The sequence below is a fragment of the Pleurodeles waltl genome, chromosome 3_2 (assembly GCF_031143425.1).
Source record: "Pleurodeles waltl isolate 20211129_DDA chromosome 3_2, aPleWal1.hap1.20221129, whole genome shotgun sequence".
NCBI lineage: Eukaryota > Metazoa > Chordata > Amphibia > Caudata > Salamandridae > Pleurodeles > Pleurodeles waltl.
In genome coordinates this window covers 146,943,542-147,231,899 of record NC_090441.1, presented here as the reverse complement: position 1 = coordinate 147,231,899, position 288,358 = coordinate 146,943,542, and positions in this window count along the sequence as shown.

Here is a 288,358-nt window from a genome sequence, read left to right as displayed (position 1 = left end):
AAGGGACTCGTTAGCACTACCATTAGCAATGGCATGGCACATAGCCATTATAAAAATGGTGGTTGTGCCTCAGATTCTGTATCTTTTCTCATATATCCCCATTGCTTTGACCAACAACTTCTTTGCTACTCTGCGGGGATTTGTAACGTATTATTTGGGTGGGCCGCCAATCCCGCATTAGATGGGAGATTTTCACACTCCCCTATCACTGGGGTGGCTTTGGAGTTCCAGATCTCCAATTATATTACCTAGTGGCTCAATCTCACTTCACCTATTACTGATACCATCCTGATCACGTTACCATATCTCAAATCTGAGAGAGCTCAGACGCCCAATCTGCCCCTTTCCTCCCTACTCCCACAGGGACTGCACCAACATACAAACCTTGTCCACCACATGTTGAGCTTGGTCCCAGCTCCGATGACACTTGGAATGGGAGGTTTTATATTCCCCTCACATACACCTCTCCAACAACCCATGGCTACTGCTCACCTAGGAAAGTGTGACGCAACAGTCACTTGCCTCACACCAGCTGCGTATGGTGGGTTTTCTGTGTGTAAATGGTAAGGTGAAACCTAGTTCCACACTGGCGGAGGGGGGAGATCTAACACATACAGACAGTTTTGTCTTCCACCACTTACATACCACCCTCTGTGACACCTTAACGGCATACCATGAGGAACCTATTGATTTTACCCCCCTATCTTTAGGAATATTCACCCCAGAAAGTAGTCAATTGGTGTCCCCAGTTTACCACTCCTCTCTGCAACTGCTAGGCCACTGAAGCACAGAAATATAGAGCTGGTTGGGAACATGATTTGGGACACTCCATTCTGGATAAAACCTGGTATTACTGCTGTGCGCAAACCAAACTGGTCTCCAATAACCACTGACACAAGCTACTTCATTATAAATATTTACACTGTGCTTATACAACATCAAAGGCTTTAGCTAAACTCGACCCCACTAGACCACAACACTGCCCTAAATGTAAAATGGACCAAGCTGATTGTGCACATCCGTCATGGAATGACGTCATGGAATTGTACTGTGATTAAATCATATTGAGGGGAGATTTTTTGCACTATTTCCATCATGATTGAACAGATACTTGACCCAGACCCATCTTTGGCCATGCTAGGTTATGTTAAGCTTCTATCCCCTGGCCTGCAGCACTTTACAGCCATTGTGCCACTACTAGCTAAACGGCAACTCCGGGATATGATATACTGTGACACTATCAATGAGCTCAGTGAAACTTATTTCTCCTATTACATTCAATCGAAGGACATATGGCAGACACTTAGGGATTACCTCTGAACATCAGGTTATGATGTCGAGCACAAAGATACAAACTGACATCCCCTTCCCTGCCTTATGATCTGTATTGCATGTGAATTGTTTAATGCAAGTACTATACAGAACTTGATGTGTTGCGCTGTCTTTGCCACTGTATGCCTATTCCGAACATTTTTTTGTCAAATCAGCTTCCCTTATAAGCCTCTCCTGAGAGGAATGTCATTCCTTTTGCAGGGTCATCCCCAAACTTTTTGCCTCCTTTCTCCTATTTTTTCTGACCTCTTGCTGTTGGCTCTAGGACTCTGAGCACTTTATCACTGCTGATCACTGCTAAAGTGTAGTTGCTCTACCTACTAAAGTTGGAATGATTGGCTTACACCTATATGGCACATTTAATTTACCTGTAAGTCACAGTGGTATCCCTATACCCAGGTACTGTAAATTAAATGCTACTAGTGGGCCTGAAGCGCTGCTTGCGCCACCCACTGAAGTAGCCTTTCAAACCTGTCTCAGGCCTGCTAGTGCAGAGCCTGCATGCGCAGTTTTCTGCCACAGGGACCTGGCATCTAAATTTACTTGCCAGGCCTACAAATCCCCTTTTATTACATATAAGTTACCTCTTAGGTAGTCCTTAGCTAGCCCTATGGCCAGGGTGCTATGTATGTAGAAGGCAGGACTTTTACCTAGTAGTGTGGCCTGTCCTGGTAGTGACAAACAGCCTATTTGGTTTCTCACTGCTGTGAGTGCTGCCTTGCTCATAGGATTGCATTGGAAATGCTCTGTCTTATGCCTTGTCTGATTTATGAGGGGTAGCATAGGCATGTTTGGTATGGTTGTAATGGTAGTGAGAAATGCTGCTTACTAGTGTAGGTGTTTTTTTGTATTACCATTATAGAAATGCCACTTCTAGAACGTGAGCATTTCTCTGTGCTTATGACTCTGGTGTTTTGCAGCTTGACTCCAATCCACGTCTGGGTCAGAGTGACAGCTGGGCTTTGTGCATATTTTTCAGACAGCATGTACACAGGGAAAGTGGAGGTGTCACAGAGGTGCATCAGCATATTGAATGGTTTTCTTGGGCTGAGAGAAGGGGAGGTGGGGCACACCTGCATTTGTAAAGCTGAGCCCTGTCACACATAAAGGGCTCGTTTACCCCCAGCTGATGTCAGGATCCTGTGCTGAGGAGGCAGGAGACACTCCTAAAACAGTTGTTACTGGTTGGAACCTCTTCTCCGCCTCTTTTAAATTGCTTTGCAAAACTGAGTATAAGCACCTTGAAACACAAGAAATATTCTTGAGGAAATAGATTCAGAATGCAGCTGGGGGGACTCACCAGAAGCCACCTTGGACTGCTGCTGCTGATCTGTGACCTGCTGGGTCACTAGGAGAAACTGCCACTAACAGCATACCCCTTGTGCTGGCCTTTTTTTTGGGCCCTACCGCCCTGTGCTCCACTTGTGTTCTCCAGGGGCTGGGTGGTGTGGCCCCTACCCCCTGCATCTGCTTGCTTCTTAGCGCAAAGGAGTGCTTTGCCCTTGAATTTCTAGTGCCTTTGGAGCTTTTTTTTTTTGGTCGCCCCCTTAGCGCCTTGAGAGCGCTGTGTTGTTGCCAAAGGGGAAATCCCCAATGCAACCTGGGCAGCTTGTAATTTCAAATCGCTTTGGAAGCGCGCTGTGCTGTCTGCCCCCGGGGCGCAGGAAGACAGAGGGTGGAGCAATCGCACTCCTTGGGGTGCCCTCGTGGTGAGGCGCACTGAGAGAAGCACCCCCGGGGCAGGCACCACCTTTTGCGAATTCACTGCCGCGACCTGGGGAGAAAGTAAGTTCGCCTGCCGATAAGGCAGGACAGCCCAGGCGTACCAGTGCGGCCAAGTAGGGAACATGCAAAATCGCCCCGCCGACATGAGAGACCCGCCGGCTGAGGGCTCCCTTTGGCAAGGGAAGTGGCCGTGCCTGCTTGGAGCCCCAGAGGGCTCATTACTCCCTCCAGGAGCAACGCGTCGCCGTCAAAAGGAGAGCTGTGTGTCCTCACTTGGGGGGGCAGATAGCAGCCGTGCTGCGTGTACGCAGACAGTTGCTACGCAGACGGTTGCAGGGTGATTTCATTCTCTCCCTTGGCGTGGAGAGACGGGGCTGGCTGGAGCCGCCACCCCTTACTCCACCATTTCATCGCCACAGTTCGGATGGTAGCAGCCCCCGGTAAGAGACATTCACAAAAGTCCAGTGGGGATGATTATAGGAGCTCCTACGTTTCACCGAGGGGGCTAGAGTTACTGCCCCGGGTATATTATATGTGAAGGTGCCTTTCTGATAACGACTTGACATTTTTTGGGCGATAGATCTATACTGACACATGCATTGGTGAGAGTGCATTCATGCTAATGTCTTGATATGTGGCAACGTGTTTTACAAGGATATGTGCATTCCTTATGATGTGCCTATGGCTTTATGTGCAGTCAGGATATTGTGTTGCTGTATACCATGAGCTTTTGTTACGGTGTCATGATATGCATAGTCATGATAATGTTTTGGCAATGTTGATCCTTTACTTATGGTAATATGTTTTTATGTCTTGCCATGTACTCTCCAATGTTCCTTTTATGGGCATGTATGATGGTATGCTTACTAGGGCAAGTGCATTCTTAGTAACATGTTTACTGTGACCTTATGCCTTTCTGGTAGTATGTGCTTTTACCCTGATATGTGCATTTTGGTCATGTTTACCTGACTACTGCTTGTGTTGCAGGATAACATGTAACCTGTATGTTTTATGTGACTATTGCTGATGTTCTCAGAGTAATAGTACTGTGTAAGGTTCTGACAACTGCTTGGGTAGCAGGGTATTACTAACATGTTGTGTTTGGTCTAATAATGTGTACAACACAGCTTGTTTTTATATAACTTGGTGTTGTGTTTCCTTTGGGAATAGTGTGTCAGGTGTGTTGTGTGCGTTGTGCAAACGCTTTACAGATTGCCTCAGGGATAAGCCTGACTGCTCGTGCCAAGCTACCAAGGGGATGAGCAGGGGTTATCTTGGGTGTGTAACTTCTTTGCCCTGACCAGAGTAGGTGGGTTCTGCCTGGCTTACGCGCATACCCTAGCCAACCAGAAAGCCCATTTCTAACATGTAGCTTGTTTGTTTTATCTGAAAAACTGGTAGTGGGAATCTCAGCCAAGAGAAAATCCTTCGGGCAACTTCATATGGAGCAGAGTCTTATTAACAGAGGACATTGATCTGAGTGTATTATGGATTTATGGAAGCAAAGCTGTTAATGGATGGCTGTTCATGTATGAAACATGATCAACATTACTGAACATACTTGCTAAAGTGCATCTTGTTCACTCTAAAACACCTAACAAAATATATATATATATATATATATATATATATATATCTTACCCAGTGGCGGTCACTACTGGATAGTTATAGTTAGGTCAGCTTTTCCATAGGAAAAGTGTTTTTGTGTTGCTAATAACTTTGGCATCCTCTCACAAATATACAATAAACTTTCCAAACCAGTGCTACTTTTGAACTTATTTGTGCATTGAAAGTTTTGGGGTGATCCATCAAGCGAGGGCAAAGAAGAGAAAAGGGGGTTCGCGAAACACAAAATCGCTCTGCATTTTCCACAGACTTCTTTAGGCAGGGCTACAGCAAGAACTGCTAAATGGAAATACATCATATTTGGCAGGGAGCTAGATCATGTCATCAATGATGTCATTTGAGACGTCACCAGTGATGTCATGATCCCATAAATTATGTCATAAATCTCATGATCTCATAAATGATGACATAAATGATGTCATGATAAATTATGTCACAGAACATGTCATATGTAAGGTCATAAGCAGTGCATGGCGAGGGCGCAAGTTATTGTTAGTGCTGCTACATATTGGTGAATGTCTGTGTTTTGTCTGTGTTTTTTCTTTTTTTTTTGTTCAAAACATTAACATTGTCATTAAGAAACTCACCTAACTATAAAGTTAGTTTGTTTTTGTCAGTGAATTCCTAAGTTTTTATTGATCAAAACCTCATATTTTCATAACACCTAACTATACAGTAGCATTGCTTTAACTTTTGGTTTTCCAGTGAATTTCTGGGTTTTTTAAATAACAATATATTCAAAAATACATAGACACTTAGGATCGAATTAAGAAAAGTGGCGCTACATCCAATGCAGTGCCACTTTTCTTGTGCCTCTTAGCGCCTCCGACCACCACCATGTGTGCCCCATATTTAATATATGGCGCACCATGGCGCAGGGTAGGGGCAATATTTTGTATGCTATTGATGTACTCTGCAGCACTAGCACCAACATTTTGGCGCTAATCCTGCAGAGCACATAGGGGCCATTGAAAACAATGGTATGCCCCCTTTTAATGCCTGCTCAGTGCAGGCATTAAAAATAGTCATTAAAAATGGCGCAGTGGAATCTCAGTGGAGGCTGTAGGTAGAGAATGCTCTCTCTGCTCATATCCCTCTTTGTGATAATGAATGTCATTTGTAGAGTATAAAATGGAGTGTCCTCTCTGTTGACAACTGTGTCTTGGACAACCAGTGTGCATATTTGAATAAAAGGACACACTCTCCTTTCTCTCAGACATCTCCTTATAAGGGCAAGCATGTGTAATAAGCTGTACACAGAGACAGACCTCTGCGCTGAAACCTATCTCCAGAGTGACAATAATATGTACAAAGATGTGTAAAAAAACTGCTGCATCCACCAGCTGACAGCAGTCCATACTGTACTATAAGGATGCATTTCCCTGTGTGCCAAAAACTCTCTGATTTATAAAAATCTTTATACTACAGTGGGAAGTAGCACTAATCTCGCTATAGTACCTTATAGGTACATTAACATCAAGCAATGTAGTTACAGTTTTTGAAGCTAGAACTGCCACTTTAAGTCAACATTGCAAACTTTAATAATATTAGAATGTCTAAAGGCTATTAAGGAAAGAAATCAGTAGTAACTTTAAACTTTTCATTATAAAAGTAAAAATGTAATAACATTACAAACATCAACTACATTAACAAACTACAACTACTACTGTAAAACAAACAAAACAACAAACTTAACTAATCTATAACATTTTTTCCTCACTCTAGCACAAACACCTCCTCCTCTTTTGCTTCATTTGCCTACTGGATTTTGATGTGCATAGATCTTCTTTTCCTTTGGTTCAGTCACCTTACCTGCAAAACAATATCTGCTTTAATAGTCTTTACTGGCAGGCTAGGAGTGAAAAGTCACTTAAAATAAAATATAATTTTCAAAAAGGAGTTCAGTCGGTAAATTAGAAAGAACCAGTGTGTTACACCATTACAGGACTCTATACCTGTTCAAGCAGATAGCAACCCTCCTTTTCTAACTAAAGCACATTTTGCTGTTTAAGTAAGCAGATAATGTTGCCATCAGTAGCAAGCACAAACAGAACATGCTTCTTCAAGGGTACAAATGTTGCCGTAGGCAGTAACAACAACATCAGTTGTCCAATTTTTTTTTTTCATGGCTTTCCACACAGTTACTGTTGCCTCTTTCTTCAAAAGTGAACAATTTTTGTGTTTCTCTGCATATATTTAGTGGTATTATACTAATGTTTTTCAAAACTTCTGTTTATCATTTTCCACCTAAAAAAGACAGAAAACCAAAAAATATAAAGTTACAAATGTATCAATAATTACATACTGATCAAAAATTGATAACAGTGATATATAACTATATACTATAAAAGTTTTGTTTTACATTTTTCACCCACAATCACATAGTTATATGTAATGTAACCTCTACCTTCATATTCCCTTTATTGAAGAATTCAACATCCTCAATCAGTGCATTTCTTCACAATTAAGTTATAACATATCGTAAATCATGGCTCTACAACAGTTTGGAATGTAAGTCATTCCTCTTTACACATTTACTAACAGTGAGCATTGCGTTTTACTCTAGAAATGGCAATATCTCCACTCAAACATCTCTTATAAAGCTGATGGGCGTAATAAGTACACTCTGACAAAAATATCTGCAGTAATACTCCTTATTACAATAGCAAGTGTACATACTACAGTATTTAAAGATCACCAACTCCTGTCTACTCTTCAGGATCCTGCGAGAGTCTCAAGAGATCATAACTTTTTTGGCAAATAGGAATTAAACAATTATTAATCACAGCACTTATCTCTTACCAATTAACACAATTGCATTCCTACTAATGAAGTGTATTCAGAACTCATCTACACTTTTTTTACTATTCACGATCTTGCAAGAGTCCAGTGAAATCATGCAAATTAGTTAAAACCAATATACATTTATTTTCTTCACAGTAGTTAACCCTTTGACACCTTTTCTCTAAACTTATGGGGAGAACATACCTTTCAGATGCCCCCTTATATAACTATTTTATTTCATTTCCACAACATCTCGAATTTGTCACAGTCAACAGTAATGACAGCTATTTAATTTGCAACATTCCCACAGTCAGCCAATTAGAATGCTTGCGAGACCCACAGACGCCCTTGCTCTGGTGAGAGCATGAAGACTCATGGGAAAAAAAGAAACTCTCAACCAATCACAGGCCTCCATTTTTAAATTCACACTCCTGCGGGACTCCAGCGAGACTCTCACTAGCCCAACCATCCAAAAATACTTTTCACCCCTAATTCCTCAAAAACTACTGAGCAGATTTACACCAAATCACAAAATAGCACAATTTGCCAACCTAGCTTCCTGCCGGATTTGGTGTAATTCTGTTCAGTAGTTTTTTGTTCTAGTCATTTCTAATGAAATCCATGGAAACTGCTGGAGATTTCACTTTTTGCGACCTCTTTTTTACTAGATCCCCACTTCACAGATCACCCTGAAATGTTTCATGCACAAACTAGTTAGAAACCTATTGGAATGTTCTGTGGAGATTCATCGAACAGGGCCAAAGATATTAGCAACACAAAAAAAAGCTTTTCTTATGGAACAGCTGACCTCCTAACTATAACATATATATATGCTAACCAGTGGTAAAGTACAAATGCTCCTTTACAAAATGTGTATGTAATTGGCTTATCTATGATTGGCATATTTGATTTATTTGTAAGTCCCTAGTACAGTGCACTAGAGGTGCCCAGGGCCTGTAAATCAAATGCTACTAGTGGGCCTGCAGCACTGGTTGTACCACCCACATAAGTAGCCCTGTAATCATGTCTCAGACCTGCCACTGCAGTGTCTGTGTGTGCAGTTTTAAACTGTAAATTCGACTTGGCAAGTGTACCCACTTGCCAGGCCTAAACCTTCCCTTTCCTTACATGTAAGGCACCCCTAAGGTAGGCCCTAGGTAGCCCCAAGGGCAGGGTGTAGTGTATAGTTAAGGTAGGACATATGATAAAGTGTTTTATATGGCCTAACAGTGAAATATTGCTAAATTAGTTTTTCACTGTTGCAAGGCCTGTCCCTCTCATAGGTTAACATAGGGGCTACCTTTAAATCTGCATTTTCTTGCTTATACCATTTCTGTGACTCTGCCTGGTTGTGGATTCCCTGTCTGGGTCAGTTTGATAGTTGGGCTGGTTGCACCTCACACTAGACAGTGACACAAAGGGAGCTGAAGTGTAGTCTGCATTTCCTGATGAGCCATCTGTGCTAGGAGGGAGGAGAGGAGTGGTCAGTCACACCTGAAAGGGCTGTGCCTGCCCTCACATAATGCAGTCTCCAACCCCCTGGTGAGTGTCTGGGGCCTGGCCTGGGCAAGGCAGGATTTCACAATCAAGAGAAACTTTGCTTTGAAGTAGGCCTACTTCAAAGGAGAAAATGGGTGTAAGAAGGGTACCCAAAACCACAGACTTTAGAACACTTCTGGAAACCAAGAGGAACCTCTGCCTAGAAGCCCTGACTGTGCTTTGTGGAGCTATCCTGAAGTTGCTGCTTCTGCCAGAGTAAGAGGGTAAAGACTGGACTTTGTGTGCCTCCCATCTTGTGAAGAACTCTCCAAGGGCTTGATTTAGAGCTTGCCTCCTGTTGTTTGAAGTCACAGGGACAGCAAAGACTTCTCTCTGCCAGCACCTAGAGTCTCTGGAAAGACTCCTACTCTGCCAAATGGTGCCCATCCAGTTCCAGGGACCCTGAAAGGAGAAGCTGGCAGCATAAAAGGAAGAAATCCATGCACCGACCGCCGTGCAGGGAAAAGATCGATGCGACTCTGATCTGCGGCGGAAAAATCGATGCACGGTCGGCACTGCGGCTGAGAATCGACGCTCGCCTGCACCGCGACCCTAAGATCGACGCCCGGGGCTGGAGAAATGATGCACAGCATCGCTGACGGAGGCTGGTGAGATCGCAACCCACGCTGCACGGTTTTCAGATCATCGTGTGGATGGATTTCCGACTCAAACACTGCTGGCCATGTAAAAACAACGTAAGGCCTGCCCAGACCCGGGAGTGCTGACCGGATCGATGCATCGCTCTCCTGCAGAGAGACGAAATGACACGCACCAACCCGACGAAAGGAGGAATGACGCAAGGTCTCTCTCATGAGTGAAATCAATGCATCGCAAGCCCTTTTTGACGCACACTCGCCTGTGCAGGGTTATTTTTGACACGCCCAAGGTACATTTTTGCACTAACAGTGTTAGTGTGTGTTTAAAATTACATGAAGACTCTTTTTGCATTTTCAGTGATAACTTGACTTGCGTATTGTGGATTTTTGTTGTTTTGGTCTTGTTTTGTTTAGATAAATATTTGCTATTTTTCTAAACCTGTGTTGTGTCATTTTGAAGTGTTATCATTAAGTTACTGTGTGTGTTGGTACAAATACTTCCACCTAGCACTCTGAAGTTAAGTCTACTGCTCGTGCCAAGCTACCAAGGGGGTAAGAAGGGGTTAGCTGAGGATGATTCTCTTTTACCCTGACTACAGTGGGTGTCCTTGCCTGGACAGGGGGTAACCTGACTGCCAACCAAAGACCCAATTTCTAACAATTTACAAATATATCTATATATATGCATATATATATAGATATATATATATACATGCAAATTGGCCCTCTCACAATGTGCTCACCACCTGGTGCCTATGTCAGGGATGGACCGATTCCCTGTTTGTAAATTTCCAACAATTGACAAATGAGTCAAATGCGGCACTCCAAGGATTCCAATTGTCTAATATTTAATAATTTCCACAGACCAAAACATCCATCACCTGACGCAATCCCGGATATTGGATCACGAGTAGGAGCGCGACCAAATGTAACCTACAGGAAGGTTCCATCCCTGAAAGATCAATTGGTAAAGAGTCATTTTGAACTCTCACAAACATCTAGTTGGCTAACAATACATAATAAAGGTTTCATATGTTGCAATTAATGTAAAGCATGCCGAATTGGATGTAATAAATATAAAATCATGGATGGTCAAGGAAGGGAAATCTCCAGTTTGGACAGAATAACATGCAATACAACATTTGTGGTGTATGTAATAGAGTGCCTCTGCAGGATGAGATACGTGGGATGCACCATCTGTCCATTAAAATAGGATATTAGAGTATATCAGGCGGTGCAGAATGGGGATTTAAATTATGCCCATGACAAAACATCTTAGAAGCCATAATGGTGCAGATTGGCTACATATGAAATATTTTGGAATAGCCACAATCAAAGAACATGAGAGAGGGGGAGACAGAGCACTGCAACTGAGACGGATGGAATCTAAATTTATTATTAGACTCAAAACCAATGTTCCGTATGGGATAAATGGGGATGAAGAATTATCTTGCCATTTATAAAATGAGTAGATTGGATTATGGTTGCTCTCCCAAAGAATTACATGGTACAGACTCCATATATATATCTTGAGAGAAAGATGGTATAACTGTACTTTACCCAGAATCAGATCCCCATATGTCTTATGAAGCAGCACTTAAGAGTAATATTAGCAGTAGATGTATGGCAAAGTGTTAATACATATCTTACTAAAGATGGTAGCAATTTGGAGATTGTAGAAACAAATGTTTGTTTCTATGGGATAATTCATGGCACATACATTATGGAAGGGATAACGAGTTTAGAATGTATTTTTAGTTTCACTAATTAATGTTTGGGTTTTAAGTCCAGGTGATTGTTTTATTTTTATTGTTTTTCATTTGATATAACTACATATCCCACAATGCAAAATAATGGCATTGGATGGGAAATGATATAAAGGGGAAACTAATGAAGTGCTCACTCACCGTGAACAAGACCTGATTGGTCGAAACGCGTCGGGTGATGGATGCTTTGGTCTGTGGAAATTATGAAATATTAGACGATTGGAATCCTTGGAGTGCCGAGTTTGACTCATTTGTCAATTGTTGGAAATGTATATATATATATATATATATATATATATATATATATATATATATATATATATATATGAAAAGATGAGTTGTGAGGTATAGAATAGAGAGGCTATGGGGCAGGCAAATAAGGCCTATTATGAAAAATGATTGGACTGGAGGGACCGGGAACTCGTGGAGCGGGAGGAGTATCTATTCCTTAAGTGTGATTTTCCTTAGATCCCGGGCTTATATATTTTTTACCCAAGCTCCATAAAAATCCTGATAACCCTCCTGGCAGACCCATTGCTTCTTCAATGGGAAGTTTACCAGAAAATACATCTAGATATGTGGGCTTCTTTGTACGCCCCTTTGTCCCATCCTTTATCAAAGACACAGTTGCTTTTTTACTTCTTATACATGATATTACCTGGGATGATAACTATCTTTTGATATGCCTTGATGTGAATAGTTTATACACCTCCTTACCCCACTAGACTGGGATACAAGCTGTTAGACGCTTTCTCATGCACGCTCCCTCTCATATTTATTACACACTGAAATGCTCCTGGAAATTAGACACATTTGTTTAAATAATAATTTCTTCATCTTTAACAAAGTAATCTACCGCCAGGCTCAGGGGACCGCGATGGGCACTTGTCTTGCCCCTAGCTATGCAGGGTTGTACTTTGGCTGATGGAAGGAACAGGTGGTTGGGAACATTAGTCTTTTTGACAGACATGGTCCTCTGGGTGCGACATATTGATGACATATTCAATATCTGGAATAGTAGCTTAGAATCAACACAGTAATTTGTGAATACCTTTAATGATAACAGTTTAAAACTAAAATGTAAAATATACCTCTCAGTTTGATACCAGGGAGATGGAATTTTTGGATGTGAAAATTCAACTTAAGAATGGGAGGCTGGAAAGTACCTTACATAGGAAGAAAACAGCTGGGAATAGTTTACTCCATGCCATGAGCAGTCATCACAGATGTTTGATCAATAGCATTCCTTTTGGTGAAATACTCAAGGTGAGGCGCAATTGTAGTTCTGATATCCCTTTTGTGCAGGAGGTTGAAATCATGACTAAGAGGTTTACTGAAAGAGGTTATTTAAATTCTTGTGTTAAGAAGGCCTTGGAGAGGGTCATGAAAGTCAATAGAGAAAATATCCTAATATCTAAACCTAAATTAGTTGGGAGTCACTGAATCCATTAGATTCATCAAAACCCATCACTGTAGAATAAACAAAGTGAAAAAGATTTTTCAAAAACATTGGCATGTTTAAAAAACCGACGACACATTTAATAGAATTTTGGAAGAGCCCCTCTCTTAAAGACTCTCTGAGTCAGTGTCTTCTACCACAATTACAGATTGGCCCAGGGGTCTAAGGATTTTTTATTTGTGGAAATTATAAGGTCTGCCAACATAATAAAAATTGTAAAGTCGTGAATTTTCCAACAGTACCTAAGACTTATGGCATAAGAAAATGTCTGACATGTAATTCTGACTACTGTGTGTGTGCACTGTGAGACAAATACTATGCGGGCAGTACAATCCACAAAGCCATAAAGAGGGTTTTAGAGCTTTTGAGAGCTATTTTCCACGAAGATAAAACATACCCAATTGTAAGGCATTTCAAGACACATCATGATGAACAGGTACATTTATTACATTTTGTAGAGCTGAGTGGGATACCCATACATGACAGAGGGGGACAATAGAGCCCTTGAATTAAGACAGTTGAAGTCCAAAATGATTGTTAGGTTCAACACTTTACATCTGATTGGATTGAATTTGGATGATGAGCTGGATCTATATACTGGGCGATATGTTAAGTAATTAGGATTGGAAAATTGAAGGTTAGTGTTTTTTAATGGTGCAGGTATGTTTCTCTCTCCTTTGATAATACCATCATTGTATGCTTTTAGAATTTATTTTAATTTCACATTTTACATCTTTTTAGAATGTTGCTGAAGGTTTAAAGGACTTTTGAAGGGTCCATAGAAAGGCCAAAGGTGGAGCACTTACAGCCAGGACATGGGTTGTTGATCGAGCAAAATAGCTTTTTGAGTAGATAATTTGCCCCCTTGGGCACCACAGTGGTCTATTTTTCCTGTTTATATGTTTTGCACTTGTATATTGTGTACAGTGGTGTCTAATTCTGTTTTCTATCTTTTATTTCTGCATGCCCCACCCCAAATTACATATTACAATATAAGAATGTAATTGTATAATGAACTGACTTAATGAAGATAGATTTGAACAATATTTGCATTGGGTGAATTGGGGGGATTGCATTGACAATTAATTAAGGCTTTGCTCATTTGGGCTTGATTGTGCTTTGTCTACACCACATTTGAAAGTTATGGTCAGTATTTTTGTACACCAATGTGTAGTTATGGAATGAGGGATGGTCATTTTCCCTCCAAATACATATTAAGTTAAGGGTGAACAGTGGTTATTCTACTCTGAGTTGACTGTTACAAAATGACCAACACTTAACTTTCATTGTTCCCTGGCTTCCACAATCGTAAGTCAGTTTTTTGTGTTGTGCACTGTGTTACACAGAAATTAGATTAAAAATTGTGTTTTATTCACAGACGGTAGACCCATGATGAAGAGTATGTGATCCTCAAAACGCATCAGGAGTGGTGGTTGCCATTTTACTACTAAATTGGTACACTGATGAAGACGTTGTGGCTGCAAGTGGTTTTCCTTATGATAACTGTTGGTGATAAGCAGGCAGCTGGGAGAAACCTTTTTTGTGTGTGTTTTTTTTACCTTAGACAGAGCGTTTTTTGTTTTGCCAATAACTTTGACACTGCTTGACGAAATTTCACGAAAATTTCAAAACAAACTTTTGTCAGTTCAGCTGTTGTCTTGAAAGTTTCATGGTGATCCATCAAGTGGGGGCCAAGAAAAGGGGGGGCTCAAAACCCTTTACCCCCATTTTATGTCAATAGGATTTTTAAAAATTTTGAACACAATTACAGTCTGAACCGCTGAACGGAATTATTACACTAAATTTGTCAGAAAGCGAGAACTTGGTCCCGAAAGCATGCTTTTTGTGATTTGGTGTGAATCCGTTCAGTAGTTTGGGAGAAATTAGAGTTTAAAAGATATAGATATATAGGGACACAGGTCCTCCTCCGATCCAACTGTTCCCATATAGATATCAGATTGGCTGTCAACACGTCAAGCAGGAAGCGCTGGCAACCAAATTGATACTTGGCTTCAGCTGAGTCCCAGAAAAAAAGTTTTAAAAAAGAAAAAGGGCCAGAGTAGGGACACCCTGACCCCTTAGTCCCCGGAGAATTTGCGGATCTGTATCTGTGGATTTTCTGACTTTTTTTTATTTGAAAAGGGATTCTCCCACCCTTTTATTTTAATTGGTCCCGGGTGGGCCAGGCCCCAGGGGAATTGGGGCTTTTAATTGAGGAGGGGCACCCCTCCTAGGGCTTCCATTAGCCAGAGAGCTGCCACCTCCCTGGGGTGATTAGTAAATAGAATGTGGGGGGTTGCGCGGCTCCTCTGCACCCCGGGGACCACCACCTCTCCAGGGCAAAAGTTTCTTTTAAAATGGGGAGGCCCTATGGCCTCTTCCAGAGCCCCGGGTCCATCACCTCTCCATGGCTAAATTAAATTGGAATGTGAGTGCTGCATGACCCCACACATCAAGGGACCATCACCTCTCCAGGGCTTCAATCAAATGTAATGCGGAGGGCTGCATGGCCCCCCTCATCCCCGGGGACCACCACCAACACAGGCCTAAAATAATGAGGGAGCCTGTTTTGGACCCCTTGCTGCAGGGACCGCCACCTTCCCAGACAAGGGTCTATTCTGTGCTGGGGGGCACTCGGCCCCCCGCTACACCTGGGACCACCACCTCCCTGCGGCTAAAATGAAACAATGAGGGAGTCCATTTAAAAAAAATTAAACATGGGGGTGTTCCACCACCCCTCAGGGGTTTAACAAATCTAATGCAGGGGGCGCTGAGCCCCACATAGCCCCTGGGACCATAACCTTCCAGGGCTTTAATGAAACAATGAAGGGGGTCTGTATGGAACCCAGGCCCTGGAGGCCACCACCTCCCTAGGGCTATTTTAGTTGGACATGCCCCCCCCTTAAGGAGCCAATGATGGCCCTGGGGACCATCACCCCCCAGGGCCCGGTTCCAGCTATGTCCCATGGTGTCCATACCTGGACATAGCTTTTTGCTCTGGCTTGGCGGGAACTCTGACAGCCCCCACCATGTTAGAGCAAACACCTCACTTTCTGCAAGTGAGAGCTGTCAAATAGCTCTCACTTGGAGAAAGTGAAGTTCTCATTTGTTTCCCTGCACACATATATGGGTGCAGGGAAACAGATGAAAAAAATGCTCCAGCAAGCAGATAGCTGCTATTTAGAGCAGCTCCCTGCTTGTGGGAGCAATGCCAGCTCACGCAGGATGTTGGTGACCAGCTAGGACCTCTGGGGCCATGAGGCTCCCTTCGCAGTCCTGTCACTCTCTCTTTCTCTCTTCCATCCCATTACATCCCATAATGGGATGAAAGAGGGAGAGATTGTCATTTATGGACCTCACAAGTGCATTACCAAAGTCTACCCAAGTTTTTATATATCTGCAGCGTGGTAGTGAAGTGGTACTTGCGTGAAGGTGCCCCAGCAAAGGTAGTCACATATGAAGTTGGTGTGTGTGTGCCCTTAAGAGTGGTAGTAACTACCTGTTAGTTAGTGACCCCAGACTGCGTTTCCACTGTGAGTTTACCTGAAGGGCTGTTTTAATGAGCACCTCTCTGAAGTGCCTATTCACACAGAACACTAAGCTCTGCTGCCAGGTCTGCATTGACTCATCCTGTTGATAAAAGCAGTGACCAGTGCAAAATGGCTCTAACATATATTTGATCACCATGCAAGTTATGATGATTTTTATGTATATCTAGCAACTACCTGCTCCCCTGCCCACAGTCTCCAATGCATGTTCACTCCTTCCTTGTCCCTGTGTAAGAAATGCATATTACTAGTAATGGCCACCCTCCTGAGGTCTCCAGCTCTACAGAATTTTGCCTTTGCCATTATGGAGATGAACCTTTTTGAGGTTATCCAGTGCCTTTGATAATGGTTCTTACTTGATGATGTCAATATGTCTACAGATGATGCACCTTGGTTCTTTCACATTCTCAGGACAGATGCATGAAATGCTATTGCAGTACCCTAGTGGTCTCCTAATGGTGCATTATATATATGTGGATGAGACCGATTAGCCCTATTGTAGTTTGGCTGTAAGATCATTGGCTTACAATGGAAGAAACAGCTGAGGTTGAGCTAGCACAATCCCAGCAGTGATCCACCTCTAAATGAGATGGATGAGCCTGTAAGTTTGTCAGGGTGCCTGCACTTCCAATTTATGATTGTGCTCCTACCATTCCAAACTCTCAGGCACAGATTCTGAAAGGTGACAGGCAATGCAGTGCAGCACCCAAGGATGCTGTGCTGCATTGCGTGACAGGGAGAGAGCAGGGGAGTGCCATGTTCACATAAAAATGGCACTCTCCTTCCCTCTCCCTAGCGCTGGCGCGGATTTCAGCTGCCATGCACCACGCACCCACCTTAGTACCATGGTGCTATGGTGTGTGCATGAGCCTACCATAGGTTTTTGTAAAGGAAGGGTACCCTTCCTCTACAAAATACTATGCTATGCCTAGACAAGTGGGAATCCTTTTCCTATTCTGTATGTTTGCTGTACAGTGCAGCGCACATGCAAAGTTGAAAAAGCACGGAGAAATGAAAACATGAATCTGTTCTATTGCCTGCTTTTCAGTGGTGTTAATGTTTGGCGCTAAACCCTTCCTACTGATGTTTGAGAATAGGGGTTAGCATCTAATGGCAAGGGTGGTAGCATGCGTAGGCCCATGTACTACCCGAGTAACTGCTTTGCGTTACTTTGCCACACAAACTAACGCAAATACCAATTTTCTTTGGTTTGTGAAACCCCCAAAACGTTTTGCGTTGATTTAGCATTACAAAAGTAACGCTAACCTGATGCTAACCCTTTGAGAACCTGGGCCTCAATGTGATCTTAATTCTTTTATTATCCGAATCTTTCAGCACTGAAAGGGATGGTGGTGTGGCTGGTAAGGATTTCACAAAGTCAGTTACTCAGTTTTCAGGGTCCAGCAAAAAGTAGAGGCAATGCAAAGTTCCATCATTTTTCTCTAAAAAATAGCACGAAAAACACAATTGCTGAAAGCCACAGCTGCTCACATTTTGGTTGTTTTTGTTGTTACCACGCTCCCACACTATAATTTTCCAGTGAACAGCAGCTTAATTGCGATACATGGCATAATGACTTCATTTTGTGAATTTCACATAACAGACATAGGGCGTCATTCCAACCCTGGCGGTCGGTGTTAAAGCTGCGGCCAAACCGCAAACAGGCTGGCGGGAAAAAAAAATGAATTCCGACCGAGGTGGTAACCGCCAACAGCGACTGCCACAACAACACACCGGCCGCCACGGCAGCACTAACAAACAGCGCGGCGGTCACCGCCAACAGACAGGCGGGAGACAATGTACCGCCCACTCTATCACAAGCTACCAATCCGCCACCTTTTCCGGAGCGGTAGCCCCGACGATAAAAACACGGCGGAAACAGCCATTTCGAGGGGAAAGCGCTCACCTCCATACAGCCCACGAGGAATCAGGACAGCATGGAACCCGAACTCCACATACTCCCAGCGATAGTGTTCCTACTCCTCTACCAGGAGCACGAACACCGGCGCAGAAGACAACGGTGAGTACTGCACCTACGACACAGGGGAGGGGGGAGGGGAAATTATTACGGGTACACACATACGTGACACACCCACCCTCACCCTCACCCACTACAACACACACATCAATGCATAGCAACACATCAGAGTGACACCCCCAAACCCCCCGGAAGAATGCAAATACAAAAGGAAATGATTCTAAACATTGGAATATATTGTAATACTGCCAAAAAATATATGTACACATCAAAAACTATTATATACATAAATGTACAAGACCGAGCATTGTAGCAGGCATTGTTCGTGGACCACTGGGCCCAAATCACATGGGCAAAGCCCACACAGGATACCTGACTCCAACGGAGAGAACACTGCAGGGGCATCAGATAGCAAAACTACAGGCACCTCAGGGGGAAGGGAAGGGGGGGCACCTCAGCCAGATGAGTGCACGACGCAAGATCCACGAGGGGCCTCCATGCCCACTGTTCAATCCTGGGGAGTGCAAAGCCACAGTCTCACAAGTCCAGACAGTGGGTGGGCTGCCCACTGTTACATCCTGGGGAGTGAAAAGCCACAGACTCACAAGTCCAGACAGTGGGTGGGCTGCCCACTGTTACATCCTGGGGAGTGCAAAGCCACAGTCTCACAAGTCCAGACAGTGGGTGGGCTGCCCACTGTTACATCCTGGGGAGTGCAAAGCCACAGTCTCACAAGTGGATAACAGTCTCCACTGGTTCTGGAGGGGGCATGGTGCCCACAGTGCTTCGTGCAGCCCTGTCCGACACAGATGCGGGCCAGTCCCTGCCGCTCATGGGCCAGCAGTACTTGAGATGAAGGGCCCAGTTCAGTGGTGCTTGAGATGAAGGGCCCAGTTCAGCGGTGCTTGAGATGAAGGGCCCAGTTCAGCGGTGCTTGAGACGGCGGTGCCCAGCGCAGCGGTGCTTGAGATGAAGGGCCCAGTTCAGCGGTTCCTGAGATGAAGGGCCCAGTTCAGCGGTTCCTGAGATGAAGGGCCCAGTTCAGCGGTGCTTGAGACGGCGGTGCCCAGTTCAGCAGTGCTTGAGATGAAGGGCCCAGTTCAGCGGTGCTCAGCGCAGCAGTGCTTGAGATGAAGGGCCCAGTTCAGCGGTGCTTGAGATGAAGGGCCCAGTTCAGCGGTGCTTGAGACGGCTGTGCCCAGCGCAGCGGTGCTTGAGATGAAGGGCCCAGTTCAGCGGTTCCTGAGATGAAGGGCCCAGTTCAGCGGTGCTTGAGACGGCGGTGCCCAGTTCAGTGGTGCTTGAGATGAAGGGCCCAGTTCAGCGGTGCTTGAGATGAAGGGCACAGTGCAGCGGTGCTTGAGACGGCGGTGCCCAGCGCAGCGGTGCTTGAGATGAAGGGCCCAGTTCAGCGGTTCCTGAGATGAAGGGCCCAGTTCAGCGGTGCTTGAGATGAAGGTCCCAGTTCAGCGGTGCTTGAGATGAAGGGCCCAGTTCAGCGGTGCTTGAGATGAAGGGCCCAGTTCAGCGGTGATTGAGACGGCGGTGCCCAGCGCAGCGGTGCTTGAGATGAAGGGCCCAGTTCAGCAGATCCGGCCATGGCGGGGAGGTCATTTGCCACCTGTCCTGTGGCTGGCGGGGCCCTCCTGGGCTGCAGTGCCGGGCCTGTTGGTGGCCTCCTGCCCACCTGGGATGGGGCTGGTGGGGCCCTCCTGGCCAGCTGGGCTGATGGCGGTGTTGTTGGGCGTGCTGCCCTTCCCAGCCTTCCCTGATCGCCTGTGGCCCTTCCCTACCTTGGGCGGTGTGCCAGCTGTCTCCACACTTCCTGCCGCAGCCATGGTAGGGGTTTTAGTCCCTGGTGTTTTCACCCTCTCGCGCCGGCCACTGCCTATCTTGGGATGTTTCTCCGGGGGTGGGCTGCCTGTGCCTTGGCTTCATACCGAACTGGCTGCCCTGGAGGGTGGGGCACTCCACAGTCCATGGCAGACTGTGATGACAGGGGACGGTTTTGTCGTGGCTGAGGTGCTGATTGTAGTCCTATGACATGGACGGGGTGAGGGGCTTGGAGGAAAGAGGATGAGTTTGGACAGGAAAAGCTTTTTAGGAGCAGTGGGACGGGTAGGTGTAGTGGGTATGGGAGTGGAGGAAGAGGTTGTGGTTGTAGGAGTTTTAAGTCTGGTGTCTTTGGGTGCAGGTGCTTGGGCTGGAGGCTGTTGTGAGGTGGATGGCTATTGGGTGGGTGGCTGCCTGCGTTTGTGTATCTTGGAAGAGGGGGTCACAGACACACTGGGAGAGGACACAGGGGATGTGTAAATGGTAGTGGGGGTGGTAAGTGCACGTGTGCGGGGGTGTTGGTGTGTGTGCTGGTGATGGACGTAGTGGCTGAAGATGTTGTGCATGCAGGTGTGAGTGGAGACGTGACAGGGAGGGAGGAGGGAGACGAGGAGGAGGGGGACACATTGGAGGCAGTGGGTGTTGGTATGTCTGTATGTGGATGTTGCTTGTGTGAATGCCTGTGTGATGTGTGGTGCTTATGTCTGGCTGAGCTTTCCTTGGGTGTTGAGGTGTGTGCAGGCTGGTCTGATGGTGTGTCTGGGATAGGCAGAGGTACAGGTGATGGGGTATGGGTGGAGGAAGTTGGAGGGGAGAGGCTGGAGACAGGGACAATGGCTGCCATCAGTGCTGAGGCCAGAGTCTGGAATGATCGCTGAAGGGCAGCCTGACCAGAATGAATGCCCTCCAGGTATGCATTACTCTGGTGGACCGCTCTTTCGACACCCTGGATGGCATTCAAAATGGTAGACTGCCCAACAGTGAGCGTCCTCAGGAGGTCAATGATCTCCTCACTGAGGGCAGCAGGGGTGACTGGGGCAGGGCCTGGGGTGCCTGGGGCGAAGGAGATGCCCACCTTCCTGGGTGAGCAGGCACGGGGCAAACGCTGAGGGGCTGCTGGGAGGTCGGTGCTGGTGCGGTGGGTGGTGGCTGTACCTATTGTTGCGGGGGGCACACATGTTGCCGCCACCACAAGGGAGCTCCCTTCAGAGGACGAGTCGGTGTCACTGATGTCTGCCCGAGTCCCTGCTGTGGAGCTCCCCTCGCCCTCTGTCCCACTGGTGAATTCGGAGTCCGTTGCATGGCCCTCCATGGCCATGTGGGATGCAGCTCCCTCGTGCTGCGATGCCACTGCTCCTCCGCCTGATGATGCTAATGCACACATGAACAGGAAGACCACAAAAAAGGGGGGGGGGGGAGAAAATAAACACATGTTGAGTGCATGCACTGGCGACACCGTTGGCGGACTGATAGACACAGAAGCCCCCTGCACTACGCCGCGCACTTTGGGTCGACTACTCAATCCGTGGGACATAGCCTACAAGCCTATGGACGACATCTGCACACATAGATGACACAGGGCCATGAATAGCTGTACTTGGCACCCTACAGAGGTGGGGGGAGGGGGCACAGGGCCATGCCTTACGGAGGGGCCTAGCCTACAGAAATCACCCTGACCTAGGGATACCCACAGCCCTCCTCCCCCACCCAGACACCTCCACTGCGCGCAAAGTCACCAGGATGAGAGTGTAATCACCCCCTTGTGTCTGCTGTGATGTCCTCACGCACCCATCCAAATCGGGGTAGGCCACCGCCAGGATCCGTGACATCAGGGGGTCAAAGTCTGACTGGCACCCCTCCCACGTTGGGAGGCCATCCCCAGCTGAGCCTCCGCCGTCTTCCTGCTCCAGCGGCGGATGTCCTCCCATCTCTTCCGAAAGTGGGTGCCCCGTCTGTGGTGGACCCCCAGGGTCCGGACGTTCTTGGCGATGGCACACCAAATATCGATCTTCTGGTGGGCGCTGACCTATGTGAAATGTACAGGGGGAGAAAAATAGTCATCACCTTCTGCACGCTCAATGTGAGTGGCCCCCCATCCCTACCCTTGCCATGTGGCACATGCTCTCACTGTCGTTTGATGCATGCCTCAATCGCTCCCCTCCCCACCATCTTTCATCCACCCCACTCAACACAGGCATTGCCCACAAAGCATGGTCCCAGTGTACTTACCTGTTGGTCTGGAGGACTGTAGAGTAGCGCGTACTGGGGGAGGACCCCATCCACAGGTTTCTCCAATTCCTGAGCAGTGAAGGCAGGGGCCCTTTCCCCAGTCGCATGAGCCATTGTCTCTTCCAGACCGAGGTCACAGCAGCACTTGCAGTGTAGGTCCTCTCCTGTTGAAGATCAGGTATTGAGTGATTAAGCAGATATAAAATGGCGGCCACGCCCACGGCGGTGCGTACCGCGGCGTGCGTACCGCGACCGCCGGCGCACATCCTCATTGGCTCCTGAGACCCATAGGGTCCAATGTTAACCAATGCTGCTTAGCGCCGCGGTCTTCGACCGCCTACCGCCACGGTGTGCCACGCCAGCGCTGTTACCTCACATCCCATTGTCACACTTCACAGGTCAGGCAGCCGCCATTTCAGGGGCCCACATGGCTTACTTTCTACTGCGTCACACATACCTAGGCCTTGCATCAACACTCATACAAACCATTCAATGGATTGAGAATCGTGTTATGTGCAAGCTGTGGTTACGTACCTGTGGGTTGATTGACTCTGTGCTCGCTGTTGTCCTTCATAGGCACCGTCCGCTGGGACATGCGAGGAGATGGAGGAATCCTCTGGTGTACAGACCGCTGGTGGACCTGTCGACAATGGAGGAAAGACATGTCATACTGACATACAGGCTTAACCGAGCCACTATTCATGAACTGTGTGCCCAGCTGGAGCCAGACCTGATGTCACCAATCCGCCAACCCACAGGGATCACCCCTCAAGTGGAGGTGCTGTCAGTGCTCCATTTTTTTGCAAGTGGGTCATTTCAAACAACAGTGGCCATATCATCAGGGATGTCCCAGCCTATGTTTTCCAAGGTGTTGTCCAGAGTGTTGTCTGCCCTGCTGAAACACATGCGCAGCTACATCGTTTTCCCTGAGGTGGGGGATTTGCCTACAGTGAAGGGTGATTTCTATGCCCTTGGACATATCCCCAACATCTTAGGTGCCATTGATGGGACCCATGTGGCTTTGGTTCCCCCACAGAGGAGTGAACAGGTGTACAGAAACAGGAAGAGTTATCATTCGATGAATGTACAGATGGTGTGTTTGGCAGACCAGTACATCTCCCATGTTAATGCCAAGTTCCCTGGCTCAGTGCATGACGCGTACATCATGCGGAATAGCAGCATCCCTTACGTGATGGGTCAACTCCAGAGGCACCGTGTGTGGCTAATTGGTGACTCTGGTTACCCCAACCTGTCATGGCTACTGACCCCAGTGAGGAATCCCAGGACAAGGGCAGAGGAACGGTACAATGAGGCCCATGGGCGAACTAGGAGGGTGATCGAGCGGACCTTCGGCCTCCTGAAGGCCAGGTTCCGCTGCCTCCATATGACAGGTGGATCCATATTCTACTCACCAAAGAAGGTGTGCCAGATCATCGTGGCCTGCTGTATGCTTCACAACCTGACTTTGCGACGACAGGTGCCTTTTCTGCAGGAGGATGGTCCAGATGGTGGTGTTGTAGAAGCTGTGGAGCCTGTGGAGAGTGAAGACGAGGAAGCCGAAGAAGACGACATAGACAACAGGAACACAGTAATACAGCAGTATTTTCAATGACACACATCCATGCTTTGTGGTCGCATGCAGGGCTTGGGGTTGGGATGGGTGGGTTGTGATGGTGAGACATTTACAAGAAGTAAGTGTGATGGGGGTGAGGGTGAGGGTGGGGGTATGAGTTGGCATGCTGGTGGGGTGGGGGGGATGAAGTAGTGAAGTTGAGACTTACCAGAGTCCATTCCTCCAGATACTCCTGCGAGGCCCTCAGGATGCAGGATCGCCAAGACCTGCTCCTCCCATGTTGTAAATTCTGGGGGAGGAGGTGGGGGTCCGCCGCCAGTCCGCTGCACCGCGATGTTGTGCCTGGATACCACTGAACGCACCTTCCCCCGTAGGTCGTTCCACCGCTTCCTGATGTCGTCCCTATTTCTTGGGTGCTGTCCCACAGCGTTGACCCTGTCGACTATTCTGCTCCATAGCTCCATCTTCCTGGCAATGGTGGTGTGCTGCGCCTGTGTCCCGAAGAGCTGTGGCTCTACCCGTACAATTTCCTCCACCATGACCCTGAGTTCATCCTCAGAAAACCTGGGATGTCTTTGCGGTGCCATGGGGTCGTGTGGGTGATGTGTGGGGTGGATTGTGTGGTGCTAAGTGTGGTGATGTGTATTGGTGTGTTGTGTGAACTGCATGGTAATATTGCTGGGTGTATGTAATATGCGCGTCTGGGTGCTCGGTTCTCTATTTCTCTGTGAGTGGTCCCGATTCTCCAGGAGTGGAGGTTTGTGGGTGATGTGGGTGTGTGTTTTATATTTAATTGGGTGTGTGGGAGTGGTGTGTGTATGTGTATCAGGTGTGTGTGTTTCAAATTGTCCAATGTGGCTGTGTTTTGTAAGTGTCTGTGTATTTTGAGCGCGGCGGTGTGTACTGCCAATAGAATACCGCGGTTAAAAGACCGCTGCGTGGATTCGTGTGTCGTGATAGTGTGGGCGTATTTCTGTTGGCGTGACGGTGGAGGTTTGGTCATCGCCAGTTTCTCGCTAGCCTTTGGTGTGGCGGACTTTTGTGGATGTCTGTATTTTGGCGGGTTGCCTGTTGTGGGTCAGAATGACCGTGGCGGTTTACCGCGGCCGCGGCGGTATGTTGGCGGTCTTCTGACAGCGGTAAGCGGCTTTTACCGCCAGGGTTGGAATGACCCCCATAACACTAAATTCCAGAAATTATGAGACTGACGATGGTGTAAATAATTTTCAATTGAGCCTAGCAAAAGCACTGAAAGCTCAGAGGAGGACAAACTTGAAAAACATAGCTGCTGAAGTCCTTTAGTCACTGATATCGCATTGCTGCATTTTCCTAGTCTCAGCTTCTAGCTTTGGACCTCAAAACTACCAGCAGTGAATAGCTGCACTTTGTAGTTGTGTAGGGACCCACAAGGTGGCAATTTTGTGCAATTGCCCCCTGAAGTATTTTTATTTGAATCAGAAAGCTCTGAACTTGCCGGTGAAGGTAGCATTTTTTTTGTGTAGCCTCTGCAGCTAGTTCTGCTCCTCTAGAGGCCGAAAAATGGCTCATTACCTATGACGGATACCTTCCTTCTCGTCTCCGTTAAACACACCCAGGCTGTTGAGGAAGTCTTCCAGTAGCCCGTTTCATGGATGGCAGTCGGAGACAACCTCAACCACTCACTCCAGCAATGGTTCAAGCGAAGTCCAGTCTGTCCACTTCCAGCTGGTCATCTGACTCTTCACAGAGAATATCCATGGGACAACAGCAGGCCAGTTGGTGTGAAACTTGAGAATCACTTTGAGTCCTTGGATACAAGTAGGTAACAGGAAAAAGCCTTATTCGTCTTCCAAGGCAGTCGAAACCTTTTGCTATCGGAGTCAACTTTCAGGGATTCAGAGTATCTGATATAGTGCAAAGAGCTCTAAATCCCCACCCTGTGACATTCTTATTAAGATTAGGAAACTCCTGAAATCAATTCTTGCTCGTTCCTGGCTGGGGGTCCCCTCCAGTGGTTTGCAGAGGCATCTTGGCTGGGAACATGGCAGCTTTAAAGGCATCATTGACTATAGCACTATAATCCTGCCAGTTGTGTGAGAGGGACACCTGATCTTCCTATCCACTCTTGCTTCCAAATTCTAAGATAACTACTCATTAATTGCTCATCCCTGACTTCTTGCTAGCAGGCTCAGTCAGTTTTTCATCCTCAGAAAGGTAATTCAGACATCTTTAAAAAGCTAATTACTGTCAGAGGAGGGCGGAGAGATTATTAACACTAAATTAATTACTGCTCAAACCTTCTAGCAGAGATTAACACGTTTTTATAACAAAAAGAAATCATTACAATATATTTAGCAAAATCTACATTCTTCAGTGATGCATGTTTAAATCAGTATTGCAATGATGCTTGATTTCTATATCTGTTATCTAACCTGATTTAGGGAAATTATAACTTTTGTCCACAAGCAGAATTTTACCATAGAAAGGAGCAATACAGTGTCACTTCGGAGGTCTTCCAGTCATAATATTTAGCATATATCCCAACAGCACGTAATGCATCCAGCCTTGTGGCTTCAAGTCAGTTAGTGCTAAAAGAACATGTCAAAACGGGTTTCTTTGACATGTGGTTCAATATTTCATGGGCTACTGATATTCGGAGCATCACTGGCAGGTCTGAAGCCATGCTGTTAATGTCAATCGTATGGGTGGTCTAAAGACCATTTGTGACACCTAACTTTACAATTGCAAGGGGACACTCCATGATCTACATGCCACTCTCACGGTTGCCTAACTGCTACTGCTATCTGAAAAAGTAAAGGGATTGTCTTTAAATAAAAGAATACTCTCTTTGCAGCGTTCTCTGCAAACGTGCCTTACCTCATTGAATATATTATCCTTGTTTCAAAATACTGATATTGACTACTGCTCCATGAAACACTAATACAAACATAAAGAAAAGACAAATACACTTGTTAGAAAATCATTATAAATTAATGTTTTAAAATAAATTCTCATTAATATCAATTTTAGTTGTGTTTCCCGCATAGTCTTTCTAGGTTTTTATAATTCCCCAAAATTGTATCAAATGCAGTTCATTTCAAGAATAGCCATTTGAATTAAGTCATCTTCAAACTGAATTACCAAACATTGAAAAGAAAGATGCTGGAAGGGGCACGGCTAATTTCCATATTATTGCCAGGGCTGCTTTTGCTTCCCAGTCTAGCCTTGCCCACCATATCTCAGAAAATCAAGAATCCGGTGATCATGTTCGAATCAAGTCTATAATTTTGCTCCAGGTCATTAGTGGCACTATACCTTCAAGATAGGCTATTGCCCTCTGAAATCTTACAAATGTTAGAGACAGGCTCCAGAGTTCTGATAATTAGACTCTGATGGTATTCCTGAACCTTTGCACGTCTAACCACACCGAACCAGCAGTAAAAACAATCCACTGGTTCCCAGCGGAGACCTTGATCAAATTCAAATGCTTTGCCTTATTCAGAAGGTCTACTAGAAAAAAGGTGCACCATACACCCAAAAGCTTGCTGTGTCCTCAGTAGCATGGCAGCTTGAAACCTCTGTTCAGCATCTATTTACCTAATCTTTCAGTGATCCGTAAGTACATTCTCTGGTAGATTTCCTGTACAAAGCACCTCCTGGAGATATGCATTGTGTTTTGGTCTCTTCCCTGAAATGTGTCAAGGTTCCACTGTAAGAAAAAAAAATGCAGATAACGTGAAAGATTGCAGAACTGCAAGTTGAAACACCTGGAAATTAATTAGTTGTGAATTTAAGAAGTTAGATTTTTACGAGCGAGAAAAAGATCTATGTTGAAAACCTGAAAAATACAGAAGCCAGTGCCAAAGCAAAAACACTTTTTCCAGCACATCATTTCGCATCCCTTATTTCGCATGGGGTACTTTGATTCTCACTGTTTTCCTCTCCTCATCTTAACAAGCTGAGGCTCGTATTTACAAGCAGCCCGCTCTGCAGCACCGGTGGCGCAGGCTGCTGACCCATATCTACAAGGCCGTGCATAGCCACTGTGTGGCTTTTCATGGACTTGTAGATATGGAGTAAGGCAACGCAAGGCAAGTCATTGAGTTGCCTTACTTAGCGTCAGGGAGGAGTTTCCATGGATGTTGCGTAGGTGTTCCCATGCAACATCCATAGATTTTTATGCATTCCCAGATTTACAAGGTTTTGACACCCTACCAGTCACTCCACCCTATGGGTGGCGTAAGAGTGACGCAACTGGGATAAATATCTTTATTTCTCTCCCTTTTTTCCTCTATGTGTGCTGTATTCTGCAGCACTCATAGGAGAAAAATGCCTCCATGGAGTATTTTTGTGCAGGAAGGTGTCCTTTCCTAAACAAAAAAAATCATGCATGGGTGCCTGGCAGGAATTTCTGTGCCAGCGCAGGGGGAGAGGACAGAAATGTGATGTATCTTGTAGATACAGCGCATTTCTGCCCTTTCCTGGAGGTGCAGGGTGGTGCAGCAAAGCACTTACTGCATCACCCTGCATCCACGGGGCCTTGTAAATATGGCCCTGAGTTTCTTCCGCACCCTCTCCCTCCTTCCCTTTTACAATTTTCTCCACCCTCCCTTGACCATACTCTCGCCACTACAGATTACGCTACTACAGATTATTTTAAGTTTATTTATTGCTTTCACCTGTTTGTAATATTACCTTGCTGCTGAAGCAATACGAATATTTTGAATACCTTTTTTATTTAGCTTTGGTGTACTTTTATTGTAACACAATAACTTTTAGTCAACGTTTTACTACACCCCTTGGCACATCCATTACTAATAAAACAGAGAAGTAACAATTTAAAGTATTATTGTATTTTATTGGTATATCTGTGCAGCGTGGCGGCAGCAAGGAGGCACCAAGGATATTTAAATTAAATACATTGGGGCATATTTACAAACCCCTAGCGCCGCCTAGGCAGCATTTTATTTTTAACAGTAAGGTGGCACTAACAAGTCCTCCACCCCGTGCCATATTTACAAAGTGGTGCAATGCAAGCATTGGGCCACATTGTAACCCCCTGCACCACATTATACCTGTGCCAGGTATAATGTATGCAAGGGGGGAGGGGCGTTCCCCCACAGGGAGGCCCCAAAAAAGTTGCAATGAAGTTTACAAGATTTCACTGCACTGTCGCGTAGGCTATCATTATTCTAATGAGACTACTGGATTTTGAGCAGCAAGATCGTCCACGGTGTGGGAGACTGAGTCTAACCCACTGTGAGTGACACCTGTCGCTCTAAATCCAGGTTTTGCTCCGGCTAACTAGCAGTGCCTTATCTCTGCCAGGAGATAGTGATGATTGGGCAGTCGAGCGCATGACATATTAGGCTTCTCAGGGAAGTCGTGGTCACTCAGGTCGCATCCGGTTCTCTCATTTACACTTCAGTCTCATATATAAATGACAAACAGAAGCAGTATATGTTTCAATGATTATGTTAATACAACAACTGCATCTTAGATAGCAAAGCGTGAGCTGCAATAACCAAGATGACACAACATGACAGTATTAAAATGGTGACGAGAAGAGTGAAGCATAAGAATAACGCTATCATATTGTCACTATGATCAATGGATTATTTCCTATCTAAATCATAAACTGAGCACAGCATATTAAACTCTAATTCTGCCTTTCAGGTTCCCCCTGGAGGACATCAACCCTCATACCTGAGCAAAGGCCTGTAGTCTGCATTAGCATCTGTAGCGAAGCATTCAGCAATCAGCATACAGTCGTGGTTCCCTGGCTGGAATCTCCCTCTTTAACGTGTAATGGGACTAGGAAGTGTTTTTATAATAACACAGCTGATGTTTGAAGAAAATGTCCCTACGTAAAGATGTGTATTTTCTATGAATGCTGGAGCCTAAACTTCTACCACGTTCACCGCAATGTACCAAAATGTAGCCTTGAATGAAGAACAGAGTGATCAAGAATGTCTTGTTTGAGAACACAGTGCTGGGCTAAGCAAAAACAGTTAGATAGATGAAAAATAAAACAAGACGGTAAAAATGGTTATTGTAAAAATAACAATGCAAGCTGAATAAAATATATCTAGGTTAAAGTGTACAGCAGCCTAGTGTGTTAAAATAACGTGCATGGAGCTATAACTAAAATGGCTACACAGCAGCACCATTGTATCATCATTTTTTAATGCCTGCTCAGGGCGCATTAGCCTATGGGCCTCCCTGTGCTGTGCTGGGCTAGTGCAAAAATATTTGGTGCTAATCAAGCAAAGCACCACATTAGCGTAACAAATTCTGGCGTTATTGTCCTAATGTGTGCCATGCCATGGTTTTGTTAGGGGGGCGCAGGACGACGCAATGGAACTGGCGCATTGGAGACGCAAGGCAGTTCTTGCAAATAGGACGGGAGGACAGGAGGCACTCTATGGGAAAAATTGTTGTTTTTTTTCTATTTCAGCAGTATCGGTTGACTTTATTTTGTGCATGTTGTACTTAACCAGCGTGTGATGTACTTACAAAGCAGTGCTAACGAAGCAGTTAGGTTTGCGGCTTTTGACTGGCAACTCCGGTTAAACAGCAGCAAACATGCTGTAAAACCGCTGTGCAGCGGCCACCGTCCTAACGAAGGCGAAGCTGCAGCCATCAATCACAGAGCCAACAGCAGTCCCCTCCGAGCACCTTGTATCTGTGAGCACACACTGATTGAGCAGTAATGAGGATGAGCTCATTACTTCTCACAGCTGCGGTGTTATAGCCCCGTGCAAGGCCTACCTTGTTACATTCCACGGTGTGCAGGACGCAGTGACTGTGTTACAGTGATTAAGAGCTGTTGCATGCATGATTAGTAGAAGCCGGGAAGGTAGGTGCTCGGTAACAAATGTTCCGTCTTCAACAGATGGCCTGTGCATTAACTAACAAAGCCTTCTTTCGCAGTCTTCCAATTAAAGTGGAGCGTAGTCAGAGCCAGCATCGTGGCTCGGGAGGCTCGTGCATTGAAAGGGCAATGTTATGGAAATAGAAGAGGTCTTGATGTCATTACAGTACGCACTGGCTCCCATCATGCATTATGGCCACAAGGACATAGAATCCCAGTTTTTATTTAGAGCTGCTTTTCTGTTTGACTGACCTTTGGAGCTAACTGAAGATAAAATGTAATATCGCTATATGTTCCTATCCCGAGGATGTTTCACTTTAAGTCGTAGCATAATAGTTTACTGCATGGCATAAGTGTCCTCGTTTTAAGTCGTAAGATTTAATTTGCTGCATCATTGCCTTCTCAGACTTGGAGCACTCTTTAAAATCATTGCTTAAAGTAAAGTCCATAACTGACAAAACAGTACCTTTCTCATTAAAGGTCAAATGGTAAAACGAGTTAAGGCTCATAGCCGTAAAACTATACCACCCCGGAAAAGGATCTACCATCTACTGCCCAAACACTTTCAAACTCAAAATAATTAGATTAATTAAGATATTTTTGCTGACATTTCGGCTCTTGGAATCGTGAGACAGCCACTCAGGGTCACAATGCATTTGTTCTGTCCTTAAAACATGAGTTAAAATGAGCTAAACTGTAATTTGATGCAAGAAATGCATCGGTAGCTGAAAATGTTAAATGTCACATGTGGGCTGCAGTGAAAATTTACACCATCCAGTTGTGTGAAGGAACCACCATGGTGGTGGAAAGTCCCTGACATACCATATCAGAGGAAAGTGCTTTGGCATGTAGAAAAAACTACTTGTATACATTAGTCAAGCTTCCCCTGGTTTTGATTTGTAGCTCACTGAATTTAGTGCATCATTCCTATATGTTGTTCGTGCTAAATAATAATAAAAAAAAATATCCCTACAGTGACTAACAGTAAAGTGCTGTTTTCGATGTATTCACTAAACTGGTTTTTCCTATGAAGAGGCTTATTTGGAACTGAAAATGAATTTGACACAGTTTGGGCCAAGAAACAGCTAACAAAATGCATAAAAAAATTATTTGTAATATTTATCGAAAACATAGTTCAATGGTGAAAACAGATTTTTATAAACATGTTAGTAAGCTAACTTGGTAAAATAAAACTTTTTGCTGCCTGAAAATGTAGCAGTAAGTCATTCAATTCCTTCTTGACAGTAATTAAACCTTGATGAGTTGTCAAAATGTTTTTTGTAGCAGACAATAGAAATACATCTAGAGCGACGAAGATTGAGGGGAGGAATACATTGCTACATTTCTTGAAATAAAGCAGTAGCGAGTGGACAGAAACAGACGATCAAACAAAGTGCAGCATCTGAAGCCTGTTATTACATGTTGATGCCAATTAAGGGTTTAATGTGTTACCTTTAAACAGGGAAATCTGCTCTATAGTGGTCAGCCTGACTTCTGATTTAGCCAACCCTGAACATTGGCTTTAATTGGCGCTTTTGTCTTAAACTTTGAAAATTCAGAACTTCTGCTCCCTTAATCCAATTATCATTTTGTTTCATTTTTAATTTTTCTTGTTTGTTTCTAAATTATCCTGGGAATTTCATTGTGTTGGTTCTTGACTTTAACCTTGTTTAGTACTGGTTAGAACCTACCACTCATTTCTATAGGCGAAAGCATACTGCTTGTGCCGTAGCTATTACTGTTATGTCAGGTTTTGTCAGTGAACTGTGTTTTGATTTAAAAAGAGTATTAGTAAGGCCTTATTGTGCCCGCACCCCACATTAATAATTCAAAATATCACACTTATCATGACGTGTTTAGCTCATTTAATTAGTGGTAACGGCCTAATTGGTGCAACGTCTACTCATGCTGCACAACAGTATCTCAGAATTGTGTTGCATGTGGTAACAAGTGGGGATCTTTAAAATGTTATTGTATGGGGGCATTTTAAAATATATTTACTCAGTTTTCATACATAGCCTCTTCAAATATATCCATGTCTGCTACAGAGGCTACCATTGAGGGAGTACTCTGGCTACATTAGTTGAGCCCCGTTTCAAATGCTGGTGAACTTCCAGAAGTTACTGACCCATTGACAGTGGGGTTTGCCTGTCGCCTCAGTTTAGCTTTGTTGTGTGCCTGGTCTTTGGCTTCCAGACTACTGGGGACAAATATTGGCATAGAGGTTGACCAAGCACGATGCTTGGCACCTCTCGCTGCTTTACCCGGCTCACTGGCTTTTGCCACATCCCTTGTGAGTCATTTCAATGCTGCAAAATAGGCAGTTGAGTTATGGCAGTCTCCTAAAGAAGCTGGGGGCAGCCTTCTGGAAGAGGAGGAAGAGTAATTGCAGGCACAAAAAATTATGCCTATGAAACTGTGGCAGCATTCAAGGAGTAATGTGGGGTCCCTCAAGAGTGGGTCACAAGCCGCATCAGCCGCTACGCAAACCATCTTGGCAACCTCATCAAGGTTTCCCTAGCCTGTGAGTTCTCCTAGTGAGGCCAAACAGGACCTTCATTGAGTTGCGTCATTTTGACTGTTTGGCCGGTTTAGTAGCTCAATGGCTCACAGGCTTGTTGCCTAATGTCCATAAAGTCTGAAAGTTAGGTTCTGAGTCAGCCTTACAGTCTCATGCCATTCTACATCTTGTACAGGTAAGGTAAACCACCAGGCCCTGCCCAACATGGTAAAGTTCCCCCCACTCCCTCAGCCACTTTAATAAAAAACTGGGTATAAAGAGCTTGTCCCACTTGTGCCACTTACTTCATATGTGTAGCACGTTTGCATTGCCGCAGCTTCTGCTGACCACCTTACTTGATCCTATCAATCAATCAATCAATCAATCAAGAAATTTGTATAGCGCGCTACTCACCCGGAGGGTCTCAAGGCGCTGGGGGAGGGGGGACCGCTACTGCTCAAACAGCCAGGTCTTGAGTTGCTTCCTGAAGGAGAGGTGGTCTTGGGTCAGACGGAGGTGGATGGGGAGGGAGTTCCAAGTCTTGGCTGCCAGGTAGGAGAAGGATCTTCCTCCCATGGTGGCTTTTCTAATGCGTGGCACGGCGGCGAGGGCGTGGCTGGTCGATCGTAGCTGGCGGGTGGGAGTGTAGAAGGTCAGGCGGTTGTTGAGGTACCTGGGGCCCAGGTCGTGGAGGGCCTTGTGTGCGTGGGTGAGGAGGCGGAACGTGATTCTCTTGCAAGTCTCTCAGGTGTCCGGAGATGTGGCTGTGTCGGGGGATGTCAAGGATGAGGCGTGCGGAGGCGTTCTGGATGCATTGGAGTCTTTTCTGTAGTTTGGCCGTGGTTCCGGTGTAGAGGGTGTTACCGTAGTCCAGTCGGCTGGTGACGAGTGCCTGGGTGACCGTCTTCCTGGTTTCGGTGGGGATCCATCGGAAGATCTTTCGGAGCATGCGTAGGATGTTGAAGCATGATGATGAGACGGCGTTGACTTGTCTGGTCATCGAGAGGGAGGAGTCCAGGATGAAGCCCAGGTTGCGTGCGTGGTCCGTTGGTTTGGGTGCGCTGCCCAGGGCAGGGGGCCACCAGGAGTCGTCCCAGGCAGAGGGTGATGATCCAAGGAGGAGGACTTCCATCTTGTCTGAGTTCAGTTTCAGGCGGCTGTTCATCATCCACTCGGCTACGTCTTTCATCCCTTCATGCAGGTTGGTTCTGGCGGTGGCTGGGTCGTTGGTGAGGGAGAGGATCAACTGGGTGTCATCGGCGTAGGAGATGATGTTGAGGTTGTGATGGCGTGCGATGGCTGCGAGGGGGCTCATGTAGACGTTGAAGAGGGTGGGGCTGAGTGATGATCCTTGTGGTATGCCGCAGATGACTTCGGTGGCCTCGGATCTGAACGGGGGGAGGCGGACTCTCTGGGTTCTTCCGGTGAGGAACGAGATGATCCACTCTAGTGCCTTCTCTTGAATTCCGATGTTGCTGAGGCGCTCCACTAGGGTGCGGTGGCAGACAGTGTCGAACGCTGCGGAGAGGTCCAGGAGGATGAGGGCCGCTGTTTCCCCGTTGTCGAGCAGGGCTCGGATGTCGTCAGTGGCTGCGATGAGGGCGGTCTCGGTGCTGTGGTTGGCTCGGAAGCCGGACTGTGAGTGGTCGAGGGATCCATTAGTCTCGAGGAAGGCGGCCAGCTGTCTGTTGACGGTCTTCTCGATGACTTTGGCAGGAAACGGGAGGAGCGAGATGGGGCGGTAGTTCTTGAGGTCGGTGGGGTCTGCTGATGGTTTCTTCAGGAGGGCGCTGAGTTCGGCATGCTTCCAGCTCTCCGGGTAGGTGGCGGTGTTGAAGGAGCAATTTATGATGTCCCGGCCTTGTTGAAGACGTGGTGGGGGCATGGGTCGGTTGGTGATCCGGAATGGATGGTGTTCATCGTATGGATGGTGTCTTCGGTGCTGACCGGGGTCCAGGCGCGGAGGGTGGTGTTGGGGGGCGTCGGTTTGGTGGTTGGGTGCGTGGTCTGTGCGCCGAAGCTGTTGTGTATGTCGGCGATCTTGCGGTGAAAGAACGAGGCGAGTGAGTCGCAGAGGTCTTGTGAGGGGGTGATGTCGTTGTTCCGGCACTGGGGTTGGAGAGCTCTTTGACGATGCTGAAGAGTTCCTTGCTGTTGTGTGCGTTGTTGTCTAGTCGTTCTTTGAATGCTGTCTTCTTGGTGGTGTGGATCAGCTGGTGGTGTTTACGGGACGCGTACTTGAGGGCGGTCATGTTGTCTGTAGTCGGGTTTTTTCGCCAGGCTTTTTCGAGGGTGCGGCAGTTCTTCTTGGAGTTCTTAAGGTCGTTGTTGAACCAGGAGGCTTTCTTGCTGTTGGGCCTGATGGGATGGGTTTTCAGAGGTGCGAGGTTGTCAGCGCAGTTGGTGATCCACTGTGTAAGGTTGTTGGCTGCTTGGTTGGGGTCCGCTGAGCTGGAGGGAGGGTTCTGGCTCAGTGATGTGGAGAGCTGGTCGGTGGTGATCTTGTTCCAGCTCCTGCGGGGAGCCTGTTGTGGGTGGTGGTGAGTCATGGTTTTTCTGAAGCTGAAGTGGACGCAGCTGTGGTCTGTCCAGTGGAGTCCGGTGGAGTGGCTGAAGGAGATGTACTTGCTGGAGGAGAAGACTGGGTCAAGCGTGTGTCCGGCGTAGTGGGTGGGGGTGTTCAGCAGTTGCTTGAGTCCGAGGTTGGGGAGGTTGTCCAGCAGGGTGGTGGTGTTGTTGTCGTTGTTGTTCTCCAGGTGGAAGTTGAGGTCCCCTAGGAGGATGTAGTCAGCGGAGGGGAGGGAGTGTGGGCTGATGAAGTCTGCGATGTCTTCGCTGAATTGTGTGCGGGGTCCTGGGGGTCTATAGATGAGGGTGCCTCTGAGTGTGGTCTTGGGGTCGGTGTGAATCTGGAAGTGGAGATGTTTGGCAGCTGTGAGGGTGTCGTCGGAGTTGGTCGTGATGCGGATGGTGTTCTTGTGGACAATGGCGATGCCTCCTCCTGTCTGGTTGACGCGGTCCCTCCGGGTGATCTTGTATCCGTCCGGGATGGCGATGGCGATATCGGGCGCTGAGGAGGCGTTCATCCAGGTTTCTGTGAGGAAGGCGACGTCTGGAGATGTGGTGTCGAGCAGGTTCCAGAGTTCCACGGCGTGTCTGTGGATGGAGCGGGTGTTGAGCAGGATGCACTTCAGGTGGTTGCTGCTGGTGCTTGGTTTGGCGGGCGCGGTGTGGGTCTGGATGCAGGAGAACTTGCAGGATTGGCAGGTGAAGGGTCCGTGGGTGCGTCTTGGGGTGGCACGGCAGCACCCGGGGATCCGGCCGGTGTTGAGTGCGAGGAGGGTGGCGGCGCTGTAGGTCTTGCGGGTGGGCTGGCCTCTGCGGGGGCCAGGGGGTCTGGCGCTGGGCGCGGGCCAGGCGCAGACGGGCTTGCCTTAGGCACGCCTTTGGCGCGGCAGCGGCGTGCCCGCTGCGCGCGTCCGCGTCTGCTGCGCGCGTCCGCTGCGCGGCCTCCGTAAGAGTGGGAGAGGGAGGGAGGAGCAGCTGGGAGGTGGGAGCGGGGCGGCCAATGGGGAGCGAGGGGGCGGAGCTACGGGTCGCGGCGGCAGGAAACGGCGTCGGGAAACAGGGGGAGACGCTGAGCGCAGGGACCCAGGAACAGGACCAAAGAAGGTGAGGAAGCGAAAAAGCCGGCAACTGGACACAGGTAAGGAGCAGCGGTCAGCGGTCACACGGGGGCTGCGTGGCGGTGAGGGGAGCGACCTGCCTGGTGAACAGGGTCAGAGGTCGCTCTCTCTACTGCTGCGCGGCCTCCATAAGAGTGGGAGAGGGAGGGAGGAGCAGCTGGGAGGTGGGAGCGGGGCGGCCAATGGGGAGCGAGGGGGGCGGAGCTACGGGTCGCGGCGGCGGGAAACGCCGGCGGGAAACAGGGGGAGACGCTGGGCGCAGGGACCCAGGAACAGGACCAAAGAAGGTGAGGAAGCGAAAAAGGCGGCAACAGGACACAGGTAAGGAGCAGCGGTCAGCGGTCACACAGGGGCTGCGTGGCGGTGAGGGGAGTGACCTGCCTATGTGATTTGGGTGCGGTTTATTTGAAGAAGCAGAGGTGAGTCGGATGGCTTGAATCGCGCCGTGTACCCTGGGTAAGTGATGTGGGCCCCGGCTGCAGTTAGAGAGGTGAGTGAGCATGCTGTGGTGAAAAAACGGGGGCTGCTCGACTTACGGTGTCAGCAGCATTACCCACAAGGCTCTAAAGCAGCAAAGCTGCCAGTATATCACTTGTTCTCCACATTGGGCTCCAAGGGTCCCTAAGAGAGGCAGCCATTCTTACTCAAGGCCAACATGCATTGCATGCCTCAAATAATTCTACGGGGCCCTGCATCGTTACATGCCTAGAACCATCCGCACATGAAAATCCTATTGAAAGATTGGTTCAGCATAAGGCGGCTGAGGTTGACAATTGGCAGAGAAGCAAGACTGCTTCACCGCCCATCTCTTCACAAAGTCAGCTTCCCCCATGGGTCCTATATCTCAGGCACATTTGCTGCTTCTCTACCAATTGAGGTCATACTACAGCACATTCTTGGTGAGATTCGTGAGATGAAGGTATCGCAGGATAAGGTGCACTTGGAGACACAAGGTCAGCTGGAACAGATTATTGCCAAGAAGCAAATACTTACTACATGAGTTGTGCAGCTCGAGCAAAGAGTGTCTGATCTGGAAGATTTCAGGAGCACTCAAGATTCTCTCACCTTGAAAGTCCAATTAGAAGTTTCTGAGCTACAGTTGAAGATTGAAGATGTAGAGAACAGATCACAATGCTCCAATGAATGCTTTGTGGGATCCCTGAGGGCCAAGAGAGTGGTCAATCTGTCACCAACTTAATATCAGATCTAAATGGCAAGCATGTGATACCTGAATAAACTAACGAAGGAGCTCGATCTTACCATCACATGTGCCAACCGTGTACCTACATTTCAGCTTACTGATTCCAAATGTACCAGAACTATTCTGGTAAATATTGGTGACTTTCAGGTGTCTAATGCCATTTGGGATAAAGTCTGCTGCACCTCTGATAACTACTCTTTTAAAATCTTTTTGGATATATCTATTTTAGCAGCCCAGCACTGCAAAGAATTCAAGTCAGTGATCGATAATTTTAACAGTTAATAGTGCACTGGCAGGGATAGTACAACAGTCTAAATTGAAAGTACTGTGTAAGGGATTATCCTGGATTTTCAACACAGTGGAACACGCCAAGCAGTTCCTACAAGGCATTCAGAAGCCTGATGTTGGAGGACAGGGGTCGGGTCGGAGCCGGCTTTAGGGATCAGTGAGAAGATTTGCCTGTATTTTCTGTTTTATACTATTATTGTTTGTTTTGCTTATGCTTTGCACTGCTTTTGTTGATTTTTATATGCACTTGATCTGTGTGTTAGTATGATGGCAGGACACTTTGATAGGCAGCAGTGACGGTTTCTTCTCGAGGGCCGGAGAGCGCCACTCCCCCTGCCCGCTGCGAGCTGCACAGGAAAAAATAAAATGGCAATGAAAAGATTTCATTGTCATTTTATTTTAACTAATGTGCACAGTACGCACTGCAGAAGTGCCAGCCCAGAGCCATTCTAGGCGTGTCCTCTGCGGCAGCAGAGGACTGAATTAGGGCTGACTGGATGCTCCAACCAAAGTGAGATGTGCACTTTTTTGGTGGGGAACAAGCACAGAACTCCAGGGCCTGTTGGAGCGTCCAGCCAGCCCACTCCATCCAATCCAGGCACTTCTCTCATGCTGGTTAACAGCATGAGAGCAGCGTCTGGATTGGTTAGGGGAGCTCTTCATGCATCAAAGAAGGAAAATAACTCAGAGGAGGACCCGCAACCCATTGGTAAGTGCTTTTTTACATTTTTATTTGAAATGTGTAATGCATGTAAGTGTAATGGTTGTGTTTCATTTTGTAGTTAGTGTTTTGTTTTTATTTGGGCTTTTGGAGGGAGTGGTTATTTTACTTTGGGCTTTTGGAGGGTGGAGTGGTTTAATTTAGGATTTTGAAGGGATGGGGTGTTTTATTTTGTTTTTTGGGAAGTGGTGGAGCATTTCACTCGCCCCCACCACTTTTAAAGGGTACCAGCCGCTGCGGATATGAAGATGGCTTTCAATCACTGACAGCAGTCACCTGAGTGCCATGCCAAAGCACTCATCTAGCGGAAGGAGTGGTGGGGGTTGGACACACTTGGGGGGGTGTGGGCTTCTGCTTTGCAAGAGGCCTGTGGCAGGTGAGACTCCTGGGGGTGGGGGGACTGGAAGGAGGGCAAGGAACACTTTTCTTTTAGGCAGATAATACCAGCTTGAAAAGTTCAGAAGCATTTCCCTTTGCATTTTAGCCTGCAGTGTGTCAGGTTAGCGAGTCTCCTGATCAGTGAGAGCTTTTTAGTAAGGGGGGGCTCAAAGCCCCAAGTGTCTTATTTATCCTCCTGTGCAAAAAAGGTACATGGGGGAGGGCGGGCCCAAATAGTGTCGCTAAGCCTGCTTAGCTCCATTATTTAACACCTGGGTCAGGGAAGGCGTTAGGGGAACTGTGGACCCACTTCCATGGTCAAACACCATGGAAAGAGCCCCAAGGTGCCCACCCCAAGCCCCAGGAACACCCACACCAGAGGAACATCAGCGGATGGGGGACCCCATCCCAGCTAAGTAGAGGTACGTATTTTAGAAAAAAAGTGAAAGTGCCATTGGGGGCCCTGAAATGGGCAAACATGACACTGGGTGCAATGGCCATGCCCAGGGGGCCCTTGTCCCCTGTGGTGGCCGTTGGGGTGGTGGGCATGATTCCTGCCTTTCATAAGACCGGAGTCATGTGGTATAGATGGTTTTCCATCAGGACATGACGCCATGCTGGTTAAAGGATTTTTTTCACCTCTGACCAGCCTAGAGTCATTTTTTGTTGCAAAACTCCCCTCACCCATACCTCCACCCCCACCTGGCTAACGTCTTTTTCCCAGATGCTAGCCCACCCTTTGCACCGGCTTGAGGGATTCCATAAATATGGCGCCCAACTCGTGCTCTGGAATGACGCAATCGGTGTTATACTTTTTGACGCAAAACTGCGTTTGCGCAGTTTTGTGTCAAAAAGTATAATTATGGGCCTGAGTGACCACAGTGGTTTTGTATGAGCTTTGCATATCTCCTAGATAAGCCTTGGCTACTCATACACAGCTACCTCTACAGAGCCTGGCTTCCAGACCCTGTCTACACTTCACTAAGACAGGATACCTGGACCTGGTATCAGGTATAAGTACCTTGGGTACCCACCACACACCAGGCCAGCTTCCTACAGTTTGGTCTTACTAGAAAGAGAGTTAAATATCATTCAGGATACTAAACTAATAAGCAGCGAATTAAGCCAAAATCCTTGCACTGGCTGAGAAAATCATGTAGTGATTATGCATTATTGATCCTTGGCGAGACGATCATATGCATAAGAGAATGTACACATGTTTTTCAAAACGATACAATTCTGCCTCTAGAGTTGTTTTTTTAAAAACGTTCTCATCAGTGGAACTGATTAGTGTCAGGCACGCTATGAAACCCCTGGCCAGACCATTCAGTCCCATTTATTGAAGTGTCACTAAAGGAACTGAGGAACCTCAGACCATGCTGGAGCCTGGACAGATTACTTCTGACTGATGAACGCTAGGTGGTGGTTATGCATCCCATTATAGAATTTTTTTTCAAGATTAATTTAGGTACTGCTTCATCTTTTGCAGTTTGGGGGAACTGCAAAGCATTTTCAAGGACAAATTCCCTTAGAGCTCAAATTAGCAAACTTAGAAGGTACAAAACTGTGGATCTACAGAACAAACTTGACCAGGCCACACCCATTCATTCCACAGGCCATTCAACACATACAAGCCAGCCAGTGCATCAAAACCTTAAAGATTTTATTCGTCTAAGGAAACTGTCAACCAATGCACTTGCTTTCAAAATTTCTATGAAGAAAGTGAACATGTAGGTTGATTCATGGGTGGTATATCAAGAAAAAGAGAAACTAGGAAATCATTTAGGCAATCCTCGATGAGCCAGAAGGTAGAGTGTTCATCCAACCAGAGCAGATTGGTAACATTTTTCTTGACCTGTACTCAATATTATACACCCTTTCGGAGAATCCTCCCTTGGCACATATCGAGGGGTACTGGCCCCCCATTTGCTTACCGGTTTTGTCAAGTGAGATGCAAACTTCTGTCTCAGTACCTATTACCCGCGTTGAGGTTCGAAGCGCAATAAGGTCCCCCTAAAGCAAAAGCTTGTGGATGTGATGGCCTTCCGGCCCAAAATCTATAAGGTGTTTGAGGCTCCAGTAGTAAAGGTTCTAGTTATCTAAGGATGCAAGATTCCCGGCTCATTTACAGAAGTTGTGATTATCAGCTTTCTGAAAAAGGACAAAGCCCTCTGACAAGCCTGGCTGTTATCGTCCAATCAGTTTATTGAATAGTGACTAGAACATCTTTTCTAGAATAATCACGACCAGGCTAGCCCCTCTAGTGTCAAGTGTGATCCATCTAGACCAAAATGGATTTTTGCCAGGATCATCGTGGATGACAGGAAAATAGCCAATCAGGGTTAGGGATGTGACTCCTTCCCACAGGAAGTGGTCACTTATTGGGTGTAGCCACCCAAAGTTAGGTGGCCCATTGGCCACTACCAGGTGCTCCCCTTAATCCCCCTAAATGCAGTATTTAGTGGGCATCCCTACACCTGGAACAGATCAGATTTGGTGGACACAAGAAGACCAGGACCAAATAAGACCCGAGGCATGAGAACAGAAGTCCTGCTGCACAAAGAAAAAGGTGCCAAACCTTGTCTGCTGCACCAAGGACTCGACAATCGCCACTGAGGTGTCATCTAGAAACCTGAAGGACTCTACAAACCCCCAGAGCACCTCCAGTCTTCTGAAAATCACCAAAAACCTCCCTCAGAGTGAAGGTACCGGTCTCCTGCACCCCGCAGGCAAGGAACCAGTGAAGTCCAGTTTACTGACTGGCTGATGACCAACGAACCAGACTGGAAGCACAACCAGAAGCCATGTGATGGACCCAAATGATAAAACCTACCAGTGTGCCAAGGTTGGTGTCACTGGGACTTTCAGGGTCTGAGACATACCATTACCTTGGGTACTGGACCCCTAATGTTGGACACCCGGAAGCAAAGTCCACTCGGGATGCCCAAAAGTGTAGAAGCAAGCACCAGTCAATGGACATCAGGACACCAAAGAACCAACCCCCAGAGTGACCCTGCTGACCTGCAATCTACCCTCCAAGTGACCTGCTCCTGGCTCCAAGGACCCTAAGACGCACATCTCCTGGCTGACCTATCTGCACTGCACCTGGCCTCCTTGGCCCCTGCATTGACAAACCAGCTATGCTCTAGAGTAATCTCCACCTTCAAAAGGGACCCACCAGACTTACTTTTAAGTCCATCTGTGTATTGTGTTTCCAAGTGGTCCCCCTTTCCATTGTGCACCAGTTCCAAAACGTTTAGCCGCTGCTCCCACTTGAACCGGGAACCACCTGAACTTCTCCGGCTGGCCCACAAGACATCTCAATGACCTCGACCTAAAAATAGAAGGTGACACTTGTGAAAGCACTGCCTGATTTTGTATCCATGTTTGAAGATTTTCCCATTCATTCCGATAGTGTGTAATTTTGCACAAAACAGAACATTTTCTAAACTTTGAAAAATCATAACTAACAAACCACTTACCATAAATCAATGAACTTGGTCTTAAAATTTTTATAAAAATCTGAAGTATTTTTGTAAATTGGTATCGAGATATTGTTTTGAGGGTGTTTCCACATTTATTAATACTGTAAGTACAACAAATGCTTAGCACATCTCCAAGATAAGCTTAACTGCTCACCCACATTACCACAAAAACAGAGCATTGGGTGGTCTGCTTTTTACCTCTGGATACCAAAGTGGGGTTGCTTCAACTCTCTGCACAGTGCACATCATGTTCATACACTATATAGAGAGCCAGCCCCTTACACCGCTGTAGAAGAAAACAGAGAAACATGATTTGAAAAAATACATGCTGAAAATCAAATTCACCTCCTGAGACAATGGCATAGCTCCGTATCTCCAGGGGCGGTTCAATAAAGGTCCCAGCAGTACGGGGTGCAGCTCCAATGGGCCCCCTCAGCACAGCACTTGGCCTGAGTGAGTCCGGAGGGGGGCCCTCTATGTGTTCTGTACAGGGGGGTCCTTCCACCTTCGTTACACCACTGCCCGTCTCATGGATCTTTGTCTCAGTCTCAGGCAAACAGTTGTCTGTCATATGCCATGTAGAATTTAAATATCCTGCCACGCACTTTCTTACTCGCAATAGAAGATTCAGGGGGGATTATAGTCACATGCGGGCATGCGTGGGTTCTCTGAACCTGGAAGTGGGGACAGGATGGGTAGTTCTGTCTGGGGGCTTCGGATCCCTGCAGGGGCCATTTTCAGGATCTTAAAGGAGGCCTGCGTTTGGAACATCACCATAATGTTCCTGTTCGCTGCAAACATTTTGACAAATCAATCATGTTGGTGTCCAAAGAACGTCTGTCTTAGCAAAGGAAGCTTAGAGAGGATGGCTTTCTGCCGAGGATCACACCTTCAGTTTAAAAGCAGATCTGAAGAAGGCTGCAGCAGGTGGGACTGAGGCTAGGCCGTGGTGCTAGAACAATTTTCAGAGTGGGGAAGCTGCCATCAATGTTACATAAATGAAGTTGCAGGGATTCTGGAAAAATCCCAATGCTGCACAAACAACAAGTGTATCAAGGGAGCCATGCTCATTCAGCAGGAGCGTGGTAAGGGTGTGGTACATTGCTGGAAGCACATTTGTGGAACACATTGTTGCATGTGGTAGCTAACTGCCGTTTACATAAAGCATATTTTCAATTGAAACAGCCTCCTGAAATGCCACTAATTTTCACATATCAGACATCCAGTTGTACTGTTCAGCCTACTTAGTGAAGGAATGATAACATGTGAAAATCAGTTTTCTGCAGATATTTATCATTTGCACATCACACAAGTATGGTGTCTGGATTTATTTGATCCTATTAAAATCTTTGTTTTAATCACACTTGAGGTGTACAGAAAACACTGTTCCTCATTTTTGCTGGCTGCTGATACACTCTGAAATGTTTGCACACTTCGTTTACAGATATTTTAATAGTGTTATAAAAAAAATGACATCCTACATTCATTTCTTCTCACACCCCCTGTACACCAGCAAGATTGTTGCATAGCTCACATCTTCATTTTCTGTCAGAGAAAGAAAAGTAAATACTATTTCAATGTTAAAAGAATAAAGAGCAATGTCCCAGAAGACATTGACTGAAATGTAACATCTTTCTTTGTACACACAGCAAATATGACACAATAAAAACAACTTTAAAGGCATCTGTATTGCTCATTCACCTTCTAAATTCCAGCATGGTTATTTTGAGGTGCTGCAGTACCTCTCACTTCCAGTGCCTACGAAGCTAGGCGTGTGGACTGAGAGTTCACGAATGACTGAGACACACTGGATCTGTTTTATGAGAACACCTCAAGTGCTTTCTTAGAAATGGGGTCTTTGGTTGGCAGTCAGGTTACCCCCTGTCTAAGCAAGGACCCTCACCCTTGTCAGGGTAAAGGAGGATCACACTCCATTAAACCCTGCTCACCTCCTTGGTAGCTTGGCTCGAGCAAGCCGGCTTAACTTCAGAAGCAATGTGTAAATTATTTGTACCAACACACACAGTAATACAGAGAAACACTACAACATGGACACCACACCAGTTAAAAAAATAGGTAATATTTATCTAAATCATACAAGACCAAAAATACAAAAATCCAACATACACTAGGTAAAATATAAATTTTTGAAAATAATAAGAGTCTTACTCCATAGAAATCAATGTAAACGTTGAGTTTGCACAAAGTACCTGGTTAGCGTAAAAAATAAAGCCGCATGGGTGAGTGTGTGTCGGAAAAGGGTAGCGATGCATTGATTCCTCTCTCGCACGGGAGGCTGCGTGTTGTTTCTTCTCCGGTCGGGTCGGCGATGCGTCGTTTTTCTTCCTCGGAAGAGAGTGATGCGTTGATTTCTGGACGGGGCACCTCAGATCCGTGCAGAGTCAGGTTTACTTTGACGCCCAGGGACGATGCATGGAAAATCCAGTCACACAGTGTTAGAAAACTGCGCTGCAGGGGTTTGCATCATTATCAGCATCCGTAAGCAGGTGTTGCACGTCGTTTCTCCAGCCGCGATGCGTCAATCTTCCAGCCGTAAGCAGGTGGAGCATCGATTTCAGCTGCGAAGACGGCGGCGCAACGTTTATCAGCCGCGTTGCAGATGGTGCATCAAAACATTCCCCGCACGGCGTTCTGTGCATGGATTTTCAGCTCTTGTCTGCCAGCTTCACCTTTTAAGTCCAGTCTTTGTCCCCTTTCATAGGCAGAAGCAGCAACTGCAGGATAGCCCAACAAAGCACAGTCACAGTCAGCTGCAGCACTTCTCAACTCCTCAGCTCTTCTCCTTGGCAGAGATTCCTCTTGGTTCCAGAAGTGATCTTGAAGAAATCTAAAGTCTGGGGGTCTCGGGTTTGGGTTCACTACTTATACCCCTTTCTGCCTTTGAAGTAGGCAAACTTCAAATGAAGTTCTCTGTTGTTCACAATATCCTGCCTCGCCCAGGCCGGGCCCCAGACACACACCAGGTGGTTGGAGACTGCATTGTGAGAGGGCAGGCACAGCCCATCAGGTGTAAGTGACCACTCCTCCCTCCACTCTAGCAGAGATGGTTCATCAGGATATGTAGGCTACACCCCAGCTCCCTTTATTTCACTGTCTAGAGGGGATTCACAAACATCCCATCTGTGCAACTGACCCAGACAGGGAATCCACAAACAGGCAGAGTCACAGAATGGTTTGAGCAAGAAAATGTCTACTTTCTATAAGTGGCATTTTCAAACTAACAATTTAAAAAGCAACTTCACTAAAAGATGTATTTTTAAATTGTAAGTTCAGAGACACCAAACTCCATATTTCTATCTGCTTTCAAATGGAATCTGCACTTTAATGATATTTAAAGGCAGCCCCCATGTTGACCTATGAGAGAGATAGGACATGTAACACACATCAGTACATGTCCCACCTTTAACATACACTGCACCCTGCCCACAGGGCTACCTAGGGCCTATCTTAGGGGTGCCTTACATGATAAAAAAGGAAGTGTTAGGCCTGGCAAGTGGGTACACTTGTCAAGTCGAATTGGCAGTTTAAAACTGCGCACACAGACACTGCAGTGGTAGGTCTGAGCCATGTTTACAGGGCAACTCATGTGAGTGGCACAATCAATGCTGCAGGCCCACTAGTAGCATTTGATTTACAGGCCATGGGCACCTCTACTGCACTTTACTATGGACTTACTTATCAAATATGCCAGTCAGGGATAACCCAATCACCAATATAATTTACACAGACAGCATATGCACTTTAGCACTGGTTACCAGAGCCCCAAAAACAATAAAAACATGTGAGAAAAACTAGGAGGAAGGAGGCAAAAGGTTTAGGGATGACCCTGCAAAAAGGGCCATTTCTAACATGCTTGTAAATAATAAACAATGACATGAATTGTATTTGAGGGTGAGATATTCTCATATGAGTGTGAAGAAGTGACATTGGCATTCCTAAAGGAGAACTACATCTTTCTCTCAGTGGTATCTCTTATCTAAAGATAAGGGGTGGGTGGAAAATTCTGCTCTGCCTGAGGAGTTTGTGTTTTTTTTCCCACTCCACGCTCTGCTCCCAACATGATCGAGGTACTATTTTGTTCTTTTAAACTTCTAGTGCCCTGAAAACAGAAGGATTGTGACTGGCAAAAACATACCCATCAGGACTAACAAAACTGCAAAGTTTTATTTTTAAAACCTAACTTTCTTTATTTCGTTAAGTCGTCTTTTCTCACTTTCCACTCATGTTTTCTTTAGTTTTTGCTCATGGGTGCTCTTCTCAAAAGATGACAATTAATTTGTTCGAAATATTGCACAGCAACATTGGTTATTATGTGTAATTTCTGAAATTATGCTTTAACACGTAATCGGCCAGTACACCTCAATCCACCCTACCCCAATCCATCCCACCACAATTCACCCCAATCCACCCCACTTTACCCCACACTCATTCACCCAGCCCCAATCCAATCCACTTCACCCCACCCCATCCCACCCACCACAACCTTCCCAACCCATCTCAATCTAATCTTCCCACTCCAATTCTCCCCACTCTAATCAAAAACAATCTGCACCACTCCAAAACAATCTGCCCCACTCGAATACAAAACAATTTGCCCCACTGCAATCCAAAACAATCTGCCCCACTCCAATCCACCTCACTCCAATCTGCCCATCTTTAATCCAAAACAATCTGTCCTGCTTCAATATGCCTCACTCCCATCTGCCCAACTTCAATCCAAAACAATCTGTCTCACTCAAATCCGCCCGGTTCAATGTGCCTCACTCCAAATCCAAAACAAGCTGTCCCACTCCAATAAGCCACGGTCCAGTCTGCCCCACTCCAATCCAAAACAGAATCTCCCACACCAATCCACCCCACTCCAATCTGCCCCACTCCAATACAAAACAATACTCCCCACTCCAATCCAGTCCACCTCACCCCAATCCAATCCACCCCATTCCATTCCAATTCACCCCCACTCCAAATCACCTCATTCCCATACAATCCATGCCACTCCCATCAAGTCCACCCAACACCAACCCAATCCACCCTAATACTATCTGCCCCACTCCAATCCAAAACAATCTGCCTGACTCCAGTCTGCTCCATTCCAACCCAAAACAATTTGCCCCACTCTAATCTGCCCCACTGCAATCCAAACACTCTGCCCCACTACAATATGCCCCACTCCAATCCAAAACAACCTGTCCACTACAATCCATTTCAATCTGCTCCACTTTAATCCAAAACAACCTGCCCCACTCCTACAATCCCAACCAACCCACTGCAATCCAAAACAATCTGCCCTACATCAATCCAATCCACCTCACATCACCCCATTCAGTTCCACCCCACTCCACCCCACTACAATCCAGTCAACCCCACACCAATCCAATGCACCACAATCCAGCCCATTTCGATTTATTCCACTCCAATCCAATACATGTCACCTGGATCCAATCCACTCCACCCCAGTCCAATCCACCCCACTCCAGTCTAGTCCACTCCCCCTCCAGTCCAATCCACCCACACTCCAGTCCAACCCACGCTACCCCAATCCAACCCACCCCACTCCAACCCAGCCCACTTCAAATAAATCTAATCCAATCTACCACATTTCAGTGCAATCCACTTTAATCAACTCCAATCCTGTCCAATCCAGTCCACATTAACCCACCCTGCTCTAGTTCAATCCACTACACTCCAGACACCTTAATCTACCCCACTTCAATCACTACACCATCTCAAATCGATCCACCACACGCCAATCCAATCCACCCCACTCCAATCCAATCCACCCCACTCAAGTCCACTTCACCAAAATCCACTCCACTCCAATCCACCCCAACCCAATCAACCCACCCTATCCTACCTTGATCCAATCCACCCATCCCTACCCAGTCCACCCCATTCAATCCACCCCAATCCAATCCAATCCACTCCACCACACCCTAATTCACCCTACTCAATCCAATCCACCCCACTCAATCAATCCACCTCACTCCAATCCACTCCCCTCTATCCCAGTCCAATACACCCTAAAATCTGCTAGACGCCAGTCTGATCCACCCCAGTCCAGTCCATCCCACTGCAGTCCACCCCACGGCCATCCACCCCACTGCAGTCCAGTTCACCCCATGCCAGTCCAATCCACCTCACCTCAATGCAATCCACACCACTCCAATACATTCCACCCCAATTCAACATACCCCACCAAAATCCAATCCACCCCACCCCACCCCAATCTGATCCACCCCTCCACTCCATCCGACCCCAATCTACCCTACCCCATTCCAGTCGATTTCACACCACTCCAATCCAACTCACTCCACTCCAGTCCACCACCCCATCCTAGTTCAGTACCCCACACTCCAATCCAATCCATCCAGCCTACCCCACTAAAATCCACCCATTCTAACCCAATCCACCCCACTCCAGTCCACCCCGCCCAATCCAATCCACTCCACTCCACCCCACCCCATCTCTGACCAGTCCACCCCACTCCAATCCATCCACCCCACCACACTCCAATCCACTCAACCCAATCCACCCCAATCCAATCCAACACACCCAACCCCAGTCCAAGCCACCCCACCCCAATCCATCCCACCACACTCCAATCCAATTCATCCCACTTCAGCCCACCACACACCAATTCAATCAAATCCACCACATTTCAATCCACCCAGCTTTGTGGCCCATAACAGCTAGTGTAGTGAGCTCTGCTCCGCTCTGGGGCTGCTAGAGTTTTTGGCCAAACTCTGCACTCCAAGCGGAGTGCGGAGTGCCTAAAACTCCATTAGCTTTGCCAGTGGAGCAGAGCTCACTGCCCACCCATACACCTAAAAGTGTTTTTGCTCACAAAAGTGTTTCCACACCCCTGCTGATTTTGCAGCAACAACGGTTTTGCAAATAAAAGCAATTTTACCTCTAAAGTGTTTGTACAACCGAATATGATATTGACCCTTATAAGCCTTTCTACACTGTTGTTCTCCTAGTGGTATGTATGCTAGAAGTGTTTCCAATAGCCAGCAGATGCTGCATCAAGGGTATTTTCTGCACCAAAATATGATTGTGGTCTTAAATGCAGTACCACATTCCTTCTTACTCTGCCCCAATAGTTATTTTTCTTCTGAAAGTTACTTTGCACCTAAATATGACTTTGCACTTAAATAAGATGTGTGCTCCTAGGCATTTTTATCCTTATTGATGTTGCACCGCGGGTGGTTTTTTTCATCTGTTTGCTTTTAAACAAATGTGATCAACACTGGTAGGCATTTCCTAAGAGTACTTGGCCTGGAGAAGCACAAACTCTAGATTCAGAATATAACACATTGGTTAGCATTGCTTCTAATAATAAGAATGTATTTCTACAGAAGCAAACCATTTTTAGCAGCATAAGGTTATTGAAAGACTGGGAAAAAACAGACTTTCTAATTTGTGCCATGCAGCTTGGATGCAACTCTTTGATGACAGTTCATAAGATTACCGTTGTAACTTATGAACTGCACAGTAACACAAGAATCTCTGTGACAAAAGTAGTAACCCACTGTGCTATGCACATAAAATACTTTTCTTTGCATGATACACGTTCTTTGCAGCAGGCATATTAACCACCTGCGCTACCTTAGATGAGTCAAAACTGCCACTAGACAAAACTCTCTCTCCAGCAGGAACATTAATCACCAGAGTTATCTTGACGTTTTTATTTTTGCCAGAAAGCTGACAGTTGTACAGTTAACTGTGCAGTGCTTTTAAAACTGCTGCACAAATGAAGTCTTAAATATAAAAGCATGCACGTATTTCTGTCCAGAAGCCCAGGCCTGTGGACCCCCTGGGAATGTGTCACGGACCCCTGGGGGTCCACGACCACAGGTTGTAAACCACTGGTGTAGAAGATTATTCTTCCCAAAACTGAACCTTTGGACAACATCTTCTTTCAAATCATATAAGAACAATACACAGAACCTACAACCATATTTCAAATGTAACATCATAGATTCCCAATTGTCTAACAAAATCATAATAATCCAAGAGGATATAGGCAAATACATACCCCTAGGAGGCTACAGTTATACTAGCTCAAAACATGAACCAAACAATGTTGTCTGTATCATGACACCTCAAAGTTTCCAAATTTCTCATCAGATCAAAACCCACCATTGTTAGACAAGGAAAACTTTAATGTCCTCTACCCACCATGGTTAAAGATCATACACTCCTCCCTTAGAAAGTTCTGTCTTGCAAAGCACTTTAAAAAAGGCATTGTTTCTAAAGAAACCTAATGCGGTCTTTGAAGTGCTGGACAGCTATACTCCTATCTCAGACTCTGCAGAATCTTGAACATTGTTTCATCACCAAACCCAGAAGAATAAACTAATAAAAATCATATCCTAGGATGCCTCCGATATAGGCTCCATTCTGGATACAGCAATGAAAATTGCCATCCTTACAATTGTGGATGCCACCCTGTCTGTACGACATAGGAAATTCATGCCTCCTGTGCCCTTTCAACCCTTCAGTGACCTTTGAGAATGGAACCAAAAAATCTACCTAAGAAACCTAACTGCAAATATGGGTGTTGAAGGAACAATGCTTGGTTGGTTTGGATTCTGGCTATCAAACAGGTTGCTAATGTCTATTTTTAAAATATATGTATGTATTTTGGAAATATACTATAATATTACCTTACTGTGACTTTCAATTACTGGAAAAGCATGATTAGTAAAAGTTGCATAGAGTGGTTAAGGACTAACCGGAAATGAGGATTATGCCATCTCCAATATTCTTTATAGGCTTCCATTTTGCGAGAGTTCTTAGTCAAATATCAGTCAGAGCAGATCAATTTTCAAGAGTTTTCTAAAATCCAGGTGGTTGCATTAATTCCTCAGGAGGGATTAAGGGGGTGATTTTAACCTTGGCGGACGGCGGAGGCCGTCCGCCAAGGTACCGCCGCCAAATGACCGCACCGCGGTCAAAAGACCGCGGCGGCCATTCAAACATTTCCTCTGGGCCGGCGGGCGCTCTCCAAAAGAGCGCCCGCCGGCCCAGAGGAAATGCCCCTGTAACGAGGACGCCGGCTCAGAATTGAGCCGGCGTAGTTGCAGGGATGCGACGGGTGCAGTTTGCACCCGTCGCGTATTTCAGTGTCTGCATTGCAGACACTGAAATACACAGTGGGGCCCTCTTACGGGGGCCCCTGCAGTGCCCATGCCATTGGCATGGGCACTGCAGGGGCCCCCAGGGGCCCCGCGGCACCCCCTACCGCCATCCTGTTCCTGGCGGGAGACCCGCCAGGAACAGGATGGCGGTAGGGGGTGTCAGAATCCCCATGGCGGCGGAGCGCGCTCCGCCGCCATGGAGGATTCCCCCGAGCAGCGGGAAGTCGGCGGGAGACCGCCGACTTTCCGCTTCTGACCGCGGCTGAACTGCCGCGGTCAGAATGCTCGTGGGAGCACCGCCAGCCTGTTGGCGGTGCTCCCGTGGTCGGTGGCCCTGGCGGCCACCGGCCGCCAGGGTCAGAATGACCCCCTAAGTGTGTTTCAGAGGCGGGCCCGAGTGCTTTTAAGAGCCTACCTCTCTGTTTTATTCACTCCAAAGCTATATGTTAATTCAGGTTGGAGATGGATGGTCAAAGAACTCAGGCTGCGGTGTAGGCAAAGTTCAGTTTTTGTTTGTGGCCCAGGCTTGCCACAGTAAACGTTGTGTATGGTATCTAGGATCCTGAATGCAATTCTTAGCTTCACTGTAATATGAAGATGTAACCAACTACAGATTACAAGGTTGTAATGGTGATGGTGATGTTAGACTAACTTCAAGAATCACAATTAGTATAGGGATTTGCATTTTTTTATCATTGAGTAGATACCCTGCTACTGCACATTTTAATGGCAGTTTGGATTGTTAATTGCAGTAATATGAAGCTGTGAATGTATTTTCTCACCACGATTTTTGGGAGTTTTAGAGTGTTTGCAGACTTTTACAAAATAGGAAATGGCGGTAGAAAAATCCAAATTTCTACAAACGTTTTCTGGGACCTATTTCTCACTATATGGCTTTTAAAAAAAATGATAATGTTGCAAAAACTTTTCTCATTTGATATATTCTTCTCCCTGATGAGGTTTGGTGAAGTTCAAATACTTTCTACTTCACTCGACATCAAGGGCAAAGATTAGTGCTTGGTGGAGCCATATAACCACCTCAATGGGGGATGAAATTAGCTGCCCAGGTTGTTCTTGAATAGTGTTTGCCAGTATTGCCAAGTCAACACGGGGAGATAATGGTGGGAGTGAGTAAGAATGGAGTGTAGGTGCTGTACCTATGTAAAGTGAGCAGAAGAATAAATCACAGTTCAGTTTACTTTCTAGTGGTAACATCAACAAGAAAAAGAATTGGAGGCAAGGATTGACCAACAGGAAAGTGGACACAACTTGAAGCAGCTGTGATTGTGCTGTACCACTCCTTTAAAATCCATTTCTGTGTGTTGCACCTATGAGAGGGGATTACTCAGCTGCAACTTGCTGAGGCTGGGGTAACCAAGAGAGTGGCCCTAAAACACACAGCATCCGCTTGTGCTTCTGTGCACCAGCCTGTTTAGAATTTCCTGGATCTCATTTGACTAGTGGCTAAAAGGTCAGCCTGAGGGTCAAGGGAAGAAAGGAGCCTCAGAGCACTGGATGAGTGAAGCAATCGGGATTGAGGTGAGGCTTTCTCCACCTGGCCATGTTGGAAGCCTTGCCTCCTGGGACTGAGACCCCTTCATACTAGGGGAGCGTGGTAGTGGGCCAAAGAGGGCAAGCTGGAGGAAAGGCCATGAGTAAAGTGTAGAGCTATCTACCCCTCCCCCTGCACTGAAGTTGTGATGAGATACCCACTGTCTCTCTGTGAAAGGGAGCGAGTCAGGATGAGGCAGAGCCCTTCTACCAGCCAGAAAGCAAGTCCTGGGTGGATGTGGGGCCCTGGGAGACTTGGATCCAGAGCACAGCCATTGAGTGCACAGCAGGGGACATAGAACAAATTTAAAGGTGGCTAGCGTGAGGTGGGGGCTCTGCAACCCACTTGGATGCGGGCAACGGTGCTGAGATTATTGAACTACCTCTTCTCCTGCACTGCAGACAACACTAGAACACTCAGAGAGTAGTGGAGGCTACCGCCAGCATAGATTCAAGTGAAGGGCAAATAATCACTGAATTCCGAGTCACTCCTTTCTCTAGCCACTGCTTACTTGGGGCTTCTACCACTCCTTGACTGCAACATCACCAAATGCTGAGCCAAATGCCCAACTAGATGGCAGAGCAAGGATGTGGGTGACAGAGGGAGGACCTAGACATATCACTCAAATCTTCAGAAAGAAATTAAGGGGTGATTAGACTGAGTACCAAAGATGGGGTGAGACAGTGGGCACTTCTTCCCAATTCACAAGTGAATGATCACTCCTTGAGCGGGGTAACAAAAGAGCATCAACCTTTCCCACTGTCCCCACTTGCCTTCAATGATGATCCTGGATTAAAGGCTGGGAATGGCTCTGAGTGGAGTGGACAACGTTCTGCGCTACCGACATTACTGTGGAGGCTGCCTCCTGCTCTAACAAAGAGCCACTGATGATAGTGAATAAGAAGGGTGCTGGTGCCCTATTGGCTACCAGCAGGTGCAGATCAACAAGTACACTAGACCCAGCACAGGCACCTGAGGAGGCAATGTGAAAGGTGGAATATGGTATCCACGGCTACAATATCAATGATGACCATAACAATAAAAATGGATTGAGATGCAGCCCCAAGCAATTGTCAGTGGCTGAGATTATTTCAAGCATTCTGTTCATTGCCTTGTTGTTTTCTTTGCATATGCAACACTCAAACCCTGGAGGGAAGAATGACAGAAGTGGGAGTGATGATCTCGGTGCTCCATAAAGACCTGAAAGGTATATCTGGCCAGTTGTCCATCTAGGTTGGCCTGAAATCATACCTAGCTCCTGGTCTAGCACTTCCATAGATAACATTGGTGTTTAGTGTATTTTTGTGCCATTTTCACTTAAATCTTTAAAAAATCATATCTCTGGTTCACTTTTTTCCACTTAGTCTTTTTGGTGTCATTTTTGTGAATAAATGTTTCTTTATTTTTCTAATTTGGCTTCAGATTTTTATTGTTTGCTGTTTTACTTTATTTCTGTAGTGCATGAAGACTGTATACATTGCCCTAAAATATGCCTACCTAGTCTGTGCCGGGGTTAATTTAGTGACTTTGGGGTCCTCCATGACAAGTTACCTTTAATATTACTGGAGGTGGGCAACTGCCCATTCTAAATAATAATCACCTTTCTTACAAATATCTCTTAAATGTATGTTATGAAAAACCATCAAAGTCATCCAAGGTAAGCTTCATCTTTCCTGACTGGTAAGATTCCATGCTCACGGACGTGATTCTCTTCAGAGGACCATCAACCACAGTAGAAGGGGACTAGTTTTGACACATGATGGAGACGCTTAAAGACTATCGGTCAAACAACATTTGCTCGGTACTATCAAGTTAGGTTTGACAGCATCCCAGTGGAAGATGTACGAAGTAAGAGATGAAGCAGTTAAACTGTTATGCTGGTTGGCCAACTGAGAAATGGTGCTATAATAATATCTAGCGTCTACGATTCGGTGATTGGTGAAGTAGGTATAGGGGAGTGTGAAAAAACTGCGCAAAACTGGAAATGACTTAAACAGCAGCTGCACGTGTTCTGGGTGTTCTCATCATTACTGTCCACTAATGCTAAATGTTTGGAAAGATATGTACGATATGTAAATAGGCAACATGGAATTATAGTGTAATTGTGGGAATTTCACTTAACAAGTGTAAAGTAAAATTACTATATGAGATTACTCCGTCATAACTTTAATGTGGCAAGCCTAGTAACAAACTCCCTTGAAATTGCATATATCATTGGAAAATACAGTAAACAGCTGCATTCAAAACGAAATGCTTCCGCAAAAGAGAAAGCAAATCACATAATAAACAATCTAATAGTACAGTAGTAGTATAGTTTTCTAATAGTAAAGAAAACAAATGCGACCTTGACCTCACAATAAGCGTAGAAGAAATCCAAAAGTCATTAAGCTGAAAAATCTTTTGCCGCAAATTAGATCCATCCAGATTTTATTTTAAATGACACATTGCACCTAAACCCTCATCTTCTTTCACTATTCAAAGAGGCCCTACAGACTGTCTTCATCCCTTATGATCTCCCTGGAGCCGCCGTGACAGTCATATTTGAGCCAGAAAAGTCCCCAAGTGAATATGCCTCATACTGGTCTGTATTCCTCATCAAAGTGTAGTTTAAAATCCTCGCTAATATCCTTGCTAATAGACAGATTAGAGTAATTCAGCAAAAATCTGCTATTAACAAAATGGCATTATGCCAGATCTTACTACAAGTTATTTTATCGCTGCCTACTAGTGGGACTGGCAACCACAGAGGAGCTCAACTCTCCACTGCACTAGTCTTGGTGGTGATTTAAAAAAACCTTGATTCGGTGGTCTGGTTTTTCATCTACCATGTCTGAAACAACATTAATTTTGTCCCCTTCTTTCTCCTGTATATTCAATTCTTGACCACTTCTCCTTAGGCCGAGGATTGAGTGAATTGGGCTTTCTCTACTCTCTTTCCCATAGCATAGAGTGTGATACCAGACCAGGATTCACCCAGCCCTTCTCCTGTTTGCATTCATCAAGGAGCCTGTTGAGTGGATTAGATGAAACGCGCAAATCTGGGGATTTAAGCAGAGGGAGACAAAAGATTGAGAGCCATATTTGCAAACATTTTGCATCATAGTTGGACCACTCAGTCATTCAAGGGGTGATTGCGCCGCCTTGCCTGGCTTTGTAAAGAAAATGTAATGCAATGCAGCGGCTGCACTGCATTGCGTTACATTTCATTCTGAGAGGTGTTCCATGGGTGGAACATGTGCGTTCCCATGCATCTTTCCATGAATTTCACGCAATCCAAGAATTACAAAGGTTTGTAAACCTGGGATTGCATGAAATCGCTGCGCCTCTCAGAGGATGGTGTAACGAGGAGAGCATTTTTTTTTTAACCTCATTATTTCCTCTTTTTATGTGTGTTGCAAACTGCAGCACACATAGAAAGAGGAAAATGTCTTGAGAGATTGTTTGTTTGCAGGGAGGTATCTCTTCCTGCACAAGGGTGCCTGCATTGGCGCTAGGCTGCCTGAAGTGTGCCAGCGCAAGGAGAGAGAAGTGATCCATGTGTTTGTAAATATGGAGCATTTCTGCCCTCTCATTTTCACGCAACACAGCGCAGCATCTTTGTTTGCTGCCCTGCGTTGCATGAAAGTTTAGTAACTATGCCCCAGTATCCTTATATGCAGACGTCATGCTCCTCTTTGTTTATAGACTTGAACATATCATCCCCAGACTGTTGCAGACTCTCCAAGTCTACAGAGGTGCATCTAGATTCAAGGTAAACTGAGAGGAATCAACTTTAATTCCAATAAATAGTAACCATTTCACAAACCCACGCATCTCCAGTGTGTGACATGCAGACGGTCATTTCAAATACCTACATTTACACATAGCAACAGATGGGTAAAAAGATGGCACCTAAAAAAATCACCACTGCTAGACCAAGGTAAATAAGATTTGTAATTATTTGAAATTGTATGATTACACGACTCCTTTACATGCTGAAGAACTTCCTTTTTAGAAGGTCCCCTAGCGTTTACACTAGACAGCAGTCCCCTTTGAGAAAATTCCTGTGGGCTGTGGGATGGCCGTGGGTCTCACTTTGAACATATGTAAAATCTATCCACAAAGGTCGATTTTGATAGCAGACACCAAGCTGTACAATTGGGGTGTACAATTATTTTCAGTAACCTACTGGGGACTTCAGGACTGGAGTAAACCTCCCATCAGACTTGACATAGAAAAACTCAATAAATATGGACTGAAGACCCACTGTATGGAATTAAGTGCTACCAGCAGTGCCACTCAAGTGTTGGCACCGTGCATTAAAATGCATAAAATGGAAGGGCATTCTTACTCACAAGACACCACTTTGGCATGGCACCTGGCTTGCCTAGGTGATGTAATTTGATGGGTTTGGACTCTGGGGTCTGACTGTGATCTTACAACTCTGAGACGTATGTGATTTCATTCACATCAAATGCTTTGAACAATAGTTACAGCAGTACTCACGTCACAAACCTCATTCTTGTTACTTACAAAAGTGTCATGCTTTTGATACAAACAAAGATAGACTTGGGACAACTAGAGTTCAAGCAAGCCATGGAAAGGGTTAAAGGAAAGGGTGTTTTGAAACTTTAGAGATCCTTAGTAGTAAACACAGCTGGTCGCCTGTTAGAACTTAGAGCTTGATGGGAGCTGGATCTAGATACATTGGAAGGCGAAGAATGAATGAAGAATGATTGAAATACATGACAGCCACTCGAGCTAGTGATATCATCCTGACTCTATCTCATCCAGTTTAAGTACTTCCACGGAGTTCACTATAGCCCCAAACGACTTGAGCAGAAGCCCCCGCCCCGAGCCCTTGCATTGTAACATAACCTGTACGCACTTACATTCATACACCATCCAAATACCCTACCATTCAAAGTCATTGAGCACAAATTCATGACATTCTTAAAGCAGTTATTGGGATACTAGCCACTGTTGACCTCAAAGCTGCATTGCTGGGAATCATAAATGGTTGAGAAGAGTGAGGTGGGTCCCACCAAGCTTGGCTTTTGGTGGCTATATGGCTAATAATAGCACAGAGAAATATTGCCCGCCACTGTGGCTGGAACAGGGCCCCTCTAATTAGCTGATTCTCTGAGGGATGGACTATTGTGTCAAAGCAGGTGAGACAGTCTATAGGTGAAGTGGATGTCCCAAAAACACAGAAAGACCTGGGTCCCTGGTCGGCTCACTTCCAAGGTATACTGCTAGCAAAATAATGGCATTCACGATTTAGGACACACACACACAGCACTTGCACACCACAGAGAGGAGTGTGTTAGGATAGTTACTGAGGAACTACTTCAGACTACCTGCAGGGAGCACCTTTTTTTCAGGAATTCTGAAATATCCAATTGCCAGGTTACCATGGAGGCATTTCACTATACTGCAGTTGCCCTGTTAGTAAAGAGGTTGACAATGTACAATGTACGGTGGGGTGGGTATTCAAAGTAACTCAACATTTTGTAGAATAGAGGGTATGCTTAGTCATCAAAATTGTGGACTTAAGAACACCAAAGTCAGTGCCTGCAATCAACATGGAAGATGCCAGAATATTTACAAGAAATGCATCCCAGCAAGGAGGAACCATGCAGCACAGGTTCCATGGCTAGTTAATTTGTTTCCAGGCCCACTGTCAGGTGCCTGGCAAAAAAAACACCTCAAAGCAACTACCTTCAAGTTAACTATACTGCGCAGCTTTCCAGATTGCTCAGTCACACACATAATTGTCAAGTTTTCGAGTAAAAGCTCATAATGTAATTCAGACTTCATGTTTCTCATTCAGGGAACAGAGAGCTGCATGTGTTGGTCTGGTATTTCATCTGCAGTTCACCTTGTAAGCGGCTTTAGGCAGCTCATGCAACAATGGCAACATTTCTACAGGATTCACATCTGTTTACCAGAGTTTGAAGAATAACATGGCTAACTCCCCTCCACAGTTACCTGATGACCCACTAGGCCACAGCATTAAGATTGATTATGAATTACCCTTTTTTGAGGATGGCGATCTATGGGACAAATGTGAAACAAAGTCCCCCTTCCACACCTTCCAGGTCAGAAGGTGCCACCATGTGACATCCATTTTTGGCTCTGTTCACATGGTCACCCGTTGAGGAGCTGAAATCACATGTGGCAGGCAGGAGGAGCTGGAAACTAATAAAAAGTGTGGAATTCCAGCTCTTTTTTGGAGGCTGTAAGCAGTCGGTTTGCATTTGGAGGTGTCAAAACACAGCACAACATCAGAATCTGCTCAAGCAACCTTTGTGTTTTTGTTTTTTTGAGGTGGAGGTGGTCAATGAGGGCAGGGCACAGGGGGACACCGCCGTAAAAGCAGTTATCAGCATAAGGCCCTGCCCCCTTCAAGGCCCTTACCCTTCTCACACAGAACGTTTTATTTTCAAATTTACAGGTCTGCCCTACCCTTTTACCACTACCTACAGTTAAGTCATATTGCTCTTGAGGAAAAATGCAAAAACATTGTACTGAACAATCTGTGACCAGATATCTCTATTTCCTTTTTCATCATTCTGTATTCAATTGGAATTTTGTAATATGCGATGATTAAGGGGGAGAAGTGTTAGTATCAATGTCTGGACAGACCTATATTCCACTGGGTGTTTGCACAATGAGCTGGAGCTCTTGGAGGCCGGTTTTGATAGCTCAGGGCCCCACATCACGCCCCTATTACTTCCTCTAGCTCCCCAAGGTTAATTACACCAGGAATTAATGAAAGAATGAATGAAGTATTTTATTGTGTGAATAATTAAAATCTTCACAATAATATCACAAAAAAGAACATTTCAGTTCGACCTTGTACAGTAAACAATTATTATGCAGTCAGCTCATTAAAAGAAGATCCATAAAAGCAACATGAATCATTTTGAGCTACATGTACAACACATTGTACCGGTCGCAAACGGCCCATTGGGCAGTTTGCGACTGGTGAAATGCATTTGGCCTGTACCAAAGGCAAAATGCGAGCTAGTAATTTGTTACAGACTAACTTGTTAAAGACTTGCATTTTGTTTTTGCGATTCGGTATTAGGAAGGGGCGTGTAAAGGTCATCCCTTCATAATGGAGGATTGCACTGGTATGTATGAATGTTTTGCGACAGGGAATGCAGTTGTAAGACATTCATACTTTACCGACTCGTTGAAGGAGAAGCAATGCAAATTACGAGTCGCAAACACTGAGGATCGTACATCAAAAAGGTAACTCATTAAAAAGAGAATCCATAAAAATAACCACCAGTATATTTCATGCCTCAAAACTTAATACAAATATATGAAAAGGTAAGTGGAACTTGTAATGCAATTGATGCCTTCTGTGTAGAAAACCCTAGGAAGGCTATTCTCACATCATCTGTTTTAGAGGGTGAGGTCCTGGGGGAAGGATTACCTTGCTCACTTAATATGCGCAAGCACTAAGGAAACAGTCCATTTGGTGGTCAAAGGTTATATGCTGCATTCCCTCAATAGCGTTCCTGCTGTTACAAAATATTCAGCAATTCTTGCTAGCTCCATAGGGACCTCACATATATGGTCACAGTATCATTACAGGTTCTCAGGCCATACTGCAAGAATACTGGTGTTAGCAAAATACTTCTTTGGGATACCAATGCTGGGCAACAACACAATAAGTGGTTCACAGATTCCAATGTATAGGCGCAAAGTCTGCATTGGTGGTGACCTGGCATTTTTAGTCTTCAGTGAGTTCTAAATTCCATATTTACAGCACCAGGAGTCTAGCAAGTGAGATATTACTTAGGGCTTGCCTCCTTTTGGAGCCTTCAAGTATGGCAGGAAGGCAATGTCCTCATGTAATTTGCAAAGACCCAGGGCACCCGGTGTGTGCCTAATTACATTCAAATCTAGCTCTTTCAAGAGTTGTTTTCCTTATTTTCTCAAGATGTTCTTTAGGTGGTACTGTGTCAGGGCTGGTTCTTTCAAATTTTCTGTGAATAAATTGAATGTGATGGAAGCATTGTAGAGATAATTTGTCCAAGGGTTTCTTGCGTCATTGAAAATCGCCTGAATTGCTATCAATAACCCTTCTGCTGTTGTGGTGAAAGTTTGCTAGACCACATGATATCTTAGCAGCCTTTTCCTCAATTATTCTTGCCTGAAAAAAAGGCTTTGTCAGTGTCCAACAACCAGACAATATGATAAATATATATGCAAGTTGTGGATATATTTAGAGGCCCCAAGTTCCTTGTCAACAGGTGTTTTTTCACTGGCTGTCCGAGGTTTAAGAGCTTGGTCTTTGCGGTGTTTTCTTTCAAACTATTTGTGGTGCTATACTTTCTTAGTATGCCCAGTGCCCTCTGAATGCCAATGGGAGTGTCATCTAGTGTTACCAAGTCATCTGCATACTGTATAATTGGTAATTGTAGGGGCCCAACTCTAGGGCAGTTGCTAGGTATGCAATGTACAAGTTGAGCAGTATCCCTGTTTTAGGCCTGTATTTGTTTTTAGTCTTGAGGTAACATGGATGTGAGTTAACTTAATTTGGACCTAGGTGTCTGTGTACAAAGTTGTTATCACCACCAGTAGGTTTTCTGGGATTCCCCATGCAGCAAGCTTGGCCGTAGGATTCCTCAGTTAATGCCATTCAAGGCCGCACTGTAGGCTGTAGCGTCTTGCATATTTTAGGATGGAACCTTTTTGGCTCCAAACTGATATACTATCAGTGTGATGTAATGGCTAGAATAGAATGAAATGGAAACTTGGTTTACAATGTTGGTGAGATCACAGGTACTCATAGAGGAATAAAGACATGTGATTTACAGCTCCATGCATAGCGTAGTCATTCATTGGTATTAGGCTAGTGAAAACACTACAACGGACAATGAGGTAGAAGATAGGTAACCCGAAGAACAGTGATGTCCTGGAGAGTTTGGTTCAAGCAAACTACTCATGCGTGCCACTTGTGCCTTCATCAAAGTGCTGAGTGGACGGATGGAGTATGTGGAGTCAAAGCTCAACTCCAGCTGCTGTGAAGAGAGAGAGAGAGCTCCACCCTCAATGCCAGCCACTCCCATGAACAGATACAAAGTTGCCACCTTCTTGGAACCACCACCACCTTTCGATTCCACCAAAAAGCAAAATATTGGCAATAGATGGATTGCGTGGATAGAGACATTTGAAGATTTCATAGGTGAACTTGAAGAGACTGTTAACAGAAAGATTATCAAGTATCTCAAAAACCTTGCTGGTGATGGTGTGAAAAAAAGTCATAAAGAAAATCCCAAGAACTGACGAAAAAGTAATGGACCGTCAAATTAAAAACGCTTTGAATCTCAAGTTCAATCCAGTACAAAATGTTGATTATGAATGATACGATTTCAGTCAAGAACATGAAAGAGTTGATGAAACTACTGATTAATTTGTGGAAAGAGTTGATGCATTCATCAAATGCTGTATATTAAATTAATTTAACAATGAAGAAGCTATGGGGGTGATTCTAAGTCTGGCGGGCGGCGGAGGCCGCCCGCCAGACTTCCCCCTCCAAAATACCGCTCCGCGGTCGGAAGACCGCTGAGGGTATTCTGGGTTTTGCCCTGGGCTGGCGGGCGACCGCCAAAAGGCCGCCCGCCAGCCCAGTGCAAAACTACCTTCCCACGAGGACGCCGGCTCCGAATGGAGCCGGCGGAGTGGGAAGGTGCGACGGGTGCAGTGGCACCCGTCGCGAATTTCACTGTCTGCAATGCAGACAGTGAAATTCTTTGTGGGGCCCTCTTACGGGGGCCCCTGCAGTGCCCATGCCATTGGCATGGGCTCTGCAGGGGCCCCCAGGGGCCCCACGACAACCCATACCACCATCCTGTTCCTGGCGGGCGAACCGCCAGGAACAGGATGGCGGTATGGGCTGTCAGAATCCCCATGGCGGCGCAGCGAGCTGCGCCGCCATGGAGGATTCAAATGGGCAGCGGAAAATCGGCGGGAGACCGCCGGTTTTCCACTTCTGACCGCGGTCAAACCGCAGCGGTCAGAATGCCCAGCGGGGCACCGCCAGCCTGTTGGCGGTGCCCCCGTCATTTTAGCCCTGGCGGTCTTGGACCGCCAGGGTTAGAATGACCCCCTATGTGTTTTAGCTTTATTGAATGGATGCTTGTTAGATTCATTCAGATGACAAATGCTGAGAGAAACTCTTTGTCTGCAGTAAGTGCTGATGGCTGCCAGAGCTGAGGCATGTACTGAGAGACACACTGCTGACATGGAGGCCCGAGGTGCCCAAAGCAAGTCAGTAATGAGTGTGAAAAGTAATCTGAAGCAAAAGACTGAAGGATACAATGTGATGTCTACACATAAAAAGAAGTTGTATTTTAGATGTGGACTTTTGTTTCACATGAAAGTGTTCTGCCATTGGACAGATATGTAAAGGCTGCAGGAAAGACAACCACTTTGTTATGATGTGCTGATTGAAGGAAAAAATAAGTGTGCACAGCATGAAGACAAAAAGGCCACAGAATGTATCAAAAGCAATGTTTGACATGCACTCATAAAGCCAAGCAACATCAGTTTAGGCAAATTGATACTACAAAGTCGTTCATCATCTAAATCATCATCATCATACAGTTCTTCCATTTCAGCATCAAGTGAAAATGAAGAGAGTGACTGTGCCATGTCTATGTTTACTTCAGAGAAACTTGTGCATGTTGGACTGGCCACATGTGAAGACAAAATAGTATAAACACCATCTGAAGATTACATGGAAAATAAATGATTGTTTAGTGCCTTTCATTATCGACAGTGGTGCATCAATGAGCATAATGAATGAGGAAAAATACAATGTACTATCTCCATTGCCACGGCTTACACATCCAAAGACCAAAGTATAAACATGGGTTGTATTGATGCCTGTAAAAAGTTAAGGCTCATTTAAAGTGACAGTCAAACATCAGAAACAGAAGGTAAAAACACTGATTCATGTGCTTGCGTATGGCATAAAGTACCTGTTTACTCCGTTTCAACACAGCTACTGATATAGGACTGATTTCTGTGAATTGCAACATGAATGCTCATCACAAAATAGTAAATCAATTCCCTTCACTGTTTAATGGTTTAGGAAAGATTAAGACTATGAAAGTGAAACTGTATATTAATGAAGATGTGTGTCCAGTTGCTCAGAGACATAGACGAATTGCTTTTGATTTCCAAGAAGGTGTTGAAAAATAACTTGAATCGTTACATAAACATGATATTATTGAGCATCCACTGAGCCAAAACCATGGGTATTTCCCATAGTAGTGGTGCCCAAAAAGAACAGTAAGCAGCTGTATGAATCTGCATTGACATGCGGAAGGTAAACTAGGCAATTGACCGAGAAAGATATTCAGGTCCACAAATTGCTGACATGATAATGCAATTGAACTGTGCAAAGGTCTTAAATAAAAGTTATCATCAGTTAGAAGGTCACGAAAGTTGCAGGTGCATTACAAACTTTTTTACTCATGTTGGTTTGTTTCGATAAAAGAGACTTGGTGGGATATTTAAGAAAAGTGGTGCTGCACACAGAGCAACGCCACATTTCTTGCACCCCTTAGTGCCTCTATAATGCCACCATGTGTGTGCCCTATTTAAAATACAGCGCACCATGACAGTAGTTAGGAGACTAGCATCAGAAATTTTTACTCTAATCCGGTGCTTTGCAGGATTAGCGTAATGCTAATCCTGCAAAGCACCCAGAGGCCGATTGTAACCAATGGAAACCTTATTTTAACTCCTGCTCTGAGCAAGCGTTAAAAGTGCCAAAACAAATTACACAAAGAAATCTCTTAGATTTCTTTGCGCCATTTATTTGCCCCCCCCAATGGGGGAACGCTCCCTTTGCATACATTATGCCTGGTGCAGGCACAATGTAGCGCAAAGAGTGGTGCAATGCATGTATTGTGCCATTTTGTAAATATGGTGTGGCTTTTTTGGCCTTCTAACGCCACATTAGTGTGGCCTTGGAATGGCGCTAGGGGTTTGTAAATATGCCTCTTAGTTTTGGTGTGTCAGTGGCTGCAGAACTCTTTCAAGATGTCATTTAACATATTATACTGTTGTAAATGCGTTCAATTATAGCGATTAGACATTCGTTTTTGGAGCTTCACAGAAGGAGCATGATAGAGCTCCCACACAAGTATGTGGTTTACTCAGTGATGCAGGATTGACTTTGAGTGCAGACAAGTGTGAGCTCAAGGAGACAAAAATGAAATTTCTTTGGCCATATCTTTCCGGATGGGATGCAAAAGTACAACTCTGTCAAATGGTAATTCCCCAAAAGATGTTTCAATGATACGTTTTTTAATTGGCATGGCTAGTTACTGTTCAAGTTACATACAATATGTTGCCACTGTAAGTCTTCCATTGTGAGAGTTGACAAAAAAAATGTTTTTTCTCAACGGTCTCAAGAAAGTGAGAGAAGTTTTATGAGAATCAAACACACTACAAAAATGCTACTTAGAAAGCACACTTCAATCGAAAGCTTCATACAGAGATTGTAGTGAAGGGTAGCCTGGTTGGGTTAGCCACTATACTTGCACAGCATAGTGTACGCCAAAATGCCTGACATCATATTGTGGCCTATGCTAGTAGAAGTTTGTCCCAAACAGAACATGCTTAATCACAGTCGGAGAAAGAATGCTTGGCTGTGGCTTGGGCTTGTGAACATTTATATATATATTCCTATACAGAAAGCCTTTCCCTCTGTTAACTGACAACCAAGTTTTACTAAACATATTTGCCAATAGAAAAGCCTCTCATTGAATGATGGGGACTGCAATTTCAGGAGTAAGATTATACAGCTGTGCATCATCCAGGAAAGAATCAGAATCCTGCTAACTATTTTTCAAGAGTGCCTATACAAGCTCACGGTACTCTATCCAAGACGGCTGAAGCCTACAATAACTTCATTGTCAACTCAAGCACAGCAGCTGCTACCTTGTTAGCCCAAATAATCACCGCCACGAGCCATGATAGTGACATGTTGGAGTTAAAAAACATAGGGGGTCATTATGGCCCCAGCGGTCAGCGTTAATATGGAGGAAACTACTGCCAACATCCTGGTGGTACTTTTCTCCATATTATGACATTGGCGGTTTGGCTAAAGCCAAACCACCAATGTACCACACCGACCGCCACAGCGGTAATGACTGCCTTGCTGGAGACTTCACTCTCCAGCTTGGCGGCCGTCACTTGCCCGCCTGTGGGATTATGACCCCTCCTACTGCCATGGTTTTCGTGGCATCCTTATCACCATGAAAACCATGGTGGTAGGCACCATCAGTGACAGAGAATTACTCCCATGTCACTGATTGGGGTCTTCCCCACCCCACTCCCCCTTCACAGATATACCCCCACGCCCCTTCCTCTCCAGACCCCCTCCACCCATTCCAACATTCATCCACGCATGCATACATCCATTCACACACACATCCGCACACACTTACATACATACACGCACACATGCATTCACACAACTCAACATACACGCACTCACACATCCATACATGCACACACACACAACACACAACACACACCCGCATCCACGCACGCACAGACATACACCCACACACACAACACCCCCTCCCCTGTCGGAGCACCTGACTTACCTGTAGTCAGGGGGTCCTCCGGCAGGAGATGGGATAGGGCGCTGCTGCCAGCGGCGGTCTACTGGCGTGGGGCTGCTGCTAGCAGCAGCACCACCTTACCGCCATCCTTCTGGCAGAAATACGCCTGTGGTTATCATCTGGTGGACTGCTGGTAGTCACGATGATGGCCTTTTGGCGGTTGTCGCCGCGGCCGTAGGCGGTTTTTACCAACAAGGTCCTACTGAGGGCCATAACTACACATCATTCATGGTACAAACACATTCAACCTCTCACAAATGATGGTGAACATCAAAAATGCAAAAATGTCAAAGATGAGTTGTTCATAATTCAGGAAGGATTTACATTAAGAGGGTCGAGAATTCTGATTCCGGAAAGCCTGCAACAGAAAGTAATTGAAGTGCCTCACAAAGGGCACCATGGTATTGTTGCCACCAAAAGAGCTCTCTTTGACCGAGTTTGGTTCCCACTCTTAGGTGAAACAGTTGTAAAAGATTTCAAGTTCTGTCATTTGTGCAACTGCCTTTCTACAAATGTTGCTCAACATACGCTGAATATGCTCCATACATGTGAGAGAATAGCCATTGACTTCTTCGATTGACTTGATTATGGGCATCACCTAATAGCGATTCTAAATTAATACTCACTTTACCATTTGTTGAAGAGCTCTCATCTACGGCTCATGAATGAGTCATTGAGAAGCTTTATGGCATCTTTGTGACATAGGGCATGCCAGCCATTCTGAAGTCTAAATATGGCCAACCCTTTAACAGTAAAGAATTCAAAGAATTCCTGGAGCATCAGCATAAAAAAGCACACTTTAATGGCCACAGGCCAATGGACGTGTTGAGTGTTTCATGAGTATGCTAAAGAAAGCAGTAAAGCACGCAACTCTTGACAAGCTCAGTTTGAAAACACTACTAAACTCTACACTAAGAACCTATCGTTTAACACCCCACTTGACCACAGGTGAAAGTCCTGCTGCTTTGATGTTTGGGAGAAAAATGACAACCAAGTTACCTCAATGGACCACCCAGAGAGATATGAGTAAAACATGATTCATACAGAGACTTGGTTAACAAACAGAAAATGAAAGCAAAAGGCGACATGTGAATCAATCAATCAATCGCATTTATAAAGCGCGCTACTCACCCATCAAGGGTCTCAAGGCGCTGAGGGGGGGGGGGTCAGTGCTCGAAGAGCCAGGTCTTGAGCTGCCTTCTGAAGGAGAGGTGGTCATGTATGGCGCGAAGGTGGCTGGGCAGAGAGTTCCAGGTCTTCGCTGCCAGGAAAGAGAAGGATCTTCCTCCGGCGGTGGCTTTGCGGATGCGGGGTACGGCTGCCAGGGCCTGTCCGGTGGAGCGCAGAGTGCGCGGAGGGGTGTAGAAGGAGACGCGGTTGTTGATGAGTTTGGGTCCAAGGTTGTGAAGGGCTTTGTGTGCGTGGGTGAGTAGTCGGAAGGTGATCCGCTTGTTGACGGGTAGCCAATGGAGTTTTTTCAGGTGTCCGGAAATGTGGTGGTGGCGAGGGATGTCCAGGATGAGTCTTGCGGCAGCGTTCTGGATCCGTTGGAGTTTCCTCTGCAGCTTGGTGGCGATGCCGGCGTACAGGGTGTTCCCGTAGTCCAAGCGGCTGGTGACGAGGGCGTGGGTGATGGTCTTCCTGGTGTCGGTGGGGATCCAGCGGAAGATCTTGCGGAGCATGCGGAGGGTGTTGAAGCATGCCGAGGTCACCGAGTTCACCTGTCTGGTCATGGTGAGGGAGGAGTCCAGGATGAAGCCGAGGTTGCGCGCGTGGTCGGTGGGTTGGGGAGTGCTGCCTCGGGCGGGGGGCCACCAGGAGTCGTCCCATGCGGTGGGAGTGGGGCCGAGGATGAGGACCTCCGTCTTGTCTGTGTTCAGTTTCAGACGGCTGTCTGTCATCCAGTTCGCCACTTCCTTCATTCCTTTATGTAGTTTGGTCCTGGCTGATGTGGGGTTGCTAGTGAGGGATAAGATGAGCTGGGTGTCGTTGGCGTATGAAATAAGGTTGAGTCCGTGTTTGCGTGCGATGTTCGCCAGGGGGGTCATGTAGACGTTGAAGAGAGTGGGGCTGAGGGAGGATGCTTGAGGTACGCCGCAGGCAGGCCGACTCTCTGAGTCCTTCCGGAGAGGAAGGAGATGATCCATTCCAGGGCCTTGCCTCTGATGCCGGCGTTACTGAGGCGGCGTATCAGGGTGCGGTGGCAGACCATGTCGAAGGCTGCAGAGAGGTCCAGGAGTATGAGGGCCACGGTCTCTCCCTTGTCGGTCAGGGCTCTGATGTCGTCCGTGGCTGCGATGAGGGCGGTTTCGGTGCTGTGGTTGGCCCTGAAACCGAACTGTGTGGGGTCGAGGGAGTCGTTGTTTTCCAGGGCGTTGGTGAGTTGAACGTTGACGATTTTCTCAATCACTTTGGCGGGGAACGGCAGGAGAGAGAATGGCCGGAAGTTCTTGAGTTCGGTGGGGTCTGCTGTAGGTTTCTTTAAGAGGGCGTTGAGCTCTGCGTGTTTCCAGCTTTCCGGGAAGGTGGCGGCGGTGAGGGAGGCGTTGATGACGTCTCGGAGGTGCGGTGCGATGATGTCGTCGGCCTTGTTGTAGATGTGGTGCGGGCAGGGGTCCGATGGGGATCCGGAGTGGATCGAGTTCATTACGCGGGTGGTCTCCTCGGTGGTGGTAGGGTTCCAGGTGAGGATGGTGGTGGTGTCGGTGGCGGGTTCCGGGGGGGGGCTCGTGTCGGCGGTCGGGAAGCTGTTGTATATGTCGGTGATCTTGTGGTGGAAGAAGGTTGCGAGGGAGTCGCAGAGGTCCTGTGAGGGAGGGATGGAGTTGTTTTCTGCTTCCGGGTTGGAGAGCTCTTTGACGATGCCAAAGAGTTCCTTGCTGTTGTGGGCGTTGTTGTCAAGTCTGCTCCGGTAGGCTGTTTTTCGTGCGGCGCGGAGGTGTTGGTGGTGTTGGCGGGTGGCGTCCTTGAGAGCTGACATGTTCTCTTCGGTCTGGTTAAGGCGCCACGTCTTCTCGCGGGCGCGGCATTCTTTCTTGGAGTTCTTGAGGTCGGGGGTGAACCAGGAGTTTTTCTTGTGGTTGTTGGTGCTGGCTTGAGTCTTCAGGGGGGCCAGGAGGTTGGCGCAGTCGGAGATCCAGTTTGTGAGGTTGTTGGCGGCTACGTTGGGGTCGGTGGTGCTGGTGGGTTGGTTCTGGGAGAGGGTTGATGCGAGCTGTTCCGTGGTGATACGATTCCAGTGTCTTCTTGGTGGTTGCTGGGTGTGGTGGAGCACGGTGCTCTTCTTGAAGATGAAGTGGACGCAGCTGTGGTCCGACCAGGTGAGTTCGGTGGTGTGGCTGAAGGTGATGTGTTTGCTGGAGGAGAAGATGGGGTCGAGCGTGTGTCCGGCGTAGTGGGTGGGGGTGTTGACTAGCTGATTCAGTCCCAGGTTGGCGAGGTTGTCCAGTAAGGCGGTGGTGTTGTTGTCGGTGAGGTTCTCCAGGTGAAAGTTGAGGTCTCCTAGGAGGATGTAGTTGGTGGATGAGAGTGCGTGAAGGTTGACGAAGTCTGCGATGTCTTCGCTGAACTTGGTGCGAGGTCCTGGTGGTCTGTACATGAGGGTGCCTCTGAGGGTGGTTTTGGGGTCGCTGTGGATCGTGAAGTGGAGGTGTTCGGCATCGGGGAGTGAGTTGTCGGTGTCGGTCGAGATGCGGATGGAGTTTTTGTGTGCGATGGCGATGCCTCCTCCGATGCGGTTGGTGCGGTCTTTCCGGATGATTTTGTAGCCGTCGGGGATGGCTATGGCGATGTCGGGTGCCGAGGTGGGGTTCATCCAGGTCTCGGTGAGGAAGGCGATGTCCGGGTTCGTAGAGTTGATGAGGTTCCACAGTTCGATGGCGTGCCTGTGGATGGATCGGGTGTTGACCAGGATGCAGTGGAGGTTATTTCCGGGGGAGTAGTTCTTGGCGGGAGCGGAGTGGGTCCGGAGGCAGGTGAGGCGGCAGTTGCTGCAGGTGAAGGGTCCGAGGGTACGTTTCGGGGTGGCGCGGTAGCAGCCCGGCGTGCGGCCGGGGTTGAGGTTGGCGAGGAAGGCGGAGTCGTAGGTCAGGCGGGGGGGGTCGGGGGCCAGGGGTTCGGGCGCTGGGCGCGGTCCAGGCGCGGACGGGCGCAGACAGGCTTGCCTTAGGCGCGCCCGCTGCGCGGCCTCGCAGCACCCGCCATATAAGGGGTAGCTGGGGAGGCGGGGACAGCTGGGAGGCGGGAGGAGGGCGGGTAGGGGGGAAAAAAGAGCGGGAAAAGCGGCGAAGGGCCTCGGGGAGGCGAGGAGGCCCAAAAAAGCGGAAAAGTACCTAGAAGGGGTACAAAAAGCCAGAGAAGCGAGAGAAGAACGACAAAAAGCGGCGGAAGGACAGGGGGGGACGGTGGGGGCACGAGGGGCAGCAGGCAGACAGGGATACAAAAAGCAAGGGGAGCGCGATCACAACAGGGAAAGCAGGCACTCAGGGATACAAAAAGCAAGGGGACCGCGATCACAACGGGGAAAGCAGGCACTCAGGGATACAGAAGGCAAGGGGAGCGCGGTCACACGGGGAAAGCAGGCACTCTGGGATACAAAAAAGCAAAAGGGGACGCGATCACACACAGGGGAAAAAGGCAGACACTCTGGGGGACAGTCAGCACAACAGCAGAGCAGAGGGCAGGCACAGAGGATCTGGTGGCACCGCGAGGGCAGGGGAGCGACCTACCCTGGGGTCAAGGGTCGCTACCACTGCCTCGCAGCGGCCGCCATATCAGGGGTAGCCGGGGAGGCGGGGACAGCTGGGAGGCGGGAGGAGGGCGGGTAGGGGGGAAAAAAGAGCGGGAAAAGCGGTGAAGGGCCTCGGGGAGGCGAGGAGGCCCAAAAAAGCGGAAAAGTACCTAGAAGGGGTACAAAAAGCCGGAGAAGCGAGAGAAGAACGACAAAAAGCGGCGGAAGGACGGGGGGGGGGCGGCGGGGGCACGAGGGGCAGCAGGCAGACAGGGATACAAAAAGCAAGGGGAGCGCGATCACAACAGGGAAAGCAGGCACTCAGGGATACAAAAAGCAAGGGGAGCGCGATCACAACGGGGAAAGCAGGCACTCAGGGATACAGAAGGCAAGGGGAGCGCGGTCAAACGGGGAAAGCAGGCACTCTGGGATACAAAAAAGCAAAAGGGGACGCGATCACACACAGGGGAAAAAGGCAGACACTCTGGGGGACAGTCAGCACAACAGCAGAGCAGAGGGCAGGCACAGAGGATCTGGTGGCGCCGCGAGGGCAGGGGAGCGACCTACCCTGGGGTCAAGGGTCGCTACCACTGCCTCGCAGCGGCTGCCATATAAGGGGTAGCCGGGGAGGCGGGGACAGCTGGGAGGCGGGAGGAGGGCGAGTAGGGGGGAAAAAAGAGCGGGAAAAGCGGCGAAGGGCCTCGGGGAGGCGAGGAGGCCCAAAAAAGCGGAAAAGTACCTAGAAGGGGTACAAAAAGCCGGAGAAGCGAGAGAAGAACGACAAAAAGCGGCGGAAGGACGGGGGGGACGGCGGGGGCACGAGGGGCAGCAGGCAGACAGGGATACAAAAAGCAAGGGGAGCGCGATCACAACGGGGAAAGCAGGCACTCAGGGATACAAAAAGCAAGGGGAGCGCGATCACAACGGGGAAAGCAGGCACTCAGGGAACATCTCATTTAGCAAAGGAGATCTGGTGATCACCCAACAGATGTATAAGAGAACATCTGATGCTCCCTATGATGGTGAACCTTTCCAAGTGGTGTCTACCAAGGGACACATGGTGGCTGCCCAGCGCTATGGGAAGTGTGTTACCAAAGACTCTTCTCACTTTAGACCTGTGATTCATTGGTCCTCAACTTGAAATGGTGAAAAAAACACTGACCCTGAACACTTAGGGCCTGTTTATGACCTTGGTCGATGGGATATTCCGTCACAAACGTGACAGATATCCCGACCGCTGTAGTTCAAGTTCCATTATATCCTATTGAACTTGTGAAATGGCGGGCAAGATATCCGTCATGTTTGTGATGGAGTATCCCAATCGCAAAGGTCTTAATCAGGCCCTTTCTGACTACTGCTACCTGTCTACTGTCTTTGGCAATCTCTGACACTGAAGATGACAGCTTCCAGTAACCACATTGGATTGTATGAGCAAGCGCCTAGATTAATTGAACAGATATTGTTGTTCATGTTTCCATATATGTGTATGTCTACTGATTTTATAAAAAATTTAATTTTTTGTTTAACAGAGGGGGAGATGTAGTGTCTTGCATGATTTAGGATTGAATCTTTTTGTCTCAAAATGGACTGCGCATGAGTGCGACGTAATCGCTAGAGTAGGATGTAATGAATGCTTGGTTTAGAATGTTGGAGAGTTCACAGGTTCACGGAGAGGAGTAAAGACATAATATACAGCTCCGTGTGTGGTGTAGTCATTGGCGGGTCCCAGGCAGCGGAAGACGCTACACAGTCTACAAAGCACACATACAGCAGGCTCGAGCTCTTTTTTACTGCCTTATCTGCCAAATATGAAAGGGCATTCATATTACCCATTCTTGTCTCCTTTGTGTGAAACCTGTTTGTTGATGTTATTGTCTGTAACCCAGGCCTCTAATTCACGCAGCAGTACCTTGGCAAAGGCTTTCCCCTCCACATCCAACAGGGTGATTCATTTATAATTCTCAGGTTCTGTGTGTTCTCCTTTTTGGTGCAGCAGGCATGGGAGGCTTCAAAAAAGGGAGAAAGGGGGCGGGAAGAAGAAAGCAATCAGAAAGCGAGGGGAGCAAGAAGATAAAATGAGAGAGTGAAAAGATGGATGGAAAGAGAAAGGCAGAGCGTGGAGAAGAAGGCAGTGGGGCTGGATTGAGCATTTTTGCCAGGGTTTCTTTTGGTTTCCAATCCTAGCCCCAGTATCTGGGGTTACAACAAACGTTCAATTAAAAAGAAAACCTAATGAATATGAAGAGCTAAAAAAGTAACTTTGTCAGACAGAGAAAACAGTGATTCTTTTACCCAAGTGGAGCTTTACTTAGATGCATTGTGGATTAATAAATAACATCATCTGCTTTACAGTTGGACTCATGAAGATTTAGTAGGTGTGTCTTCTTTGTGGATAAAAGAAAATGGGGTGTCCAGCTGTCACTATTGCAGCATGTCGGTGGCGACTGGAAATAAGACATGAGAGCGAAAGCCCCCATCTGCGACCTTTGTCGCCGCCCCTCCATTCCCCCTTCGCGTCCATTAGAAGCAGTTCCCTGTCTTTGATTCACGAGTTTGGTATCTGAGTCGTCAAGTTCACCCAGCGCCATGTTTTTTTAAATACAATCTCCAAAGGCCTTTGTGGACTGCACAGAGCAGGTGAACGTCTTCAGTTTCTCTTAGAGAAGTGCTTAGAGTTCATTTAGACAACAGAAGCGACAAGCGCGAGAAATATGAACCCCCGGACTTGAGCAGATCCCTCGCCTGCTCCGAGCCCGCTGCAGATCCATCCCCTTCCAGCAGCATTTGTCGGATATGGTAATTAAATATTGATGTTTCCGCAGCTTATGCTTTTAATACTTTTTGGATTTATGCACATATTTAGAAAGACCCCCTCGGGTAAATCATCAATTTAGTTCTCCCAGCAAACAGCCTAGCTCTTTGGTCCTTTCGTATCGATTTCCGTGTCAGAGATTCAGTTGTGCGTCTTAGCACTCTGGCGACGTAAACACATCTTTTCAAATTTATCTGGGTGCACTACGTAAACATCCATAAATGTGTAATGAACAATTCCATGCTGGTTGAATTAAATCTTAACCGTGGTCGTTAATGTCAATCCCTTGGTGGTTAGTAAAGTTGTTGGTTAGCAGCCAGACTGCATTATACCAATATGACCCGAAGGCTACCGACCAAGCCCACAGTACTGCTCCCTGAATCTTTTGGTTACTTAGTGCTAAGTACAACACCTCTGCCATTTATCAGCACTATGACAGCATGACTTACTATCACCCAATTTATGGTACTCACTCCACACACCGTAGGCTGCCTTGTCAGAATAGAAACTCATGAGCTCCAAAACAGAAGAGGGCAAAATTATGTGGCAGAGTGTGTAACTTATGTGGCAAGAAGCAGCATATTATGCAGCTTAATGTGGCACATTATGTAATGGTGTTACTTCATCATTCGTCATTTTTAAACTTGGTAACTATTAGAAATTGGGTCTTTGGTTGGCAGTCAGGTTACCACTTGACCAAGCAATGACCCTCACTCTAGTCAGGGTAAAGGAGAAACACACCTGTTAACCCCACTTACCCCCTTGGTAGCTTGGCTCAAGCAGGCAGGCTTAACTCAGAAGCTATGTGTAAAGTATTTGTACCAACCCACACAGTATTAGAGAGAAAACACTAAAAAATTGACACCACACCAGTTTAGAAAAATAGGTAATATTTATCTAAATCAAACAAGACCAAAATGACAAACATCCAACATACACAAGTTAAAAAATGAATTTTCAAAAGAATAAGAGTCTTACTCCATAGAAAACAATGGAAAGGTTGATTTTGCACAAAGTGCCTGTTTAGCGTCAAAAATAAAGCCGCACAGACGAGCGTATCTCGGTAAAGTCAGCAATGCGTTGATTCCTTCCTCACAAGGGAGGCCGTGCGTTGTTTCTTTTCCTGTCGGGTTGGCAATGCGTAATTTTTCTCCCTCGCAAGAAAGCGATGCAGCGATTTCTGGTCGGGGCACCTTGGATCCACTCAGAGCTGGGTTGACTTTGATGCCCAGGGACGATGTGTAGAAAATCCTGTTGCCCAGTGTTAGAAAACTGCGCTTCGTGGTGTTTGCATCGTTATCAGCAGCCGCAAGCGGGTGTTACGCATTCTTTCTCCAGCCGCAATGCATTGATCTCCCAGTCGCAATGCAGGTGGAGCTTTGAATTCTAGTTGCGAAGCCTGCGGCGCGTCATTTATCAGCCGCATTGCAGATGGTGCGTCGAACATTTTCCCACATGGAGTTCTCTGCGTGGATTTTCAGCTCTTGTCTGCCAACTTCACCTTTAAGGTGCCCAGGGACTGAATAAGACACCATTTGGCAGGGTAGGAGTCTCAGCAGGGGGTCCAGATGTTAGCAGAGGAAGTCTTTTATGGCCCTGAGACTTCAAAACAGGAGGAAAGCTCAGTTCAAGCCCTTGGGGATTTTTTTACCAGCAGGAATATACCACAAAGTCCAGTCTTTCACAGGCAGAAGCAGCAACTGCAGTATAGCCCAACAAAGCACAGTCACATGCAGGGGCAGCACTCCTCCTCAGCTCTTCTCTTTGGCATATTCAAACTAACTATCTAAAAAGATGCATTTTTAAACTGTGAGTTCAAAGACCCCAAACTCCAAATTTATATCTGCTCCCAAGGGGAATCTGCACTTTAATAATATTTAAAGGCAGCCCCCATGTTAACCTTTGAGAGAGATAGGCCTTTTAACAGTGAAGACTGACTTTGGCAGTATTTCACTGTTAGGACATGTAACACACATCAGTACATATCAAACATTTAACATACACCGCACCCTGCCCATAGGGCTACCTAGGGCCTACCTTAGGGGTGCCTTACAAGTATGAATTGAGAAAATGTAAGCATGGCAACTGAGCACACTTGCCAAGTGGAATTGGCAGTTTAAAACTGCCCACACAGACACTGCAGTGGCAGGTCTGAGCCATGTTCACTGGGCTACTAAGGTGAGTGTCACAACCAGTGCTCCAAGCCCACTAGTAGCATTTGATTTACAGGCCCTGGACACCTTTAGTGCACTTTACTAGGGACTTACTAGTAAATCAAATATGCCAATCATGGATAAGCCAATTACACATACATTTTACATAGGAGCACTTGCACTTTAGAACTGGTTAGCAGTAGTAAAGTGCCCAGAGTATAACAAAACAGCAAAACAGAGTCCAGCACACATCAACAACCTGGGAAGCAGATGCAAAAAGTTAGGTAAGACCACGCCAAGGATGACAAGTCTAACAGTAACACTGTCTGGGCATTAGTTGCACCCCATTAGTATCAGTTTAACACCCAAATATAGCAATAAGATACAGAAAGGTGGTCAGTCCAACTTTGCAAAGGGCCTTCCACTGTGCGGCAACAACTGCCACTGCATTTTCAGTAACTTTTGAACCATTTGGGCTAGAAACAATTTTTTTGTTAAATTCCGCAGATTATGTGGCAGATGATAGATTATGTGGCAAATCTGTAATTACGAGAAAATCGCTACAGCCGCACAATCACATAATTCCAGTGGCCATGCACATATTGCAGCATATTGTGCACAAAAAGAGAACCACCCTCAGTTGGCATCCTTGACCACATAGCTTTGTTGCAGGTACACCAGCACCTTACACAGTTGCCTATAATAACGCACAGAACTACAGATATGCTTGCTTCCTTCCATATAACACCACCTGTACATACTGACTGTTGAGGATTGGGCAAGTCTAAGTACAAGTAACATTATTCATTATTGTGTGAATTTGCTCCTCAGCTGCAGATTTCCAATGACATATTTTCCATGGTGGTCTCTGCAGCAGCGGCTTGTACCCTTTGAAGGTGGTGGGGCAAGGGAAGTGCCCCACCACTTCCCAAAAAAATAAAAAACACTCCCTCCCTCCGAAACCCAAAAGTAAACCACCAGGCCTTCCAAAAGCCCAAACCATAACACCAAATACTACATAAACAACAACCACTACACTTACATGCATTACACACATACATGCATTACACACACATGCATTACACACATGCATTGAACATTTAAAATACATTTAAAAAATGGCACTTACCCCCGGGCTGTGCCTCCTCCTTGCTGCTGTTCTCCTCCGATGCCAGAAGGGCTCTCCAACCATTCCAAACGTTGCTCTCATGCTGTTAAGCAGCATGAGAGAAGCACCTGGATTGGATGGAGCGGCCTGACTGGATGCTCCTTCAGACCCTAGAGGCCCGTGCTTGGTCACAGCTGAGAGTGGAGCTTCAAAGTGTGCATGTCACTTTGACCGGCACAAAACATCTGGCCAAAGTGACATGCACACTTTCGAGCGTCCAGTCAAGGGTCTGTTCCAGTCCTCTGCTGCCGACCCAGCATGTCACTGGGCTGGTGCACTCTGCGCTGGTAAAAATAAAATGGCAATGAAATCTTTTCATTGCCACTTTATTTTTGCCTGTGCGGCTCACAGAAGAAACCGCCACTGGGTCTCTGTGATAGATTTGGACATCTTTTGAGGAAAATGCAAAGCTTTATAGACTGCACTTCTAAAGAAAAGCCCATTCAAACCAATCATAAATATTTAATAGTTATATCAATAATATACCACAAAATTAAATTCAGTTGATAAAAAGTACTCTTTATAGCAACATAGTCATGCTGAACTTGAGATCTCGGATTGTATAACAGAGCAAAATCGGGGAGCATAGGAGACTAACCTCTTTAAAGAACACTACATCACAATGCATTAAATGTATAGAAACCAGTTTCATTTTCTATTACTCACTGTCTTTATGCTTGTATTTGACCACATACAGCTACCCAATGCCTTTTGGCTAGGTTTGGGCAATGGAAATACCATATACAGACTTACAAGGGAGTGGATGGAGAATGTGAAGGTATGATAGGAATGGTAATATCAGGCAAACAATTAATTCGTTATCAGCCAACACCCTTAATGGTGACTTACTGAAGATAAATGGGATGGCTGAATTTCAAAGGCAGACTCATTATAGACTGCAGCACACATAGCAGCAACAAATCGTCATAATTGAATGATTGTTTATGTGCAGGAAGGCAAACCTTCCTCCACCTAAACAATCATTAATGGCCTTTTTCTCTTTCTATGTGCACTGCAGAATGCAGCACTCATAGAAAAAGAAAAAACAAGAAGAAATGAAAGTATTTCTCCTTGTTGTGCCATTCTAACGCCAGTCCTGGGGTGGCGTTAGTTTTTGGCGCTGCCTCAGATTTACGGTTCCTTGTAAATCTGGGGCAGCATCAAAAGCAATGGGTGTTGCGGTGAAACGCCCACAGCTACACCCACTGCACGCCCCTATGCTGCACAAAACTGTGTCGGAGAGGCACATATTTACAAGGCGGCTTTAAGTCACAAAAATTGGCTTAGCGCTCCCTTGTAAATATGGTGCCGTGCACAGCGCCACTGGTGCGTCGCTAAAAGTGATGCTCCGGTGGCACTAGGGGCATGTAAATATGCCCCTTAGTATGCATTCCTGGCCTGCCCAGCCATAACCGTTACAATCCCAGCTGGATGATTGGTAACTACATAAAAAAGGATCCTTTCATATTTTATATCTGTCCTCACCTTTTCAACTTCACACCAAGCTTCTTACCTCTTCCTTATTACCTCACTTCCTAGCTCCAGCTAAATCTCTACCTCTCTTTCTCTAGCTACCCCTTTCTTTTTCCACATCACTGGATCTTTCTGACTACCTTAACATTCCTTCTTTACCTCATGTCTCTCTCTACTCACCTCTCTTTCTACCTCATCTCTTTTGCATTTCCCTTTTTCTTTCTATTTCATTGATTTAGCTAAACTGCTCTCTTTACCGACCTGTTCTTCTCCTGTCTTCAGCTGCCTTTCATTTGTCTTAACCAAGTCAGGGGTAACTGTCTAGATAGAAAAGTGACTGTGCAATAGAGGGATTTTGTTTCTTTTAGAAAATGTGAAGCTATCCGTTAGAGCCAGAGAGGGGGCTGATCCAGAAGAGAGAGCCCCCATACACCTAAATGAGTGTCATGCTTCATCATAGGTTTGGCCAGTTGTTGGACTTGGCCCTTTTATCAGGGTTATCCCCATTCTTTTTGCCTCCTTCCTCCTATTTTACTGACCTGTTTTTATTAGCTTTAAGACTCTGGGCACATACCACTGCTAACCAGTGCTAAAGTGCATATGCTCTCTGTGTAAATTGTATTGTTGATTGGTTTATTCCTGATTGGCATATTTGATTTACTAGTAAGTACCTAGTAAAGCGCACTAGAGATGTCCAGGGCCTGTAAATCAAATGCTACTAGTGTGACTGCAGCACTGGTTGCGCCACCCACATTAATAGCCCTGTAAACATGTCTCAGACCTGCCACTGCAGTGTCTGTGTGTGCAGCTGTAAACTGCCAATTCGACTTGTCAAGTGTACCTACATGCTAGGCCTAAACCTTCCCTTTTTATACATGTAAGGCACCCCTAAGGTAGGCCCTAGGTAGCCCCATGGGCAGGGTGCAGTGTGTGTTAAAAGTGGGACATATACTTATGTGTTTTACATGTCCCGTCACTGAAATACTGCCAAATTCGTTTTTCACTGATGCAAGGCCTATCTCTCTCATAAGTTAACATGGGGGCTGCCTTTAAATATTATTAAAGCGCAGATTCTCTTTTGGAGCAGATAGACATGTGGAGTTTGAGGTCTCTGAACTCACAATTTAAAAATACATCTTTTAGTGAAGTTGATTTTTAGATTGTTAGTTTTAGCAAGTAGGCATTTTCTTGCTTAAACCATTCTGTGACTCTGCACGTTTGTGATTTCCCTGTCTGGGTCAGTTTGACAGCTGGGCTGTTTGCACCTCTCCTCTAGACAGTGACACAATTGGAGCTGGGGTGTAGCCTACATATCCTGATGGGCCATCCGGGCTGAGGGGAGAGGAGGAGTGGTCTCTTACACCTGAAAGGGCTGTGCCTGCCCTCACACAACGGTGGCTCTTCATCAGTGATCTTCTGGTTTATTGATGCAGCAATAAATGCAGTTGAGTGTATGGTGAGTGTAGGGTGGAGTGCTCGGTGAGGTAAATTGTCTAAGGGGTACCGAATTAACTTTAATGGGGTGGTCCGGTTGACAGAGATAAAAGCAAGACAGAAAGAAATGCTGTCACTAGGACTAACAAACCTTAACAGCTTCAAAGGGAGTAACGTAGGGGTGACATGTTTCATACCTTTTGGGCCAACAGGATCATAGGCAATTTTTCAGGACCAAAAGGTTAATCCCTACCCTACACCTAATTGGGATTCAAAGGGTAGTAGCCCTTGATCCCTGGTCAAGTCGCCGCTCCCCAGCTGCTTGCTGCCAGCGCACAAGCACTGCTGCTTAACCCTCAGACTAGAGCCTTCCTGTGTTTGATCCCACTTCCCGCCTGCCCGCCTTCTCCTCTGTCACATGTTCCTAGGTATTGCCTGCCCGTGGCTGTATCTATTGTTTTCATATCACTGTTTTTGCTCTCTGTTGCTCTCTGCCCCCTGTTTGCTCACTGTTTTGTCTCTTAGTTTAACTGTATTTTGTTGCGTCCGTGTCTGCGTTCTGTTTCACGCCTTGCCACTCCTCTCTTTTTCTACTCTCCTGCCTCCTTGCTAGCCTCTTCTCCCCCTCACAGGAGAGGCTGCTAATTCCAACCTCAAGAAGTCTACTGCCAACACCAAGGACCTCAGAAACTATCGGCCATTCTCCCTGCTCCTATTCCCAGCAAAAGATCTGGAAGAAGCCGTCAACCAGCAACTCACATCATACCTAGAAGACAACAGCCTGCTGGATCCATCACAGTCCAGATTCTGGCCTAATCACAGCACGCGGACCACATATGAAAAACATCTCATCACAGCAAACATAATACCAAACGCAAAGGGGGATAACCTCTACGGATGATATCATAGACATCCTAGACCATGGACACTCAGCTGCCCTCATCCTCCTCGACCTCTCAGCAGCCTTAAACACAGTCTCCCACCAGACTCTGCTCACAAGACTTCACCAGATCGGCATCCTAGGAGACACCCTGAAATGGATTAGTTCCTTTCTCTGAGGACAGACTCAGACTCTTCACCTCCCTCCATTCACCCCTCAACTCAAGCCCATCATCTGCAGAGTTCCCCAAGGATCTTCCCTCAGCCATATGCTATTCAATGTCTGCATGTCCCCCCTGGCCAACGTTGTAAGAAACCATGGACTAAACATAGGCCCTCATTCTGACCCTGGCGGTTCTCTACCGCCAGGGCCAACGGGGGCGGGAGCACCGCCGACAGGCCGGCGGTGCTCCCTTGGTCATTCTGACCGCGGCGCTTTGGCCGCGGTCAGAACGGGAAAACCGGCGGTCTCCCGCCGGTTTTCCACTGACCTTAGAATCCTCCAAGGCGGCGCAGCTCGCTGCGCCGCCGAGGGGATTCTGACCCCCCCTACCGCCATCCTGTTCATGGCGGGAAAGCCGCCATGAACAGGATGGCGGTAGGGGGGGTCGCGGGGCCCCTGGGGGCCCCTGCCGTGCCCATGCCAATGGCATGGGCACGGCAGGGGCCCCCGTAAGAGGGCCCCGCAAAGTATTTCAGTGTCTGCCTTGCAGACACTGAAATACGCGACGGGTGCCACTGCACCCGTCGCACCTTCCCACTCCGCCGGCTCGATTACGAGCCGGCATCCTCGTGGGAAGGGAGTTTTTCCCTGGGCTGGCGGGCGGTCTTTTGGAGACCGCCCGCCAGCCCAGGGAAAAACTCATAATACCCTCCGCGGTCTTCTGACCGCGGAGCGGTATAATGGAGGGCGGGATCCTGGCGGGCGGCCTCCGCCGCCCGCCAGGGTCATAATGAGGCCCATAGTCTCCAATGCGGACGACATGCCGTTTATTCTCTCGCTTTTGGAATACCACTCCAAGTCTAAAACCAACCTCCAAGTCTACATGAGCAGCATAGCCGTCTGGATGAGGGAAAACTGCTTCAAACTTAACACAGACAAAACCCACGTCCTAATTCTCAGAAACTCCTCAACGCCTTGGGATGACTCCTGGTGGTCTATGGACCTAGGGCCCCCCTACTCCGACAGAACACACCCACAACCTGGGGATCATCATTGACAACAAACTCAACATGAAAAACCAGGTCAACGCAGTCTCCTCTGTCTTCTTCCACACCCTCCGCCTCCTGCGCAATATCTTCAAGTGGCTCCCCACTGATACTAGGCGCATCATAACCCAAGCCCGCGTCACCAGCTGTCTGGACTATGGTAATGCTCTCTACACCGGACTCATGACACACCTCAAGAAGAAACTCCAAATCATTCAGAACGCTGCAGCAAGACTCATACTCAACCTCTGAAATGCAACCAAATGTCCCCACACCTCAGAATGCTCCACTGTGTCCCCATACATTAACACTGCCAATTCAAGCTGCTGACCCTCACCTACAAAGCCCTGGACAAACTGCGACCTGCTTTCCCTCAACCATTGCCTGAACTTTCACCACTCCACTGGACGCCTCCGATCAGCTGCCTTCAACCTTGCCTCTGCAGGAGCAACAAGTAAGACCACGCCTTCTCATACCTGGCAGCAAAAGCATAGAACGATCTTTCCCTGCACCTAAGGTCCGCCCCCTCCATCCTGCAATTCAGATGACAGCTCAAGACCTGGCTATTCAATTGAGACCTCAGGCCGACCCCTGGCAGCTGACATGGTGCCTCAATACCCTAACAGGTGATAAGCGCACCCAACAAATCCACTGATTGATTGATTGATTAAAAGTGTATGAAATGAACGTCCCCAATCAATGTATGTCATCTATAGCTGCTGCGGTACAGGACACAAGGGTTGCAACCTGTAAAGAAAACAAAAATGACAGCTATTTTAAGGGTGTGTGACCTCTAACCATATAGGTTGACGCTTTTAACACAAATAGTAGGCCTAACACAAATACAGTATGCCTTTAATTATATTATACCGTATGCCAGGGGGTGTATCTTCATCCTAAAGTGAATTGTGTACATTCACATAAAGGAGGCCAGGCAGGTGACCACACGTGAAAAACACCTCATCACAGCAAACATAATAGGAAACGCAAAGGGGTGGAGCAATGCAGGGTAATATATCCCAGTAGGTAGGGAGTAGGGATCATACCCTGTTGGAGAGTCAGTTATGCCCCTTACGTCAAGTGGAGTACCACACTTAGCTGTGGAAAAATTTGTAGAAAATAAGTGTACTAGTAAGGAGGAATTTTAGTAAGCAAGTGGTACACAAGACAGCTGTGCTTGGCTGCAGAAAAACTGGTAGAAAATAAGTGTACTAGTAAGAAGGAATTTTGATTAAGGAAGGAGTGTGCAGTACGTACATTGTGAAGGTTTATTAGTACTCACGTGGCCACAGGCAATGTCTTACCCATGACCTACCCTCCTCTGCCAGCCTAGAGGTAAGGAGTGAGGTCAGGGAGTAAGGTTATAAGCATTTCAAAAATGGTTGCAGGTGTATGGAAGTGGTCACAGGTGCGGAGGCGCATGTTGTAGCTAGAATGTAAAATGCGGCCACCACAGTGAAAGTAACTAATCCTGCTGCAATGGAGGATGGTGTCATTTGTTCAGAAGGCGGGCCCGCAGCAACAGGCCAACCACCATTGAGTTAGGAGCTCCCAACACTTCTTTCATGTCAGAACCTTGCCTCAAGTGAGTATCGGGGTTACCTGGTGCATGCACAGGCATAAGAGATGCCCGGCTACTGACTGTATGCGCTGGTCAAGGCCCGCAACTGCCTAAAATAGCGGCATCATTTTCAAAGCACATTATAGAGGTTTCTTGTATGTCTGACAAATGTGATCTAATATGGTCAGTATGGAGCCGAAAACACAGGGAAAGGTAATAAATTGGAACTGAAAGATAAGCAATTAGATGTGCCAAATGAACAAAGCCCTTGAATTCAAAATATCTGACTGTATTAATGCTCAAACTGTTGTAAACCCATACAGGACACCTATAGGGTATTCTGATGTGTTGTCACCTAACTGGGTGCAAGGCAAGACAGGGCACTCGCATGGTAGATATTCTGCCGAACTGTCTTGGAGTGTCACAGTTAGGCATAGTATAGTGTAATCAGATGCAGAAGTTTCACATACGATAAACAGGAGGAATTAGAAAGTACCACTGCAATCACCTATAAGGTGTCCTTTCGCAATTTCACCTAACTAGTGAGATCAGGAGGTAAAGGTGCACATGCTGACATCTGTAGAATATGTGGAATACTACACACTCAGATGTTCAATTCACTCTATGGAATTTCATTGTTCAACCTCTTAGTGTGGGCAGCTAGACGAAAGAACCAATGTTGTTCCCTCTTGTATAGGGACTGTATGTCCCAATGATTACATGCCTCCAGGATGGTAGACTGCACATCATCAGATGTGTGATTAGTAGCCAAGAAATGTGTGGACATTTTGATGGTAATGGGTTTGCATTGTATATTGCTACGGTGCTCCATAACCCTGCTTTTATTTGGTCTTGTCTTCATGCCAAAATATTTGAGTCCACATGGACAGGTATGGAGGTATACACAGTTCATCATGTTGTAATTGGTGTGGCCTCTCTATGTCCATAAGTGTGAGTGATCTAGTCAGATTTCCTTGGTTGCTTTTGTCAGGTGGCATACACCACATGAACCGCATGGAAAATGTTAGTAACTGGGAGACGGTTCCAAAGTGTTTGCTGTTGTAATCTAGGACTCGCCCGAGGTCTAGTATGTACCAGAAGGTCTGTCAAATTCTGTGTATGTTTACAAGCAAAGGGTGGAGGAGGGATATTGAGGGAACCTGATTTAGTATCGGCCAGTGCTTGAGAAAGATCTTTTGTATATGGATCGGGTTAGGAGTAAAAGTGGTAACACGCGTGATGATGTCATCCATAGATCTAGTTTTGTGTTCTAACAATGTTGCTTCCCAGTGATTATGTCTCACCCTCCTGTGGGCCTTGGCCACAATCTTGAGGGGGTAGTTGTGAGCTCTCAATGTTGTAATTGGTGTGGCCTCTCTATGTCCATAAGTGTGAGTGATCTATTCTGATTTGCTTGGTTGCTTATGTCAGGTGTCATACACCACATGAACCACATGGAAAATGTTAGTAACTGGGAGAAGCTTCGAAAGTGTGTGCTGTTGTAATCTAGGACTCACCCGAGGCATAGTATGTCCCAGAAGGTCTCTCAAATTCTGTGTATGTTTACAAGCAAAGCGTGGAGGAGGGATGTTGAGGGAACCTGAGTGTAGTGTCGGCCAGTGCTTGAGAATGATCTTTTGTGTACGGTTCGAGTTAGGAGTAAAAGTGGTAACACATGTGATGATGTCATCCATAGATCTAGTTTTGTGTTCTAACAGTGCTTCCCGGTGATTATTTCTCACCCTCTTGTGGGCCTTGATCACAATCCTGGAGGGGTAGTTGTGAGCTCTGAGGTTGGTGCTAAGTTGAGCGGCCTGGATACCATATTCACTCACATTGCTGCAATTATATTGAAGATGGAGGAATTGCCCTTAGGGGAGGTATCCTGGAGGTCCTTTGGGTGGTGGCAGTTCTATAGTAAGAGACTGTTACAATCCTAAAGGTGGCAGTAGACAGCTTCTCATTGACGAGAGAGATCAGGAGATTCAAGAAAGGAAGATTATCATGGTAAATTTTAAATATGGATTGAGTGAGATGATCCAGGTATAGAAGTCTTGTCAGGAATCAATATTCTGTAATCAAGTAACTACAATGCAGGTGAAATTTTGTAGTCTTGTATTACCTGGGCAAGGTGCAACTTTGTGTATGAACCAGCATTACAAAAACAAGAATGGGTCTCGCATTTCCTCGACTTAGAGCTATTAGCTTTGTAAAGCCCTAGCCAGACTTTTATTGCAACATAAAATGAAAAGTAATACAGTTTTACATAAGCAAGCCGACGGCCACCATGAGCATGAAGGAGACACACAAAAGGTAACAGAAGTTTGCTTGCAGTCAAGCATATCAGCAAAAATGCAATTATCCATGTAACAGGGTTGTTGTAATACAAAGCGCTCTACTACTGCCCAGCAAGATCCTGCTGCATAGCAAATAAAAAGAAAAAGTAGTCCAGGAATCATGCGGAAAACATGAAGCCTTGTATGTTTTCAATAACTGGCTGGTGCGCTCGAATAGGGCTAAACATCAGAAAAGGCATGACTTACGCATGCCTTTCACAAATTAAATCAAGTGTTTTTTAAAAGGCAAGTCCACGAACCAATGAAACTGATGGGCGTGTGGTGGGCGTGGTTAAAAGCCCACAGAGAGATTACAGCAGGCTTGAGCTCTTGCGCGCTTGACCCTAACAAACAAGGGAAATTATTACATTTTGTTCAAGCTTTTTTTAGAAATATTTGTCTGGCAGACGCAAGGCCACTTTAGTCTTCATCTCTTTTTAAGTTTTCCTCATTCTGAAAGTAAAAGTTATAATTCATTATTAGTTGAGATCAAGAGGATTTGAATCTGCTGAAAACGTGTAATAAATTTAAAGATGTTCCAAACAGAAGGTCCAAAAATATATGTTACCTAGGGACCCACAAATCCTTACGATATCATTGGTGAAACGTTGTGAAGCTGAGTTGAATGGAAATGGCTAACTGAATATCTGTCAGAGAAGGTATCCATAACTCTAAATAACCTACTTGAGTAAAATGCTAAAGGAAAGTGCCATTTACACAGCATTCCCAGAAACAAACAGTGGCAACACAAAAAATATAGGGGGTCATTATGACCCTGGCGGTCACTAGACAACCAGGGTCACGGTCGCAGTCGGACCGCCACCAAAGTGGCGGTCCGGCCGAGACATTATGACCGTGGCGGAGCCACCACGGTCAAACCACCGACATCGCCAGGCTGCCACTAGACTGCAGCCTGGAGGTCCTGGCGGTCCCTGCGGTTGAGTCCCCATCTGCCAGCCTGTCCATGGCGGTGAAAGGCTGGTGGTAGGGGGAATTAGTGGGGCCCTGGGCCCCTGCAGTGCCCAGGCACTTGGCATGAGCAGTGCAGGGGCCCCCATGCACAGCCCCATCGCACATTTCACTGCCCGAATTACAGGCAGTGGAATGCGCAACGGGTGCTGCTGCACCCGAGGCAACGTCACATTGCCGCCGGCTCCATTAGTGGGGAAGTCACAATAGGGCCGGTGAGATTCAGGCAGCATAGTCGTCCTGATGGCGGGATGGCATTGGCGGACGGTCTCTGCCGCCCGCCAATATCATAATGAGGGCCATAGTCCCGAAGCCAGTCAATCTCATAGTGAATAATGATATGTACACAATAGATTCCAGCATTGACTCTGTATTTCAGGTTTTATTGCATTTAATAATTGTTGAGCGTTTGAGCCAGGATAATAAAACCACCAACTTTGAGATAAATCAAACCTTAAGGGGTAAAATAAATGTAGCATGGTTTTCAAAAGGGTAACAATATGGGTAACGGATGTAAAAAGGTTGAGGCTGATTAGCAAACAATGGACTTATAACGTGGGCAAATTAGGGATGTTTCCCAAAGCAATGAGTATGAATTAAATATCTTTACATGCAAGGACATAAAGGACACTTTGTTAATTACAGCTCCATTTCTGTGTTAGTGGATCAGGAGCACCAGGAACAACATTAGCGGCCTGATTATGACCTTGGCTGATGGTATACTCAATATCCCGTCCGCCAAATTACAAGTTTCATTATATCCTATGGAACTTGTAAAGCGGCGGGCGAGATATCTGTCACGTTTGTGACAGAGTATCCCATCCGCCAAGGTCATAATTAGGTACTAGGTCACTGACCGAATAAAAGCAGTGCTTATACCTGCAATGGACAGAGGGGTGCAGGAATTGCACATGGTGTATGCTCATGAAGTGGCAGGTCACATAATCAGAAGGGCACTATCACAAAATTAGAATGGACCTCCGCAGTATGGGCATGGCGGTAACAGATCAGGCAAAGATAAGTTCTCCTGGCCAGTAAAAAGGAAATGGCACTGTATATTATACTCTTCAACCATCGTAATTGTTTCATCAGTGAGAAAGTTTCTATACAGAGAATAGGAAAGGGAGCTGTAAAATGTGTTTAGTAAAATAATTTCTTGAATATGGGGAATTTTCCTAAAAATGTGAAAAAATCAGGTTAAAAAACATATACAGATGGTCCTGAGCATATGAGGATTACATATTTTTGGATTAAATTTGAAGCAAAGTAATAAACAAGGCTACAAAGCAGGAAATTCACTCCAGGTCCTGCCTCTCCCCCGTCATCCTAAATGCCTCTGCACATCTCTCCTTATCTCTTTTTCTTTATATCATCTGCCCCTTCACTTCTCTCGCTCTTCTTCTCTCTCATGTCCCACTTCTTTCTTCCTCTCTCATCCCCCTCTCTATCTCGCTCCTCACTCTCTCTGCTCAGCAGTTTCTTTCTTGCTTTCACTCTTATTTTCTCTATTTTGCCTGTCAGAACCCAGTATACTTATGTAGATGCTAAAAAGTACCCTGTAGCATCTCTTCCCTGGTGTAATGACTGTGACCTAGTTCATGCTCTCCTTTCTCATAGGAAGCAGGGAGGAGGTTAGGTTGGAGATGCAGGGAAGTAGATCCTGTAAATTATATAACAGTTTTTTTGACACTGTGTCTGATTCACAAGGGTATTCACAAACTACATGCAGAGTTTTACGACTTCTCACTCACTATAGTTATGTGCTTACATGTACGTAGTCTCAATGTGCTGAGAACACCACATGCACACAAGTATAGTGAGTGCGGAGTTGTAACTCTGCATGTAGTTTGTGAATACAAAAAAGGAGTAAACTTACACAATAGTGGAAGCTTACCTTCGTGAATCAGGCCCGACTTTTAATATAGGCAGCAGAAGTTACAGTAGACCCACAAGCTGTACACACATGACACAGTCTCAACAGTGTCAACCGAGGGGAGTTAGGTTAAGACTCAAGTTATGTTATGTTATGTTAAATCAATTTATAGAGCACAACATATACCCGAAGGTGTCTTGGCGCTAAAATCATACATTTTAGTTCCAGCCTACAAATTAAGGTGGCTTCTGAGTTCACTTACTGATGAGCTGTTACATCCCACAGGGAACATGTGCCATCTGGCTGCGTTCAGGCTGATGCACATGCTCTTAGTCACACAGCACCTGGAGTGAAACAGAAAGGTAGGAATGTGCGCTGTTGGCACGTGTCCACAACAGCCAGGCCTCAGAGTTTTTTGACTCTTGTCCAATATATGGAAGTACACTCTATGAAACACTAATCTAGAAGTAACAGAGGAACACATTTACCACGAAACGCCTACCAAGTACATGATTCATTAATGCATTGGTACTGCATGTCAGGTAGAGCCCAAACCCCATTGATTAGATGCTCCATTTTTTCCCGATTAGCCAATGATTTTGTTTTAGCAAATACATTTATGTGCCTGTCCATGTAGATCATTCAGATATTTTACAGGTATGGCGCTGGGTTTCCATGCCATATCTCTTCATTTGGCTATGTTGGTTTTTGTGGAATCCCTAAGCTATCTGTCACTGACAGCATTTTAACCATTACTATATTGTAAACATATATCAGGCTTTGGGTGTGTCAACATCACTTTGTCAGACCTTGTTGGGGGGCCACAGGGCATGCAGGGGCTACTGGGTTTCAACCATGTGGGTGGGGATATTTGCTTCTGGTGTCCGTCCTACTATGGCTCTGTAAAACTAGTCAAAGAACCACCCTTTCAGCACTTGACTCAGTGGTAATGTTGGTGAGCAGTCACAGGCGTTACTGCACAGAACCAAGGGTAATTGCTTCTTTGGCACAGGGGCAACTGTCCCTGAGATCCTGGTTTCCTCCTTCTCTTTTCTCCTGCATAGCGTAGGCAGGTCCCTTCTTTCTGGGTTTGAGTTCTGTTTGGACAGGTATTAAGGCACACGTTCAGGTTAATCTTTTTTATGAGTTTGTGCAATCGATTTACTCAGCCGTCCTTAAGCGCTATTTCTCACCACAGTGAAGTAGATTTAGTCCTTCTTGGGAGGTTGATGCGGAACCACAGCCTGCCTCTGACTTACTCCCTGTTCTTGGAGGAGATGCAATGGCAGGAATTATTCCCACTCTCAGGTTGTGACCATAGCAGATCTACACTTGGAGTCTGTTCAGATGTGCAGACCTCTGGTGTAAGATGCAGACCCCTCCTGACAACGCACTTTTGGGCTTCTGCCGAGATGAGGGTTTAAGGAGCAAGGTTGGAAGTCATGATATGCCTCAGTGCAATCTCTGGGACAGCAGAACCACATCATGTGCAAACTATGTTCATGCAGTAACACAGTCAGCTCTGGCACAGTTTGTTGTTGCATTGGTTCAGTCTGCCTGGGTACAGTTTGTTGTTGTACTGGCACAGTGCACTTGGGAAGATTTCATTAATGCAGCAGTGCAGGCTGTTGGTGCTGTAGTTTGAGAGTGGAACCACTCATCCAGAAAGGCTGCACTCACGTTCCCTAGTGCACATAGACTGCTTTGCTTAGGCGTTCTGTTCTAATGGACACTCACAGCACCAGGTCTTCTGGCTCCCCCTGAGCAGTCACTCCACCTATAGGTTTGTCAGATGCCTTCCTTCTCTCAGCAGGCAAATTGACATCCAGGACGTTCAGGCCAAATATGCAGATTTGTCCTTCCATGTAAGATCCCAGCTCATGCCCCCTCACCTCTGGAAAGCTGGTTGTCAGACAGACCACAGATCTATATGCACAGTGATCCTCTAAAGACCACCCACACATCTCCCAAATGGCAATGCAGAGGAAACCTAATCAGCAGCTTCTCTCAGCAAAAAGACCTACTTGAATCATTAAAGGAGCCCTGACTCTTCTTTCCTCGCTTCAGTATCTAGGTGTTGACCCTCCACATTCAGGAATGTCAGCAATACAAGTTCACTGTCCTGAAAAATCAATATAATTTGCATTTTGTGCACAAGAACATGCAAGGTGTTTTCATCAAGGAACCTAGAGGCCACAAACACATTCACACACGCACATAATACACACTTGGAATGTCAGCGCTAGGATCTGAGTTAGCGCATAGAAGCAGAACTTTGCACAAATCGGCCAATAGGCCTCCAGTAAAGTGACAGAGATTAAAAGGACTAGTCACAACAACTGATTCACACAACACTGTATGCTGCCACTGCCATTCTACATGCTAAACCCACAAAAGGGATATATTCCACCGTCAAACAAATGGGGGCTTGCTTGTTGCACCTATTCAGGTCACAGGACAGGCTCAGCACCTCACTCATGCAAAGATGGAAGCCTAGTCCTTTGCATACATACACTAGATTAGCACAGGGCTGGGGACAAGATAAAAAAAGGACAGCAGATACTCACAGTGAGGCTCTCAAGGCAGATGAACATGACTATGCACCATGCAGGGTATTTTCCCATCCCACACTCGTGGTTAGTTGTTTTACTGTCTGATTCATTCCCTGCTTCTGTTTCAAAAGCTTTTCTCTCTGTTCTTGTGTTTGGCTTGCCCCTTGAGCATATAAGTCACATTCTGTTTTGATTGTTTGCATGTATTCCTCCACTTATGATATCAGGAAACCATTTTTCTATTTTGAATTTTTTCTGTATAAGTTCAGATTTAGCAGTCTATGGATGTGCATGTTCTGTTTCTCTCTCTCTCTCTCACTCTCTGTCTTTCTCACTGTATCACATGTTTTCTCTCTCTTTCCATCACACACCTCCTTCTTATCTTTCTCGCCATCCCTTGCTTCCCCAGTCATCCTCGATGGTTTCTGTAGATGTCCCCTGCTGCCTCCCCCTCACTGCCTCCATGTTGTCCCCGACACCAAGCACTGCTAGGACTTGGTGTCACTCTCACTCTTACACCTGGTCTCACTCTGCAAACCTATAATTTGTGACACCTGCTATTTCCTTTGACAGTGCATGTACAAATGCACGAGAATTGCCAAAGCCAATAACACTGGCAGGGAATCTTGAGATGTGTTTTTTCCATACATGGAGACGCAACATGGTAGCTATCTTGGAAGTAAAGAAAATAATGTTCCAAGACGGCCAACCACAGTGTTTACCCTTGCCAGTGATGTAATTTTACAAGCATTGGTGAAGCCAATATCATTGGACTTTTTTAAACATTTTTTTCTCTATGTCCACAATGACTGCTCACCTCTGTTGGCTTTGACAATAATTGTCCTCCGTTGGAAAACCTAATACCGGCAATCAACAAACATTGGCAAAGCAAGACTGATTGATTTTGCCTATGCATGTTTAGCATGTGACCACTTTTCTAAATAGTTATTCTCAGAGTGATACTTTCTTATTGGGGGCAGAAATATCTTTGGCGAATAATGTGATCTTTATAATGAACTGGTGATAGCTAAACCCCTAAATTCTTGCTGATTAGTAATCTTTGTTACTGTGGGTTCATTCTAAAAGGCATGTACTGTTGTGGAGAATGGGTTACTATGGCCCAGATTCTCAAATGTTTAGCATCAGTTTTGTGCTGCTTTTGTAACGCTAAACTCACTCTAAACCTTTTTGGGCATTCTCAAGCCAACGCAAATTGGTATTTGCACTGGTTTGTGTGGCCAAGTAACGCAAAGCAGTGCTAAACACTGCTTTGCATTACTTTGTGTCAAGGGGGCATTACATGGATGGTACATGGCAGTACCTGTGCTACCACTCATGCTTTTTTACGCTAAACCATATTCTGAAACATCAGAAGAAAGGGTTTAGCGCCAAAAATTAATGCCGCTGAAAAGCAGGCATTAAATGGAGAATTGTTTTTATTTCTCCCTGCTTTTCCGACTTTGCAAGTGTGCTGCACTGTGCAGCACACATACAGAGTAGGAAAAGCATTTCCACTTGTCTAGGCATAGTATTTTGTACAGGAAGGGTACCCTTCCTGTACAAAACCTATGCTAGACTCATGCCCACACCCTAGCACCATGGTGCTTAGGCACAGCAGCTGAAATCAGCGCCGGCGCTATGGAGACGGAAGGAGAGTGCCATTTCTATGTGAATATAGTGCTCTCCTGGTCTCTCCTTGTCACGCAGCACAGCACAGTTTTTTTTGGCTGCTACGCTGTGCAGCACAGCACAGTTTTTTTGGCTGCTACGCTGTGCTGCGTGACACCTTTCAGAATCTCGGCCTATGTCTTGTTCCCATAATATTACAAAACATTATTGATACTTGAAGAGAAGAAAGAACCATGGCACATCCAAATCATAGTTGTGTGTTTTTATTCTTATTGCATGGATGCATATGTTGGTTCATAGCAGAAGTAAAACCATCACGATCGTACGTCAGGTCAAAACATTTCTGTATAGTTCAATGCAAAAACAGCCGACACGTGTTTCGTCGTTCACGACTTTTTCAAGGCTGTGAAACAATGTTGCAAATAGAATATGTATAAATACATGAGATCAAAAGTTCAAAATATGGTGTCCTTTACCCCAAAAAAGTGACAGTCCACCTATAGTGTGTTAAGCCAATTAAGTGCCAGCTACATTCTCCCATGCATTATAGGATAACCATTCCAGTGTCCTATATGTGTCAAAATAACCTTTTTATGATCATCTATATAAAAATGTGATCACTGTATGTGAAACAAACAGGTGTATATACAAGCAGAAATGCCACAGGTGTCAATACCACCAAAGAGGTGTAAGGTTAAAGTCAACATAAAGAGAAAATTTGGGAAAAAGATTAAGACCAATAAGCAATATATTGATTGCCAACATACTGTTTTAGGAACAAGGATAAGGAAAATCATAAGTAAAATGAGTGATGTGGTCGTAGTTATTTGATGCCAGATCAGGATCCTCACATATGTGAGAGAGTCCCTTATGATTGTATCCAACGGTGTGTTTTGGTCAGTATTTTCAAAACTATACTCGGCCCATGATACGTCTAATTAGAGAAAGAGAGAGGGGGGGATATATTTACTAGGCGATAACGTGTAATGAACGAATGATTAGATGGTAAAAATTGTGTATTTAGTAATGCCACAACGAAGTCTGGTGAAGGCATGTTCTATGTTATAAATGCGCGGCTATTAGAAGGCCAAATGTAAAAGACAGGGTCTATGACAACACCGTTGAGAAATTCAACATTTATAGTGAGGACTAAATTCTAGGACATAATGTATAAACTGTGATTACAAATGGTGTTCGAATAAAGTGAAAATAAAATGCTGAACTTAAGCGTCCGTATATACAGACACAGTGTAGTTTGAACTGAACACGGAGAAGTCAAGAATAATAACCTGCATCTCCAGAATAATTTGTAAAATATAAAAGAAATGAGTTTGTGAAAGTTGCCGGCCACAGGTTTATGTGCTTAAATGACACAGTAACGTAACATACTTATAAGGAAGCCGGTAATGTAAAGTTGAAAATGAAATGAATAAGAGAGAGAGGGGGTTGGCGTCTTACCCGATGTACAGAGATTAAGACAGTTCCCGATATGGCGGCGTGTGTAGTAGCAATTCGTACTCCAACATTTTGCCGTTGTATGTATTTATAGGTAATAGAGATAGTGAAAGGACTAAGGTGTCCTACCTCATAAATGGCAGCCATATTGGAGTATATAAGATACGAAAAAAGTGTATATGGTTGAAAAAGTTAAGTGGTGTATATCATCTACAGCTGCAGAAAGTGCCTGTGAATATAGAAGAAGAAAGCAACCCAAAGAATAAGACAAACAAATACGAGTAAAGGGACTTTTTTCAATTGTGCAACAATCCAGGATCTAATATGTAGTGACATAATAATAGCAATAGAACAATCTGAGTGTGCCAGACTATACAAATAAAACGAAACAAAATATTGGTTATTATCTCATGGATGTACACAAGAAAAAGTATTCGCTGACAATGCATATACTTAAATATACTGAATATTGCAAGAGCGTGCACATCTGTTATTGTTGCTGGACATGTATTGTTGAGCGGTATATGTAGAAAACATATATATATATATACACATGTTATATTATATAACATATAAAATTAAGTTATATTGCCCATGGACTCTAACCATATCAGTAAGAGCAGTGACTATGTATAAATTACATTTAAAACATGCATGCAGATCATGTAAATGTATATAGAAATGAAATGCCACTCTAGAAAATATAATTACAAAACAAATGTAGATCTTTGTCCAGATTAAGACCCTGCTCCACCGCACGAATATGTTCCTGTAAACGCTCTTTGTACGATCTGATAGTACTCCCAACATATATGAGCTTGCACGTGCAAATGATACAATATACCACAAATCTGGTGTTGCAGTTAATGAACTGCTTAATACAATGAGTTACACCTGTATTGTAACAGAAGGATTTAGTTCTATCCATGGTATAGTTACATATACAGTGGCCACATTTGAAAAATCCTTGTGGAGGTTGTGGAATCCAACTATCCCTGGTGTCACCAGGTAAAAAACTATGACATAGCCTATCTCTCAGAGTACGTCCTCTGCTGTACACAATATCCGGCCTGCTCCTGAGACCTTCCTTTAAGGTATCATCAGACAGTAATAAGTACCAATTTATTTTGAGGATTTTAAAAACATCCGAGCTTGCATTGCTGAAGGGTGAAGGGAGTGATGAAGCGTAGACCCGCCCCTTTGGTGGTCTTTTTAGGTGTGGTGTCTGACAGTAAGGATGATCTATCGACTGTGCAAATTCTCTTGTATGTTTTTTGCCATAGTTGATCCGAGTACCCTCGGTTACGGAACCGTTGTTTCAAAGTTCCCAATTGGTGTGAGAATTCCTGTTCCTCACAACAGTTGCGTCTTACCCTGATCACCTCACCATAAGGGATAGCTCTGATTTGTGAGGAGGGATGAGCACTGGTGGCATGCAGAATTGAGTTAGTTGCAGTGGGTTTTCTATAAAGTTTTGTATAGATTGTGTCTTTTTTGGTGTACAGAGTCACGTCTAAGAAGTCTATACTAGTTGTACTTGAAAAGCTAGTGAATTGGATATTGAAATTGTTAGTATTAAGGTAATGAATGAAGTGATCTAATGCTCCAAGGTCACCTGACCAGAAAAGCAAAACGTCATCAATATATCGTCCCCAATACATGATGTGTTGTGTAAGTGCAGGGGTGCACCTTCGCCAAATATGCTCTTGTTCGTAGTACCCCATATAGAGATTGGCAAAGGAGGGTGAAAATTTGGCCCGCATTGCATCCCAACTCCCTGTGTCTGTTGGTACCAAGAATTTTCGTGTAGAAAAACATTGTTGTCCATAACCAGACGGATAAGGTCAAGATATTTGATCACTAATAACCAGTCTGGCTGTCAGGAATTTTAACCACATTTTAATGACCCTGCGCATAAGAATAAGCATTACATATACATTTACAGGTCTGCCAGTTCCACAGAAACCTCCAGCGTACTCTGTCAAATGGTTTATTGGCATCACAGGTCCAATTCATCAGAGGTTGTACCAACCATTTTTTTAGATACTAGAGTGTGCATTTGGGTGAATACGATTTGGACCACAGAAGGGCCCGTGAAGAGCTGGACGCATTCGAGTCTTTTCACGGGAGCTCTCGCCCGGAAGTAGACGGCCTTGGGTGGGATAGGCTGGTGAGTTAGGCAGGGGAGGGTGGTTGGGAGGGTACAAAGCGGGGTGGGGTTGGGAGGATCGGCCTCTTCGGTGCCAGCAAGCTGCGCTGCGCAGAGGTTGGCCACCCACCCGCCCTACGTGTAAGAATGGATAGATGGATGGGTCTGGAGTGAGAGTGGGTGACAAAGGATGAGGGGGTGATTTTTTCATTGCCAGTTTTAGGGCAGGTTGCTCGGCACGGGCAGTAGATGGGGGAGGGTGGAGAGTCAGATGCGGGCTTGTCCACCCTTCCGGGGGGGGGGGGAGAAGCAGGTGAAGGATGACAGACGGGGGAGGCCAGAGTCAGGCAAGCGATAAAAGGAAAAAGGGGGATTTGTGGGAATGGAAGTGGATTTTGGGTGATGCAAAGGATAAGTGGAGGATTGAAATGTGAATGGAAGAAAGGGAGTTACAAGGTTAAAAATAAATGTTGTTATTAAGTTCTGGTTACATTGATGTGTTATGTTTATTGAGCAAGCCTGTCCTGATAAATGGCCTTTTACACTAAATAAGGGTGTCGGAGTCTATGTCCTGATGCGGCCCCATTGTTCCTGGCATAGAAACCCTTTCAGTTACCTTGTAGCATAATATATAAACTCGGCAAGAAATACATAGGAAGTGCATTGTCTAGTATTCTTGTATACATATGTGAGTTTATATTTAGCAACAAGATTCACTTTGTTTAAAGTAATTTTTAACCTTGCCAAATGTGGAAATTATTCCTTCATTCCTAGCAGCTGTAATTCGATCTAAATTGAAAGTAGAATTGAGTATGGCTTTAATCATGTTTTTATGTGATGTTATAAGTATTTCTAGAGGGCACAATCACAGAAGTTCATTGTGCCGAGATAAAAAATGCAAAACACCACCCCCACAACAAAGTCAAAAAGATCTGGCACAAAGAGTATTGTAGAAATACAACAGAATGAACAAGCATTGGCAAAGTCAATAGGTGTCACTGATGAGCGCTATGGGATTTGACAATAATTTTTAATCATGCTGTACAGAAGTGCAGCTGCATGGACAGCATGGCTAAAAATAATTTTTAGAAAAACACTATGATGTGGCCAGCACTAATGAGCTTTATTTGTTTCTAAAATACCAAGGAATGTGCAGAGGAGTGCAAGGGGAGTGCAGAGTACCTAGACAACACGAAGGGAAGGAGAGATTGAGAGGAAAAGGAAGCAGGTGGGGGAGAGGACACATGCAAGGGACAATGGAGGGTGCGCTGAGGGCACTGGGGAAGCAAACTGATAATCAAAGCTGATGGGATGAAAGCTGATAATAGGGTGTGCTGGAGGGGCTGGGGAAGAACTCTGTCAATGGAGGTTGGTTTTGTGGGGCTGGAGAAAGGCACAGATGGTGGAGGGTTGGAAGGTGGTGCTGGCAGATCAAACAGACAAGTTGAATCAATAACTGCAAGGGAAGGTCCCTAGAGAGGAAGCAAGCACAGTAACTGAAGGGGCAAGAAAGAGGAACACTGAAAGAGGAGAAAGAGCAACACAGAGGGGTGAGAAGTACACAAGGGAGACAGTTGGGAAACACACACTCTGTCTTGGAGAGTGCTTAAACAAAAGGAAAAGAGCAGCATCTGCAAAAAGATCAGTTTAAGGACACAAGTTATGCAAGCATGCTCCAGAGGAGAGACAAACACAAGAAGAGGCAGGAAAACCTATGGAAGACATCGGTAAGAGGGCTCCTCGCCCACTGTTAGATAACAATTTGTTTCATAACAGACAGCTCATGTGCTGGCATCAGGCAGTTGTTTATTGTTGCTCTGTGGATGACTTCCTATGATCAGATCTTCTTCTGGCCAGTAAAATTGGAACTCTCTGTTCCCACACTTGGAACACGGGCAGTATTTCACCCTCTCTGCCTAAAATATATTCACTGCTTCATAAACGTCATTAAGTCCCATCCATGAAAAGCCTTTTCCTATTTTCAGTATTTATTTTTGCCCTCTTAAATGCTCCTGGAGAGATTCTAGTTAGCACCATCTCATTATCGTCTGCCAAGCTTCAAATTTCTTGAGTTATGTGTTTAGGCTTCCAAACTTTGCTGTGGGATCTTTACTAGGGGTGGGCGTAACTGGCATAATTCTCTCCAGCGTATTCACTCGTAATTATCACAAAACTACTTATAATTATTTGTAATTTGTGAGAAGCGTAATTCAGCATTTAACACTAATTTCTTAGCACAAAATGTATCCTTGCGTCCAACATGGGCAGAGGATGAATTTTGCACTAAGAAAATAGGACTAAGTACTAGAGGACATGTACAGCAGTAACCAGCAACCACTTACTTTCTTTTAGCGCATTGTTTATGTGCTCCTACAGTAGAATTTGTGCCCAAAATTACTCTAAATTACTCCAGCTGTCGTAAGTGCCTAATTTCAGTATTTTTGCACCACAAGAGTAACTCTTAATTACTGAAATTACTCTGTATATTCAAGCATAATTTAAGTTTCTCCCAGCCCTAATCTTTACTTCAAAGTGGTCCTTGCAGGAAAATACAAACATATTTCTAGCATACGTTGGAGATGCCCCCTGTAAATCCACTTCAAGCCATTTTTGAGCAACAAACCCCCACTTTATAAAAGGGCCAATGTCAAAGTTTTTTGTGTACTCTTCAACATAGGAGTATCATTTCTATGGTTTGCTGTTTCTGAGTTCATTTGGGAAAGTGAGATATGTCCAGATTGGTTGATTGAGGGCTTTATTGGTTTATTGAAATTATGGATGGAAGTAATACTCCTCAGGTATGCAATTGTTTTGAGAGTGGTTAATAACGCAATGAATTTCAATCGTAAATCAGACCTGTTGATGGGAACATGGGGTCCAGTAAATTTCGATATGGTTCTGTGTCATCATGGGAGAGAGGGCAATCAATGGTTCATAGAGTCATAAGCCAGAGGGGTGTGTGTTCTGGGAGTGCTAGCTGGCATAACTAATTACTTAACGAGTTTCGTAGAGCTAAACATAGCTGACAAAGCATAGGCTAATGCCCATGAGTTGAACCATAAAGTTTGGGTAATCATATACTCTGATGTACAATTTACATGGTTGAATTGTTAAGCCTGTGACTGAGAATGTTCCTCCATGTGGGATGTTTGATCTGTTCAATATTATTGAATAAGTTGCAGACAGTGACATACTTTGCTGCTACCACATTTATATCAAAGACTGTGATAGCAATCCACATTCAGGGCCTGATTCACAAAGAGCCTCCCCAGTCATAGCGGAGTCTCCGCATAGGTGGTGGAATCTCCACACTGCAGTCTCTCTTTGCGGAGATTCTGCCATGAGTCCTGGACCCCACTATGACTGCAGAACCTCTGCCACAAATGTGGAGGCTCTTTGTGAATCGGGCCCCAGTGTTTCTAAATGGGTAATTAGTCCATTGTGTTTCAGGCATTATTAGTTACGTCAGGATGAAAACCATTTTGAGGGTGTTCTTTACATTGTCATTGAGTTTGGTGGGATAATAATATCTAGATCTCTGGGTGTCATGATAGCAATGAAGGCAGAAGATAATGTTGGGTTGTGAATGAGTTCACATGCCTAGACTACTATGGATATGAGAGAACACGAAATAGGAGTAACTACATAAAATACAATATTTAGTAATATCGTCATAGACAGGACCATACTAGGAAGAAACATAAATTAATTAAAATAGCACTTCTAGACACAATGGAAAGAAAATTGGGATAGAATAGAGGAGCAACACAACCATATTACACATATGTAAGAAACTACTGTTTTGTATCAAGGAATGATTAGGGGTTATCTTTTAAGGAGATACACTTTGGTAAACAGGACTAAGATCTTTATTTAGAATTTAGTGGGTGGCCATAGGATACAAAGCACATATAATATGGCAGATGGGATATCCATGACATTTGTGATGGAGTATCCCATCTGCCAAACTCTAAATCAGGCCTCAGGGTTCTGAATCTAAGGCAACGTCACAATACTTGATCTGGCTTGGAACATTTCTAGATAATAATACAAGTGGATGTTTCTTGAAGGTTGCTAGCTCAAGGTGTTGGAGGAAGGGCTGGAGACTTAAAGGTAGATCACCGTCTCAGGAAAAACAATGTATTGCTTATTGACGCAGAATCTTAAAGGTGGCAGTGCCTACTGTAGCTTACGTATGTAGTGGGTACAAAACGTCACAACTGGTACATTGTTGTCACAGAGCTGACAAAGCAAAGTATTTTCCCTGCCAAATGTGGAGGATACTCTATGGGAACCTAGAACCTCTCTGGGTTGGGGAGGCACCACTTCATTCTTTTATCAATTTACTTGGTAAATATATGTCATCGTTAACTTATATTTCAGCACCAGCTAACGTGTTTCAAAATGCTATCAGTTCTTCAGGGCTGAATTGAAAATATATAAAGAAATAAAAATAGATGAATAAGAAACATACCAAAAGAATGCACACACTGGTAACACAAAACAAAAATACAATCAGATTAAAAATATTAAATTCTTGTGTTTAGAAAATTACATTGAATCTAACTGGGACTCATACTCGTGTCTTATGGTAGACAGAATGTGTCAACCAATTCAGTTCACCACTCTGACAACTGACAGAGCCATGTTGCCATTATTTATTAAGAAAAGGTTTAGCAACTAATGTTTATGTCTGTAATGTCATTAAAGCAGCCCCTATAAGGTAACCGTAAACAAAGATAACTTGGTATCAATGGCAGCAACTAAGGGGCATGTTTATAGTCCCCCAGCGCTATCTTGCGCCACATTAGCGTAATTATTTTTGAGGTTAATGTGGCTCAACGAGGTCGAAATCCCTGCTGTATTTACAGAGTGACTCAAGGCATGCATTGCGCAAATCTGTAATCCTTTGCGCTACATTCTGCCTGCACCAGGCATAATGTAAGCAAAGGGGGCATTTTCCCATTAGGGGGGGCCGAAAATATGGTGCAAGGAAATCTATGAGATTTCCTTGCGCCATTTCATACAGCACTTTTAACGCATGCTCAGAGCAGGTATTAAAATGGGGCTTCCATTATTTAGAATGGGACCCTATGTACTCTGCAGGAGTAGCTCCAGCATTTTGAAACTGCTCCTGCAGAGTACATCAATAGCGTCACATTGAATAATGCAATTGTCCCCTACCCTGCGCCATGGTGTGCCATATTTTAAACACGGGGCACAGATGGTGGCGGTAGGGGGGCACTAAGGGGCGCAAGGAAAGCAGCGCTGCACTCAGTGCAACACCACTTTCCATAAATCTGCCCCTAAGTGCATCCAACCAACTCCATCTGGCACCTGTTGATTCCAGAATATCATCTGGATACTTCTCTCATTATACTTTACTCTCACCTCATGAAGTTAAATGAACGTGTGGAGTTTATTGTCTATATTAAAACAATTATGTACTGTTTTAAGATTGAAAATCCAATAGGCCTTTCTTTTTCTTATCTAAAAATCCAGGTCCCCACCTCTTTTATTTATACTTTAATTCATATCCACTTGCATTTTTTTATTTTTTTAATAAGTTATTCTGTTTAAAATGTACTGGCATGTGCTACATGTTATCACCGGTATTTAAAGCTTGCATTTTTTTTTTGTGATTTGTTTTTCCAGTGGTCCAATCGTCAGCCCTACATAATATTTATACAAAGACAGCTTATCAAATGGCATTATACAACTGACTAAGGTGGTCATTCCAACCCTGGCGGTCGGTGTTAAACCAGCGGCCAAACCGCAAACAGGCTGGCGGGAAAAAAAATGGAATTCCGACCCTGGCGGAAACCGCCAACAGAGACCGCCACATAACCACACCGCCCGCCAGGGCGGCACAAACAAACAGCGCGGCGGTCACCGCCAACAGACAGGCGGGAGACAATGTACCGCCCACTGTATCACAACCTACCAATCCGCCACCTTTTCCGGGGCGGTAGCCCCGCCGATAAAAACACGGCGGAAACAGGGAAGGGAAAACGCTCACCTCCATACAGCCCATGAGGAATAAGGACAGCATGGAACCCGAACTCCACATACTCCCAGCGATTGTGTTCCTACTCCTCTACCAGGAGCACGAATGCTGGCGCAGAAGACAACGGTGAGTACTGCACCTACGACACAGGGGAGGGGGGTGGAGAAAATATTACGGGTACACACATACGCGACACACCCACCCCCACCCTCACCCACTACAACACACACATCAATGCGTATCAACACATCAGAGTGACACCCCCCCAAACCCCCCGGAAGAATGCAAACACAAAAGGAAATGATTCTAAACATAGGAATATATTGTATTACTGGCTTAAAAATATAATTCTACATCAAAAACTGTTATATACATAAATGTACAAGTCCGAGCATTGTAGCATGTATTGTCCGTGGACCACTGGGCCTAAATCACATGGGCAAAGCCCTCACAAGATACCTGACTCCAATGGAGAGAACACTGCAGGGGCATCAGATAGCAAAACTACAGGCACCTCAGGGGGAAGGGAAGGGGGGGCACCTCAGCCAGATGAGTCCACGACGCCAGATCCACGAGGGGCCTCCATGGCCACTGTTCAATCCTGGGGAGTGCAACGCCACAGTCTCTCAAGTCCGGACAGTGGGTGGGTTGCCCACTGTTCAATCCTGGGGAGTGCAAAGCCACAGTCTCTCAAGTCTCTACAGTGGGTGGGTTGCCCACTGTTACATCCTGGGGAGTGCAAAGCAACAGTCTCACAAGTGGATAACAGTCTCCACTGGTTCTGGGTGGGGCCTGGTGCCAAGACTGCTTCGTGCAGCCCTGCCCGACTAAGATGCGGGCCAGCCCCTGGCGCTTATGGTTCAGCGGTGCTTGAGACGGCGGTGCCCAGTTCAGCGGTGCTTGAGATGAAGGGCCCAGTTCAGCTGTGCTTGAGATGAAGAGCCCAGTTCAGCGGTGCTTGAGACGGCGGTGCCCAGTTCAGCGGTGCTTGAGACGGCGGTGCCCAGTTCAGCGGTGCTTGAGATGAAGGGCCCAGTTCAGCGGTGCTTGAGATGAAGGGCCCAGTTCAGCGGTGCTTGAGATGAAGAGCCCAGTGCAGCGGTGCTTGAGATGAAGGGCCCAGTTTAGCGGTGCTTGAGATGGCGGTGCCCAGTTCAGTGGTGCTTGAGATGAAGGGCCCAGTTCAGCGGTGCTTGAGATGAAGGGCCCAGTTCAGCGGTGCTTGAGATGAAGAGCCCAGTGCAGCGGTGCTTGAGATGAAGGGCCCAGTTCAGCGGTGCTTGAGATGAAGAGCCCAGTTCAGCGGTGCTTGAGATGAAGGGCCCAGTTCAGCGGTGCTTGAGATGAAGGGCCCAGTTCAGCGGTGCTTGAGATGAAGGGCCCAGTTCAGCGGTTCTTGAGATGAAGGGCCCAGTTCAGCGGTGCTTGAGATGAAGAGCCCAGTGCAGCGGTGCTTGAGATGAAGGGCCCAGTTCAGCGGTGCTTGAGATGAAGAGCCCAGTTCAGCGGTGCTTGAGATGAAGGACCCAGTTCAGCCGTGCTTGAGATGAAGAGCCCAGTTCAGCGGTGCTTGAGACGGCGGTGCCCAGTTCAGCGGTGCTTGAGATGAAGGGCCCAGTTCAGTGGTGCTTGAGATGAAGAGCCCAGTTCAGCGATGCTTGAGACGGCGGTGCCCAGTTCAGCGGTGCTTGAGATGAACAGCCCAGTTCAGCGGTACTTGAGATGAAGGGCCCAGTTCAGCGGTGCTTGAGATGAAGGGCCCAGTTCAGCGGTGCTTGAGATGAAGGGCCCAGTTCAGCGGTGCTTGAGACAGCGGTGCCCAGTTCAGCCGTGCTTGAGATGAAGGGCCCAGTTCAGCGGATCTGGCCATGGCGTGGAGCTCATTTGCGACCTGTCCTGTGGCTGGCGGTGCCTTCCTGCCCATCTGTCCTGTTGCTGGCGGGGCCCTCCTGGGCTGCAGTGCCGGGCATGTTGTTTGCCTCCTGCCCACCTGGGATGGGGCTGGCGGGGCCCTCCTGGCCAGCTGGGCTGATGGCGGTCTTGTCGGGCGTGCTGCCCTTCCCAGCCTTCCCTGATCGCCTGTGGCCCTTCCCCACCTTGGGCGGTGTGACAGCTGTCTCCACACCTCCTGCCGGAGCCATGGTAGGGGTTTTTGTGCCTGGTGTCTTCACCCTCTCGCGCCGGCCACTGCCTATCTTTGATTGTTTCTCCGGGGGTGGGCTGCCCGTGCCTTGACTCTGTACTGAACTGGCTGCCCTGGAGGGTGGGGGACTCCATAGTCCATGGCAGACTGTCATGACAGGGCCCGGTTTTGTGGTGGCTGAGGTGCTGACTGGAGTCCTATGACATGGACGGGGTGGGGGAGTTGGTGGAAAGAGGTTAAGTTTGGACAGGAAAAGCTTTTTAGGAGCAATGGGAGGGGTAGGTGTAGTGGGTATGGGAGTGGAGGAAGAGGATGTGGTTGTAGGAGTTTGAAGTCTGGTGTCTTTGGGTGCAGGTGCTTGGGCTGGAGGCTGTCGTGAGGTGGATGGCTGTTGGGTGGGTGGCTGCCTGCGTTTGTGTATCTTGGAAGAGGGGGTCACAGACACACTGGGAGAGGACACAGGGGACGTGTAAATGGCAGTGGGGGTGGTGACTGCATGTGTGCGGTGGTTCTGGTGTGTGTGCTGGTGATGGACGTAGTGGCTGAAGATGTAGTGCATGCAGGTGTGAGAGGAGACATGACAGGGAGGGAGGAGGGAGACGAGGAGGAGGGGGACACAGTGCAGGCAGTGGGTGTTGGTATGTCTGTATGTGGATGTTGCTTGGGTGAATGCCTGTGTGATGTGTGGTGCTTATGTCTGCCTGACCTTCCCTTGGGTGTTGAGGTGTGTGCAGGCTGGTCTGATGGTGTGTCTGGGATAGGCAGAGGTACAGGTGATAGGGTCTGGGTGGAGGAAGTTGAAGGGGGGAGGCTAGAGACAGGGACAATGGCTGCCATCAGTGCTGAGGCCAGAGTGTTGAACGATCGCTGAAGGGCAGCCTGACCAGAATGAATGCCCTCCAGGTATGCATTACTCTGGTGCACCTCTCTTTCGACACCCTGGATGGCATTCAAAATGGTAGACTGCCCAACAGTGAGCGTCCTCAGGAGGTCAATGATCTCCTCACTGAGGGCAGCAGGGGTGACTGGGGCAGGGCCTGAGGTGTCTGGGGCGAAGGAGATGCCCACCTTCCTCGGTGAGCGGGCACGGGGCAAATGCTGAGGGGCTGCTGGGAGGGCGGTGCTGGTGCGCTGGGTGGTGGCTGTACCTGTTGTTGCGGGGGGCACAGATGTTGCCGCCACCACAAGGGAGCTCCCTTCAGAAGACGAGTCTGTGCCACTTATGTCTGCCCGAGTCCCCGCTGTGGAGCTCCCCTCGCCCTCCGTCCCACTGGTGAAATCGGAATCCGTTGCATGACCCTCCATGGCCATGTGGGATGCAGCTCCCTCGTGCTCCGATGCCACTTCTCCTCCGCCTGATGATGCTAATGCACACATGAACAGGAAAACCACAAAAAAGGGGGGGGGAGAAAATAAAGACATGTTGAGTGCATGCATTGGCGACACCGTTGGCGGACAGGACAGACACAGAAGCCCCCTGCACTACGCCGCGCACTTGGGGCCCACTACTCAATCCGTGGGACATGGCCTACAAGCCTATGGACGACATCTGCACACATAGATGACACAGGGCCATGAATAGCTGTACTTGGCACCCTACAGAGGTGGGGGGCGGGGGCACAGGGCCATGCCTTACGGAGGGGTCTATCCTACAGAAATCGCCCTGGCCTAGGGATACCCACAGCCCTCCTCCCCCACCCAGACACCTCCACTGCGCGCAAAGTCACCAGAATAAGAGTGTACTCACCCCCTTGTGTCTGCTGTGATGTCCTCACGCTCCCATCCAAATCAGGGTAGGCCACCACCAGGATCCGGAACATCAGGGGGGTCAAAGTCCGACTGGCACCCCTCCCACGTTGGGAGGAAATCCCCAGCTGAGCCTCCGCCGTCTTCCTGCTCCAGCATCGGATGTCCTCCCATCTCTTCCGGCAGTGGGTGCCCCGTCTGTGGTGGACCCCCAGGGTCCGGACGTCCTTGGCGATGGCACGCCAAATATCAATCTTCTGGTGGGCACTGACCTATGTGAAATGTACAGGGGGAGAAAAAGAGTCATCACCTTCTGCACCCTCAATGTGAGTGGCCCCCCACCCCTACCCTTGCCATGTGGCACATGCTCTCATCCGACGTTTGATGCATGCCTCAATCGCTCCCCTCCCCACCATCTTTCATCCACCCCACTCAACACAGGCATTGGCCACTAAGCATGGCCCCAGTGTACTTACCTGTTGGTCTGGAGGATCGTAGAGTAGCGCATACTGGGGGAGGACCCCATCCACGAGTTTATCCAATTCCTGAGCAGTGAAGGCAGGGGCCCTTTCCCCAGTCGCATGAGCCATTGTCTCTTCCAGACCGAGGTCACAGCAGCACTTGCAGTGTAGGTCCTCTCCTGTCGAAGATCAGGTATCGAGTGATTAAGCCAATAGAAAATGGCGGTCACGCCCGCGGCGGTGCGTACCATGACCGCCGGCGCACATCGTCATTGGCTCCTGAGACCCATAGGGTTCAATGTTAACCAATGCTGCTTAGCGCCGCGGTCTTTGACCGCCTACCTCCACGGTGTGCCACGCCAGCGCATTTACCTCACATCCCATTGTCGCACTTCACAGGTCAGGCAGCCGCCATTTCAAGGGCCCACATGGCTTACTTTTTACTGCGTCACACATACCTAGGCCTTGCATCAACACTCATACAAGCCATTCAATGCATTGGGAATCGTGTTTTGTGCAAGCTGTGGTTACGTACCTGTGGGTTGATTGACTCTGTGCTCGCTGTTGTCCTTCATAGGCACCGTCTGCTGGGACATGCGAGGAGATGGAGGAATCTTCCCGTGTACAGACTGCTGGTAGACCTGTCGACAATGGAGGAAAGACATGTCATACTGACATACAGGCTTGACCGAGCCACTATTCATGAACTGTGTGCCCAGCTGGAGCCAGACCTGATGTCACCAATCCGCCAACCCACAGGGATCCCCCCTCTAGTGCAGGTGCTGTCAGTACTCCATTTCTTTGCAAGTGGGTCATTTCAAACAACAGTGGCCATATCATCAGGGATGTCCCAGCCTATGTTTTCCAAGGTGTTGTCCAGAGTGTTGTCTGCCCTGCTGAAACACATGCGGAGCTACATCGTTTTCCCTGAGGTGGGGGATTTTCCTACAGTGAAGGGTGTTTTCTATGCCCTTGACATATCCCCAACATCATAGGTGCCATTGATGGGACCCATGTGGCTTTAGTACCCCCCAGCAGGAGTGAACAAGTGTACAGAAACAGGAAGAGTTATCATTCTATGAATGTACAGATGGTGTGTTTGGCAGACCAGTACATCTCCCATGTTAATGCTAAGTTCCCTGGCTCAGTGCATGACGCGTACATCATGCGGAATAGCAGCATCCTTTACGTGATGGGTCAACTCCAGAGGCAACGTGTGTGGCTAATTGGTGAGTCTGGTTACCCCAACCTGTCATGGCTACTGACCCCAGTGAGGAATCCCAGGACAAGGGCAGAGGAACGGTACAATGAGGCCCATGGGAGAACTAGGAGGGTGATCGAGCGGACCTTCGGCCTCCTGAAGGCCAGGTTCAGGTGCCTCCATATGACAGGTGGATCCCTATTGTACTCACCAAAGAAGGTGTGCCAGATCATCGTGGCCTTCTGTATGCTTCACAACCTGGCTTTGCGACGCCAGGTGCCTTTTCTGCAGGAGGATGGTCCAGATGGTGGTGTTGTAGCAGCTGTGGAGCCTGTGGAGAGTGAAGACGAGGAAGCCGAAGAGGACGACATAGACAACAGGAACGCAGTAATACAGCAGTATTTTCAATGACACACAGGTAAGATTCCAACCCGGCATATTACATATACTTAACCCCTACTACCTCTCTACTGTCTGACCTTTTCCCCCAGTGTATGGTAACTGAGTTGTGACTTTCCCTTCCAATTTCAGAGATGTGGGCCCCACTACGTGACATCTGCTTTGTTTCCCCATGGACTACAGCTGTGTGACAGTGGTATGTTGGCATCACAATGTAAATATGCATTTTTGGCACGGTAATGTCTAATATATTTGTACAAACTCACTGCCAGACTCCTGATTGTTTTGTGCAATAACTGTGTTTATTTCAGTGCTCTATATTGGTGGGTGATTGCAAATCGGTGAGGGGTGATGGTGGAGGATTGTCCATGGCAGAGTCCAGACTATTAGTATCACAGGTGCATTGTCCAAATACCTGTGGAAAGTGGAGCATGGGCAGTATAAGGATGGACAGGGTGTCAATGTGGGACAGTGGGATGACAATCAGGGAGGTATCCTTTCCTGGCGGGGGTCTTGGCATCTTACTCTGTCTTCTTCCTGGATCTCAGGGCCCGCTTGCGGGGTGGTTCTCCTTCTGCAGGGGGTGGGGTGCTGGTGGCCTGTTGGTCCTGTGGGGGGCCTCCTGTCCACTAGCGCCGGCAGAGGTGGTAGGCAGTTCTTGGTCCATGCTAGTGTCAGGGGCCCTTTGTGGTGCCACAGTGTTCTGCAATGTGGTGACTACCTGATTCAGAGCCCCTACAATGGTGGCCAGGGCGGAACTGATGTTTCGTAGTTCCTCCCTGAACCCCAAATACTGTTCCTCCTGCAGAAGCTGGCTCTCCTGAAACCTGGACAGGACCGTCGCCATTGTCTCCTGGGAGTGGTGGTAGGCTCCCATGATGGAGGAGAGGGCCTTGTGGAGAGTGGGTTCCCTGGGCCTGTCCCCCCCCCTGTCGCACAGCAGCCCTCCCAGTTCCTCTGTTTCCCTGGGCCTCTGTCCCCTGGACCGTGTGCCCACTGCCCCCAGGTCCCTGTTGTTGTTGGGGTGGTGGGTTAACCTGGGTGCCCTGTAGTGGTGGACACACCGCTGATTGACGTGTCCTGGGGACAGAGGTATGGGCCCGCTGGCTGGGTGCTTTGCTGGTGTTCCCACAGGGGGGCAGGTCTGCTATGGGCTGTGGCTGTCTGAGGGGAACTGACTGTCCAGAGGTCCCCGATGGGCCGGGCTGGTCATCTAGATCCAGGTCGACAGATCTGCTGTCCTTACTGTGGGCCTCTTCTGGGGGTGGAGTGGACATTTGTGGACCCTCCTGCACGGTGACGTGGCGTTCAGGTCCTGCAGGGGTATAAAAGTATGGTTTTAGCATTTGTGTGTGCCATAGCGTGTAATGGGTGTACCCCAGTGCTGGCATTCCTGTGTGGGGGCTTTTGTGACAGTGGTTTGGGGGGGGGATGGGTATGTGCAGTGGGCATGCTTTGTTGATGGGTGTCCATGCTTTGTGGTCGCATGCAGGGCTTGGGGTTGGGATGGGTGGGCTGTGATGGGGAGACATTTGCAAGGAGCAGGATGTGATGGGGGTGAGGGTGAGGGTGGTGGTATGAGTTGGCATGCTGGTGGGGTGGGGGGGATGAAGTAGTGAAGATGAGACTTACCAGAGTCCATTCCTCCTCCTACTCCTGCGAGGCCCTCAGGATGCAGGATCGCCAAGACCTGCTCCTCCCATGTTGTAAATTCTGGGGGAGGAGGTGGGGGTCCGCCGCCAGTCCGCTGCACCGCGATGTTGTGCCTGGATACCATTGAACGCACCTTCCCCCGTAGGTCGTTCCACCGCTTCCTGATGTCGTCCCTATTTCTTGGGTGCTGTCCCACAGCGTTGACCCTATCGACTATTCTGCTCCATAGCTCCATCTTCCTGGCAATGGTGGTGTGCTGCACCTGTGTTCCGAAGAGCTGTGGCTCTACCCGTACAATTTCCTCCACCATGACCCTGAGTTCATCCTCTGAGAACCTGGGGTGTCTTTGTGGTGCCATGGGGTGGTGTGGGTGATGTGTGGGGTGGATTGTGTGGTGATGTGTATTGGTGTGTTGTGTGATGTGCGTGGAAATATTGCTGGGTGAAAGTAAAATACGCGTCTGGGTGCTCAGTTCTCTTTTTCTCAGTGCGTGGTCCCGATTCTGTTGGAGTGGGGGTTTGAGGGTGATGTGGGTGTGTGTTTTATATTGTGTTGGGTGTGTGGGAGTGGTGTGTGTATGTGTATCAGGTGTGTGTATTTGTAATTGTCCAATGTGGCTGTGTTTTGTAAGTGTGTGTGTATTTTGAGCGCGCCGGTGTGTACCGCCAATGGTATACCGCGGTTGAAAGACCGCCGCATGGATTCGTGTGTCGTGATAGTGTGGGCGTATTTCTCTTGGCGTGACGGTGGAGGTTTGGTCATTGCCAGTTTCTCGCTGCCCTTTGGTGTTGCGGACTTTTGTGGATGTCTGTATTTTGGCGGTTTGCCTGTTGTGGGTCAGAATGACGGTGGCGGTTTACCGTGGCCGCGGCGGTATGTTGGCGGTCTTCTGACAGCGGTAAGCGGCATTTACCGCCAAGGTTGGAATGACCCCCTAAATCTCTTATCCTGTAAGTCTAGGCTACTGAATACTTACTAAATGTTTCTTGTCTGGAGTGTGTATATTTGCAACAGATGCATTCACCGAATTTCGAAAAGCCATACGAAAGTTTTCATGTCCTTAAAAAAAGAAGAAAACTTAAACTTTTATCAACTTTTTGAAAAACTTATGCAGATACATCTACAGCTCCACCCCAGTGGGCTCATTGCTGGGGCCTATCATGGGTGAACAACATCTCAGCAAATTGAGAAAGACTCTGCTTAAGCTGTTGGATCAATAGGCCCAAACAGTCTTTAATAAACATCTATTATTGTTTCTCTTCCCAGCTCCCAAAAGGCCCAAACAATTAGTCTGGCAGACTCACCTCAGCTCTTGGTTTCCATAAGGTCTTCTTATCACTGAAGAAATGCACTTCAAATGTCATCACCTTGAAGGTCCCCTAGGATACGACAGCATTGCTGATTCAAGACATGGATCTTTTCTTCCCCATAAATATGATTTCTCTCCATAGTGTGCGTCTGAAAAACTCCAAGATGTACAGGCCAGGGAAGACTTTGATATAGATCTTTGTAATTTCAGCACGTCAGCTGCTATTCCCATAGGCTGCAGATTTTACCTCCCTTCAAAGAAGAGCAGAGAACAGGTTGTTTGTTTACTTTTCTTTCCTCCTGAGTGTTTTGCCAACTGCAAAACAATAAAGAAGTTCTACCTCCAAACACCATCTGTGATTTTTCCTGCAGACGGTCATTGAAATATTAAAGAAAAAGACAGTTGCACGAATGTTAAAAGTACAGACGTTCCTGATTTCTGTATTTGTTCCCCTGTTGTACTATCAACATAGATAGTCTTCAGTAATGCCCTTAAATGGGTTTACGGTGTTAACGGTGAGGTATTGATCATCATCAATGCAAACCTTGGTGAAATATGGTTTATGCAAAAACTTAACAAAATCAGCCAATCAGGGTTAGATGTATGAAGTGTTTTGTATTTGTAAAAATTCTCAGAACCAGGCACTTTGCGACCACAAAAGGACCTTCTCTTAAGTACAAAACACAATTTTTAATTATTCACAATTTAGATGTGTGACCAAATACTGATCTGATTCGGTATTTGGAATGGGCATGTCTAGGGCAGGGTGTCCCTTACAATTACAAAGTCAAAATGATATGCATTAATGTTTTTGTGACTTAAGTCCACTCACGAAACATTGATCGAACTGGAGAATGCCGAAAAATATTTTTCAGAGTAGGCAGTAGTGTCATGCACCACTAGCTAATCTTTAAAAATATTAGTCGGATTTTTAGGTTAAGCATGGCAACGTGCAAGCTCTGCTTTTCTTCTCACGTGTTGGTATGTATCTGGGCTTTTAACCACTCCCACCTCACGCCCGTCACTATTGCTGGTTCATGGGCTTGCCCTTCAAAAATACTTTGTTATCGTTGGTAAATGCTTTACCTTTGTCCCTCCTTGGGGAAGTTTGGTTGCCGCCTTGGACATCGACCGTGTTACATGGCTAACTGCACTATTGCCAATACGTTTGACTGCAAACAAACTGCTTTTTCCTTTTGTGTGTCTCCTTCACGCTCTCATGGCGGCAGTCGGCTTGCTTATGTGAAACTGGTTTACTTCTAATTTTCAATTTATGTGTCAAGAAAAGTCAGGTTAGGAGTTTACAGCGCCACTAGCTCTAAGTCGAGCAAATGCGAGACTCATTTCATTGCAAATGTTTGTTTTATAAATGTATTCCATTCTTCTTTAAGGAAAAGGTCCGCATTAAAAATGCTTTATTTAAAGCAGTCACAGACACGGTGGTCTGCTGACCTCAGCAGGCCAGCATCCCTGTGATGGCAGTGATTCCTAGTTTGCAAATTATGACCTGCCTCATTCATTTTCATGAGTTAGATTGAATTGCAACCCACTTGGAATCAATATTCTGCAGACCGACCTATAACTACATGGGTCAATTCTCAAAATACCACACTGGTACCAAAAGTACTGGTAACGAATTGCGAACAGTATTTTAAGGCCAGTGCTTTGTACATCTGGCCCTAAATTCCTTAGCCAAAACAGCCCTTCTTTTAGCCCATTAACAGTGGTTAATGACCTCTTTAGAGGGTATTAATTATTGTTCATTACATACCCCATAACTACATGTCAAAGAGAAGGTGAGGATGACAAATAAAGGAAAGAGCCATTAAGAGTTATTAATGCCCTACAGTATGTGGACAATAATGATATTCACAGCTATCGCTTGCAGTTCTACAGCAATATAGAGAAATACACCCATCCACTAACTCTTTTTGTTTCAGATCTTTGTCATTGCATGTCAGTTGTGCTGGAACAATTTTCAGAGTAAAGGTGCTGCCATCAATCTTAATTCACTGAAGTCATAGGGACTGTGAAAATCCAAGTTTCACAGAAAGAACAAGGGCCGTAAATGGGCCATGCCCATTCAGCAGGAGAGTGGTAAAGGTGTGGTTTGTAGTCAATGGTGTATTTTGGAGAACACAGTTAAAATTATTACTGATTCATGATGTGGGAGCTCATTGTCATTTATAAATAGCATACTTTTAATTGAAATGGCCACAAAAGTTGCACTAACATGCAGTTTTACTGGTACAATAGTACAGTGATAAAATAATGTATTAAACAAATGACAATGTGTGGAAATCAATTGGCATTTGCAAATCACCAAGTAAAGTGTCTTGATTGTTTTGATCCTAATAAATTTTTTGATTCCATCACACTTCAAAATTTCCAAAAAGTGTTTGTGTTTTCCTAACTGTTGCTATAATTTTATTTGTAGTTTACAAATCAGTTAGTTTACAGGTACTTACATTTAGTTGTATGAGACAAAAACTGACATCCTACAGCTTTTTCTTTCACATTCCCTGTACCACACAAGATAGTCTGACAGTTCACTTTACAAAACCGTCTAACTTTGTCAGGGAAAGAATGATAAATTCCAATCCCAATGTTAAAAAATAAGCACCAATTTGTCAGAAGATATAGCCCTAATTATAACCCTGGCAGCCCGAAGACCGCCAGGGCCGCGGTGGTGGTCTCACTGCGGCCCTGGACCACCAAATTACAAGTTCAACGGTTTGGCCAAAGCCAAACCACCAATACTCTGCCCGCCCTGCCTCTTTTCAGCAGTCCGCCGGGCTGAAGGTGAGCACCTCCAGCATGGCGGATGCTGTAATACCGCTAGCAGTATTGGCAGGTGGGAGACTGCCAGCATTTATCTGGCGGTTGCACTGACAGAAAAAGCTGGCAGTCTTGAATCCTGGCGACAGGAATAAGCATTCCTGTCACCAGGATACACTCACACACACATCCACATACCCGCAACATGCACCCACATACCCCCACACACAAACACACCCCCACTCACCCACACACTTGCGTCATACACCCCCATTCACACTAACATACATAGACAAACACCGCACTCATGCATGCATTCACTTCCCCTCCAGCGCATACATAGATTCACGCCCCTTTCCCCTCATGCGCATACATACATTCACACCCCTTCCCTTCTCATGCGCATACATACATTCACACCCCTCTACCCCCTGCAGCACACACATTCATTCACACCTGTCCTCCCCCCTGCACTGCTTGCAGGAACTCACCGGCTCTCCCCATACACTGACACACATGCACCCCGTCCCCCGTCAACTTAAATACACATGCACATGCATAAATGCACTCAACCTTTCCATCTGCTCAATCGCACTCACACACTCAATCGCTTACACCCGCACACATGCACTCACGCAATTACCCTACTCCCCATCCACAAACAATTGCATACCCCTCACCCCACACACACTCACACACCCCGTCCACAAACAATCACTCACACATGCAGACACGCACCCACAAACACCCTTCCTCCCCCTGCATTCATGACATTCACACACACAATCACACACACAGCCCCTCCTCTGTCGAATGATCCACTTATCCCGTCTGTTGAGGAGGTTGTCCGGGAGGGGACTGGTCTCGACACATCCACTGCCAGCAGCACCCCACCATCAGGACACTGCCACGCCATATTACGGGTTATAATACGGCGTGCGGCGGCCTTTTGGCGTGGCAATGCCAGCAGTGGAACCACATCTTCACCGCCGACCACCAGCGCATCTGGTTTTGGAATTCCACCCGTTTTCAGATGGAATTCTGAAATCAGTCATAATATAGTGGTCTTTCGGCGCCCACAGCTTTGGCAATCTTACAAAAAAAGATCGCCAAAGTCATAGTGAGAGCCATAGTCTGACATTTGACCTCGGTCGTTAAATGCACAGCAAAAGGTACTCAAACAAAATGTAAAGGTATCTTTATCCCTCATTTACCTTCCTAATTTCAGCATGGTTATTTTGGGGGTCTTGCATCACCCTAGACCCCCTACTTCCATTGCCTATGCTGAACATAGAATACAAGTGAACAATTGTACTATGTGTAAGTAATCTTCATATGCTGATTGTCTGAAGCAATCTTTTTAATCCATATAAGGTACCAATTGTAACTTGTTTTATATTTTCAGGAGAAATATTCAGCCTAGTGCCTGATGCTTTGCCGACTCTTTCCAATGCTGCTAATGAGCAGTCTGCAAAACGCAGTGCCTGTTTTGCCAGCAAAAGCAACACTAATGAGGGTCTTGAAGAACTAAAGGATACCTGTGAGTTGCACTTTGTTTGCCTAATAGGCATTCATTAGGATATTCATAAATGTGCAATTTAGAGTTAAAAACAACAGATCTAAGGAAGAACACCAAAGTGTGCCTCTTTAAAGCATCTGCCATCCTCATCAGAGCAGGTTAAGAGAACCATCAAACAGAGTAGCTAGCAAGCGCGAAGAGAGTGGTGGCTAATTTGTAAATACCTGTGTCAGGGTTGCAAACAGAATGCATGCTGCCACTCTGTCAATAGATTGTATGTATGTATGTATGTATTTGGTATTTCTATAGAGCAAACCTAGCCAAAAGGCAGAAAAGCCTATTGGGCCTCATTCAGTCTGGCTTGATATTTATGTTGTATTTAATGATTGTTAGTATTTACTAAATATAATATTAATGAGAATGGTCTGTAGATATATTTTTATTTAATTGTGAAATAGATTTGAAATTTAATAGCTACATATATGTAAGTCAAGCTTTAAGACCTAAAGGGAATTAAAAGCAAATTAAGTTTAATATTGAATAGGAAGTATTACGTAGGTGTTGGGAATAGCCCTTTTTGCAGGGTTATGACCAAACTTTGTGCCTCAGACTGCCTATTTTTGACTGTGTGCTGCATTTAGTTTTTCCTGGCTTTAGGCCTCTGGGCATTTTATCACTGCTGACCAGTGCTAAAGTGCAAGTGCTCTCTGTCTAATTTGTATGGGTGATTGGTCCATCCAGGATTGGCATTTTTAATTTACGAGTAAGTCCCTAGTACAGTGACCACGTGTACCCAAGGCCTGTAAACCAAATGCTGCTAAAGGGCCTGGAGCACTGATTGTGCCACTCACATGGGTTACCCTGCAAACATGTCTCAGGCCTGCCATGGCAGTGTCTATGTATGCACTTTTAAACTGTCAATTCCACCATGCAAGTGCACCCACTTGCCAGGCCCAACCCTTCACTTTTACTCCATGTAAGTAACCCCTCAAAAGGCCCATGGCAGCCCCATAGGTTCGGGTGCACTGTATTTAAAAGGTAGGACATGTACTAGTATGCTTTACATGTCCAGATAGTGAAATACTGCTAAATTTGTTTTTCACTATTGCAACGCCTGTCTTTCCGATAGAATAACATGGGGATTGTCTTGAAATATCTTTTAACTGTCATTTTCCACTGGAAGCAGATAGAGATTTGGAGTTTGGGATCTCTGAGCTCACAATTTAAAAATACATCTTTTGGTGAAGTTGATTTTTGAATTGTGAGTTTGAAAAGGCCACTTTTAGATAGTGGGCATTTTCTTGTTTAACCATTCTGTCTCTCTGCCTGTCTGCTGAATACACGTCTGGGTCAGGATGACAGTTGGGCTGTTTGTAACTTCACTCAAGGCAGTCACACAAAGGGAGCCGAGGTGTGCCCTGCATATACTGATGACCCATCACCAGGCTGATGGATCTTCCTGAACTAGAGTGGTGGGAGGAGCTAACGCACCTGAATAGGGCTGTGCCTGTTCTCACACAAAGCAGTGTCCAACTCCCTGAAGTGTGTCTGGGGCCAGGGCAGTATACAACAGGGTCTTATGCACTACAAAGACTTCTCTTTGAAATGTGCCTACTTCATAGACAGAAATGGGGATACGTACTGGACCTTTAACACCACATAGTTAGAATCCTTCTGAACTGGAGAAATTCTGCCAGGAAAAAAAGCTGGATGCTGTAGGAGGGACTGCCCCTCTGCCTGTTGTTTTGTTGTGCTGGCCTGCTGGTTGCTGCTTCTGTCCTGGGAGTGAAAGCATTGGACCTGGCATCCTGCTTCCAAAGGTTCTCCAAGGGTTTGGACTGAGCTTACCTCCTGTTAAGAAGTCTCAGGAACATCAATGACTTCATCTGCCAGTGCCTGGGCTCTTTTTCTGACAGTTGTGACTTGCCAAGTGGTGCCAACTCCAGCCCCTGGGCCCTTGGAAGTGCAAGCTGGTGATCTGAAGGAAAAAATCTACGCATCAACATGGCGTGCCAGAAGAATCAGTGCAGCTCCTGTCCTGGGACTGGAGAATCAACATAGCATTTGTCTCATGGCTACAGAACCAACGCAGTGCCTGCTTCACTGTGGTCCCATCAACACAGTGCGTCAGCATTTTACCACACATTGTCCTTGGGCGCCAGTTTTTCATTGACCCTGCACCCCAGTAAGGAACTGAGTCTGCATGTCCAGAAATCAACATATTGCCTTTCCTGCAAGGAAAGAATCAACACATCACCTCCCTTGCCAATAAGGAACTGATGTATCGTCTCACCAACAAGGAAGAAATCAGCTCATCGCCTCCTCTGTAACCTGGTTTTTACTTTTAAGTTAATTCTAAGCTTTATGTCCAGTGTTAGTATTACTTAAGTTGTTTGGTATTAATGTTTTAATGTAGAGGGTGGTTTGCGAGACTTGTATGTCGATAGTTCAGTTTTATTGTAAACTGAACTGTGCAAGTTTATAAAGTGTTATGCTTGGCATCTGTACATTCATAAAATATTGTGTATTGCCAGTCTTCTTTGTATGTGGTATAGTGCAAAAGTTTAGGAGGTGATAAGTTTGTGATTAGTATGTATGAGCTGTTAGTTTAATCACATAGTTTAGTAATTTCAAGGATGCAGTCAATGTGGGGCACTTTTTTCACGTTTAATAGGCAAGAGTTTGGTGATTCATTTTCAATGTTGCCAAATTCAACATAAGTATAAATGTCCGCTTTCCCACAACTGCCACCCATGGACAGTGAAAGATATAATCACTGCAAAGGAAGAGAACATTTAGCAATGGTAAGTATGGTAGGGTGGATATGATAGGAATGTCACAATAATAGACATGGTAGGTTAGGTACAATAGGAATGGTAGATTGGTAGATTGGGTATGGTAGGTTTGGTTGGTATAATAGATATGAATGGTAGCTAAAATTGTTAGGTTAGATATTTCAGATAGTATGGCAGGTTAGTCATGATAGATAGGGATAGTGGATTAGGTGTGTTAGGCTAGGTTAGGTATGGTAGGCATGTATGGTTGATTAGCTGTGGTAGATTATTATGTTGGGTAGGTATGGTAGGTAAGTATTTTTGGTTAAAAAATTTAGGTAGTGTGGTAGGTTAAGTAGGATTGATAGGTATGATGAGTTAGGTATAATAAGTAGCTATGATAGGAACGTTTGGTGGGTGTGAGAATTTGGGTTGTTGTATGAGGCTGGTGTGGGCCATTGTGTGTAAGCCCTTCTCATTCAACAGCCACAATTCCGTCAGGGTGAACCACTGAAGTCGCTAACTTAATCTGTGCTTAACCCCAGGTAGCCTGCCAAAAAGAAGTCAGGCTTAATTAGAGGCAAAGTGCAAAGTATTTATACAGCACACAAACAGAAAGCAAAAACACATCATGAGTAAAATCACACACCAATTTAAAAAAAATAGAGTAAAAGTTAATAAATTATTTGATACCGAAATGACACAAATCCATTAGAACCAGACTTATGAATTCTTAAAGTTCAGGCTACAAACTAGCACCTAAAAGATCAAAGCATGATCCACAAACATCCAGACGTGTGAGACTAGGGCAAGTCAAATGTTATGGCTGACTGTGATGGAGCGCAGCTCAGATACACAGAGTGGGTTGGGCCAGGTGTCCACTTACCTAAGCAGTTAGAAGAAATTTTAAGAACAATTGTCTGAGAAGGTAACGTTCAGTGGGGCATAGCAGCTGGTGGTGTCAGAAGAGTAGGTGTCATAGTTGGAGAGCCGCTGGATGAAGTCCTGGTGAAGATTCCTCTGTTCCGATTTAGCCTCCTGTTAGACCTGACAGCCTTAGGGTGGTCACCCCTAACTTTTTGCCTACCTCCCTCCACTTTTTGGACACTGTTTTTGCTGGCTTTTAGACTCTGCGCACTTAATCACTGCTAACCAATGCTAAAGTGCATATGCTCTCTCCCTTTAAACATGGTATCCTTGGATCATACCTGATTGGACTATTTAATTTACTTATAAGTCCCTAGTAATGTGCACTATATGTGCCTAGGGCCTGTAGATTAAATGCTACTAGTGGGCCTGCAGCACTGGTTGTGCCACCCACTTAAGTAGCCCCTTTACCTTGTCTCAGGCCTGCCATTGCAAGGCCTGTGTTTGTAGTTTCACTGTCACCTCGACTTGGCATTTAAAAGTACTTGCCAAGCCTAAACCTCCCCTTTCTCCACATATAAGTCACCTCTAATGTGTGCCCTAGGTAACCCCTAGAGCAGGGTGCTGTGTGGGTGAAAGGCAGGACATGTACCTGTGTAGTTTACATGTCCTGGTAGTGTAAAACTCCTAAATTCGTTTTTACACTACTGTGAGGCCTGCTCCCTTCATAGGCTAACATTGGGGCTGCCCTCATACAGTATTGAAGTGGTAGCTGCTGATCTGAAAGGAGTAGGTAGGTCATATTTAGTATGGCCAGAATGGTAATACCAAATCCTGCTGACTGGTGAAGTTGGATTTAATGTTACTATTCTAGAAATGCTACTTTTAGAAAGTGAGCATTTCTTTGCACTTAAATCTTTCTGTGCCTTACAATCCACGTCTGGCTGGGCTTAGTTGACAGCTCCTTGTGCATTCACTCAGACACACCCCAAACACAGGGTACTCAGCCTCACTTGCATACATCTGCATTTTGAATGGGTCTTCCTGGGCTGGGAGGGTGGAGGGCCTGCTCTCACACAAAGGACTGCCACACCCCCTACTGGGACCCTGACAAACAGGATTGAACTGAAAGGGGACCTGGTGCACTTCTTAAGCACTCTTTGAAGTCTCCCCCACTTCAAAGGCACATTCGGGTATAAAACAGGGCCTCTGCCCTACCTCATCAGACACTTGCTGGAGAAGAAACCTGAACCAGAACCTGCATCCTGCCAAGAAGAACTGCCTGGCTGCCTAAAGGACTCACCTGTCTGCTTTCTACAAAGGACTGCTGCCTTGTTGTTGCCCTGCTGCCTTGCTGAACTCTTGCCTTGCTGCTGAAGTGCTCTCCAAGGGCTTGGATAGAGCTTGCCTCCTGGTCCCTGAAGTCTCAGGACCAAAAAGACTTATCTTTTTCATTTGGACGCCTTGTGCGCCAAAACATTCAACGCACAGCTTGTTCTGCTGTGAAAACTTCACCGCACGCCGATCCGGAAAGACGCCTCTCGACGCGACGTCTGCGGTGCGACCGGAACTTTGACACAAGGCCTCGCCTGGACAACGCCGCCCGACTTTAGAAAGGAAATCGACGCAACGCCTGCCGTGAGGGAGAAGATTCCACGCACAGCCCTCCGGAACGACGCACAGCCGGAAAACAAGCCTAGGATTCCACGAACAACCTCGGGACATCTGGTAATCCTGCGAACCACAGAAGGAGACTGTCCGCGTGCAGTAAAATGACGCACGACTTCCCCGCGTGTAAAATAACGACGCAAGTCGGTGTGTGCAGGGGAGAAATCGACGCACACACCATTTTTCCACGTATCTCTTCCTCTGCGGCCCTTTGCGGAGATTTTCCACTTTAAACCAGGTACTTTGTGCTTGAAAGAGACTTTGTTTGCTTTTTAAAGACTTAAGACACTTTGGCCCTCATTCCGACCCTGGCGGTTTCAAACCGCCAGGGTGGAGGGCAGAGGAAGCACCGCCAACAGGCTGGCGGTGCTTCCCGGGCCATTCTGACCGCGGCGGTAAAGCCGCGGTCAGAAAAGGGGAACCGCCGGTTTCCCGCCGGTTTTCCCGCCGGTTTTCCCCTGGCCCAGGGAATCCTCCAGGGATTCCGACCCACTTCCCGCCAGCGTGTTCCTGGCGGTTTACACCGCCAGGAAGAGGCTGGCGGGAACGGGTGACGTGGCATGGGCAGTGCAGGGGCCCCCTAACAGGGCCCCACAAAGATTTTCAGTGTCTGCTTTGCTGAAAATCGCGACGGGTGCCACTGCACCCGTCGCACCCCTGCAAATCCGCCGGCTCCATTCGGAGCCGGCTTCCTCTTTGCAGGGGCTTTCCCGCAGGGCCGGCGGGTGATCTTTTGGAGATCGCCCGCCGGCCCAGCGGGAAAGTTGTAATGACCCCCGCGGTCATTTGACCGCGGTGCGGTCTTTTGGAGGTTTCCGCCCAGCGGGCGGCACCCGCCGCCCGTCGTGGTCGGAATGACCCTCTTTATATAACTTTTCAGTGATATCTCTACAATTTCATATTGCATCTTTATTTGTTTTGACCTGCAGATAGCCAGTTACATATTATATATTTTTCTAAACACTGTGTAGTGTATTTTTGGGGTGCTATATTGTGTTATTGTATGATTTATTGCACAAATACTTTACACATTGCCTTCTAAGTTAAGCCTGACTGCTCGTGCCAAGCTACCAGAGGGTGGGCACAGGATAATTTGGATTGTGTGTGACTTACCCTGACTAGAGTGAGGGTTCTTGCTTGGACAGAGGGTAACCTGACTGCCAACCAAAAACCCCATTTCGAACACCTCCGTTTTGGAAATTGAAATTCTCTAGCAGGATGATCCTGCAGGCTGTACCTCTATGGGCTCCACGAGTCTGGATACCCCATCGTCTCAGACCTACTGAACAGGATTTTCTGCTATGGAGAAAAACATAGCAGGAGCTGCTGTAAAGTCTGGCCAACCAGTGATTCACCTTGGACAGATCGACAAGCAGGGAGGTCTTGGTCTCCTCTTAGTTCTAAGACCAATATTTGGCCATAAATGTTCTCACTTCCAAGTTTTGGATTTTGACTATCTGGGCACATTTAGCCCCAGGAGAGTCAAGGGTCCAGGACTGGAGAGACACCACTTGGAGGGTCAGGACTCAGACAGGGTCCAAGTGTGGGTTCATGATGGTTGGGCCTTTTCTGTCCATGAGCCTGTGACCAGAAGGAAATACAACTAACCCTTGAAGTCATTCTGAAAGTGCTGGGTTCAAGATGAAGTGCAAGGCTCAAGCAGCAGGGCAGGCCGCTGGGGGTTCAAAGTGGGTGTCAGGCAGTAGAGCAGTGTTTCTTGGTTCAGCAAAGACGTTTTCTGAAGTGCAAAAGGGCACAGCAGGTAGTCCTCTGAAAGTTATTCCGCAGGTCGAGAAAGTGAACTGAAGAGTGGGCCTGAGGAGGGCTTCTTGGTTCAGCAAAGCTGTTTTCTGACGTGCAACAGGCCACAGCAGCAAGTAGTCCTCTGAAAGTTCTTCTGCAGGTCAAGAAAGTGAACTGAAGATTGGGCCTAAGGGTCTCTTTGTTATACCTGGTGCCTTCTTTAAAGTGGGAGAATCTTTTGAAGGCTTCCGCCCTTCAAAGTGACTGGAATTTCTTTCCTCCCTGGCCTGGCTACAGGCACAGAAAGCTAGTGTGAAGCTATTTGTGTGAGAGCAGGGCACAGTCTATTGAAATAAAAGTGGGCTGCTCCCAGCTTGGCCTTCCTATACTGCCTAAGATGACCCATTCAGGCACACCTAATCCCTCTACTGAATTGCTGTCTGGAAGCAATATACAAAGACTAACTGCCACTCACACCTTGTCATGTGGCCCATACACAGGCTACAGGCACCAAATGGTTAGGATAGAAAAATTCCACCTTTCTGAAAATGGCATTTCCAAAATTGTGACTTAAAATCCAACTTTACCTTTAAAGAGGATTTTAAATTACAAGCCCTCAGACACTTAACATGAGCTTTGTATCTGCTCCCAATGAAACGTTAGCACTTCATAGAGATAATAATGTAACCCAGTGTTATCCTATGTGTTGGAAAGGGCTCTTTCTGCAGGGTCACCCCTACACCTTTTGCCTTTTCTCTCCACTTTTTTGCAGAATTCATTTTGTTTGGCTTAAGGACTCTGGGCACTTTACCACTGCAAACCTGTGATAAAGAGATTGTGCTTGCTCCCTAAAACATGGTTACAGTGGTCACAGTTGACATATTTAATTTTCTTGTAAGTCCCTAGTAAAGTGCACTACCTCTGCTCAGGACCTGTAATTTAAATACTGCTGGTGGGCCTGCAGCATGGGCCTTCAGTAGCCTTTCAAACATATTTCAGGCATGCCATTCCTGAGTCTGTGTGGGCAGTTTTGAACTGCCATGTTGACCTGGTAAGTGAATCCTTTTGCCAAGTCCAACCCTTCCTCTTGAGTACATATATGTCCCCCCTAAGGTAGGCTCTGGGCAGCCCAAAAGCAGCATGCAGTGTATTTAAAAAGTAGGACATGCCTTCTAAGTTTTACATTTAAGTTTGCATGTCTTTGTAGTGAAAAACTGTTAAACCCATGTTTTACTACTGCAATGCCTATCTCTCCCATAGGATAACATTGGGATTACCTTATTACCTTTTCTTCCAATTGTGAAGAGATGGGACCCCAACATTTGGTGTCTCTGAAGTCACAATTTAAAATCACAACTTATGTTGAAGTCAGATTTAAAATTGTAATTCTGAAAATGCCACTTTTAGAAAGTTAGCATTCTTTTAGTTTAGCCATTTGCTGCCTGTCTCTGATCACTGTCTGGGGTGGGTGACAGCTGGGCTTTGTATTTTTCCTGTAGACAGCCACCCACAATTGGAGCTTAGGTGTGACTTTATGGGCATCAATTGGCCATTAACTGGCTTGATAGAGGGTGGAGCTGAACAATGCCTCACTTACATCTGAATAGGCTCTGTACTGTCCCCACAGAAAGGGCCATATAACCCCCTATATTGAGTCTTTAGCCGGGTCAGGAAGGGCGGGGACTCTGTTCACTTCAAAGGCATCGCTTTGAAGTTTCCCCACTTCAAAGGCACAGCTGGAACCTCTGACACCACCAACTCAGTACATTACTGGACCTGTGGATACTCTGTCAGGAAGAAGCACTGCTGTACTGTTGAAAGAACTTTCACTCTGCTGGACTCTGCTGGACTCCTGCTCTGCTGTACTGACCTGCTGCCCTCCTTGCCTGGGAGTGAGAAGGACTGGACCTGCATCTCTCTTACCCAGAACCAAGGTGACGCAAAGGGCTTCCTGGCTTGCCACCTAATTTCTGAAGTCTCCGGGAAGCACAAGACTTCCAACCCACCTGCTTCAGCACCTGGTCTCTGCCACCTGAGAGTCTTCTACTGCCAAGTGGTGCCAATCCAGTCCCGGGCCCTTGCAAGTGAGTATAAAGTGCTGCTCCGACAAGAATCATCGATGCTGTTGTAAAGGACAAATCCGGCGCATCATCCCCATTACATGGCTCGGAACTGATGCATCATCTCTACTGTAGGGATCAACCCTGATGCAACGCTGCTTCTGCAAGGCCAGAACCGGTGCATCACCTTTGGAACTGCTGCACCTGTGGGGAAATCAACGCATCTCCTAAACTGCTTAGGGAAAATTGATGCATCTGCAGTGGGGATTGACACCGGAGCATCGCCTCCTCTACTCCCCGCATCTCCAATGAACCAACCAGACTTAAGGTACTTTTGTTCAGCAGGCATCACTGGGTCCCTGTATTCGGCCCACGCTTAATCGTGACTTTTTTCTGGTCCAGCAAGATCAGATATCCCAATAAGTCCTGATTTTGTCTAAGTGCTATTTCACAGATAATTCTTTAAAAAACATATCTTTAGTTCTACTAATTGGATTTTTGTCATTTTTTTGTGTTTTATTTATTAAGTGAGATTCTATTTTTCTAACCAGGTGTTGATTTTTGCGTGGTATTAGTGTTGCACAAATACTTAACACATTGCCTCTTAAGCCTGACTGCTTTATGCCAAGCTACGAACGGGTGAGCGCAGGTTTATTTAGGGAGTGTTTGGGACTAACCCTGAGTAGGACTGGGGCTCCAGCTTGAACAGGGTGCATACCTTAGCCAATCAGAAACCCATTCTCCAACACTACAGCAGAGGTAGGGCTTACAGCAGTGAAAACAATTTGTTTGTTTTTTTCACTTCCAGGACATGTAAAACATTAAAGGTCATGTCCAACCTTTACTTTTACAATGTACCCTGCCCTATGGGCTGCTTAGACTCTAGCTAAGAGCTAACCTGTATGTTTTAAAGAGGGAGTTTTGGGCTTGACAAAGAGGTTAGTGTGGTATTCTCACCTGAAGTTTATGTAGCCCATCCATATCTTTTCATGGAATACTTCTTGGGACATGGAATGTGGGGATGGAGATTCTGTGGGTGGTTAGTCAAGGCTTGGGGAAGGAGGAAAATGATGTGAGGAGAGCTGTGGGCTGTTTACCTGTGGATGAGATATTTATCCAGGATTCAATAAAAGAAACTAGAGCACATCACCTATGGACATCATTATTACACTGGCGACGAGGATGGGATGTGTTCAATGGAATATCTCAACACAGCAGTTGGATTTATGATTTTCGTTGGACAGTTGGAACCTATTGTACTGTTTACAGGAGGTACAGTTGGTGAGTTTTATTTGTTTTCAGTTCTAATTTTATGGATTGGTTTCTTTATTTAAGAGTGAGAAAATTGAAGGAAAAGTACAGAAGAGAAAAAAGAAAATACAAAGGAAGGAAGGAAAACGTCCAAAGATCCTAGTAATAAACTGCCTGCTTGAGGAAAAGTTTTACTCTAATGGTATGGTGAAGGTGGGAACCATTACGTTTTTTTTTTCACCGAGAAAAATACTTTTCTGTAATTGTCGCAAGTAACTCGACGTTTGGGTTTATATTTAAAATACCGAATGGTTTCCGCGAGCGCTGTCACGCTCCAGCAGAGCGCTGCATTTGGGCGCCGTGTGTCTGTTTAGTTGCGCGCTCCGTTTCAGAAGAACAGAGCAGATGACGATCGCGCGCTTGTTGCGGCACTTTCAGAAAAGGCTCCATAGATAACGCTTGTGGTGGTCATTTAACAACGAACGGGTTATCTTTAAATGGTGAAAATCAAACATTTAGAGTAAGGAACAATTAACTCACCTGCAGCTACGGTGCCATCGTGAAACAGCTTGAAATAGTCTACAACAGTATTTGGCAGCCCCGACACAGCCAACAGCCCACAGCTTAAAGTTTTCTTCACACAGTACAAGGTGAATTGCCTGTAGAAAATGGTCTTCATGTTTGAATGACATACTAATGACTTTGATATTCTACAAAATAGTAATTCAAAGGTAAAACATAAAGGAATTACTATAAGATTATATCTTTAGAAGATTTAATTTTTATTGTGATTCAATTCTTCTCTAAAAAAAATAACCATAATGCAAAATATACCTCCACCTCCGTTTTTTTTAACAGTACCTGGAGAAGCACCTATTATTTGGTCAAAATGGAAAAAGTCATTTTTGCACTATACAAGAGTATGTGGTTCATCGCTATCAAATGAAAGAAAAGTTTCTCTTCTTATGCATTGTTTGGGGTGTGAAGGACTGGAAATTTTTGAAACTTTACCTGAGCCAGAGGATGAAGGAACGGATTTAAATGAATTTGAACTCTGTATAAAGAAACTAGATTTACACTATCTTCCTAAGATTAGCACAATTCTGGAGCGATATCACTTTGGTATGCGGGAACAAGCTCCAAATGAATCTATAGAGGAGTACATTACTGCTTTAAGGAAATTGGCAGCTACGTGCAAATTTGGATTAATGTTAGAAGAACGTATAAGGGATCAATTTATGCTCAAGTGCTCAAGTGACAAGATCAGGCAAGAGCTTTGGAGTAAGGACGATCCGTCTCTACAAGAAGTTGTGACAATTGCCAAAAGTGTGGAACATACCTTAGCATGTGTGGAGGAATTAGAAAAGAACAGATTTCCTTCAGTGAATAAAGTATTTCCTAAAAACGAGCAACAGGAAAATCATGCATTAGTTGCAGAAGGAGAAAAGGATAATGCGAAACTAACACAAATTCAGAGACCGAAATTCAAAGATACCAAATGCTTTCGATGTGGAAATTTAGGACATTTTGCATCCTTTAAAAAGTGTCCTGCTATGAATGCTATCTGCAAAATATGTGGAAAACGTGGGCACTTTGCGAAATGCTGTAGGTCACAGAAGGATTCAACAGTCAAAATGATACAGGATTGTATATTGATGGTTGATGAGCAAGGGAAGAAAAAGTATTATCCTAGAGACACTGTAATAATGTGTGGTATTAAGTGTGAGGTTCTCTTTGATTCTGGAGCATGGTTGACGTTGATGTCAAATGAGATATTTGACAAATATTTAAGTGATAAAGTACAGTTGGAAGAACCAGATGTTGTCCCAGGGGGCTATGGAGGTCTAACTATTGAGCTAAGGGGATACTTTAAATCGGAAATTGTATTCAAGTCAAATTCCATTTATGCCAAGATCTATGTTCCAGTAAAAGGGGATAGCGTCTTAAGCTGGCCCCATCAAAGAGAACTAGAGGTCATCTTAGATCCTAACAATACCACACCTGTTTTACTCAAAAAAGACTTTCTTAAGAGTATTAATAATGTGTGTGAAATTTCTACAGAAGTTAATAAGGAAAGTGTACCAAGTTTTGTGCGTGAATTCAAGGGTGTGTTTAGTGACACTCTAGGTTGTCTCACCAAATATGTACATCACATCAAACTTAAGGAAGGTGCAATTCCTGTGGCTTGTAAGGTACGGCCAATACCAATATCGGTGAGGGATGATGTGGAGAAAGAGTTGAATAATCTATGTCAGAGTGGAATCATTGAACCTGTTGAAGCTTCAGAATGGGTTTCTCCGATTGTTGTAGCACGTAAGCCCTCGGGGAATATCAGACTGTGTGTCGACTTAAGGAATCTAAATAAGGCTGTTTTGAGTGATTTATTTCCATTTCCAAATATCACGGAAATGGTTACACTTTTGCATGGTGCCAAATATTTTAGTACGTTAGACTTAGCCTCAGCCTATCATCAGGTGAAGCTTCATGCAGATTCAAGGAATCTCACTACGTTCATTACTCCTTTTGGAACGTTTAGATACATAAGGATGCCGTTTGGGTTGGTATCAGCCTCATCGGTGTTTCAAAGGTTAATGCATGATCTATTTAGGGCGGAGAAAGGTGTGAAATATTTTCAAGATGACATTCTGGTGTATGGGAGAACTAAAGAAGAACATGAAGAAAGGGTTAGGAGAGTCTTGGGTATCCTACAAGGTCATGGGCTCACGTTAAAACTCAGTAAGTGTCATTTTAGTAAGGAAGAAATAGAGTATTTGGGGCACAGAATTTCTTCTACTGGTCTATACCCAAAACAAGATTTGATAGAAGGTATTTTAAGACTACAGTCGCCCAAGAACAAAGAAGAATTGCAGGCTTTCTTTGGTATGGTGGAGTTTCATGGAAAGTTTCTACCTAACTTAGCTATGATAACAGAAAATATGCGGAGATTACTGAAAAAAGGTATTGAATATGTGTGGAGTGATTTGTGTGAAAACGAGTTTGTAGTTGTGAAAAAGCAATTGTCTAGTGTGGGTTGTTTGAAATCGTTCAATCCAAATGAGTTGAGTGTGATCATGACTGATGCTAGCACGAAAGGTTTAGGTGGTGTTCTCTTACAGAAAGGAGAAGGACAGGATTGGAAACCGGTAGTGTATTGTTCACGAACTTTAAAAGGATCTGAGGTGAATTATTCCACAATTGAGAGAGAAGCGTTAGGTGTTTTTTGGTCTGTAAACAAATTCAAAAATTTTGTATGGGGAAGACCTTTTCATGTGTATACTGACCACAAGCCTTTGATTGAAGTTTTTATGAAAAAGGGTCTTGACCAAATTTCCTCCAGGATAAGTAGGTGGGTGGTTAATCTTCAGGATTTTAATTTTCAAATGTTTTATGTTCCAGGAGCGTATAACAATACAGCTGACTGTTTGTCCAGACTGTCATCGGTTTCAGAGGAAAATGTGTGTGAAAGCCCGGAAAACGATTTCAGTGTGTGTAGTGTTACGGAAGGAATTGTTGGCCATGATGACTGGGTTCATGCTGTTGCAAATGATTCCGTTTTGCAAAAAGTATGTGATTCCCTTAAGGACAAATGGAATTTTGATGATGTAAGGAATTCTAATATCTTGAAAACGTTCTGGAAGATGAGGGATGAGTTGTCAGTTTCAGATGGTCTACTGTTTCGTGGTGAGAGATTAGTGGTACCGAGTGCGTTAGTTGAGAGGATCATTCAACTTGGTCACAGTGGGCATCAGGGCATAAGTAAAACCAAAGCTAGGATTCGTTTGAATTATTGGTGGCCTGGGATGGATTTAGGTATTGAAAGAGTAATTAGAGACTGCTCTGACTGTTGTAATAGCGACAAAATCTATAAAACGAGAGTACCTTCGATGGGTATTAGGAGTTTATCGAACAGGCCGTGGGATGTTGTAGCAATGGATATTGTTGGACCTGTTTATGGTAAGGGTGGAAGCAGTTATATTTTGGTTTTAATTGACCAATTTTCCAGATGGGTGGAAATTGGTATAGTTAGTAGTATTGAAACTAAAAGAATAATCAATCTTCTGGAAGAGGTGTTTGCTCGAGAGGGTTTTCCCAATGCCATCCTTACTGATAATGGTCCACAATTTGTGTCCAAAGAAATGGAGGGGTATCTGAAAGGATTGGGGATTAAGCACAAGTTGTGCTCGTTATATCATCCTGAAGGGAATGGTATTGTTGAAAGGTTTAATAGGTGTGTGAAGGAGTGTGTGCAGTTGGAGGTAACTGCAGGGAGATGTTGGAAGGAAGGCTTGAGAAAATTCTTGATAGCTTATCGTTTTACACCACATGTTACGACAGGATCTGTTCCTTTTGAGTTATTCAGGGGAAGGAAACCCAATACGATGCTTGTTCCTGGTTGGGTTACTGGGGGTAAGGATAAAGCTGTCTCTTGGTCACATGGAGAGTATGACAGGACGTGTGAGGAAAATTCAGTGGAGAAAAGGAAGGAGTACTTTGATGGAACGAAACATGTATGTGATGTGAATGTGAATGTTGGTGATGAAGTTTTGGTTAAGAGACCTGTTTTGGGTAAGGGTGAAAGCAAATTTTGGGGTCCGTTTAGAGTAAAGAAATTGTTCAAAAATGCTGTAAAAGTTGATGATGGAATCTCAATCGTATTGTGATCTCAAAGAGGAAAAGTGTCTGATTTTCTATATATTCTGAATGAATTTTGTTATGTAGGTTTAGTTATATTGTAGAGCATACTTAATTCTTGTATATGATGTTTATAGTTTCTGAGGTTTGTTTACTGTGTTGGTTTTGGGGGGAAGGTGTGTGGTATTCTCACCTGAAGTTTATGTAGCCCATCCATATCTTTTCATGGAATACTTCTTGGGACATGGAATGTGGGGATGGAGATTCTGTGGGTGGTTAGTCAAGGCTTGGGGAAGGAGGAAAATGATGTGAGGAGAGCTGTGGGCTGTTTACCTGTGGATGAGATATTTATCCAGGATTCAATAAAAGAAACTAGAGCACATCACCTATGGACATCATTATTACAGTTATTTTGCCTATTCAAATTGGCAGTTTACAACTGCTGGCAGGTACAATGGCAAGCTGGAAATATGTTTTAAAGAACTACTTAAGTGGGTAGTACAATAAGTGCTGCAGGACCACAGGCAGCATTTAATTTGCATGCTCTGGGGTACATGGTATGCCACTTTACTGTGAACCTCAAAGTAATTTAAATATGCCAATGAGTTGTAAGCCAATTTTACCATGTTTTATGGAGAGAGTAAAAGCACTTTAGAACTCCTTAGCAGTGGAAATGTGCACTAAGTCCTAAGTTTAACAAAAACAAATCCAGGAAAAATAGGAGGGGTGAAGGTAAAATATTTGGGGTAAGTTCACTTTAATGGTGACAGATCTAAGAGTATGGAATGCATGTTAGGTATGGTAGGTATGTTACATAGGGTAGATTAGGTATGGTAGGTAAATAGGTAGGTGTGGTAAGTGTGGCTATTATGTACAGTAGGTGGGGCTGGCATAGTAGGTTGGTATGGTAGTTGGATATAGTAGGTATGGTAGATTAAGTTGATAGGCCAGTTTTTCTGGTCCATTGTTAGTCTTTTTTGCTTTTGCAGGGTCATCCCCATTCTTTTTGCTTCCTTCCTCCTATTTTTTCTGACCTGTTTTTGATGGCTTTAGGACTCTGGGCACTTAACCACTGCTAACCAGTGCTAAAGTGCATATGCTCTCTGTGTAAATTGTATTGTTGATTGGTTTATCCATGATTGGCATATTTGTTTTACTAGTAAGTATGAAAGAGCATCAGATAATGGGCATATTCCTTAAGTGGTCTGATAGGCAGGTGAGCCCACAGATCATTAACTACATCACTTAGATGAGCCTGCTTTCTAAGCCCTTCAATTGCACCACACAGTTCAATAGGTTTAATGCACAATGTGACCACGTTAGCATACAACCTGTCCCGTAGTGTATCTAATTATAAGAACTACATATAGAATTCTTGCCACACACTTTATTCCTATGATTGGTGATCACTTTTAGCTGGTGTTGGGCAAACAGTTTCAAACATTTGGACTGAAACTTTAAAAGCATTATCGGCCTGATTTGGAGTTTGGTCGGAGGGGTTACTCCATCATAAATGTGACGGATATCCTGTCCGCCGTATTATGATTTCCATAGGCTATTATGAAATCACAATAAGGCGGATGGGATATCCGTTTGTGATGGAGTACCCCCCTCCACCAAACTCTAAATCAGGCTCTAAGTTTGTCTAGCCTTAATTTGAAAATTATAACAATGTTACCTTTGACTCATACATCAGTTTACCATTGTTGCAGTGTGTCCTTGGCACACCAATGGTTTAAGACTGGAGCTTCCATAAACAATCTGCCAAGCTGAAGTAATGGCACGATAATGTAATGCTGACATTAAACTACTGGGCAAGTTGTAAAAAAAACAGCTACTTTCAAATGTTTATTTTTCAAAGTTATTCAAACTAGGATCCTGATTCACATAGGTAAACTTAAACTTTTGTGTGAGTTTACTCTTTTTTGGTATTCACAAACTGGCTTGATAGTAACTTTATAACTGTGGAGACTCCACTGTCAGAGTGGAGAACTCCGCCCATAAAAAGATGAGACAGTAAAGGCCTTGAATTTTACAAAACTAAAAATATACAAGCAGTTAACAATTTTAAACTGACTGCTTCTCAATAAATGTTTGAAAATAAACGTATTTGAGCTCACAGTTTTAAATAGTCAGCTACAGTTCACTGACACTTGACTCATAACAAGAAACTGTGTCTCTGGTCCATTACTTCTAGTTAATGCCATTGAAGTTCATCATCAAAGAGCCTACTTCATTTATTCCTGATTATCGTTCCTGCAACGCATGCAAAGTGAAGCTACTTTGAAAGTGCTATTAGTTCAATCAAAGTCTTATTAATATGGAATGTACACATATAGGCATTCAGAGACTCATTTCTTAGAGTGCCCTGTGCTTTATTATGGATTCCACAGGATGCTACTAAATGCATCTATTCGGCCCTTCAAAGGATGGCCTTTATGTTGCTTGATTTCTGTTCCATCTCATTTCATCAGTATGGGAAGATCTAGCCATCCTCCCTCAGAAAGCATGGATACATTTTTAATCCCAAATAATAAGAAAATATGTATGTATTGGTTTAGTGTTTTATATCATCAAGGATTTCTAAAGGAACATTGCTAGGTCAAAAACATAGTGGCCTGACACCTCCCACATCTACATATATGCAGAATACCATGGGAAGAATCATTGCTAATGTCCCTTGAGTGCTAAGTCAGTAATCCTCAGGCAGGTCTCATGAAGATTGCCAAAAGGTAAGTAGGGCATTCTGATTTCATAAGGTATCTTGCTTGACTTATCCCACTCCTTTACATTGTGCATTAAGAATCAGTAAATTTTTCTCCTGCCACCACAGTTTATGGTGGGATCCAGCTCTGCCCGATGAACACTTATCGAGTGTTCCCACACCAGCACATCCCAAGTCCGGGATCACTGAGCCTGGTTTTACTAGCTGGGAAATCTGGCTGTAAACATTTCAGAAGGAGTCAGCTGCAAGCACATGTCAGCCTTGCCCTATGCCCTCCTATGCCACGTGGGATTGGAATACCCCCCCCTGTAAACCCACAGCCTCCACTGCCCCGCACCTCACCCATGCCTGTGCACTGAACAGGGGTGAGATGTTCCTGGGGATGCCATAGTTACTGTAGTCACAAGAAAAGAGGAGGTAATGATAATAAAGAGGTATCTGCAGTGTGCAAGGGCCAAGACTTGTTATGACTGTCAGTGCCTGTAAAGTATCTGATTGATTTCTGCCTTTGTATTACTGATATGTGTATGCTCTTGCTGAAACTGGACCCTGAGAAACGGAGGGCTTGATAAACTGCCAAATGGTCTGATGGGAGAACATGGGCTTCCAGTCTGTTCCCCCTCCTAGTGCATCAAATATTATTTGAGGTACCTAGCTTGGGAGGGATGAGATCCGATTATCAGGTAGCAAAGGGATGCACAGTGTTAGAAATTAAATTTTTGGGAGGTGAAACCGCTTCTCAACCAACAATCACAATCCTTGTCAGGGTGAACTACAAACGTCACTCCATTAACCTGTGCTATCCCTTCCTTGGCATGAAAGCAATCAAGCTTACCTTACAGGAAATGTGTAAAATACTTAGTCAGCACTTAAAAGGTAATAAAGTGAAAACACAACACATAAAAAATCCCACACCAATTTAAAAAAAATAGAGTACCTTTTAATAAACAGTTTGACACCAAAATGACCTAAGGTTTTTAGTAAAAACTACTGCCTAAAAGATCAAAGCACCAGCTGCTGACATCTAGTTATGAGAGAGCTGGGGCAAAGTTGAAAGTTATAACAAACCACAATGGAGTGCAGTTCATTTACATGAGGTGGCTTATGCCTAGTCTCCATTTACTTTCTGACTTAGAAGAAAAATGTCTGAGAAGGTAAAGTTCAGTGGCGCAAGGCAGCCAGCAAGGTCTGAGGATGAGGATTAGTTTTGGGGAGCCGCTGAACCAAGTTGCGGTGAAGGTTCCAATTTTCAGACTTTGTTACTTTTTCGAATGTTGAAATTCTCCAGTAGGACCAAGCTTCAGGCTGCAGCTGATGAGGGCTCCATGAGGCTGAATACCCATTTTGTGTGGAGCTGCTGAATTTTTTTTGCTGCTACAGAGAATAATGTAGTGGTAGCTACCACAAAGTCAGGCCAACCAGTGATGAACCTTCAGTGGATCAGTGAGCCCATCTCGTTTCTCGGTTCTCAGGAAACTTTTTGGTTGAAAAATGTTTCTAAGTTTGGTTTTAGGCTGTTTGGGCCAGGACTGGGAAGGCACCACTTGGAGGGCAAGACACACTTCAGGCAGGGCCCAGGACCAGAATTCAGGTTGCTGAAGCTTTTTGTGTACCTGTAGCTCAGAACACGAAGCCAGCCGAGGAGCCCTTGGAGTCACTCTGGTAGTCCTTAGTTTATGCAGCAAGGCAGATAACAGGTCAGTCATCTCAAGATAAATAAAATAGGCCTCAAGCAGCAGTGCAGTTGAAATGCCAAGCAGTTTAAAATTACCCACAGGCAGAAATGGCAGACCTGGGACATGTTCTAAAAGGGATACTTAAGTGAGTGACACATTACCTGCTGCTGGCCCATTAGTAGCATTTAATTTACAGGCCCTGCATACAAGTAGCAACACTTTACTGGGGACCTATAAGTAAATTAAATTTGCAGTGCAGTGTGAGCCAATTTTACCATGTTTAAAGGAGAGAGTAAAGCATTTTAGCACTGGTTAGCAGTCCTAAAGGCCAACAAAATGCGTTCAGAAAACAGGACAGGTGAAGGCAAAAAGTCTGAGGGGTGATCCTGCAGAGAAAGCCAAGTCCAACACTTAGCATAGTCATAAGGTTCATAATCACAAACTCCCAGGCCTTGCCTATTTGTGTGTCTTTGGTGTGTGCATACTAACACTCACGTATACTATCCATACCCATGGGACCCACATAGGGAGATTTGCAAAGTCATAAAGAAATCTGGGCAATATGACCATTTTTGCCAGTGCTATTCTGCCCTTAATTGGGATACAAAGCATCTGCCAAAAGGCTTAATTAGTCCTCAGCTGTGCAGTGTGCCTCCTAGATTGCCCTCCCACAAGTTGGCATCAGAATGATACACCTTAACTCCAGGTACATAAAGAAACTCTACTACCATGGGACCCCCCAGGAACTGCACAGGGACAGAGGGATCTATAAGATCCAGAGATACTGGGAATGCATGTCTTCCTCCAATTTGTGCATCCTCCCAACACCTGCCCGAAATTCCCTAGTAGGGGGACACACCAGGCCTCTCTCAGATACAAGAGCATGTCATCTTCATAGAGTGAGACCACATGTGCTCTGTTGTGCTGTGGAATTCCCTTGTTGTCCCTCTCCATGTGGAGCATACTGGTGAACGGTTCAACTGCCAGTGCGAAGAGCATGGGCAAGAGAGGGCAACCCTGCCTGGTAGTGTGGTAGATCATGAAGGGGTCTGAAATACTATGGCCCATACCCACTTAGGCCCGTACATTTGCATACAGTAGGTTGACCTATTTGTTCCATCTCTCTTGCAGTGCCATTTGGGTCATAACCTCCTATGAGTATCCCATCACGGGATGCCAAAGGTCTTTCATATATCTATAGATAAAACCACTGCCTCAGGGTGCTGGGCCATGGGAGTCTCATCAAGGATATTGTAAAGGTGCTGTGTCTTATAGGAGATGTTTTGTTCAGGAATAGAACTATTCTTATTCGTATGCACTAGGGTATAGAGATGGGCTGCAGACGGTTTGCCAATACTTTACTGAGGATCTTACAATCTAAATTCAACATAGACAGAGGTCAGTAAGCTGGAACATCTGAGACATTGAGATTGAAAGTATGAGGGCCTCTCTAGTTATACTTGGCAGGGGCCCACAGTCTAATGCATTCATGTACAGGAGAGAGGCATAGGTCTGATAAAATTCAACCAGATGGCCATTCATCCAGGAGGTCTTATCATGTGCCAGTCCTTCGATGGCCTTGATGATTTTGGGTTCAGAGATAGGCATCCTGAGCACGTCCTCATCTTTTTCAGTCAGCTGTGGCAATGTTGCCCCAGCAAGAAAGGCATCTAAAGCTTCTCTGGGCCCCTGTACAGTTCTCTATGGTGGCTCATGAAGATGCCATGGATGTCTTGTTGAGAGTAAACATCTCCCCACAGACCCAAGAATCTGAGTGCTGAGACACCCCATATCCTTGGTGAAAATCAGCAAGGATTTCAATCTGCTTGCCCTCCCCCCTCAATGTGTGGCAGCCAGATGTTGGGGATGTACATGACTCAGAGCCTTTAAGTGTGACAGCTTATTTCTCCTGCTCCTCCATCAGGGCTGGTAAGACCTGCGGGTGGTCAGCGACTTCCCTCTGCAGTTATCTGATGTCATACTCTAGGGTAGACAGTTTATTCCGGAGCAATTGCTCAACCTCCACCGATGGCTGAGGCAGTAGCCATGTTCCACCACTTTGAAATCATTCCACTCAATGTTGGTGAGTGAAGATGTGTCTGAATTATGTGAAAGTAGTCCTTTATCATTCCCTTCATAGTGTCCCTGAAAATGGGTTTATGCCAGTGACTGGGCCAATGTTGCCACATGGTAAAGGATAACACATGCCTTCCCCACTAGATGCCTACAACAGTTGGTTATGGTCAGAGAGCATGAAGTCCAGGTATTGTGCATGAGTGACCTGTGCAATGATCCCCATAGAGCACACAAGTTTGCCCATGTAGATGTGTAGATCATGCACCAGGGAGAAAAAGGAATATTCTCTCCACGGCATGTTCCTCATTTGCTACACATTGTGAAGATCCCAGTGACCCGACCAGTCCCTGAATCCCAGTGCCAACTGCACTGTTAGGGAGTTAACTGAGGAGGGGACATACCTGTCTAGAGTAGCATCAGCAACACAGTTAAAATATCCCCCTTATAGTATCAGTGTGTCAGAGTCTTGTCAGAAAATGTATGTGCAAGTCTCGAAGAAAAGTGTCTGCCTTATATTCGGAGCATAGATGCTACTGATTATTATCCTGAATCCATTAAGCCTCACCACCAAGACAACATAGTGGCCTTCACTGTCAATGTGCATCTTTGTGGCTTCCAGGGGAACCCAGGCCTCATGCATATCGGCGCCCGCCTGGAAAACAAAGGTTACACAGTAGTGTATATTTGTCCTCTCCACTTATTCTGTAGTCAGGCCACCTCCACCCATACTAGGTGGTTCTACTGAAGGATGGCCACATCCCTGCATTTGTAGAAGGCCCAGTATCTTGTAGTGTTTGTTAACAGACCCCTGAAGGCGGACATTCAAAGTGTGGAAGGAGCCTTTTGTTGTTCTCCCCGTCAAGGTGAGTGAACCTTCCACACACTCATCCTATCTCCAATCCCCTGGCAGTGCCCCTTCTGCCCACCACCCCCACCAGCAACACTACTGATCATGACCTGCCATCCATGCCAGAAAGTAAATTATTACATTTGCATGCCAGAAATGCACAAAAAAGCTATCCCCAACTCCTCAACCCCAGATCAGAGTGGCAACAACTCTCTGTCCAAAACATTGAATAAAAACATCTGTAGGAACCATACAGACAAAGGGCTGTTTCTCATGAGGGAAGGCTGCCTCAACACCCACTCAAGAGGCCTACCTACCTCTGGTCCCCTTTAAATGGATTATTGAAGGACCTGCTCAGCAGACGTCAGTCTGCCTCGTCTCAATATGTAGTATAGTGCAGGCCAGTAGTTGTGATTCCCCGGCCCTTGTTAGGGCACAAGAGGGGCTCCCCCACCACTAGGTCATCCATCATGTAGACTCAGCATGCTCCTGCCAGTGTTTATAGATCATCAGCTAGCTGCAAAGTTATTTGAGGTCTGAGTGTGAGACCCTCATGTGCAGTATCAGAGTGCAAGTTCTCAGAGGTAGATTTGGTGTGGTGTTCTGTTGAGTCTTGCCTTGATATTGTCCCGAAGGAAGTTGCTGTGTATATAGCTGCTGATCTTTCCTGCTCCATTTGCCCTTTAGTGTGCCGTCACAGTGAGGGTCCCTTCTAAATGCCTCTGGCAATGGCATTTTGGTAGCAGTGGTTCAATTCCTCATCCCACCTTCGCCCCTGCATTGTATTTCCCAAGTTAATCCCATGCTTCAGGCTAGTTATTAAAGAACACAGCACAATATTCAACAATGACTTTGAGTCATGCTGGAAAAAGAAGCATATAGTATATGTCAGTGCCCCACAATTCTTTCTGAACTGAAAGGAATGCGGCCCTCTTCTGCTGGACTACCAAAGTGTAATCTGGGTAAACGGAAACAGAAACGTTTTCCAGGAGAAAGCGTCCCTGGCCATTTGCAGGTTATAGTCCCAGTGATGCAGCAAGTGTGCCCCACTGGATGTGGAGTTGTCCTATGATAAGGAGGCCTCACCGGCACCCACTGTGCCCTTTCCAGTACGAAGAACTACAACAGGCCCCGTGGGCCAGACTCCTCAGGCAACCAAGCCTCCAAGAATGTGACCATGCCTGCATCTTCCACCTTTTTAGTCAGTCCTACCAACCTGACAGTATTATGGCAGCTTCACTCTTCTGCGTCCTTTGTCCTGTAGCCTTATGTATCAACTGATGGGAGAAGTTTGGATGCCCTGTACTGGAGGCCCTGACAGTCGGGCAGACTTCCCCAATAACCTCCTCCTTCACCTTAAGTGGCAGCTTGTGAAGGTCACCGCATGGAGTTTTTCCAGGTCTACTGAAACTTTGGCAATTTTGCACTCCATAATTTCTTGTGTTGCATTCACAGAATTAAGGATTAGGTCTAAATTGCCTGGGGGAAGGGGGTGTCGGCCTGAACAGCAGTGTATGAGCTGCAATGTATTTTTGCAGAATGATCGCAATGCTTATTGCACTGTATGTTCTGAACACCACAGTTGGTGATTTCCAAACTCTGTATGCATTTAAAGTGTCACTAAAATGTTATTCTTTTTTAAAATAACAACTCTGCCAGTCTATCATCACATTATATCAACTGTGCTGTATGTGTAGCACTGTAACATGATTCAACCTTCACATGACTTCCTTTGAGCTAAATTTTGACTGACCGGCCACGCCTACTTGATGAGCCAAGGAGGCGTGCGAGGGGAACCACCTATCACAGACCTGTCTCCTGGTTAGGATGGAACACCTACAGTGCCCCCATTCATATCTTAAGGTTGTTCCTGCGATTGAAAAAGTATGAGCATAAGCCAGGGACACCTGTTCTAAGTGAATCGGCTAGCTGGCTGGCCTTGGCCTCCATCCTTATCAATGTGGTTTACGGTAATTTCCGCGAGTCACCCAGACAGCTTATAAAGGTTCCCTCCGTAGCAGGACTATTTTCTACGTGTATCACTACAGGTCTGCACAGTGTACACACACACACACACACTTCTCTCTCTCTTTCGTTTTCTATCACTCTCTGGTCTTGAGCACCATAACTGGATGAATTTAGGCCTACATTCTCTTTGTTAGTTACAACCTGCAAGCAACCTCAAACGGATGCTGTATTTAAAAATTTGCTACATAAGATGTTGAATAAACAAAAGCATAAACTGTATTGAAGGTTAACACTGGTGACATTGTTACCAAATGGCCCCTTAAGTGACATCATCTGCCAGTGTTTTTTTACCATGCTGCGATATTTGATCCGATTTTTACAATTTTAAAAGTGAAACTACAAATCTCAGAGTATAGAGTACTACTGACTAACAAACCAACACTGTCTAAAGGTATCACCCGCTACCCAGAGTTATTTAGTTATTTAGAAGTTGTATATTGGGAAGACATGTTCCTATGTGTCTAGTCTGGCTAGTGTGATCAGTGTGTGCATACCTAGCTGTCCTTCTGTTGTGCATATTCAAAACACACAAAGAGCGTCTGCTTCCTGCATTTGGAAACCAGAATCTCGCAGAAGCACAAAAACTACTGGGCACTGACAATTAAAGGAAAACTGATGCACATACTGCAGGCAACCCCCAAACCTGCCAACAATGGCACTTTCAAACAAATAACAAAGATAAAACTTATGAAAAAATATTGCGGGCGCGCAAACCTTATGCATTTCTAATAAAGAAAAAGGCACTCAAGAAAATTAGACTATTAATGCACATCCTGGATCAATAATTAGATTGTAGGATGGATAATATACCACCAAATAAGATCATGACCGCATTTATCTGTTCACTCTTCTCATTATGCGCCATCCTTGAGCTGGTTATGTCCTGCATCAATCCACAGAGCTAGTGTGCCTTTTATGCTGCGCACAAAATTAGCAGAGAATGCTCCCAAGCTATCAATATTCAGGCTGATACAGCATTTCCGCAGCCTTAATCACTCTCAGGAAAATAAAAGAAAAACTAATTGCACTTAATGTCACTCTTGAAGTTTTTAATCTGTGACGCAATTTTTAACTTTTACTAATGACATTTCTTTTTAAAGTGGATCAAGATGCCCCCTCTCTATTTCCGTGGTCAGTCTCTTCTTGCAGTCGGGGTTGCTGTTCTGCTCCACTTGCCTCTAAGTGGGGCACTTAACGGGCATACCATCTGGTTTAGTATTTGCTATTTTGCTTTGTTTCCTCTTTTCTGTCTATTTTCCTAAATTTTCATTTCTATTTCGTTAGTAGAAAAAACATTCCAAGTGGTAATGCACATAGACTTATTTTTAACTCCTCATATAATTGTTGGGATGAATGGTAGTGTGTGTGCCTGAGGACGCACTGTCCCCTCAGCTGTAGCCAGGGGGCGCTACAGGCCTTGTGCATGTGCTGGCAGTGGAAGAAGTATTGCCTGTGGATGCGTGGCTGCAAGCGTCTGTGAGTGTGTTTGCTGTTAGGCTGGCTGGTGCTTTAAGTTCTTTAATGGTATTTCCATAAGGGAGACCTGATAGGTGTGGCGTTTTGGGAGGAGAGTGCAGCATAGAGAAGTCCTTGAGGGACAGAGGGCCATCACGGCCCAAGCGCTGAGAAAACCATCTGTAGTCTGGTACTAATTAATCCCTGAGCCGATTCCCCAGCGCCACCTTGGCCCATGCCATCGTTGTAGCAAAGGATGGAAGTGTCGAGGAGCCATGCAGAACCCTGATCCCCTGGGAAGGCCTGGCACGTCCACACTTTCCAGCTTCCAAACCAGTCGAGGAGGATGGCGTTTGTTTTATTTCAGTGTTTTATAAAGTCTTTATACAAACAAATGTCATGACTGAGAGCCTTGGTTATTGCCAGTGGCGTAATGAAACTTGAGGGGGGGGGGGGGGGGAGCAGTAGAACGCCCCCCTCGTGACTCACTCTGGAGCTCTCATGCCAAGGTACTGGAACTCGCCCCACTGTGCGCCACTGGTTGTGTCTAGGCCAACAGACATGACTAATACCTCTAAAGGACACCTGCAAGAGGTAGAGCAAGACACCTCCACTTTCTAGAATAAAAAAAACTAAACATGAATTACTTGTCTTTGAAATGTTTTTCAGAGCATATGCAAAAAATTAAAGGGCAGTGCAAAAATTAAACACTGCTGTACCACCCTAAAAATAAAAAATAGCATGCAATGCGTTAATAGTGGCACTCTGGAGTGTTTTCTACATGTTGGGGATGCTCTCCAGTAGGGAAATGATGTTCCTGTCTACGTCTCGCAGGTCCGCTTCTCACACCAAAATTTCACAATGTACAGTATGCCACGCAGTATCAACAGACTAAACAAAGGTCTATATTTATTTCGTTTTGCAATGTCTCCTTTGCAAGCTGTCTGATGCAAAAATAGTCTTGTAAAAGTATCTATAAATCGACTTGTCTTCCTTCATAGGAAGCAAATCTGATATCAAATCCTTCAAACAAAAGACTTTCCCTCTCCTATTACAACTTAGGTTCTGTAAAGTTTGGCCATAATCACGGAATTACGATTTATGGACTGCTGGTTTGAGCCTGGAGTAATTTTAACGATAACACAGGTTTAGGGGGTCATTAAGAGTTTGATGGGAGGCGCAGGCCGCCTGCCAAACTCTTCCCACCCTCAGACCGCCTGTGCGGCCTGAATCCCGCTGGCCCTAATAGGACTTCACTGCAGGGCAGGCGGGCGGAAACAGTGTTTCCGCCCGCTGGCCCTGCTGTAAAAAGGGCCTTAACATTGACGTCAGCTCCTAATGGAGTCAGTGCCAATGTGTCGGTGCAGCAGCACCCATTGCACATTCCAATGCCCGTAATTTGGGCAGTGGAATGCGCGATGGGGCTGTGCATGGGGGCTTCTGCACTGCCCATGCCAAGTACATGGGCAGTGCAGGGGCCCCTAGGGGCCGCCCGTGTCCCCCATTCCGCCAGCCTTTCCATGGCCGTGTGAACCGCCATGGAATGGCTGGTGGATGGGGACTCCTGATCCCCAGGGCTGCGCTGCAAGCAGCGCTGCCCTGGAAGATGAGAATCCACCGGAACCGCCAGGCTGCCGGCTTGCGGCAGCTTGGCGGTGGTGGGGGTCTGACCGGGCCGGCTCCGCCATGGTCATAATGTGGTGGTCCCACCGCCAGCCTATTGGCAGTGGGGCTGCCACCGCGAGTTTGGCGGTCATGCAACCGCCAGACTTGTAATGACAACCTAAGTGTCTAAACACCTTCCGCTAGCTTCCCTATCCTGATCTCAAACTTCCCTTTCTTTAGGGACACCTTGGACTTGGCCTGCACACAGAGGAGCGACCAGACATTTGCACCAATGTTGATGTCATTCAAAGAGTGCACACAGCCACTAGTGTGGTTTACTGGCACCTCAAGAGTGAAGTTGTGCGTCTGTGTGGGGGGATCCTGAGCCCTGGCATCACATTCTGTGGCACACACTGCCCGAGACCTAAGCAGCAGGTCTCTCAGATCCTCCACCTCCACACTTCACATCCTGCAAAGAAAGACGTGAGGTGCAGCCTGGAAAGCAATGACTAAAGAGGAGCTGATGTGGGGAAAGTGCTGACACTGAAAAGATTGGGCAGTGCTTAATTTGTCATAGTGGTTACAGGTGTTGGGCATTGGGACTCATTTTAGAACGGAACCTATTTTTCATCGACGTTACACCTTTTCACAGAAACACAAAGAGAAAGGCAGGAAATGGAAGGAAGAAGGAGGGAGAGGAAGATATGAAAATGGTGACAAAACTAAAAAGAAAAGATGAAAAGAACCAGTAAGAGTGAGATAAAGTGATGCGTCCGGCCTGAAATTGAACTATGCTGTCAAATTTGAGAAATTCGCGAATTTCGCGGTGCTTTAAGTGAAATTTCTTTAAATTTCGCATTACTCAATGTTGTGCTTTTTGCCTATTAAATGCTGTTTTTTACAGAACTAGTTCAGTTGAGAGACATTTTGTGCTAGGATTAGCCTCCTGACAGTATCCTGCAGGACTATTTGACACTAGGTGTGTGTTTGCTTGCAAAGTCATACAAAGGAGTGACATCTTGTACTGAAAGCGTGAGTGAGAGCGGGTTTACGCGCATCAGCGTGTAGATGCGCTGTTTATGACACCCCAATGTATAAAGTGGACAATTTGGAATGACCTTTTCGTGACATATGGTAATTAAGAGCCTCATCTGTTTTTAAAAAGACTTAAATAAGAAAAAGCGCGCGCTGCGTCTGCCAAACTCATCCATCAATAACTCAGACGTATGGAATCCTTTGAAAGAATACCAATTAAGCCCCGTGATCTCAAGAACGCTGCCCGGATCCTGATCAATGGCTGCCAATTCAAAACAACAAATATCTCAATCGCAGTATCATGAACACGCTAAGAATGGTTAACAAGCAGACAGATTCGGCAAACAGAGCCCGAGAGGCACGCGGCCTGGCAGGGAAACGCCGGCAAATTAAACGTATTGATCACACGTGTAGAAAGTCAGGGAATATAAGGGCGGGGCACGGCACGAAGGACTTTCCTAATATGAACCCCCTAGTGGCCAGATCGAAGAAGTTCAAAGGATCCCCAAACGTTCACATCTTGCAGCAGCGTTCATTTTACACGTTGTAGGAAGCAGTTAAAACTTGCTTATAAAAAGAAATGTAAAAAAATCGTCCCTTGAAGTACAGTTCATCCAGTCAGTGCGGAGTGTTTCCCTAGGGCCCAGGAGAGATGCAGAAGTGAGGTAAGAACAGAAATTGAATGGAGTTAGTGCAAGAAATGGAGCGGTGAATGACTGAAGTAGAACAGGCCTCATTATTCTAATAATTTCCTTTGAAAATGTGCTAAATGTTCCACAAATTACACATTTTTACGGGTTATTGCATGAAATGCCGGTCTGGCCTTTTGTTTTATTTTTCAGCACGAAAGTCGTATCTTGTCAACTTTATTAGTGAAGACACATTTTGCGCAAAATAAGCGCAAATACAGACATTACGCGACTAACGACTGTTTGCATTTCCTTTGTTGCCGTTCTTCCGATGCTCCCACGATACACTTTTTACTAAAATGAAATCTCAATTAGTCGACATTGGATAGACTCAGGGGCGTGGCTTTGGGGGGTGGGGGGCATTCACCCCATCTAATAAATATATTTCGTGAAAAATAGTTGGGTTCAGACACTTTCAGTCAGGTATGGTGAGGTGTCTATCGGTTTTCACCAGGAATTTTTACACACAGACAAAATGCACACATACTCTCGCCCTCTCTTTGTTTAGAAAGACTTAAAATGTTGATTATTTCACAAAATAATGTGTTTTCTGTCACTTAGTACCCCTACCAATCTGCACTCCTCTGCATTTCCACTGCCTCTTAAGCACCTCTTGTGCGCAAAATGAATTTTTAACATTATGTGCCAGCGTGATTGTTAGGAAATCTGAAGCAACCCCTCCCCCCCCCCCCCCCCCCTCACCTCACCCTCCCTCCCCAATCTCACTGACCAAACTACGCCCCTGGGCATGGTAGCGTAATCTGGGACATTTCTTTTAAGAGACATAATGCGAAAAGCAAAAAATTATGCGATTACACCAGTGTAAATGAAATTTCACTTGGGCCTAATAGAAATAATATTATATTTGGGGCCATATTTTAACCGACTTGTGGCTGTACATTAATGCATGTACCGACTTCAGTTTGCACAATTGAAGCCGCGTTTCTTTAATTTTATAGTTTATATCAGTTTGTGCATTTGACCTCTATTTTGCAGGGTCGCACCGAGGAACAAAAAGCAGCCCTGGCTAAAATGCTCCAACCAGCCCTGCTGCCTTTTTCTTCTTGCAGTAATCCATCCATCCTCTCTCTCTCCTTTGTCCTCTCTCTTCTCCCTCTTCCATCGCTTCCTCTCTCTCTACCTTCGTCTCTCTTGAGGCTTCCGCCTGCCCGCTGCCTCGGGAGCTGGGGAACGTGACAGAGGCACTAGGAGCAACACTGGACTTCCAAAACAGGCTGCATCCCAGCAGGGAGATGCCTGATGGAATAAAAGGCCTAGCCGGCTCTGCTATTTTGATCATTGCAGATGCGCATATTGCATTTTCGTAAGTGCTCATTTGATGAGTTTGTGTCAATCTATTGATTTCACACTATATGACAGAAACTCTGATCCAACAATTGGAGGCAAGGAATACAAAGATGTGGATTGCCGATGACATAGCCCCTGGAGGTCCTTTACACCTGCAGCTTTCCAATGTAAGGAAGGAAATGTATTGTGGATTCCATTCCATTGATATACTCATGCATATTTGTTCACTTGAATATTTGAAGCCATTTTTTGAAATGTTTGATCTTTTTCTTCTTTTTCTTCTTGAAGAAAATACTTTTTTCCTGGAGGGAAGCACCTTCCTTTCACCAATTTTGAGAGTGTCCCTGTCTCCTTCCTGCCCTGGGAAATTATCTACTGCCCTTGTCAGCAGTAGTATGGGAACCATTTCGAGTGGGGATGGGTCAGAGGGAAGTTTGAAACATGTATATTTGTGGGTGTGCACAAACTCACAGGCCACTATTGCCCTGGAATGGCCACTCTGTGCTCCCAGGAGAAAACTTGCTCCACAGTCATTCCTGCATGATTAAACCATTTTATGAGTGAACACTCAACTTTTGTGAATTTCAAATGTGGATTGTCACTAGCCTTCTTGCAAGAATGAGCAAAGCTTACATGCCCACATAGGTTTGCGTATCATGCACAGGGTGTGGTGAGGGGCAGGGAATGCTGCAGTGACCATGTGATATAAGTGATGGCCTCCAACTTGTGAGCGGGTTGTGTAGTCGTGTTGCATAACGAGGAGGCTCATAGGAGAGATGTAATGCCAGCATCAGGATAGACCTAGTGCTGGATAAGAAGCGGCACACGGATTGAAAGGGGTGGAGTAGGAGTGCTGCAGGATGAAGTATGGTATGGGAGGGATGCAGCCATTGTGCAGGGCTGAGAAAGGAGTGAGTGCTGCAAGACCAAGTGTTACCCAGGAATGGGATGTTGTGCAGGACATTAAAATGTATTTTTGTATGGCAACTTTGGTACCCATCTGAGTGTGAAACTGAAGTGGTCTGGAGCGTTGGAAGGGATTGTGAAGATGTGGCGTGGTGCTGGATTGGGCGTAGTGAGGGACACAGTGCTAAGGGACAAGGAGTGATAAGAGAGAGTGAACAGTGCTGTGATGTAAGGGTGGTGTTGATCAGGGTTCTCTCTCAAAATGTTGCCTCCTGCAAAAAGGAGATTTAGTTGTGAAGAATGCTGTGTTCTTTGGATTATGAGACCTGCCATTATTTTATTGTAACCTGGGCATGCTCAAACTACACAGTATCTGCCTTGTGGTGCCTTTTAAAATAAATGAACCGCTATATAAATTCAACTACAATGCAAATGATAGAGCAGTACAGGGATCAGAATAAATGATTCTACTACTGAATATCGAGGTATATCATGGCACAAAAGTATCGAGGACAGACTATTGAGGGACAAAATATTGAAAGATAAGTGCATGTAGGGAAGGATAAATGTATCATCTCTAACACCATAGCCACATACCTTGCAGATATATGCATCATCAAGGCAAATACATACCTGGAATTATATGTAGAACATCTGCACTTACCTGTGGATATTTTTTTCAATATTTTGTCCGCCATCTTGTGACCCATCGATATTCTGGAGCAGATATTCAGGGTGCACACTGAATAAATGACACAAGGTCATTTAAAATAAATTTTTAAAAAGTACCAGCCACTAGAAGCTGTAAAGGTATGCCCCCAAATGCAGACTGGAAGCCTCCATGACTTTTGATGTGCCGATGCTTCATTGCTGGTGTACTGGTGCAGTAATGATGTGATTCACCTATAGGACTGGTGAAATACAGTCTACCTATATATTGCTGGTGGCAAGGACAAGAAGGTTACTTTCTAAGTAAGCGGACTTTTGTATGGCATATGGGACATGCTGGAAGACACTGATCCAGCAGGGCATAACATGAGCTTAGGTGCAAAAGGACCTGCTTATCCGTTGAGAACTCATAAATGGTAGGAATATCATATACAGGAAGAAGTAATGCGATACGTTTCTCCACCCCTACCTTTCTGCACAGCATATTGGCTGTGCCAGGGTCCTGCACCTATCAGTGTGACATCAATATACTTGTACAAAACACACTTTGCACCCAAGAGGGGATGTGCCCTCATTGGAGGCAGGAGGCTCATTAGTTGCTAATGTTACTGCACTAAGGGCCCTGTGGTGTTGGGGACAAAGGTGCATACAAATACTCATCAGAATAAAGCCTGACCTAACCTTTCATTAGTGACATTTGTCAATCAAGCCTTTCTGTAGCGTAAATCATCAGGGCAAGTAGTGACAAGGGAATCTTCAGTAGTCAGTTATGGGTCTTCTGGTGTCAGGGCTGGTTTTGTGACAATGCAGCTTCACATTTCTTGTTTAGTCAAAATGGAGCGCTGGGATTGGCTCGGTTACTCTGCCATGGCTGCACTCGACTCTGCTGCCATTGACAGGCTACATGCTCACAAGCAGACTTACAAATTTCATATGAAACTTCATTATTCAGTATTTTACGATACTCTCACACAATAGAATGCTTATAGTCCATGAACGTAGGAGTTTCACCATAGCTTATACACGTTTGTGGCCTCTCTTCCGGGAGTATTTCTTAAAGTACCCGTCTGCTGGCAATATTGTATGATATTGCATGTATATCGCATGCAGTCCTCAGTCATACTACCCTCACTATCACCCCATATAATAACTTTCATTTCTACACACCATACTGCAAAACATAAGTGTACATCTTTTCAAATTTTGATGCGTTTCATCCATCATGTAGCAGCCTAGTGTGCAGCAGTGTTACCCCTACGGCAGCACCTATATCGTATGTGCATGATCCCAAGATCATGCTAAATGTGTGCTGCGTATTTGCACTCACCAAGTTCCATTAACCGATTCCAAAGTTCAGCATCTCACACACCCTTGATGTTTCAAGGATTTTATGAATGGATCCATGCATTTCTAGGTACAGCATATACAGATCGACATGGTTTTGACGCTGTGCATCCCGAGTCAACTTTAGAATGAAGAACCTGCTTAGGAACACATATGCTTTCTCCACAATAATAAACTCGTATTACAACATAGTCAAAGCATAGACATCCTGGATGCATAAACCATACCATGAAAAAAATCATATTAAAAATAATTTGACTTGGTCAAATGGGTTACTCTATGTCCATTAATAATTCCAACGAAAAATGCAAGGGGTTTGCCCTTTTTTCAAAGAGAAAAAGGACACGTATGAATTCACCCTTGCCGAGACCTCCACGACCCGTAAAAAAGTTGGAGCCAATACAGGAAACTGCCCATTTGGCATGGATTCAGAAAAACAATGTAGTCAGAACTGCACAAAACATTGCACAACTGAGATGCACTGCTCTCATCACTGATCCCACACCTAGCTATGATCATAAACAAAAGCAGTACTTTTTTAATGCCATTCTGTGCCAATTTGATAAATGCGTCAGTATTGCAAGGCATTGCCCCAACTATCTTACATACAAATCTTATCTACGACCTACACATTACAGATTATGCTGTGCAACAGGCACGAAAACCCTAGAAACTATTTTATGATGATTGAAAAGTGTGACCAGAGATTGCTCACTGATATCCTCAACGAGTGCATAAGCCACCAAGGCTATCATACCAGGTACTTGCTGAATATGCATGCATTTCTGCAAGCAAGTGGCTTTGTTGCCTCAAAAGCGCTTCAATGTGCATTCTGTGATGGTTCAAGTAGGCTAATCAGCCTATGTTACTCAATTATTCTGTTGTTGCAAACCCGCTTTTCATGCATGCAGGGGCGTCACATGGCAGGGCATTTGGGAGGGAGTATTATGACCCAGGCCCCACGCTTTTCAGAAACCCACATTCCTGCTGAAAACATATTTATAAATACATTTATAAAGCCTGCCTTAATAATGAGGCAGCTTACACGATGGACCAAGGTTACACAACTGCAGTGATACTTCTGGACCTAAGTGCTGCCTTCGATACAGTAAATCACAGTGTTCTGATTAGCAGGATACATGAATCGGGCATTAAGGGTACAGCACTTAGCTGGCTCTCTTCCTTCCTTGAGGACAGAACTTTTCAGGTCCTAGATTGGTCCCATATTTCAGACAAGTTCCATTGGAACTGTGGGGTGCCACAAGGGTCATCGCTCAGCCCTACGCTGTTTAATATTTATATGAATCCTTTGGTCTGTAGCTTGTATCCTATGCAGATGATACACAGTTAGTAATGTCTTTCTCCACAAACACTGAATTGGAGAGACATTCTCTAGCCTCCTGCCCACTGGCAGTCTCCGGCTGGATGAAGAATAGCATGCTCCAACTCAATGGAGATCAAACTGAACTAATGATTCTGGGCCAATATCCTAGCCCCGATACTAATCTTCTCCCTTCCAGTGTCATTGAGGAGCTGCTGCCCCCCAAGGAATACATAAAAAGTCTGGGAGTCCGGTTGGATCCCCTACTTACGCTTGATCATCAGGCGAAGAAACTCTCCGCCACTTGCTATGGTTTGCTGAGTTTATTAAGGAAGGTCCTGAGACTACTTCCTCCACTGGCCAAAAGGCTTATCGTTCAAGCGATTATCCTGTCCCGCCTAGATTATGGCAACAGCATACTCCTTGGTTCACCTAAATATGTGACAAGGAAATTGCAGGTAGTCCAGAATGTGGCAGCGCGCCTCCTATTAAGATATCCCTAGACATGACTCAGCAAAACCGGCCCTTACATCACTGCACTGGCTCCCAGTGGAGCAACGTATTAAATTCAAATCTCTGTGTGTGATCCACAGATCACTACATAATAGGGGTCCTCCTCTACTATGGACCCTGGCAATGTTTTACAAGCCTACGAGAGACCTTAGGTCAGCAACCTCTGCTCTTGCAACTATCCCTAAATTCAAAAAGACCCGATGGGGTGGCTCCACGATGACTTACTTGGGCTCAAAACTGTGGAACTCCCTACCTCTTAGGATTAGATTAATCAGCCAGGAATTAGATTTCCGTAAAGCACTAAAGACCTGGTTGTTTTAGAGACTCTTCCACCCCTGCCTAGTCCCTGGTTTTGGTTTCAGTGCTGGGAGGCCTCTCGGTAGCCATGCGCTATATAAATCCGGTTAACATAACATAACATAACACGAGACTTCTATTAGATAGCTCTAGATGTCATGTCTTTTCTTTCCCTGGAGAACACGATTTTTATACTAAGAACCACTCCTGTCTGTATTTATGCTTAAAAGTAGAAAATACAGACAATTGGGCTCCTTGTCAATTACTGGCCAGGCGATCTTTCACGACTTCCAGGACAACAGCTGAGCAGAGAGAGGCATGGGGAGCTATAAGACAGGATGAGATTTTCGTAAATACAGCCATATGTTTGCAGTGCAATGCTAATATTTACCTGTGGGCATAGTGTTCCATTGTATTTGGCTGCTTAATTAGCTGAGCCACAACAGGAATCAAAGTATGAGAGCATGGTTATCAGTTTCATAAATGCCGAAATATATCATTTTACAAATTCATTTATTCTCGAAATACGAAACGAAATATGGATAAAAATATCAATAAGAAGGCCAAAGGATAAATATGGATAAATATGATAGAAATGTTATGAATATTAAATCCCATTAAACTAGTAGCCCTAAACATAATTGTAGGTTAGATATCCTGAATGCATTAACCATATAATAAAAAAATGACTGTAAAAAGAATTTGATGTGGTCAGTCAATAATAATTCCAGTGCAAAATGTAAAATGTGTGCCCATTTTCAAAGACAAAAAGCTAAGACTGAATCCACCCTTGCCCAGAACTCCATTACCCATGTAAACTTGAAACCAGTTCAGAAAACTAGGGGCAGATTTAAGAGCCCCTCGTGCCATCTGTCGCTACATTAGCATAATTTTTTTTTTGTTGCTAATGTGGCGATATTATGGCAAAAATGCTGCCCCATAGTTACAAAGTGGCTCAATACATGCATTGTGCCACTTTGTAACCCGTTGCGTCACATTATGCCTGCACCAGGCATAATAAATGCAAATGGGGCATTTCCCCATTAGTGGGGCCGAAAAAATGGTGCAAAGAAATCTAAAAGATTTCCTTGCCTCATTTCTTTCGGCATTTTTACCGCCTGCTCAGAGCAGGCATTAAAAGGGGGCACACCCCTATGTACTATTCAGGGTTACTGCCAAAACTTTGGTGCTCACTTAAACAGTACATCAATAGCATCAAAAATTCTAATGCTATTTCCCCCCACCCTGGGCCATGGTGCACCATATTTTAAAGACAGCACACACACTGGGTGTAGCGCCACTTTTCTTAAATCTGCCGCTAAGTTTACCTGAGGTTATATTACAGAAGTGCCCCAGGGGCAAAATAAGCTTGTGCTGCCACTTTGTGCATCCCTGGAGCACTTAAGTGTTACAATCAACACACTGTAGTCCTTTGTGGGGTCTCTTATGTAATACTGATAGCACTGCTGCACATGTAGCTCCAGCGCCATCGTGAAAGGGTGTTCCCTCATTTGCATAGGGGCATGGTCCCATGAAAATGAGAGAATCACTTTGCCTCTGCACCTGCGTCGTATTACAGATGTGTCAAAAATAAAGTGATGGATACAATACTTAAATTTATCTCTGCCACTGGCAATCACTCGGTCGCATACCAATTAGTAGTTTTTCTCCCATCATGTCATCTCAGTTCCCACCAAGCCATATGAAAATCAGTCTTGACCCTGTTCCAATGGGAACAGTCCAGTCCAAACTGCCAGGCTAAGTCCTCCCTGAATCAGAACACAAGCAACAAGTTCACGGGTGCCCTGAGGGCAGCACACTCGTCATAATAAGGCTCACTTTCCCTGTTTGCACGCTGTGCACCTGTTTAAAGGTGTATATTGGTGCGAGTAGGGAAAGTACAACCTGTTTGTAATATGATCCCTGGTCTGAATTCAGAGAAATATCGCAGCCAGAACTTCACAAAAAATTACTAAACATAGACGTCCTGCTGAGATCACTGATCCCAAACCTACCAAAATCAGTGCTCGTCCTATCTATCTTACATACAATTCAGTTATATGACCTACACATTACAGTGTATACTGTGCAACAGGCACATTAACCCTCTATCCTGCTTCATGATGATTGAAAAGTGGACCCAGAGAATGCACAAAGATCTCCCCAGCAAGTGCACGAACCACCAAAGCTTTCATACCAGATACTTGCTGGATATGCATACATTTCAGTACCAAGTGCCTTTATCACATCTAAAGCTATTTCAGTGTGGAGGCTGTGATGAATTAATCAAAACAATCAGCTTTTCTACTATAATATTCCATTGCTGACAATATTACTTTAGCAAAGAGTTTGTGTTAGACCTGACATGCCTTAGGGTGGTCACCCCTAACTTTTTTGCCTGCCTCCCTCCACTTTTTGGCCTCTGTTTTTGCTGGCTTTTAGACTCTGCACACTTTACCACTGCTAACCAGTTCTAAAGTGCATATGCTCTCTCCCTTTAAACATGGTAAGTTTGGATCATATCCAATTGGACTATTTAATATACTTATAAGTCCCTAGTAATGTGCACTGTATGTGCCCAGGGCCTGTAGATTAAATGCTACTAGTGGGCCTGCAGCACTGGTTGTGCCACCCACTCAAGTAGCCCCTTTACCTTGTCCCAGGCCTGCCATTGCAAGGCCTGTGTGTGCAGTTTCACTGCCAATTCGACTTGGCATTTAAAAGTACTTGCCAAGCCTAAAACTCCCCCTTTTCTACACATAAGTCACCTCTCATGTGTGCCCTAGGTAACCCCTAGAGCAGGGTGCTGTGTGGGTAAAAGGCAGGACATGTTCCTGTGTAGTTTACATGTCCTGGTAGTGTAAAACTCCTAAATTCGTTTTTACACTACTGTATGGCCTACTCCCTTCATAGGCTAACATTGGGGCTGCCCTCATACATTGTTGAAGTGGTAGCTGCTGATCTGAAGGGAGTAGGAAGGTCATATTTAGTATGGCCAGAATGGTAATACAAAATCCTGCTGACTGGTGAAGTTGGATTTAATATTACTATTTTAGAAATGCCACTTTTAAAAAGTGAGCATTTCTCTGCACTTAAATCTTTCTGTGCCTTACAATCCATGTCTGGCTAGGTTTAGTTGACAGTTCCTTGTGCATTCACTCAGACACACTCCAAACACAGGGTACTCAGCCTCACTTGCATACATCTGCATTTTGACTGGGTCTTCCTGGGCTGGGAGAGTGGAGGGACTGCTCTGACACAAAGGACTGCCACACCCCCTACTGGGACACTGGCAGACAGGATTGAACTGAAAGGGGACCTGGTGCACTTCTAAGCCACTCTTTGAAGTCTCCCCCACTTCAAAGGCACATTTGGGTATAAAACAGGGCCTCTGCCCTACCACCTCAGACACTTGCTGGAGAAGAAACCTGAACCAGAACCTCCATACTGCCAAGAAGAACTGCCTGGCTGCTCAAAGGACTCACCTGACTGCTTTCTACAAAAGACAGCTGCCTTGCTGTTGGCCTGCTGCCTTGCTGAACTCTTGTCTGGCTGTAAAAGTGCTCTCCAAGGGCTTGGATAGAGCTTGCCTCCTGTTTCCTGAAGTCTCAGGATCAAAAAGACTTCTTTCTTACAACTGGACGCCGTGTGCGCCCAAAAATTCGACGCACAGCTTGTTCCGCGGTGAGAAATTCACTGCACGCGATCCAGAAAGACGCCGCTCGACGCAACGCCTACGGTGCAACCGGAACTTCGACGCACGGCCCACCTGGACAATGCCGCCCGGCTTTCCGAGAGGAAATCGACGCGACGCCTGCCGTGAGGAAGAAAATTCCACGCACAGCCCACCAGAACGACGAGCAGCCGGATAACAAGCCTAGGATTCCACGCACAGACCCTCGGACATCTGGTAATCCCGCGACCCACAGAAGGAGTCAGCCCGTGTGCCGGAAAAAGACGCACGTCTTCCCCGAGTGAAAAATAACGATGCAAGTCTGTGTGTGGAAGGGCGAAACTGACGCACACACCATTTTTCTTCCCGTAGAATGACGCACGTCTCCCCGCGTGAAAATTAACAACGCAAGTCCATGTGTGAAGGGGCGAAACCGACGCACACCATTTTTCCACGCATCTCCTCTGTGGCCCTCTGCGGAGATTTTCCACTCCAAACCAGGTACTTCGTGCTTGAAAGAGACTTTGGGGGTCATTCCAACCTCGGCGGTAAAAGGCGCTTACCGCCGTTCAGAAGACCGCCATAACACCGCCGCGGTAAACCGCCACAGTCATTCTGACCCACAACAGGCAAACCGCCAAAATACAGACATCCACAAAAGTCCGCCACACCAAAGGGCAGCGAGAAACTGGCGATGACCAAACCTCCACCGTCACGCCAACAGAAATACGCCCACACTATCACGACACACGAATCCACGCGGCAGTCTTTCAACCGCGGTATTCCATTGGCGGTACACACCGCCGCGCTCAAAATACACACACACTTACAAAATACAACCACATTGGACAATTCAAAATACATACACCTGAGACACATACACACACCACTCCCACACATCCAATTAAATATAAAATACACACCCACATCACCCACAAACCTCCACTCCTAGAGATTCGTGAACACGTACCGAGAAAAGACATCCGAGCACCCAGACGCCCAATTCACTGTCACCCAGTAATATTTGCACGCACTTCACACAACACAACAATACACATCACCACACTTAGCACCACACAATCCACCCTACACATCACCCACACCACCCCATGGCACCGCAAAGACACCCCAGGTTCTCTGATGATGAACTCAGGGTCATGGTGGAGGAAATTGTACGAGTAGAGCCACAGCTGTTCGGGGCACAGGTGCAGCACACCACCATTGCCAGGAAGATGGAGCTATGGAGCAGAATAGTCGACAGGGTCAACGCTGTGGGACAGCACCCAAGAAATCGGGACGACATCAGGAAGAGGTGGAACGACCTACGGGGGAAGGTGCGTTCCATGGTATCCAGGCACAACATCGCGGTGCAGAAGACTGGCGGCGGACCCCCACCTCCTCCCCCAGAATTTACAACATGGGAGGAGCAAGTCTTGAACATCCTGCATCCTGAGGGCCTCGCAGGAGTAGGCAGAGGAATGGACTCTGGTAAGGCAAATCTTAACTACTTCTCCCCCCCACCCCACCTGCATGCCAACTCATACCCCCACCCTCACCCTCACCCCCATCACATCCTACTCCTTGCAACTGTCTCACCATCACAACCCACCCATCCCAACACCTAGCCCTGCATGCGTCCACAAAGCATGGACACCCATCACCTAAGCATGCCCACTGCACATACACATACAAACCCCCCCCCCAACCACCGTCACAACAGCCCCCACAAATGAATGCCAGCACTGGGGTACACGGGCACCCACCCATTGCACGCTATGACACACACAGAAGCTGTAGTCCATGGGGAAACAAAGCAGATGTCACGCAGTGGGGCCCACAGCTCTGAAAACGGAAGGGAAAGTCACAACACAGTTAGCATACACTGGGGGAAAAAGTCAGACAGTAGAGAGGTAGGAGTCTTTAAGTAAATGTAATATGCCGGTGTCTACTCTTACCTGTGTGTCACTGAAAATACTGCTGTATTACTGTGTTCCTGTTCTCTATGTCGTCCTCTTCGGCTTCCTCCTCTTCACTCTCCACAGGCTCCACAGCTGCTACAACACCACCATCTGGACCATCCTCCTGCAGAAAAGGCACCTGGCGGTGCAAAGCCAGGTTGTGAAGCATACAGCAGGCCACGATGATCTGGCACACCTTCTTTGGTGAGTACATCTGGAGGCACCTGAACCTGGCCTTCAGGAGGCCAAAGGTTCGCTCGATCACCCTCCTAGTCCGCCCATGGGTCTCATTGTACCGTTCCTCTGCCCTTGTCCTGGGATTCCTCACTGGGGTCAGTAGCCAGGACAGGTTGGGGTAACCAGAGTCCCCTAATAGCCACACCCGGTGCCTCTGGAGTTGACCCATCACATACGGGATGCTGCTATTCCGCATGATGTAGGCGTCATGCACTGACCCAGGGAACTTGGCATTAACATGGGAGATGTACTGGTCAGCCAAACACACCATCTGTACATTCATCGAATGATAACTCTTCCGGTTCCTGTACACCTGTTCACTCCTGCTGGGGGGGACCAAAGCAACATGTGTCCCATCAATGGCACCTATGATGTTGGGGATATGTCCAAGGGCATAGAAATCACCCTTCACTGTAGGCAAATCCCCCACCTCAGGGAAAACGATGTAGCTCTGCATGTGTTTCAGCAGGGCAGACAACACTCTGGACAACACCTTTGGAAACATAGGCAGGGACATCCCTGATGAAATGGCCACTGTTGTTTGAAATGACCCACTTGCTAAGAAATGGAGTACTGACAGCACCTGCACTAGAGGGGGGATCCCTGTGGGTTGGCGGATGGGTGACATCAGGTCTGGCTCCAGCTGGGCACACAGTTCCTGTATAGTGGCTCGGTCAAGCCTGTATGTCAGTATGACATGTCGTTCCTCCATTGTCGACAGGTCCACCAGCGGTCTGTACACGGGAAGATTCCTCCATCTCCTCACATGTCCCAGCGGACGGTGCCTATGAAGGACAACAGCGAGCACAGAGTCAAGCAACCCACAGGTACGTAACCACAGCTTGCACATAGTACGATTCCCAATGCATTGAATGGCTTGTATGAGTGTTGGTGCATGGCCTAGGTATGTGTGACGCAGTTGGTAACTAGGCCATGTGGGCCCTTGAAATGGCGGCTGCCTGACCTGTGAAATGCAACAGTGGGATGTGAGGTCAATGCGCTGGCGTGGCACACCGCGGCTGTAGGCGGTCGAAGACCGCGGCGCTAAGCCACATTGGTTAACATAGAACCCTATGGGTTTCAGGAGCCAATGACGATGTGCGCCGGCGGTCGCGGTACGCACCGCCGCGGTACGCACCGCCGCGGGGGTGACCGCCATTTTCTATCTGCTTAATCACTCGATACCTGATCTTCGACAGGAGAGGACCTACACTGCAAGTGCTGCTGTGACCTCGGTCTGGAAGAGACAATGGCTCATGCGACTGGGGAAAGGGCCCCTGACTTCACTGCGGAGGAGTTGGAGAAACTTGTGGATGGGGTCCTCCCCCAGTATGCGCTACTCTACTGTCCTCCAGACCAACAGGTAAGTACACTGGGACCATGCTTAGTGGGCAATGCCTGGGTTGAGTCGGGTGGATGAAAGATGGTGGGGAGGGGAGCGATTGAGGCATGCATCAAACGACAGATGAGAGCATGTGCCACATGGCAAGGGTGGGGATGGGGGGCCACTCACATCGAGCATGCAGAAGGTGATGACAATTTTTCTCTCCCTGTACATGTCACATAGGTCAGCTCCCACCAGAAAGTCGCGATTTGGCGTGCCATCGCCAAGGACGTCCGGACCCTGGGGGTCCACAACAGACGTGGCACCCACTGCCGGAAGAGGTGGGAGGACATCCGACGCGGGAGCAGGAAGACGGCGGAGGCTCTGCTGGGGATGGCCTCCCAACGTAGGAGGGGTGCCAGTCGTCAATTGACCCCCCTGATGTCCCGGATCCTGGCGGTGGCCTACCCCGATTTGGATGGGCGCGTGAGGACATCACAGCAGACACAAGGGGGTGAGTACAAATACATTCTGCTGACTTTGCGCGCAGTGGAGGTGTCTGGGTGGGGGAGGAGGGCTGTGGGTATCCCTAGGCCAGGGCGATTTCTATAGGCTAGGCCCCTCCGTAAGGCATGGCCCTGTGCCCCCGCCCCACCTCTGTAGGGTGCCAAGTACAGGTATCCATGGCCCTGTGTCATCTATGTGTGCAGTTGTCGTCCATAGGCTTGTAGGCCATGTCCCACGGATTGCGTAGTGGACGCCAAGTGCGCGGCGTAGTGCAGGGGGCTTCTGTGTCTGTCTTGTCCGCCAACGGTAGCGGTAATCCATGCACTCAACATGTCTTTATTTCTCCTCCCCCCCTTTTTTGTGATCTTCCTGTTCATGTGTGCATTAGCATCATCAGGCGGAGGAGAAGTGGCATCGGAGCACGAGGGAGCTGCATCTCACATGGCCATGGCGGGCCATGCAACTGACTCGGATTTCACCAGTGAGACGGAGGGCGAGGGGAGCTCCACAGCGGGGACTCGTGCTGATGTCAGTGACAGCGACTCGTCCTCTGAAGGGAGCTCCCTTGTGGTGGCGGCAACATCCGTGCCCCCCGCAACAACAGGTACAGCCGCCACCCAGCGCACCAGCACCGCCCTCCCAGCAGCCCCTCAGCGTTTGCCCCGTGCCCGCTCACCCAGGAATGTGGGCATCTCCTTCGCCCCAGGCACCTCAGGCCCTGCCCCTGTCACCCCTGCTGCCCTCAGTGAGGAGGTCATTGACCTCCTAAGGACCATCATTTTTGGGCAGTCTACCCTTTTGAATGCCATCCAGGGTGTAGAAAGAGAGGTGCACCAGAGTAATGCATACCTGGAGGGCATTCATTCGGGTCAGGCTGCCCATCAGCGATCGTTCAACGCTCTGGCCTCAGCACTGACAGCAGCAATTGTCCCTGTCTCTAGCCTCCCCCCTCCAACTTCCTCCACCCAGACCCAATCCTCTGTACCTCTGCCTATCCCAGACACACCTACAGACCAGCCTGCACACACTTCAACACCCAAGGGAAGCTCATCCAGACATAAGCACCACACATCACACAAGCCTTCACACAAGCAACATCCACATGCAGACATACCAACACCCACTGCCTCCACTGTGTCCCCCTCCTCCTCGTCTCCCTCCTCCCTCCCTGTGACGTCTCCACTCACACTTGCATGCACAACATCTTCAGCCACTACGTCCATCACCAGCACACCCACCAGAACACTCCGCACACGTGCAGTCACCACCCCCACTACCATTTACACGTCCCCTGTGTCCTCTCCAAGTGTGTCGTTCACCCCCTCCTCCAAACTACACAAACGCAGGCAGCCACCCACCAACAGCCATCCACCTCACGACAGCCTCCAGCCCAAGCACCTGCACCCAAAGACACCAGACTTCACACTCCTACAACCACATCCTCTTCCTCCACTCCCATACCCACTACACCTACCCGTCCCTCTCTTTCCAAATTGCTTTTCCTTGCCAACCTTAACCTCTTTCCAACAACTCCCCCACCCCCTCCATCTCATAAGACTCCAATCAGCACCTCAGCCACCACAAAACCGGGACCTGCGAAGACTGTTGTCCATGGACTGTGGAGTCCCCCACCCTCAAGGGCATCCAGTTCAGCTAGGAGCCAAGGCACGGCCAGCCCACCACCGGAAAAGCATCCTAAGATTGCCAGTGCCCGGCGCGAGCGACCAAAGACCCCAGGGACCAAAATCCCTACATTGGCTCCATCAGGAAGTGGGGTGCCACCTGGCACACCGCCAAAGGTGGGAAAGGGCCACAAGCGTGCAGGGAAGGGTGGGAAGGGCAGCACGCCCGACAAGTCCGGCAGCAGGCCAGCTGGCCAGGAGGGCCCCACCAGCCCCATCCCAGGTGTGCAGGAGGACACACACAGGCCGCGTACTGCAGCCCAGGAGGGCCCCGCAAGCCACGTCCCAGGTGGGCAGGAGGACACCCACAGGCCGAGAACTGCAGCCCAGGAGGGCCCGCAAGCCACCAGACAGATGGGCAGGAAGGCCCCGCCAGCCACATGTCAGGTGGCGAGTGACATCCATGCCTGGGCCGGATCCGCTGACCAGGACACTCATCTCAAGCACCGCTCCACTGGGCACCGCTGTCTCAAGAACCGCTGAACTGGGCCCTTCATCTCAAGCACCGCTCCGCTGGGCACCGCCGTCTCAAGCACCGCTGAACTGGGCCCTTTATCTCAAGCACCGCTGAACTGGGCCCTTCATCTCAAGCACCGCTCCGCTGGGCACCGCCGTCTCAAGAACCGCTGAACTGGGCCCTTCATCTCAAGCACCGCTGAACTGGGCCCTTCATCTCAAGCACCGCACCGCTGGGCACCGCCGTCTCAAGAACCGCTGAACTGGGCCCTTCATCTCAAGCACCGCTCCGCTGGGCACCGCCGTCTCAAGCACCGCTGAACTGGGCCCTTCATCTCAAGCACCGCTCTGCTGGGCACCGCCGTCTCAAGAACCGCTGAACTGGGCCTTTCATCTCAAGCACCGCTCCGCTGGGCACCGCCGTCTCAAGAACCGCTGAACTGGGCCCTTCATCTCAAGCACCGCTCTGCTGGGCACCGGCGTCTCAAGCACCTCTGAACTGGGCCCTTCATCTCAAGCACTGCTGAACTGGGCTCTTCATCTCAAGCACCGCTCCGCTGGGCACCGCCGTCTCAAGAACCGCTGAACTGGGCCCTTCATCTCAAGCACCGCTCCGCTGGGCACCGCCGTCTCAAGCACCGCTGAACTGGGCCCTTCATCTCAAGCACCGCTGAACTGGGCCCTTCATCTCAAGCACCGCTGAACTGGGCCCTTCATCTCAAGCACCGCTCCCCTGGGCACCGCCGTCTCAAGAACCGCTGCACTGGGCCCTTCATCTCAAGCACCGCTGAACTGGGCCCTTCATCTCAAGCACCGCTGAACTGGGCCCTTCATCTCAAGCACCGCTCCGCTGGGCACCGCTGTCTCAAGAACCGCTGCACTGGGCCCTTCATCTCAAGCACCGCTGAACTGGGCCCTTCATCTCAAGCACCGCTCCGCTGGGCACCGCCATCTCAAGAACCGCCTAACTGGGCCCTTCATCTCAAGCACCGCTCCGCTGGGCACCGCCTTCTCAAGAACCGCTGAACTGGGCCCTTCATCTCAAGCACCGCTGAACTGGGCCCTTCATCTCAAGCACCGCTGAACTGGGCCCTTTATCTCAAGCACCGCTGAACTGGGCCCTTCATCTCAAGCACCGCTCCGCTGGGCACCGCCGTCTCAAGAACCGCTGAACTGGGCCCTTCATCTCAAGCACCGCTGAACTGGGCCCTTCATCTCAAGCACCGCACCGCTGGGCACCGCCGTCTCAAGAACCGCTGAACTGGGCCCTTCATCTCAAGCACCGCTCCGCTGGGCACCGCCGTCTCAAGCACCGCTGAACTGGGCCCTTCATCTCAAGCACCGCTCTGCTGGGCACCGCCGTCTCAAGAACCGCTGAACTGGGCCCTTCATCTCAAGCACCGCTCCGCTGGGCACCGCCGTCTCAAGAACCGCTGAACTGGGCCCTTCATCTCAAGCACCGCTCTGCTGGGCACCGGCGTCTCAAGCACCTCTGAACTGGGCCCTTCATCTCAAGCACTGCTGAACTGGGCTCTTCATCTCAAGCACCGCTCCGCTGGGCACCGCCGTCTCAAGAACCGCTGAACTGGGCCCTTCATCTCAAGCACCGCTCCGCTGGGCACCGCCGTCTCAAGCACCGCTGAACTGGGCCCTTCATCTCAAGCACCGCTGAACTGGGCCCTTCATCTCAAGCACCGCTGAACTGGGCCCTTCATCTCAAGCACCGCTCCCCTGGGCACCGCCGTCTCAAGAACCGCTGCACTGGGCCCTTCATCTCAAGCACCGCTGAACTGGGCCCTTCATCTCAAGCACCGCTGAACTGGGCCCTTCATCTCAAGCACCGCTCCGCTGGGCACCGCTGTCTCAAGAACCGCTGCACTGGGCCCTTCATCTCAAGCACCGCTGAACTGGGCCCTTCATCTCAAGCACCGCTCCGCTGGGCACCGCCATCTCAAGAACCGCCTAACTGGGCCCTTCATCTCAAGCACCGCTCCGCTGGGCACCGCCTTCTCAAGAACCGCTGAACTGGGCCCTTCATCTCAAGCACCGCTGAACTGGGCCCTTCATCTCAAGCACCGCTGAACTGGGCCCTTCATCTCAAGCACCGCTCCGCTGGGCACCGCCGTCTCAAGAACCGCTGCACTGGGCCCTTCATCTCAAGCACCGGTGAACTGGGCCCTTCATCTCAAGCACCGCTGAACTGGGCCCTTCATCTCAAGCACCGCTCCGCTGGGCACCGCCGTCTCAAGAACCGCCTAACTGGGCCCTTCATCTCAAGCACCGCTCCGCTGGGCACCGCCGTCTCAAGAACCGCTGAACTGGGCCCTTCATCTCAAGCACCGCTGAACTGGGCCCTTCATCTCAAGCACCGCTGAACTGGGCCCTTCATCTCAAGCACCGCTGAACTGGGCCCTTCATCTCAAGCACCGTTTCGCTGGGCACCGCCGTCTCAAGCACCGCTGAACTGGGCCCTTCATCTCAAGCACCGCTGAACTGGGCCCTTCATCTCAAGCACCGCTCCGCTGGGCACCGCCGTCTCAAGAACCGCTGCACTGGGCCCTTCATCTCAAGCACCGCTGAACTGGGCCCTTCATCTCAAGCACCGCTCCGCTGGGCACCGCCGTCTCAAGAACCGCTGCACTGGGCCCTTCATCTCAAGCACCGCTGAACTGGGCCCTTCATCTCAAGCACCGCTGAACTGGGCCCTTCATCTCAAGCACCGCTCCGCTGGGCACCGCCGTCTCAAGAACCGCTGCACTGGGCCCTTCATCTCAAGCACCGCTCCGCTGGGCACCGCCGTCTCAAGAACCGCCTAACTGGGCCCTTCATCTCAAGCACCGCTCTGCTGGGCACCGCCGTCTCAAGAACCGCTGAACTGGGCCCTTCATCTCAAGCACCGCTGAACTGGGCCCTTCATCTCAAGCACCGCTGAACTGGGCCCTTCATCTCAAGCACCGCTCCGCTGGGCACCGCCGTCTCAAGAACCGCTGCACTGGGCCCTTCATCTCAAGCACCGCTGAACTGGGCCCTTCATCTCAAGCACCGCTCCGCTGGGCACCGCCGTCTCAAGAACCGCTGCACTGGGCCCTTCATCTCAAGCACCGCTGAACTGGGCCCTTCATCTCAAGCACCGCTCCGCTGGGCACTGCCGTCTCAAGAACCGCCTAACTGGGCCCTTCATCTCAAGCACCGCTCCGCTGGGCACCGCCGTCTCAAGAACCGCTGAACTGGGCCCTTCATCTCAAGCACCGCTGAACTGGGCCCTTCATCTCAAGCACCGCTCCGCTGGGCACCGCCGTCTCAAGAACCGCTGAACTGGGCCCTTCATCTCAAGCACCGCTCCGCTGGGCACCGCCGTCTCAAGCACCGCTGAACTGGGCCCTTCATCTCAAGCACCGCTGAACTGGGCCCTTCATCTCAAGCACCGTTCCGCTGGGCACCGCCGTCTCAAGAACCGCTGAACTGGGCCCTTCATCTCAAGCACCGCTCCGCTGGGCACCGCCGTCTCAAGCACCGCTGAACTGGGCCCTTCATCTCAAGCACCGCTGAACTGGGCCCTTCATCTCAAGCACCGCTGAACTGGGCCCTTCATCTCAAGCACCGCTGGCCCATTGGCGGAAGGGGCAGGCCCGCATCTGTATCGGGCAGGGCTGCACGAAGCACTCTGGGCACTAGTCCCCCTCCAGTACCAGTGGAGACTGTTATCCACTTGAGAGACTGTGGCTTTGCACTCCCCAGGATTGAACAGTGGGCAAACCACCCACTGTAGAGACTTGAGAGACTGTGGCTTTGCACTCCCCAGAATGGCACAGTGGGCAAGCCACCCACTGTAGAGACTTGAGAGACTGTGGCTTTGCAGTCCCCAGGATGGCACAGTGGGCAACCCACCCACTGTAGAGACTTGAGAGACTGTGGCTTTGCACTCCCCAGGATATGGCAGTGGGCAAGCCACCCACTGTAGAGACTTGAGAGACTGTGGCTTTGCACTCCCCAGGATGGCACAGTGGGCAACCCACCCACTGTAGAGATTTGAGAGACTGTGGCTTTGCACTCCCCAGGATATGGCAGTGGGCAAGCCACCCACTGTAGAGACTTGAGAGACTGTGGCTTTGCACTCCCCAGGATGGCACAGTGGGCAACCCACCCACTGTAGATACTTGAGAGACTGTGGCTTTGCACTCCCCAGGATATGGCAGTGGGCAAGCCACCCACTGTAGAGACTTGAGAGACTGTGGCTTTGCACTCCCCAGGATGGCACAGTGGGCAACCCACCCACTGTAGAGACTTGTGAGACTGTGGCTTTGCACTCCCCAGGATGGCACAGTGGCCATGGAGGCCCCTCGTGGATCTGGCGTCGTGGACTCATCTGGCTGAGGTGCCCCCCCTTCCCTTCCCCCTGAGGTGCCTGTAGTTTTCCTATCTGATGCCCCTGCAGTGTTCTCTCCGTTGGAGTCAGGTATCCTGTGTGGGCTTTGCCCATGTGTTTTGGCCCAGTGGCCCACGAACAATGGCTGATAGACATATCGGACTGGACAATTTATGTATATAAAGTTATAGATGTGTGATATATTTTATACTCAGTCTTACAATATAATTCTATATTTATAATCATTTCCTTTTGCCTTTGCATTCTTCCGAGGGGTTTGGGGGTGTAACTGTGATGTGTTGCTATGCATTGATGTGTGTGTTGTAGTGGTTGAGGGTGAGGGTGGGTGTGTCGCATATGTGTGTCCCCGTAATTTTTTGCCTCCCCCTCCCCTGTCTCGTAGGTGCAGTACTCACCGTTGTCTTCTGTGCCGGCGTTCGTGCTCCTGGTAGAGGAGCAGGAAGACAATGGCTGGTAGGATGTGTAGTTCGGGTTCCATGCTGTCCAGATTCCTCGTGGGGTGTATGGAGGTGAGCGTTTTCCGTTTGAAATGTCTGTTTCCGCCGTGTTTTTATCGGCGGGGCTACCGCCCCGGACAAGGTGGCAGATTAGTGGGTTGTGATAGGGTGGGCGGTACATTGTCTCCCGCCTGTCTGTTGGCGGTGACCGCCGCGCTGTTTGTTTGTCCCGCCGTGGTGGGCGGTGTGTTAAAGTGGCGGTCTTTGTTGGCGGTTTCCGCCAGGGTCGAAATTGCATTTTTTTTTACCGCCAGCCTGTTGGCGGTTTGACCGCCGCTTTAACACCGACCGCAAGGGTTGGAATGACCCCCTTTGTTTGCTTTTTAAAGACTTAAGACACTTTATATCACCTTTCAGTGATATCTCAACAAATTCTTATTGCATCTTTTTATTGTGTTGATCTACAAATACCCAGATAAATATTATATATTTTTATAAACATTGTGTGGTGTATTTTTGTGGTGCTATATTGTGTTATTGTATGATTTCTTGCACAAATACTTTACACATTGCCTTCTAAGTTAAGCCTGACTGCTCGTGCCAAGCTACCAGAGGGTGGGCACAGGATAATTTGGATTGTGTGTGACTTACGCTGACTAAAGTGAGGGTTCTTGCTTGGACAGAGGGTAACCTGACTGCCAACCAAAAACCCCAATTCTAACAGTTTGTAAAATGAATTCATATAGGGTTGTCAGGAAGTAAGATAGATGTAGCACTGTGACCCAGGCTTTCACATTTCATACACCTGTGTTCCTGAAACAAGATGTATTTATAAATAAACATATAGAGCCTGACTTTATAATGGCACAGCCTTCATGGCTCTTCTACTAGATGGCTCCACCTGCCATATAGAACATGAGCCCAGATTTACTAGAAAATGAAAGAGCGTGACACTGCACCAAATTTGACAGCACTGCGCTCTGTCGTTTTCAAAATGCAGGGATGCGCCATATTAACAATACGGCACCCCCCTGTGTTTTCCATTGTACTGGCACTAAATTTGCTGCCGAGCGCCAATGCAGCCACCCTTGCGCCATGGTGCATGGATGACTACGCTGCGGGGGAGATTGTTTTTGAGCAGGAAGGAACATCTTCCTGCACTAAAACAATTGCTTTTTCTATGTGTGCTGCACAATGCAGCACACATAGAAAGTGCAAAAAACGATGAGAAATTAAACATTTCTCCTTTTTGCACAGTGCTAACCCCTGAGGTACAGTTGGATTTTGGCACTGCCACAGATTTACAAACACTTGTAAATCTAGTGCAGCATCAAAATGCAATGGGTGTTGCTGTGGCACGCCCACAGCAGCACCCATTGCACGCCTCTTCCACGCAAAGTGCTGCATGTGAAGGGGCCGTATTTACAAGGTGGCATTAAGCCACACAAAGGGGGTGATTTTAACCTTGGCGGACGGCGGAGGCCGTCCGCCAAGGTACCGCCGTGAAATGACCGCACCGCGGTCAAAAGACCGCGGCGGCCATTTAAACATTTCCGCCGGCCCAGCAGAAATGCCCCTGCAACGAGGACGCCGGCTCAGAATTGAGCCGGCGTAGTTGCAGGGGTGCGACGGGTGCAGTTGCACCCGTCGCGTATTTCAGTGTCTGCAAAGCAGACACTGAAATACTTTGCGGGGCCCTCTTACGGGGGCCCCTGCAGTGCCCATGCCATTGGCATGGGCACTGCAGGGGCCCCCAGGGGCCCCGCGGCACCCCCTACCGCCATCCTGTTCATGGCGGGTTTCCCGCCATGAACAGAACAGGATGGCGGTAGGGGGCGCTGCCATGGAGGATTCAATGGGGCAGCGGTAAACCGGCGGGAGACCGCCGGTTTACCCTTTATGACCGCGGCTGAAACGCCGCGGTCAGAATGCCCTCGGGAGCACCGCCAGCCTGTTGGCGGTGCTCCCGTGGTCGGTGACCCTGGCGGTCACCGGCCGCCAGGGTCAGAATGACCCCCAAAGTGTCTTAAATGCCACGCTGTAAATATGGCGCAGTGCATAGCGCCACCGATGTGTCGCTAAAAGTGACGCTCTAGTGGCTTTAGGGCCATGATACCTAGAATCAGGGTCTTATGGCAGATAGAAAAACATGGAAGAAGAAGCTCGAAGTGGCCCCGCATCGCAAAACAATTGTTTCTGCCAAAAGGGAAGTCAGAACTGAAAAGAACCACTAATATGTTACAGGTGTTTTTAAAATCTGGGGTCTGCTTTTTAAATAGCGCTATAATGAGAGGCATATAAAGTTTTCTAACGGATCGCTGTTATGCAGGCCCTCTTTATTAAAATAGAGGTGCACCAGGAGCTGCACAAGGGGGGCACAATGGATGCCTAAAATGGCCTTCAGGAGACAAACTTTAAAACTTCAGTGGATTCTTCGTAATAAAGGTTGTGCACATTTATTGAATCAAGTGTGTTGTTGCAAAATAACATTTTGTATGTTAATTTCAGAATTATGACAATCTTCGTGAAAAAAGCACCGCCTCTATTTTCTGAAAGAGCACTTTTATCATGGACCTTTAGTAACTTTAGGAGAATGTTCTGTTCAATGTTTTAGTACCTCTACGTCATTACAAACAAACAACCATACAGTCGTAACCCGGTCCTAAAACAGACTATCGAGTCTAGGAAACAATTCAAAAGGTGCTTCATCCTTGTTGGACCTCTTCAGTTTGGTGCATGTTGAGTCACTCTGGCACATCAAGTTTGGAATTCAAGATTGGATATACCCATCATGCCACTTCGGATTACTCGCTTCCCCAGCCTCGAGCCTTTTGGACCGGTCTGCCACTTGAGATGACTAGGCCTCTCTCTCCCCTATTTGAGCCTTTATTTTTCGCCCTCTTTTTTCTGCTTTCGCACTTCATTTTATATAGCTTTTTTCACTCTTTTTCTTTATTTTAACTCCGTTCTGTAATCAGATTTTTGTAATTTTTCAGCTCCATCCATTTTTTTCTTGCATTTTCTGCCCTTTGCTGCTTTCTTTTCCCACTTTTGCCACCTTCACTCTCCCTCCTTGAGCCCGCTGGAGCGCCTCTGGAAAATTTCACCAACCACCCTTTCGATCTCTTCCTCCCTCCTTGAGCTTCAAAATGTTGGCTGCAATAAAAACACAAGCAGATTGTGTGTCTCCTCTTTGCACCCATGTGGGCCCTGGACCCCTGGCCCTTCCACCACCTACTCTTGCACCAGCCTTCGCTATGCAATCCACATGCTCTACATCAACCATGAAGTTCGATTCACACTGCACACAGGCGTCCTCCCATAAGGACAGAAGGTGCCGTCTCCTGTGCCCCCAGCACCAACACAAACATCACTCACCATGTGTGCCACGCCTCATGCTCCTCTCCAAACCTTGAGACCTTTTGGAAGACCTATCACCAACCACCTCTTCTTCACAGAAATCTGTTTCAATGCAGGGCCTGACCTGGACAAAGCGGTCGCCACCCCTCCCCGGTACAAAATCACTAAGCAAGACAGAACTGACAGATAGCATAAACATCTTCTACTACAAGAACCTCAATTGCATCGTCAGCAGGCCCGACACCAGCTGTGGGTTGGAATACATAACATTCAAGATCAACACTCAACACACTTCTACCCTAAGGGAAGCTCTTTTATTTGTTCCTCCAGCTCTAGATTCAATTTAATCTCCTCCCTTGTTGACCTCATTGCTTCATTGCCCCTAATGTTCAGCTCCTTTGTCCTGCTCGGCAACCTCAATTTCCTCCTAGAAGACTAATCTGACCCCAGCTTTTCCAACCTTCTTTAAGACTTCAACATCCTGGGACTCACCACATGGGTGAATGACCCCACTCATGTGGCTGGACTCCTCTTCAACACCGTCTTCACCAACTTCTTGAACATCATAGTAGACAACTTGTCCCACTCACTTGGGCTGACCACTCCCTCCTCCCCTTGCATATTCAACTGAAGTCACCGAAGATCAGCTAATCAACGCCCTAGCCCAGAAACCACCCACCAACCCCACCAACCCTGACATCGCCGCCCACAACCTTAAGCTATTGATCAACGACTGTGCCAACCGCCTCGCATCACTCAAGAAACCCCTCAACAACCAAATCAACAAAAAAGCCACCTGGTTCACCAATGACCTCCAAGCCTCCAAACGCAACTGCCGTAAACTCAAGCAAAAATGGCTCCTCGAATGCACATCTAACAACAACACAGCACTCAAGGATGCCACACGCAGCCACCACCAACTCATCAGGCTAGCAAAAAGATCCTCCTTCAAACTCGCCTAGAAAACAACGCTCACGACTGCAAAGAACTTTTCAACATCGTAAAGGAGCTCTCCAGCCCAAATGCCACCGTCAACGACATCACCCCCTCCCAAGAACTATGCGACGGCATAGCCACCGCCTTCCACAGAAAGATCACCGACATCCACGACAGCTTCAACACCCCTCACACCTCGGACACACCTACCCCGCCCCCCACGAACCCCACCCGCTCCAGCCGCCTGACCTCCTGGACCAGCATTAACGACGACGAAGCTCGCAAGACCATGAATTCCATCCACTCCGGATCACCATCAGACCCCCGCCCACACCACATATTCAACAAAGCAGATGCAGTCATCGCACCACACCTACGGAAGGTCATCAAAATCTCCTTCGAAACAGCAAGATTCCCGAAAAGCTGGAAACACGCCGAAATCAACGCTCTACTAAAAAAATCCAAAGGCGGACCCCGAAGACCTGAAGAACTTCCGGCCCATCTCCCTGCTCCCATTCCCGGTGAAGGTCATTGAGAAAATCGTCAACGCACAGCTCACCCGGTACCTCGAAGACAACAACATCCTCGGCCCCTCCTAGACCGGCTTCAGACGAAACCACAGCACCGAGACTGCCCTCCTCGCCGCTACAGACGACATCAGAAGCCATCTCGACAATGGAGAAACACCAGCCCTCATCCTCCTAGACCTGTCGGCCGCCTTCGACACTGTCTGCCACCACACTCTGAAAATCCGCCTCCTCGAAGCAGGGATCCAAGACCAGGCCCTCGACTGGACCACATCCTTCCTCTTCGGAAGAACCCAGAGAATCCGCCTCCCCCGTTCCAATCCAAAGCCACCAACATCATCTGCGGCGTACCCCAGGGCTCATCTCTCAGCCCAACGCTGTTCAACATCTACATGGCCCCCCTCGCACAAGTGGCCCGCCAACACAACCTCAACATCATCTCCTACGCCGATGACACACAACTCATCCTCTCCCTCACCAAGGACCCACACACCGCCAAAACCAACCTCCACGAGGGCTTGAAGGCCATCGTCAACTGGATGAAAAGCAGCCGGCTGAAATTGAACTCAGACAGAACAGAGGTTCTCATCCTTGGGCCCACCCCCTCCGCTTGGGACGACTCATGGTGGCCAGCCTCGCTAGGCACCCCACCGACACCAACCGACCACGCACGAAACCTCGGCTTCATCCTCGACTCATCCCTCTCCATGTCAAAACAAGTCAACGCCATCTCCTCTTCCTGTTACAACACCCTCCGCATGCTTCGCAGAATCTACAAATGGATCCCAACCGAAACAAGAAAAACAGTAACTCAGGCCCTCGTCAGCAGCAGGCTCGACTACGGCAACGTAGTCTACGCAGGCATCCCATCCAAACACCTGCAACATCTCCAACGCATCCAAAACGCCTCCGCGCGACTCATCCTCAACATCCCTCGCCACAGCCACATCACCCCCCACCTAAGAAACCTACACTGGCTCCACGTCGACAAGAGGATCATCTTCAAGCTCCTCACCCACGCACACAAAGCACTTCACAACACCGGACCAACCTACCTGAACAGCAGACTCAGCTTCTACACCCCCACCCGGCAACTCCGCTCCGCCAACCTCGCCCTCACCACCATCCCCTGCATCCGGCGTAGATCCTCCAGAAGCAGATCTTTCTCTTACCTCGCCGCCAAGACCTGGAACACCCTCCCGTCTGACCTAAGACAGATCCAGGACCTGCTCACCTTCAGAAGACACCTCAAAACCTGGCTCTTCGGCCAGTAGCAGCTCCCCCTCCAGCGCCTTGAAACTCTCACGGGTATGCAGTGCGCTTTACAAATAGATTGATTGATTGATTTGAGTCTAAACAGCATACCTCTACCTGCTTCCAATCCAAAGTTAGCACTTATCAAATGCAATAAGGTAACCAAGTGCTAGCCAATGGGTGAGCTAAGACCTACAGTAGTTAATGGCTTTAGGAGTTTTCCAGAACCAGGATATGAACAACTTAAACCCCCATGTCCTACTTATTGAATACCATTCATTTTGCCCTATAGGTTTTTAGCACCTACATTAGAGGTGATTAAGTATCAAAAAGAAAGGTTTAGGTCTGATGTAAGGTTTATTTTTCCAGGTTGAGATGGCAGTTTAAAGATGCATTACTGGCTCCAATGGCAGGCCTGAGACATGTTTTAAACTGCTACGTGAGTGGATGTCACAATGAGTGCTGCAGGTCTACCAGCAGCACTTAATTTACAGGTCCTGGGTACATGTAGTACCTTATAATAGGGACTAACAAATAAACTGTGTGTGCTAACCAGATGTAGGCCAATTTTACAATTTTTTAGAGAAAGGGCAGAAGCACTGGTTAGCAATGGTAAAGAGTCCTAATACCAAGAAAATTTAATTCAGGAAAACAGAAGGAGCAAGGCAAAATGTGTGGGGGAATTCCATGCCACGAATGTCAGGTCTAACAGGAGCCATGATAACCCCCTAGGGCAGAGGTCTTCAAACTGGGGGGCGGGCCCCCCTTGGGGGGCCTCAAGTGATCCCAGGGGGGCGCCAAACTCTGGCCAAAAGAATAATTATACAGATAACATGCCTTTGTTTTAAGCAGAAGCATGTTATTTCAGTTTTAAAAAGGTAACTACTTAACTGCCATGTTTAAATAGGTTTACACCTATTTAAAAATTGCCATCTTTCTAAAATAATTGTGAACAATTCTGAGGGGGGGCCCAATGATTTTTATTTTTCAACTGGGGGGTGCGCCATTAAAAAGTTTGAAGACCACTGACCTAGGGTGATATGTGTGCCCTTCAATGCTAATAGCATAACACAACTTCAATAAAGTAAAGCTGATGGATAAAAATATTTGAAATGTATGGAGCCAATGTTAGTTAAATTGCCTCTGGCAGTACAAAAAACATGGATCAACAAGAATTACATTTGTTTTAGTGCACGAATAAGTAAGTTGGCTAATAGTAACAACTATTATTTACAGTGAAATGGCAATAATGTGCTATGAGGAGGTATATAAAAGCAAATAATAATAATGCAAAAATAATAACAAGAACAATAATAGTAGTAGTAGTAATAATAATAATAGTAAAATAAATAATAACCATGAGTAGTATTTTACATGTTATGTACGTAAAAGTAATTTATATATTGCAAGGATTCTGGCTTTATTGCAGTTCTTCTTCTTCTTCTTCTTCTTCTTCTTCTTCCTCCTCTATTTCTTCTTCTTCTTCTCCTTCCTCTTCTTCTTCTTCTTCTTCTTTTTCTATTTCTTCTTCCTCCTCTATTTCTTCTACTACTTCTTCTTCTTCTTTTTCTTCTTTTTCTTTTTCTTCTTTTTCTTCTTCTTCTTTTTCTTTTCCTTCTTATTCTTCCTCTTCTTCTTCTTCATCGTCTTCTTCTTCTTCCCCAGCAGACTGCAAGGACACGTTCTCTCTATACAGAGATTCAGGAAACCGTAGAAGCGTTCTGGCATCTCTTTATTATTGTAATCTTGGAGAAATGTCATGGTAGATGATGAAGACGATAAGGCCACATATTTTGCCGTATATAAATTACTTTTACATGCATAGCATGCTGCCAATTCAACAGCTTTTCCACATAATTTGGGCTTTAATTGCGCACAATTCCAGCATCCCTGTCAGTGGGCTACCCTGCCGCTATCTTTTATTATTGCTTGTAAACATTGCCGTGTTTGCACTTGGATCTGCGGGGCATTTCCCAGCAGGTGTTTATAAGAAAGAACTGGTTCTGAACAGTGCAATGTTTTAACTAATACACGGAGGAGCAACAATGAGTTCTCATTTGTAATAAAACAGCAAACCGCATTATTGCATAGCGTAATCCTCGTCTTTATTCTCGTCTCCTCACATCTCTACCCCCCACTGCCTCCTGGTGCAGTGAAGAAAAAAAAAAAAAAAAAGATGCCGCCAAGGTACAGGGATTTTGTTTTGGCGCAGAAAGGAAGATTTGTAATGCATTTTTTTGGCATTTACAAATCCTTTGTGAAAAGGTCACCATCTTCCCGGAATCTCTTATTAATGCGGAGATCGAGCCCTGGAAATGTCATGTCTTTTTTCTCTGATATTTACCAACTCTAAAAGGATGACTAGGTCCAGAAATGCCCCATACTCTCCGGCATTAACATGGCTTGCAACTGCAATCTTTATTTGAGTGCCATCACTTTCTTGCCCGGCTTGGCATTCTCTGCTGTGAGCACCTCAGTTCATCCCCCTGGAGAAAAAATGAGACCCAGGGACCAGGCCTGACCGGAGTGGCGCGAGCTGCATGATGCTGTGTGTCAGCTGTCTCGGAAGACTGAGACAAAACATGGACACTGGCAGATTCATATGTAGTCTGACAGTACCGACATCGAAGAGGTGACTCTGACCTGTACCCTCCACCCACATATGGGGTTTCACAACACTTAAGGGCATATTTAAAAGCCCCTAGTGCTTCCTTGTGCCACGTTAGTGTAATTTTTTTACGCTAAAGTGACGTTAAGGAGGCATTTTTGCTGTGCCATAGTTACAAAGTGGTGCAATGCGTTCATTGGGCAACTTTGTAACCCCTTGCACCACATTATGCTTGTGCACAATGTATTCAAAGGGGGCGTTCTAGCACTAGGAGGCCCGCAAAAATGGCGCAGTGAAATTTACAAGATTTCACTGCGCCATTTATGCCGTCGTTTTTAATACTTGCTCAAAGCAGGCATTAAAATGACGCACCCAAAGTGACCTATAGGCCTCCTTGCACTTTGCTGCTCTAAAATAAACATTTTTGACGCTAGTGCAGCAAAGCGCAACAATAGTGTAAAAACCTCTGATGCTATTGGTCTAATGGCCACGATGGTGCACGTATCATAAATTAAGCGCTACCATGGAGTTGTTAGGTGCAGGTGGGGGGGGCAAGGAAAGCGGCACATCATCTATGATGCAGCAATTTCTTATAAATATGCCCCAAAATGATTTCCAGTGCAAACATGAGTCATTATCCCTATGTTGAGGTTTTCACTCCATGATGCACCTCAACTAGAGGCCACTAGGCACATGTCGTTCACTATTCTACATAGGGAGACCCTGCTTAAATGGGCTAGACGGGCACGGAAAGTAAAAGTGCCACTGGGCTCTTGGGGTTAAAGAAGTATTTTCTCCTATTTGGCTATAACTGAATCTATGGTTTGTTGCAGAACATTAGATTGTCATAGTTAATAGTGTACTTAGTGTGTGGTTGTGCATAAAACTCATTCTTTTAAGTCAGGCTATCTTCAGAATACTATGCAGCCAGTGATCCTGGCATATGTTAAGATTGCAAGTGCCAGCTACATCTTAGGCCCAAGAAATGCTGCAACAAATGTTCAGGTCATAAGACTCAGCCGCTAAGTATCATTCTTTAGACCATTAAAATCGAAACTTTTCTTACGTGATTTCAGATTGAGATCATTTTGGTGGCTTTATTTTTCAACGGCGCACTGTAGTTCGACTGGTTAGTGGTTCATGTTTACAAAGTGGATTACTAGTTTAGTGGTGTTAGGTTTCTGTTGTGCAGTCCCACTGAAAGTACATGTCCCTGAACTACTATAGGGAGGGACCAATGGAACTAGTTGCTCATGGTAGCAATCCGAGGATGGATGGGACCAGAGACAAACTGGACTGGAATTTACTCTAGGGGTGGCTCCTGCATGGCTTTGGTGTGTAACCAATTTCCTTGCTGGTGAGAGATTGGACATTTGTTTCTCCAGCAGTCATAAAGCAGTACAGGACAGGTGAGTAAGGAGAGTGTTTTTTGGTGGACTTTAGCAGTAGGTCAACCAAGACTCAGACTTATTGGTTTTGGTGGCAGATGTTGCTGTGATGAACTGTCCACATACCAGGATAACAGGAGAGGGTGGATGCCAATGCGAACAGGAACAGACAACGGCTAAGAAAGCAAGCGGGAGAGTGAAAATCTGTAGCAGTGGAGAAGAGAAATGGAACCTAGGGTCTAAGAATTCAAAAGGAAAATAAACAATAAATATGAGAGATGCTACAACAGGTGTTAAATGGCATGACATAGAGAACCACACCAACGAATAGCACATTGCTTTTGTATTAGTGCCTTAAATAGTAGCTGTGCCCCTTCTGCATCAAACTGTCTTCAATACAGAAAGAGAGTAAAACCTGTAAGCCAGCAGAAGGTTAGTGGTTTGGTGTTCAGGTATTGACAGTTTCCGTTGCCCCATTCTCCACAGTCTTCCATCCCAACGCATACTACGCCAGATTCCGCGTCTTCCTTGAGATGGAGTCCTGCCAAGTGGTGAGTCTCACCCTTGCATCCTACTCTTGTGTTCTTTTATTCGAAGTTTGAATTTTCTGATGGTCATTCAAATGTTATCTTTTATTGCATGTGCACGTTGTAGCTTAGATCGTATTTGTGGTGTTGCAGACGGTATGATTTTGTCGCTCTAAATTTGACTGAAGCCTGTGATCAATCATGGTGGCTATTTTTGTTTGGCTACACACATTGTATTGTCTAAATGGGTTAGGTCCTTTAACTAGGGGTGGCAAATGAGGAGGGGGCGTTGGCTTTTTAGATATTTGAATCTTAGAGATGTTGTGTATTAACTAGGCTCTGATGCTCTTTCTTCTCTTAAAAGCAAGCAATGATTTTAAGATACTCTTTTTTTCGATTTGCACAATTTTCCAGTTTTTACCAATGATAAATTTCAGTTTATTAGTTAGGATGGAAAAAGTAGTAGCACATTTGCGTCCATCCCGTTGCTTAGCTTGATGTGTTCCCAGATAAGCATCCCTGCTAATGAGTGCTCTCTTTGCTTTCTGAATGAAATCATGGGGGTAACCTCGGTTGTATTTTATTGTCTAGATTTTTTTGTTTGATCGATGAAGGTGTCAGTATTGGAAGCATTTCTTCAGATCTTCTCAAACTGATCACATGGAAGATTCTCTCTGAGAAATTTACAATGACCGCTATCAAACAATAGCATTTTGCTCCTGTGTTTTTTTTATACACTAAAGGTATGTGGCAATTTCTTCTTCAATTTGTAAATCCCCCAAAAGGCTACGTCTATAAATAGCCATAGTAAATTGTAAATGTTCATTCTGTCTGTTAGCCCAGGTCATAAAGTTCTCAACTCTGACTGGTCTTTTGTCCATACTGTCAAACGATCATAGGTGGTGCAAATTTATAAATTACAACAAAATTACGAGAAATTACACATAATTACAAAAATACATCTTGTACTAAAAAATTACCCGAATAATCTGGGGAAAAATTCAACTCAGCAATCTAATTCCAGTTGACTTCCGGTCACTTGCGTTCATAGCTCTGCAATTCAAGTTCGGATTTGTAGTTTTGTGCTTAAACATTATTTAATGGGTCAACCCACAATAAAGGAACTGCAGCTCACATTCAAAACACTGCCACTTGCATTTGGATTTATAGTTTTGTGTTATAAAATTACCCATATGGTCCACTAAGGTAAAAAAAAAAAATGTATCTGAAATGCCACTCACGTTCAAGAATTGCCTGAATGGTACATTTTGCTTAAAATTTTCCCTTTGAAATACACAGTATGACGTAATTGTATAATCTTAGCAATTGCGTGTACATTTTGTTAGGGAAAATTACCAAAATTACATTTATTACACTGGCATAAACATGTGCTCTTACTCTATGGGTTTGTATAAGTAAAGATTAACTATGTTTCAAACTAATGGGCATATAGATTCACTAGTCTAGGAGCCATAAAAGGGTCCAAAGAAGACCCATCTTTGTTGCAGAAAAAAGCTTCCTTAAATTTGAAAATAATTTGTGTGAGACCTAGAACTGCATGAAATTGAGTGCCATAAAACAGGGACTCTCCTTAGATAAGAAATGTATTTTTCATGCAAAGTTTCATGTAGTGCAATACTTGTGCAGAATTATTCTAAATGAAGATAATAAGTAGTGGTTTAATATGGTCAATGGATGTCCTCAGAAGATTTAAAGTTCAGAAGAAGCCCACAAATAGTTATAATAGGTCCACAATAGTTATATAGGCGCCAATATGATTGATATGTCAATTGGCGACCGTCTGTTTTTTTTGTATATATTTTACGAGGTGTAAAAATAAGGAATAGATGGTTTATCTATGTTCAGGACTTCAGCTTCTTACTTTGATATCAAAATGGGCTGCCTTAACCTCCTCTATAACAGAAGTAACTGCTGTCGTGATTTAGCTGGTAAGGTCCCCAAAAAGTTTTGGTAGGGTTTTTGTTGACTAAACATTCCAGACATTTATTTTTATATGTTAGTAAATCTTGTATTACATGTATGACTCCTACCCTGCCAGTTTGTCAGATAAAGCTGCTCAGAGCCAGGTGTTCCATCTAAAGTAAGTTAATAAACAATTTCTGAATCTCTCCTTTAGCATTTTCCAAATACTTCAGTGCTGCCCAAGTAAACTCCCTGGAGGGGGGATACATGTTGACATGTTTTTTAGGTTTATTTTATTGTCAGGTTCTGCACATAATGGTTGTTTGTCAAAAAAAAATATATATATTTCTGAAGAATAGCTGGCTTCTGGTTCAAAGAGGTCAGGTATATTTGTAGCTGCAAACCAAAGACCTCTGATCTCATACTCTGTCAATAGCATTTTATACAGACTGAGAACTAAGGGCCTAATCTAGAGTTAGGTGGATGGAGCATTGTTACTCTATCATGGTGGAACTGATCAGTCCGTCCATCAGGCTGTCAGTGAACCATTTGCCATATTTAGGTATTGACCTGACAGGCTGCCATGTGTCAGGACAGAAAAAGGTCCTTCAGCTGTCTTTCAGTCCTCAGTCATCAGTGCCCACTGTCCTACAGTGTCAGACACCACTCCATCAATGTTGGTGTCATACCAAGGGCCACTAACCTGAATTCCAGGGTTTCTTCAGAAGCAAAGATCTTCCTACTAAGGTTAGTTATTGGCATTAGAAGAGATGACTGACACTGGGGAGAGAGGGGATAAGAGGAGTTCAGGAGGTGAGAGAGAGAGAGAAATGGTTTTGGTGTTCACATGGAAAGAACTACAAGTGTGTGTTCATTCTTTTGAGCAGGATCATTCAAATTGTCCTCTTAAAGAGCATTCTTTCTGTCAGAACTCTGTGATAAAAGAACATAACAAGTGTAGTCACCCATACACCAATGCGTCCCAATCAGTTTAAACATGTTTTTTTAACCCTTGCCCACTTCACTTTCACAATCCCCAAACCTTTTGTGGAGACCATCATTGTGTTTACCCTTGTATTTTATGTGAGATAAATTAGACTTAGTAGATTTATCTAGAGAGTTTTGGGGTCCTTGAGGAAATAGCAAACACGACTTAGTGAAATGAAACGGAGTTCACATGGGGGTCCTAGTAACTGTCTTTCTGGTTGTGTTACTTCACACAATCTACACAACTTGCCGTTTTTATGGGCGAGCGCAAAGCGCTCAGTCCATGATGTAATCTCTCTTTGGGCTTGAAACCACGCCCAGGTCACGTCAGTCACTTTCATTGGTTCCTGGGCTTGCTCTTTAAAATCTGCTTGCTTTCATTTGTTAAAGGCATGCATACGTCATGCCTTTTTCGGTGTTTAGCCCACCTACTTAGCACCGGTAAAGTACTGAAAGCATTCGAGGCTCGATGTTTTCAGCCCAGGTTTCCCGACTACTTTATCTGTTTATTTTCCCCGCAGCGTGATCGCGCTGGGGTTTCCATAGCGTGATCGTGCTCCGTTTTTACGTTTTCAATTTCAGCGCGATCGCGCTGCATTTTACATCGCGCTGTGTTTTTTTTCTTTTAATTTGTGTCAAGAAAAGTCCGGTTAGGAGTTTACAACGCAAATAGCTCTAACTAAAGCAAATGCAAGCCCCATTGATAAACATTCCTCATTTAAATTCACACAGTAACGGTGTCCTTAAAGAAAGGAGAAACCAAAAACAAAAGGTACAAAGCTAGCACACTAAACTGATATATATGTTATGGGCAGAAACAGCTGGAGCGTTGAGTGATGGTGAGAAAATAATGGTCGTAGTCAAGGCTAGGGAGTAGTGGCAGCACCAGCTGAATTATCAGTTGTCACAGTCACACGTCTCGAGAAGGGGCATGCGGCCAACAACCCTGAACCAAAGGAGGGGGCTAAGGTAGGGGATGCAGTCTAGTGTTTCCGCATTCCACTGCGTCGGCACCCCTTTGGGAAGTCTGTGCTAGTCACAGGTGGACTCCTTGGGTGCGGCAGCATAAAAACGACACAAAGAGTTGCTCTTCACCTGCAATTATTGCTATAAAGAGAAACTTACCTGATTTTCCGAAGGTCTAGTTTCTGTTACTTTCCAGTGGCCGCTGTATGAAATATTCAGCATTTTCTCCATTACTGCTCCACTTGTCGCAGCCTTTTGTCATTTTTCTCATCTTGGCTACCTCTGCAAAAGAAGGAAAATACTGTTATATTACATTCCTCCTATTACCCTAGCAATGGAAAAGTAAAGGCTAATATTATTTTTTACTATTTTTGCAAATCTTAGGACCTTACTACTCTAGTAGATATATTTGATTTTTGCAATGTATAGTAGGTAATGATTTATTTTCACTACATTTTCTGGGTCTGTTTTGAACCTTAACTTATTCATTTATTAGGTAATTATCTGTACTAACTCAATGTCTTAGTAAGTACTTACGGCATGATTTAGATCTTGGTGGAGGGGAATATGTGATGGATATCCCGTCTGCTGTATATTCTAAGGATATTGTAATATGGCAGATGACAGATCTTTCATGTTTGTGATGGAGTATTCCATCTGCTGATAACTAAATCAGGCCCTTTGTATACTTTCCTTAGGATCACACCACATGCGTCAAAACTATGTGACTCCCCAGGGGAGGATTAACAAGGAGAAATACCTTTATTTCTGCTAAGTTTTTCCTTTTTCTATGTCTGCTGCATTCCTGCCCTTTCCTTTTGACTCAGGGCAGCACAGCAAGGAGTCTTGCAGCTCTGCCCTGCACCAAGAAGCTGTAAATGAGGCCCTAGCTTTCTTCTACTAACAAACTCACCCTTTCTGAATTCTAGCACCCATAATTCGTAACACAAATATTTAAACTAAAGACAACCTACTCACACGTGTAAGCTACCTGTTGAACTCTGCACTTCCTGCATGGTCATCCTCAAACATTTTGCATTCATCTTCATGTTTTCTGAACTTGTTTATGTTGGCTTTTAGGACTCTGCACACTTTACCACTGCTAACCAGTACTAAAGTGCTTGTGCTCCCTTCTTAAAACACGGTAGAACAGGTTTAAGTCCAATTGCATATTTAATTTACTTGTAAGTCCCTGGTAAAGTGGAACTACATGTGTCTGTAACCTGTAAATTAAAAGCTGTGAGTGGGCCTGCAGCATTAATTGTGCCACCCACTTAAGTAGCTCTTTAAACATGTCTCAGGCCTGCCATTGCAGCCTGTGTGTGCAGTTTAAACTGCCATTTTGACCTGGCAAAATAAACATTTTGCCAGGCCTATATCTTCCTTTTTGCTACATATAAGTCACCCTAAGGGTTGGCCCTGTACAGCTCATAGGGCAGGGTGCGGTGTATTTAAAAAGTAGGACATGTACTTTTATATTTTACATGTCCTGGTAGTGAAAATCTCCTTAAGTAGTTTTCCACTTGGCCTAACTCTTCCTTAAGAGAACATTGGTTTACCTTACTACGTTTAATAAGCTATGACATCCGATTGGGAGCAGGTAGACAGTTCAAGTTTGATATCTAAAGAATTGTGATGGAAATCCCTCTTTAATGGTAAAGTCAGATTTGTAGTCACAATTCTCAAAATGACACTTTTAGAAAGTTGGCACTTCTTTCCTTAACCATTTGATGCCCGCAGGCTGATCCTGAATCACATTATTAGGTGTAGCTAGGAGTTGGTTGTTGTGTATTGCTCCGAGACAGCGAGGCAAAGAAGAGATAGGTGTTTGCAGGATGGGCCATTTTGATTTAACAGGGGGAAAGCTTTCACCTACCGCTCACGCACATCACAAAGGCTCTGCCTGAGAACTTTCACAAAGGGTTTGTCACTAGGCTGTTGTAACCCCAGAGAAGCTCAGGCCAGGGCAGGGAGGAAGGGGACACCTCAGGGAGTGGAAACCTCTAGAAGCTTCCTCCACTTCAAATTGGGTACCAGGTATAAATTCTGGACCCAACCCAACGTTTCAGTACACATTTGGACATATGGACTCTGTGAGGTAGAAGGACTGCTGTGCTGCTGAAGGGACCGCCACTCTACTGGACTCCTGCTTTGAAGGACTGCTGCCCTACTATGCTGACCTGCTACTCTCTTGCCTGGGTGTCAAGGACTGGATCTGCATCTGTTGAACCGAGGAGCACAGGGTGACTCCAAGGGCTAGTTGGCTGGCCTCCTGACTAGAGCCTCAGGGATAGAAGGCTTTAACAACCTTGAACCCAGCACTTGGACTCCGCCATCTGTGAGTCCTACCCTGCCAAGTGGTGCCACCCTAGTCCTGGGCCCTTGGAAGTGGGTCTGAAGGTGCTCTTTCAGCCCGTTTATGGTTTCAGCAGAACCAACACTTCTCCTCTGTTGCATGATGCAACCCTGAACAGAACTGATGCATCACCTCTGCTGCATGGATTTTCCGAATGCAAGACCTTCTCATCGCCACCTGCAGCCTTCCAGGAACCGCCACTGTGCAATGCATCCTTGAGCAGGCCTTCGCATTGTAAGCTCCTCATCAACAGCATCCTCAGTGATGATGCAGGTCCTCGCATTGTAACTTTGCAGCTCCTAGTAATTGTCACGACATGACGCATCCTTGACGCAGGACTCAGCAATGAGGCACAACCAGGATTTAATGTACTCTTCTTCGTCAGATCTAACTGGGTCCCTGTAGCCAGCCATGGTTCACCATAACTTATGACTTTGTCCCGGTCTAGCGCGACCAGATAGCCACAGTTGGCGCTTTGTGCTCTTTGGCATTATTTTCACTTAAATCTTTAAAATTGCATATCTATGGTTCTACTAATTGGCTTTTTCATTTGGTCTTGTTTAATTCATTAAAATGTACTCTACTTGTCTAATCTTTTGTGGGACTTTTCTTGTGTTATGTTTTCACTTTGTTACTGTTTGAAGTGCTGCATAAATACTTTACACATTGCCTCTAAGTTAATCCTGACTGCTCTGTGCCAAAGTACCAGAGGATTGAGGATGAATCTTATGAACAATCGCATCACTCAATAACTAAGAGGAAGTAGGTTACTAAACTATTAACAACGATTCCAGCAATGCCCAGGACACATGCATATAGACCTCTCCAAAACCAGTATTTGTGCATCACTCCAAAGTATCCACCAATGATTTGCTAGTGCCCCAGCAGAGGACAAGATGATGCGACCTAGGATGGATTAAAACGTACATTGCTAAGTTTTAGGATAATATTCTATTGACATTTGTTGTCAATAATAATATTTTTAAAAGCCAACATCAATTGGTGTTAAACATAACTTGTGATCGTGCAAGGTCAAGATTATATTTGTTTTTATGAAACTATAAAAGTCTAAATTAAAACACTTTATTCAACTCATGAGCACTTTTCAAAGAGAAAAAGAGTAAAGTGAAATTACCAAAGTTTCTCTGGCATATTAAAATTTCAACCATGTCAAGTGCATTTTAGATAAGCAGCATTGCTGCCTTGCCTTTTGCTTTCCGGGGGCCTTCCACCTCTGCCTTTTTCCATTATTTCAGGTGCCCTTGTCCCATCTGGGGCACTCATAGCTTTAGTTGTCATTGAGGTTAGTGAGGGAACCCCAATGCCCTGCAACATCACCGCCTCACTGCACCCTACAGGAGTCAGCATTTACATGGTTCTGCTCCTGCACAGCTGGAGCAGTTTCTCTTCTGCATCAAATGGGAGCAGTGCAGTCCCGTACCTGCAGGGAGTGTGGGCAGGAAGGGAATTGGGCTGTGTGCCCCACCTCTACAGACAGAGCCACACTACTGTGTTGTCCCAGAACGATAGGGTGACTCATGACCCCTGAGCTCTGGGGGATATTATTGGAAATGCTGCAGAGAGCCATGATGTTTTTTTTTTGCATTCTTTGTTATGGAAGGAAAGCTGTGAAATTGCGTAACTTTGGCCCTTTGTGCCAAGTTTTGTGTTTTAGTGCTTGGTTCGTTCTTGGTAACCAGGGATGAGTGAACTAATGTTGAATGCTCCTTTTTGTGGGGAGGATTTTGTTCTCTCTGGTGGGGAGCACAGTAATTAACTTAGCCCAGTAATGGAGACAAAAAGCCTGATTACAAGTCTGGTGGTCCTAGAACTGCCAGACTCGCAGTAGTGGTCAGACCACCGCAATCATGGTGGTCCGACTGCCAGATTACGACATTGTTCCTGACGGGTGTAGGAGGCTGGCCTGGCTTATAGTGGATACCTTGTGGTACTTACACCTTGTGCTAGGTCCAGTTATCCCTTATTAGTAAATTAGAGGTGTTCTAGCAGCTTAGGCTGATAGAAGTAGCTATAGCAGAGCAGCTTAGGCTGAACAAGGAGACATGCAAAGCTCCTACCATACCACTTATATCACTTAGCACTATATCATAAGAAAACACAATACTCAGAGTTACTAAAAATAAAGGTACTTTATTTTATCGACAATATGACAAAAGTATATCAGAGGATATACTCCCTTAGGAGGTAAGTAATATACACAAAATATACACACACAACCAAAATCAGGTAAGTAAACAGTTAGAAAAGTAGTGCAAACACTGTAGAACACAATAGAATGCAATGGGGGAAAATAGGCCTAGGGGCAACACAAACCATATACTCCAAAAGTGGAATGCGAACCATGAATGGACCCCAGGCCTAGTGTAGTGTGTAGAGGGTCGCTGGGAGTGTAAGAAAACACTAAGGGTGTCCAAGATACCCCACCCCAAGACCCTGAAAAGTAGGAGTAAAGTTACCCTACTACCCCAGAGAGACAGTAAAGTCGAGATAGGGGATTCTGCAAGGACAACAACTGACTGGAAAACACTGAAGACGGATTCCTGGACCTGAGGATCTGTAAAGGAAGGGGACCAAGTCCAAGAGTCACGCAAGTGTCCAGGGGAGGCAGGAGCCCACTAAACCCCGGATGAAGGTGCACAAGGGCTGCCTCCCAGTGCAAGAAGCCAAAGATTCTGCAACAACGGAAGGTGGCAGGAACTTCTCCTTTGGTCGGAAGATGTCCCACGGCGTGCTGGAGGCTGCAGAGTTGTTTCCACGCAGAAAGACCGCAAACAAGCCTTGCCAGCTGCAAGAGTCACAGTTGAGGATTTTGGGTGCTGCCAGGGCCCAGGAAGGACCAGGAGGTCGCCCCTTGGAGGAGGAGACAGAGGGGGCGCTCAGCAACACAGAGAGCCCACGCAAAATGAGGCAGCATCCGCAGAAGTACCTGAACAGGTGTTCAGAAGATCTGAGGATGACGGTTGACTCAGAACAACAAAAGAGGGTCCCACGACGTCAGAGTCCAACTCAGCGAGTTGGGCAATGCAGGACGGAGTGCTGGGGACCTGGGCTAGGCTGTGCACAAAGGAAGTGTTGCAAAAGTGTACAGAAGCCAGAGCAGCTACAGTTCACGCAGTACACAGGATTACTGTCTGGCGTGGGGTGGCAAGGACTTACCTCCACCAAATTTGGACAGAAGGGTCACTGGACTGTCGGGGACACTTGGATCCAGCTCCTGTGTTCCAGGGACCATGCTCGTCAAGATGAGAGGGGACCCAGAGGACCGGTGATGCAGAAGTTTGGTGCCTGCGTTGGCAGGGGGAAGATTCCGTCGACCCACGGGAGATTTCTTCTTGGCTTCCAGTGCAGGGTGAAGGCAGACAGCCCTCAGAGCATGCACCACCAGGAAACAGTCGAGAAAGCTGGCAGGATGAGGCGCTACAATGTTGCTGGTAGTCTTCTTGCTACTTTGTTGCGGTTTTGCAGGCATCCAGTTAGCGGTCGATCCTTGGCAGAAGTCGAAGAGGGAAGTGCAGAGGAACTCTGGTGAGCTCTTGCATTCGTTATCTGGTGAGATACCCACAGGAGAGACCCTTAATAGCCCACAGAGGAGGATTGGCTACAGAGAAAGGTAAGCACATATCAGGAGGGGTCTCTGACGTCACCTGATGGCACTGGCCACTCAGAGGTGTCCATTGTGCCCTCACACCTCTGCATCCAAGATGGCAGAGGTCTGGGACACACTGGAGGAGCTCTGGTCACTCCCCTTTCCTTTGTCCAGTTTCGCGCCAGAGCAGGGCTGGGGGATCCCTGAACTGGTGTAGACTGATTTATGCAAGGAGGGCACCATCTGTGCCCTTCAAAGCATTTCCAGAGGCCAGGAGAGGCTACTCCTCTCAGGCCCTTCACACCTATTTCCAAAGGGAGAGGGTGTAACACCCTCTCTCAGAGGAAATACTTTGTTCTGCCTTGCGGGCCCTGGGCTGCCCAGGACCCAGGGGTGCAGAAACCTGTCTGAGGGTTGGCAGCAGGGGTAGCTGCAGAGAAACCCCAGAAAGTTAGTTTGGCAGTACCCGTATTGGTATTGGGGTGACAATTCCATGATCCTAGACATGTTACATGGCCATGTTTGGAGTTACCATTGGGACGCTACATATAAGTATTGACCTATATGTAGTGCACGCGTGTAATTGTGTCCCCGCACTCGCAAAGTCCGGGAAATTTGCCCTGAACAATGTGGGGGCAACTTGGCTAGTGCCAGGGTGCCCACACACTAAGTAACTTTACACCTAACCTTCACTAAGTGTAGGTTAGACATATAGGTGACTTATAAGTTACTTAAGTGCAGTGTAAAATGGCTGTGAAATAACGTGGACGTTATTTTTACTCTGGCTGCAGTGGCAGTCCTGTGTAAGAATTGTTTGAGCTCCCTATGGGTGGTAAAAGAAATGCTGCAGCCCATAGGGATCTCCTGGAACCTCAATACCCTGGTTACCTAGGTACCATATACTAGGGAATTATAAGGGTGTTCCAGTGTGCCAATCAGAATTGGTAAAGTTAGTCACTAGCCTGAAGTGACAATTTTAAAAGCAGAGAGAGCATAAACACTGAGGTTCTGGTTAGCAGAGCCTCAGTGACACAGTTAGGCACCACACAGGGAACACATACAGGGCATACTTTATGAGCACTGGGGTCCTGGCTAGCAGGATCCCAGTGACACAGGCAAAAACAAACATACATACAGTAAAATTCGGGGTAACATGCCAGGCAAGATGGTACTTTCCTACACAGGGGTGACGGTGATTGGAGTTGTAACCAGCCAGAGCGGGGCTAAACTCAGTGCCTTGCTGATTGCAACCCCACTTTCCGGCAGCCTTTTCATAGTGGGGACCTGCAATGAAAAGGCTGACAGAAAGCCAGTGCCAGGGGCCTCACTGCCCAGCCCCCTCGGAATGTCTTTTTTGCAGATAGTGCGCATTCCGAAGGTGCTGGTCGGCCCTATCTGTGCAGGCCCATATGCTTGCACACACGTGTGTGTACGTGTTCAGGTGTAACCAGCTGAGTGCCTCCTACCCTAGCTTCTCAGCAGCAGCCTTATCTCAAAACGGGGACACTGGAGGCTAACCTACACAGTACGATTACAGAAAGTGGGGTTCTAATCAGCCAGGGAGTGCTGAGTTCAGTGCCGCCATGGCTGGCTACAAGCCCGACAGCTGCAACCCTGCCGGGATCCATGATCCTGGTGGTGACGGCTGTCCCCTGGCGGTCCAATCACCAGGGTTGTAACCTGGCGGTCGGACCACCAGGATTGCGGCGGTCTGACCGCCACTGTGGGTTTGGTGATACTCGTACCTCCAAACTCGTAATAGGGACCGTTGTGTCTGTTGTTTACTTGTAGATAATAGCTGTTGTTGAAAATGTTCTAATATTTGCCATATCCAAATGAGTATTCCAAATGTTGCTTATGGCAACGATTTACTTCAATTTTCATGTTTTTTTATTTCCCTTGTGTTGTATTGTAAGAGATGTAGTTAATTCCCCTTTCCATGAGTGTGATAGGAACTGGGAGTGGTGATGTGAGAGGCTAGTGTGTCTATCATGCAGAGTGTCAGCGTGTCACTAATTTTACTTTATTATCTGTCTGTTAAAAGGTACTAACACCTACAAGGTGTTGAGGTCAACATGGAGTACATACCTGTTAGAAATGGGGTCTTTGGTTGTCAGTCAGGTTACCCCCTGTCCAAGCAAGGACCCTCACTCTAGTCATGGCAATGGAGAAACACACTTGATAACCCCTGATTACCCCCTTGGTAGCTTGGCACAAGCAGTCAGGCTTATCTCAGAAGCAATGTGTAAAGTATTTGTACCAACACATACAATAATACAGTAAAAACACTACAAAATGGACACCACACACGTTTAGAAAAATAGACAATATTTACTAAATCAAACAAGACCAAGACAACAGAAATCCAACATGCACAAGTTAAAATATGAATTTACAAAAGAATAAGGGTCTTGCTCCATGGAAAACAATGGAAACGATGATTTACCAAACTACCTGGTTAGCGTAAAAAATAAAGCTGCAAGGGTGAGCTTATGTTGGAAAAGGCAGCGATGCGTCGATTTCCTCCTCGCAAAGGAGGCCGTGCGTCGTTTCTTCTCGAGCCACGCAGGCGATGCATCGTTTTTCTCCCTCGCAAGAGAGTGATGCGTCGATTTCTGAACAGGACACCTCGGAGCCACACAGAGTCAGGTTTACTTTGATGCCCAGGGACAATACGTGGAAAGTCCTGTTCCACAGTGTTAGAAACAGAATACCTCTGGGGTATTCTTCAGATAACGAATGCAAGAGCTCACCAGAGTTCCTCTGCACTTCCCTCTTTGACTTCTGCCAAGGATCGACCGCTGACTGCTCAAGGACGCCTGCAAAACCGCAACAAAGTAGCAAGATGACTACCAGCAACATTGTAGCGCCTCATCTTGCCTGCTTTCTCAACTGTTTCCTGGTGGTGCATGCTCTGAGGGCTGTCTGCCTTCACCCTGCACTGGAAGCCAAGAAGAAATCTCCCGTGGGTCGACGGAATCTTCCCCCTGCTAAGGCAGGCACCAAAAGACTGCATCACTGGTCCTCTGGGTTCCCTCTCATCCTGACGAGTGTGGTCCCTGGAACACAGGAGCTAGATCCAAGTGACCCCCACAGTCCACTGATCCTTTAGTCCAAGTTTGGTGGAGGTAAGTCCTTGCCTTCCTGTCAACACCAGGACAGTGCGTGCTCTACGGGCATCTAGAATGCAAAAAACCAACACTCCCAAGATAATGTAATTTATGCATTGTGATGATATGTTATTGTTTAACCTTTTGCATTGCAGAATTCCATCCAAAAGATTCATTTTTAAGGTGCTTATAAATACTGTACATTTGCAATGTATTGCTGCAGACATTCAGAGTGTGTTAGGGTGTGGTCCCTTTCCAGGGCCTTCTAGAGACTTTCCCTGCAACATGCCTGGGCATGGTTCTAGGCTGGGCCAAGACTCTATAAAAGAGAGTCAGCCCAACTTCCAGTGCTCACTATTCAGAGGTCCCGGTGCAGAGCAGCAGCTTCTTCCTGAGCTCCTGTCCCGGCGGCCTATTTGGATTTTCCAGTCTCCTGCACTCATCTCTCATTGGTGATCACTGTTTCCAGGCGGTAAGACGGTGTTTGGACATTTTCCAACACCGTAATTGAGAATTTTCATATTCTTGATTTTAATTCTTAAATGAATAACAGATTACTTGTGTGCTGCAATTTTTTGGAATTTGTATGGTGGTTTGCAAATAGGGAGGACGCGCAATTTATTCCATAAAGATTTGACTTCGTTGTTCATTGCGCGCTGATATTTCTTGACATTTACATGATGTTTTACGAGTTGGCAAGACGTGCAACTCGTTTCATGAGCATTTAATTTTGTTGTTCATTGCGCGCTACCTTTTCTTGACATTTACATGGTGGCTCACTTCTCGTGTGTAAGTCATGCTGTTCATTGTGCGCTACCATTTTCTGGCATTTACATGGTGGCATTCGAATCGGCAACACGCGCGATTCTTTCCTTGAGTGTTTTTTCATGTTATTCATTCTGCGCTACCATTTCTTGTCATTTGCCGGGTGGCATTTGAATCGACAAGACGCGCAATTTTTTTCCTTAGTGCTTTTCATGTTGTTCATTGTGCGCTACCATTTCTTGGCATTTGTATGGTGGCATTTGAATCGGCAAGACGCGCAATTCTTTCCTCGTGTATAAATAATGTAAATTACTGTGCGCTACCATTCTAAGACATTTTCTTGGTAGCATTTCAAGTTGACACGTCGCATGATTTATTCCTTGAATCTACGTTGTGTGATTTCATGGTGCACAATCCTTTACGGTGTTTAATACTCATATAAAAATCTGCAATGTGCGCAATTCACTTTCCAATGTTTTTTTCTGAGATGAACACAACAATACCAGAGTTCTAGATGTAATGCTGTGTGTTCCTGATATGTATTCTTAAAAGGAGATTCATATGGTTGTTTAGGAATTGCTCAGAGTGTTTCCTGATTCTCATGCTAAAGAAAGTACTTGAAGCTGAAAGTCCTATTTAACTTTTCCTGTTTCCTCCTCAGGTATTCGGTCATCTAAAGCCTAGTCAGTTTTAGGACTATTCTAGGGTTGTTCATGTTTTTTCGGAAAAGACGAAGCTTAGAGTTGTAGCATGGTACTGATTTCATGAGATGTAATTTTGATGTTGTGTTTTAACCTTTTGCTTCCTACAGGTCTCCTTCCCAGCTGTTCCCGTCCTAATCCCCTTTTCCCCACTTGGACTCTCTTAGACTCTGTGATAAATCTAATCAGAGTATTGGAGCTGTCTTGTGGTGGAAGTGTTGGGAACGTGCACAGACCCCGAGGATCTGGTGACTCTGACACTTCCCACACCAGACAGCAAACCTGTGTACTGTGTGATTTGCAGCTGCTCCAGCTTCTGTGCACTTCTCCAAGGATTCCTTTGTGCACAGCCTAGCCTGGGTCCCCAGCACTCCGTCCTGCAGTGCTCAACCTTCTGAGTTGGACTCCGACGTCGTGGGATCCTCCTTTTGTGACTCCGGTTTCACAAATCTTCTAAGTGCCTGCTCCGGTACTTCAGCGGGTGCTGCCTGCTTCTGTGGGGGCTCTCTGAGTTGCTGAGTGTCCCCTCTGTCTCCTCCTCCAAGGGGCGACATCCTGGTCCTTCCTGGCCCCCAGCAATACCCAAAAACCTCTACCGTGACCCTTGCAGCTAGCAAGGCTTGTTTGCGGTATTTCTACGTGGAAACACTTTTGCAACATCCAGCACACCGTGGGACATCTTCCATCCAAAGGAGAAGTTCCTAGCCCTTTTAGTTGTTGCAGAATCTTCGGCTTCTTCCACCCGGAGGCAGCCCTATTGCACCTTCATCCGGGGTTTCCTGGGCTCCTGCCCCCCCCCGGACACTATCGCGACTCTTGGACTTGGTCCCCTTCCTTTTCAGGTCCTCAGGTCCAAGAATCCGTCTTCAGTGTTTTGCTGGTGCTTGTGGTTCTTGCAGTCTTTCTGGGGTACTAGGGTAACTTTACTCCTACTTTCTAGGGTCTTGGGGTGGGGTATTTTGGACACCCTTACAGTTTTCTCTTAGTCCCAGCAACCCTCTACAATCTCCCGTAGGTCTGGGGTCCATTTGTGATTCGCATTCCACTTTTGGAGTATATGGTTTGTGTTTGCCTCTAGACCTATGTTTACCTATTGCATCCTATTGTGATTCTACATTGTTTGCACTACTTTTCTTACTGTTACCTACCTGTTTTGGGTTTTTGTAAATATAACTTGTGTATATTACTTACCTCCTAAGTGAGGGTATTCTCTGAGATACTTTTGGCATATTGTCACTAAAATAAAGTATTGTGTTTTCTTATGATATTGTGCTTTATGATATAAGTGGTATAGTAGGAGCTTTGCATGTCTCCTAGTTTAGCCTAAGGTGCTTTGCCATAGCTACCTTCTATCAGCCTAAGCTGCTAGAAACACCTCTGTTCTACTAATAAGGGATAACTGGACCTGGCACAGGGTGTAAGTACCACAGGGTACCCACTATAAGCTAGGCCAGCCTCCTACACTGATCACTCTCCTTTAACATGGTTGGCCCGTCATAAGAATACCAACCCCAGGATTCTTCGTTGGTTTCTATCACTTCAATCTTTTTCCTTCCAGATTCAGCACATGCCAGGGAAAGATATGGTTCCAGTCGACTACCTATCAAGAACTCCGAGTCCCACCTGGCCCTATCGGCAATGCCGGATGGGGGGCTATGTCATGGGCCGACACCCAGGAGCACTTTAGAGAGAAGCTTCGCCTCGCAAAACACAAAGCACTTCCGGGGTCACGACCTTATGATGCGGACCTCATCGGAAGAGAAGGAAATCGGAGGAAACTTGACGCTGGCCTCAACAATCGAGGGAGAAAAACCGGCAGCTCCAGGAGGGAAGGACAACGTGGGACCAGACAAGCCCCTCGAGGACCCTCAGAGACAGGAGGAGAACGGGGAGGAGTCGCCAAAGGTGCAGACGTGGAACCCAGCTTCCCTCCAAGGAAAAGACTTTGCGAAGCAGCCCAGCCACGATCCAGGAGTCTCCACAAGGTACTGGCCTTTTTGAAGGAGGGTCGGGCAACTGCAAAAAGGCATATAACAGAACCAGAGAGGGGGGGAGACAGGAAATAAAACCCAATAACGAAAGGAAAACTTTACCTCCCTTGCATGCAACCAAAACAAGTTATCACTGTTGTCAGGGTGTAAAATCACAGTATGCACACTTGAGAGAATAGTGTTCCACCCTCACTTATCTCCCACACCTCCCTAGTACCTTGGACTAATCCCACCCCAATAGAACCCCTAAGGAGACACTTACCTGACACTGTACTTTTCTGTTATTTGGTTTGAGTGACATCCTAAGGAAGGCTGAGGACAGGACCAAGCCAGGACAGTTTCAAAGGGTCCCCATCTGGACAGCTGGAAAAGAGAGAAGAAAAGACGTGTTCAAGGAGATGCTCCTAAGCCAAATTCTTATGTTCAAGTTATTTTTTTGTTGTGGTTTGAGGGCGACAGTAAAAGAAAGGGACAATAAAAGCCATAACATTAAAAATTCCCTTACAGACCCCGTCTTACTTGTCCCGTAACCTTACAAACCAAATCCATTATAATTTTTTTCAAAGAGACCCATGTGTGATTACTTACATATCTACAAGCATAAATCTTTTTATTCATATATATATACAATTGGCCTAGCCTTCAGTCTGAAGGATAAGGCTGGACTGATCTGTCTAATCAACCAAAAACAAAACACACACATAGGTGCTCCAAGACAAAAAAGAGTCATATACGAGAAAATATCAATATACAATATACAATATTGGTAGAAAGCAAGCAGTCATTTTCCAGTGTGGAACTTCAGAGAAGAAATTGAAGCAACATTAACGAGCTTCTAGTGTCCTAAATAATAAGGATTTTTGACCAAAAGATGTTGATGTTTCGACTCCACTTAAGTAGAGTTTGCCCACTAGTAGCATTTAATTTAACAGCCCTGGTTATATAGTATTTCACTTTACTAGGGACTTCTAAGTAAATTAAATATGCCAATCAGGTATAGGCCAATTTTACCATGTTTTAGGGAGTAAGAACAAGGACTTTGGCAAAGTGCACAGAGTCCTAAGGACAACAAAAAATGAATTCAGCAAAAAAAGGAGGGGAGCAGACCATTCTAAAGCTGACAGGTCTAACAAATAAAGTAAACATTTTTTTTTCTACTCAATTAATATTACACAGATTACTCAGTATGATTGCTGTTGTCCTTGGTATTGTACCTTTTAGATAATGTCACGGAGTTCACAGCAAGATTTGTCTCAGTCACGTTGTACAACTTCAACCAGACCGGTTGCCTATATATTCCAATGCAAGGTTTAGATAAAATAGGACATGTCCATCTGTAGACAAACTGAATTCATTTTAAGGATGGACTGTAATTTGTCATGGTGCATGAAAAACATTGCAAATCTGCTTCCTTGCAAATTACATCTGGCACATAAGCAAAATGTAAGTCATTGCTTTTAAGAATAAAAACCAGCCTCACAGAAGACACTAACTTACAATGCACTGTAAAGTAGTACCAGGAGCAATATTATGTTTCCCACTAAATGCGTGCTTTAAACATAGTAGGACAGGTGCTAACAATAGAACTGGGTGAAAAATATCTCAAATAGCAACAAATTTTCATGTGAGGTTTGTGACCCATGGATGGTCTGCTGTTGTTCTTATACAGTATTATTAAGATAACTGAGATTTGAATAGACCAGAAGGATATGTGTTTAAATATTTGTTTGGCATATGTGCATACGACAAAAGGAACTTGGTTCTTGTTTGTTAACGGACTAGGATCGACCTAGATAGAGCAGAAGATGAAGTTGTTTAGAAGATGCTAATAATCAAGAAAAAGGCAAAAAAGTATTTTATATAACAGAGTAATGCATCAAGCCACTTTATTCATTCACTAAGCATATTAGCAACTTTTAGGGACTTCATTAGACTGATGAAAACCAGTACAATGAAGATTAATGAAACAAATGCACAATTCAAAAAAAAGTTCTGTCTGGGGACTTTAGTTTATTAATCTGTTGTTTGAAATTTGGTCCCCTGGCTTGTGATGTATTTGGATGGGTGTTGGTAAAGACATAAACGGACCTAGAGGTTCATTTAAACCTTAGTTGTAGGAGGACTGTACTGCAACATGAGATACCTTTATTTGAAAAGGATCCAATTCACAAAGTTATTCAAATATCTGAGTTTAATTTAAATATACAAATGGCTGATTTAAGAGTGTAATTCCAAGTTTGCTACTCTCAGAAAGTGGATTGACTCGCATAAAAGGAATAACAGTTGTACTTTTAGGCCCATATTTATACTTTTTATTAGCGCCGCATTTGCGTCATTTTTTGACGCGAAAGCGGCGCAAGCTTACAAAATACAATTGTATTATGTAAGCTTGCGCCACTTTTGCGCCAAAAAGTGACGCAAACGCGGCGCAAAAAAAGTATAAATATGGGCCTTAGGGTGGGTAAATCTCCCAAAACTGTGGAGACTAACATGTTTGCGGCTATTCACAAACTATTTCAGGGTCTTCTCCACCATGGGCAGGGTCAGATATTTAAGCCCATATTTATATTTTTATAGCGCCGCATTTATGTCGGTTTTTGATGCAAAGTCGGCACAAACTTACAAAAAACAATTGTATTTTGTTAGTTTGCGCCGTTTTTGCATCAAAAAGCGGCGCAAATGCGGCGCTAAAAAAGTATAACTATGGGCCTTAGTCCGGTCATGCACAAGAGTAAGTGTACGTTGAGTGATACTAGTGGTTTGTTTCAACTAAATTAGAACTGAGCTTATGCTAACATAAACTGTGTTTACACTGTCCTCCATCTTGAATTTATGTAGTAATACACGATGTGATGATTGTTACTATTGTTTCTTGTCCTAAATTAAGAATTGTGAGCTTTACACTAATATATGGAGAGAGTATTCAGAGCATTCTCACCGTACTGTACTTTACCAAATTCATCCCAATCATCACAGGCTATCGCTTGTACAATGTATCAACTATAATGCTTGAATAAACTGTGAGAATGACTGAATCCAATGTAATAGTACTATGAGAGAATTTTCAAACGTACTCTGTAGTAAAATGTTTCTTCTTGCTTGTTTCTTTTGGAACATATCTTGAGAACCATGTACTTGTGAAGTAATGTGTGAGAACCAATGTCTAAAGTCCTATAAAATGCCTCACTTTCTCTGTGTTCTGGAACCCCCATTTCCTATTCTTATGAGGCTTATATATGCTGGATTTTCCATACAACTTTAATAAATTCTTTATAATAATGATTTGCATGCTCAGCTGGTAAACTTATTAATGGCCTTTTCATGTAGTTTGCCTATTAATCAGTTTATAAACTTTTAAAACTTTGAACTATGTATGTCATTCTCACTGAGAAAAATAACATGTTTTTGTAGCACTTCTGCCATTTTCCAAGGGCTGTAAGCAACCAGCTTTTTACAAATACTTAAATGTGCACTGTCTACATTAGGCATGGAAAATACTTTTGCATGTTTGTAAAGGGAATTCAAATAGGCATATCAAGTGTGGTTATGGGCACTTGTGAGTTTTTTAGATTCCCTGCCAGCCATACTCCTTCAATCCTTTGTGAATTCCATCAAACACTGGAAATTTAACATAAACCTAAAACAATGTCTATGGGTTAAAATCTATTCATGGGATGTTCTGCAAATCATGCATGGCTATGCCCTGCCTGCATCTCTACAAGACACCGGTTAGAAGACTTTTCAGATTTGAAGAGACAGCTGCACCAAGGTAAAAGCTTAATCTATAGTGTGTTTATATGTGAGTACTTGGTTGCTATGTGTTACCTTACTTCTAGATGGAGTTGATCACAATGTGTGAAGTATTTGGGAGGTTTTCTGATACTGGTGGTCCCACAACATCTTCAAATCTAGTTACAGTATCCATAAAGCATCAAAACCGACACACCAGCCTATCTGGCTGAAAGGCTCATCATCACCAGTTGCTCTTTGCTTTCCCGCAGCCAGGATACCATAAAAATGGAAATCAGAGACGGACATGACATATCATATCACAAGAAGCACAGAGGAGGAGCAGTTCAGCTGGAGGTTGGTTCATGTTTGCCATCTGGAGGTGTGGTGGCTGGCAGTGTGGCAGGAGCCGTGAACTGGCAAGTAACAGAGGTAGAGGCCGAGGCGGCCGTGGGGAGTCCACAGTGTGAGGTGATGCAAGGTGGCTGGCGGTGTGGCAGGAGCCATGAGCCATGAAACTGTGAGGCAGAGGCAGAGACAGTTGCAGGGAGACCACAACATGTGGTGGCACAAGACACAAGGTGGCACCCCATTAAGGCCAATAAAGCCATACAAAGAACGTGGGGAGTAATGTCCAATGAGGCATGAGGAGTGGGACAGCAAACACGCGGAGCTGCCCGTAGGTACCAGGAGACATCCAGGACACACCTAGAGCCAGTAACCCAGTGCAGTTATTCAGCCGGGTACCATCGCCTGCCTTTATAGTCTATGCTGTGTGCTTGAAATTGCTTTCCCCTGACACAGGGAGTCAGTGAAGTTGAAGGCAGCAGACAGAACACAGAAAGAGGCAAGTGGTGGTGAGCGGAGGTGAGCCGGGGAGGTGAAGGTAAAGTTAAAAGCTGCGGTACCTACCTTGCATAGGGCAGAATTGGTCAGCACTAGGTCAGTGTGGCTTCCTCTTGCGGGGGTCCGCCTTGTTCAACTGCTCCTGCATTTTACTCAGTGATGATACATTTATGCCATGAGAAAGTGACAAAACAATGAAATGTCATTGTATCCATGGCTCCTAACAACCTGGCTTTGGTGTATACTATGGAGGAATCGTTCATAATTCTGAAAAGGATATTGATCTCTCTATACCTGGTGTGGCCTCAGATCTCTCTCACTTGGGCTTTGACGAATAACATGGGCTTGGTAGTGATAAGTCATTTACAATCTCAGCAACTGGTTGCAGGCGCACAGCAGTGGGCTTTGACCCAACTCTAACAATGTTTATGCAGATTGAAAGTTTAGCATCAGGCTATAACAGTAGGATTTTCAGAAGTGTTTAAGCTTTCCAGAACTGGACACAGAGATAGTTCTATCTTGTTGATGTTACATGAAGATGGGGGATAAATTAAAGCAAAGGGTATTGCTTTTGTTTCTGATGCTGGTGTTCAAAATTAGATTTCAATGAGTGCGAAGGACAATTTCTCACTCTGGTGCTTCTCCAAATGCATAGTTGAGTCTGAATTATTATTCTATGCTGTGCAGTTGCATTTGATATTTGCGAGTGTTTATTGCTGTAGATCCATCTGATAGCTCGACCATAGATAATGTTATCTTTCTGTGCTATGCATACCATGAATTCCAAATTAAATACAGATGACCATCACTGAAGGGTAAGATAAAAAAAAATTCCTTGTGGGAAAAAGAGAAGGCTGCCCAAGAGGTTCTGAACTTTGCTTCCACGCCCAGTGAGGGGTCTGAGGGAGCCCCCAGGTTGGTGGGACCAAGGGGTCATGCCCTGGAGGAGTCACCTTATTCCCTTCCCCTTAGGGAGAGGCTCTAGCAATTACATCACCCAAAGAGCTCTCCACACACAAAAGAGACCGGGGCAAGCTTGGGGCGCCCCTCGTTCCCCCCTACACTTTGTTGTCCTGCACGTACAGAATCAGTTCTCTTTTCACCAGCCCCTGAAGTGGTGCCTAAGCCCTATATACTCACCCAGGAGGGCTCTCCTCAAAGCAGGACCAAGGGAGCTTGGGATGCAGAATCTTAGGATGAAGGGGGTCATTACAACATTGGCCGCATTCCCGCGGTGCCCATTACAACATCCCCGCTGGGCCGGGGGGCGCAAACCTAGTTTACGCCCTCCGGCCCAGCAGGGATGCGGCTGCAACATAGGAGCCGGCTCCTAATGGAGCCGGCGGTGTTGCGGCCGTGCGACGGGTGCAGTTGCACCCGTCGCGCTTTTCACTGTCTGCTATGCAGACAGTGAAAAGCCTCACGGGGCCCTGTTAGGGGGCCCCTGCACTGCCCATGCCAGTGGCATGGGCAGTGCAGGGGCCCCCAGGGGCCCCAGGACTCCCCTTACCGCCAGCCTCTTCCTGGTGGTGCAAACCGCCAGAAACAGGCTGGCGGTAAGGGGGGTCATATTCCCCAGGGCAGCGCTGCTTGCAGTGCTGCCCTGGCGGATTATCACCGCCGGGGCTAAAACGGCGGGAAACCGCCGGCCCCGGCGGTGCGACCGCTCGTAATACGGGTCTCCGTACCGCCAGCCTGTTGGCGGTACGGACGCCACATTACCCCTGGAGGTCTCCGACCGCCAGGGTCGTAATGACCCCCAAAGTCTTTACTTTGCCAGATCTAGACATAGATCTATGCAGAAGATAGGGGCACTATGATAAGGATCTTGAATTACACCTAGGGGGGACTCTGCCCCTGTCTTTATCCACAGGACTGCAACCTTTTAGTGGTATGCCCTCAACCCAGGCATCACTGTATTCCCATCTGTCTGTGACTCCAGCTTTGGAACTGAGCGGAAATTTTCCAAGTCAACCACCTGACCACGGAGTTAAGGTCTCTGCTTCATTACTGAGTCTAGAAAAACCACTTTTCTCAATCTTGAGACTGCTGGAGAAACTTTTAGGGGGGCTGACTGTATCTTTGATATATTGATGGCAATTCTGAAAGAACTGACTATGGAAGATAAAACCAGGGGCTCAAACCAAGTACAGCCAGTCTCTTTGGATGTGTTCTCTACGTCAGCAAGATCGCCTGAGAGTACATTCACATGAAGTCATGCTGACGCTAGAACTCAGGCTGGCAAGCCACTGTGTAAAGAGTCAACCAAAAAAACTGATTAAGTTAAAGCCCTGTGGATTTTATCCGATTAATGTTTAACTCTTCTGCTAGGAGAGTGCAGATGGAATCAATTACACCTCCTGATAAGGAAGTTTTTCCAATTTTGAAAATGCGCACTAAGCAAGCAAAAAGTGCCAAGGTGTCATGTCCTCCCCTCTTGTATTCTGAAAATGAGAAGAAAAACCATAGAGGGTTGAAAAGACCCAACCTTCACATTTCAAAGAAAGTCCAAAGGAAAGTACAATTTAGTTAAAAGGCAGTCTCCCTTCAAAGTCCTGAGAGGCCAGTGCAATCTGTTTGTTTCATCCCCCTGGCAGAAGGTACTGATTCTGGCCCAATAAGGGCATTAAATCAGGAGTCAGAAGAGGTCTCAGAGACAGAGATTGCCAGCAATGAACCTGATGCCTATTCTCTTTGTGGACGTAGTTTTGCAGAAGGGTCATGTTGGCCCGCCCAAATTAAAAGGGAATCCCCACCCCTCCTACCCTGGTGCTATGTGAACATGTGCGTGCTAGACTTTGTGCCCCTCTTAGATGAAGATTTAATTTGAAACAGATCAACACTGCTTCAATGTTTTCTTGAGTCTGAGCCCTCCAGTAATAGGTCATGAGAAGATTTCCTGGGCTGAAAGTCTTTCTTAGAAGGAACAGCAGGTAGGTATTGCTCAAGCAACCATTAAAACCCCCTGCCCAAAACCCAAATGATGGCTTAGATGGATAGCGTTGGCTGCCTGGTATTGTAAATGAGGTGCCTGGGTCCAGGCATTTGCTGCAACTTTACAATCAGCAATGAGCTTAAGGTTGTATCTTGGAATGCTGCGGGGGTGAAAAACAGTTGGGAGAAACTGCATTTTTTAACTACACTTTAAGCAGATGTGATTTTTCTCCAGGAGACTTGGTATGATGGAGATCTACTGTATGAGGCTTACTATACCTGCGATTGTAATGCTAGGCCTTCCAGGAGGGGGCATGCAAAGGGGGGGGGTGTCCTGCTGGCAGTCTAATGAAAGTAAGTGCAAGTATGAATGCTATACAGATCCTAGTAACTTGATTTTGGCCCTTTCCCTGTGTGCCTCTGAAAGGGTTCTGCATACGCCCCCCCCCCCCTCCCCCCCCCTGTTATTGGTTAATGTTTACATTCCCCCTGCTGCTCCCTATGATGTCCTTCTGCATAGGGACTTTTTTTCTCAATAGTGAGCAGGCCCTCCATGTTATGCTAGTTGGAGATTTAAATTGCAAAGTTCCTAACTTTGCCTTGCACCTGTTACGTGAGGTTGAGACAGAGGAAACCATGCGAGTCCCCCCGAGCACCTTTCAACCAATGGTAACAACAGATAAGAGAGGGAAACTCCCCAATCATCTGAGAGGTAAAGATTGTATCATAGCTAACAGGAGGCTACCCTCAGACACCCCAGCAGTGTATACGCATACTTCCACTAGGGGTAAGGCAATCCTGGATTAAGTGATTGTAGGTTGTTCTTCATTCTTTCTGTTAGGTGACTTAAAAGTGATAGATATCCCCTTAGCAATCATAGCCTGTTGGTTCTCTCTCTGGATTGGAATATGCTGCCCACTGGATCTTGGTAGTTCTATGGGGCAACATCTGAATTTTATAAAAAGACAGGGAGGACTCATTGGGATCACAGGATGATTACAGATCTGAAACATACAATATAAATCACTCTTGAAAAATGTGAAGCTTGTGTAGGGGACATATTGGAAAGCTATGTTATGTTCATGAAGCAGTTAGTAGCAGAGACCTCTCGTAACTCGACCAAGAGTAAGTCCAGGGTGATTCCCCCGTCCTCTCCTCCTGCTGAATAGGGAAACAAATGGCCTAGTTAGGAACCAATATATAGCATACTCTATTTAAAGGAACAGAATGTTCCTTTAAATAGAAGGAGATAGGAGACAGAAGGAGATAGTGATTGGAAGCCCTTATAAAAATGGAAGTGTGGGGCAGGCTCTGGATCAATCTAAGGGAGGCTGTAGTAAAAGGTCAGACAAGACGCTTTTGGTCTCTAGTGCTGATGGATGTGGGTCAAGAGTAAGATCATCTCCCATAGCTATCGAAAAGGTTAGCTGGGTTGTGTTTATTTCTTATCTTTATGCTTCCAATGGGGGTTTAAACTACCCATGGTAAATGGGTGTCCACATCCTCCCATCTTGCCTTCTGAAAATGAAATACAGCTGGCCATTCAAGGAATGCGTTCCTCTGCCGTGATGCGTAAAGGTGAAATACCAATTTCAGTTATAAAGCAAGACGCCCACTCCTGGAGTAAGATCCTATTCTTGCTTGTTAAAAGTTGTTTTGAAAATGAAAAAAATCCCCCCTCCTGGATGGGATGTGTCATGGCTCCTTTGGTCAAGAAGGGAGATCGAAAATCCCCAGGCAATCATCACCAGATCGCTCTGCTAGATGCGGTGGGTAAAGTTTTAGCTAAAGGTTTATTGTCCCGGATAAGTGAGTGGGCGGAAGAAAATAAAATTATAACTGGGTTTAGGAGAAATCATGGCACCATAGACAACATAGCGACTCTTCAAGTGATCAATGAAAAATATGTAAAAGCGAGAGGAGGAGTTACCTATGAGGCCTATATTAATTTTTCAACTGCAGTTGATAGTGTGAATCAGGCCTTGCTATGGAGAAAGCTCTCTAGACCGGGTGTGCAGAGCACTCTATTGGATCTAGTCATTTCTCTACACTCTTCCACTTGGTTTAGAGTACTGCTAGGTGGTGATATGGGCTTGTCCCAGGAAATTCCTACCCTGACTGGGCTAAAACAAGGGTGTCTCTTATTCCCTCTCCTTTTTTAATTAATCATTTCACACCTACCTATCTCAGAGTGAGGGTTACTCCCCAATAGATGGTGGAAGATCTGTAGTTTGTCTATTATACACGGATGACATTGTAATCCTGGATCTCACCCGAAAGGATTAAACTGTCATTTAGAAGCACTGACACAGTTTGCAGAGGCCCATTTCCTACAGATTAACATCTCAAAAAGTAAAATCATGTTTCCTTGGAAAAAAGAAACGGAAATATAGCAATTTCAATGGTGTTAGTGGGCACAAAACCTAGAATTTGTGATATTTTATAACTTCCGGGGGAAGATAATGTGTGGGAACCTTAGGCCCATATGGACAATAACACGTGTAAAACCAGGTCCCAAGGAAAAGGTTTAGGGGTTTTCTAGCAGGCAATTAGGAGGAGACACTTCTGAAACTTTTGGAGGTCTATCCATCAAAAGTTCCCACCTCACTCCTTTATGGTCTGAAACAGATTGACGTATCTAAATGAAGCTTTCTGGATTTGACGGAGAGAAGAATCCATAGGAATCTCATCTCGAATAATAGGGCAACTTCAGTGGCAGCATTATGATTGGAGATGGGCCTGAAGAGTGCGTTTGTTCAGGGCCTGGCAGGGGTGGTACATTGGGTGGCCAGTCTGGCCACGAGTGAGGACGATACACTAAGCTCCTTGTTGGAGAAAGAAATCTGGACGGATAACAGGAGAAGGTTCACAGTCAGCAGTAACTTTTATTTTGCCTTAGATGTGTTAGAGTTAGATCGCAACCAGGTATTTGCTCTAACATTGATGCAATTAAAAGCCCATTTAAAACAGGCTACATGGTCCTTAAGTTTCTGGCTGGACACCATTTTAGTAAAGAAAGCACAATCTTATATAACATAGAATGTGCAGCATGAGATTAGATGTTTCTGGATTCTGCTGCGGCAGGGTCTGCTCCCATGGAATGCCCTTCTGGCCAAATGGTACGGTACATCAGCAGAATGTCATTTTTGTCAATCTAAGGTTCAAGATTTGAATCATGTTCTTTTCGTCTGTCCAGCACTTTTACCATTCTGGCACAAATGACTGGAACCCATTTGCCTTTAGCTTTCCTTATTTTCCACCTCGGAGCCCCTACAGTCTTTGTATGTACCCCCTAATGAAATGTTTTGTTCCAGGATTTGTAACTTTTTTAATGCTTTTTAAATTTCTATTAATGGAACTGTATGCTAATTCTACATTTCTCTCTTTTTAAGATTTCTTTGTCCAATTAATCATTAAGAAATGTATGAAGTTTTCATGTATGTAGCATATGCGGCTTGGTTATTTATCTTTTTATGTGGCTCTCTTTGAGAGTTCCTTATCATAAATAAATAAACTTGAAACTTGAGACTGGAAATAAAGAAGTACAAAAAAACACACAAGGCAACAGAACCTCTTCATATATGCATCCAGAACTTTGAATAATATCCCACATACATGAGGACCACCTGTTACGCTGATCAAATTTAGGAAACAGCTGAAGACACACTTCTAAAACAACAGTACATTACAACAATGTAATACTCCATTCGTGTTCTCAGACCCCAACTTTCGCTCCAATCATTTGTTAGGTGCATTTTTGCCTTTGACCCTGTACAGGGCTCTGCTGCAGTTGTTATGTTATGTGCATTTGTGTTGTGTGCATGTCACCCATGAGGGTATCCTAGTGCCTGAAGAAGTAGGGGCAGCTCTAGCTGGCACCTATTGGTAAGGACAGGTTTTCAGTTTCTTTGGAAATTCAAGGACTGAGCTGGTGGCTCTGATGTGCAGTGGGAAGTTGTTTCACAACTTAAGAGCCAAGTATGACAAAGCAAACCCTTCAACACTGGCTTTTTGGATGTGGGCGACTAGGAGGCAGGCTGAACAGAAGTTTCTGGTTGGGGTATGGAAGATGATGCCATTGTTCAGGTAAGTGGGGCCTACATTTTGCAAAGCTTTTAGTGGGTGCATGAGAAGTGTTAAAAATGGGGTCTCTGCTTGGCAGTCAGTGTGCACTCTGTCCAAGCAGGGACCCTCACTCTAGGCAGGGCAATGGAGATACACACTTAAGATAAACCCTACTCACCCCTCGGGTAGCTTGGCACAAGCAGTCAGGATTATCTCAAAGGCAATGAGTAAAGTATTTGCACAAAAACACACAGTAATACAGTGAAAACACTGCCAAATGGACACCACACCAGTCTAGAAAAATAGCCAATTTTTATCTAAATCAAACAAGACCAAAACAACAAGAATTTTTAGGATTTAAGGAAGAAAAGAGTCTTACTCCATAGAAAACAATGGATGCATTGATGTTAGACATAGTACCTGGATTCCGTAAGAAATAAAGCCGCACAGGAGAGTGTGCATATAAAGTCAGCGATGCGTCAATTCCTTACTCATAAGTGAGGCTGGGCGTCACATCTTCTCCGGTCGGGTAGGCAATGCGTTGTTTTTCTCTCCTGCAAGAGAGCGATGCGTAAATTTCCAGACAGCCACCTTGGGTCTGGGCAGGTTCACATCGATTTTGACACCCAGCGATGTTGCGTGCGAAATCCGGCCTCACGAGGACGAGAATCTGTGCTGCATGGGGTTTGCATCGATTTGAGCAGCCGCAAGCAGGTGTTGCATTGTTTCTCCAGCTGCGATGCAGGTGATGCGTCAATTTCCCAGCCGTTATGCAGGTGGTGCGTCGATTTCAGCAGCAATGCATGTGGTGTGTCATTTTTACAGCCGTGTTGCAGGTGGTGTGTCGAAATTTTCCCCGCATGGCTCCTGTGCATGGATTTCCATCTTGGTTCCACCAGATTCCCCTTTCAAGGGCCCAGGGGCTGGATAGAGCACCACTTAGCAGTGTAGGAGTCTCAGAAGAGAGTCCAGGTGCTGGCAGAGGAAGTCTTTGATGGCCTGAGACTTCAAAACAGGAGTCAAGCTCAGTCCAAGCCCTTGGAGACACTTCACAAGCAAGAATATACCATAAAGTCCAGTCTTTGTCCTCTTTCAGGCAGAAGCAGCAACTGCAGGCCAATCCAGAAAAGCACAGCCACAGGCAATGGGGCAGTACTCCTCCAGCTCTTTAGCTCTTCTCCTTGGCAGGGGTTCCTCTTGGTTCCAGAAATAATCTAAAAGTGTGGGGTTTTGGGTCCACTACTTATACCGCTTTCTGCCTTTGAAGTAGGCAAACTTCAAAGGAAGTCACTGTTGTTTGCAAGAACCTGCCTTGCCCAGGTCTGGCCCCAGATACACACCAGGGGGTTGGAGACTGCATTGTGCGAGGTAGAAACAGACCATTCAGGTGTGTCCGCTCCTCCCTCTACTGTAGCCCAGATGACCCATCAGGATATGCAGGCTACACCCCAGCTCCCTTTCTGTCGTTGTCTAGTGGAGATTCAAAAACATCCCAACTGTCAGTCTGACCCATACAGGGAAGACACAAGCAGGCAGAGTCACAGAATGGTTTAAGCAAGCAAATGCCCACTTTCTAAAAATGGCATTTTCAAACTGGCAATCTAAAAGCAATTTTACAAAAATATGTAAATTTAAATTGTTAGTTCAGATACCCCAAACTCTGCATCTCTATCTGCTCCCAAAGGGAAAGTGCACTTAAAAGATATTTAAAGGCAGCACCCAAGTTAACCTATGATAGAGATAGGCCTTGTAACAAGTTGCAGGTCTAACTATTGAAAAGCTCAAGTTCACACATGACAAAGAATTAAGGTGAAAATTGCCAAGTAAGCCTATAGACAATGACGTCAATGCACATTTTTAGGTAAAAAATATTGTGAACATAAATATATGAGAAAAATGTGGGTAATCCTTTAAAAAGGCTGCATTTGTCAGTAAATAGGAAAAAAATATTTACAGCTATGGAGAACATGCATGTAGACACAAAATTATTTAATCACATGAGAAAACTCTATGTAGGGCTAAAAAATAAAATGAAGGTAAGACTACATGTAATAAGCAATCTGAGCATATGTGCTTAAAAACCTATAGAACTGCATACAAATAAATGCCTATTTCCACTCCCCAACAGTGATGGATTGACTTGCTTGAATCGTTCTGGACTGCTGGCAATTAGCCCACAAGTATTATTCTAACTTTTGTGTGTGCTATTTACCTCTATTGGAAGAAAACTTCTGATCAAAAGTAAAAAAAAAACTTACCTGCCGCTGCTGCTCCATTCCACGCTGCTCCGATACATAAACCTACATATATATATTCATTTAACCGCATAATTCTATGAACTGCATGCAAGAGTTTAACCCTAAACATGGCACGCATATGTGTTTCTCTGTACTTTAAAGAGATGTATACAGCTCTAAATATTATATATGTGTTTGACTATATAACTGTAAAAAGGTAAAATGTTAAATATTATAAACGCGTGTGACTCTCAACCTTGTTTACCTCTGTGCTGTTACATTACAGAGTTCTATTTAGTGCAATATTCGCCGTCTGCAGCAGCCCTTGGCGAAGTTTCATACATAATTCTCGACCTTACTCATGCATGTCTAACTTTAAACACTGCATGCATGTACTTTTCTTTACATTATATATACCCATATCACTATATACATTGTATGCATTGCATTCAATTGCAGTTCTATACATTGCAATCATGCACGAGTTATAATCTGGATGCACCTACCCAAACCTGCAGTTCTATGCTGAACATAGTCGGGCACCATCTGTACATGATGTGCAATGGTTTAATTCTGTCCATCAAATGTGCTAACTATATGCATGAAACATGCTTGTGATATTCTACACATTACACACATCTGTGTAATTTTGTGCAAAGCATACATCAACCCTATAGATTATAAATACAACTGTGACTGTATGCATTACATACATCTTTATAATTCTGTGCGTTGCATGCACCTCGTTATGCATGACATATTTGTGTGTGAGTTTCTGTATGACACCCATCGGTGTAATTCTATACAATGCATGCACGAACTCTATAGATGCTAAGCATGACTATAATCGCATAGGTTACATATATCTGTAAAAGTGAATGTGTTACATGCACCTCCTTACGCGTGACACGTGTGCATGTGTTTCTATATTGCACCCATCGGAGCAATTATATACAATGCATGCACTAACTCTATAGATGCTAAGCAGGACTATAATTGCATAGGTTACATACATATTTATAATTTAATGTGTTCCACGCACCTCCTTATGCATGACACGTGTGCATGAGTTTCTGTATTTCACCCGTAGATGTAATTCTATACAATGCATGCACCAACTCTACAGATACTAATAATGATTATAATTGCATAAGTTACACGCACCTCCTTATATATGACACCCATAGGTGTAATTCTATACAATGCATGCACCAACACTATAGATGCTAAGCCTGATTATATTTGCATAGGTTACGTATATCTTTAGGATTTAATGTGTTGCACGCACCTCCTTATGCATGACATGTGCGTGTATAAGTTTCTATATGACACCCATAGGTGTGATTCTACACAATGCATGCACTGGCTCTATGTTTGTCAGGGACATTGGTTGCCTGTGGCTCTGGACAGAGTTTAGGCCCCCACTTCCGTTTCCTCTGCTCCCGGTGCACCAGGCGCCCTGAAGCCTCCCTGCTGACGGCCACTCCACGCCACATAGCATTAACAGCATCACAGACGTGCAGTTATTAGTCGCATCAGCTGATAACTGCCTGACTCCTCGTGTACGGGGGAACCAGTGGCCGGGCAGGGGAGGCCTGGAGAGGAGGGGTGGAGTCAGCAAACTACGACATCGCTCCTGCGGTTTTATCGTGTTTGTTGACTGAACAGACACCAAAAAGCTCTAAAGATTTGGGTACAGAGCGCCCTTCATTGTGGTCCAGAAGAGAGGCCAGCGCGCGTGCCGCGGCCACCCTGGCCCTGAGGCTGTGGATCAAGGGGCACACTCGAGGTCAGAGGTCAGACCACAGGGCTGCAAACATGCCGAGGAGATGGAGTTTGTCTTTGGTGAGTCCTTGGGTGACGGATGTCTGGATGAGGAGACACTTGCAGGGCTTGTAGGGATGCTGGGCGCTGTCAGTGTGGCTGGATTAAAGACAGTCGCGTCTTAAGTAGCTGCTGGTGATCAGGGCTTGTGTGAGGGTTCTTCAAGTGTTGAGCAGTAGTTACCTGAAAAATGCTCTAAGGATCTTGGGGGTTGTGGAAGAAGAAGGAGGCTATTGTTATAACTTGATTGGTCATTGAGAGTCGATTATCCAGCACTATTCCTTGGGTCTGTCTTGATTAGACAGGTTGGGTGTCTAGCCTAGTTTGGAGGGCCACCATGCCGAGCTCCAGAGTGAGGTATCCTTTTTTCCCTTTTTGATGAGTAGCACCTTTTTCTTGCTTAGACAGTTGGTCTCCATCCAGGTGAAGGCTTCAGACATGCAGGTGACAAAGTTTGTCTCAATGTTGAGGGTGCCATTGGAAAGAGAGAGAGAGAGGATGAGCTGGGTGTGAGCTAATCCACTTATGCCCATTTTGTGTAGGCGTTGGATGAGGATCAGGTGGGGGACATATCGAATGCAGCTGAGAGGTCTAGCAGGATGAGTGCTGCTGTGTTTCCTTTATCTATGATCAACTGGTTTCCGTCAGTGGCAGAAGTGAGGGAAGTCTTGACTCTGTAATTGGGCCTGACCCCCAAGTGAGAAGGGTCCAGGAGGTGTATGTCAGTAATGAGGTCCACCAGCCATTTTTTGACAAGTTTCTCCAACACTTTAGTAGGGAAGCAATGAGATCAGTCTGTAGTCAGCCAAAGCCTTCCGGTTTGCTGAGGATTTCTACAGAAGAGATAGTATAGAGGTGTGTTTCCAGATGTGTGGGAAGGTGGCCATGGCGATAGAAGTGTTGGGCTTCGAAGTGAATGAGTTGATGGTGGGAAAGGGTCCGATGGGAATCTTGAGTGGATTTAAGGTGGTTTCTGTCAAGGTGATGGTGGGTAACAGGTCATGCTATGTCCTACTTGTTGGGTTGAAGGGCTGCAAAGTTGCAGAGATCCATTTCGGGAGCCTAGTTGTTGTATATGGTGCTAATTCTGCCTCTAAAGTAGTTGGAGAGCTGGGTGCAGAGATCCTGAGATGGGTTGATGGTTGTGGAGCTGGTGAGGTAAGGAATGGGTGTTTGGTGGCTCTGAGTCATAGGTGGGAGAGCCGGAGGGCTGATCTGTAGGTGCTCGTGTTTTATATATTGTGCATGTGTCTCCATCAGTGTTCTAGTTTGATTAGAAGGGTGTTTGGATAGTTGTAGTTCTTCTGTGTACAAACTGGCTTGTGGTCTGGTCATTGAGGTGGGGATGGTGTTGAATGGGGCCAGGTTGTCTGCACAGGAGGTGATTCAGACACTGAAGTTGGTGATGGATCAAGAGAGGCCATCAAAGTGTAGTAGGTAGCAGGTTTTGAGCTCTGTGATCAAGGTCTCCCCTGTGGGATCTAGTTGCAGTTGCATTGGACAGTTTTGGTGGGTGCAGTTCCAAATTGGTGGGGGAGGTGCAGGTCATTCCAGACAAGGCAACATGTGGTCCAGGTGGGAGGAGTGAGTTTGACCAATGTGATTTCAGGCATTTTGCTAAAAATAGGAGGAGATGTTTGGGCTGTGGGTGGTGTCTTTCACTGGTTGGGTGAGACAAAATGTATTCAAGTCTTCTAGGAAGTCACTGGTGTTCGGATCAGTGAGGTCTTCCAGGTGAAAGTTGAAGTAACCGAGTAGGATGAAGGAGCTGAAGTCTAGCCCAGTGGAGTGATGAAATCCTTGGTGGTTTTTCCAAAGTTGGATCTTGATGGAGGGGGTCTGTAGAGTAGGGCCCCTCACGGTGGTTTTGCTGGAGATGTCTAGCTGAAGATGAGGTTTTCAGGATTTTGCTGGAGTTAACAGAAGTGATGGATCAGTGGATGTTTTCCATGTAGATGATGGCTAGCCTTTCTCTAGGTTTGTAGATTCTGTCCTGTCTTGAAATCCTGAAGTTAGGGGCTAGCCACAGCAATGTCAGGTGCCGAAGTTAGATTAAGCCAGGTTTCAGTGCAGAAGAGAAGGTCTGGGCAGAGGTCATGCAAGAGGTCCCAGACTTCAATGGCATGCCTGAAAAGAGTTATAGGTGGTCATTACAACCCTGGCGGACGATGTTAAAGCTGCGGTAATACCGCAAACAGGCCGGCAGAAAAAAAAAGGGAATTATAACCGTGGCGGAAACCGCCAACATAGACAGCCACTTTAACACTCCGACCGCCACGGCGGTACAGACAAGCAGCGCGGCGGTCACCGCCAACAGACAGGCGGAAGACAATGTACCGCCCACAGTATCACAACCCGCCAATCCGCCACCTTTTCCGGGGCAGATTCACCGTGGATAAAAACACGGCGGAAACAGCTTTTGCAATGGGAAAACGCTCACCTTAACACACTCCACGATGAAGGAGCCCACCATGGAGCCCGAACTACAAATACTCCCTGTGCTTGTCTTTCTGCTCCTCTACGATCACCATCTACGTAGGCGCCGAAGACAACGGTGAGTACTGCACCTATGACATAGGGGAGGCAAAAGTCAGGGGGACACACACGCAACACACCCACCCCCAACCCGACCCTCACCCACTACAACACACACACCAATGCATATGCAAACAGCACAGTAACAACCCACCCCTCCCCCCGGAAGAATGCAAAGACAAAAGTAAATCAGTTCAAACATTGTAATGTATCAAAATACAGTAACCAAATATATACAGATATATATACACATTCCAGAATTGAAACATTACGATTAGTAGTGCAGGTATGCACATATCAATGTCCGTGCGCCACTGGGCCCAAAATGTATGGGCGAGGCCCACACTAGATACCTGTCCACAAACGGAGAGAACACTGCAGGGGCATCAGATAGAAATACAACAGGCACCTCAGGAGGAAGGTAAGGGGGGGGCACCTCAGCCGGATTACAGCACCACGCCAGATCCACAACGGGGCTCCATGCCCATTGATGTATCCTGGGGAGTGCAAAGCCACAGTCTCTCAAGTCTCTACAGTGGGTGGGTTGCCCACTGCATTATTCTGGGGAGTGCAAAGCCACAGTCTCTCAAGTCTCTACAGTGGGTGGGTTGCCCACTGCATTATCCTGGGGAGTGCAAAGCCACAGTCTCTCAAGTCTCTACAGTGGGTGGGTTGTCCACTGCATTATCCTGGGAGTGCAAAGCCACAGTCTCTCAAGTCTCTACAGTGGGTGGGTTGCCCACTGTACCATCCTGGGGAGTGCAAAGCCACAGTCTCTCAAGTGGATAACAGTCTCCACTGGTTCTGGAGGGGGCATGGTGCCCAGAGTGCATCAGGCTCCCCGTGACGGTTCCTGTTCCGTCACTGTCCCAGCTGCACATGGGCTAACGATGCTTGATTTGGCGGTCTTTTCCCTGTTCAGCGGTGCATTGCCATGGCGGTCTGTGCCCTGTTCAGCGGTGCTTGACTTTGCAGTTTCTGACCTGTTCAGCGGTGCTTTGCCCTGTTCAGCGGTCTTCACCATGGCGGTCTTTTCCCTGTTCAGCGGTGCATTGCCATGACGGTCTGTGCCCTGTTCAGCGGTGCTTGACTTTGCAGTTTCTGACCTGTTCAGCGGTGCTTTGCCCTGTTCAGCGGTCTTCACCATGGCTGTCTTTTCCCTGTTCAGCGGTGCTTTGCCATGGCGGTCTGTGCCCTGCTCAGCGGTGCTTGACTTTGCAGTTTCTGACCTGTTCAGCGGTGCTTTGCCCTGTTCAGCGGTCTTCACCATGGCGGTCTTTTCCCTGTTCAGCGGTGCATTGCCATGGCGGTCTGTGCCCTGTTCAGCGGTGCTTGACTTTGCAGTTTCTGACCTGTTCAGCGGTGCTTTGCCCTGTTCAGCGGTCTTCACCATGGCGGTCTTTTCCCTGTTCAGCGGTGCATTGCCATGGCGGTCTGTGCCCTGTTCAGCGGTGCTTGACATTGCAGTTTCTGACCTGTTCAGTGGTGCTTTGCCCTGTTCAGTGGTCTTCACCATGGCTGTCTTTTCCCTGTTCAGCGGTGCATTGCCATGGCGGTCTGTGCCCTGTTCAGCGGTGCTTTGCCATGGCGGTCTGTGCCCTGTTCAGCGGTGCTTGACTTTGCTGTCTGACGTGTGCATTGGTGTGTGGCATGACGGTCCCTCATTGCCCAGCGGGGTTGTGGCTGTCGGGGCCCTCCAGGGCACTGACGCTGGTGGTGGTCTCCGGACCAGTGACGATTGTGCTGCTCTCCTGGGCAATGACTCTGGCGGTGGTCTCCGGACCAGTGACGACTGTGCTGCCCTCCTGGTCAATGACTCTAGCGGTGGTCGCCTGACCAGTGACGATTGTGCTGCTCTCCTGGGCAATGACTCTGGCGGTGGTCTCCGGACCAGTGACGATTGTGCTGCCCTCTTGGGCAATGACTCTAGCGGTGGTCTCCTGACCAGTGACGACAGTGCTAGCGGTGGCGTCCCGGCCGCCGGGGTGGATGGCGCCCTTCTCCGCCGTGCTGCTCTTCCCAGACTGTGCAGACTTCTTCTGGTCCTTCACCACCTTTGGAAGAGTCACAGCTGACTCGGTACTCCCCCTGGGACCCTTGTGAGCAGTTTTGCCGCCAGGAGTCTTCACCCTGTACCGTCGGCCACTTTCCAACCTAAGGTGCTTTACAGGGGGTGGACTGGCAGTGCTTTGGCTCCGTGTCACACTGGCTGCCCTGGTGGCCGGTGCACTCCACACACCTTTAACACGCACCACTGGCACTGGACTTTTTTTGGCTGAGGTGCTACTACGGGACCTATGAATTGGAGGGGTGGGGGTGGTGGCAAAGAGGTCAACGTTGCTGAGAAAGAATTGCTGACGAAGACTGGGATGGGTAGCTGGAGGGGGTCTGGGAGTGGAGGAAGAGGAGGTGGTTGTATGAGGTGTAACTTTAGGTGATTTGGGTGCAGGTGCAGGTGCAGGTACTGGAGGCTGTCGTGAGGTGGATGGATGTTGGGTGTGTGGGTGCCCGCGTTTGTGTACTTTGGGAGGGGGCGTCACAGACACACTGGGATTGGACACAAGGGACGTGTAAATGGTAGTGGGGGTGGTGAGTGCAGGTGAGCGGGGTGTGGTGCTGGGTGTTCTGGTGCGAGTCCTAGTGCCTGTAGATGTAGTGCATGCAGGTGAGAGTGTAGACGACACTAGGAGGGAGGAGGGAGACGAGGAGGAGGGGGACACAGTGGAGGCAGTGGATGTTGGTGTGTCTGTATGTGGGTGATGCTTGTTTGAGTGCCTGTGGGTTGTGTGGTGCTTATGTTTGCCTGAGCTACTTTAGTGTGTTGAGGTGTATGCATGCTTGTCTGATGGTGTGCTTGGGATAGGCTGGGGTACAGGGGACTGGGTCTGGGTGGAGGAAGTTGGAGGGGGGAGGCTAGACACAGGGACAATGGCTGCCATCAGTGCTGAGGCCAGAGATTGCAGGGTTCGATGAAGGGCAGCCTGACCAGAATGAATGCCCTCCAGGAATGCATTACCGTGTTGCAACTCCTTTTCTACACCCTGGATGGCATTCACAATGGTAGACTGCCCAACATTGAGTGACCTGAGGAGGTCAATGGCCTCCTCACTGAGGGCAGCAGGGGTTACAGGGGCAGGGGCTGAGGTGCCTGGGGCGAAGGTGATGCCCACCCTCCTGGGTGAGTGGGCACGGGGAGAAGGCTGAGGGGCTGCTGGGAGGGCGGTGCTGGTAGGGGAGGTGGCGGCTGTACCTGTAGAAGTGGGGGGCACAGATGGTGCTACCACCACAAGAGAGCTCCCATCGACGGACGAGTCTGTGTCGCTGTTTGGTGATCCGGTGACCGACGTGAACCTCCCCTCGCCGTCCGTCCCACTGGTGTATTCAGAGTCTGTGGTGTGGCCCTCCATGGCCATGTGGGATGCAGCTCCCTCGCGCTCCGGTGCCACTGTACCTCCGCCTGATGATGCTGATGCACACAAGAACAGGGAGAGCACAAAAAGGGGGGGGACGACAGAAGAAAGACAGGTTGAGTGCATGGCTTACCGCTACCGTTGGCGGACAATACAGACACAGCAGCCCCCTGCACTACGCCGTGCTCTTGGCCTCTACAGATGAAATTCCTGGGATCTGCCCTACATGGCTATGGTGGTCATCTGCACACATAGATGACACAGGGGCATGTATACCTGTACTTGGCACTCTACAGAGGTGGGGTGGAGTGGCACATGGCCTGCATTATGGAGGGGCCTAGCCTACGGAACTCGCCCTGGCCTAGGGAAACCCACAGCCCTCCTCCCCCACCCAGACCCCTCCACTGCGCGCAAAGTCCGCAGAATGAGAGTGTACTCACCCCCTTGTGTCTGCTGTGATGCCCTCAAGCGCCCATCTAACTCAGGGTAGGCCACTGCCAGGATCCGGAACATCAGAGGGGTCATGGTTCGACGGGCACCCCCCACGTTGGGAGGCCATCCCCAGCTGAGCCTCTGCCGTCTTCTTGCTCCAGCGGCGAATGTCCTCCCATCTTTTCCGGACGGGGGTGCCCCGTCTCTGGTGGACCCCCAGGGTCCGGACGTCCTGGGCGATGGCACGCCAAATGTCCTTCTTCTGGTGGGCGCTGACCTACATGACATGTACAGGGGAAGAAGAGAAGTCATGAACAACAGCACCGTCGAAGTGGGTGGCCCCCATCCCTACCCTTGCCATGTGGCACATGCATTCACAGTCCTTCATGTTCACTGAACTCTGCCCCCTTCCTACTGACATCCAGCCCTCTCCACCCAGGCATAGCCCATACAACGTGCTCCCTGTGTACTTACCTGTTGGTCTGGAGGACCGTAGAGTAGCATGTACTGGGGGAGGACCCCGTCCACGAGCTTCTCCAACTCCTGAGCAGTGAAGGCAGGGGCCCTTTCCCCAGACGCAGCAGCCATTGTCTCTTCCAGACCGAGGTCACAGCAGCACTTGCAGTGTAGGTCCTCTACTGTCGAAGATCAGGTATCGAGTGATTGAACAGATAGAAAATGTCGGTGACCTCCGCGGCGGTGACGTCCGCGGCGGTACGTCTCATCACCGCCGGCGCACTTCATCATTGGCTCCTGGGACCCATAGGGTCCAATGTTAACCAATGCAGCATTGCGCCGCAGTCTACGACTGCCTACCGCGACGGTGTACAACGCCAGCGCAGATACCTCACATCCCATTGTCCCACTTTAGAGGTCAGGCAGCCGCCATTTCAGGGGCCCACATGGCTTCATTTACTACTGCGTCACACATACCTAGGCCTACACTCAACACACATACAGGAAGAGTATTGTATTTGGTGTCATGCTCTGTGTAGCTGTGGGTACATACCTGGGAATTTGTTGACTCTGTGGTCGCTGTTGTCCTTCCTAGGCACCGTCAGCTGGGACATGTGAGGAGATGGCGGAATCCTCCGGAGTACCGACCGCTGGTGGACCTGTTGACAATGGAGGAGTGACATTTAATCATCACCTACAGGTTTGACCGTGCCACAATCCAGGAACTGTGTACCCAGTTGGAGCCAGACCTGATCTCACCAATCCGCCATCCCACAGGAATCCCCCCTGACGTGCAGGTGCTATCAGTGCTCCATTTCCTTGCAAGTGGGTCTTTTCAGACAAGAGTGGCCATGGCATCAGGGATGTCCCAGCCTATGTTTTCCAACGTGTTGTCCAGAGTGTTGTGAAAGTGCTGAAACACTTGAGGAGCTACATCGTTTTCCCACAGGTGGAGGATTTGGCTACAGTGAAAGGTGATTTCTATGCCCTTGGACATATCCCCAACATCATAGGTGCTATTGATGGGACCCATGTAGCTCTGGTCCCCCCCGCAGGAGTGAACAGGTGTACAGGAACCGAAAGAGTTATAATTCCATGAATGTACAGATGGTATGTTTGGCAGACCAGTACATCTCCCAGGTAAATGCTATGTTCCCTGGCTCAGTGCATGACGCATACATCCTGCGGAATAGCAGCATCCCGTATGTGATGGGTCAACTCCAGAGGCACCGTGTGTGGCTATTAGGGGACTCTGGTTACCCCAACCTGTCATGGCTATTGACCCCAGTGAGGAATCCCAGGACCAGGGCAGAGGAACGCTACAATGAGGCCCATGGGCAGACTAGGGGGGTGATCGAACGCACCTTCGGCCTCCTGAAGGCCAGGTTCAGGTGCCTCCATATGACAGGTGGTTCCCTATTCTACTCACCAAAGAAGGTGTGCCAGATCATCATCGCCTGCTCAATGCTTCACAATCTTGCTTTGCGACGCCAGGTGCCTTTTCTGCAGGAGGATGGCCCAGATGGCGGTGTTGTGGCAGCTGTGGAGCCTGTGGAGCCTGTGGACAGCGATGAGGAGGAAGCTGAGGAAGATGACATAGACAACAGGGAGTCAGTCATACAGCAATATTTCCAGTGACACACAGGTGAGAATATTTTTTTTTACTATTACATTCACTTTCGCACTTCTACCTCTATCCTGTCTGTCATTTCGTAGCAGTATTTGGTAACTGAGTTGTCCCTTTCCATTACGGTTTCACAGGTGTGGTTACCAACGCGTGTCATCTGCTTGCATCCTTCATGGACTTGTGATGTGTGACAGGTATGTTGGCATTACAATTGAAAACGCATTTTGACACTGACATTGATAATACAAATTTACCAAATCACAGACTGACTCCAGATTGTTTTGTGCTTCAAGAGTTTTTATTTAAGTGCTCAAACATGGAGGGGGGTTGTAAAATGGTGATGGGGGATGGTGGAGGAATGTCCATGGCAGAGTCCAGCCTATTCGTCTCACAGGTGCTTTGCCAATATGGGCATAGGAAGTGGAGCTGGGGCAGTTCCAATGTGGACAGGGTAACAAAGTGGGACAGTGGGAGGACAATCAGGGTGGTCTCATTTCCTGGCGGGGGTCTTGCCATCTTGCTCTGTCCTGTTCCTGGATCTCAGGGACCGCTTGCGGGGTGGTTCTCCATCTGCAGGGGATGGGGTGCTGGTGTGGTGGTCCTGTGGCGGGGCGTCCTGTCCACTAGCGCCGGCGGAGGTGGTGGGCAGTCCATCGTTCATGCTAGTGTCAGGGGCCCCTTGGAGTGCCACGGTGTCCATCATGGTCTTTTGTATGTCCTTCAGCACCCCTACGATGTTGCCTGGGCGGAGCTAATGGTTCTGAGCTCCTCCCTGAACCCCAAATACTGCTCCTCCTGCATGTGCTGGGTCTCCTGAAACTTGTCCAGGACCGTCGCCATCGTCTCCTGGGAGTGGTGGTATGCTCCCATGATGGAGGAGAGGGCCTCGTGGAGATTGGGTTCCCTTGGCCTGTCCGCCCCCTGTCGCACAGCAGCCCTCCCAGTTCCCCTGTGTTCCTGTGCCTCCGTCCCCTGGACCGTGAGCCCACTACCACTGCGCCCAGGTCCCTGTTGTTGTTGGGGTGGTGGGTTATCCTGGGTTCCATGTAGTGGTGGACACACCGCTGATTGACGTGTCCTGGGTACGGAGGTATGGGCCCGCTGGGTGGGTGCTGTGCTGGTGTTACCAGAGGGTGGAAGGTCAGTGTTGGGCTGTGCCTGTGCGAGGGGAACCGACTGTCCCGAGGCCCACGATGGTCCGGGCTGGTCATCTGGATCCAGTTGGCCAGAGCTGCTGTCGTCACCGTGGGCCTCTTCTGTGGGTGGAGTGGAGATGTTTGGACCCTCCTGTGTGGTGACGTTCCGTAGTGGTCCTGCAGGGGTATAAGAGCATGATTATTGCATGTGTGTGTGTGTCATGGTGTGCATTGGGTGGGTGTGCGTGTACCCCAGTGCTAGCATTCCTGTGTGGGGGTTTGTGTGATGATGTTTAGGGGGTTGTCATGGGTATGTGCAGTGAGCATGCTTTAGTGAGGGGTGTCCATGCTTTGTTGTGTCATGCAGGGCTTGGTGTTGGGATGTGTGGTTTGTGTTATTAGTACATTAGTGAGGAGTTGGAGTGATAGGGGTGGGGGTGAGGATGGGGGTGTGTGATAGCATGCAGGTAGGGTGGGGGATATGATAGTTAAGATTTGACTTACCAGTGTCCATTCCTCCACCGACTCCTCCGAGGCCCTCTGGATGCATGATGGTCAAGACCTGCTCCTCCTATGTTGTTAGTTGTGGGGGAGGAGGTGGGGGTCCGCCGCCAGTCTGCTGTACCGCGATGTTGTGCCTGGAGACCACAGAACGCACCTTCCCCCGTAGGTCGTTCCACCTCTTCCTGATGTCCTCCCGATTTCTTGGATGCTGTCCCACAGCGTTGACCCTGTCCACGATTCTTCGCCATAGCTCCATCTTCCTGGCTATGGAGGTGTGCTGCACCTGTGAGCCAAATAGCTGTGGCTCTACCCATAGGATTTCCTCCACCATGACCCTGAGCTCCTCCTCGGAAAACCTGGGGTGTCTTTGGCGTGACATGGGGTGGTGTGGGTGATGTGTGGGGTGGTGTACGTGTTGATGTGTGTGGTGATGTGTAGTGGTGTGTGGTGTTTTGTGCGTGGAATGTTGTATGGGTGATGGTGTTGTGTGCCTCTGTGTGGTGGGGTTCTCAATTGCTGTGCTCTCTGTCTCTTGGCTTACTCAAGATTTCTGGTCGTAGGGGTTTGTGGGTGATGTGGGTGTGTGTTTTATATTGTGTTGGGTGTGTGGGAGTGGTGTGTGTATGTGTATCAGGTGTGTGTATTTTGAATTGTCCAATGTGGTTGTGTTTTGGAGATGTGTGTGTATTTTGAGCGCGGCGGTGTGTACCGCCAATTGAATACCGTGGTTGAAAGACCGCCGCGTGGATTCGTGTGTCGTGATAGCATGGGCGTGTTTCTGTTGGCGTGACGGTGGAGGAATTGTTTTCTCCAGTTTATCACTGACCTTTGGTGTGGCGGACTTGTGTGGGTGTCTGAATTTCGGCGAATTCTGAGATGTGTGTCGTAATAGCTGTGGCGGAATTCCGCGTCGGTGTTTTGGCGGTCTTCTGCACGGCGGTAAGCGGCTTTTACTGCCAATGTTGTAATGACCCCCATAGTCTTGATGAGGAGACATTTAAGGGTGGGGTGGAAGTTGTGCACAGTTCATTCATCTGCGCTGGGTGAGGATGGGGGACAGGATTTGCAGTCTAAGGAATGTGCAGGAGAAGCAACAGGCAGCACCAAACACAATCTTCAGTGCAAGTGGGGGAGGTTTGGGTACAATGCCTAGAAAGTCATCTGTGACTCAGGACGTGGAGCTCTGTAGCCGAGTAGCGACTGGGGCTGCAGTGGGTGGGAGAAGGACCAGGGGTTTTGGTGCTGAGTGCGAGAGGGGAGTGGACAGGTGCAGATGGGCTGGGCTCTGGCATGCCTTCGGCACTGGCAGCCACATTTTTAAGATGGTTCATGAGTGAGGAGGAGAATCCAGCGAGGTGGAAGGGGCTGGGAGTAGTAGGAGCAGGCAGCAGGGGAGCATGACAGGTGGGACATAACTGACAGGAAAGAGCAGGTGAGTGTGCAGTGCTGATCCGGTGCCAAGGGCAAAAAGGCATCAAAGAAGGAAAGAAGGAAAGAAGGAAAAAAAGGCAGCATAGGAGAAAAGAGGCAACAAGACTCAGGAGACAAAGTGGAGAACAGAAGTGGCAAAAATAGGTAAAGGGTAGGAATTAGAAGTGAAGCAAAGGTGTTGAGAGTGAGCAGTTGGAGGAGATGAGAGAAAACCAGGTGCACATAGAGGCAAAAAGGTACAGAGAAAAAAGGCAAAAGGAAAATAAAGACACAAAGGGAACAATGTTCACAAAAGGAAAGAGGCAAAAGAGCAAAAGGGGCAAGAAGATGGGAGCAGGAAGAGGGCCTGAAGGCCTCAGTCTTGAGAAGCAAGTGGAATTGGGATACGAAAGAGACAGGCCTTGTTGGAAGACCAAGGCACCAGGTAACTCAGTCCTGCAGGGCCAGGCAGCGCCTTCTTAATTATTATGGGGGTCATTCCTACTTTGGCGGGTGGCGGAGGCCGCCCGCCAAAGTACCCTCGCCAGAACACCGCTGCGCGGTCAGAAGACCGCCACAGTGATTCTGGCTTTCCCGCTGGGCTGGCGGGCGACCGCCAGAAGGCCGCCCGCCAGCCCAGTGGGAAAGCGCCTTCAACGAGGAAGCCGGCTCCGACTGGAGCTGGCGGAGTTGAAGGCGTGCGACGGGTGCAGTAGCACCCGTCGCGATTTTCAGTGTCTGCATAGCAGACACTGAAAATCATGGTGGGGCCCTCTTACGGGGGCCCCACGACACCCCATACCAAAACCGCCAGGAACAGGATGGCGGTATGGGGGTCGGAATCCCCATGGTGGCGAGATTCCCCTGGGCTGTACCGCTGCGGTCAGAATTGCCCTGGATGCACCGCCAGCCTGTTGGCGGTGCATCCCCGGTACCCTACCCTGGCTGTCTCGGACCGCCAGGGTAGGAATGACCCCCTATATCTACATGCATACACAGATATCTTCAAAAATATTGGTAAGTAGATTTTGTGTTTGTGGTCACAAATAACCTGAAGGACCCTAGGAATGACTGACTTTGGGCAATATTGTGAACTTTTTCAACCTCCCTAATTGGAATTGGCCTGTGGCCTTTTGAGTGGATACTAAGGGGGTCATTCTGACCCTGGCGGTCTTTGACTGCCAGGGTCGCGAATGACGGAAGCACCGCCAACAGGCTGGCGGTGCTTCCAAGCCCATTCTGACCGCGGCGGTAAAGCCGCGGCCAGAAAACCGGGGCCGGCGGTTTCCCGACGTTTTTCCCCCGGTTGGGCGAATCCGGCAGGGCAGCGCTGCAAGCAGCGCTGCCCTGGGGATTCTGACCCCCTTCCCGCCAGCCTGTTTCTGGCGGTTTTCACCGCCAGGAAGAGGCTGGCGGGAACGGGTGTCCTGGGGCCCCCTAACAGGGCCCCATGAAGCTTTTCACTGTCTGCTCAGCAGACAGTGAAAAGCGCGACGGGTGCAACTGCACCCGTCGCACGCCCGCAACACCGCCGGCTCCATTCGGAGCCGGCTTCTGTGTTGCAGGCCTCCTTCCCGCTGGGCCGGCGGGCGCTAACATAGTTAGCGCCCGCCGGCCCAGCGGGAAGGTTGAAATGCCGGCAGCGGTCTTTTGACCGCGTAGCGGCCAAATGGCGGTTCCCGTCTGGAGGGCGGCAACCGCCTCCCGCCAGAGTCAGAATGAACGCCTAAATCCTTAACTAATGATTTATAATCTAAGGAACAAATTCATTATCTTTTATCCTCATAATCACTTCACGTGGTTTGCTGAGATTGTGGGTGAAGTGTAAATTAGGAGGTTGGTTGTGTTTCAGACTTGTGGGATTGAGCATTATAAGCTTAGAACAGCTAAATATTCTAGTGTATTTAATGTCATTCGTTAATGACAAATGTAGGCTTCCTTAATTACTACTCCAGGGTGTCAAACAGCATTCTGTGTGACAAATGGTTGAGTGTACACTAGGGATGTTAAAAATGTGCAACATTGATCACTGCTGAGAAAAAGTCCCAAATATTAACTAAATCAGTTGTTGAACAAGACACAATGAATGATAGAAACACATGCTTTAAGCAGCAATCAGCACTCATGTTTACATTCCATATAAGCATTGTGCCTCTATCACTTATAAAATATGCATGATAATGGCACCCATTTTCGGAGCTGGGAACGGTGTTGACCGTTAGGGTAAACAAGGCACTATGAGGCAGATTTAAGAGCCCCTTGTGCCACTTTAGCACCACCTTAGCTTCATTGTTGTGATGCAAAGGTGGTGCTAAGGTGGCCTTTTCCCCGTGCCATATTTACAAGTGGTGCAATGCATGCATTGTCAGTTTGTAACCCCCTGCAACACATTATGCATGCGCCAGGCTTAATGTATGCAAGGCGGGCAATCCACCGTTAGGAGGGCCGGAAAAATGGTGCAGTAAAATTTTAAAGATTTCAATGCACCATTTTTTCTGTCATTTTTAACTCTTGCTCAGAGGAGGGGTTAAAGTGATTCACCCATTTAAATCAATGGACCTCCTTGCATTTTGCAACACTAGTGTCAAAATGATTGATACTAGTGTAGCAAAGCGTCACAATAGTGTCACCAATTTTGACGCTATTGTGCTAAGTACCGCCATGGGGCGCAATATCTTAAATACGGCACACACATAGTGGCATTAAAGGGGCACAGGGAAGTGCAAGAAAAGTGGAGCTGTATTGGATGCGGTGCCAATTTTCCTTAAATTTGGTCCTATGTCCCTAAAGATAAGCTTCAAATCAGCATTCCAATAAAAAGAAACACTGAGTCAAAAAGGGAGTTCTAGATTGGTAATTTAGGAAAACCATGAAGGTTGATTAAACTATTAAAGAACAATACCGATGGTAAAATATGTCAATTATAGTACATAGAGAGTAAAATATTTCAATTATAGTACATAGAGGAGCAATTGCCTTAAAGGCTTAAAGGCTCTCAGTAATAGAAATAGATGCATAGTGAGTAAAATTAGGGAAACAGTCTGTTAGACCTGGCATGTTTGCAGTGGTTTCCCCTAACGTTTTGCCTTCAGATTGTTTTTAGCGGTCTGAGGATTGTGTGCACTTTACCAATGCTAAACAGTGCTAACATGCTTGTGCTCATTTCCTAAAACATGGTAACATTGACTTATCCCTAACTGGCGTATTTAATTTACTTATAAGTGCCTAGTACAGTGTACTATATGTGCCCAGGGCCTGTAAATTAAATGATACTAGGGGTCTGCAGCACTGATTGTGCCAGCCACTTAAGTAGCCCTTTAAACATGTCTCAGGCCTGCCACTGCAGAGCCTGTGTTTACAGTTTTGAACTGCCACATCAATCTGGCAAAGTCAACCTTCTGCCAGGCCTGATCTTCCATTTTAAAGCATGTGGCCATCCCAAGGCAGGCCCTAGACATCTCCAAGGGCAGAGTGCAGTGCATTTAAAACGTTTGACGTGTACTTTTAAGTTTCACATGTCCTGGTAGTGAAAATCTCATAAATTTGATCAATACTACAAGACCTATCTCTCTCATAGGATAATTTTGGAGCTATCGTATTACTCCTTATAAGAGTAATGTTAAAATGGGAAGAGATAAACCGCCCACCCTCCCAAGTTTGGTCTGCATGGAATCATACTTTTAAATCCTGACTTATGGTGCAGTCAGGTTTTATACAGCAATTCTGAAAATACCACTTTTGGAAAGATGCCATTTTCTTACTTTAGTCATTTGATGCCTACCTCTGTCTCTGATCACATGACTGAGTTGACTGGGCTTTGTGTATTCCTCCTAGACATCCAAATGCAATGGGAGCTTTTATGTGACCTGTTGTGCATGGATGAGCCATCCTGGGCAGGATGGGAGGGAGGAGCTGGGCACAGCCTCACTTTCACATGAATAGGCTGTGTCTTGTCTGCACACAAAGGGCTGCATAAACCCCTTCAGTAGGTCTGGATCCAGGGTAGGAAGGGCAGGGACACTGTGCACTTCAGATGCATGTCTTTGAAGTCTCTCCCACTTCTAAGACCCAACTGGGTACAAGTACTGGATCTCTGACACCACCACTTCAGTACACTTCAGGACCTTTAGATACTCTGCCAGGAAGAAGGGCTGCTGTGCTGTTGAAGGACTGCCACTTTGCTGAACCTGTGGCTGCTGCCCTCTTGCCTGGGAGTGAGAAGGACTGGACCTGAATCTCTCCAACCCAGAACCCAGAGTGACTCCAAAGTCCAGTTGGCTGGCCTCTTGATCTGAAGAGTCTCAGGGACATAACAGACTTCCAACCTGCCTCCTGCACCTGGACTCCGCTATCTGTGAGTCTGTCCTGCCAATTGATGTCACCCCACTCCTGGACCCTTGGAAGTGGGCCAAAGTAATTTGCTCCAGCGGAACCAAGGCATCCTCTGCTGCAGAAGTAAAATTGACGCATCGCTACTGTTGGAAGGAACAGAACTGAACTGACATCTCTACTGCGTGGAACGGAACCAACACAACCAGATTCACAATGTCGCTGTACCGCGCATCTTGGAATGGGTACCTCGCACTTGAAACGACCTAGCAGTACTTTTCTCAGTGCAAGGCCCTTGCATTGCAGTTGATGGCAGCCTCGATGATGACGTTGAAACTCTACATTGCAGCCCCTGAACTCATTGGAACCGACACATCCTCTTGACTGCACAACGCATGCTCGATACCGATCTTCACATCACAAGCCCGATGCCTGAATACTCAACGTCGATGCATCGGGAACTTGCACCGCACCCTCACTGCATCTTGGAACTGATATATTGCCACTGTTGCATGGAGCAGAACCAGCACATCATCTTTATTCGGTGATTCGAGACTGAGGCAATGCTCCACAACCAGGACTTAAGATACTTTGTCTCAGCAGGCCGAACTGGGTCCCTGTAGCTAGCTTGTGCTCAATCGCGGTCAGTATGAACTTTTGACTGTGTCTCTGTCTGGAACAAATGGCTATCTCCTGCTGGTGCTTCCTGCTTTTAAGCTATGTTTTATAGTTTATTCTTTAAAAATTCATAACTCAAGTTCTACTTATTGTATTCTTTTTCTTTTTGTCTTGTTTTAACTATGAATGAAGTTCTATTTTTCTAACCTGGTATGGGGTTGTTTTTGTGTGGTGTTTCACTGTTTTACTGTTTGAAGCTTTGCACAAATACTTTACAAATTGCCTTCAAGTTAAGCCTGCCTGTTCTGTGCCAACCTACCAGAGGGTGAGCACAGGTTAATTTTGGAGTTTGCTTGGCTCGTACCTTGATAACAATTTAGGTTGCAGCTTGTCCAGGGATTTCACTCTAGTCAACCAGCAACCCAATTTCTCACACAGTCTTAGTCCAAAAATGCAGCAAATCAACAAGAAATCAAGCAGCATCCATATTAGAAACAGAAAGAAAGATCTGGCTTACCTGCAACATGAGAGATTTTATGGTATTTTCTAGCATTTAAATCATTGAAGAATTACCTACTCAGCATTGCATGAGCAAATGTACCATTCCAATGGCAAATCATTGTTCAGCATTTAAAGCTTCATATAAACCCACTAGGTTAGCACTATCCTCTAAAATAAATATATTAACCCCTTTCTGAACTAATGTCATCGAAGGTGGGAAAGGAAACAATGGAAAGTCTCATAGATGTTCTGTGTACAGCCTGTAGACAGGAAGCACCTTGAAAGTAGGAAAGGCTTTGTCCAGACTTCTTCCAGATCAGTATATCATTACAAAATAAGCATTATTCGTTTTGCTGCATGCAGTGTCCGAATGAGAAAAAACACAATATTTATTATTATGATACAGAAGCCATATTTTTCAAGATGGAGATAAGTGCTAGTCGAGGCCTAGTTAAGCATATGCCAGAAAAATGCATGTCAAACATCTCAGAGTTTTTTCTTTATTTCCATCAGATTTATGTGTATATGCTTATATAATTATAATAAAACAATAACTCTGACAGTATTAGAGTAGGTGCCCTAATGCATTCTCTTTAATGCCAAAACATCATCTCTTGGGGCTTATTCAGTTCCATTTAGAGGCTGCATCCCCCCATTGTAAGCTCTTTTTGTTAGGGTGCACCTGAAACTCTGGATATAGGTGTACACTCAATGTGCTCCTGTCCTTCTGAAAAGAAGGGCCTTACACAATGAGATGGCAGGCAAGGATCTTTCATAGGTGTGAGTCAACTCGGCCTGCACCCAGATTTGAATCCTTCCTATCTCCGTTTACAGATAATGGCACAACCTTTTTGTAAAAACCTCACAATCAGATGAACAGAGGCTCACCTCTTGAGATGCTGATAGTTATTCCAAGGGCATTTAAATTGCTCTGCCTTCTACCATTTCACTCACTCTTTTTATTTTTTGTACTCTACTCCTTTGTCAACTAGATGCAAGCAGTAGAGATCAAAAGAAAAAGGGCAAGCTGTATATCACCATGGAATCAAATAATCTCTGAGGCTCATATGATCATAACTTAAATGTGACAGAAATAATCTGCCAACTCCTAAATGTCCTTTTCATAATAGATATTCAGGCCCTCATTCTGACCCTGGCGGTCCTAAACCGCCAGGGCCGCGGGCAACGGAAGCACCTCCAACAGGCTGGCGGTGCTTCATTGCCCATTCTGACCGCGGCGGTAAAGCCGCGGTTAGAAAAGGGGATCCGGCGGTTTCCCGCCGGAATACCCCTGGCAGGGCTGAACCTCCGCCATGGGGATTCCGACCCCCTTCCCGCCAGCCTGTTTCTGGCGGTTCTGACCGCCAGGAACAGGATGGCGGGAACGGGTGTCGTGGGGCCCCTGCACTGCCACTGGCATGGGCAGTGCAGGTGCCCCCTAACAGGGACCCAGCATGATTTTCACTGTCTGCATAGCAGACAGTGAAAATCGCGACGGGTGCAACTGCACCCGTCGCATCCCTGCAACACCGCCGGCTCCATTCGGAGCCGGCCTCTGTGTTGCAGGGCCTTTCCAGCTGGGCCGGCGGGCGCTCCTTTGGCGGGTGCCCACCGGCCCAGCGCGAAAGCCAGAATGGCCTCCGCGGTCTTTTGACCGCAGAGCGGCCAAATGGCGGTGACTGCATGGCGGGCGGCTACCGCCGCCCGCCGCGGTCAGAATGACCGCCTCAGTGTCTCGTTTAGGATTTGGTGTAGTGGTAGTATAGTATTGTTATACATTGGCTGTGCTTCTATCCCTCCAGATTTGCACTTGTCCCTGGCAGAGCCACACTTGTCTGCATCGACACACACCTTTGACCGTGCAGACAAAATTCTATGGGCCTGATTACAACTTTGGAGGAGGTGTTAATCCGTCCCAAAAGTGACGGTAAAGTGACGGATATACCACCAGCCGTATTACGAGTCCATTATATCCTATGGAACTCGTAATACGGCTGGTGGTATATGCGTCACTTTACCGTCACTTTTGGGACGGATTAACACCTCCTCCAAAGTTGTAATCAGGCCCTATGAGTGAAGCCCATTGTTGCTTTTTTATTTTTCTGAAGAAACGCTGCCTTTAGAAGTTTGCCTCACAATGTTCTTTCAATAACTACAAAAATGCAGGACCAACATCTCTAAACATGGAGGGTGGCCTTCTGCTGAGGGGATGGAGGCCCTGACCTGGATGTGGCATACCATAAAATGTTAATACTTAGGCCTCATTACAAGTTTGGCGGTCTCAGGACAGCCATGTTGGTGGTGGCGGTCTTATCACCAACAGGCTGGTGGAGAAGACTGCCAAATTATAACTTTGGCGGTATTCCCAACATAATACAGCCAAAGTACCGCTGGCACCACCAGTGCAGTCAGACCGCCACAGATGACAAAAGGCACCTGCAGGCCTGCGGAGACCATGTTTCCAATGGACACATTTCTGCCAAGGGTTCTGCCACGGTCACACCACCTCGGAAACCCAGGCAGAAATGAATTGCATAAAAGGAGACACTCACCTTCAGAAAGCCATAGTCGTCCGGAGACACCATGGAACCAGAACTAGACGTCATCCTGCTGCTCCTTCTCACCAAAAGACTTTTGGAATCTTTGCTGCTGACGACAGCAACTGTAAGTACACACACTTACCTGTTGCTGCTGAACATTGTTCCTCCACCAGATATTCTTGTCAGGCCCTCAGGACGCAGGATGTCCAAGACCTTCTCCTCCCATGATGTGAAAGTAGGGGGAGGAGGTGGGAGCCCACCCCCAGTCTTGAGGGCCGCCAGTTGGTGCCTGGATGCCATGGAACTCACTTCCCCCCTGAGGTCTTTTTACCTCTTCCTGATGTCCTCCCTTGTGCGTGGGTAACTGCCTACATAATTCACCCTGTCAACTACCCTTTGCCACAACTCCATTTTCCTGGTTAATGATGTTTGCTTGACCTGTGCTCCAAATAGGTATGGCTCTACCCTGACAATTTCATCCACCATGACCCTCAACTCATCACCAGTGAAAAGTGGATATTTTTGTGGGGACACGGTAGTGGTGGTAAATATGGTGAGATAGTGAAAAAAAAGGTGGGAAAAAATGTTAGTGACGAGGTGTGGGTGCTGCAATGTGAGTGTGTGATTGTGTAAATTATGTTCTGCAGGGGAGGGATGTGTGCGTTGTGAAATGAGTATGGGTACCTATTCTTGCTTTTTGTTTCCCTCTAAAATGCTGCTTGTCTGTGGCTGTGTGTGGTGTTTTGGTTGCAAAGGATTGTGGGTTGCGTAGGGGGTGTCTTATATAGTGCGTAGGTGTGTCGGGTATGTGGATGTGTGTCACGTGTGAGGTATTCATACTATCCAATGTGGTGAAGTGTTCACCACCAATGGTTTTTCACCATGGAAGAACCACTCTCGTGATTTGTGCATCTAATATGATCAGAAGATATTTGTTGGGCTGGTGGTGGAGTCACCTCTTTTCTGTCCTCAAGTGTCCTGGTGGTTTTGGATTTTGGCTGTTTTTTGGCAGACTGAGCTGTGTGTCTCTTAATACCGCCAACATGGAGGTCTTTTGGGAGCTGCCACTGCGGCGGTCTTGCCAAAAGACCACCAAACTCGTAATGACCCCCTTAATTAGTTTTTCCTGCTAGGCCTAAGGCCAAACTGGAATTAGCACAACTCAGTCCCCCATACCTTGAGGTATTCATAATACTAGGGAGATGTAACGATATTCTTTTATGCTTAAAGGAGCAAGACATCTAGCACAGACTGAAAGGAAGCTGGTGCTCTTCCATAGCATACCTACTTTTTGTAGAGCTGGCAGGCGAATAATGTGCTAACCATCACTCGTATATACTGTTTGCAGCCTCATGGGTACATTGTACTGACAATTGGTAATTACTATGTCCATATCTTTAACGGTTCCGGAGGCAGCAAGCAGTTGATTGTACAATTTAATTTTAATTTGTATTTATTTATTATGCTTTGGAATTCAACTGTCATCCATATAAAGCATTCAACATTAAACCCTTAAAATATCATCAATAAAACTGCATAGAAACATTCCCAATGGAGAACATTTAGGAAAAATGCACATAGCTACAATAATGAAATACACTGTTTGATCCATTCAAGATAGGATTACAAAACTCCATAGGCATAGACATCAAAAAGCCTAAACCTTGATGAATGACAAGTATTAATGACAAGTATAGTGCAATACTTCAACACAAAAAAATGCAAAGTTCTAAATAGTGCAAATGCACAAACACAGCAAGTGCATTGCTTTCTCCATTCACAATTAGGTTACAAAAATCAATTGGCATAATCATCAAAAAGCCTAAATCTGGGTGAGCATCAAGGATAGTACAGTACTTCATCACATAAAAATACCTAACCTTACTATGTGCAAATACACAATATATATTCAGAATACATTACTCTTTTATAAAGTGCAGAGTCCTAGATAGCGCAAATGAGTAAAAACAGTCAGATTAAAGTAGTGATATTCAAATACTCAAAACAATACAAAATACAATATACCCTATATTATAGTACAAGAAACCTAGAAAGTGTGAATGTGCAGGTAAGTTGCTAAAGGGACAGGTAACTGCAAGAACGAAATAAGCAGTTCTGCCCACTCAAATAATAAAGTACACTAATACCAATATATGCATCATGCATCCAAGTTATCTCAAAGCACATACTGTGGCAATAGAACATACAATTGCATAATTACAGTTTGTGATCCTCTTCCATTCAAGTGAGGTACAGAGCACAATTGCACATATACATATGAAAATTAAAACGCCAAAAAAAAAATACACATTTTTGTGTAACCCATTTCATTTGGGGGCAAAAAAACATTGATGAGCCTCAACTACCAATTATCTTATATTTCAAAAATATCAGTCTCAAAAAATGGCGATGGACATACAACGATCACATGATTTCAATCTTGACCATGATTCATGCAAAGATCAGAGTCTCTCATTCTTCAGAATAGGTTTGAACTTAATATCAAGATAACTCTCCGTGCACTATGGGGGTGATTCCATAGGAGATAGTGTTGTTTTTTCTTTTTTTACAGATGCTACTTTCTATTATCTCATTCTCTGCGTATAGTAAACAAAGTGAAATATCCCTTTTTGTACTCAATATGGACAATGATTCCTTTATCACTTTTTAAAAAAAAAGGTTTTGGGAATGGTAAATTCCCGCTTCGGACAGTCTCAAACATTTGCAGTGCTTTTGTAAATTTGGAGTAAAGTGCACTTCTTCCTTTCAAACTATAGAAGATTCACTCTTTAATGCAGCTCGAATAGAACCTGTTTCACTACCCAGCAGACTGTTCCCCTACCTCAGGACAGCTGCCATAGCAAGCACAAAAGTGAAGGGTAACCCAAGTTGAAGCCTAAGAGCAGGTGGGAAAGCCAAAGAGCTCAGGTTACAAATTTGTGCCCCTCTACTTTAAAAAAAAAAAAGACCAGTGCCACTCATCCATCACTCCACAGGCATAACTCAGTGTGGGCAGGATTTTTATGTTGTAAACCAATAGGACATGTGCAAAATGCTTTTGCCCACAACACTTACACAATCTGTGAATAGAAGAGGCCTGGGACAGCGCCTTACATTTACAATGATTTATATGATCTTTATTTAGGCAGTTACTTGAAAAAATACTACAGAGGTAAGAATTAAACTGCCCTACTTCCATCTTGGCATTCTCCAGAGACCAATTAAGCTTTTGCCTAATTATGCTTCCCTTCGTTCTAAAAATGATAAATGTATTCATGGATATGTTTATTTAAAAAAAATGATCTTCTGTGTATTTCTCCAATGCACAGAGATGTCTTTAAAGGCCTACCAAAATCACGTTGTCTGCGTGAAGTAGACAACCAACATTCATTAAACCGTTAAACATTAAACTAAAAAAAATTAGGTGGATCCCCCTATAGCAGACCAACTCTGTGAGGCAGGTCATGAGTATAAAGCGAAAAGGGAGCAAGCAGGCACCCCTGCTTTAAGCCATTATGGGCCTGATTCTAACTTTGGAGGACGGTGTTAAACCGTCCCAAAAGTGGCGGATATACCACCTACCGTATTACGAGTCCATTATATCCTATGGAACTCGTAATACGGTAGGTGGTATATCCGCCACTTTTGGGACGGTTTAACACCTTCCTCCAAAGTTAGAATCAGGCCCTATGTGTCTCCACTCTACTTGACAAACCTTGGTTCCCTTCCATTAAGACCTGAGTCCAGGTAAAGGTGTGCAGGGCATTTATAAGTCTCAAAAGATTAACAAGAATCCCTAAAGCTGAAAAAATTCTACACAGCGTCCCCCGATCAACCCTGTTGAATGCTGTGGAGAAATCAATGAAAGCTAAATACATGGGCATGCCCATAGCCAGAGAATAATTTCTATTAAGGTTTGAAGAGCCATAATGTTATCAAGAGTACCATAGTTCTTATGAGAACCAGCCTGCTCGGCGGGTATAAGGTTACTGGCAAACACCTATTCTTGAAGATGAAATAGTATACTTTCGGCAAAAAATGTGCCTGTCACATCAAGAAGGGAAACTGGTGAAAGAGGGCTTTGATCCTTTTCCATATAATGGTACAACAATACTTCACTTCTAGGACGATGGAATATCACCAGACAAATAGCAATCAATCAATCAATCATTTGTAGAGCGCAGTACTCACCCGTTAGGGTCTCAAGGTGCTGAAAGGGTTTGGTGGGGGGGAGTGCTACTGCTCAAACAGCCAGGTCTTGAGGTGTTTCCTGAAGGTCAGCAGGTCCTGGGTCTGTTGTAGGTGGACACGGAGGGAGTTCCAGGTCTTGGCGGCGAGGTGGGAGCAAGATCTGCCTCCGGCTGTAGTTCGGTGGATGCAAGGGACGGTGGGGAGGGTGAGGTTAGCAGAATTGACGGTTTGAAGTGTGGAAGGTGAGTCGCTCGTTGAGGTAGGCAGGGCCAGCGTTGTGGAGTGGTTTGTGAGCGTGGATGAGGAGTTTAAAGGTGATCCTTTTGTTGACGGGGAGCCATTGTAGGTCTTTTAGGTGGGCTGAGTTGTGATTGCGGTGTGGGATGTCGAGGATGAGGCGTGCTGATGCGTTCTGTATACGTTGTCATTTTTTCTGGAGCTTGGCTCCCGCGCAGAGAGCATTGCCGTAGTCCAGTCTGCTGCAGATGAGGGCATGAGTGACCGTCCTTCTGGTTTCAATGGGTATCCATCTTAAGATCTTGCGGAGCATGCGGAGGGTGTTAAGGCAGGAAGATGAGACTGCGTTGACTTGCTGGGTCATGGTGAGCGATGATTCTAGGATGAAACCTAAGTTGCGTGCGTGGTTGGTGGGCATTAGTGCGGTTCCCAGGGTGGCTGGCCACCAGGAGTCGTCCCATGCGGAGGGGTTGGAGCCGAGGATGAGGATCTCCGTCTTGTCTGAGTTCAGTTTTAGGCAGCTCCTCTCCATCCAGTTGGAGATAGCCTTTATTCTGTCATGGAGGTTGTTTTTTGGGGGTGGCGGGATCCTTGGTGAGTGAGAGGATCGGGTGCCGTCGGCGTAGAAGATGATGTTGAGGTTGTGGGATTGGACGATGTTGGCGAGCGGTGCCATGTAGTCGTTAAAAATGGTTGGGCTGAGTGAGGATCCTTGGGGGACGCTGCAGATGGTCTTGGTGGCTTCAGAAAGGAAGGGAGGGAGGCGGACTCTCTGGGTTCTGCCGGAGAGGAAGGATGTGATCCAGTCCAGGGCTTTATGGCTGATTCCTGCATCGTGGAGGTGTGTGCGAAGGGTGTGGTGACAGGCGGTGTCGAAGGCAGCGAGATTTCTAAGAGGATGAGGGCTGCAGTTTCACCTTTGTCGAGCATGGTCCTGATGTCGGTTGCGGCAATGAGGGCGGTCTCGGTGCTGTGGTTCCTACGGAGTCCGGATTGAGAGGTGTCCAGCGTGTTGTTGTCTTCCAGGAAGCGGGTCAGTTGGCCGTTGACGATCTTCTCGATGACCTTTGCAGGGAAGGGGAGGAGGGAGAGGGGTTAGTAGTTCTTGATATCTCTGGGGTCCGCTTTGGGTTTCTTTAGCAGGGCGTTCACTTTGCCGTGCTGCCAGCTCTCCGGGAAGGTGGCGGTCTTGAATGAGCTGTTAATGATCATACGGAGTTGGGGGGCGATGATGGGGCTAGCTTTGTTGAAGACATGGTGGGGGCTGACTCGGAGGGTGATCCAGAGTGGATGGTGCTCATGGTTTTGATGGTGTCCTCATCGTTGATGCGGGTCCAGGAGAGCAGGAGGTTGGTATGGCTGGGTGCGTTAGGGTTTGTGGTGTCCGCAGTGGTTGTGGGGGTCGAGGTGCTGAAGCTGTCGTGGATTTCCGTGATCTTGCAATGGAAGAAGGTGGAGAGGGAGTTGCAGAGGTCTTGCAAAGGAGGGGGGTCGATGGAGCAGGACCTGCGGTTGGTGAGTTCCTTAACAATGTTAAAGAGCTCTTTGCTGTCGTGTGCTTTGTTGTCGATGCAGTCCTTGTAGACAGATCTCTTGGTGGGCCGGATGAGCTGGTGGTGCTTGTGGATGGCTATCTGGAGGGCGGTGTGGTTGCTCTCTGTTTGTTCGTGGCGCCACTTCTTATCGATTTTTCAGCACTCCCACTTGGAGGCCTGAAGGTCGGCAGTGAACCAGATGGCCTTAGTGCTGGTGCGGTTGTTGGAGGGTTTCCTGATTGGGCCGTGGGGGTTGGCGCAGTCGTCTATCCATTGTCTGAGGTTGAGGGCAGCTGTGTTGGGGTCGGTGGTGATGGGTGGCGGGGCACGGGCGAGGGTGGAGAACAGCTGCTCTTCCATGATCTTGTTCCAGATGCAATGGGGGATCTGTTGTGGGAGGTGGTGTGTGGCGGGTTTCTGGAAGGTGAAGTAGACGCAGCGGTGATCGGTTCAGTGGAATTTGGTGGTATGGCTGAAGGTGACGTGGCTGCTGGTGGAGAAGATGGGGTCGAGCGTGTGGCCCCGGTGGAGTGGGTGGGCGTCGTGACAAAGTGTTTGAGGCCGAGGTTGGCGGGGTTGTCAATCAGGGCAGTGGAGTTGCTGTCGTTGGCATTCTTAAGGTGAAAATTCAGGTAGCCAAGGAGGATGTAGTCTGTAGAGGCGTGGGTGCTGATTACGTCGCGATGGAGTCACTGAACTGTGGCCAGGGGGCCTGTAGATGAGGGTTCCTCTGAGGGTGGTGTTGGCATTGATGTGAATCTGGAAATGTTCGGTGGTGTCAAGGCAGTACTGGAACAGTGGGCATAAAAAGTAGCCCGTAAGGAAGCCTCATGTTTAATAAGTGCAATCGGGAGCTCATCTGGGCCCAAAGCACCTGAAGTTCTTTCATCTTCAATAAATCCCTCAATTTCCTTAGAAGATGGTGGACCATATGATTTAATAGAATCTACTTCAACAGTAAGTGCACATTGGTCACTATTACTTAAATTACAAACATATAGTTGGGAAATGTACTGTGTCCACACATCCTCCGATATCAGTATTGTCTGGGCTGTAAATCTAGAATTGCAGTATTGAATTATTAAAGGCCAATATTAACAAGCATTATATGAGGTGGTGGCATCCCTCAAATTGATCCTTATCTTATCCTTCTTTTTCCATTCTGTCACCTTTAGTATTGCTCTTTTACGCTTAAAATTATTAATTTCCCTCTGCATAATGATCAAAGGAAATTTAAATTGATTCCTTACTAGAGAGTTTATTTCATGGTTCACCTTTTTTTTACAGCCGAAGAGATCTTAATGGGTGAGTTAGGTCTTTTACCTCTATCTTTGCTCCCAAAAGTTCAAAAGAAGGTCAGCTGTTTCTGAGACCAAGAGATAGGATCATCTAATGACAAATCTAGAGGGCTCAAACTTGCTATTTTAATACTATGGTCCAAATTCTTTATATTATCACATGACCAAAAGGTGCGTCCAATAGATTTATTATAGATCACATTGTCCTCTCCAGAGTTCCAGGAATCAAGAGCTTGAAACTCTAAATCAATGGACACAGAAAGAATACTATGATTACTTAAATCAGTCCCCAAGATCTCCAACTCTGGAAAAAAATACTAAACATTTGATGGGACACTACCATATAATCGAGTAAAGATTGACCCCCTAGGGGAAATAAATGTATAGGAAGCTAGAGAGTCTCGAGTAGTCTGCCATTTAAGTAAATAAATTCATAAATTCTCAGACTTTCCAGGAAACTTAAGACCGAACTGCCTAATCTAGCCTTTTTTTCTGGCAAAACTTCCTCAGGGATATACCACACCTTGTCCAGTGCAGTAATATTAGAGGTCGTACAGGCTGAGGTTGACACCTTTGCATCAAAGTCCTCTAGTGTAACCAAGGGACATTCCTCCAGAAGACTCATACTAAAAACAAAAGAGCCTGGAGTTAAGTAAAGTATCCTTAGACTTCCAGTGGGTAAATACACATTTACAAGCAAAAAAGATGACAGCCCTCCATTCTCATTGGACATTGTTAATTTTAAAAAGCGGCAAAGATTTGAGGGATGAATAATACCTTTGTATTCCAGTTAATATTATTTCTAAGTAAAGTAGTGATACCCCCGTTGGCATGGCCTTTTAAAGAAGGTTTTGCTACACAAGAGAAATCAAAACTATTCTCATATGTGAAATTAGAGCAGACCCATGTTTCCAGCAAACAAATAATTAATGGCTTAAAGCACGCTACAAAGTTAAATTTCAGATTAGAATGAATTAGGCCCCCCATATTCTAGCCTACAAATTTACCCTGAGGGTTAACTCTGCAACACCGGAAGCTTTGGAGTGTTTCTGGCCCCTTTCAGTGTGCCAGTTACCCAGCTCCCTTCTCAGGTTCACAAACACTCAAATCCCCGTTCTCACAACACTTATGACTCTCCTCCCAATGCCTCTACCTACAGAAATGGTGATGTTCTTCAAATTGACAGACACATCCTCCATGTCAGGTCCTGTATGTTACCCTGACAATTCAAAGTTAAGCTGTCACAACTAAACTCTGTAATAGGCTCTACGCAAAGGACATTGTTGGAAAAGGACCCTCTTTGAAGGGTCACCCCAAACTTTTTGCCTTCTTCTTCCTCTGTTTCTGACCTTGTTTTTGTTGACTTTAGGACTCTGGTCACCTTACTACTGCTAATCAGTGCCAAGGTTCATGTCCTCTCTCCCTAAAACATGGTTACATTGGGTCATATCCAATTGCCATTTTTAATTTACTTGTAAGTCCCTAGTAAATCGCACTATGTGTGTCCGGGGCCTGCAAATTAAATGCTACTAGTGGGCCTGGTGCATTGATTGTGCCATCCACATAAGTTGCTCCTTAACCATGTCTGAGGCCTGCCATTGAAAGGACTGTGTGTGCAGGTTACAGCCACTTCAACTTGGCATTTAAAACTAATTGCCAAGCCTTAAATTCCTCTTTTATTACATATGTCACCCCTAAGGTAGGCCCTAGGTAGCCCATAGGGTAGGGTGTTATGTAAGTAAAAGGGAGGACATGTACTTGTAAGTTTTACATGTCCTGGTAGTGAAAAACTCCCAAAGTCATTTTTCACTATAGAGAGGCCTGCTCCTCCCATAGGCCAGCATTGGAAATTCCCTTATATACGTTTAGGTGGTAATTTCTGATCTGAAAAGAGTCGCATTGTCATGTTTGGTATGGATAAATCCTGCTTACTGGTGAAGTTGGATTTAACATTATTATTTTAGAAAAGCCACTTTTAGAAAGTAGGCATTTCTCTACATTTACTGCTCTCTGTGCCTTACAGCCTGTCTCCAATCCATACCTAGTCTGTGCTGGATGACAGCTCTCCTTGTGCATTCCACTCATTAAGCCAAAAACAAAGGACACCTAGCTACACCTACATTCATTTGCATTCTGATTGGTCTTTCTGGGCAGGAAGGGTGGAGGAGCTCTCACTTACACTTCAAAGGCTAGTTGCCTGACCCCATATACAGAACTGATAAGCATCCCACAGATCTCTTGGCAGATAGGGCTGGGTTGAAAGGGGAACTGGTGCACTTCAAAACCATTCTTTGAATTCTCCTCCATTTCAAAGTCATATTTGGGTATATATATTGGGTCTGTAACCCCGTAAAAATCAAACACTTCTGGATCAAACACTTCTGGATCTACAACTGGGCTCTTTCAGAAGGACTGCACTGGAAATATCTACACAACACCTGTCTTGCAGCTGAACAATTGACACAACACCTGCAGAATAGATGCAGTGTCTCTTTCGTGGCTGAAAAATCGATGCAGCGCCTGCAGAATTGGCGCACTGCCTGTTTCACCACGGTGCCATCATCACAGCGCGTCCAGATTTTCCAAGCATCATCCCTGGGTGTCAACTTGTGTTCAACCCTGCACCACAGTAAGGAACCGAGGCTTTGTGTCCAGAAATTGAAGCATTGCCTTTTCTACAAAGAAAAGAATTGGCACATCACCTGCCTGCCAGTAAGGAACCGACGCATTGCCTCACATGCGAGGAAAGAATCAACGCATTACCTCCCCTGCTCAGTAAGGAACCAAAGCATCACTTTGCTTTTCTGGCACATTACCTCCCAAATGGCCCGCATTGTCTTTAATTTTGACACATCACGGGTACTTTGTGCTAAAGAGACACATCCATTGATTCCTATGGATTAAGACTTAACTAAGCCTCTAAAAAGTGATATCTTCACCTGTGTATACTGGGCCTTTTTCGTTTTGGTCTTTTTGTATTTAGATAAATATTATCTATTTTACTAAACTGGTATGGAGTACTTTTTGTGCTGTTTTCACTGTGTTACTGTATGAGTTATTGCACAAATGTTTTACATATTACCTTCTAAGTTAAGCCTGCCTCCTCTGTGCCGAGCTACCGGATGGAGAGCAAAGGATAATTTAGGTTGTGTTGTGACCTACCCTGATGAGAATTGTTGTCCCTACTTGACCAGGGTGCATACCTCTGCCAACTAGGCACCCAATTTCTAACGGATATCAATACCTCTTTTCCGAAAATAATCCTCATTCTCTAAGATCAGCATTACGAAAATCTTAGAACTGAATGTTATCCTTGAACTCAGAAAAGAAGCAGAGGGATTTATGTAAATATAAGCAATATCTTTACTGTTACCAATCTCAGGGTCTCGGTTTCCAATAATAAATGTAAAATGAAAGTCTGTTCAAACAGCCCAATTCTCTGTGAAATAAAGAGACAACATCCAATGTATTCACAATAAAAAACAGTTTCTGGACCCTTGGGGAACCTTGTGTGATTATCCAACTTTGACCCAGGCCCATCCTAGGGGTTCTGAAACTATGGACGAAATTGGTTAAGCCGCCCCATTAAGTGGCATCTCGACATTCCGCATTACCACTTCTGGACCCACTAGCCCTGCTTCAGCCCTTAAATTACCATGGTTCTCCGGCCCTCTTCCACACCTACCCTTCTGGCAAACCTCATCCGTTCTGTCATAGATCTCACAAGTAATTAACCAATAAATGGGAATTAGCTCCTTTTTCTGACGGCTAATATTTGGACCTAGTGCCTCAAACATGGTAGAAGATGGGAGTAGGATAGAAAGTTCTGGACAAACAGGCACCAAACCTGGGAGTAGGGGAACATTATTCAACATTTCAGTATTTGTTAAATGATCGGGAGATACAGACTCAAAAGGGATACTTGCAAGCCTTAATTTTTAAGATGTACTTTTCATGGTGCAACTTTTTTTTCTTTATCTCCTTAAAAGGTTTTACATTGAAACTCTCTGAGGTGGCCTCCAACCCCTGTGGAGTCCCACTAGTGGGCACTATACTATAACAGAAGAAGATTGAGAATGAATTGAAGAAGCACCACCAGGAAGACTTACGTCTTTGTTAAAGATCGGGGAAACAAGTAGGGGTTTTTCCATTAGCTGGGACTCTGGTTCATCCTGACTACTCCCCTGAAATAGAAATTGTAGTCAATACACATTATCTTCCTCTGGTTTAGCCCTATTTTTTCCATGTAGTATCCTAGATGGAGGGTCCCCAACCCCACAGAAGATACCCATCTGGATATCAAAATCTTTCAAATCTGCCGGCAAACCTATTGTTTACTTGGACAACCTGTGATTTCATCTCTTTTACCTTTTGTCCCTGTATTTGCAATAAACCAGAGGAGGTAAGGTGCTGAACCCTCGCAAGAATTGGAAACAACACATCCAACATATGATCGGAATTAGAAACAGATCTTTCTAGTAGAGATAAAATTGAAGATAACATTTTCTCAATAGAGAACATAATTTCAGATGAGAGACTTCACCTAACTTCCCATTCCCCTTCCCCTTCCAGACTAAACAACTGCACAAACCCATGTGCCCTTGATGACACACATGATTCACAATTCATTGCTTTTATTAAAGACAATGAAGATGCCCTTAAAGCAGGCAGAGGTGGGCGGCCGTCAAACATTGCAAGACGTGGGCCAGATCGCCCTCCCCTGAAACAGCCTCCCTCAGTTGATTCTTGTCATTAAAGACACCTTTGCCTGGCAAGGAAAAATCCTCAAACACTACAGGGTCCTCAAGGGGGTCCACAATGGGATCCTCATTGTACACCTAAAAGTTCCCTTGTTAGACATGTTTATTAAAGCTGGGGATAGATCTTGTCCTAGGTGAGAGTCCAAAGGATCTACCTGAGCTGCGCCCAAGTCTGGTCCATGTGTGCCAGGCAAGCGACATGCGGGTTCAATTTGGTTTGGCTGTTTGAAACAGGACCCAATATTACAGCCTCCACAGAACCAGTCTTGTGAACACTGCATGGGTCAATTTCCCTGGCTACAGCCCCTAATACACAAGGAGATCTACAAAATGAACTTAACTTGGTGAGAAGTGAGAACATCGGCCAACTTGAGATCCCTGACATAAAAAAGCACAATGAGAAGTTGAAGAGTCTAAGGGGCATATTTATACTCTGTTTGCGCCGAATGTGCGTCAAAATTTTTGACGCACAATCGGCGCAAACCCTGCCCCATATTTATACTTTGACGTCTGACCCCGCGGGCGTCAAAGTTCCACCATGTGCGTCATTTCTTGGAAGGGGGAACCAGCCTTGCGTTAATTATATGCAAGGTAGGCGTTCCCTTCCAAAAAATGACTTTAAGGCCTGTGCCCCATATTTATACTATGACATCATTTTGACGCACAGGAGGGGGCAGGCCTTAAAAAACGGCGCCCAGCCTGATGGGCGGCGTTTTTTAACGCCTGGGTCTGGGCAGGCGTTAAGGGACCTGTGGCCTCAGAAGGAGCCCAGAGGTGCCCTCCCATGCCCCCAGGGACACCCCCTGCCACCCTTGCCCACCCCAGGAGGACACCCAAGGATGGAGGGACCCATCCCAGGGAAGTAGAGGTAAGTTGGGGTAAGTATTTTTTTTCGTATTTTTTTTGTGGCATAGGGGGGCCTGATTTGGGCCCCCTACATGCCACTATGCCCAATGACCATGCCCGGGGGACATAAGTCCCCTGGGCATTGCCATTGGGCAAGGGGGCATGACTCCTGTCTTTGCTAAGACAGGAGTCATTTCAATGGGGGTTGGGCGTCAAAAAAAATGGCGCAAATCGGGTTGAGGCCTGAATTTTGCCTCAGACCTGACTTGCCCCATTTTTTGACGCCCAACCTCCATTTTCCCCTACGCCGGCGCTGCCTGGTGTGAGTCATTTTTTTTTACGCACACCAGTCCGCAGCGCCGGCTAACGTCATTCAATAAATAAGGCGCCGCATGCCGCTTTGGAATGCCGTTAGCCGGCGGTAAAATTTTTGACGCACAACTGCGTTGGCGCAGTTGTGCGTCAAAAAGTATAAATATGGGCCTAAGAGTAAGTCGAGTTCCTGATCCATACCAGTGGGCATTACTTTTTTTTTCCCCTTGTTACCACTCATTGATAAAATGTTCAAAATTGAAGGATAGGACTATGGTTGAAACAATTATTTTGACAAATTGATTTTTTTAATTACAGTAGGTTATTAGATGAATTGGATGTAGCAATCAAACAACCAGAACATAGCTTCCTTAATGTCACTTTAAACAGGTCAAGCTAAAGAAAAGGTGGCCCTGCCTCCGGAATTCCACTTCCACAAGCAAATAGAACTAACCAGTCAAACCCTGCCAAAATGGGTAGCTAAGTTGGAAAGTACTATGCAAAAGTTAATGAAGTTAGTGCAGTTACGGTTGCTGATACTGGAGCCTTTAATAAGATGTTGAATTTGCTGTCACCAGGCTGCCAACCTTGCCAAACTTTTTCAGACACCGAACTGTCACGCTCAAGCCGCATTTGGGGCACCAGCCGACACCCCCGGCACCCCCACCCCACTCAGCAAACTGAGCTTTAACCACTTCTCAACCCTATGTCTCCAGTCCCCTTCAGCCATACAGCGTCTGCCACCAACTGACGCTTACCCAGCTCAAACCCCCTACGGCAACTCCCCAACTCAACTCACCTTGCCTCTGCGATGTGAGGAGAGGGCGCCGTCACAGAAGGATCCAAGACTGGGAGAGCACAACATCGAGAGGGCAACAAGTGGGGAGGCAAGTAAGATGCAAGAATGCTCCCTGGGGATCATGGCACATGGACTCAGATCGCTTATGTGGGCCTCCGTGGGCAGTGGGCTTCTAGAGACTCTCTGCAGACTCACTGCACACCTACTCACCAGTTCAGCCAATGCACTCCTGAGGCAGCAGGCAAGCTGCCGCCTCAAGGGCGAAAGAAATAGCAGTCAACAGAGGGCAGTTTGCCTGCCCAACTCCTCCCACTCTCCATGTCTCCCCTGCGTCTCCTCGAGACGGCCACCTCTCCTTGCCGCGCTGCTGCTGCTGTACGTAGCATAACATAGCTCCTCCTCACTGCACAGCGTCAGAACTCCTCTGCTGATTGTCAGTGGCGGCCGGCAGCTTTAGGAGGGAGCGGGGCGGGTGGGAAGCACGCACACACTCATTCTTTCACACACACATGCACACACACACGCACATCCATTAACAACACTCATAAAATTCAAACATGCACGCATCAAACATTCATTTTAAAAGATCACACACTCATTCTTTCACACATGCATGCATGCACATCCATTAACAAGACTCATAACATTCAAACATGCACGCAGGCACCAAACATTAATTTTAAAAGATCACACACACACACGCTTACCTTCAGCCTCGGAGGTCCCAGGAGGGTTGGGACTGCTGCCTTCCCTCACTGGCTGACCTTAGCCAGTGAGGGAAGGCAGCAGTCCCATCTTCCTCACAGAATGAGATGGGGGTCAGTGAGACTGCTGATCCCACCCCACTATGTGACGAAGTGTCACTGATTGACACTCGGCCTGGGCGCTTCAGGGCTTAAACCTGCAGCGCCCAGGTCGAAGTCAATGGGTGATGCTTTTCTCATCACCCAGGGGAGGGCCTTGAGGCACCTTTGCTGAGCCGAAGAGGTCACGCCCCTAGGAGCTGTGATGTCCTCAGCCCAGCAAAGTTCATGAGTCAGCGCAAATCGTGCATGTCTGCTCCTGGCTGCCTGACCTGAACATGAAGAGTGTCTGTCAGGCTGACCTTTGTTCAGCCTGACAGACACTCTTCAGGAGGAGAGAAAGGTGGTGGGGTGGCCCCTCCTCCCTAAAGGACGGGCCACGCCGCGCCTGGTGATTGTACCATCCTGGATTATTTGCAAATTGGTCCATTTTCAAAAGGAACTACCACAAAGAAAACAAGAATATTGCCAATTGTGATCAAATGAAAACAGATGTGATTAGTTATTAATTCACCTGACCACCATGTTTAACAACTTATCTTCAAGCCCTTTCTGTTCACATAAAGGTAACCGCTCTCCTGTATGTATGTATGTATGTATGTATGTATGTAATGACAATAGCATTCTCGTGTCATCACAGCTCCCCACCACACTGTGTCAGATCAGTTATGTCAGTCCTTTTCACTCCGCCCTTGCCCCTCCAGGTGATTAAATGGCTGTCTAATGCCTCACTGGGCATCTGTGCCAAAGGGACTGGTATTTCTATACAAGAGAGCATTCTCTGGTTTACACGAGATAATGTTCCTATATATGGAGAATAATTACATCTTTGTGTTTGTCAGTGAAGCTGCTGTGTTAGTAATGAGTAGACCCAAGCGAGATTTCAGTAATTTTGTGTTTCACTCACTGCATGAAATTCTCGAAATGATGCCATTATGTCACAGTGCATATTACATGCCGTTTGTTGCAAAGATTTAGAGCGTGCACTGGAACTGCTGTTTGTGCTGCTTTTTCTTAGTGTCATATGCACCCTCATGTCAAATGTTGACCCAAAGATACATTTTGTGCTAACACACACACACATATATATATATATATATATATATCTACCAAATGCTGGTTTTGCGTTTTTTAATAAAAATTTCATATGATTTTCAGAAATTCCATGAAACTAGGCAAAAATAAATTATGCACATTTCCCACACTCCTAGTAATAAGATAAAAGAAGTTTCAATCTGAAACTCAAAATGAAATAGTAGATTCTCTTTTACCAAATTCTTCAGCTTGTGCTTCAAATTAGGGTAGGAGGTGACGCTTCTAACCCAGATTACTGACATCACAGTCCATATCATTCATGTGTCCATTATACTCCCTGCAATGCCTTTATGTTTTGATAGCTACTGCATTTCCATAATTTAAAACGTGCGTTTTGCATAAACAATTCTTTATTTAGTCATTTTACAGTTTTATATAGCGCTTCTGGTCTAACAATAGCAGAAGGGCGCGTTTACAAAATAGATGCATTGTTCAAAGATAGCAATGATTTGAACTGGCTAAAGAAGGTTGCCAGCAGAGAAGGCATGGCCCTTAAAGCATCAGGAAAAGAGTTTCAGAAAGTAGTTATGGCTCTTGGGAAATATTTATTTAGAGCTTGGCCAGTTCTGATTATCAGTTGACAAATTTCCTCCTTCTGAGTTCTCTTTGTCCTCCATAATAGTGAATGGATTGGAGAACTAGATAGGTTCTTTCAGATGTATGGCTCTATAAATTAGAATGTAACTCTTTGTTGAATGATTGTTTATGAGAGTGAATAAGCTATCTATCTGTCATCATCAGTAAAGCATTAGTCCAACAAACAGTAATCACGAGTCCTCTTTCAGCCCCGCTGTGCTTCAGAGCTGCCTCTATGGCTGAGGCTGCTTGTAGTGATGTGCTATAGCTTTGCATCTACCAATATTGCACCAATCTGTTGTGATATCACCCAATGCTTATGGAGGCTTGTCTAGTTTGTGTGCTTCACCCCAGGTTGTGAACTTCAACGTGTATATTAAGAATCTAGTATCCAGAATTCTTACCAGATTTGAGCGGACATTTGTCATGTCAGCACCAACACTGGTAGCTTTATTGACAGCCCCTCTTGTATGGTAGTTCTCCATATAACATTTGAACCTTTGGTCCTTCTCCAGTGAAGATCACGTCCAGTCCTTTCATCCTGTTTCTCGCCCTCTTTTCCTGCTGTGTTAAAACCTACGCTGCATACTAGTGCCTAGAATCTCGGTTTTTCGGAGCACCACACCTTAACCAGACTGGCAGTCATCAAATTTCATCACATTGCTCCTGACTAAGACTTACCCTACATGTCCATCTCATAACTGCTCCAGGTCACAAGGAGATCTCCTAAGTCCCATCATCCACCAAAGGTTACAGGCAGCTCAAGACGGGTGATTAACTAGTTTAGAATAACTTCTCTAAAGACTCAGCAGCATCCAGAATTGAAACGATGCCTTCAAGGAAATGAAGAGGCCTCGCTACGTGAATGACCACAGCAGGTTTATTTAGTAACAGTATACAGTCCCTCCTAATTACCTTGTGCTTTCATTTCCATGCACCACCACCCACTAACTTAATGACCCAACACATCTCTTTCCCTTAAAACGACAGTAAGACAATTCAAACTTTTCACAAACTATATATTCTTATGTAGTTACAAACCCCCCAAAAAACAAAACAAAACCAAATACCCTTTACAATCCCGCATCTCCTTCACAATCCTGCAACGACAAGGTGTACTTATCTCCTTTGAAGGTTTCGTAACCATACTGGTGTTTTTCTCTCCCCAACAGATTTAACACTTTTGCAATCCAACACACGTTCCTCCTTGCGATCCAACACACGTTCTTCCTTGCGACACACATGCAGATCTAATCTTTTACCATACAAATCATCATGCAGATCCAATATCTTACCATACAAATCATTATTCTGAATGGCCGCCCTGTCCTTTTTCCACCATTTACCATCCTCCAACTTAACCCCTCCTTCCTTAACACACACTACTTTCCTAGATTCGAAAACTTAGAACTACTCTTCCTAATTATTATGGTAATCTAATTCTCACCCAATCACCTAACTTCAGTTTCATACACCTAGCTTTCTCTTCAGTCACATACTTGCTCTGTGGGTTCGCTTGATTTTCATCCACCATTACCTGCTTATCCCTAGACACGTCCAAACCACCCATCCATGAGCAGACCAACTTGTTACCAGCCTCTCTTCCCCTAAGTAGGGGAAAAGGAGACAGGACCGTAACCTTGCTTGGAGTGGTACGCAAGGCCCACAACAAATCTTCCATCTCTTTTCTCCAATTCAATCAATTCACCAATGACAATTGCACATTATCCCTGATCACCCTGTTAAACCTTTCTACTAAACCATTAGATGATACAAAGAAGTTGTCATATGCCTGACACCCCACACGTTTATGAATTCCTTGAATTCTTCTGATGTAAACTGGACACCATTATCTGATACAATTTCAGATGGAACTCCTTCTCTCATAAATAAATCCCGTAAAAATGTTGTCACATCCTTTGTGCTAACTGTGCTGACCAACTTAGCCTCAGGCCAACGTGAATAATAATCCATTAAAACAATTCCATACCTAGCATTCTCCTTAAGCATATTCATAGGTCCAATAATATCCAATCCTAATTTTACTCAAGGCATTTTAGGTACTTGAACAGCTTCAACAGGACTTGGAACAGTCATTTGGGGCTTATCATTAAAGGCACACACTACACAGCCTCTCACCCAATGCTCCACATCTCTATATACTCCTCGCCACCAAAAGGTTTCCCTAACCCGTCTTTTCATAGCACTCATACATACATGCCCTTCATGAGCCAGATCCAAAACTTTCCTGCGCATACTCTGAGGGGATACCAATAGATCGACCCTCCTCAAAACACCATCAACACAACTCAATTCATTAAACACTTCTTTAAATCCCTGCAAAGACTCACTCATCTTACCCTTAGGCCATCCTACATTTAAAACAAAATCACCTCTTGTAACACTTCATCTTGATTTAACGCTTCGTTCCACTCCTTTTCCTTTATACATTCCTTTTCATCAATCACGTTGCACACCACAACCTCAGAATCATCCTCTACTGAATCCTCCTCGCTACATTTCAATGGTAACCGCGATAAACAATCCGCCAAAAATATTTTTGACACCTGGAATATATTCCACATTGAATTGAAATTCCTGTAATCTATACTCCCATTTGGTAATCCTGGGAGTTGCCTTACTTGCGCCTTTTGTGGAAAATAAATTGATCAAAGGTTTATGATCCATGCGTAATGTGATTTCCGTACCCCCTAGGTATTTTAAAAAAAAGTAGCCTCTGCTCCACGTAAAGCTCTCAAAGCAAATGCCACAATCTCCTCCTTACCCTTCCTAGCTTGCATTAACACAGCTCCCAATCCATATTGACTAGCATCCGTCACCACTATACTCCAATCTTGTGTATCAAATGGTTATAGAGGAATTGCATCAACAATTTTCTTTTTAATCTCATTCAAACTCTTTATCAAGGTCACTTGTCCACTCGAATTTAACATTTTTTCCCAACAATCCACGCATTCCTTTTGTTATGTCCTCACACTTAGGTATAAATCTAGCATAAAATTACAACATGCCAAAAAACAATCTTAATTGATCTTTATCTCGAGGAAACGGGAATTTCTTAATCACCTTCACCAGACTCTCCATGGGTTCCACTCCCTTGTTAGACAGTTTGTATCCTAAATAGTCCACACTCTCCACACCAAATTTGCACTTGTTGGCTTTCAGAGTAACCCATTTAGCCCTCAAAATGTTCAACACAATTGCCAAGGTTTCATCATGCTCCTTCATATTCTTCCCATAAATTAAAATATCATCTTGGAAACATACAACTTTGTCAACATCCTTGAAAATAGCTTCCATAACTCGTTGAAATACTGAGGAGGATGAAGCCAGACCAAACAGCATTCTTTTAAATCTATAAGCCCCAATGGGCGTGACCAAAGATGTCAAATGACGAGATTCCTTATGTAATATAATTTGATGGTAAGCCGATGACAGATCCAGAGTGGTAAAAAACGTAGCCCTCTTCAAAGTGGTTAACAGCTCCGTAATGCTAGGCAAAGGAGGCCATATCCGTTCACTGAGATCCCTTAAATCAATACACATTCTCAAAACTCAATTTTGTTTCCTGGCAGCCCCTCAGAACTTTCAATGGGTTCAATTATGTCCTGCCTAGATACATTTCCCAACTCTTTTTTAATTCCTCTCTCATGGCAGCTACAAGTTCCCCATCAACCAAAATGTTTTCTTGTTCATTGTGTTCGACCATAGATAAAATTCCCTCTTCATCCAAGTTACTTTGAGCCCCTTCACCAATGTCATTTTCAACATTAACTGATTTTGTCATCTGATTATCCCATTTCATTTTACACACTTTCATGAAATGACCTTTCTTTCTGCATTTACTGTACCACTTGTCCACAGCCAGACACATGGATGAATTGCCTAAATGTCTCCTACTACCACATCGGTTAACACTCCAACGGGTTCCTCAACTCCATCTTGTTTTCATTTAAAGGTGCATTTCCCTGTTTTTAGCTTTATTATGTGACACTGCATGTACTTCTTCTTTAATATTCATTTGTTCCATGATCTTCATTGTTGATTCAATGCTACTTGCAACTTCTATTGCTTTTTCTAAGGTAAGATTTTCAAGAGTCAACAATTTTTCCTTCACCTTCACACTACTAGACTTTTCTACATTTTGGTCTCTAATTACTTCATCTTCAAACATTTTAAAGTCACAACTAGATGCTAACATTCTAAAATCACTCACAACATTTTCAACTGTTTCCCCAGGCAACTGATGCCTCTCATAAAATTTGTGTCTTTCCATAATAACATTTTTTTTCCCCCTAAAACGCACATCCAACGCTTTTATGGCTGATGCATATTTATCAACCTCATCATCATCACCTAAAACAGGCACGCAAGGTAAATGCTTTAGGATTTTCCTACCTTCCATACCTAACAAATGCCTCAGAAAGGCAAATTTTCTCTGGTGCGTAAACATTTCACCCTCTATAGCATATAAATAAGCTTCAAAACCCTCCTTCTATTGTTCCCACTCTACTGGAGATAAGCTGGGAGACTCTAAAACTGGTGGCATGACTGACTGCTGCATGGTCTGAAAACATTGTCAGTCGTAAGAATGAAATACCGGTTGTAGGTTCAACTTTCCTTTGCAGACATATCGAAAAGTTGAGCGTTCTTCCTTACGACAGACACGCATCCAAACTTTAATATCAGTGAAATACACAATTAGGATGGAAAGATGTGCGCATCAACGCTCTGTAAAGCTGTTGCATTCAAGGTGACTTGTTGCTCCACAACACTGGTGCAGATAAAACAAAAAGATGTGCGCATCACCGAAACACACCGTAAAATTGTAAATGCACGTGTAGTCGTTGCTATGTACACGGCAACAAGTTGCTAGGATACGGCATGCAAAGTTGACGCTTGATGTGGAAAGCAGCGTCGATGACATGCACGTTTCCAGCGCCTACCCAATACACGGCAACAAGTTTCTAGGATACGGCATGCCCTGTTGACACTTGACGTAGACAAACAAGGACGTGGAATGCAGCGTTGGTGAAACACACATTTCCAATGCCTACCCAAACTGGAAATGCCAAAATTCCCACAGAACAAGCAAAAGACATCACACCAGTACTGTGCTCCTTCTCCTTTGCCCTTCTCCGACATTCCGTCTGCACTCCTTCTCCTCCGGCGTTCCTTTCCTCCAAAGAAAAGCCATACAGCAGTAAACAACGGGAATATGCACTCTGCCACCTCACCGGTCATGGTCATCCTTTCTCCCTCATCGCCACTGAAACAATGCCTTCCAGGAAATTAAGAGGCTTCGCTACATGAATTTCCACAGCAGTTTTATTTAGTAACAGTATACACGACCGGCACGGTAGCTTCCCGGAACCGTTTTCCTCTGCATTCCTTTCCCCCCACATTCCATTACCTCACAGTCCCTCCTAGTTACCTCGTGCATTCAATTCCATGACCCTTCACCCACTAACTTAAAGACCCAACAAGAATGTAAATGAAAAATGTAGTCATGGAAGGTAGATGACAGCATACAACTCGGCAGGTGTGAAAACAAGGTTATATGACTGGCTATTAGTGATAGACCATGGTTAGCTTCCTTAGCCATCCCAAAGGGTTTGGGCAAGACATCCCTGTGTCTTCAAAATGTAAACAAATGTGGTATCTCTGTTCACTGCTGGGTCTATCCTAAATTCTCATGTGGGATTGATTGTTGGAGGGTGCTTTCACTAACTTAATAGACTGAGACATATTATTCCATTTTTATTTGCTAGTACACAGGGCTAAGGTGGTAGAGCTGTGGTAAGCTTGCACCTTTGCTACTTTAATTTGTTCTGTATGCTGCTCTTTCAAAATTGTAGCTAAAGAGGTTTGGGAATGTGGCAGTGTGGCTCATTAAAGGCCTGAATAAAATGGGATGCTGCACTTTTTGCCTGTATGTATGCCACATATGTGTATACATTTCAAATTCAATTTTGTGATATCCAAATACACAAGCAATTTAGCTGGCTTGTAGCTGTATAATAGAACAAATACATTGATTCAACCAGGAGCTTTAGGAATCTACTGGAGGTTCCACATTATAAATCCTGCTTTAGGGTGTGATGGTCGTAGGACGCATTCCATATAGAGTCCACGATTCTGGATATTGCTCCTATATGAACTTCTCAAGTTCCACAAACACACATTTTTCAAAAAAGCTTTGAAGACATACTAATTATGTTAAGACTTTCACTAATAGATCTTTTGAGTTATTGTGCGGGTAACAAGTGCAGCGAGTAAGTTAGCCACCATTTACAAGTGCCAAATTTCATGCATATGGGACCCTCTGTCTGAAAACTAGTTTTTGTCACAAATCCACAAAGGATCCATAAGGGCAGCTACAAATAGGTTTAACATTTGTGTCTGAGAAGTGGAGTATAGTCATATTTTGACACAGGTAAAGCTCTCTCATTTTGATGTAGACTGAGCATATCCATTTTGAAGCAGGTCAAGCATGACCATTTAGAGCATGATGACACACTTAAATCACCCACTGCACCCGCTGCTGAACCAAATTAAATTTTGCCAGTTTAACGTATGCAATGATTCTGTTCCCCCACTGTTTATAATCGCAATTGACAACACTGACCAAAATGGCAGTCAAAGCAGTCAAAGACTCAATACATTGACACACATGCACCACCCAGAGTGGTTCGCAGGCCAGCCTTTAGGTTATTTACTTGTTCCAAGATCACTCTTACGACAACATGCTCAAACCATCCCAATCTTGCCCAATGGCTATCCGTGCCACATAATATATGAGATGAGTGCCAGAAGATGTCCAGATCTGCCTGGTGGGATGAGAATGATGACTAGGTGTGACCTGCATTAGTGTCAAAAGTGGATCTAATAATTATTGCTTCAATACTTGGAGAGAGTCTGTCAAATCGATCCACTCATAGTTTAATTCATTCTGCTGAAATAATTAAAAAATTAAAACATATTTAAACATAAACTGCTTGTTTTTCAATGTGGACATATTGGGTGTCATTTTGACCTCGGTGGTCTTTTGTCAAGACCGCCGAGGGACCGCGGTGCTGAAGACCGCCAGTGGTGGCGGTTTTCCGCTCGGCGTATTATGACTGTTGGCAGCCCTCTGTCATTTTTCGGACGGAGAGCCGCCAACAGCCATACTGGCGGTCGGCGGGGAAGTGGAGGTTGCTCCACCTCCACTGCAACGTCAACAAAACACCGCCTCCCGAATCACATCCTGTGATTCGGTGTGGCGGTGTTCTGTTGACGGTGTGGTGTCGGCGGAGCAGCCCCCATGGATCCCGTCCCCTCCCAGAGGATCAACGGACCAGGTAACTTGATCGTCCGTTAGGGGCGGGGGGGAGTTGTGTGTTGTGTGCGTGCATGGGGGTGTGCGTGTGTGTATGTAGAGGGGGTGTGTGAGTGCGTGTATGCTTGCAGGTGTGTTCTGTGTTTGGGAATGAGTGCGTGTATGTCTGTAGGTATGTCTGTATAGATGTGTGCATATATGTTTGAATGTGGATGTGCATGTCTGTGTGTGTGGCTGTTGGCATGTATGTCGGTGTGTGTGCGTGTATGTGTGTTGGTGGTGCCTGCGTGCATGTCGGGTGTGTATGAGTGATGTGATGTTGGAGGTAGGTGTGGAGAGGGGGGTCGTGCCACATTTGGGGGGTGGCAGGGGTGGTGGAGGGTGTAGGGGAGGGAGTTGGGGTGGGGGAGACCTCTATCAGTGCCAGGGAAGGAATTCCCTGGCACTGATAGTGCTTACCGCCATGGATTTAATGGCGGTTCCAAACCGCATGAAATCCATGGCGGTCAGCCGGGTCCAAATACCGCCGGCGGTATAGTGACGACCGCCGGGCTGGAGACCCTGGTCTCCAGCCCAGCGGTTGTCTCCGCCCTGGCGGGCGGAACGGAGAAGAGGCGGATGACCATGGCGGTAACCGCCATGGTCATAATTGCAAAAATTTGAACGCCAGCCTGTTGCTGGTCTTACCGCCACTTCTCCGCCGTCCGCCAGGGTCGTGTTGACCCCCATTGTCTTACAACAGTTCACTTTACTTTATAACCAATATAGCTCTAACAAGATGCAGGGCATCAAAGGGAACTCCATGTATGGTAAGATGGATGGGGGATCCTTGGGCTGACTGGAGGCTTGTGAGAGAGACTGCAAGTCCCAAAAGGCTGTGTGGGGGCAGGAGAAGCCAAGACCATGCCCCATTTCCTCTGAAAAATACTCAAGGGGTCCCGCATTTGCCAAATGTAAAAGGTCCTTGTCTGGGGTTTCGCAAATCCCCTCTTTATTTTTAATGATCTGATCTCTTGGTTGGTACTCTCCTTGCTTTATCACCTCATATTGAGCTGTCCGCCAATGCCCCATATGTGTGATTTAAAGAGTATCTCTCTTATCCAGGAAGAGACAGTGAACTATGTCTCCACGCCTGGAAAGAGAGAGCTGGAAAGGCCAACTTTTATTTTCAGCACAACATTGAAAAGACTTAAGGGCATACATATGGTTTTGTGGTTCAGGGCAGCCCAGCAAGTTGCCTTGATGTGCTGCCCTACATCACACGGAAAGGGCAGGAATGTGCTGTATCTATGGCATACGGCGCATTCCTGTCCTTATCCCCTGTGCTGATGTTGTTTCAGCAGCCTAGTGCCAGCGAGGGTGCGCCTAGGGGAGGGGGACTGTGGAATCAAGCCAATCTACATTATTTCTACAAATTTGTTATTGCATATGATCGCTTCCTCTCCAGTATAATTTATTTGAAGTGATTAAATTAAATACCCATTCAAATATTTGTGATATGTGAGGCATTTCTGTAAGCACAAAACCTTCATTGTTGAGTTGGTTATTGTATTGTTTTGATTCTCTTTTATGAGCACTGTTTATTGGAGACACGCAAGGATAATTAAAGACCTGTATAACCTGTAATTTGGGACTTTGCTTTTGATATATTTAAGACCATTTGACTACAGAGGACCATTACCATTAAGGATAATGGGCAAACTCAAAGTGGCTGAAGTAGTTTCTGATTCAACCAAAACCAAAAAAAGGCTGATTGTACCTTAAGTTGATAACAATTTTATACTAAATGAGATTGACAACCTAATAGAAGAGGTGCCAGCAATTTTAATTCTGCCTTCTAATAATAGTAATGATAAATAGTAATGATAGTGCTAGATCCTTTAAGGGAGCTTGCCATATCCTAATTTGTTTTCAAGGCTTAAAAAGCTCTTACATCGGAGCCATTAGCATCACAGACAATAACTTTGCAGGTGCCACTTTGCCCAAATCTACATTTTGTTCAGCAACAGCAGCCGCTTTTGAACCGATTATTAATTACCAAAACAGATATGCACTTCTAGGAAGCAATGATTCACCAGTATTGGTAAGGGGAGAGAGGGAGGGCAAGAAACTTGCTAAGGAAGTCCTAGGTGATTGTACTTTGAAGATTTTTAGTTAGTTATCCATTTAAAAAGTGAGATTTGCGATTTAAAAACGGTTGTACTATACCTAACTACCCTAAAATATGCCAGCCCTTAATAGGGGAACCTCTAAACAAATTAAGGATACTCAGGTGTTAATTTGCACATTGAAAACAGGAAGATATCGCATACAGAACATAATTCTACAAACAGTAAAGAGGTTTCAAATGTTCAACTCCAGCCCCTGCTGAAAACCACTTCTATGGCTTGCGATAGACCTAAACATTGCATAAAACAGGTGCAGCAGAGGGATAATTTAGGGGTTTTCAAGCAAGGTAGGAGCTCATTGGATACAATTAGATTGTGTGGGGACCTCTGGAATTACAACCAGAATGGAAATACTTACAAGGTGAGTTGTCATAGAGGGATATCACATCACCCTGTTCTCTTCTTCCAGTATTACCACTAAAATCAGCTCACACTTAGCCATCAAGGTTTCCCCGGCATAACAAATAGCAAGGAGAGAGAGTATTGGTTGGGGCTGGTCTATGAAGGAAGTTACCTTAGAAAACCAATTTATTCACATCAGGTGCAAGTTTTATTAACCTCAGCTTCCAAACTTAGACAAGGTGCTAGGGAAAATGAATAATCCCTCAAAAAAAGTAATATATTGGCTGAGAAGAACTAGGAAGTGCACATCCATCCTTAGGATTGATATAGCAATGATAGAAAGACTGCCACATCATGCAGAAGATCTTGATATAATAAGGGTTGTCTTCCACTGCTGAGAGATGGTAACTGGGCTAATGTCAATTGATGCATGCACTATCTTTGAAGAGCACTCAGAAACAGGATCAGATAGAGAATGGTCTAAGGCTGTGAGCATAGACATTTGACAGGAGCCCACGAGGGGAATACTTCATCCTCAGAATCGGATCAGATTGATTGCCTGTCCATACCCGAAGTGGAGCGGAGCTCTATGGTATAGGGAATTGGTAATAGAGGGGTGATAGAGTCATCCATCTCAAAGAAGGAATCTATATACGTTGATATAAATTAGTCTTGTAGATACAGTGATTGTGACCCCATTGAGTGGTGTCCAAATGAACCTCTAGCTCCCAATCCTTCTGGAGATCTTGTGCAGCATTAAAGAGACAGGGCTAGACTATCAAGTACCCCGCACGCCATGGACCACTCCCTCCAAATGATTCTCTCATGGAATATGGCTGGTCTAAGTCTCTCATTGGAAGATCCTGACTGGGGTAGATATATTGATATTTTCACATCTGTTTCTTTCAAACTTGGGAATTGTCTCCTGTATTTTGGTCTGGTTATTCTTATTTTAAACCAGCTTTACACCAAGGGCAGTAGAGACTGCCTGGGGGTCTAATTCTTTGGGTAAAGACAGTCTTATGTCGTAAGAATACAGAAGTGAAAATTGACTATCATCACATTATGGGCATATGTTTACAGCTTTCCAAGGGCTATAGGCTGAGGGTTTTCAGTGTGTCTAATAGCGTACTAGATCGAAAAAGAGAGACACTTACAATTCAACATTTAGACAGCTTTCTAGCAGCAGATTCTGTGAAAGGTCATATTATGATAAGTGGCGATCTCAATTCCACATTCAAATACCTGGCTATTGTCCCTAACAATTTAACAGATGGCAATGGCAAAAATAGGGCATACCATCCTTGGACCTACATCTGGTCTAATGGAGTCCAAGAGTGCCGCTCAACTTGTTGCATTTACCCTAAGCTGGGAACTTCAGGCCTGCAATGACAGATCCCCCTCAGACAGAGCAGGGCACCGTATATTCAATAGTCCTGATTTCTCTAACCATACAGATTACATAGTTTTGGAATTCGGGCTGTGGCCTGAGGCAACAATATGCCAATAATAGATAGAAATGACAGCGACCATAACACTCTAGTGTTAACGGTGAAAGGGCTATTGAATTTACCATGTTGTAAATTATCAGCATTAACAGCGGGGAAAAGTATTTATTCTAACAACCGGAAAACTATCAAATGGGTCTAGGTTAAGTGGAACTTTGACATCCTTTTAGAAATAGCCACAAAGGTTGACTTTGAAATGGAAAACCTCCTAAAAATTCCCAATAAAGTGAGATTAAGAAATTCTGGACTAACACAAAGCTTTGCTGAAAGTAATAAGAGAATCTTTAACTCAGGATATCAAAAAGACCAAAAGTACAATTACTACCGCCTAATGGCTTAGTAAACACTGCAGGCAAGCAAAAAACTAGCTCGTGGAAGATGTTAAATCAAATATAAATGCAAAATTAGGCCCATGGTTAAAAGAAAATGACGGAGCACGACGCTGCGCCAAAGTTGGCAGCGCCACGATCCGTTTCTTTCACAACGTAGGGATGCGCCATATTTAATTGAATACGGCGCACCCCTGAGTTGTCCCCTGTGCTGGTGCTAAATTGAGTTACCTAGCGCCAACACAGTCATCTTTGCACCATCGTGCAAGGATGTCTGCGTTGAAGGGTTTCATTGTTTATGTGTTGGAAGGTGTCTCTTCCTGCACATAAACAATCTCTAATGGCGAATTGGCACTTCTGCATTCTGCAGCACACACAGAAGTGCCAAAGTGTCATTCTGAAATGATTGTTTATGTGCAGGAAGGAACACCTTCCTGCACATAAACAATCATGTCTGGCAATTTGCTCTTTCTATGCGTGCTGCAGAAGTTTGTGCCTTGCTAAAGCCAACCCTCAGGTGGCGTTAGATTTTGGCGCTGCCTCAGGTTTACAAAATCGCTTAAATCTGAGGCAGAGTGAAAATGCCATAGCAAAACCTATTTCACACCCCTTCCACGCAAAGGGCTGTGTGTGACGGGCCGTAGTTACGCTACCTTGTCAATAGGGTGCAGGGTATAGCACCACCAGAGCGTCACTAAAAGTGACGCTCCCATGGCACTAGGGGCTCTTAAATATGCCCTTGGTGAGTTCTAGGAAAAAATGTAAGAACATTGTAGTGACAGAGAATACTGCCTGAGAAAGATCACTGTGGGATAACCTGCTTTTAGAAGAAAAATGGGATAGCAAGGCTTTCTGGGAAATAGTGGCATTAAGGACGACCAAAACTACAACTGAGCTAGAATTTGCTATTCAACCATAGGTTTGGGTGGATAATTTCAGCTCGCTTTATAGCTGTGAAAACGAAAAATGTAGCCCATTCTGTAGACGAGGAGTTATTAGCAAGGCTCAATGAATGTCTCCCGTTGGCTTTATCCATTAGCGAAAACCTTTGTGCAGTTAAGAGCTTTACACTTTGCAAAGCGCAGGGAACAGATAAAAACCTTGATGACTTATTCCTGTCACATCCTGAAATTTGGGCCCTTTATATAGATTATGTCTCAAACTCTAATCTTGAGCTGGGCAGGTATGCCTACCTCATGGGACACAGCTGAGATTATTCCATTGTAAAAAAGGACCCAAGGGACTGCCCTAAGAATTATCGGTTTTTCAGTCTTGTGGATCGTCTGCAGAATATTTTTAGCAGACAGATACTGAACGTCTTGCAGTACTGGATTGCTGACTATAATGTACTATCAGATTACCAGGCAGGGTTCAGATCTAGCATTAGCACAAGTCCGATTTTGTACCATCTATTGAAGGATTGTTCTGATCAACAGGGGTTGGTTATATGTGTCCTTTGTTGACTTGCACTCAGCCTTTGGTCTGATCCCCAGGCAAAAGCTGTGGGATGTACTGGACGTGTTAGGTCTCCCTGGCAATCTGCTATCTGTATTTATCTGGCTACATTCATGTAATTATGCCAAAGTTAGATGCCAATGTACTGAGTGTATTAAAGTTCAGAGGGGTGTTAGGCAAGGGTGCGCCCTAGCCCCGACTATATTCTCATTGTACATCAATGGGGTAGTGGAACATCTTGATAAAGATAGCTGTGATGCTTCTAGGGTAGAAGGGCAGAGAGTTTCTCCTCTCCTGTTCGCGGATGGCACCCTCTTGTTATCAAAATCCCTTCAAGGCCTGCAGCAGTTGCTAAAGAAGTTCCATCTATTCTGAAAAGGGAGGAGAATGGAACTCAATAGCTTCAAAACTATGTTTGTGGCCTGTAGTACGCCAAAGACCCAAACACTTAAGTTGAGTGTGGGCGAGGAAGAGGCTGAACAGGTGAGAAACTTTGAGTATCTGGGTATTAAGCTATCCAGTGGTTTATTTTGGCTTCCCCAGATGTAGAAAGTCAACTAAGCCTAATTCATTATTCGGCAAGTATAGTAAAGATATTTAAAAGCCATGCAGCCGAGAGCTATTTCCCCAGCAATTGAAATCTGCAACATCAAGGCACAAGGGGTGGCACTATTGGCTGCAGAAATTTGGGGTTAGGCCAACTTCAATTTGCTAACAGCTACAGAGAACAAACTCTGGAGATCCCTTCTTTTATTACCACAGAGCACTCCTTTAATTCTTATCTGCGTAGACGGGGTCACCTTTCAGTCTCTCTTGGAAGGGTCTTTGTAACAATACATATGGTTTTGGACAGATACATTGATCCCATTCTTCTATCAGTCTTTCATGATTATGTCTACGTTTGCATGGTCAATCTTAGGAGTTTTGGCATGCACGCAGCACCACTTATCACATCTTTGTTAGGTGTGGACTCTTAGGCTGGAACACAAATCAATATATGTGATAGTGCATTTAGAATGTTTCATTCATTAGATTTTTTTACTGATTTGTGTTGTTGCAAAAGCAAATTCACACTGCAATGTCCAGTCCTAATGAGTCCACAAATAGATTGGCCAAAACACATCAACTACATATTGAGAGAAGTCCACACTGATGGTTGGAAATGACACATTAATTTAAGGACTACTGTCTTAATCTCATTGGATATTATGCACATAAGCATAGCAGACAGCTACAGATAAAGTGGACCATCTCTTGATGGACCCCACTCGGAAAAACACATTAAACCATCACATGTTGCAACTATTCATATACATATAAGGATAGTGTGAATGACGTCTTAAAGACTTTGTAATATGCATATAAGGATAGTGTGACTGACGTCTTAAAGACTTTGCAATTTTGATTGTAAGAAATATCTACATAATAAACTGGGTGTGTATAGTAACACAAAAGGAGGCATCTGGGTATAAAAGTTTAATTAATGCACTGTTTAAGTGAGGTTTTTGTCCAGTAATAATTCAAGTGTTAATGTTGACTAAAAAGATTACTTTTATCCTTTTAGAGTTATCATTGTTCCTTTCCTAGACTTAGCTCATAGTCAGATAGGTCTGAAAATATGCAGCTGACCTCTATTATATTGCACTGATTATGATCTAGTTAACAATTTGTTTTCGTATAGAATGGGGATCCAAGAAGCTGTACAGCTACTGGACTGTCTAAAGATTCCTTGGCTGCATTTTGTAAAGTCATTCCTATCAAAACTGGGCCTTGAAAGATTTTGGCATCAGCCTGAGGACTTGATTTCCATACCTAGACATGACATCAAAGAAATCCTTTGGAACTATGAGATGGAGCTGAAATTCCTATCACGCAAGCAGGGGGACTTGGTCAAAAAGTTTCTTGTATTTAAAACTTTTCCCTCTTTTGAGGAGATTGTGGAATCAGTTCCTCCCTCTCCCAGCAAAAAACTCCTCCTATAGGTTAGATATGGCACCCTCATCAAAAAGATATTCACCAAAAAGTAGTTGAAGATGGGAAATACCTCTGCACTTTGTCTCGTCTGCTGTTAAAAAGAAGTGTCAGTAGCTCATATACTATTCTTTTGTAGGGACTACATGGTACAGAGAGATAAGTGTATAATTGCTCTGTGCCAAAGGTTTGAGTGGAAGAAGATACATAGAGGCACTCAAAATACTTAGGGCCTCATTATAAGTCTGGAGGTCTTAAGACTGCCAGGCATCCGGTGCGGTGGTATCGCCACACTCCTGGCTGTCCGACCATCAAATTATGATCCTTGTGGTTGGACCGCCAGGAGACAGCCACCACCATCAAGAACATGGTTCCCGACAGGGTGGAGGTGGTCAGAGTTGTGGTCAGTCACAGTGGCACTGAGTTCAGCACTAGCATGCTGATCACAAGTCCTCTTTCTGCTAGCCTTTTCATGGCGGGTTCCTGCCATGAAATGGCTGGTGGAAAGCCAGTGCTGGGGGGCCACAAGGGGGCCCTTGCATTGCCCACGACCATGTTGTGGGTAGTGAAGGGGCCCCACTGCCCAGCACCTTCGGAATGCGCACTGTCTGCTAGGTAGACAGTTGCATTTCAAAGGTGCTGGGAGTACCCTCTGTGCAACGGCATTGGCTTTGGCTCAATGGGGAACCCATGCTGCCACACTGTTTCCACTGGGCTGACTGGCAGAAACCTCTTATTGGCCCTGGGGAAGACCACTAGCTCTGCAGTGGTTTCCTCTCCATGGGGCTGGTGGGCCGACAGTTGTCCCACCAACCTCGTAATAAGGCCCTTGTAGTGACAGAACTGTACTTGTTGTTTACAGCGTCTAATGATTTTTGATGCCCATTTGGAGATCAGAAGTCGTAGTGAGAAAATGATTGGTCAATGATGAGAGCATTTAATTCTGTATCCTATAGAAAGTTACTGAAATATTTATAATCGTTTTTGTAGACTAATTTGATATATTGGTTTTTATACACTATAATGAAATATGGTTAATGGAAGTTTTTTAGTCTATATTGCATTGTAATTATTGTTTTAAATACTTTTTAATGCAATATGAAATTAAGTTGTGTAATTGATTTTCAGTGATTTGTGTTTTTAAGGGAAAAATATTTCCAAAATAACTTAATAATATTGGTAATGGATGGTGTCAGACCTGGCATCCTTGGCGTGGTCTCCCCTAACTTTTTGCCTCTGCTTCCCAGGTTGTTGATGTGTGCTGGACTCTGTTTTTGCTGTTTTTGATACTCTGGGTACTTTACCACTGCTAACCACTGCTAAAGTCTAGGTGCTCCTGTGTAAAATGTATGTGTAATTGGCTATCCATGATTGACATATTTGATTTACTAGTAAGCCCCTAGAAGAGTGCACTAGAGGTGCCCAGGGACTGTAAATCAAATGCTACTAGTGGGCCTGCAGCAGTGGTTGTGCCACCCACATTAGTAATCCTGAAACATGGCTCAGACCTGCCACTGCAGTGTCTGTAGGTGCAGTTTTGAACTGCTATTTCGACTTGGCAAGTGAACCCACTTGTCAGGCCTTAACCTTCCATTTTTATACATGTAAGGCACCCCTAACGTAGGCCCTAGGTTGCCCCAGGGTTAGGGTGCAGTGTATGTTAAAGGTGGGACATGTACTGGTGTCTTTTACATGTCTTAAGTGAAATACAGCTAAATTCTGTTTTCACTGTTGCAAGGCCTATCTCATCATTTGAAAATACATCCAGTAGTGAAGTTGTTTTTAGATTCTTAGTTTGAAAATGCCACTTTTAGAAAGTATGCATTTTCCTGCTTAAACCATTCTGTGACTCTGCTGGTGGATTCCCTGTCTGGGTCAATGTACTGCCATTTGATAAAGTTTTGTTTTGACCAATGACTTTGTGTTTCACCACTGCGCATATTAGTTGCTCAATGTTCACCAGTAGCACATGGTATGTTTTGTTCAGTTGAGCCGCCTATGGGCTTTGACATGGCATTAGCCATTACTTTCTGTATTCAGTTTAGCCGCCTATGGGCTTTGACATTGCATTAGCCATTACATTCTGTATTCTGCCTATTGGCTTTGACATGCTGTATCTAGTCTAGCCGCCTATTGGCTTTGACATTGCATTCCTATTGGCTTTGACATGATGTATTCAGTTTAGCTGCCTATTGACTTTGACATGCTATTAGATATTCTGCCTATTGGCTTTGACATGATATTATACATTGCATTTTATATTCAGCTCCGCTGCCTATTGGCTTTGACATGATATTATACATTGCATTTTGTATTCAGCTCAGCTGCCTATGGGCTTTGACATGATATAAGACATTGCATTTTGTATTCAGCTTAGATGCCTATTGGCTTTGACATGACACTAGACATTGCATTTGATATTTAGGTTAGCTGCCTATTGCCTTTAACATGACATTGCATTTGATATTTAGGTTAGCTGCCTATTGCCTTTAACGTGGAGTTAGACATTGCAGTTGAGAATCCAAGCTGTATTTTTCCAAGCTGTGTTTTTGCACCAGAGAACCAAGATGTTTTTCTCACAGTAGACTAGACATGATAAGAGAGAGTACATGGGTGTTGTTTTTTCTTCGCTTGAGCTTGGGAACAGGAGTAGTCTTGGAGACCTGGCCAGTCTCCAAAAGGCTTGCTCAGTTTCCCAGGTCTGAGAGGAGGGGGCACACCTTTGTAACGAATGTAACAGGCTGCAGAGGGTCAGATTCGAATCTGCCGGACCTCGTGCTGGAGCTTGGCGCCAGCTGCCAGCAATCCCGTGTGGGTAGATGAATCTCTCTTTCTCGCGGCTGACAGGGGTCATCAGCTTGCAGACCTTAGAAAGATGAAGCTGTGAATAGTTCCCACACGGTGAAGTATTTGTTTTGCTTTGCATTCAATATCTTATAAATATAACCTGCTGTGTATATTGCAAACTGATATATTTTGTTTGATTAACGCGGACTTGAAAGCTACTAATTCGTCATACATAAAATATTGTGGTTGGGGAAGAATTAACAACAATAAAAGTCTTCTTTGACCTCAGAAGTGCATTTCTGTTGTGTTATGTTAGTGCTTAGAAACTAGATAAGAGGAAAGCACTACAATTGGTACCAGAAGTGGGGTAGGTCATTAAGAGGTGATTAAGAAGGGGTTTGACGAGTTAGTAGATTTCTAAGTTGCACACTTTAAAAGTGTAATTCTTTTTTTGTTGTTTGGAGAGTTACAGAAATTGTTTTTTTGTTGTTTGGAGAATCACAGTAGCACGGCAGACCATGTCATGTGTTGTTAAACTGCCTGATGGTGCTACGAAAAACTGTGAGTTGTTTGTTGTTTGGAGAATCACAGTAGCACGGCAGACCATGTCATGTGTTGTTAAACTGCCTGATGGTGCTAAGAAAAACTGTGAATTGTTTTCTGTTTGGGGAATTACAGAAGAAAATGCATGTGTAGAAAACGTGTGTTTTGGAAGTAATGATGACAGAAAGGTCTGGATACCTTTATCTGCTTACAGAGAAATGCAGGAGAAATGTAGGCAGTTGGAACATGAAAATAGGAATTTACGTGAGCAAATTAGCCCGACTGAAAGTTATAAAAAGGCTGTTTGTGAAGAATCTTTCTTTTCCCATTCCAGTAATGAGGGGGTTAAGACAGCTCCGAGCTGCACTGAGTTTTCGTGTGAGCCAGGGTTTTTGGCAGACAAAATGCATTCCTTAACTGATAACACGGACGAGAGAGACCAGAATGTGATTTACGAGTTACCGTTGCAAAATGCCCAAGTAAAACGAAAGATTTTAGGGAAAGAGACACCGAGTTGCATTAGCTTGTTTGATTTTTGGAAAAAGAATAGCCCTCATTTGAGAGAAATCCTAACACTTTTGTATATGGTCACTGTGAAAAATTATATGCAGCTGCGCGCTTGTGATTTGGCAAATGAAATAATGCAGACTTTAGGTTTCTGCGCAGTGCAAGAAGGAAAAACTGATGTACATGTAATTCAAGAACAAGGGAAGAAAATAGTGCCCCTAGCTAGAATCATACAATGGATCTGGTATTTGCAAGACAGGGCTAGAGTACCACAGATAAAAGAATTACCGGTGAAATTGTGTGCACCATTTGAATTCGTGTCTACTGAAGATAAAAAGCATGTTTGTTTTACTAATGATTCATGACTGAAATGTTGTTTTCTGGCACAGGAGAAGGAACAGCGTTGTATAATGTGTGTCAGATTTTAAAGCAAGAACTACGTGAGATGTGTCATTTTTATGTTGATTTTTGGTTCTTTGATAATGTTTTAGCCACATGGCTTGCACCTAACTGGTTCAATTACCTTGCAGATGTTAATGAGAAAAATGCAGAGAGAGAAGTATACACCCAGAATTCTGCCTTAGTGGGGATGGCTAAGTGGGTGCCCCAGAAATGTGAACAGCTGAGAGAAAAAGCCACTTACAGGTGGGCAGAGATGAGAGAGATGCACATTCCCCTAGTTTTGATAAAAACTGTGCAGCACGCACAAAAGCAATCTGTCATGCAAGCAGTCACAAAGCAGTTAGGGAGAGGAAAGTTACCAGAACAGAAATGGCAAATTGATCAGGTTTTAGGGAGAGTGATTGCTGCAAATTACCAAGGAAAAATCGAAATGATGCTGATACCTAGAAAAGAATCTGATTCATTCATACAAATTGGAGACAGAATGGCCCAAATTGACAAAAGTGCAGTGAATGGAGGTTTGGTAAAGAATGAGTCTGCCCCAGCCCTTCTGACAGTGCAAGAAAAGGGAAGCTGTGGCGCAGCAGATAAAAACCTCAGTGCTGATGTGTGGGCTGAAGCCCCAAGTGACCCTCCAGAACCTGCAGAGAATATAACAAAGGGCCCCAAAAACGTCCTGCTGATTATAAAACAGGGAAAGAAAGAGGAAGGGTGCAGTTTAAATGAAAAATGTTATTTGCAAGAAAAGTCATACTTGTTTCTTTTGCAGATCCTACCACGTTTCGCCACTGTCCCTGAGTGTGCTGTGTGGTCCCCCTTCCGGTGTGTGCGTGTGGGGTCGGGGAAGGGACCGAATCCCCAACCTGAACCTGGCTGAGTAAAGTGCCAGTACCATGGATCCATTTTGCGCAAACTGCGCCTTCAGTTCAAGTTCAACTTGTTTGCTGTGTTTTTTTTTTCCTTTCCCTCTCGTATGGAACTCTGACTTTTGCTTATCTTCCAGCAAACCTTTCAGGTGGACCGTGCACCTTTACATGAGCAGAACTCATGCTACATCAAATTGCTAACACTGTTGAATTAGAGACTCACTCAGAGTATAAAAATTGCCCAGTCTTTTCTATGTAGATGTATCTGATGTGAAAAGTTATGAGATCAATGTGTTAATTCACTTCTATTGCTTTACAGGGATTGCTTTGATCATAATGTTTTTTTTGTTTGTGCTGATGTTTTTTGTTTTTGTTTGAAACAGGAGATATGTGAAACAAAAATTCATTGGTCAAAGGGCGGAATGTACTGCCATTTGATAAAGTTTTGTTTTGACCAATGACTTTGTGTTTCACCACTGCGCATATTAGTTGCTCAATGTTCACCAGTAGCACATGGTATGTTTTGTTCAGTTGAGCCGCCTATGGGCTTTGACATGGCATTAGCCATTACTTTCTGTATTCAGTTTAGCCGCCTATGGGCTTTGACATTGCATTAGCCATTACATTCTGTATTCTGCCTATTGGCTTTGACATGCTGTATCTAGTCTAGCCGCCTATTGGCTTTGACATTGCATTCCTATTGGCTTTGACATGATGTATTCAGTTTAGCTGCCTATTGACTTTGACATGCTATTAGATATTCTGCCTATTGGCTTTGACATGATATTATACATTGCATTTTATATTCAGCTCCGCTGCCTATTGGCTTTGACATGATATTATACATTGCATTTTGTATTCAGCTCAGCTGCCTATGGGCTTTGACATGATATAAGACATTGCATTTTGTATTCAGCTTAGATGCCTATTGGCTTTGACATGACACTAGACATTGCATTTGATATTTAGGTTAGCTGCCTATTGCCTTTAACATGACATTGCATTTGATATTTAGGTTAGCTGCCTATTGCCTTTAACGTGGAGTTAGACATTGCAGTTGAGAATCCAAGCTGTATTTTTCCAAGCTGTGTTTTTGCACCAGAGAACCAAGATGTTTTTCTCACAGTAGACTAGACATGATAAGAGAGAGTACATGGGTGTTGTTTTTTCTTCGCTTGAGCTTGGGAACAGGAGTAGTCTTGGAGACCTGGCCAGTCTCCAAAAGGCTTGCTCAGTTTCCCAGGTCTGAGAGGAGGGGGCACACCTTTGTAACGAATGTAACAGGCTGCAGAGGGTCAGATTCGAATCTGCCGGACCTCGTGCTGGAGCTTGGCGCCAGCTGCCAGCAATCCCGTGTGGGTAGATGAATCTCTCTTTCTCGCGGCTGACAGGGGTCATCAGCTTGCAGACCTTAGAAAGATGAAGCTGTGAATAGTTCCCACACGGTGAAGTATTTGTTTTGCTTTGCATTCAATATCTTATAAATATAACCTGCTGTGTATATTGCAAACTGATATATTTTGTTTGATTAACACGGACTTGAAAGCTACTAATTCGTCATACATAAAATATTGTGGTTGTGGAAGAATTAACAACAATAAAAGTCTTCTTTGACCTCAGAAGTGCATTTCTGTTGTGTTATGTTAGTGCTTAGAAACTAGATAAGAGGAAAGCACTACAGTCAGTTTGACGGGCTGTTTGTGAATCCCCTCTAGAAAGTGAGTCAAAGGGAGCTTCGGTGAAGCCTGCATATTCTGATGAGCCATCTATGCTAGAGTCGAGGGAGGAGTGGTCACTTACACCTGAATGGTCTGTGCCTCCCTGTCAAAGTGCAGTCTCCAACCCTCTGGTGTGTGTCTGCGGCCTGGCCTGGGCAAGGCAGGATCTTGTGAACAACAGAGACTTCCCTTTGAAGTATGCCTACTTCAAAGGCAGAAAGGGGTATAAGTATTGGACCCCAAACCCCTGAAAATTAGATCACTTCTGGATTCAAGAGGAACCTCTGCCAAGGAGAAGAACTGAAGAGCTGAGGAGAAGTGCCGCCCTGGCCTGTGACTGTGCTTTGTTGGGCTATCCTGCAGTTGCTGGTTCTGCCTGTGAAAGGGGACAAAGACTGGACTTTGTTGTGGATTCCTGCTTGAGAACAATCTCCAAGGGCTTGAACTGAGCTTGCCTCTTGTTTTAAAGTCTGGGGGCCATCAAAGACTTCATCTACCAGCACCTGGACTCTCTGCTGAGACTCCTGCCCTGCCAAGTGGTGCCCCATTCAGTCCCTGGGCCCTTGAAAGGTGAAGCTGGTGGAAAAGGACAGAAATCCATGCACAGACCGCCGTGAGGAAATTTTTGAAGCACCATCTGCAACGAGGCTGATAAACGACACGCTGCCGGCTTTGCAGCTGGAATCGACGCTCCACCTGCATCACGGCTGGGGGATTTAAGCAATGCGGGTGGAGAAACGATGCGCAACACCCGCTTGCGGATGCTGATAATGATGCAAAATCCACACAGCGCAGTTTCCTAACACCGTGAGACCAGATTTTCCACTCATCTTCCCTGGACGTCAAAATCATCCCGAGAAAAACTACGCATCGCTAACCCGACTGGAGAAGAAACGACCCACAGCTTCCCTTGCGAGGAAGGAATCGACGCATGGCAGACTTTTCTGCTGCACGCCAGCTTGTGCGCCTTTATTTTTTACGCAAACCAGGCGCTTTGTGCTAAATCAACGTTTCCATGGTTTTCTATGGAGTAAGTCTTATTTTTTTTTAAATTCATATCTTGACTTGTGTATGTTGGATTTTTGTCTTTTTGGTCTTGTTAGACTTAGATAAATATTAACTATTTTTTTGGTGTGGTGTCCATTTTGTAGTGTTTTCACTGACATACTGTGTGTGTTGGTACAAATACTTTACACTTTGCTTCTGGGTTAAGTCTAGCTGTTTGTGCCAAGCTACCAAGGGGATGAGTGGGGGTTAACCAGGTTTGTTTCTCATTTGCCCTGACTAGAGTGAGGGTCCTTGCTTGGACAAGGGGGAACCTGACTGCCAACCAAAGACCCCATTTCTAACAGATGGATAATGTATTAACTCATAAGTATGCTATGAAACAGACTTATGTCATGCAGAAAGACTGGACTCACACCTAGTTGTTGTGAAAATTCTCCTAAAGGTTTCTCCCAGGAACTTTCAAGAAGATTCCAAATAGTCAAAGAAATGTTAAACAAGGAAATGTATGGGGAAATGTCTCTCAAAGAACCTGTTTAGGAGTTTGGTGTTCGGATGAGCTGACCGCCAAACTCACATGGATGAGACCGCTGTCTCATCCCGGCAGCCTCATCCCCAGTCATATTACTATGTTCCCACCGGGCTGGCTGGTGGGAACATCGTATTACAACTTTCCCAACAGTCAGCCCGGTGGGAATAGTGCTACGGTATTGTTCTCGGCTCCCCGAAGGGAGCCGAGGCCAATGCTGTTGCACAGAAGCACCATCGGGCACATTCCGATTTCATGGCAGTTAAACTGCCAAAAGACTGTCAGAAAGAGGACTTGTGATCAGCATGGTGGTGATGAACTCAGCACCGCTGTGGTTGACCATGAGTCCAACCGGAGTCAGCCCGTCAGGAACCATGTTCCTGTTGGGGACAGAGGTGCCCTGGTGGTGCGACCATCAGGGTTGTAACGCGGTGGTCGGACTGCCTGGAGTGCGGCTGTCCAACCACCACCGCAAGGCTGGCAGTCTCAAGACCCCCAGCCTCGTAATGAGGCCCTAAGTCTGTTGCAAGAGCTACATTGGAATGGCATTGTCTTAGCTGGTAGTTGCTGCGTACTGTGTTATACTTTTCTTGCTGCATCAAAACTGTTATCCTGAAAAGCAAGAGTGCTGGAAACAATATATGTGTTGCTCTAAATTTGATAGCTTAATTAGAGTCACTGGTAAGATATTGACTCACCAGTATTTGTGATTAATGGTGCTGTATAAATGTCATTCTTTTTTTGTTGCATCCATATCGTACTTCTAGAAAGTTATAGCAAGTGTATGAATATAATACCTGTGCTTGAAAATATACTCGCTCACCTCAAGACCCGGGTGAGTTTCCTGCTTACCTGACGGGCCTGAACCCAACTCATCCAGGGCCTGCTCTGAAATGCGTATGAGATTGCGTTCAGGCAAGAGAAATCTCTGCACCTCAATGTGTACGAGGAGAAGCGAGCAGACCGCGAACATGCCAGCGAGTAAACAGGAACCTCACATTGGGCACAGGTAAAAATGCAGGATGCCTATATAACATTATCCGAGAGCAGGCGATGTTGCTCATTGTCTAGAAGGCTAGGTATATGGTTCACTTACAATCATCGAGACAAGAGAAAACTCCAAGCAGCTCCTCATCCCCCAAGGGGGTGAAATCCTTTCCTGGCTATCCCAATACCACCTGGTCCAGCATCTCACTTCTGATCATTGAGAAGAAAGGAGAGGCAAATAGCCCATCAGAGAGCACACTACCTTAGTGGCTGCACAATGGAAACAGTCCAGCGTGCTAACTGCAGGTGAGTTTGGCATTCGTTGACATCCTACGTCCTACTCCTGGCTGTACATCTCTTCTCCTATGAGATGTTGGCCATATTAGGTATGAAAAACTTTGTTCATAACTCCGACATTACCTTATGATTATCATTTCTGGCACTTAATAGTGGCAAGATTATTCATAATAAAAATGTCTGCTCACCTTTTCACAAACTTTACTGCGTCTTCCTTTTAATTCCTCGATGTGGCAATATAAATGTTGATGAAACAGTCATTGAATTTCAAATTTTACATCACAGAATGGCATGGAACCACTAAGATGTGAGACCCAGCTTCACTGAACTTCTGTCTAAATCACTTGAACTGCCTTTAAGAAAATGTTTTTGCCATATTGTAAACTGTTATTAGCTAAATGTAACTTAAACAACACTAAATTGCATACGTAGTGTAACTGTACATATCTGCAAATTTCTCTGCTACTCATTAGATTTAGTTTAGCTGCATACAACTTCAAAATTGAAATATAATAAATGGCTACACAGTTGTATACCTTTTTAGATAGAGGTGAGTTAAGAAAAGTGTGGAGCAGGATAAAGCATCCTCACAAATTAAGCCATTTGAAAACTCGGGGATGCTGTGCCTGGGTCTGATAGCTGTGCAACAGAACAGTGTCTCTGTCAATTAATGGGGCTCTCCTAATTTCGAGCTAGAGCTAGACAAAATGATATTCGTGATTACAGCCTAATTGTAGCCTGGCCAGCTCGAACATATACTCTGATTTCATTTTGCTTATATTTATTTATTGGCTTTTATGACAAAATATACTGTCTATTAGAAACACCTGTTGTATCTTAATGAGATGAATGTAAATATTGGCCTTCACACCTATTCATAAGACCTAACAGCCGTCCTTAATGACTGAGAAATAAGGGAGGGGACAGCTTACTGCCTACCCCAGACCTGCCAACTCACACGGTACCATCGTGTGACACACAATATTAGCTCCCTTCCCAGGGTCATCCGGTGAGAAGCCAATATCACACGGTGACAGGGAAAACGAGCTGGAAACCACTGGAAACAGTGGATTTCCAGTTCATTTTCCTAGGCTTTTAACTGCTGAAGTCGATTAAGGGGTGTGAAAACACCCAAGGACATTGGCACTCGCCTCACCATTTTTTTTCTTGGTTCAGAGGATGGTATTTGGGGACAGGGCATGGGTAAAAGTGCATCTTAGTGTCTTCTCGGCAGAAAGCCACACTGTCTCCAAGACCCTACCCCCTCCTCACACTGTGAAATTTTTGTTTAAGTTGCCAGTTCAGCTACCCATTTGTAATTGAATAGATCAAGTTGCAAATACTTAATCTCAGGAAACATTCTTTGGTAGAGTCTTGCTGTACCAAGAGTTGTTGAATCACTTTAACCCAAAATTGATGGACTTGTGTGGTGGGTGGGGTTAACGTGGAAAGAGACTGCCACAGCTCAAAATGATTTACATCAACTGAGCAATTCTGCAAAAATTAGATTGGTGTAGATGCTCTTTTTTAGGTCTTGCCTGAGACAACGCATATGCGATCACTTGCAAGACATTTTGTTAACTAAAAGGGGATCGGAGCCTGTCCATTGCTTATCTTTTGCTGTTTTCATTGTCATACTTTTTTGCTGGATCCTGGATCAGGGTGTGTTGGGTTCAATTTCTTGTCATTTGTGCCCAGTTACATAGGTGAGGCAAGACCTGTTGTCTATGTCCATGCTTGTTTATATTGGTTTTCCCAACCTAATGTACTGAGTTTCAATATTTAAGCAAACAATGAGGGAGCTGAACAGGAAACAATTTCAAAATACTTATTTTTATTATTTTTATTTCATGTGCAATATACACAACAACAAGCCGACACGTGTCACCAGATATGCATTGACACATCAGGGGCACTGACCTATATGTCTAAACTTACCCCTGTTGTCACTATGTATATTCCCTAACCTATAATATGGAAAATTATTTACTTTTCCAACTAAGATAAATAAAGTAAAATAGTAGAAATTCATTTTATAGGAAAATGTGCAACGACTTGTGAACAGAGCACAGCGCTTTTGAAGAAAACCATAGTGCAACTCAGCTCCAGCTAGTTCCCACTCACATCACTCTCCATAAGAGACACGGAAGTTTAGCACAGTGGAGCAGTGGAAGGGAGGTGGGAAGGGGACTATGAATTCCCCTAGAGGCAGGCTCACTTTGATAGAGGAGTCTTTGAATCCACTGAATGATGTATGATTGATCTTTGCAGCAAAGGGGGGCACTGCATGAATTTGCCACTTTCCACAGATAAAAGGCATCAATGCTGCATTCTCCCAGGAGAAAAGAAGGCTTATTTGGGGGTCTAAGACACTTGTTTGGGCCCAAAGTAAATAACAGAGAGGTGTGATGTGCATATTTTTGATTTCTAGTCCACAAAAGAAGCTTCTTTATATAGATGACTAAATGCCAGGGAAAACTCTGCCTTTTACAATCAATACATGTACATGTACGGTGGAATAGTCTTAATATGCAAACGAGGAAAAATCATGTTTCCAAAAGCAATTTGTTTCCCGCCTTGTTCCAGAGAATTCAATCTGTGCGTTCTTTATTTTACAAACTCACTTTTGTCCTTTATTTGTACTGACTGCTCAGCCCTATTTGCAGCCCCCATTATGCTGCAGTGATTTATTACTCTTGGCTGAGCACAGCTCTATAAACAGAGGATTTTCGCCCCCTCCAGTTCCTGCTTGACAGTTGTAGATAGCTGACCATTTTTCATGTGGGTTTTAGCTTCAAGCCTTCAAGCGTTTCACAGCTTGGCACCTCACTCAGCGCAGGAGGGCTTCCGAGGATGAAGAATTCTGCCTTTTACAGTGACTAGAATAAAATCCATTGCAGCTTCCTCTCGGTAAAAAGAAGTACTCTGTTTATTTTTCCCATGTGTATGGATTTGTCATAAATAGAAGCATTATTTGATGCTAGAAGAAGTACATTTATATCCATCCATAACACGAAGCTGACATCTTGGAAAGGAAGGAGTGATGGACCTTCTCTAGGCTGTGAAATATGTCCATGTCTGAAAGAAAATAGCCATGTCTGGACTGCAGCTGAGCTCAATGGCTTCTGTAGGACGTTTCACATTGAACACTGCAACACAAAGGCTCTAAAACGACAGTAAGTCAAATGTGGCAGCCATTTTGATGCTCAAAGTAAACTCTGACTTTCGGGAATAATGATGGATGATGGAGCAATGAGCAATATGGACTACAAAGTCAGTCGGAGATTAAAATAAGTAGCCTGCCAATATTCACAAATTTGCTACAGGTTAAAAGTGGAGGTGCGAGGAGAAACATCTTAGCACAAGAAGTCAAATGAAGTCAGGAAAAGTCACCCTTTGTTAAGGCGGGCAATGATCCCTTCCTTGTGCAGGAGGTCATATTTTGCCCACCAACTCGCTGCTGTTACAGGAAGGACATGACATGTGGTTGCAGGCTGCCAGCATCCAAAGAGGATTAGTCACTCTTCTCTGCCTAGGGATGTCCCTAACCCCGAGTGACATGGGTAAAACAGCTCCACATTGGTTTTAAACAATGGAATGAAGCACTCAAATGAGACCATCCTCGAAAATCTTAGAATATCATGGCTCTTTGTTTAAATCAATGTGATTTACAATAGCTGGTTCACTGGTTAGAGTAGTCATTTTGCGTCCTTGCTGAGGGGGCCCAGTCAGAAAAGTGCAAACATGAGGGTGAATCATCATAAAGGTGATGGAATATGTCTGTAGGAATTCCAGGACCAGGAGAGTTTTTGCATAAAATGAACGGTCTCAGTAAGTGGGCCCTGAGTGTACACAAGAGATGTTTAGAGTTTCACAAGCGGTTTGGTAGCATTGATGCTTTGCACTAGTATTGATAGCTTGCTGCTCTACTAGTTACGTTTAGCTTCTGTGATGGTTTTTGCGCATGGTTTCCTAGAATCTGGACAAAGTACTCATTGTCTTGGATTCTTATGTATTGTCTTGTACTCGTGCTGTATATTTGTAAGGCAGATATGTGACCTTTAGGGAAATACGCGGGTCATCTTTGGCTTTTTGGAGAAGGTTAGTAGAAATATCACTTTCTCTTTCCATTGGATTAGCAGTTGTAGGTCACTGTGGCTCTGGCACAATTTTTAATGAAATCAAGTTCCAGCAAAATAGCTATTCATTTTTTTTTTTAGCTGGGCCTGTTCATTATACATCTGTCAGTGAAGAGGGGCACTGCGGCTAAGGTCTGACGTTTTTGTCACATTCACTTTGCAATTAGAATTTGAATGTTATGAACTTGTAATCAAACCAATTAGGTTAGTTCTTGAAATTACTAACCAACCTGCAACTTCAAGGCCCATATTTATACTTTTTTAGCGCCGCATTTGCACCACTTTTTGACGCAAAAACAGCGCAAACTTACAAAATACAATTGTATTTTGCAGGTTTGCGCCGCTTTTGCGTAAAAAAATTACGCAAATGCACCGCTAAAAAAGTATAAATATGGGCCCAAGTGCGGTGTGATAGATTTGCGATTTATGGCTTGAAGATCCAGTAGAGGGCAAGAACTTAGAGTGAGGGCTTATTGATGCACTGAGTAAAAGTGTAACTATTTAAATAGTTGACATGTTTGTTCATGACAGTTAGTGTTGTCGTCTTCCAATATATTGCAATCTTCCAACAATATTAGGTTGTCACAGTTTAGTTGAATGGCTGCAAAAATGCTCATAAGTTATTCTAAAAGGAAACATTTCTATCATTTGCAAGGTGCTGAGCATGTGCGCATACCCTTCACCTAGATTGATGCCTTTTTTACATTTTACTGCACGGGCCTTGAAGGTAACCATTATTGGATTAGAGACACTGTGGAAATCATTGTTGGAGAAAATGGCTTCACAACCATCTCATGGTTCAGTTCACAATATATACGTTCTAATTGTCTTGGAGTTGTATTTAAATTATGGGCCTGATTTATACTTTTTTACGCCACATTTGCGTCGTTTTTTGATGCAAAAGCGGCGCAAACTTACAAAATTCAATTATATTTTGTAAGTTTGCGCCGCTTTTGTGTCACGAAATGACGCAAATGCGGCACTAAAAAAGTATAAATCAGGCCCTATGTGTCCTACTGTGTGATTTATGATTTAACAAAGTCTCTATGATATGAATTTAATAAGCCTGCATATCTCATTTGTGTGTTTTATTTTCTGGGCCTATGTTGAGCATACCTGCCTTTAAGGGATAGGAAAGTTAAAACTCTCAGAGCTGGATACATTTTAAATGTCTGCCTATTGTAAGTACCTCAGTTGTCAATTGTCTGGCAATTTGGAGTCAACACACACCTCCCCCCCTCATTTGATGCACATGTGAAAGCACAGGCCTACCAGGTGCAGCTCCTCCATTAGTGCAGAGGAGCGTCGCCCCTGCCAGCAGCGGCAGCTGCAAACCTTTTCCCAAAAAATGATAATAAAGTGTGTTTATTATCATTTTTTGGGAAAAAGGGCACAGCCTCAGGGGTAACGAGCAATATGGGGGAGTGCACAGCACTCCCCCTCAAAGTGCATTGTGTTTGGCCAGCCGTCTCGAGCCGGCCAAACACACGTGCGCAGTAGGCTCTCCCCAGCTCAGCAACAGAGTTGCTGGGCTGGAGAGAGCATGCACAGGCTCCCAGTCTGCCTGGGAGCGCCCAGGCTGGGTGCTCCCAGCCAATTCTGATGCTGCTCTAAGCAGCGTCAGTATTGGAGGAGGGCAGGTTGGGAGACTGTGCCTGCAGAGGAGCAAGAGGAGCGGATGGGGCGGCGGCAGCGGAGGTAAGTGTTTTTTTAAACATTTTTTTTTTTTAAATTTAATTTTGCAACCTGCGCTTACCCGCCCCTTTTGTATTCCACGAGCCGTAACTGAGGCCTACACATCTACAATTGTCAGGATCAGTCATCCCATGGGTCGAAATAGAACAGGATCTTGTGTAAATCATTATAACTGCTAATATTGATTGATAAACCTTTTTTGAATTAAAAAACTTAAATCACCTCATTTAAAACAGAGGAAAACAGTGGTGGGCATTTCATGGTTCTCACGTAGTTGGAAATCCTGCAGAGACAATGTCGCTGGGTTTATAAGTGAATATCCTGATAGCAACCATGGTGAACTAATACAGAGGAATAGAAAGGGTGTAATGTGCTACAATTGCATTCAATTGCTAAAGAGGCACCAGTGATCTATCCATGCCCAAATAGAAAATCAATAGCAAAAAGAACAGATGATTGAGGGAATGCTGAACAAATCTAACCTTCACCCCAGTCACAGATCTGGGTTAAATCCATTGTTTCTTTTGCTTGCCATGCCATTCCAGTTTGTACCCAGCCATATGCAAATCAGTCTTGATCCTGCTGCCCATGGGAACAGTCCAGCCCAAACTGCCAGGCTGGGTCCTCTCTGGACCAGAACCAATCATCCTGGGACAGGTTTCGGAGTATCACTTCCTCATCAGCCAGGCTAGCCTAAATCCAGTGGCATAGGGAGCACTGGACCCACGTCTGGGCATACCTTTTGGGCATGTTGGGGAGCGGCTCCTTGGGCAAGGGTCGCTCCTGTTTAGGGGGGGCAAGTATTTTGTCTGTTTATGACCCCTTGGGGGAAGATCCGCTATTTGTTTAGGCCTATATGCTCCCACTGGGGGCAGAAGCCACTAGCCACTAGGGATTTTATAGTTTGGCCATGTTGGGCAAGGGAGGCTTCCCCTTAGGGGGGAAATATTTTGGTTGTTTCTGCCCCCCTTGTGGGTAGATGGTCCCAAATTGTAGGCCTATTGGCCCCCAAGGGGGACAGAAACCACCAGCCACCAGGGACCAGATGTTTTGGTCATGTTGGAGAGCGGCCCCTTGCGCAAGGGTCGCTCCTCTTTAAGGGACATATATTTTTGCCATTTCTGCCACCCCCTTGGGGGCAGATTGGCCATTGTTTTAAGCCTGGGGCAGAAAACCACTAGACACCAGGGAACGTTTCTGAATGTTTTGTGAAATAGAGTTCGGTTGACATTCTGCATGTACTGGCATTTGGCTGGCTGTGTTTGTGGAATTGTGCTTGGCTGGAGGTGTGTATAGACTGGCTCTTGCTTACCGGTATGTGTAGACTGCTGCTTGCCTGGAAGGGTGAGTGTTGACTGGTGCATCATTTGCATTTGTGATCACAATGTGTTATTTCTCCTTTTTTGTGTAGTTGCATGTGTTTGATAAGAAATACTTTTTTTGTATTGTTTACTCCAAATGGGTATCATTGCCATGTATGAATGAGTATTTCATAAATGGTGTAATAATAGCAGCATATTTAACTTCTGTTTTATGGTGTGTGAAATTCCCCTTGAATTTGGGCATGATGAGTATTGTTGTCTTGTGTGCAATTATTTTTATTTTTTCCTTTTTAGTGGGAAAACGTTGGTGCTTGCTGTGTCTGTGCAGAGTAGGTGCAGGTGAGTCCAGCTGTCTCTAGCAAGTCAGTGATATCATTTTTGAGTATACAGGTCTTTGTGAAAAAGCCACATTTTGTTTATTAAACAGTGTTGATTATTGTTGAATTATTTGTCAAGTTACTTATGTTAGTAAGGATTATGGCTATCCCAAAATTACCTCTATGCAGGTATGCTTTTCGAATCTTCCTTTGAGCATGATTATGAGACTGACTCTGCATCTGAGGCAGAGGAGGAAGTGCAAGATTCTGGTTTTCTATCTGAAAGGAATCATCTGATGATGAAGTCACTCTCAGGGCAGAGGAAGTGCCTGTTTTTAGGAGGACACTGATGTGCCAATAGTACAGCATGAGGCACTCGGATTACAGCTTGGGTCCTGAAAGGTTTCCCATTGGAAGAGCTGAACTCTGGGTTGCCCCAAACATGGTGCGGTCGGTGTGGCCAGCCTTTATTGGTGTTGCAAAGTGTAGAGTGAATACTGAAAATGTTTTGCCTATCAATTTCTTTCTGTTGTTTAAGGATGATGTATTTTTGGATGTGATTATTAACCAGACTAATTTGTATGCTGAATAGTAGTTGAGGGACAACAGTGCCAGGCATAAGCCCCAAACTAGACCTACCCAGTGGAGTCCCACAAATCTGGATGAGTTGTAGACATTCTTGGGTTTAACTTTGTTGATGGGTTTGATAAGGAATCTGTTGCTGTCTTTGTATTGGTCTACCAGTCCCTTGATGGCAATGGCCATATTTCTTGCAATCACAAGTTGTGATTGCTATTTGCTTCTTCCTCAGATGCTGCATTTTGTTGATAATGCTTCAACGTTGCCACAACATCACCTTGATTGTGGCCTTTTTAAAAGATTTTACCTGTCTTTGATCACTTTGTAGATCGATTTTCAGAGACCTATGTTCCAAGGAAAGAAATAGCTGTGGATAAAATGTGGATGAATCTTTGGTCCTTTTCAACGGCCTTTTGGTTTTTAGGCAGTACATTCCTAGCAACAGGGTATATTATGGAATCCAGATGTATATGCTGTCTGAGAGTAGTACAGGATATGTCTATAATTTCAAGTTGACACTGATAGGGTTTCCACTATTGACTCCTATGGTTGCCTGTCCACTTTCTGAGTTAGTGATAAAGTTATGTGGGAACTTAGTAGAGGACTTTTTAACAAAGGTCATTATTTATACGTAGATAACTTCTACACTGGTGTGCAATTGTTCAGGGAATTGTTCAAAGCGGACACTGTAGCTTGTGGCAGAGTCCACTCTAACCGCAAAGGTTACACAGAAGAACTTGTTTGTAAAAAACTTGAAAGGGGACAGTGCAGTTACTTGTGTATTGATGAACTGCTAGCTGTGAAATTTACAGACAGGAGAGATGCCTACATGTTGGCTACCATCCATGATTAAAGTACTTCACTGTGACTGTTTCGGATTAGGTTGATGAAGTGTGCAAAGCGGTGTGCATTTTAGAGTACAATAAGCACATGTGTGGTGTAGATAGAGTAGATCAGAGGTTGGAACCTTATGTTGCTGTTCGTAAGGTTTACATTTGGTATAAGAAATTGGGTATCCTGTTGTTTGGTCTAGCAACCTTCAATGCTTTTGTTTTAATCAAAGGTTGTTCTCCAGAGTCAAAGATGACATTTGTTCAGTTTCAGGAGTCTGTGATAGGCAGCCTTCTTGTAGTGGAACAGGGTAGTGTTCCTATAATTGGAGTGGTAGAAGATGTGGCTAGATTGAAAGATAGCCATTTTCCTGATTATTTTTCTCCCATGCCCAAAAAAACTCCAATCTGTGTAGAAGATACAGGCCCTCATTATGACTTCAGTGGTCTATTACGTAGACCGCCAAAAGTCCCACCAGCCACAAGACCGCCATGGATGACGGTCATCCGACCCCCATATTATGACTCCTGACGGCTCTCCACCAGAATTTGGGCAGTGAGCCGCCAGCAGCCATACTGGCAGTCGGCGGTGCAGTGGCGGCTGCTCCGCTTGCACCGCCACGTCATCACAACACCGCCACATCTATACAGTGGCGGTGTTGTGGTGATGGTGCACTGGCGACAGAGCAGGCCCCAAGGATCCCATCCCCTCCCGGAAATTCCTGGCGGAAAGGAGGCTCCAAATACCATCGGCAGTTTCTGGTGGACTGCCAGGGCGAAGGTGGTCCACCTTTGCCCCGGCGGTCTGACCGCCCTGGCAGGAAAGGCGGTGAATTAGCTGCTTTGCAGCCTGTTCACCGCTGTGGTGATAATCTGGTGGTCCAGCACCGCCACGCTGTCGGTGGTGTTACCGCCACCTCCAGCGTGGCGGAACTGGACCACCAATGTCATAAGGAGGGCCTTAGATTGTTAATCCGAAGAGATTTACGGAAGGAGAGTTGCATGTACTACGCCGAGTGTCCAGTAAACGTGGTCTTTATGTGCCCACATGTTTTAAATTGTACCACTCACAATGGAGTTATCAGAGCAACCGTGAGCATAAAAGTGAACTGACTGGTCAGTATTGTTTTATATTTTTTGCTCAGATTTCACGGTTGGCATTAGTGTGATGTATTTAGTTAGAGCCGTTGTGTTTATAATTATAGTTTTGTATTTAATTCCAATTAGTTTATGTTTTGTTTTTTGTTAAAAAAAAATTGATGGTGGTGTGCTTGGAGTGGTGCTTGGCTGGCTGTGTGCATGGACTGGTGCTTGGCTGATTGTGTGCATGGACTGCTGTTTGCCTGGAGTTGTGCGCACACTGGCGCTTGGCTGGTGCTGTGTGTGAACTGGAGCTATGCTTGTGGTGTGTGTGAGCTGGCATTTGACTGGCAGTGTGTGAGCAGTGACTTGCTGCTAGTCACTACACACACTGCTATCCAAACATCAGTCCACACACTCCGTCAGTCGCTAGCTCGTGTGATTGCTGTTTCAGTCATGTGTGCTTATGAAAGTGATGGGCCCTCAAATGGTGCTGTCTGTTGACGTGAGTGTAGTAATGTGCTGGACCCGTAGCTGGTAGTACGAATGGTCATATGTGTCACAAATGGCAGGTGTGTGAATGGCCTGTAAAGTGGTTAGCTCCTTAACTCAGCTTTACAGCGCACAAGTGGTGAGTCATTGGTTATTTTTTTAACCTTCAATTATTAACAGTGCATTTCATTTTTGTGAAATCTCTTGTTAATAAAATTTTACGTTCTGGACCTTCACTCATCCTCCTGCCAAAATCAACCAGTATGTGTGTGTACTTGAGGAATAGATGAATGTAAAGTAGTAATTGTCATTCTCTACCAGGGTGTACATTGCCCCTAAGCAAAATCTGCCAACTCTAGATATTTTTGTAAACTGGACACCCAGGGGACAAAGGGGTGGTGTGCCTCTTGTGGATCGAAGCACGTTTTCTTACATACAATGTCCTGCAAACCTCAAAATGTGTCTACATTCACACATTTTCCTTGCATTTCTGTGCCATATTCTTCCAGAATCAGAAGGAAACCACAATATTTCTACCACCCAGCATTTCCCCACCCAGTCAATAAAAAAGCTGCCCTACGTTTATGGCTGGGTCTAATGCCCGCAACAGGAACTGATAAACTAACATAAATGGAAGTCCTCGCAAGCCCATCCACACAAGTGAGGTACCATTTTTATCGGGAGATTTGGGGGAATGCCAGGTGGATGTAAGTTTGTGGCTCCCCATGGATTGTAGAATTTTCAATCAAAGAAATGTGAGGAAAATGTGTTTTTTTGTCAAAGTTGGAGGTTTGCAAGGGATCCTGGGGAACTAACCTTGGGGAGAGCCGCAAAGTGAGCCCAGCATGGATATCCCCAGATATCTAATTTTAAAAAATTGACACATTGGCTATGTTTTTCTAGGTGCCAGCTGAACTAGGGTCCAAAATCTAGACCTACCCACTTTGGGAAAAGAGGGTCACGTTTGAGTGGAAAAATGCACTGCCTCCATGTTGCGTTTGGGGCCTTTTACTGTTTCGGGCACCAGGTCTACCCACAAAAGTGAGGTATCATTTTTATCGGGAATCTTTGGGAAAGGCTGGGTGGAAGGAAGTGTGTGGCTTCCCGCGGATTCTTGAACTTTCCATCACAGAAATGTGAGGAAAATGTATTTTATTCAGTCAAAGTTGAGGCTTGCAAGGGATTCTAGATGAATAAACATGGTGAGATCCATACAAGTCAGACCACCCTGGATACCCCTAGGTATTTAGCTTTAAACAAATGTATAGGTTGGCTAGGTTTCCCTAGGTGCCAGCTGAGCTAGGGTACTAAATCTAGTGCTACCCACGTTGGAAGAAGCTTGTCAGTTTTGGATAGAAAAAATGGGTTGCCTCCATGTTGCATTTTGGGCCATTTCCTGTCATGGGCACAAGATCTACCCACACAAGGGATATACCATTTTTATTAGGAGGCATGGGGGCACGCCAGCTGGATAGAAGTTTGTGTTTCCCAATGGATTCTAGAATCACGAAAATGTGAGAAAAATATGTTTCTTTAATCAAAGTTTGAGGTTTGCAAGTGCTTCTGGGTAACTAAACATGGTGAGAGCCCACCCTGGATACCCATAAGTGACTAGTTTAAAAAAAAAATGTATGGGTTGTCTTGGTTTCCCTAGGTGCCAGTTGAGCTAGGGTCCAAAATCCAGAGCTTCCCACTTTGGGAAAAAAGGGGTCAGTTTTGGGTGGAAAAAGCTCTGCCTTCATGTTGCGTTTTGGGCCATTTTTGTCACAGAAACTATACATACCAACATAAATGAGGTACTATTTTTATCAGTAGACTTAGGGAGCAGAGAAAAGTAGTACATTTGTTATTACCAATTGGAATGCGCTGCATTTGTGTCTTTCAAGTGTAAATCAGTGTATAAGAAAGATGACATTTTGAAAAATACTCTCCAAATCATACACTAGTACGGGACCCTCACATTCAGCAATGTTTAAATAACCACTGCTCCTACACTCTACGTCTGTGCCCACTTTAGAAATACATATGTGTTCTTGAGTACTAAATTCCATTCTGCTATAAGAATTGGTCTATACTCTGTACTCAATGAACCCCCATTTTGTGATGCATCTCATTTGTTTGCTCTGGGTTCTTTAGGTTCTTGGAGAACCCACAAACCCTATAAATCCCCACAACTAGAGGGGTCTAGCTGACATAATTGTATATTGCTTTTGTCAATCTGTCAGCATGACTAAAAGTTACAGTTGAAAATGTCACAAATGCGTTTTTTTCGACTAAGTTTCAATATTTCTTTAGTTGAACAGTTATTTTCCTTGAGAATACCTTGAGAGATCTACACATATGACCCCTTGCTGAGTTTGAAATTCTGTCTAGTGTTCAGAAAGTATAGCTTTTCTGAATCACCCATTGGTTTCACATTGTTTTCCACTACAAACTAGAAGTAGGTTGAAAGTGAAAGCACAAAAAATAGGGAAAATAGGCTACTTCCTAGGAAAATCCCAAAACTGTAGTACAAAATTAGATTTGTTGACAACGCTCTGCATGTTTCTGAAAGCTGGGAAGATGGGGACTTTAGTACAGCAAACCATCCATGGATGCCATTTTTAGGAAAAAAAACAGACACTTTTCTCTGGAACACTTTTATACTTAAAAAGATAAATAAAATAAGCTCAACATTTTGTTATATTTTGCCTATTTTCTCGCCCCCCCCCCAGGGGAATCCACTAACCCTGGTTATCTTTGGAATTCCCAGGATGCTAGAAAGAAAGGACGCAAATTTGGCATGGATACCTTGTGTGGAATAAAAGTTATGGAGCCCAAAGCGCAAACTACCCCAAGTAGTCAAAAGAAGGGCTCAGCTCTGACACAGAAAGGCCTAGTAGGGGTTAATGAGTGGTGTAGCCCAGTACTGTTGGTTACAAGGCCATTAGAAGATTGTTACCTTTGGGGGAAGAATATCCTAATTTAAAAGAAACTGGCTCACTGGAGACATATGAGTTTTGTATCCTCCACACGCTTCAAAAGCTTTAGTACCTTTCACAGCTCCTGCAGTGTTTGCCTGACAGATGCTAGCATGCATACGAAGCAGGAGCTGGAAAAAGAGGCTGATGTCATAGCCCTATCCTCTTTCAGCTCAGCCAAACTGTTTTTCATCTTTTGACAGAGCCAAGAAAGATACAGGAACTGCAAAGAATTCCCCTTTCAAGATTCCTATGACACTGTGAGCTACATTAGAAGGGCAGGGAGGAAGACTCACTATGAGTCCTCTTGCCCAGCTTGGGCCTGTTTCATGCACCTGCATAACCCAGACATCCTGGAGAGACATTTGAGATGGAGAGTCAAACGGAATAAATAAGGCCATTGGAAAGGTAACAGCAGTGGGCCCATACCAGTGTTAATAACACTGTTCTGCTCCATTGTCCTCAATGGTGCTCTCTGCATTTCAGTGTTTCAATCTTCTAGAATGTTTTCTCCAGCACACTATCATGATGGGTAGTTAGCAGTTATATTACTAGGATAAGGTTCATATTCTTTATAGAATGTTAAGGGTAAAGAATTCTGAATTTTATGGCAAGACCGGAGGAAAGCATTCTGCATAAACCTTTATTCACTTCTTCTGTGCAGTACTCTTAAAAGTTTCCAGAACCAAAACTATAGAACTACATCACAATCAGTAGAACAATCAAGTCCATTTAAAACCCTCTGTCTACCATTTTCTTCCTCCTTTGTTTGCTGCTTATGAGCAGATAAATATGTGGTGTGCTTGACTGACATTTATAGCTTGTCTACATTTTTCTTATCTATTGGTGCCAAAGCTTTTAGTGACCCAAAACTAGGGATACCATGGAGCTTGATCAGGCTAGCCTACCCACACTCACTGCTGTTGAGCATAGAGTGTTGAGCAGAAAGAGGGTATTGCTTGCTGCTAACAACCTTAGGAATGCTGTGATGATTCAGTCCCTTGAAGCCTGGGTAGTTCAAGTGGGGACAGGGTAAGCTTCAGAGACAGGAAGGGAGGGGGAAGATGTCCTTTCCAACCACAAGGAGAAGGATGATGATTGCCTATCCTCCACATCAGAGGTTAGGGCCCCTTCCAGAGCTAATGGGAGGAGAGGGTCTGTGGTATCTACCCAGAAAAAAGCAGAACTGGTCCTCAGGGAGAGGAAACCTGAGATCCAGTTAGCCTACATAGCTTTGGAGGCAGAGATGTTGGTCCCAGAGAAGAAGAAGTGGGCAAAGAGTGAACAAAGAGATGGTGACAGCGACATAGAAGTTGAGGTGTCCAGGGGTGGTGGGTGGTGGCCCAGACTACCCAAGATGATTTCTTTTTCCTAACTACCAGGAGGGTGATGATAAAGACAAGTGGCTGACTGCTTTTGAGAGGGCTCTCAGGATGAGAAAGGTTAGACCTCAGTACTGGGTTTTACTCCTATGGGAGCTGATTCCACTATCTGGGAGGCATAGACTCCTGCTCCTAGATGAGGATGAGACAGAGTCCTATCCCAATATGAAGAAGTGCCTCATCCAGACATTTGGTCTCACCTGAGAGCAGTACAGGATGAAGCTTAGGAAAACCCAGAAGGTCAATGCCCAGTCTTAGGTTGACTTTGTAGGCATCTCAGTTAAGGCAAGAGAGGGCTGGATACAGGGTAATAAAGAAAGGCCCAGATTTATACTTTTTGATGCAAAACTACCTTTGACCAGTTTTGTGTAAAAAAGTATAGCATTGGCATGCGCTATTCCAGGACGCCACCTGGGTGCCATATTAATGGAATGGCGCAATTGGCGCAAAGGGTGGGCTAGCAGACAAAACATCTTACATTAGCCGAGTGGAGGTGGGGGTGGCGGTATGGGAGAAGGGGCCTGGCACCAAAAAATGATGTTAAGCTGGTTAGAGTAAAACAAAATTACTATAACCAGCCTAGCTCGATTTCTTGATGCAAAACCATCCATACCACATGACTCCTCTCTTAGAAAAGACAGGAGTCATGCCCACCACCCCAATGGCCAGCACAGGGGACAAGGGTCCCCTAGGAATTGCCGTTGCACCCAGTGCCATGTGTGGGGGCCCATTTCAGGGCCCCCAATGGCACTTTAAAAAAAAAGTAAAATACCAACCTCAACTTACCTATATTTACCTGGGATGGGGCCCCCCATCCAGTGGTGTCCCTCTGGTGTGGGTGGGCACTTTCCTGGGGCTTGAGGAGGGCACCTGTGAGCTCTTTCTATGGTGTTTCACCATTGAAATGGCTCCACAGGTCCCCTAACACCTGCCCAGACCGAGGCATTTTCAAATTTAAGCCTGCCTTCCCCTGTGCACCATTACTGCACTGGAGGATAAATAAGGTACTAGGACCTTAGAGTAATTATTTGGATGGGAACGCCTAACATGCATCTCATTGATGCAAAGTAGGTAGGTTCACACATCCAAAAAATGACTTTAACTCCAATATTTTGGCGTTAGACTTGTCTAACGCCAAAATATAAATGTGAGGTTAAGTTTGTGCTGAATTAGTGTAACAAAAAATTACGCTTATCCAGCACAAAGCAGGTATAAATCTGGGTCTAAGTTCTTGTGAGGGGCTATACAATTTAATCATGAAGGAGCATCTCTTGATCAATTGTATTCAGAGAAGTTACACCTGTATCTAGTGGACTCTAGGCTGTCCAGACCCATAGAGCCGGGGGAGGCAGCTGTTGAGTGGTTGAGGACCAGAGTGATTACTAAGTCCCGGGGGAGACTCTAAATGGGGGGAGGGATCAGGTCCACAAAAACCTAAGGAGGAAGGTGGTAAACCTACCACAGAGACTGACTCCCTTTGTGTGCCAGAACTCAAAGAAGGAGTAGAGTAAATTCCACTCCCACTCTGACAGGCAGAAGCAGGGGGAACCAGGGTTTAAAAAGCTCTTGGATAACAGGGCCTGCTTTGACTGTCAGCAGACAGGTCACTTCAGGGGTGATGCATCCTGTTCCAAGAAGGTGGTTAGCACTAGGCTGTCCAGTGTATTCATAGATGGGGACTACTTAGATGATGAGGCCCTCAAGCATTGTGTATGGAGACAGGTCTAGATGGTAAGCTGATAATTCCTGTGGGTGGGAGTAGGCACTTTCACTCCATTCAGGTGAATGGGATCCCCATCACTGGCCTGAGAGACACATGTGCCAGTCACACCATGGTGAGTGACCGGTTGGTGTCCCCAGACATGTATGTCCCAGGGGAGACAAAGAGAGTCAGGGTAGCCACAGGTGAGGTCACAACCAAGTCTGTAACCATAGTGCCCCTAGAGAGGGAGGTTATCCTAGACTGGTATAAGTTAGTAGTCAGTGATGACCTCTCCTTAGATTGTATCCTGAGCAATGAACTCCCAGAGGTTAGTCTGGTCCCAGATGGGTCTGTCGCCTCAGGTGCCCTCCCCCAAAACAAAGTTCCTGGGAGCCTTCCCCTACAGGTAGGTAGGAAACAGGGGTCCCCAAGAAAAGGGAATAAAAAGAGGAAGGGAAGGCCATTCATAAAGAGAGGTCCAGTGAGTCAAAGACCTTCTGTCCCATTAGGAGGGAGCCCAGTGTTGGCACTGGTAAGGCCTCACCTGACCCCAAGGAAGTCCTGATCCTAAGTAGTCAGGCTGCTGTCCTGCTGCAGGGTATTGTTGCCCCTGCACTGATAGAAGGGAGAGTGGAGGAAGAGTGCCTGCCCCAGGATGTGGTAGCCCCCCATTCTGAACAGCAAGAGAGGTGCTAGGACCCCACAGTTGCCCCTAAAGCAAACCCACCTGTCAGTGGAGAGCCATGGTATGGTTCTGGGTTCTGACAGCTGTCAGTAGCCTCTGCTGGGTGCTGGCCTTCATTGCAGCACTGTACTTGGCCTCGGAGGCAGAACCCATGGTCAAAAGCAAAGTAGGCCCCCTGACCCTGTTGGTCATGGTGGGGTTGCCTCTGTGGTTAAGCTAGGTGTTGCCCTAGCAAAGTTAGGGATAGAGGAGGTAGAAACTTCATTACCCAAAATGGCAGAGAGAGAGGAGGAATACCACCCCTAGAGGGAGGTTTCATTTTACAATGGGTCCCTTTACTGTTGGCATGGGTTCACTGAGGGAGAGACCCTGACAGGATGATATAAGGCAGAGTAGGCCCTGCAAAACGACAGCCAGTTTTCCTCACTTTCGTCCTCGCCTGAAAAGTCAGGAAGACCCTCAGGTTTGGGCCGAGTCTCCTGGGTGTGTTGGCTGGAGGGGGCCTGTATGGGAAAAATTAACTGATTGCAGAAGCCCCCTCACTTTTTTCCCCCCACTTTTCACTCATACTGGAGTTTTCCTGACTCTGATGGTCCCATGGGCACTGCTAAACAGTCCCAGG